Below are 242,759 nucleotides of genomic sequence, written 5' to 3' on the forward strand. Positions count from 1 at the left end.
CACCTCAGAACGTCAGCATAAAGCAGAAGATTGTGACCAGTTTCAGACTGGATGCTGCAAGGTGAAAGTGGAATCTCTCAGAGAAAAACATGGTGTCACAGCAATCTGGAAACGCGACGAAAAATTCCTTCAGCGACACTAACTCAATGACACTGCAGAATAGTGTTTTCTATTCCTGTTTTTCTTGGTAAGGGTAGTTTGCATCTGTGAGGCATGCCAAGACAGACAAGAAAAGCGATGTATTAAGGCTGTGCACAAAGCGTCTGCTGTGGGTGCGCCTGGAACCTGGCTGAATCTACTACTGCCTGACACAGACAAAGGAGCATTTAGCGAGCTGGACTCCTGTCTCCGTGCCCCTGGCCACTCCCTTTGTAGCCTGCCTGCCATTTCCCATGGCTCTGCCAGAGTCCCACACGTGCCTGCCAGCCTCTCTGCCCAGGGGACTCACACAGGCGCTTCTGAGAAGATGTTCTCATGCTGATCTTTCTCCGGTCACTGTTATCTCTGCGCTGGGGTCCTGTTCTGGGAGATGACGAAAATGCCATTCGAGGCAGTCAGCATTTAAAGTGGGTCGTAAGCCAGAAACGTCACCGTGTCTTTGCTAAAGATAGCCTGGTGCTGAGTAAAACGGTGCCTCCAAAACCTTCCTTTCACGATGTGCTCACTCAGCAGAGTAAGCCCCGGGTCCCAAATGCCCCCCCAGTGCCAGGCAATGCCTGTCACTTTCCCGGGCTGTCCATCAGTTCCTTGGGACCTCGGGAAACGGCAGCAGGAGGGAAACACATCCTCTCCTTTGCTGGTCCTTACAAGAGATAAGCATTTCCCAGAGTACAGATTCCACTAAGGATGCTTCGGGGGGACGAGGAGGGGACGGTGCCAGGGTGCCAAGGCTACGAGTGCAGGGAGGGTTGAAATGAAGGGGGACAGCAGAGAGCTTGGTGCGTCCCTCGGAAAAAGCCAGGAGAAGGGGAGCAGAGGGTGCTGGACTGTGGAGCCATACGTGTCTGCCCACAGTCCCAGCACCCTCCCCTCTCTCTCTCTCGTCCTCACCCACACACTCACACCATTCTTGTGCTGCTGATTCAAGGGAAAGAGAGGTTGATATTTTTTGCTTGAACTGGTCACCACAAACTGTTTTTTCTTGAACAGGAGGAAAAAAACAACCACTAACAGCTGTCAAAAGTTCTCCCCTATCTTCACTTGTCTCTTCCTCTCTCATGCAATTCCCTGGGCTCTGTCACACAAGAGGGCATGAAGGGCCACTACAGAGCATTCCCTCAGGGGCATGGAGGCACACAGGGTTGCCCCTGTACACCAGTCCCACTACTCCAGAGGCTGGAGAGCCACGTGGGATGAAAGACCTGAGAGCTGTCCCTACAACAGAGGTTTGCAGAAGGGAAGAATAGCACTGGCTCTCCTTTGTCCCCCACCTTCACCACACAGCTGAGGAAAACTAGAGAGCAAGCAAGAGTTCCTTGTGCAGTCAAGAGGTGGCCACTATGAGTCACCCCCCTTCCCTCAGCCTCAGAAAAAGCCCAAGCCCTTGGTGGATGAGCCACCGAGGGGCTTGGGTGTCTGACACAAGGGCTGATAAGTCCAAAAGAGTCAGAGCCAGTGGGTTGCTGGAAATTGTGAACCACAACAGTGGGGGGTTCTCTGAGACAAAAAAAGGGGCCCCAGGATGAGGCACATGGATGGAAATGTATTGCCCTGTGCAAAGGCCAGCAGCTGCATGGGGGCTGGGATGAGCCCCCTCAGCACATGAGCTCGAGTGGGTTTCCCCCAGAGCTGCTGGAAGAGGAAGCTTCCTTCCTCTCACCCCTCAGAGTGCCACAGCACAGAGCCCCTCTTTTCAGTGCTTATTTTTTCTCTCTGGATGCTCCCCTCTGTCTCCTTGGATCACATCAGCTGTGTCCCATACTAGCTCTGGACTCTAGATTGGTGAGTCACATGTGTCCTGGTTGGAGCTTAGCACAGACCCTTTCCTCATTATGCCTGTGAACTGACCAGTGAGAAAAAAACATGAAAACAGCACATTTTAAAGATTAAAGAAGAAAAAAAAATAATGAGAAAAACAACAAAAAAAGATCAACATGTTCTCAAAAGCCCTGAAGCAGAGAATATGTAAGAGACGGGAAGATCAAACCAAAAAAGGTAAGAGATGAAAGAAAAACATGAAGGGTACTTGCTGGGAAGTGTCTTCTACACTTTTTCCACTGGCTATATAGAAGCGAAACTTGCAAGAAAAACAACAGCGACCCAAAGAATTTCCACTAAAAGATGCTTAGAGCAGTGTCTCTGGTCCCTCCCTCCTCTGCCCTCACGTGCCTCAGGTTCCTACTGGTTTCTTGGTCGTGACGCATCTTCTTAGTGATATGAGGAAACTCACTGCCCACCTGCAATATAAAGGGAAAATGCTTTGATCACAGAGAGAGAGAGCATGAGAGCAAGCACATCCCACTGACCCCTCTGTGCTCACCCACCAACTCTAACAACCTTCTGTGCCCATGCCTCATTTTTGCTGATCTCTTCAAGCTTTGGACCTCCACAAGCACAGACCTGAGTGAGAAGCAGTCCCTCTTCTGGATGACACCATGAGACCAGTGTCCCTGGGACTGTTCCTCACCTTCACTCTGTTGCCTTTCACTGGTAAGAGGGGCTGAACATACTGGGGAGGGTAGAGCAACTCAGTAATTGGAGTCTGGGTGCTACTTGATCCCTGGAAAGGCTGGAAGAGAGAATTTCTGCCCTTCCAACTCCACAGAAGGTGGCCAGATATCATGCTGTACTCTAAGCCACCCTGGCAAAGATGGCATCCCCACCCCAGAGTGGGATAATATTGAATCCCACTCTTTGCTTGACTCTCCATCTTGTTACAGCTGGCCACATCCTACTGGGATTATCGGAGGGGAGAAGCAGGGAGCAGAAAGTGTGGGTCAGAGAGGGGAGTTCAGCCGTGTTGCCCTGCCACGTGAGACCCAGAAATATGAGGGAGAGCTCAAAGCAGCTGTCTGACAAGATATCTGTGCTGTGGAAGAGGCATGGGGGAAGGTATGCCAGACCTAAAAGAGATACGAGTCCTTCTGGGGGAATGGAGGGCTTGGAGGCTCTTTGAGCCCCTTTTCTCCTTCCCCATATTCTCTCCTTCCTGCCCCCTCCCTTGGTCTCGTGTTCACCTCTGGCATGAGCTGCTCACTTGTCCTGCTTCCAGTGTGCACCAGGAGCCACACGTGGTGCTGGAAGCTGGGTACTCGGGCCTCCAGAAGACAGCACAGCTCATGAAGCCCCGGGTGTCACTCCAGGACTCCACCTTACGCAATGGCAATTTCTCCCTGAGGATCGACCCCGTCCGGAGTGAGGACGTTGGGCTGTATGAGGCACAGGTGAAACACCAAACAGAGGTCCACAGCTGCCACGTGGAGCTGGGGGTGATCACAGGTAGGAGAGGATGGAAAACCTGGAGAATGTTGATTTTAGGACCGGGGAGGTTGTAAAGGTGGGATAGGGTGGGGATGCCGTGTTTGGCAGGGCAGGTGAGACTACAGGCAGCACCCTCTGCAAAGTGCAGTTTCCTGCTGTCTGCCCTCAGCTCTGAAGGGAGGGCTGCCTGGGGGACAAGCTTAGGATAGCACAGGCACAAAGGGATGGTTTGGTAGCTCCCCTATGACCTTAGCCCACGGCCCCATCCCAAAACCTTCTTTTTGCAGTAAACCTCAGTCCACCCAATCCAGTGATAGAAAATGAGCTGCTCTTGATGAGCTGCAACTCCAGCCACCGGGCCAGCCTTGTGGAGACATGCTGGTTCCACCTGGGCCCCACCTCCAGGACTTTCTGCTCCTTGTCTGGGACTGTCTCCATCCTCTATCCAGCCATGAGTGATGCGGGCTCCTGGCGATGCCAGCTTCGGTACTCCGATAAGGAGATAATTTCTGCCACATTCAACCTGCAAATTCTAGGTGCGTTCAACCTCTGTGTTGATACCCCAGTATCCCCAAGGTTATACCTTTGATGTGACTGACTAGCCCCAGTGGCCCCAGCTCCTGCCTTGTCCTCACTTCCCAGGTCAGTCACCTCTCTGAGGAGCACTTTCCAGGCACCACCCCACATTGTCTTCTTTTCCTGGCTCAGGTTTTGATGGCCCAACCAACCCTGTGGTCTATGCAGCAGCTGGCTCTGCAGCCGATCTACCATGCAGTCTGAGCTACGTTCCCAGTGCCTTTGGGATGAGCGTGGTGGCAGCCCACTGGAGCCACCTTGCAGGAGGACATTTGCAAGACTGGGGCGTCTCCCAGAATCTGAGCAGCAGAAGCTTCCCCCTGCATCTCCCGGCTGTGGGGCTGGGTGATGCAGGGCAGTACCGCTGCACTGTCTCTGTGGGACACAGGACAATCATCAGGGATGTGACCTTGGCCGTGGTCACAGGTGAGAGGAGAGACTGGGAGGTGCTTTGCCCCTTTGGGGTCCCTCACTGCAGATAAACCTCCCCACATGTCTGTGCAATGAGCATGGGTAGCTCCTGGTCATGGGTTCCCACCCCAGAGAAGGAAACAAGATCTCTGTTCAGGGCATTGCACGGCATTGGACTATGCTGGAATCAGGGTTTTCCTGGGTGACTTGATTATTCTTCTTAAGAATGAGAAAGACAAAGAAAATAATTTAGAGGAAGTAATAAAGAAGTGATGCAATAGAAGAAGGATGGACGAGGAAGAGATATGGACATGCCTGTAGTCTTTCCTGAGGTTCCTTTTTTCCCTTTGCCACAGTGACTCCAAGCATTCAAGGGCCGGTTTCTGAGGGGAATCATTTGCTGCTCATCTGCAGCCTCACGCACTCCCAGGGACATGAGCGTTTCCAGTGGACACACCTTGACTCAGCCACCACTAAGAGCAAGCTGGCTGAGGCTGCTCCCCGTAACTTGGGGGGCCACAGTTCCCAGATGGGACCTACCTTGGAAATATCCCAAGTGTCACAAAAGGACACAGGCACCTGGGAATGCAGTGTGTATGGCCCCGATGGCAAATTGGGAGCAGTGGAGTATGACCTGCAGATCACAGGTACTGCCCCCCATGGGCCTGCAAACAACCTCTTCTTCCCACCCTGCTTAGTTCTCTGGTGCCCTTTTCTTCCTCAACCTCATCCTGTCCTTCTCCCCTTGGACCTCTTGGATCCCATCTTCTTGTCATCCTCTCTTAGCTTTCACCAGTTCCTCATGCTGCTCCTTCTAGTTCTCTGTACTCTCTCCCATTTTGTCTGTTGTTGTGCAGTTCTACCCTGTCCTTGGTGCAAAATCAGCCATCCCTTCCTTCCTAACTGTGGTTCCTCCTCACAGGTGCCCAGGTCTCCAGCGCTCCCTCCATCTTCAGTGGGCAGATTACTTTTGGTCTCACACTCACCCTCTTCTTCCTGCTTGCCATTTGTGTTGTGGCTCTGGCCCTACAAAAAAGGGTAAGTGTCCATCACCCCATTTCTGTTATTTTTCCTGTACATCCACCCTTATCTGACCTGCCCCAGATTACTTCAGAGACAGCAGTGAAAGGTCCTGGGGACACAGTGGTCAGAGGAAGTATGGGGCTGGAGCAACCTGCTGACAGGGTCATGGACACCCAGGGAAAGCTGTACCCTGTGCGTTGGCATTGGCAGGTCTGGCTAACCATGGCGTTCCTCAGAGAAGGAAGAAAGCCCCCTAAGGGGACAGTCACAGCCCAGCTTTGAAAAGCTTCATGCTTATTCCAGCAGTGGTCAAGACATGCTGTAGTTGAGGAGGGCTAATTGCCAAGCATTTGTAGATGTCCTCTCTCTCACTCCTCAGCTGGATGCTTTAATGTAACCATCTCCTGTTCTGTATCAGTGCCTGCTGGTGCCCAGACACCGATATTGATGCCGGGTTGCCGTTTCTGGCTCAGCCCCCACACCTCAGCTTTCAGCTTCTGACAATTTAATGCCCTTCATTTGCTCAGCTTGTTCCAGTACCTTGTCCTCTGAAAACTCTGCTTCGTACCTTGCCTTTATGATCCCCAATGATCATAGGCCAGCACTAATTCTTCCCCAGCACATCACTGGAAAAAACTGTGCAAACAAGTCAGACCGTTTCTCTGCAGTTTTCTATTATTACTCTGCAAATTAATAACACGGCAAAATCATCCTTCAGGGTTTCCTTTTGTGGGCAAGGGACATCTTTTGGGAGTAGCTGTGATGCAGCTGCCTCCTACTTAACCTCATGGAAAGGGCCCACAATGACAATTCTAGTGGGGAAGGGGCTGGGCGATCAGAGCAAGGTAAGTTTGGAAGAGCTTACCTTGGTGAAAGAGCTGGGAGCCTTGAAACTGCCTTGAGCTGAAGATGAGGGATGTGACAAAATTGATGAAAAGTCTTAGCAAGTCTCAGCGGCTGAAAACTGAAGGCAGGCAGCATCACAAAAGAAGCAAGGTGGAAATTTTTAAAAAACCACTGTGGGTAGTGCAAGAGCAGCTTGTGACAGGTTCTTTGTCATCTGTCCTTAATCAGCATGGTAAAGGATAATATGAGGCAGAAATCTACAGATTCTGTGTGGCTCTCTAAAGTGTGCAAGTCCAGGGCAAGGTGATCAGAACCAACCTTTCTGGCCCAAAACCTTGGACTGGAACCCCTTGACAGTTGTAAAGTCTCAGCTAGCAGGAAATAGGATACCTGGGTGTCCAGCTTTTTGCTTAAACGGTTCTTATCCCACCAGGATATTCACCACACTGAAACATTTGCATATGCCCCCATGGCCCTGCTGTGCTGAGCAAGCCAGGCTCCTGTGTTGCAGCGTGGGTCCTCTATCCATGGGTATTCCTATGCATGACCCTACTTTAGTGGCCGGGGGGGGGGGGTGGACTGGATCATTTCCAAAGGTCCTTCCAACCCCAACCACCCTCTGATTCTGTAATTCACACCCTTCTCTGCACAGACTCCCCGCTGGGGTCATCCTCTCTCAGAGTACAGATGAGGTGCCTTGAGCAGAGATATCAGCCCTTCTCTGGTTCTCTCCCTCTCTCTGCTGGCTCCCTCTGAGATTGCATTTGCTGTTCCTGCGCTGGTTGGAAGCTGGATGCTCCCCACAGTGTATTATGCACCCCTGTTGGGCTGTTAGGAATTCATTAGGAACTCCTATTCCAATTCCCTGATCCTACCAATGTCTGACCGGTACTGTTGCATTTCATTGATCCTGTCATTCAGGTTTGTGGTCCCTTCTCCTAAAATATATGTGTCTCCCACGATATTCTCATTCTCTTTCTTATAAATGAGGCTCTTCAACTTTATCAGCTGCCTGACTCATTAGCACTTTCACACTCTCTGTGCCAATAATGACTGGTCTTTGAAGACTTCTGCTTTTAATTTCCCTTCAGCCTGGCAGAAACCTGTCAGCAAGACCCCAGTCCCTTCCTCTTAGCTGAAATCACATCAACCATGCCATTCTCTAACTAATCTCATCTTTCTTGCTGTACTGTCTGTGTGTAACCCTACACTATCAGAAGCTCTGAGATCGACCTCTTTTTCACTGTCTAGAAAGTCACTTGAGATAGAGGTTCTGTCTTTAATTTGTTCTTATCTCATTTTGCACAAGTCTTCATGCCTTTATTACCTCTCTCTGAAAAGGTGTTGTAAAATCTGACATACCATCAAACCTGACAGTGGATTGCCCAGGTCAGCCTTTGATCTCCCTTGGGCATGTGCTTTGTTATTCCTTATGCCCTTGACACCACGGAGGATGGTGTTGAGGCATCCTTCCCCAGAAGAAATTGCATGTCTCAGAGAGTGTTGTTTTCCCTGGCTCTGGGAGGGAATGGGAGCCTTATGATTGCAAGCATTAGGACTGTCCTCCATGGCAGGGAGAAGGCCAGACTCGTGCCACTCAGTATCTCTCCCATGTCTGATGTAGCCTCTGCTTCCCTTTCAGGCACAGACTCCAGCCTTCCCAGCACTGGAAGGGATGTTTGCAGTCAATGTGCCGTGGAAGTCCATGGAGGAAAAACAGAAAGGGAAGATCCAGCAAATGGAGTGCTGATGGAAGCAGGGGGCACCAGGGCTAGTCTGCATGGGAGGATGAAACTCTGTGTGCCATGCAGAGAGAGATGGGCACCATGCAGGCTTCTCAGGAGGGACTAGGGGTGGCATGAGCAGTGCAGGGGATATTGGGAGTTCTACCTGCGGAGGGGCTGGAAGCTGCAGCCAGGGCAAGGCAGATTTACCACGGCAGTGAGGTGGCCAGCAGCAGAGATGCTTTGGAGATATTGGAAGTATTTGAGCCGGTAGCTACTGCCTGCTTGGCGCCACATCTCTGTCCCACTCTTCACTACCCCCCCCTTTCATGGCCTCTCTCTCAGGCTTTCTCTGGTGGAACACTTGGATGCAGGACATGGCTGGAATCCATCTCCCCTGCAGCCTGACAATGCTTTTTTCCCCCCATGCACACTCTCTTCTCCTCTCCCTCTCCCTGCACTGCCCTGCTCGCTGCCCTGCTCACCACCCTGTTGCACATTTTAAGCATTTTAATTTATTAGAAATTAATTTTAGAACTTAAAATAAATTCATATGACAAAGAAACCCACTGACCCCTGTGTGTACTTGTGGAGGATCACGCCTATTTGGAGCCAGGTATACCTCTGCCTGTGTGAAGCCATTTCTAAGGATTTTGCTGCCTTCTCTTTCTCTTTCAGTTCTGTTTTACTGAAGTTGTCTGTTCGTTTCTGACATTTTCACAGTGGGGAAGGGGAAATTAAATATCACTAGAGGAGGAAGAATCACAGGTTCAGTCTCTTCTTTTTGCTGCATTTCAGAGCCTTCTTTTCTTTTTTTTCCCTCCCATCTGACTGTCCTTATTCATTCATTCATTTATTCCTTTAGTCCTCACATTTTCCAGAAAGATCTACGAGTGGTATTATGGCTCTTTGTCACTGTCTTCCTGCTAAGCATGTACTTAGCAATGTAAGCACGAGTCTGCCAGGCCCTTCTTCTCAAGACCTTCAATGTATTTAGGTTTCATGAAGTCAGAGGATGCTCTTTACATCCCCTCTGAACAGCTATGGAGGACTATGGTACTGCTCTTGAACAGCCATTGAAGGCTGCCCCAGAAGAAACATTTATTAGCAACAAGAGTCACATGTGTGATTTCTCCCATGTGGGTCCCCAGGCTGTGAGTGCTCCATGTTCAGGATGGAAGATCCTCTTGACTTGAGAGAAGATCACCACAGCCAGGTCAGCTTTTCATTATTCCAACAGGCACATGAACAGACCTTCTTACTGTGTGACTCTCATCTTCCCTCCCCAAAAGGTTCAGGCACTCAGGAAGTGAATTCACTCAGGTATCCTTGGAGTGCAGGTAGTGCAGCAGCAGCCAAAAGTCACAGCTACCCCACTCCTGGAGCACATCTGGACTCCACAGCTCTTTAGCTTCTCAGCTATCCATGTATTTTACTGAAAATGACACCCCTTTCTCCACTGAATACTAGAGAAGTGCAGCAGAGCTGCGAGGTCTGCTTCAACCATCCCATGCAATTTCAGGCAGACCCTGGAGCAGAACCAACACAAGGCAAGACGGTCCAGCACAGTACTAGCATCTTCCTAGGCAAATGATATTGCTGCAGTTTTTTTCAGGTGGGAGTGATCTGTCTAGCTCAATCACCTCTCTCTGCCAGATGCTTTGGAGGTAGAGAAAAGGTTGGTTAACCCCCGTGGAGCTGAGGGGCAATCCAATATCCATCAGGATCACATAATATTCTCTCAGTGCCTGACAGTGGTTTGCTCTCTCTTCTCACACACAATGGGATGCTCTCTCCTCCTGTGGGTAATGCTTTGAGCACTGCCTGTTACCAGCCTGGATGTTCTCATTGCTCAGATGTGTGCCTGGTCTGCCTTTAAACCTCCCGGTTTCCTTGTACTCTCTGACTTCCTCTAGCAATCAGTCCTTGGATCTGCTTATTCAACTGTGTGAAAATGGTTCCTCTCTGAGTTTTGAATTGAAAGCTTTCCACTTTTCACTGTTTTGTCCCATCACAAAGGCTGGGAAAAGAGGGACTCCCAAATCTATCATACCTTGGATGGCCATTATTTTACCACATTTTATCACATCCCTTTTTTTGTAATTTCCCATCCCCTCCTGACTCACTGCCTTTCAGGTGCAAATCCCAGATTTTGGGACTTTCTCTCTGACAGTTTTCATAGGCCCATGTCTATGCACGGTCAGCTCTGCTCTGGTCCTTTGCTCTGGAAGAGCAACAGGGGAGCAGGTCCAGCAGGGGAGCAGTGCTCATTTACACGGAGACACAGAGCCTTTCTCTGCTTTCATTCCTTTACTTCCATGCAGCCCTTCAGTGTTTTGTCTGCTCCTCTGAATGAAGTTCAACAGCACTGAGCTTGTACCCAGCTGTTCACTGTGCCTGTCGTGATAGACAGATGCCTGACATGGTGCAGTTACAGTGAGCTAAAGCCTGGAAGTATTTATGCAGTTTGGGTTTTCCTTCCTATAAACTATTCCTATATATAGGAAAGTATTTCCAAATCAAGATGGCACAAGAAAAGTCGGTAGAGTTGAGGTGGAAGGACCAAGAGTCTGTACAATAAAGCAAACAAATTTGGAAACCCGTTTCAAGTGGAGTCAATAAATAGAAACAGGAAATAAAGGAAATGACATATGAAGGAAAGAGACCTGATGCTTTTCCATAAGGATACAGCTACAGGTGCAAAACTCAGATAAATATTTTCAGCATACCAGAATGTGGTGGTACTCTGTCACTCCAACACTCCTTTCTCTAACTGGATGGGAGACAAAGTATAACAAGATGCTAACAGGGAGAGATCACCCACTGATTATCATCACATCAAAACAGACTTGCCACAGGGATATTATTTTAATTTATTACCAATCAAATCAAACCAAGATACTGAGAAAATAAATTCAAATCTTAAAAGACCTCCATTCCACCATCCATTCTTCCAAGGCTTAATTTCACTCCCAATTTTCTCTACCTTATTCCCCACAGCAGCACAGGGGGACAGAGAATGGGGGTTGCAGTCAGTTCACTACGCGTTATCTCTGCCACTCCTTCCTCCTCAGAAGAAGGACTCCTCACACTTTCCCCTGCTCCAGTGTGGGGTCCCTCCCACAGGAGACAGCCCTCCATGAAGTTCTCCAATTTGAGTCCATCCCATAGGTTGCAGTTTTTCACAAACTGCTCCAGCACAGGTCCCCTCTGGGGTCACCAGTCCCACCTGCAAACCTGTTCCAGCATGGGCTCCTCTCTCCACAGGGCCACAGGTCTGCCAGGATTCTGCTCCAGTGTGGGCTTCCCATGGGGTCACAGCTCCTTTGGGGATCCACCTGCTCTGGGGTCCTCCATGGGCTGCAGGAGAGTATCCTGCCTCACCATGGTCTGCAGGGGTGTCTGTGCTCTGGCACCTGGAGCACTTTCTGCCCTTCCTTCTGCACTGACCTCTGGTGTCTGCAGGGCTGTTCCTACCCCATACCCTCACTCCTCTCTCTGGCTGCAGTTGTTAATTTTTTTTTGATCCCACTTAGCTGTGTTATCCCAGAGGATCTACTACCATCACTGATGGGCTCAGCCTTGGCCATCAGTGTCCTGGAGCAAGCTGTCATTGGCTGTATCAGATGTGGGGAAAGCTTCTGGCAGCTTCTCGCAGAAGCCAACTCTGTAGCTCCCCAGCTATCTAGACCTTGCCACAAAAACTCATTGCACAGTGGATGAAAACCTTAAAAAAAAACCCTACAGGAAATCCAGTGGATTCCCTTTTAGCAGAGACAAGGGTTTAAGGAATGTAAAGAAAGCATTATGCATGCAAATTCCTTTGCGTAGGACTCCTCCAAAAGGAATAGGAAGACAGTCTTTCATCCCAAACTAATCTTTCTTCGGTAAGAAAGATCAACACCACTAGAAAAATATCATAACTAGGTCCAGATGTTCTGCAACCCAGACTTCTGAGGGATTTACAAAATGAAGCTAAGTGCTAGCAAACAGCATAATCTGACAAAAGAGCAATAAGGAAAATACATCTATTGTGGTCTTTGTACATTCTGCACAGCCTTTTAAAAACAATAAAACGTTAAGACCAGTTCTCAAATTATGTAGGCTACTAAGGCACACTGAATTTTATATTTGCTTGTCAAATTTATGGAACAATATCAGCACCAATCCTGCAAAAAAATCCCATGACTTAGTTCTCTGCTTCTATTTCTTCAACACTTTGATGAATAAACCCAAAATACATAGGGTTTTACTTTTGCCTTCTAAAGGCAAAACTGTCCAAACAAGCTCCTTATGGGAAGGCTGTTGTGGGTAGTGCATCTTGTGCCTCCCACTAAGATCCAAAGCATTTGGGGCAGTCTTTTCATGGTTGTGGATTCCATCATATTCAGGAGTTTCTCTCCTAGGTTTCCATCCCGCTGGCCTGCCAGTTCCATGTGGCTCCCTCCAAAAACCGTCATGTGGTGTGCTCTGGAAAGGGTGTCACTCCCACCTGAATGGATGGGTCTCACAGGGTCTCGCGGCTGGAGGACACTCCTGGTGCCCAGAAACTCAGGAAGTCATGCACAGGGGCAGAGTCTGCAAGGATTTGGTAATTCTCATCCTTACTGAGGTTTCTCACGTTCTTCTTCTTTTACAAGAACTCTGTGTCTTCTTTCTTGTCACCAGGGCAGCATTCCCCCTTTTTGTACGTAAAATGGCACAGGTTTTGGACCAAGGAGGACGCACCAGCAAACTCCCTAACAAGCTTTGGGGGCTGTCAGGAGCTCAGTTAGGGCCCTCCACTCAGACACTCCCCAGCCCTTCAAAATCCTAAATTAGATATTAGGAAGAAATTCCTTACTGTGAGGTCGGTGAGGCACCGTCACAGGTTGCCCGGAGAAGTCGTGGATGCCCCATCCCTGGCAGTGTCCAAAGCCAGGTTGGACCCTGCTCTATTGGAAGGCGTTCCTGCCCACGGCAGGATGTTGGACTGGATGATCTTTCAGGTTCCTTCCAACACAAACCTCTCTGTGATTCCATGAGTTCCCACGGCTGGCAGAGCTCTGCGGGGACGCCGGCGGCTGCTCCGCGATCCCTGCCAGCTCCTTGTCCCGAGCCAATGCCGCCATCTAGCGCACTGTGCGGCGGGATTCGGCGCTGATCAAACACCTCCAGCTGCGCATCAAAACAATTGCTGTCTCCAGCTCCTTCCCCTTGCTTTTGCCAAGGCCAGTAACAGTGAGTTAGTAAGCGGAATGCGTTCTATGTAGGTCCCTAAACCCCCCTCCCCCCCACCTCCCTCCTGTATGTTGCATTTCTCCTTCACATGGGAGTGGTTTTGGTTAGGCTTGCTTTAGCCCCTGTCAGTTTTGGTGACACACTTCTGCAGGTAGTGGTTCTTGGTTCCCCTGTCCATTGCCCGCCAAGCAGTCCCTGATTTCCCAGCTCACCTGGCTAGTCTTGCTCCATCAAGCTCCACCCTGCCTGACTAAATACAGGGGACCCCTTGCTCATGAAGAACCTCTCTGGAAGGTTCCTGATTCTCCACTGTGATCAGCAAATGAATCTTTATGATATCTGCTATCTGCCACCACTGCTAATAAGAAAATATTCTCTCATGATACCTGAAGAGAGCCTTTTCTTCCCAATTCAAGTTTCCAAGTGCCTGCAGAGAGGTATCTCTCCCCAGTTTTCCCCCTTTTCTGAGGAACACAGCTGTGCTGGAGTGAATCACTGGGCCCCCTCAGCAGCCAGTTTCTTGTTTCTAGCTCCCACACCTAGCACCAGAAATGCCTCTGGAGAAGCTCATCCGGTGTCAGCAACTCAGTTGCAAAGAGAACACTCCTGGCCTTTGAAGCCGCTGACAGTCAGGTGCCTGAAGATCTGTTTTTTGTGCTGCATCAAACACTTGTCCTTCCTTCTCTCTAACACTACTGAGCAATCACCAATTTTCCAACATATCTGGGTATCTTTCACCTATCAGACTACAGAGACACACCCATAGCCCCCACAGATGTGCAGGGAACTTGGTTTTCAGGAGGCGATCTCTGGAGGCATCTTGGCACTCCAGTGAAGCCAGTTCAAAGGTCTTTCTCAACATCTGATTTCTGAGGCCCTTTTCTCCCTTTATCTCTCTCTTCCTTGGAGATACTCAGAGTCTCTGCAGACTGTGACCATCACCCGGCACAGCCTGGAAGCTTCTCTCTGCTGAGAGGATCTGTTTCTCTCCAACCCCAGACTGCAAAAATATTGCTGGTGATGGGATTAGAGCAAAGAGAGACAGTGCAGAATGTCTCTGCAGGGGATAAAGCAGGGAAACATGACAGCCCTGATTTGTGGGGGGAGGGCTGTGTGTAGTTCTGAGGCTGTTCTTGTTGTGCTGCAGGGTTAGTGTGTGATGCTGGATGAGCCCCCTTTCCCCAGGGGTGCAGTACAGCAACTGTCCCAGGGAGGTGAGAACCAGACTTGCAAAGAACTTAAAAACCAGTTAAATATTTATGAGGAATATTGTATTCAGAAGAGAGACTGACGGGCTAATATTATTCATCCCTTCTGGATTCTGATGTTTAATTAATGCTTGCAAAGTGCTTTGAGATGCTTGGATGAAAGTGATACAAACACGTCACTGCACGCTGTGACCCTTGGTCCCAGAGGCACCAGCTCACCGCACAAATGGAGCAGCTCCAAGAGATGGATCCCCACCCTAGGGTGACAGAGGATCCAGAACAGGCATTCTCACAACATGACAAGCCTGCAGCTTTGTCACCTCAGACCCACAGCCCTGCTTCTCCTTGCAACTCTGCAGCAAGTTCAAGTGCATTTTGCAAAATTTACCCCTTCAGGGAATGCTCTTTCTGGTAGATATTTGCAGTGACATAAACCAACTGTTTAAAAACAACCCAGTGTTTGTGCATTACAGTGTGCTGGGGAGACAAAATGAAAGCCAGAATCTGCACAAACTGAAGCATCAGTTCAATGTCTCAGATTCTCAAACACTGAGATGCCACAGCCTTACAATCCCAACCTGAGTTTTCTTAACCGTTTGTTTTTTTTTTTTCCCCAGGACATCCCCTCTCTGGCAGCTGGGGACTAGAAAGGACATTTCTATTTGACACCCATGAGAGAGTTTTGAAGATGCTGATGTGATATGTCAGGTTCTTTCAGGAGAACTGTGTCTCCTGAAAGATGGCTCAGTGCCCTGCCTTTCCCATCCCATCCCATCCCATCCCATCCCATCCCATCCCATCCCATCCCATCCCATCCCATCCCATCCCATCCCATCCCATCCCATCCCATCCCATCCCATCCCATCCCATTGTTTGTATCCCACACTGGGAAGTTCCTGTCTTATGCAGGTGACTTCCTCTCTGAAATAGGACATAATTTTTCTCCAAAGTCACAATCAATGGAGAAACTCTTGTGCTGGAGGCCTGGTCACGGCTGTTCCTGTCACAGCTGGTGGCACATTGTGAACCTTGCTGCTGTGGCTGTCTGTCCCTGCTCCCCCAAATCCTGTTTGCATCTCACACCTCTATCCTCCAGACAAAGGGGCAAGTCAGTGCCAAAAGGAGAAGAGTGGGTGGCACAGAGATGCAATCTCAGCCATGTCTGGGGCTCAGTGGGTTTCCGTCACCTTGGCTGAGGCTGGGATTCAGAGAGAGAGAGAGAGAGACCAAATGTAGGTGGGAAACCACAAAAGCCCCCTCCTCCACCCCACAGAGAAGGGAAACAGCTGAGATTCAGTAGTGCTGCAGGTTGGTATTGGTTACTGAAGAGCAACCTTACACTGGGTTTACAGGGCAAGGTTTTTGGTACTGGAGGGGCTGCATCAGTGGCTTCTGTGAGATGTGAGAAGGAGATAGCTCCATGTCAGCCAGAGCCACTTCCAGATAGCCCCAGAGCAGACCCACTGCAGACCAAGGCTGAACTCACCAGTGGTGCTGGTGGCACCTTTGTGACAGTGCACTTAACAAAGGGTAAAAAGCTATGCACAGCAGCTGTGGGATACAGGAAGGAAAATACGTGGGAGAAACAGCCCTGCAGACACCAAGATCAGTGGAGAAGGAGGGGCAAGAGGTGCTCCAGGAGTCAGAGCTGAGATTCCCCTGCAGCCTGTGCAGAGCCTGCACTGGAGTGGGTTTTCTGGCAGGAGCTGTGGCCTGTGGAGGAGCCACACTGGGTTCCTAGATGAGGTTATCTAGCACCCTGCCCAATCACACTTCGAAAGCCCCCAGCAATGGCAACTCTGCCACATCCCTGGGGAGGTTGCTCTGGTGACTGGTTGTTTTCACTGTAAAAAACATCTTTCTGGTGTCAAGATGGACATGAAGAACTGCAGTCCATGGGAGGAACCCAGATCAGAGCATTTCTTGAAGGACCCCACGGTGGAGCAGAGGAACAGGATAAGCAGGAAGAAGCAGCAGAGATGAAGTGCTTTGAACTGATCATAACTCCCATGACCTGCCCTCTGTGACCCTTTGGTGGAGGAAGGAGGGACAGTGGAGTCAGGTGTGAAGGTCAGCCTGGGGAAAGAAGAGAGGTGGGAGAAGGTTTTTTAAGTTTGTTTGTTTGGATTTTTTTGTTTGTTTGTTTTAAAATTTATTTTTATTTGTTGGTTTGTTTGTTTTATAGATTTATTACTATTTTATCAATTTATTTGCTTTTAATTTGCCATCAATTAAATTAACCTTTCCCCAAGTTAAATCAGTTTTGTCCATGATAGTAACTGGGGGGAGATCTCCCTGTCCTTATCCTGACCTGAGAGAGTTTCTCACATCTTCTCCCTCTGCCTTGCTGAGGAGGGGGAACGAGAGCACAGCTGGGTGGGTGCTGGAAGACAGCCAAGGAAAAACCACCACTGCTGCAAAGAAAATATTCTCTCATCTCACCCTAAATCTCAGACATGCTCCAGACAGGTGAAGCTGGGGTCAGCCCCTCAGAGGTGCCTCCTCTCAGTGGTGGTGCAGGAGACAGGCTGGGAAATGGAGCTCAGATTACTTTTACGGAGTGCAGGAGGTGTGGGATGGATCTAGACCTGCTCAGCTAACCTGTTAGCCTGTGAGCTTTCCTCCTCAGTGGAGCAGAACCAGCTCTCAACCATTCACATCTAGGTTTCAGCCCTGTCACGGCCTCCATCAGCTGCCCTATGGCCAATAGGCTCTCTCTGCTTTGCACACTCATTCTCTCTGCCGCTGCCAAACATCGCCTTCCGCTCAGGTCCATTGCTGTTCACACCCAGAGTCGAAATCACGTGCCTTTGGAAAATCACCATCTGCCCAGAGAAGGTGGCGGATGTCAGCAGAACCTGGACTGTCAGCAAGACCTTGCTGTCGCTCCGGCCGGAGAGGAGGAGACATCAAGGCCAACCAAACATCTGCTTGCTGAACATCAACTTCTCTCTTCCTTTGTTTCAGCTGTAGCTGGGTGAGATCAATTACAGCAGGTGACAAACACAAGAAGACAGAAACACAGAAGCTGAGAGAAAAGAGGTAAGGAAATTCTTTCTTTTGCTAAGAGGCCAGCCTGTTTCTGCAGTTTTTAATGCTACAAACTTTATTACTCCACTCAAGTTGCATGCATGGACTGGTTTTGCCTGGCTTAAAGGTCTGTTGTAAAGCCATCTTATACCTTTGACTTGATAATACTTCTGGTTGTGCAGTTCTCCGAGGCCTTTTAATTTTAACTAAAAACTATGTGTCTCCCTGGATTTTTCTCTGAAAGGGGCAGAAAAAAAGGGAGTTACGAAAAGTTCGACTTGCCTCAGAGCCTGGGGATCTCATGGATCTTTTAAACCCATATATAGGGAAGTATGTCCTATATGAGGGCCTGTCACTGGTGTCTGCATATCCCCAAGGGCTGAAAATGCATTGGGGAGCAGCCCTCTACCAGCTGCCACTTTCTATCACCTTCTCCACATACCCTGCAGGAAGGGGAACTTTCTTCTATAAAAAGCCAGCAAAAATAAGAAGATGCCAGTCTCTAGCTAAGTAAGGATGTCTCCTTACATCTGTACGTGCTGAGACCGGAGGGGTCTGTTCTGCTAATCCAGGCTGACTGGCTCACTGCCTGGCACTAGCTGCCAATGCAGCCTGATCCATTAGCTCAGGGCTGAGTGAGCAGGATTTCTTGGAAAAAGAGGGATCCTTGCAATTTCAGGACAACAGAAAAGATATTTGCTTTCCCCTTTCATGGGCTGCTGTGCTGTTGAAAGCAGGAGTTTCATTTCTGGTTGAATCTTTCAAATTTCAAGTGGCGTATCTTACTCAGCCTCCATCAGCCACCTCAGATATTCCTTCCTCCACACAGTGCATGAAGGTTGAGTTCAGATTACTACTCTGTGCTCTCCACTATGAGCTCAACAGTTCCTGGTAAAGGTTAGAATCAAAGGATCCACAGAATGGTTTGGATTGGAAGGGACCTTTAAAGAACATCTAATTCCAACACCCTGCCACAGGCAGGGATACTTTCCTCTAGACCAGGTCACTCAAAGCCACATCCAACCTGGCCTTGAACACTTCCAGGGATGGAGCAGCCACAGCTTCTCTGGGCAACCTGCTCCAATGCCTCATCAGTCTCTGAGTAAAAGATTTCTTCTTAACATTTACCCTCTTTTAGTTTAAAACCAGTCCTCCTCCTATCACTATCTGACCATGTAAAAAGTTGCTCTTAATCTTTTTTATAAGATCCCTTTAAATACTGAAAGGCTGTGACGAGGTCTCCCCAGCTTTTCTTTTGTCCTCCCCAGTGTCTCACAAACGTGTCTGCCAAAGCTGCCTGCAGCGCAGCAGGGCTCGGCTCATCCAAACTGAGCATCCACCTCATCCCCACTATCCTTGAGTACCCAGGGACAGTGCCCAGCTGATCTGCCACAGCCTCATGTGGGGACTCTGTGTTCACCAAAGCAAAATTAAGGAGGGATGATACCCAAATGTCATCCCAAGCAGATACAGGGCTTGGAAGGTTGATGTAGGAGCTGATTTCAGAGTGCATTACAGTGCCTTGATTAGTCACAGCTTCCGATGGCTTTAGAAGATCTTGGCTTCCCCTTAGGTCAGAAGGCAGCAGCCCGTGCTGTGGAGGTGGAGCCACTTCTTGTAGCCTCCACATGGTTCCAGGGATGTGACTGGGCCTGGGGTACTTCATGGCTGAGGGGAGCCCAGCTGGTGCTGACACAGTGACATCACCACCCTGCCTTGTCCTGATGGTGGGATCACTCCTGGGGAGGTTCAGCTGCTTTCACCTGTGTGACCCAACGGATCCTGCTCCAGTGCTTCCCTCTTTTAGGAGCTCAGTGGGAGGGTGACATCTGCTCTTGGAAGAGCAGAGATGCTCACGAGGAGATGGAGGCAGGGTTGAACAGTCCAGGGGGACTGTAGGGACCATGAAATTACCTTGACTGCTGTAAAAACTTTGCTCTCTGCTGGCTATTTTCATTGCATTTGGTCTCTTACCCTGCCTGCTGCTCACCTGACGTTTGCTTCAGCATTAAGAAGTAAATTAATTCAAAGAAACCACTATTTGGTAAAAGAGCCAAGTCAGCTTTGTTTCAGATTTTTAAACTGAGAAGAAGAGAGGTGAGCCTCTTTAGCCCAGAGCCCCACATCTGAGCCTAACTCTTGAGCAGGGCAAGACACAGCTGCATCCCTGAGCCCTGGCCCGGCAAGCACTGCAAGGGGAAATGCCACTGCGGAAGCTGAGGTGTGGAGCCTGGTGGGGAGGGGAGGGAGGGTTGGGGGGCCCCCCAACCCTGACAGAACAAGATGCTGCCAGATAAAAAGCACAGCCACACACAAGAGCGAGAGGAGAAAACAAAACCACACTGCAGGAAAGAAGCACAGGAACACACCAAGAAAAGGAGATGGCCTGCTTTGCATCAGGAGCGGTTTCTGAGTTTTTATTTGTTGGGGTTTCTTTTAATTTAAGCTCCCTCCTGTGTCATGCCAGTGACAGCCTGTGGAGAGGTCTCTGTAGCCATCACCCACTGAGGTTTAGAGCTGGAGGGACTGAGGGGCTGCCAGCCATGCTCTCAGGCAGATGTTCTCCAGGCATGTCTTGGTCCTGCAGGCATCATTCTCTGGAGCAAACTCACTACCTCAGCTCTCCTTTTCCTATCCCTCAGAGAGGCAGGGATCATTAAAATAAGTCAAGAAGGAAATTAAACCAGTTTAGTAATAGGGGGAAGTTAAAATGAAAAGGAAATCAATGTTCACTTGGGAGGGAGCCCTGCTCCTCCTTTGCTAGACGTGCTAATAAATCAAGTATGCCTGGACTGTTCCTGGCACAGAGGCCAGCTGGCATGAGATGGTCTGGGCTATTAAACTCACTTAACCTCCAAAATGAACTGGCCACATGCCAGCTACCTAATGGGAGAGGTCCCTGGCCCATGCTAACACCTAAATGCATCCCAAGAGTTGCTCGGGAGAGCGAGAGTTGTCCCTGGCCAAAAATGTGTCAGGAAAAGTACTAGCAATTTAACAGGACTGATGAGTATGTTCCAGTGCCTGGGGACATTCTGTGACACCGCTTAATTTATGAGTACCACCATAAGATACAGCTGGGCTGCCTGTAAGGAAGCTCTGGGTCTGCTACAAGCATCCGCTAATGAGAGCAGCTTGCTCCTCGGTTAACACAACACAGCCTTGCTCACTGAAATCTGTAAACTCAGGAGCAGCATCCCTGTGATCTGGCCTGGAGGGATGCAGAAGGAGTTGGAAAGGAAGGGGGGAATAGGAAGCGGCATGCATGAGAAGTAGAAATAACCAGGGAGAGAGGGAAAGCATGTAAAAGAAATCCTAGCTGAAGGCAACCCATTTTCCCCACTGATTTGTAACATGTAGGTGGTAAAATCGCACTGTGGAGATCTGCCACAGAAATACAAAGATTAGTGTGAACAAAGTGGGAATGCAGAAGTTGTGAAACCCAGAGAAGAAACAGAAGAACAAAGATGCATCAATCTGCATCTACCAAGACGCACAAGGTCAGCAGTTCACCAGTCCCACAGCGCTCTGGTTGTGTGGTTTTGCTCAATAACCAGGAAGCAAGAAGGCAAAGAACAAACTGAAGCCATATGACGGGAGAATAGAGATTCCCAGTCAAAACAAAATTATGAGGTGTGACTCAGCGATTTCATTAATTTTTACTTGTTCCGTTACCTTGAGGTTTTATATAAAGTTTAATGACATTAAAAATGTGAAAGCCCATCACTGAACCATTAATTCACAGATATTACTTTAGAGTGGGGGCTGACTTTTTCATCCCACAGGAACAGGTGATGCGAGATTTCACAGCAGGGATGAGGTTTCTCCTGTCACGTCAAGAATGGATCTTACTCAGGGCCCTGTGCCAGTTCTCAGTTATTGGTGTTCCTCCGGAGTGAGGTGCATACAGATGCCTTGTTAGTGCCCCTTTCTTTATTCTGTTGCTTAACCCAGAAACTACTTCATCACTGCCTCTGCATCTTGTTAGGAGTCATTTCCAATCATCTGCACTTGCTCCTTTGTTTTACAATTTCCGCAGAAAACAGCTCATGCAAATATTTCCTGGCCTGGGGTGGGTTTTTTGTTTTGCACAAGGCAAGCCAGAAGTCTTCTCTGACTGTGTCTTTGCCACCTGTTTCTCTTCAGATGGTGCATATGGCTGCTGTCTTGCTCTTGCACACATATTTTTCATCTGTGCGCATGTGTACATTGGTCTGGATGTCAGATGTTGTGTTGACCTGATCTCCATTTAAATGTAGTGCTGATGTTTTCATCTACTCTTTGATAACTTCACATGCTCTGATCATTAAATTAATTTCAGTATTAAATTATCCTCTAATAGAATACATTACACTTGATATTGCACATCGTAAATGTAAGTATTGCAGAAAATTATTCATTAATTTCTTTTAAGCTTCATCCCATTAAGACTCCAGCCTTCAATCTGTCCCACGCCTGACATGGGGACTGCCTGCTTTCAGACAAGTGAGGTCACCTCACTGGCTTGCTCACTCTCCAGAGCATTTAAGCTGCTTGGCTTCCCTTCTGTGATATATGCTTGGTTTAAGGATGGGCAGCTCAGTAGTGTCCTTGCACCAGCAGCCATGGACCCCTTCACCTTGTCAGCCCACCCAGCTGCAGCTGCTACCAGCACTTGGTCTTTGCTACAGTCAGAAACTGCATCTAATTTGATAACTCACCTTAACATGATCATTAGCTTCCAGTTCCCACTTAAGGTTTTGCTACCATTAATGGAACTTCTTCTTTTGGATCACATTCCTCCCTTCCCCCCATACTTTTCATTGAACAGTCCTAAGAATTCAAGCAGGTCTTTCCAACATCAGATTTGTTGGTTGAGATTTTTAAGGTAAGAAGTTAAAAAAACCCCACAAAACAAACCCAAACCTGAAGAAAAGTAATAATAACAGCCTAAAGATGGCCATAATCATAGAATCACAAGATTTCACAGAAATATTTAGATGGCAAGGGACATGGGGAGGTCTCCAGTTAATTCTCCTACTCAGAGCTGAGCTGATTTTAAAACTACAACATGTTGCTCAGGGCTTGACAAGGCGACTTCTGAGTGTCTCCAATGGTGATTTCCTGGCATCTCTTGGCATCTATTCCATTGCTGAACCACCTTCAGTGGGAAGAAAGTTTTCCTTCTATCTAGTCAACATTTCCCTGCTCAACATATGGCTGCTGCCTCCTGTTCCTCCCTTGTGCACATCTGAGGAGAATGTGGCTTATTCTTCTAGGTAGTGGCCATTAGATAATGGGAAACTGAAATTAGATCCCACTTTGGCTCCCTTCTCCTTACCAAACCCAGTTTTCTGCCTCTCCCTGTATGTCAGATGCCCCGACTTCCTCACCATCTCACTAGCCTTCCACTGAACTCTGTACAGTTTGTTGGCATCCTTCTTGAACTGGGGGCCCAAAACTGCACCCTGTATCCTAGATCAGACCTCAGGTGTGCCAAAGAGAGAGAAATAATTACTTCACTCTACTTCCAGCAGAGCTGGCTGTGCTCTTGCTAATGCAGCCCTGTATGTGTTTAGCTTTAATCTCTGCAAGAGTGTTGATAACCCACCATAGAGAAGTAAAAAAGCACAGAACTCTTGGCAGTATAAACAGCTGCTGCCTGATGAATGCCAGAAGCCTAGGGATGAGTAGAATGAAATGTTTATTACCAAACTCCAGGGGCCTGCTGCAGATGGATTCTTTGCTGAAACAAAGGGCTCTGGTGACTTTCCCAATAAGCTTCCATTTTGCTGTGCTGAAGGATGGTGGGAGCTGACTGGGAACACAAGTCCTATCCATCGAGGTCTGAAAATCAAACATTATTAACAGAGCATTTGGGTCTTCCAGGATAAGATCCCTGGGCAGTGACAGCATTTCCAGCCCTGCTCTCTGCGGACAAGAGGAGCGTTCCCACAGCGATGGAGTCGAGCAGCACACCCGTGAGCCACACTCCTGCCATCTTCTTGCTTCTGCATCTGGGTGAGTCCCGGGCTCAGCAAACCCTCATGGTTCTCACAGCTTTTTCACAAGCCTCACAACTCCCGGTGTATTTCTAGGCTCCTTCTGATGTGTTGTATAAGGTTCCTCACGCGGTTTAGCTTTGGGACTCAGGTTGTTCCCAGCTCGCCTGCTGAGCCTGCCAGCCAAAACCAGGGTGCATTGCCAGGTTTGGGGAGCTGCCCCATAGAGATGCAGGAGTGGAGGGTCCAGTGAGAACCAGGATACCCACCAAGCAGAGTGGAAAATACTGCCCCACTACCTCCAACTGTCTGGGCAAAAATATATCTGTGATGCGTAACTACATCTGTGATGTGATCTTCAGAATCTCATCACAGATTTGCCCTTGCAAGTGGAATGCTACTGGCTTGCTTAGCTTGACTGCTAGCTAATGTTACAAGCTTTGGTGGACTTTTTTAGTGCTCATTTTCCAAGAAAGGAAAGACAGTGAATAAGGCCAAGCCTGCATTTCTCAGATACTCAGCTTTGACTCTTCTGGTCACAGAGGAAAGATCAGAAATCTCTTGTGCACCCTAGAACCAAATGAAAAGCAAAAGATGCCAACTCTTATTAATCACATTTCTAATTCCACAGTTTAAGATGAAATCATAGACTTCTGTAGTCCAATGTGCAATTATGGAAAACCTGTATTAGTACTGTTGCAGGTTACCTCTTAGAGGGATGTCACTCTGGCAAACCCTACATTAAACTCATGTAAACTTTTCATTTTACACTTCTACAGCTCCTTACTACTTAGGTCACCTGGGGGATTTGCAAGTAAGGCATCTCTGAGAGCTTACAAGCAGTGAGGCAGGAGACCACAATCCTGTTACTCCTAATCTTACCTCTGGCAACTCCATCTCCTTCTTAAGGTCTTCTGCAGAAATCTTCCTTACAGTGAAGGAAAGGAAATAATTTTCCCAAGAAAGCACTCCAAATGTTTCTTCAACTTTACACACCCTATTTCTTACGTTGTCAAATAACCCTCCTCCCAAAAACAGGAACCTGACATTAGGTCAGCCTTCTTTCTTTTTTACTTTATTTCTTCATTTTTCTGTGTTTTCTGTCTTCGCCCATGCAAAAACTGGAAGAAAGTGTGAGCAAAATTGTCAGTGTTGACTGGGAAGTGAAGGAGGGCTGATATATGCTGTCCTTCATTTGCTACGAGTAGAATAACTAAGTCTTATCCAGTGGAAAAAGGTTGCTTCAATAAAATTGTTGACACTTCAAAATTACAAATGATGGTCAGTCCACCATAAAAACTGGTATTTTTACTTTTCTCTGAATATGTATGAAAGAAAATAACCATTAGCCAGGTAATAAAAGAGCTTGATTGATTAATTGATTGATTGATGGTATAAAGGAGTGACAAATTCAGAAACTGAGAACAGTTTCAGTGTCCGGGAAAGGGAGCAGAAATATCAACATCTTTTTGGAGGTCTGGGAAGTGTTTACTGAGCCACCCTTCCGAAAGTGAACTTGTACCTTTTTTTGGTGGGTATTGACTTTCAGGTCTGACCTCCAGTATGGCTCAACAAAATGAATTCCAGATTGGACTTGCAGGAGGGGAGGTGACCCTGAACTGCACAGGCATACTTCCTGACTCAAAATTATCCCGGGACACAGTTGTGCGCTGGAAGTTCTATGATACTGCTTTATGGCGTATGGAAAAGGGTACAATCTGGAAAAGTAAGGTTTCCAATTCATTACCCCTTCTCCCTTCACACAGCTGAGAAACCTCTTCCCTCCTAACCAAGCCTTTTTTTTTTTTTTTTTTTTTTTTTTCCAAAAGCACCGGCTTTCATTACTGATCGATTTGGCATCAAGGCGCAATATAAACAGCTGTGGGTGCGGAATTTGAAGCTCTCTGATGCTGGCATCTATACCTGTGAATATGGCTCTCACAAAGTCCACACCTCACTGCATATCTTTAAATGTGAGTCAGTGGAGGGGGAGGGGACCACAGAGCCTAGGGAGACATCTCTGTTGGGATTCTTTATCCAGCTGCATTTCTTCTGTCCTGGGCTATCATGGTTCATTTCTCCTCCATCTTCAGAGCACAGCATCTCCATGTTCTCTTTGCTGTAACACTTGTCTCTCTCTCGCAGGAAGAGAAACTGACTTACTAGCTGTGCTTTTTTTTCTTTTTACAGTGATGATCAATTTGAATGGGAGTTTTCTGCAAAATGAAGTCCCTGAGCTGACTTTAATGCAAAATTCATCTGGTCCTCTACCTGATCTCAGAATCACATTGTTTGACAGTAACAATAACAGAGTAACACCAGAATTACAGAACAAGAGCAGTCAAAAATACACAGTGAATTTAAAGAAACTGGAGGCTATGGACAGTGGGACCTGGGTGTGTCAGGTCCATTCAGACTCTCCACGGATTGATCAGAATATCCCCTTTGCTGTGAAGGTATTAGGTATGTGACAACAAAAATGGAACTCACACCCAGGCTTGGGAATCAGTGTTCCCTTCAGCTCATGAGTTTAACTTTTAATCACCACATCCCAAGCACTGGTGCTCCAGGACTGACTTCCCAGGGCTTCCAACAATGTAGCTTGGGGATTATTCTACTGCCTGAGCTCTGTTCCACTCTGCCACTCATTTTCCTCTCCCGGCTTGGTGAGAAGACTCTCCTCAGGGTCTGTTCTTCTCAGCTCTGCTGTGCTTGGGAGCTTTGGATCTTTCTGCTGTCTTATTCTCAGACTCTGTTTAACCTTCTTGGAGGATGTCGTGGCTTTTCTCCAAGTCCTTTTAAAGCTGAGTGCAGCGTGCCTCACTCTGGATCAAGAGTAGACATGAGGAAGCGTAACCATGGCTTTTCCTGCCTCTGTATTCCTTGTCTCTTCTAAATTCAGGTTTTCAGAATCCAGATTTGGAAAGAAAGTATGCAACTGTTGATAGCACTGTCATCTTGTCATGGCATTTGAACTCCCAGAAGATAAAATGGAAAGAAGGTTTCACAGGACGGCTGAATTGGAAACAACAGGAAAGTGCAAGCCCCCATGAGCTGCTTGATTTCAATGTCACAGCACAAGGACAGCTGCATGAGACCATAAAAAGCAGTAACTTTCTGTTTGAGATACCTGAAAGAAAACCTGAAAGTACCATAGAACTGAAGCTCCCTAAAGTGCATTTTAACCATTCTGGCCAGTACCAGTGCCAGCTGGAGTACCAAGGAAGACATGCACAGAGCAACATAGAGCTGGTGGTGATGAAAGGTGAGAGGAAGAGAAGTGGGTCATGAAGAGGAGGAGCTGCAGAAATCTGCAAGCCGCAAGAGCATGGATGGACCCATCTTCCCTTCCCCTCACTCACATGTCCTTTTCTCACCTTTACAGTCTCAGCTAAGCCTGTTGGGCCACTCTCCAGAGGGGCCAATATGACCCTGACCTGCCAGGTCTCTGGACCGCTCCAACCCAGTGCCTACTTGCGCTGGGAACGTGTGAATGGGACTAAGATGGACATTAAGAACTCAAAGCAGCATGAAGTAAAGTTGGAGGTGAACATCAGTGCTGCAGGTCTGTGGAGCTGCCACCTCATAGAAAACAGTGACAGAAAGATCAGCCTTCATTACCACGTGGGTATGGAAATTAGGATCACATCCCTGCCCCAACCCTAAAGCTATAAAATTCTCTTTTTTCTGTGTCTAAACACTTTTCTTCTCCCACAGAGGAAGCTGCTGTTTGGACTAACTATGTGATAATTGGAGCAAGTGTTGGAGGCAGTTTATTGGTGTTTGCCCTTGGGTGCCTGTGCATCAGCAGTGGTACAAGATGGCATCGGAGAAGGGTGAGCACCATGGTCCCTGTGAAAAGTTCAGAGATTACTGGCTCTCCAAACCACAGGAGCAGTCAGATTTCCTGTCTGGGTGCAGGGCAGAACAGACAAAGGGTCAATCCTTAGACTCAAGCAAGTTTTTGAGATGGGCAGCCTGCAGATGTCAGACAGGTTTAGTACAGAGGAAAGCATTTGAATCATAAAAATATCCAGTTGTTCTTTGTCCCTTCTCTCCTGGCAGCAACGGGCAAAAAGGATGGCACAAGCAAGACAATACTTGCTGGAAAACAAGACGTGTCAGTGTCAACAGTAAGTGGCAATGAAGGCACCCAGAATGGGCTGTTTCCAAGACTGTTTTCAAGAGAGAGGAGCTGGATGATTGAGTGGGGAGAAATTGAATTTGAACCTCTTTGGTGAAACAGTACAGCTGCATGTCAGCATTTTCAGCTCTTACTCATGTTAAATCCTGCTTAAGAGTTATGAGCTATGCTAAATCCCAAACCCATGGTAGCACTGTCCAGGGAAACTTTTGAGCAGAGTGGTTTCACTCAAATTATCTTAATGTTAAGAGATGCTAGCCCAACCCAAGCAGGAGCTCCAAAGTCCTTCGGGATGGTCCACAGTGCATCTGACATCTGGATATCAAAGTTGTGGAGGTGGAAGGCACACAACCAAGCACAAGGATGAGACCCAAATTTTAAAAATCCATGATGTCCACAATTTAATTCCAGCTCTGCTAGCACGGTGCTGGGCTGCAGTTGGTGAAAACTGCCGATAACCTCCCAGGAGTAACAAAAGAAGAGAAAAAAAAAATCACAGAACAGTCTGATTTGTACCCTTTCCTAAAGGCCTTGGGTGATGTGAAATACGCCATTGTGTCATGACCCTTTTCATGGGAAAAAGGATTTCTCAGCTGAGAAGCTGCTCTCTTCCATGTCTTTAAGCTTATATGGTATCAGGCATCAGAAGCAGCTGTTGGAAACACTGACAGCCTTTCTGTCACTGGAAATGGAGCACGAAGGGAAGTATAAATGATTGCATGAACAAGTTTAATGAATGTTTGGGTACAAAACAGGACTGTTGCTTCATTTTCCCTGGTGACATTGGCAAACTGTGATAGTTTCACCTAATTTTTTTTCACTGTCACTAAGAATTCAGTGAGAATGTTTATTGGCAAATGCTGCATCACAGCTGGGATGTATATGTGGTGAAGAGCATAACATGTGTCAAAGAATTCACCTCGTTTTCACATACATTTTATCAAGGTTAAAAAATAATCCCCATAAAGAGAGGACAAAGCCTGTACAGATACATCAAAATCTAGATAAATCTGTGCAGTACAAGTGCTGATACAGTTGTTCTCTAACTCTCTTTGCCAAGTAAGCAGCTCAGTGCAACTGAAACCTAAACTGCAGCTATGTGGATGCTCAAGTAACTGTTTGCATCCTCAGCTACAGAGGCAGGCAGTCATTCCCTATGTTAAAAAGGTGGGGGGGTGGTACTCATGTCATACTTTTCTTCTGCAGCCGACTGAAGAAGTAATACTTCAACACTGGCATCGCAAGGACTGGTGAAGTCTCTGCCTGTACCTAAACACCTGGCAGCCCACAGTGCTCTGTGAATCCATCTCCTTTTCTCCTTTTTTAATGTAATTCTTTATTTCTTCACCGTTCCCCCAGTCTGATGCCATGGAGGGAAGTTGTCTGGCTAGGAGCCAATGGACAAGATAAGAAACCCTGAGGGGTTACGATTAATCCCCAGTTCTATAATGAGAGATGCTGAACAGAAAATACGTGTATATACATATACATATATATATATATATATATATACACATATATATAAAATGCTTGTATCTTGTTCATGCACTTAATTTGACCTTCTTCTGGAACCAATTTTATGCATTTCTTTTATCTGCCTGAGCGACAATAAATTACTTTGGGGTTGGGAGTTATTTTTTGCAAGCTGGACTACATTTTTTCTGAAGCACTCGTCCGGTTCAAGTTCACATTTCTCTCTTTCCCGCTAGGATGTGAAATGCTGATTCTCACTATCTCCAACCTCCGTGGCTGCCATGAGCCTTTCTTAATGCACCAGCTCTTTGCTCTCTGTGAAACCTGTCTGTCCATGCTCATTTGCCTTTCCTGGGCAGTCTGAGCCCTATATATTTACCATTAGACCTACATATCTGATCCCCCATATCTATCCCTCAGCCTGTAGCTTTCACCTCTCCCAAGGTAAACAAGCCAACAAACAAGTAAAAACAGCACAACCAGTGGGATAATTCAGAACTAAAATATTGATCTAGAAGGTAAGTTTGGGAAGTGGGTGAGAAAGTAATTTCCTAGGAGAACAAACCAGCCTTGAGCTGCCTCATCCTGCGGAGTGCAGAGAGCAGATGCTTCTGAGAAAGCCACTGAAAATGTTTCTCACCAAAATGACCTTTTTTTTTTTTTTTTGGCTCAAGGAGATGAGAAGAGGGAGTGAAAAGCCCAGGAAATTTCAGATGGAACTAAAAGCATGTTTCAGAGATGACAGAACGTCCTGAAAGCAAAATGCTGTTAAAATATGTACACAGAAGTCTTGTGTTTATAGAAGTTGCTCTACTGTCTGCTAGTGGCAGGTCAAAAAGGCCTTGGGGTCCTACAGCTGTCACTGGCTGCAGTCCCGGCTGGTTTGTCTGTGCTGGCCTTGCTGGGGACAGGCACAGAGGGGCACTGGGCTGTGGGAAGGGCTCCCTGTGGTCAAGACCCTCTGTGGCATGCCTGGTTCTGGAAGGAGGGGTTTTCTGTATGGCAGTCATGCCAGCATCACGCTGGTACTGATGGACAATAGACAAACAGCAACAATGGCACAGGCAACACCTGTGAGTGGGGGAAATCCTCCACCCCACAACCCCTGGATGGGGACACAGCCCAGGCAGCTGTGGCAGCAGGTGTGGGCCCCACTGGTGTCAGGGCTGTTCCTCCACCATCATCCTCACTCAAACAGTAATGACAAAGGCCCACCCTGACATCACTTTCCTTCCCGTAGCTGGTGCTTGCACGCACACAACTACATTAATTTTGGAAAAGCCTTGGTCCATATCCTGGTGCATGCAGTTGCTCCTCCTACTCCTGCTTCTGTTCTTGAAATGCTGGCATACCTTGGGAGCCAGTTGTGGCCCATCAATCTGCTAAACAAGGCATCATCATGGCTTAAGGACAGGTCCATTTTAGGAGCTGTATGTGGGGAAATGAGCACGAAGTCAGTGGCAGTCTGTGTAATGGTCATGCCAAACTGCTTAGCACAGTCCTCTCAACAAAAACTACCCCTGTTTCTGCAGTTCAGACTCTCCACCTTAAATAACTGCTTGAGTAACCAAATCAGCTCCTTTTTTCACTCACACGGGTATCAGGAGCAGAGAGATTATCCTGTACCACCTGATACCTTTACGGGACAAAAAAATCAGGCTGGGTGGACATCTGTTGGGAGCTCCTTTAGCACTGCAGCCATGTCCAGCAGTTCAGATGCTTACCTGAGGTTCTGACAGCTGAACCAATCACCTCTTTACCAAAAAACAACAGCCTTGATTTTTTCAGCAAGAGAATCAGCCTGACAATAAAAGACTAAGCTAATAGGGCTTATTAAAAACCTCGTGTCCCAGTTTCAGCCAGTGTAGAGTTAATTTCTTCTCAGCACAGGGTCCATCAAACCTGGCCTGTCCAGAATAAAATGCATGGGTAGCAAACAATGCCAGCACCAGTGGTTCAGAGAACACAGAGGTGTCTGAGCTGCCTGACAGCTGTCAAAGCCAGGATGCAGCCCTCCTCTTCCAGAGGCTGGAAGAGGCACACAGAGCCCTCACAAGTGACCAAAGGTTCCCTCCCCATACACAGCTGGGACTCACCTGCAAAGAGCACTCAGGCTCACACCCCTGCCATCGCTGCAGAAGGTGCCTCCATCTGCTTCCAGGTGGCCTGGTTAGCATGACAGCAGATGTGATGGTGCCACTGGGATGCCCGTAAGCACACAGCCGCATCCACAGATGTACAGCTTCCAGTTCTCCCATCTGCATGAGTGTAACAAAAATGACAGGCCTTCCTCAACACTGCACAATTCCTCAGTGGGTCTCCTGATCTCAGAAGTTGTGACCCTGCCCTACTCTACTTGAAGCTCATCTGCAAGCACAAACCACTGTAGGCTCTAATCTTATAAATCTCTCTTTTTTGGCAGCTCTCCTGTCTGTCTTTTCATATGATGACCTCTTTTGTTCCCTAGATGCACAGATTGTCCCAATTGAGAGAAAAGTCATCCACAGAGTCAGTCCTAGTTAGGCTTTGCTTTCCATCTGAGTGGAATACTGAAAGCTTCACTGTGGGCTTCAAGGCAGCGCAGAGGTAGAGATTCAAACCAGACAAGAACAAGCTTGCACAAAATGTGTCAAGGTAGATGAGTCCCCAGCTGGAATGGAAGGCAGTTACATCTTGCCCAAGCCAGGATTTGACAGGCTGTCTTCCATGTATCCTGGTCCTCCTTCTGAGGAAATGTTGAGGACTTCTCCCTTTGCTAGGTGTGACAAGGGTGTATCTACACTATGCAATGGAACTAATAGCTCTGCAGGACATAAACCACAGCAAAAAACAATTCTGCAAAGCAGCAAACACAATGACAGACTTACTTTATCATGTGGTGACAGCTCATCAGAGTGGCCCTGAGATGATGGCATACATGGCATACTTACAAAATGACAATGTCAGCAAGAGCTCTGTGTAGTGATGTGGAAATACCATAGAAAGCATGAGTTTGGAAAAATATGAGAAGTGCTGATTTTTCTTATTATGTCAGTCTTCCCCGTGTTTCTGGGCTGCAGAAGGGGGAAAGCACATGCTCCAGACCTTCGAACCCACCTCCAATGCATGGCCCTCGGTCAGGATCCACAGACCTCCTTGCTCCAGCAGAGGGAGGAGGTTGGACACAGCTGAGGATATACTGCCCTGTCCAGTTCTGCTGAGCTAGAAACACACGGGCTGAAATAACCCAGTCCCACAGCGCTACCTCCCCAAGCCCCTCCTGCTTCCCAGTTTATTTCTGCCCTTTGAGTGCAACGTGAGGCGGTGATTTGGTGGATGCTGTCAGCCCGGATCTGCCGAGGCGATCCATGTGACTCATGCTCCCCGCAGGCTCTGCAGCAAAGCACTCGCAACCCTCAGCCTTCAGAGCCAAATGACCCTGTGTGTTTCTCTGCATGTTCCCAAGGTCTAGGAGGGAAAAAGCTGTGCACTTCAGCCTCTTCTAATTTCTTTTTATCTTGGGGATGGGAAGCGGAGAAGAGAGAGGAAGGGCAGTATTCAGTGTCCATTTGAATGGCTCATCACCCAGCCTAACACAGCTGCAGAGAAAGAGTAGCTTCCATCCACCCTGCTCAAAGGTGAGGGTAGAGTTGGAGTACCAGACTCTTCCAAGATGCTCAGCTCTGGACTGGTTTCCTTTCTGCGAGTATTCCCAAGTGTGTATTTCCTAGGAGGAAGCCCAGGGTTTTTTAAGTGCACTCACCTCCAAAACACAGCCTTTGCCTCACGCATGTCAGCATCCTTCCTTGGCATCCCCCGCGAAGAAGCCTTTGGCTCTCCTTCTGTTCATTTTCCAGCCAGCTTGGCCAAGTCTTAGAGGTACTTCCAGATTTGGAGAATCAAAGAACAACAGAATAAGAGTTGGTGGCAGAGATTGCCTCGCTGGCAAGGCATCAAAAAGGAAGAAAGGAGAAACCCCAGCTCCTCAATGCTTCAGCACCAGCTGGCTCGTGTCAAGGTGCCTGTTTCAGGCTCCAGTACTGGGAAGTCCCTCCTCTGAGCTTGTCCGTGTGCTGTGTGGAGATGAGGCTCTGGAGGTGAATAGCAGTAACAGTGATGCTGGCTGCATGAGGACCGTAGCTCCAGGGAGGCCAGCACACCACCCGAAACAACGAGGGGAGCCAAACAGCTTCCCTGTCAGGGGCCAGCTGCATCCAGCATCTCAGCAGGGCTCCTGAAAGGCCAAGCTATTTTTGAACTAAATGATTGTTCTGGCCTTGGGAAACCTCACACATACCTAGAGAAGCCGGAGGTAAAACAAAAATTGCAATTCAGTGTTACGAATTTAAATCAAAGAAGTAATTTCAGCTCCTTCCAGATATTGTGGGTTCCCAGACTAATGATTCAAGAGCTCCTAATTATCTTTTCTGTGTATGAGAACAAACAAGTAAGTGTTCGGTAATTTTGGAAAGCAGCATAATTAAATTCTGAAATGACAGTTTTACATCTTTTACAGACTGGAATTCACTGAGCTGGGATATCAGTGATGCCACAAGAGCAAGAGGGATGAAAAAAGGGCTCCTAATACTCAGAAGAGAAGAGCACACAAAACATTACTCTGGATGGGAAGGGGGATGGGGGCAAGCAGGAGGACATACACTCCTCTGTAAAATAGCATGCAGCACCACAACATCATATATTTGACACAGCTACCCTGCCAATTCTTGTTCTCATGGTAAATATCTTATACAAATATTTATGTGCGTGACAGGGGAAATAATTTTTGAGGGTTCCCAGCTGCGTCAGTAAAAACATTCAGTGGTAAACAGGCATCCACAATTCCAAATCCTGGTTTGCACATTGTGAACCCTAAATATTTCTGTGAAGCTCATAACCAGCACTAGTCATCTGTCCCCTGATGAGAGCTATTATCAATTGCCCATTTTGCAGATGAAATATCCCAGAAATCTCACTAAATCTTGCTGTACAGTGCTAGAAATAGAATCTAAGGTTTGGCTATGACAAATCTACATTGCAGCCACTGTCATTGGAGGGAGATGCTTGGCTGGATTCTTGTTAGCCATTAACCACACCCTGCTCAGAGAGACAGGAAGGATGCCAGGAAACCTGCTTGCAAGCACACCAATGTAGCCTCACGGGAGGCTGTATAAGCCGTGTTGGGGCTCTGAGGGTGGATTTAATTGCATCTGTGATCTGTGAGAAACATATGAAACCTCCCATGGTCCCTATCAAACTCTTGAATAAGAGCTGAAAACCATCAAAAGCCCGTGAAGTGCATTTGACTGTCGTGTAAATGCTTCTGCTTTTAGGATTCTGCTGTTTGTTCCTTGGTTAATGAGCTCTGTTCCTTTAAGGATCCAAGGTACCTCTGGGAAGAGCATTTCCTTGGACCTGCAGAGCTGCTGTCCAGAAATAACTGATCTTTATGCAGTGAACTTTTCCAGAAACCATTTCATACCCTGACATTGTAACAGTACTGTTTCTTCAGGCCCGGATGGCTTAGAATATTTTAGTGAGCTGAGACTTGGTCTGGAGTCGGAGTACAGCCTGACTCTGTTGGAATTAAAAATTGCTCCCAGCTGTGTGAGTCCTCCCTAAGAGATGAGCCTTGTGTGTGGGGGGGGGGGGCATCACACTTCTAGCCTGGACTTCCTAGATACACAGGGAACCCTGCACTGTGAGGCTTCAGGATTTCCAGGTCTGAGTATTGGTGCTCCTTTGCAGGTGCATTGTCAATATGCAGCATGCACCTCTTACAAAAACCAGTGAAACCAGATGTCTGGAAATCTTTAAAACACATTTAGATGACATGGATGGACAAGCATCTGCTTGGGAGTGTGACAGCCCTAGGGTAAGAGCTCTTCTTCTGACAGAGTTTGTTCCGCTTCACAGTAAATCCTCAATTTTTTTGCTTTCATTCAAATTAATAACCCAGACTGATTTGCAAACACAAGAAGCTTCCTTGAGACTGGAGAACTGCTCCCATCCAGCTCTGCTTACCAATCTTGGCAGGTGTAGCCTAAGCCATGAAGAGATGCTGGGCTGTGGCTTGTCCCTTCCTGTGTGGAGAAGAGGCAGGCAGATAGTACAGAAAGTGCTGGAAGCTTGGTTTGCTGTTTCCCTGAGAAAACACGAGAATTTATTCACCCACACAAGCAGGCTAACTCATGCTAAGGAGACTCAACTCCTGAATCAGAAGAGGATGGTGATGTGGAAGTTATCACATTAAGCAATTCATACAAATGACACAATTGAAGTTGCACATATGTTTACATTTGTGGATACAGATCTTTCCACTTCAAGGCATAAACCTCCTGCAAACGATAGAGGTTGAAAAGTGACAGAGGGGGGCCATTACTGTCCCTTCTCACATCTTTGGCTCCTGCTGTTGCTGGACTGAGGTGAACCACCTCAAGACTGTTCCTCTATGGGAGTTCCTCACGCCAAAGAACTGCCAGATCATGGCAGAATTGTCACCACCTGTCTTCCTCAAAAATATCTCTTATCACCTATCAGACACAAAGCTGGATCTATTCAAGTGGTTCCTCATTCTACTCACTCACAACAGTTACTGCAATGCAAATCTCTTTCTTAACTCTGGACCTGCCTTCACTGCTGCCCCTCAGCCAGAGAACCAGCAGTACCTCCAGCTTTCTTCCTCAGGAGTCTCTCCCTCTGCTGATCCTACAAATCTCAGATGAAATTCCTTGCTATACAAGACACTTGGGGTCACCTCAGCCAATACCGAGAATGAGAAATGAAATCAGCAAGGTGATAAAACTGAGCAGATCCTGGATCCGTAGGTCCACTTTAGCAAAGAGGGTGATGAAGCAGGAGCAGATCTATGGAGGGAAACAGCTGATGTCAAAGACCTTTTGGCCACACTGTAAATGTCTGGGGACTTACTTCAGACTAGCCCTAGCCTAAAGCAAAGCTGAATTCTCACAAGGGTCAGAGCACATTTGCTGCACACCTTGCAGGTCCTTTCACCTAAATTGATCATGTTCTCCTGATCCAAACTGAGGTGCTAATGCAGCTGCACCTTAACTGTCCACCAAAACGGACTCCTATCCCAGTTCTGAAGGAGGAAAGGAGCACAGAGATACTGGCAGACAGCAGGCCCTAAAACAAGTGAAGGCAAGGAAGGTATTGGTGCCTTCAGTAGCAAGATGGGTAACAGGAAAATGAGATGTCTACTGCCTTGTGAAGACTTTGTAGGCAGCACTGCCCTGGCTGAGGTGACACAGCTGGAGGGGGAGATCTGGCCCTCTGACATGACCAAATCATTCCTCTGAGCACTACTCCCGCTCTATCTCCTGTCCTCTCTTCCCCCTTTCCCCTGTCTGTAGGACCACACTGTTGGCTGGAGATGGAAGAGGCCACCACAGCAGCTGTGCAAACTGAGGCACGCTGGGCATCCGATGCCCTGGGCACCTTGCCCTCCAAGCACCCTTTGCAGCATCAGCTCTTTGCTTTTCCCCTCACTTCGCACCCATCGTCCCCACGTCTCCTACAGCCTGGGCGCCTCCTCATATCCGTCTTCGGGAAACGGAGCCGGAGCCTTCTTGTCCCGCCAGTGGCACTGCGGGGTCGGCCCGCGTCGCCCCGTGGGGCAGGAGGGCTGCACACGATGGGGAGCCGCCGTGCCCGGGCCACGGCAAGCGCGGCTCCGGGAGCACGGCCGGGCGCAGACCGCCCCGTCGCCGCGGCCCGTCGGGAGCGGCGGAGGGGCCGGTGCCGGGGCGGGGGCCGGTGCCGGGGCGGCGGCTCCCGCGCCCGTCCGCCCGTCCCGCCCCCTGGCTGCTCGGCCCGGCGGTGCTCCCGCCGCCGTCCCCCGCCGGCGCTCCCCGCTCCCCGCCCCTCGCTCCTCGCCGAGCCCCGCCCGGCGGTGGCCGGAGCGCGGGGCCGGGGCGGCTGCCTGAGGCGGCCGGAGCTGCGGCGGCGGCCGGGGCCGGGGGCCGGCACAGCCGGGCAGAGGCGCGCACAGCCGCGCGGGGCGCCCGTCGCCATGGCAGCGCTTGCTCCGGCGAGAGGTAAGATGGGTCCCCCCGGCCCCCGCCGCCGCCGCGATCGGCCCCCGCTCCGCCGCCGGCGGCCCCCGCTCCGCCGGGCGCAGCGCGGCGACGCCGCCGCCACCGGGCACGGCCGCGCCCCGGGGCGCCCCGCGGGCTCCGCGGCCGCCGCCCAGCCCAGCCCAGCCCAGCCCCGGCCGAGCCGCTGCGCTCCGCCGCCGCCGGGCGAGGCTCGGGGCGGTCGGTCCCCCGCCGTGCCCGGGCTGCCGAGCGGGGAGCGAAGGGAGGGGGCGGCCGGGCAGCGGCGCGCCTCGGCCCGGCCGGCCGCGTCTCCCGGCACCCCGGCTTTCTGCGCGCTTCTTTGCAATCATTCTGGGTCACCTTCCCTTCCGTGCCCACTCCCTCGCCTCTCCCTGCATCAGCAGCCCCGCCAGCGTCTCCTGTGCTCTCTCCCGCTGGTGGGATGGGCGGTGGGTGCACCCAGGGAGCGCGGCCAGGTGAGGATGGGTTTCCCCGACCTGGGCGTCCATCCTGCGTTAGTGCTGGGGCACTCCGGTCTCCGCGAGCGGGAGGACCACAGCTTGAAGCAGCATTGGGCCCCAAAGCCAGCAGAAGCGGGAGGATTCCAGCCTCATCGAGAGATCAGTGTGGGCCACCAGAACAAGCTGGGTGGGAAGGGCGGCAGAAGGAGATGCCGCAAGGAAATTCGTTCCCCTGGGATTATCGGAGACGGGTAGTTCTGTAACTGTCTCCAGAGGCCACAGGCCTAACTGCAGGAGTGGCGGTAGTAGGGGAGAAAAGATGAAACAGAGTAGAATGGGGTATCACCAGTCGAGTCATGGCAAACTGCTCCAGGCAGGGAGGAAAGGAGGCAAAGCCTCAGGTGGTCACAGAGAGGATGAGAAAAATGGGAAGAAACAGAAGGAAGGGGGGAGTGGGAACTGACCCACTAGCTCAGGCTTGGGTACTGAGCTATCCACATAGAGAAAAGTTTACATCTGCTCTGGTCAAGGCACAGAGCAGGCCTGTACCTTCCTGGAATGTACTGCTTGGGTGGATGAAGACACAGAAGGGAGGCTGAGCTGGTAGGACCAGGGAAGGGAAAGGTAAGTAGTCTCAGGAATAGGTTAGTAGTCTTGTTCCCTGCGTTTGTGACTTGGAGGGGGAGAGGGGGTTCTGGAGACCAGAACTGCTCCAGCAGAAACAAGTGGCTGAAAGATTTTTGTGCCAAAAATGTGGAATGGCTGCGTACTATTGGAATCGTGGAATGCTCCCATGGATGGGACAGGATGGGAGCAGCAGGTTAAAAACCAGATCTTGGCAGAGAAGCTGAGGTCCAAAGACTGTTGGAGCCGTGGGAGCTGTACAGCTGAAACAAGGGGTTTAGCAGCACATGCATGGGGATGGCAGGGTTGGAATTTCAAGGGATGATGCAGGTCAGACCTTCCATGCTAGAAATGGCATTAATAACACTTTGGGTAGGCAGCCTAGGACTGGAAGGGCAGGGAACATGTTGTGTCTCAGCCACACTGGATTGAGTTGGTGGGAACCAGAGTCCAGCCTGAGCTGTGCAGGGACTGGTGCAAATTTGGCACTTCTGTTCTGTGAAAGACACAGGGAATGCTCCACACTGTCTAAATCATGACAAGGTGTTAGTGTGGGCAAGGAGAGAGAGGGAGAGAGAGAGAGAGAGAAAGAGGGAGAGATCTGGGAAGATAGAATGATCTTAAATTACTTTTTCTCTCTTCTCTCTTCTGCAGTGAAACTCATGCCCTGAATCTCCAAGGGAACCTTTGAAAAGGATCTTCCCCTCCCTGCCATCTCCTTATTGTTTGCCAGCTGTGCCCTGCGCAGGAAAGCTTTAAAGACCAGCAAAAAGAGCACAGCAAAAAGGACAATGTAGTGAGAGTGTGGTGAGGTCTTGGGTAGGGAGCCCTTTGAGTCTTGTTTCTCACCCTTCCCTCTTCGTTGATAGCTCTCTGACAGTCTTGGCAAGAACCTCTACCTGGCCCCGAGCACGGTGGCATTTGGTGAGAGGGGAATTACACATTGTGTATGCACCACCCTCACTTTTTTGTCAGGACCTTTGCTCCTTTTGTTGTCATCTCTAAAACTCTTGCCTAGCTCTTCATGCCCTAGGACACTGGGAAGCAGGCACTTGCTTCTGCCAAACTGTTCTGCAAAACTGAGTCCCTAGAAGTCCCTGTTTGTGTGTGGCCTTCACCAGTCCCAGCAGAAGGTGGTCTCTGAGTCAGAAGGTGTCCTACTTCTACATGAAGTAAGGAGAGCTTTTTATTTGGGAGAAGAGTGGAGGACAGTGATGTAATAGATGGGGAGGAAAAAAAAAAAAGTGAGCCCAAGTGAGTGAGGGAAGAAGCATTGGCAAGTGTTCATGAGAGAGAAAAAAGGTGGAAGAAAGAAAAAGAAAGAGAACAAGGGGGGGAAAAAACAGATGAAAAAGTTAGAACAAGGGAAAGAAATATAATCAAATAGGAGGGAAAGGAAAGACTGGAAGCGAGACAGAGTTGACGGCTGTTCTGCCTGGCACCTGGTGGCAATGCCTTGAGAGAAACCCTTCCAGTGTGCAAACAAATCACATTGCAGCAGCAGATGAGGAGAGACGTGGCTCCCCCAGTGCAGAGTCCCACTCACCCTCCTACAAAATCCCAGCAGCAGAGGCAGGGTACAGTCTAGCAGGGGTGGCAGCATGGGGGACTCTGAATCAGAGTCCACCTTGCACAACAACTCACTGTGGTGGCTGGCATGTGGGATGTTAGCTCTGTTGGCCAACTCTTGGATTATCCTCAGCATCACGGCCAAACAACAGAAACACAAGCCTCTGGAGCTGCTGCTATGCTTTCTTGCTGGCACGCACATCCTTATGGCAGCAGTACCCCTCACCACCTATGCCGTGGTGCAGCTGCGGCGTGAGTCCTCCGACTACGACTGGAATGAAAGCATCTGCAAGGTCTTTGTCTCCACGTACTACACCCTGGCGCTGGCCACCTGCTTTACAGTGGCCTCCCTTTCCTACCACCGGATGTGGATGGTGAGGTGGCCAGTCAACTACCGCCTCAGCAATGCCAAGAAGCAGGCTCTGCACGCAGTCATGGGGATCTGGATGGTGTCATTCATCCTCTCCACCCTGCCCTCCATTGGCTGGCACAACAACGGCGAGCGCTACTACGCCCGTGGCTGCCAGTTCATTGTCAGCAAAATAGGGCTGGGCTTCGGTGTCTGCTTTAGCCTCCTGCTGCTCGGAGGAATCGTCATGGGCTTGGTGTGCGTGGGTATCACCTTCTACCAAACCCTGTGGGCACACAGGAGACGCCGGCGGTGCCACCATCAGAGAGCGGAAGAAGCGTCATCCTGCTCTTCATCAGCACACACCACTTTCAATGTGCCAGCCATTGTGGTGGAGGATGTACGAGGCAAAAGGAGGTCTTCATTGGACGGCTCCGAGTCAGCCAAGACGTCCTTGCAGATGACCAACCTCATAAGTGCCATCGTCTTCCTGTATGACACGCTCACTGGGGTGCCTATCTTGGTAAGCACATCCAGTTCTCCCTTTCCCCTCAGAGTATGCAGTTAAACCAGATTTGCTTTTCTCTCAAGTTTTAGAGAAGGATCTCTCCTGTCCCACCAGCCGCAGAACTGCCGCATCTGAATGTGTGTTATTCTGAGCGGTGGTTTTAAAAAGATTGCAGTAATTCTCTCATCCTTCCGCAGCAGCATTTTCTTTAAGTCTAAGCCTGGGTAACACACACCACACAGCTAAAACCACTGTGCAAATTTTATGTGGCTAAGAGGAGAGGAAGTTATTCTGCAAACTTACTTGTGAAAACAATGAGATTTCTGTTGCTCCAGTTTGCTTCTGGAGAACTGACACACCAGCTTTAACAGCTGATGCATCCAGTTGTCTTTTTCTTTCTGCTTGTGTGGCTGTAGACAGCATTCAGGTTTTGGCTAGCCGATCAATTCTGTGCAAAATTGGAGAGCTAGAGAAGTTCTCAAAAAGAACCCTTAAAAGAGGAGAGGGTGAGTCACAGATTATTTTTTTTCCCCATGGCTGTGTCCTTTATTAGCACCTATTTAGCTCCAGCTGGTAATGAGCACAGGAAGAAGGGATGCTAGCACCAGGTCTCGTGTTAGGGATATGACAGCCTGGAATATGGTTCAGCAAACCTGGGGCAAGACCCCAGGAGCAGTTTTTCAAAGGGACACAGGGTAATTACTTGATGAATCCTTTAGAGATAGATTATGTTCTGCTACAGAATTGATTCGTGTTACCTTTGTCCCTTGATCCCTACTTCTGTCTCCTTGGCATTGTTGCTTTTTCTTACCTTAAAGGTCGTGAGTTTTTTCAGCCTGCGCTATGATACGGCCCCCACCTGGATGGTTCTGGCTGTGCTCTGGTGTTCCATGGTGCAGACCTTGCTGCTTCCCTCTTTCATCTGGTCCTGTGAGCGCTACCGAGCAGATCTCCGCACTGTGTGGGAGCAGTGTGTGGCTATCATGTCTGAGGAAGACACAGAGGATGGTAAGCTCCTCAACTCACCACAGTCACCTTTCTTCACTAACCAACCTTCCCTGAAAGACTACAGAGGAAAGAGGGGGGTCTTTGGGAAAAGGATCTTGTGGTGTTGCAGTGGCTCAGTGACATTCACGTTACAGCTTGGGGTCAGCAACCATGAGAAAATTTATTCTGTAGAGAGGCTCTGCCACTCACTTGCAGCCTTAGGACTAGCATCCAGGAAGCATTAGTGCAACACCCTCTCCACTAGTTGCAAGCATAGATACATTGTGTGTGGCTGCCAAGCCACAACCAAAGTGACATGCTGGTCCTCAGCCCAGCTCTCTGATCCAAGGGTCCCAAGACCTGGCAGTGTCGTTCAAAGTGGCATTCAAAGGCAAAACAGAAGAAACAGGGCACTGTCTGGGTGCTTTAGTGCTGCTGCAAGCAGAAAGATGAGGTCCTTGTTCAGAGGTGAGCCCTGAAGGCTGCAAGTAGGGCAGCACAAAGTCAGATAAGCATTAGGATGGTGTCCAGGTGCCCTGATAATGCTCCTCTTCTGACTGAAAAGTGTTGACTGCTGTTCTTGTCTTTGCCAACAGATGGTGTGTGTGATGATTATGGTGATGGCAGGATCTGCAAAGTGAGATTCGATGCGAACGGTGCTGCAGCTGCGAAGCGGGACTCCCAGGACATCAAGCTGCTGCCCATGCACCACATGTTGTTGCCCCAGGACAAGGTGCACTACCTGCAGGTGAGTCAAAAGCTAGCGGGGCAGCCCCACAACCCACTTCCTTCTCTGTCAGTTTCCCACACCTTTGTGTCCTCTTGACTGTCTTCTCTGAGAAAACCTCAGCTACTCCCTTCCCGTTCTGACTCTTCAAGTCTTCCGTCACCTGCCCCCTTCTCTGTTTTCCAGGTCCCTATCTCACGGAGAATGTCACATGATGAGACTAACATCTTCTCCGCCCACCGCTCTGCTCCATCCTTCCTACACAAGTGGTCTTCATCTGATGACATCCGCATTTCCACCCCCCGCAAGCCTGGGGGCCCTGGTTTCTTGCCTCCCCAGCTGCATGACTACCAGCACCGCCGGCGGCCCCCAGAAGATGAGCTGACGACCCTACGGCAATTTTTGGAGGGGGGGCTGTTGCCCCGGGGCTCCAGCTCCAGCGCCTGCTTCTTCCGAGATGAGATCACCACCTTCATCGATGAGACGCCACAACCCACCCCAGCCTGCAGCCCACGGCACTCCCGTCTCCTGGTCGAATCACGCCGTGACCGCCGCCTCTCCCTCAGCAGCAGGGAGGAGGAGAATTCCGACCGGCCACGGCGCTGCTCCGTTCTTGGCAATGAAATCTGGCATCTGCAAGACGGAGAGCAGGCGCCATGTGAAAGGACCCTAGAGGCCTGCGAGCCACAGACCTTCCAGAACCCCAAACTATGAGAGACAGCATCAAAAACATTCAGTGCCATCACAGTTTTTAAATAAAACTTCAAGCGTTCCTTTTGTCCCGGGACCCAATCACTAATTTGCATTCTCATCTTTCTCGCCAGCAGGCAGAAAACGTGGCACCCCATGCTGGTGGGGGAAAAAGAAGTGGGACAGATCCGCAGAATGGAGCACAACAGACGGACGGACAGACAGCCTGTGCCTGCTCTCAGGTTACAAACACATCCACCGCTGCCACCGCCACTTGGCACCCTTGCCAGTCCTGTCCCTTTGTGAACTCCACCCTCGCATCCGCTCTGCCCTAAGAGACAAGGCGCAGAATGGTATTAAAATTCTATATTTGGAGTGTCAATCGTGTGTCTGTTTTTAAAATACTATATTAGTAATAATTTTGTTTCCATAGAAACAAAATTATTGGCCCGATGTTTAATGAAGCTTCACAGGCTTCTGGAAGGGAAATGCAGAATGTGCGAGGCTCCTTTCCTCCCTCCTCATCCTTTCTTGTCAGTTCCTCTGAAAGGCAACAGATGCTTAGCTGCCTCGGAAAGGGAGTGATGCCCTTAGAGGAGTTGTCATGGGAGACTGGGTAAAAGGTCTTCTGTCCATTTCAGTGGTGCTAAGCAAGAGAGGCCTCGGGTTTCTAACATTGCTCAGCAAAAGGTTTTGCTTTGAGGCAACTCCGGGCTTGGAAAGAATTCTCTCTGACAGGACCCTGACCCTTAACATCTTATTTCACCAGTGCAAACTCTTGATTCCAGTGCAAAACTGTGTGAAACTTCAGATGGCCCGAACTTCTCAGCCAAACAGGAAAGCTGAGGGAGGGTTCTGGGGGAAGGCCCCCTCAACTGCCCACACCATCAAAGCTGGGAGTGGTGAGGTCTGGACCAGGCTCCTGCCCCAGACACAGCTCTTGTCAGGGAGATGCAAGAGTAGTGTGTGGGAGATGGACCTTCTGGCTGGTGCTGGCTGTAGTTCCAGCCATGGGCAAAGGTTTGGCACTGTCAGAGGGAGACAGGTAGCCCTTCACCCCCAAAGCAGTTCTCCACGTGATGGGAATACGAAGTGTCCAAGCGCGGCTCCAAGGAGAGGCCTCGTTGGAGGCGTTTGGGTGACCCACCCCAAAGGGAGGGTTCGCGCTGGGGCGGCCGCGAGGACCAGGGCTCACGTCAGACCCCGGGAGCGGCGGCAGCGCCGGGAGCCCCCGAAACAGCGGCGGTCGCAGCAGGACCTGGGCCGGGCCTGCCCGCCCACCGCGGCCCCGGACCGGCACCGCCCCCGGGGTGGGCCGAGCCCGGGGCCCGCCGGGACGCCCGCCCGGCCCGGACCCCTTCTCCTCTTCCTCCGCCTTCTCCTCCCGGAGCCATGGCCTCGCTGCTGTGCCTCAGCCTCCTCGCCTCCGCCGCGGCCGCCACGTCGCCGGGCCGGCTGGTGCCGTTCGACCTGCTGTACGCGGACGGGGTGCGGGCGTACCTGGCGCGGGACTGGGCGCGGGCGGCCGAGCTGCTGCAGCGCGCCCTGCACAGCTACGCGGAGCTGCGGGCTGCCCGCCGCGCCTGCCGCGCCGCCTGCGCCCGCCAGGAGCCCTTCCCCGGCGGGCCCGGGCGCTGGGAGGCCGCGCTGCTCGGGCCGGTATTGCAGCGCGCCGAGTGCCTGCAGCGCTGCCTGGGGCGGCGGCTGCGCCCCGCGCCCTCCGCGCACCGCGCCAGCCGCGCCGTGAGCCGCGACTTCGAGCGCAGGGAGCCCTACAACTACCTCCAGGTGGCCTTCTTCCAGGTGGGCACCGGCCCCCGGGGTGGGAGCTGCCGCCTCCGGGGGTGCTGTCGTGCACGGCAGGGGCCCCGGCGTGGCGCGGCTCTCCTGGAGGGTCGCCGGGCGGCCGAGGGGATGAACGCCTTTCCCGCAGGCTCGAGACGACCGAGAGGGAACCTTACCGATGCGCATAAATATCTGCTGGGCGGTTGCCAAGGGAATGGAGCCAGGTTCTTCTCACTGGTGCCAGCCGCTACAGGAGGCAACAGGCAGAAACTGATGCGCGGGAAGTTCCACCTTTAGGTGGAATATTAGGAAGCGTTTTACTGTGCGGGTGACCGTACACTTGAACAGATTGCCCAGAGCGGTTGCGGAATCTCCCTCGCCGGAGACATTCCAAAACCATCTGGATTCGATCTGGTGCCGTGTGCTGTAGGATGACCCTGCTTGTGCAGGGAGGTTGGAGCAGGTGACCCACTGTGGTCTCTTCCAGTCCGACCCATTGTGTAATTCTATGATTCTGTGAACCCGGGAAGCAGCTGAGGTGAGGGGTGGGTGTGAACTGCAGAGACCTGCGTGACAGGCACTGCTACCTTTTCTCCACAGTTGAAGAAGCTGGATCAGGCCGTGTCTGCCGCTCACACCTTCTTCATCGCTAATCCCCAGCACCTCCAAATGCGGGAGGACATGGAGAAGTACCGGCGTATGTCAGGGGTGAAGTCAGACAGCTTCCAGGACCTGGAGGCCACGCCACACTGGGTGAGGGCTCAGTGCAGAACCATGCACAAGCAGCTCTTATTCCACCCTAAGGACTGGTCTGGGACCCTGATCTTTTCCCACACAGAGACCATGGCTTGAGACAGGGCCCCTATACACAGAATCATAGATAGATTTAGCCTGGAGGGGACCTTTAATGATCACCTAATCCAAGTCCCCTGCTGCAGACGGGCACCTCACTAAATCAGGTTGCTCAAAGCCTCATCCAACCTGGCCTTGGAACACTTTGAGGGATGGGACATCCACAGCTTCTCTGGGAAACCTGCTTCAGTGTCTCACTACAGTCATCATAAAAATATCTCCAACAAATATTTTATCTTCCATGTAAAGGCTTTTTCAGTTTAATACAATTGCCCCTTGTTCTGTCACTGTGGGCCTTGGTCAGAAGTCTTGCTCAGACCCCTTTGTGTCTGAGGGAGATCTTCCTGCAGCCTTCTCTTCAAGGTGAGGACAAACCACTGCAAGTGTGGTGGAGAGACTTTTTGGTGACAGTTATTTGGCTTAAGTCTAGGATTTTCTGTCACTGTGTGGTTGACTCTGCATGAGCAGGTGAGCCCTGGTATGTCAGCATCACCCTGTGAGCAACTGAGAAGTCTTTGGGGCATCCTTTGGTGTCACCCACTCTGATGAAGGGACCTGGATCTGTCCTTCACAGGAAGCATATGAGACTGGTGTGCAGCACTATGATGCAGATGAGTACCTGCAGGCCGTGGCCAGGCTGGAGGAGTCACTCTCAGAGGCCCTGTCAGCACTGGAAGAATGTCGTGCCCTGTGTGAAGGGCCTTGGGAGGATGAGGATGAAGAGGAGGAAATGCAGCCTGGCCTGTATGAAGCCATCGCAGGTAGTGTTAGAGGCATGGAGGATTGTGTAGGAAGGCTGTCCTCCCCACACTGGGCACATCCCATCTCCCAGCACTCCTGTCTGGAAGAAGTGTGAGCTACTGCCTTTATTCCTCCTCTCTCTTGCAGCCCATTATGTTCAGGTTTTGAAGTGCAGGCAGCAGTGCGTCCTGGAAATTGCCACAAAGCCAGGGAGAATTTCTGCCACAGAAGATTTCATACCATCTCATCTTGATTTACTGCAGTTTGCCTACAGCCAGGGTGAGCAGAGCCACCAACCAGTATGCTTTGGCACTCCTACACTTGCCCTTTGCCTCTGATTCTGGAGGGCAGCTTGTCATGGGGAAAAGTGGGCACATTGACCTGAGCTCTACTTCTATTTGCCCCCTAAATCTTCCCAGAACCTCTGTTCAAGTCTGTGGCCACCTGGGGAGATGTCCCTTTTGGTCTTCTTCAGTCTCATTGCCTACGTTCTGTGATGTGAGGCTGTTCCCTTGTTGCTGAGTTTTTTATACCCTCCTTTTCAGTACATGGCTCCAGACCAGGCTCCCACTTGCTGCCTAGAGGCTACCCATGCATCTCACCTCAGCAGTGGTGTTCCTTCTGAGACAGCCCTACTGGCCCTTGCTGAACTGATGGCCTGTCATGACACTGGTCATCCTGTCACTCTGTCACTTTCACACATCCCTCAGCCTTTCTTTTGCATACCCATGCTCCTCCCCAGACTGACCCAACTGCTTCTTAGTTCTCTGTTAGACCACTGGTAAAACTTGTATCTCAAAGAATCTGCTAGACCCCTCATCTCATCTGTTGCATGAGGGAAGTGGGACCGTCTCTCTTTCAGAATATACTTCATTTTAATCTCTTTCTTCTAAACCGGTTCCAAATAAGTGTTAAAGGCATGCCTGTTCTGTACCAGGTTCATTCCCATTGTTGAGTGGAGGCCCTGCTAGGCAGGGGCTGATGTGTACTTGGTGTAAGGTCAGCTGCCAGGTCCTGACAGGGACACTGGGTGCTGCTGGCCTGTACACATTCGCTGCTCAAGTCTTTCAGAAACGTGTGTTTGTTCTCTTCTCTCCCTGCCCAAGTTGGGAACCAGACACTAGCTGCTGAGTGTGCTGCTTCCTACTTGCTCTTTTATCCCACGGATGAGCCTATGTTGGAGAAAATGAAACAGTATCGCACAGAACTGGGAGACGAGGCAGCTGTCACCGCCAGACAGGTAGTTACAGCTCCAGGTCTGTCCTTTTTGGTCCTCCCCTGTCCCACAGGACAGGATCATAATCCAAGAGACAAAAGGGGAAAGGTGTTTCACTGCAGACATGTGCCAAGGCCAGGACTGAAGAAACTGGAGATTACTACTAGTCTGTCACAGTCAGTGTCCCTTCAGGACAAGAACGGGCTTTAATTGTGCACAGCAATGTGGTGGGGCAGGGATGGGGTTGTCTTGTGTGAGGTGGTTGTTTGACAGTCTCTTTTCTTCCTTAGAGTATTCAGCATTATGTGCAGAGATCTTTGATGGAGAAGAAGTTGATTTATTATGCAGTGGAGCATCTGGGAGAAACTTTTAATGACCCTGTAAGTATTATCTTAATCTTCCTGCCATGGTTTCACCAGTTGTTCACAATCACAGTTGTCAGAATTCACTTTAGTAGGCCGTGATCCAGAAAGGATCAGCTGCTGATGAGAAGGACCCCCAATCCCTTACGAGGCGGATCTTTAAGGCCTTTCTGCTGTTCCAGGACTGAAGTTAATTTGAAATTGCTGCTGTAATCATATGCATTGGCTCAATTTGACTGACCTGAGAAGTGGGCCGCAGTGGTTGGTCTGATACTCACTGAGAAGCAGTGTTTGTTATGTACTGAACCACCTGTGTTTTTTTCCTGTAGGATCTTTGGACTCCAGATGAACTGATTCCTGAAAACCTAAAGCAGAAATACAGGTAAGATTGGGCACGTCAGTTAGGACTGCAGTATAAGTAGTGGTGGTACAAGGAACAGTAATATTTAGAGAAATGGGCACAAAAGGAACTGTAAGGATTTGAAATGCTACTACAGAGGAGGATTGGGCATAACTCTCTGTACTGACAGCCCTGGTCTCTGTTTTTTTCCCTTGCTCCCGAGAGAGGATCAGGAGAAGCAAAAGCGGGAAACTCTGGATGTGGAAGAGAGGGAGAAGAGGGGTGAGTAAAAGAGCTTGAATGAAGTCTTGGATGCAGTCAGCCAGGTTTACTTAGGCTAAGGGCTGTCTTCCATCCTCAGACATTTGAATTCGAGCATAGATACAGACTGACTTGAATGGCTCAGCAAGTCTTCCCACTCTTCTTTTCTTCCTCTTTAATGCATGTGTAATCTTGCACAATCTCACTTCGAACATCTCTGGCATGCGAACTCCAAGGGCACTGTGGCTGGAGAATCTGAGAACAGCCTGAATGTGTGACAAGCTTGTGGACGTGCAGATCCCTGTTCAGTGTGCCAGGAGTGTCTACACCAAACCTGGTTCAGCTCCACCAGCCCAACTTCAATCAACATTTTTCTGAAAGGGACATGAAGGGAGGGGCCAGGAAATGGAAACTGGAAGCAGACAATGTATCTTGGGCAAGTCTTCCCCTGGAAAACAGAAGTCCAAAGGGTTTGTGGCTGAATGATACAGACTGCAGTGCAGAGTCTGGTCCCCTATTGTTACGTGTGGATAGAGAGCCTCTTGGCGGGCTCTGTCGTGGAGTCTCTGCTTAAAGTGACCCCAAGTGGTTCCCTGCTGTGGCACATGTGAGAGCAGAGCCTTCTAAGGGCCTGAGTGCCTTGGCATTCCTCATCATCCAGAGGTCAGAGGGGGTGGGAGGAAAGGCCGAAGATCAAAAAGCTAAATCATCAGCTAATATCTAGTGCTTCTCTTTGGGGATGAAGAAATCAGAAAGATTCACCAGAGATAATTCTGGGATAAGATGTTGATGAAAGATGGTTGAAAGGAGGGTTGATGGAGGTGTTTACCTGTTTATTTTCTCCAGAGCCTCACTCCAGTAGGCTGGACCTGTTCTGCTGCTGCAAGCCACAGTGCACTCAACTTCCCCCAGCTCCCTGCTGCTCTCCCAGCAAGTCCCAAGTCTCTGCTGGCTCCTGAAGCACGCGCTGTAGGCCAGCTTCCCTTCCTGGTGCTCTGGTTCCCCTGAAGCATGTGAGGGGTCTGCAAGGAGTGGGCGCTTCTGGGGAACTGTCCTGTCTTCTCAGAGAATGTATAGTGTCTCTCCACTTCCTTATCCAGGCTGGGGGTTGGTGCCTGAGGGATTCTTGTCCAAAGCTTGCTCATACTTATCTGTGCTTGCTTCTCAACAGGTCCTTTGCCTTTTGAGGGTATTGCTGTCACGATGGATTCCCAGCAGATGAATGGAACCCAGAGGGTTGTGTTCGACAGAGTGCTGACAGAGTCTGAGTGTAAGGACCTTCTCCGACTGACCAAGGTGAGGCCAGGATCCTGTAAGAATTCCTGTGTGTGTACTTTCCTCCTCAGCAGGCAGGGCAGTAGGGTTTCCATGGAGAGAGGTGGCAGCCTAATGCATGTCATCTGTATCCTTCTGTTCCAGGCAGCAGGGGAAGCAGGAGATGGATACCGTGCAAGACGGTCGCCTCACACCCCCCATGAGAGATTTGAAGGGTTAACTGTTCTGAAGGCCATGCAGGTAAAATGCATCTGTGAGTCTGCTACCTTCTTAATTGTCCAGAAAGAGAGTTTGCCACCTGAGTGTTTTTTTCTGTGAATTGCACTCTGGGTGGTATCATGGGTGTGCTGTCTCCTCCCTTTCAACACTAGTGGTCTCCTTTTACATCCTTCCTCCTCAATCACATTGGAGGGGTGTTGCATATGGAGGGCTTGACAAGTGCTTTCTCTTCTGTGAGGCAGGATTTTGGGACTGCTTGACCCTGTGAGGTAGCCTTACAGACATGCTTAGTTTAGAGTTGGAGAATAAAATAAGGTAGAAGGAGCCTCTTGAGATCTCTAATCTGACCTCCAGTTTGCAGCATGTTTAATTCCAAAGCTAGATGAAATCCCTCAATTCTTAGCATAGGCAAGTTCTGAGTATTTCCAAGGGTAGAGATTCTCCAGCCTCTCTGGGCACCTTTTTTGGTGCTGTACCAGTCTTGTGAGGGTGAAATTTTTCTTCATATCTAGCCAAAATTTCCCTTGCTGTAGCTTTTGTCTGCTGCCTCTTTTCAGTGTGTCTTTCTGAGAAGACGCTGTCTCCATCTCATCTGTAATCCCCTTTTAGGTGTCAGGAGGCTGTACTTAGATGTTCCTTTGGCCTTCTCTTCTCTAGACTGAAGAAAGCCTCTTTTTCTTTTGGCCTGTGTTTCTAAGTCATGTGTTCCAACATTCCTGCCATCTTAGGACTCTTCATTCAAGACTCTAGTCTCCTAGTATCTCTTGTGTAGTGGGAGACCCAAAATGGTGCAGCTTTTCAGATCTGGCTTCATGTGCCAAGGAGAAGGAAATTATAGCTGTGCTGTGCTGTACAGTTGTACTCCTGAGTTATATTTAAATGAGAAAAAGCATCCTTTTCTTGCCTGAGTGACCACAGGATTTTACAAAGGTCTCTTCTTCTGTGCTGCGTACGTGTATCATTTCTTAGAGTATCTTTCTAAGTATTGTAACAGACTTGTTTTTCACTTGTAGCTGGCCCAAAGTGGGGACGTGGAATGGAGAGACGCCAAATTACTTCTGCAGGCTAGTGAGAAATCTCGGAAAATCATAGAGTCCTATTTTACTCCTGGAAAGAAACTCCATTTTTCATTCACACACCTTGTGTGTCGCAGAGCTGTAGATGGTAAAGAACCTTTCATCCTATTAGTCACTGTCTCCCAGAGTCTCCTCACTCCCAGCCATGTGCTCTCAGGAGACTATGCTCCCTTTATTCTCTTTTCCCTTTCTCTCTGCTTTATTCTTTCTTGAAACTGAAAACGCCAATATTCCTTTTTTCATATTTTCAGGGGAACAGGAAGGCCGCATGGATCTTAGTCATCCTGTCCACGCTGATAATTGTCTCTTGGATCCTGAGGGGCAAGAGTGCTGGAAGGAACCTCCTGCCTATGTGTACAGGGACTACAGGTAAGAACACCTGCATTAGATCATGTGAAGATATCCCTGGCCCCATCATAGGACTTAGTTTATAGAAACTGGGTGATGGTTGGCTCAAAGCCATCCAGGACTGTAGCATCAGGCAGAAGGCTGCATCAGCATCTTCTGAACGAGGTGTGAAACACCTTCCCTAGGCTGGGAAGACCTCCCCTTTTTCCCTCCTTGCTTCAAACAGCCAGCTTTAACAGAGAGCAGAATGAGGCTCGGAGGCTGCACAGATTAGAGCCATGATATCAGACTGTTAGTTTGTGGGTCTACCACAGTACTACAGTCAGCTGCCAGCCTTTTTAACAGGCTGTTTCTTGTAGTCGAGGTTCATCTTTTAAAGAATTCTGTGAATTACAGGAAAGGGATAGTCAAGCTCCTTGGATTCCTTTTGTTTGAGCAGTCAGTGTACTTCAGTGACTATTCTCTCAAGATTCACTGCAAATTCTTTGTGTTGGGTTTTTCCATTCCATGTAAGAGTTTATGTTTTTTCCAGCCTGTGGCTGGTTTTATTATTCCTCTGTGAAAGACCCTGAAATATCATTTAATGGTGATGCCAGTTGTTGCACACTGCAGCCAGATGAGGTCAGTTCACTACATCTGATTCCTCCTATTTGCTGTCTCATCCCTGAGCATCCAGAAATTTTGCTTGTCTTTTCTTTGAATGGTAGCTGTATCCAGAGCAGAAATCTCTAAGCAGCTATGATGAGGATATGGGACTTAGAGGGAGTTGCATTATCATTGAGTTGTTTTCCTTCTGATACTGATATTTACTTGGTATAAACAGATTGTAAAGTTACCAAACTTTGCTGTGTAACTGGTTAGATCTCCATCCCCCCTGTGAGAAAGCTGTCCTGTCCCTTCACTGCTCCCTGGGTTCTCTGACTTCATTTGAATGGATGGTGAAATACCTTCCCAGAATCTATGCCACTGAGCTGTTTTTGGGAATATCCCTGTCCTCTCGCAGCTCAAGTTGTGACTGCCCAATCAGCTCAAGGGCTGAACTCTTAGAGTGTCCTTTTGAACGAAGTCCCTGAGTTCCAAACTTCCTGGATCTTTTCTGTGGATCTGTGCTACAGGCATTGATGATAATATTGAACGGGATTGGACCCAGGGGCACACGAGTTCCAGTGATGCTGCTCTGGGTGCACAGTGCTCCTTTGGGTGCCAGCGGTGCACTGGTCCCTGTGTACTCTTCATGCTCATCTTCACCTTTTCTTTTCGTTAGAAATTTTCCCCATGGCACCATTCTGAGTCCTTTTGCCAGAGTCCAAACTGCTGAGATTAGGCATGTAGTGTTTCCTTGGAAAACAACCTACTTTTTCAAACATTGTGTGGGTAGCCCAATTTTAGTACCCCTATGTTACATTTTAAGACCATTTTCCATTTACTCCTTGTCCTCCAATTACCCTTCTCAGAAATGGAGTCTAAAGCCCTGCAGACTATTGAGGTCAGGATAACACTGTTTGTGCTTCAGCCATTATCCCTACCTTCCTGTCCCTTTGGAGGTGTGAGAGCTGTCCTTGCTTTTCTCCACTCATGTCACCACCCTGGCTTCACAGCCTTATAGAAACCCTGTGGCAGAAGAGCTACAACTTCCTGTGTTTCAGGGCTGGTAATCCTCTCTCTGCCCTTATGTACTTCAGCATTGCTTCAGCAAACACAATGTTGATTTCTATTTCTTCCTCTCAGTCCCGTTAATTAAGAGCCTTTGTTGTTCCTCTGATGTTTTCTATCAGCTTAATTGAATACCAAGAGGAACCTGGGTACTTTGTGGTCCATTCTGTGACCCACTTGACTGTGGTCTCACCTGTGCTGTACAGTGGCCTCACTACTTCTCTTTTTGTAAAACTTTAGTAAAGACGTTTCTTGGTTTAATTTTCTTTTCTATATGCACCAGTTCTCTTTTTGATCATTCTAATTCTAATATTACCCTGAAATTCTTTGGCTGTTAAGACATGGCTTTCTTTGCTGATCAGTCTCCTCTTCCAGGAGCTGGATTATTCCCAACCTTGAAAAACAAACAACAGGTTAGAAACAAGGTCTATCAAGCCCAGGGCATTGTCACAACAGTGCCACAGAGGCATGCTGCAGGGGATTAAGAACAAACCAAAATAAAACAGGACAAGTGTGTGGAGCTAATTCCCTGGCATACTCTCCCAGCCTCCTGTGGCTTGCAGCTCAGGGACTCCCCTGAGCTAGGCACTGCTGTTTTTAACACCCTCTGATGGATTCTCCTGCTAACTGGTCTACTTGCTTTTGAATCTGTGACAAGGAGTATGGGGAAACACCTGGAAGGAATAAGCTTCACCATACATATGTACTTTCTCTCCACAGTGGCATTCTCTACCTCAATGATGACTTCCAAGGTGGGGGCCTTTTCTTCACTGAAATGGACTCTGTGACTGTCACAGTAAGTCTGGGACTGGCCAAAAGAATGAGAGAGCACTGAGGGCGAGACTCAGTCTAGGCAGGAGGAAACTGGTTGGTTACTGGATCCCACCATTCCAAAAACAGTTCAGTGCTGGGGCAGTGGCAGATTCAAATGGGGGCAGCTAAAGGCAAATTGAGGCAAATCTCAGACAGAGGAGAGTTTGACTCTTTCCTAGCTGAGATTTTCCAGGCTCTTTCAGTCTATGGGTGTCTGTGACCTTTGTTGTTCCATCGATTCTCTCTGTCCCTCTCCAAAGCCTGCCTTGCTCATAGACTGGCTGTAGATGCCCAGCAGCTCTCAGCTCTTCCACTTTCCCAGGGGCAGTGTCATCTCTGTTTAAGGACTGTGTACTCCAGAGCAGGGGTCAGCTGGCTTCACAGTCTCTTGTGTCTCTCCTGGCAGGCTGAGGTGCATCCCAAGTGTGGGAGGCTGGTGGCCTTCAGCTCTGGCAAGGAGAACCCCCACGGCGTGTGGGCTGTGAGCCGTGGAAGGCGCTGCGCCATTGCCCTCTGGTACACGCACTCCCAGGAGCACGCTGAGCAGGTGAAGGGCCGTGCTGAAGAAATCAATACAAGTATCTCCAAGTGAGATCAAATCCCACTGAGGAGCAGCTTTTCCTTGGGGCAGGGCCTAGTGCATCAGCTTGGGATTGCTCTCTGACAAGGTGTCTGGTGGAGGGGACAGCCTGTGATGGGTCCTGCAAAGGGGGTTTGGGCTCTGGAGCAGTTGGGTGGATGTGTTTTGTCGAGACCCTAGCAGAAAGGATTCACACCATTTCTGTGTCCATGGCTGCAGGAACGGGTGAAGGCAGAGGAGCTGATGGAGCAGAGGGCTGTGGAGCAGGAGCAGCCTGATGGAGATAAACATCAAGGAACTGATCACAGCAGCAGATCCTCCTCAGTGCGTGTTCCCAGCCGTGCAAGCAAGCCTGCAGATGAGAGACAGAAGCCTGGCTTGGACAGGAAGCAGCATCCCAAGGTGCTGCGAGCCAGAGATGAGTTCTGAGTGCATGGGGTCCTGTGGATTGTTACACACCATGGCCTGGCAGGTCATGGGAGGACCGGGATCACAGAGGCCTGGAGCAGTGTATTAGAGTGGTAGAGCTGTAGTGATGGGGAGGGGTGCACCTTTCTTCTCTGTGGTGTCCCAGCAGCTGAAAAACGGGAGAAGGGAACAGCGTGGAAGTCAATGACACCAGGAACTTTCTCCACTGCCTCACCATGCTTGTCTCACTCAGAAGTAAGAAGACAAACTTTTCTCACCCCACTCCTCTCAGTGCCAACTTCTTGGCCATCCAGGGTTAAATCTGAGAGGGGGAGGAGGAGCTTGAAGTCTTTTCTTCCTGGTCTGTCTCACAGTCAGGAACTCAAAACTAAAGCCTTTGAATTTCCTAAGCATCTGCAAACTCCAGAACCTTGCAAAGTGACCTGAGACAGGAAAGGTGAGGGACTGTGAATATATGGAATAAAAGCCAAATGCTGGACACGGATATTGATGGGAGCTTGAGTCTGTATACCAGGGAGACCTGCAGTCTTGTTTCTGATTTAAATTTAATTAACAAATGATAGGAGGGGATTGAGCCCTCGGTGAAAGATAACAAAAGTATTTGCCCAGATGTCAGCTACTTCCAGTAAGGGAGAGCAAGAGAGAAAGTCAGCTGTGACATGGCTGACATGGAAAGGGTGAGGAGTGCCTTTTAAGAAAAAGCACTGTACGCTCACATTTCCCTGTAGAGAGACCTCTCTTTCTTGTTTTTTTTCATTTTTTTCCCATCTCCATGCACTAAATTGTCCCTGAAAGCAGAAGAGAGATTTTGTTTATCATTTTCCACCCTGATAGAAAGACAATCTGCTGTCACTGCCCAGGGGATTAGTGTCCCGAGATGGGATTATATTGTAGCCAAATAGGAATTGAATGGGGTGGATATGGAGTATCTAAAAGAGCAGTGACCCTTTTCCTGGGAATCATTAGAGCAAGAGATCAATCTGTGGTCATGACATACTCAAGCCTTGGTGAGTTGTGCATGGAAACCCCAAATGCAGTTCAGGTGGAAGAAATCGGTAGAGCCAGGGCCAGTGGTGTAAGAGGTGGGTGGGTGATCCCCTTGCCACTGTTGGCACAGGGCCCCTGCTCCATGGAAAGGGAAGTCCTTCCTCACTCTGAATCCTGATGCTTCTTAACATGCAGGCTTGGGAAACCTGTGTTGGCAACCCTTTTTTCTTCCCATCCTCCCCAGGGTCACAGGAAAAAGTTTGATTGTGTGCATTTCCAATTCCCTCTCCTTGTTGCATCCCAGCGCCCACACATCCATCCCAATGATTTGTGGGGGGTGCTGGGTGGTTCCTGTTTGATGAGGTCATGTTGGGGGGTGAGGGGCCAGTGTGCACATCTCTGCCTTGCTTTGCCCAAAGGTGGCCTGGGTGATTAGACTGATGGCATCCTGACGTCAGATGAGATCCGTTAAAAGGTATTTATCTCGGGCTTGGGCCAAAGCCCCGGGAGAGATTAAAAGAGATTGAGGCCAAGATAATCCCCTTGAAGCATCCCACTAAAGTGGCTGCCAAAAGGCATGCCACCAATCTTTTGCCACCCCCTGGCCCCTGTGTCCAGTTCTGTTTTCCCCATCCAGAGCCCTGATTGCAGCCGAGAGAGGGTGTGGTGGCTCTGCCATTGGTTTTCCCTTTGCTGGCCCTCTGTGGTGGCATCATCCCTCTTTCTGCCCTGCCCAGGACACAAGTGGCATGCTGTCCCTGGGAAAACAGGAATTCCTATTCCTATGCGAGGTACAGCAAGCCCTGCCCTGGTGGTTGATAATCCTAGGCTGTTCTGGCTAATCTTCACTTTATTAGTTTGTTGCTGATATAAAGAGAGGGAGTCAAATCCGCCTGGGATTGTTTCTTTCCCTTCAGGAGCAGTGTGCTACTCTCTCTTTTCACCCCTCCCCATCCACCTGCTTTGCATTACGTCCCAATCCGATTTCCCCAAGTCTCTGGTGTCTGATTTAATTTGCCTGACGCTGCTCCTGGAATCAGCCCTCCCCCAACCCCTCCCGTCCACAGCCTTCCAGCTCCCCATGGGGAGATCAGTCCTGGGAGAGGCTGAGGAGCGAGAGGGAGCAAGGGACTCGCTGGGTGGACGAACAGGATTGAGTGGAAACTGCAGAGGTACAAGGGATTTCTGGGCAGTGAGGAGCCATTCTCAGCAAGGGAGGCAGACTGTGAGGGTCCCATCCAGAGGGGACTGCAACCCACCTTGATCTGCAGATCCCGGTAAGTTTGCTGCCTTGTGATGCCTGAGGTCACCGTGGTGTATCTGGCATTTGGGACCCTGAGTTTCTTGGAGTGATTCTCTGGGGGGCCTTTGAGCAAGGGCTCATCCCATCAGAGGTTGAGGGAGGGTAGGATCATGGAAAGGAGTTGGGGTAGCACTGAGGTGTCTTTACAGTGATGAGGGGACTTTGCACTGGGATGGAGTTGCTTGTTCTCCATTCGGCAGGTAAATCTCACAAATTTCCAGACTGGAGTGGGAGGGTAACACCTTCCATGAGCAACCTGGCACTCGCTGCCTGTACACAGCCCTGCACTCCCAGTGCACCCTGTGCACACACCTCTTTGCAGCTGTTCTGGGTGGAGAAGGAGCCCTCAAAAAGCAAGGAGCAGAGCAGGGTAATTTTACCCTGACCTTTGATCTCCATCACAGGAGAGAGGGATCATCTCTGTATCCGGCTCTGCAAGGAGTCCAGGGTCACCAGGGTGAGCCTATGAAGCTAGTCAGGGATTACACGGAGACCCAGGGATGCTGCCTATTCACACCGAGTCCTTCTTCATGCACCTTTTCCATTCACAGACCTCTCCCAACATTTCATGGAGCAACCACTCCTTCCTCAGAGTGTGGGGAAGTTACCCAGGAACAGATAATAAGAGGGTTCATTTTGCCTCTTTTACCCACGCATTACTTGCAACCTTATCCCCACCAGGGAGTGATGCAGGTGACTCAGAGGGACAGCCCCCAGGAAGCAAGCTGGACCACCTCCATGGTATTGTGCAAGGGGTATGGCCACTGCTCTGAAAAGTCAGGGTGTGGCAGCAAAAGGCAGAAGATGGATGATTCCAGGTTCCCCCCCTCTGCCTTGCAGCACAGCAGAGGTATTTGATCTGCTATGGGCAGACACTGAAGGACTCAATATAGTCTTGATTGCCCACAGACAGGAGTGCTGCAGCAAGAAATTTTTTAGAAAAGGCGGGAGGGAAAAAGAGCTGTCATGTTGGAGAGCAGAAGTGAAATGTCATTTCAAAAGCCAAGAGCTGTGATCTGGATGAGCACAGCTAAGGCAGAGCTCAGAACAGGGCTGGCATGAGCTGACCAAGCCCAGGCTGTGTTCAGCTGCACTGTGCTTGCACCTTGGTGGTGCTTGCAGGAGGCAAAACTCTGAAGAGTGCTGGTGCCAAGGTCCTCCTGTCAGTAGCTGTGCTGAGAGTGGTGAATTGTTTCTTTCAAAGGTAGCTAAGGACCTGGTTTCCTCTAGTGCTTAGCATTCACCTGAAAGAGCCCTTACTTCCAGAAATCACCAAGTATGCATAATTTAGAATCCTTTCCCTTTAAAACTAGCCTGGGCAACCACCATGAGGAACTGTGAGCTGATCCTTAGATCCACAAGAAGTGTGTATCCCTAAGGTCCTCGTGGTCAATGCAGGAACATGACTTGGCCAAACTCCATTTCCCTTTCCTCTGTTCTTCCCCCATTTTGTTCCTCCCATTTCGTGCCCTAAATTTACATGACCATAACGAGCTGCTCTTTTGCACACCTGCCCTGGTCCTCCTGGGAGGCAGCTGCGCTGCACTGGGGATCAGGTAACTCACTCTTCACAAATTGCACTGAGACGTGATGGATGGAGGCGACAGGCGAAGATGGAGCTATTATTATCACTCATCTGTGGCTTCTTGTCCTTCTGAGGCTGAGAACAATTCCCAACTTCATTTAGAGTGTTCCCTCGGAGGGATTTAAAGGTTCGGACACAGTCCTGAGCTGCACCTTCTCTATATTTAGTCCTTTTTATCCATCCTCGACATCCTGCCCCTGCTGTTTGATCTGCCTACGGCTCCAAAAGCCCCTCATCTGGTTGTGCAGCTTTACAGAGTAGTGAACTGGCATTCCCTTGCTAGTGCTAGAGTTGAGAAACAACCGGAGAAAGGAAGAGAGTGGTAAAAAACAAGAAGCAGTGGAAGGAAGACTGGGATCTGACAGATAATGACGAGGACATGTACAGCCAGCTTCACCTGGAGCAGAAATTGGAAGGAAGGGAGAACAAGGTTCCCATCTCTGTGTAGGCCTGGGTGGGCAAAACCAGAAGTCTACAAAGAAAAATTGGGCCATATGGATGGACAGTGATCTCAGATAGCCAAAGGTGTATGAAGTAACGGCCTGAAGAACTTGGGAACCAAGCAAAGAAGGCTGGAAGGAGAGAGTCAGAGGGAGGAGGTTACCTAGCAGGAAAAGGCAATCCAATGCTTGATGGATCAATCCTAATGAACACTGGAAAAGGGCAAAGTGTGGGCCACAGTGGTTGGGCTGGCTGTACAGGGTGGCTGGAAGTTGAGGCGTGCCACTTGGTGTGCTCTAGGCTGTGACCAGAGCTAGATGGAGCCTTCCAGCCTGACTGTACTGAGGGGCAAACACCACAGGATAAGGAGGATGTGCAGCCTTCCCCAGCATCTCCCCACTCTGTCAGTCAGCTGAGAGGTGGAGTGGAATGTCAGCCCTTTCCAAAAGGAGGGGAAGTGCAGGAAAGTTGGCTTTCATGGCCAGGGTCACTCAGTGAAATGCAGCTGTGCATCCTTTCTGGGAGGAGCCCCCTCATCGCTCTCCGTTGGAACAAGAGAATTAAAAACCAGTGAGATGGGTCCAGCTCAGGTGCTGGTCTGTTCCTATCCTTCAGTGTAGCTGAAGGAGGCTGAGGCTGGCAGCCCCAGGCCATGGCTGTGGCACATTTCTCTGGGCCATGACAGTGCTGCCCTGGGCTGCCTGCCTTCCCCCTCACCATTTGCTGGAGCTGGCAGCCCCATCCAATGCATGGGCAGAGACCAGGGAAGAGTCAGCAGTGCTGTGGCTCTATCCAGCCTTGCAGGCGGCAGGCACCAGTCTGTCTCTGCAAAGTATATCCTGAAATAGCTTCCTGCTGGGATAGCCTTCGAGGAGCTAGGGGAAACCTGTATCTCGTTCTCTTTCCTCCACTTAAAGCCATGCCTCAGGAATCATTGAACAAGCAAAAACTCACTGTGCCTGGGGGATCAAAGGAAAGCCGTGGAGACATTCAAGGGAAGGAATTCTTAAAGGAAACTCAAAGTGCTCTATCAAGTAGCAAGCAAAAGTGGGACTTGGGAGCTGTCTGGATGTGCTTGCCCACAGCAAGAGACCAAGTCTGGCATGGAAGGACACAAAGTCTCTCTGACCAGAGGAAATGAGGCCTCCAGGCAACAGGGATGGAAGTGGTGCAGCACACAGAGACTGGGAGAAATTCTACAAATACTGCTGGAACATTTCTTGTGCTACACCTGGAGCACATCCAGACACTCACATCTATCCAGGTGAAATGATGAAGCAATTAAAGATACTTTTGTCTACAAAAATCAGAGATGCTAGAACTTCTGGTGAAGATTTAAGTGCACATAACAAGAAAGAGGCAACAAAACAGAGATATTGTATAATGATACAGTGCACCCGCATCTTAAATATGGATTACAGTTCTGGTTCTCTTCTCTCCTTGCAAAAACATATCATCTCTGCTCTGTAAACCACTGAAAAAAACCTCACAGAACAGCAGAGAAATTAGGACATAAGAGCTTAGATGGGGGAATAACCAAGTTTGCTCTGCAGTCTGGAAAAGAGATGGGTATGACAAAGATGTATAAAATACTGAGTGATGCAGAGGTGAATAGAGACCAGATATTTGCTGGTTCTTCCAACTCAAAATATAGCTACTGTCAAGTGGAACTGTAAAGTGCTACTGGGAAGTGAGAGAAGCAGGAAATTCTTTGCAGAGTCTGCCACCCAGTTGTGGAAGTCATCAACATGGGGTACTGAGGAGGCTGAACTTGGCATGGGCACAAAGATGATGCAGACAAAGGCACAGAAGAAAAGTCCATCAAGGACTTGCATACAGTAATGCTGCTCTAGCTTTGGATGTCAGTGAAAAGCTGGGGCTGGGCAAGTAGGAGATGTACCCCCATTGGCTCATGTTATTCTTAGATCCTCCCCTAGGCATCCACCTTTTTATAAATTTTATTTTGGTTTGCTTTGGTTGGTTTTTTTTTTTTTTTTTTTTTTTTTCTTTTTTTTTTTTGTTTGGTTTTGTTGGTTTGGTTTTGATGTGAAACTGGAAGGGAACCCTGAGAGAGCACCTCAACAGCCCCATAGATTTCCTTGCGGGTCAGAGAGTTGGTGGGTCCTGTCTGGTAAGGCTTTGCTTAGGACAAACACTAGGAAATAACCAATTTATTTCCCATCAAGTGTCTTCCTCCTGGAGCTGAGACAGACAGCTTGGCCATGAACAGAGAGAAGCTGATGAAAAGGATCCAGGGCTTGGAATGGACAGTGTCCTGGTTTAGGGCAAAACTGGGAGGAAACTTCTGAATGGGGTACCTCTAGGAAACAGATTCAAGCAGTCCCTCCCCCAGCTGGTTCGGGGAAATATTTCCTTGGAGAGAAGTGGAAAAAAAGCCTGTTTATTTAACAGGCAAAGCACTCCCCAGCACAAAAATTAACAATACTAAACAGCAAAGCCTCTCACTGCTCCGAAGAGGTGACAAATCCAGCAGAGTCCCTTCCGTGGGGTGCAGCCCGGCTCACTCTGGCTGTTCCCAGTCCCTCCAGTGCTGGGAAATGCCATGGCCCAGGCCAGGCCTGGTGGGACACAGGTGTGAGCTCCTGGTGCTCCTCTAGGTTTTCAGTCCAGAGCAGGTCTGAACAATTCCAAGAAAAAGGGAAGAAAACCCACAAACAAGGGAACTTCTTTGCCTCAGCTAGCCAGAAAAACTAACCAAAAGCAGAGGAGAGCTCTCTCCTGCTGTCCACTGCAGACAGCACAGTCTGTGTGAAGGATGTGGGGGAGCAAGTGCAGTCTCTGATAACAAACTCTGCGCCTCTTCTCTCCCCCTTCACTCCTGGAACCAGCCTTAAAGCTGCAGAACTCAATATTCCACACCAACAGAACAGATGACTGGGGATAGAAGCATCATAAAGTCACCCCAAGACAGAGAGGTTGAAAATGAGCGGACAAGTGTGGCCAGAACCTCAGCAAGAGGCTCTGGAGTTCTTTAACTTCTGCACATGTATGTGTAAGCAGGTTCCAAGACAAAATGGACCTTTGACCAGCACAGTCTTCCCAAATGCTAAGGGCTGTGGCCAAATACAGCTGTGGCTGGGTATTAAGCCAAGAAATGGTCACCAATCCTTTATCAGAGATACCTACATTTCCATAAGTGAGCAGTCACTTTAGTGTCCTATCTAACTCACACCTCTCTCCTTTGATTTGTTTCCCCAGAATCCAGGCTGCCCCACGGGGAGGAGCCACCCCTAGGTCAGAAAGATGGGGGAAATGGAACAGATGAAGCAGGAGGCTGAGCAGCTGAAGAAGCAGATTGCGGTAATGCTGGCAACAGTCATGAAACTGCTGAGAGTGTGTCTACCCCCCCACTGTATGCCCAAACTTTCTTCCTCAGCCGCAAGCTGGAGTTGGGCTTTCTCCGTCTACATACTTGGAGCCCTCTGCAGTTCTCCACAGCCCTTTAAATGCTAATGGAGATCTTCACACCATGGTGGGGGAAGAGCAGTAGGGGAAGGGAGAGAAGAGGGGACAGGGGTCCCAAGAGTGCAGTGAATCCCCAGGATCTCCTCTGTCTGTGAGACAGCTGATGTTCTGTCAGGTGGGAGGGTCTATGGAAAGGGTGTAGCCCAGAAAACAGGATGCTGAGCAAATCTTGGCTCACCTTCCTGACATTTAACTGGTGCCCTAATCACAAAGATCCCCCTGTGCCAGCCACAGTCCAAACACAGCAAAGCTGCAGTTCCTACTTTCAGTAGTCCTCAGACTATGACTGCTAATTCCACTTCCCTGCATGTTTTTAATCTGTCCCATCTGCTCTTGTCTCTTCTCCAGGATGCCCGGAAAGCCTGTGCAGACACAACGCTTGCTCAGGTAAGGGATGAGGCTGCTGGGGCAAACTAGCACCACTCTGAGGGGGCTTTTGTTCAGTCATGAAGGAATTAAGGGGCAGAAATGTGGAAAGCAATAAAGCTCCTGGTAGTCCAAGATAAATTCTTCCTCTCCTACCACTCTGTCTTTAGATTGTGTCTGGAATGGAGGTTGTTGGACGCATCCAGATGCGCACCCGAAGGACCCTGCGGGGACACCTGGCCAAGATCTACGCCTTGCACTGGTCCACGGACTCCAAGTGAGAGCACTGCTGCTGATCTGCTGGGTGCAGGACAGCACATGGGTGTGACATGGGCAGGAAGGCTCTGATGGGAAGAAAGAAAGCTACTAACATCATCTTATTCCTTTCTCACAGACTTATGGTCAGTGCCTCACAAGATGGGAAACTGATTGTATGGGACACATACACAACTAACAAGGTAGGAGTCAGAAGGCTGCAAACTGGGATGCTGGAGTGGGTCCCCTTGTAGCTGGTGTCCTTGACCTGCTCTCTCTGTTGCCAAGAGTCCTGACATGGTTTCTGGTCTCCCCCCCCACCCAGGTTCATGCCATTCCCTTGCGTTCCTCCTGGGTCATGACCTGTGCCTATGCCCCCTCTGGCAATTTTGTGGCCTGTGGAGGCCTTGACAACATGTGCTCCATCTACAGCCTCAAGTCTCGTGAAGGCAGCGTCAAAGTGAGCAGGGAGCTCTCAGCCCATACAGGTATGTGCACTGCCTGTCTGCAACTGGATGCCCCCGCTTCCAAACTTCACCCTTCTATCCCTGCCCCTTTTCTCATATTTTCTTGTTCCCGCTTCTCAGGATACCTCTCCTGCTGCCGATTTCTTGATGACAACAATATTGTGACTAGCTCTGGAGATACCACATGGTGAGTGCTCTCTCCTGCATCCTGGTGACATGACCTCTGCTCTTAGCATAGCAACAAGTGCAGTCTTTCTGCTCTTCAGCACTCCACTATCGAAGGAGGAATTGCTCCACAAGGACACATGGAGCCCCTTAGGAAGCCCCATCCATTCTTTCTCCCTTGGCAGAACAGATTCTTCTTTTCTCAGCTGCGGCCCAGTCAAGCAGTAGGGACCATGTCAGCAATTCTCACAAAGAGCAGCGTCATTTATACCAGGACAGAAAGCATTTTAATTTTATGTGGAGCATACATGCATTCTCCATTTCTCAAGTCTTGCCCTCTGTGCAAGGGACACTGCAGCGGCAGTGCCTGGATCCTTTGGTTCCTGGTTCTCGGGGTTCACTGTGCTGTGACTCTGAACAGTCCTGAGTTTTTATCCATCCCATCCCATCCCATCCCATCCCATCCCATCCCATCCCATCCCATCCCATCCCATCCCATCCCATCCCATCCCATCCCATCCCATCCCATCCCATCCCATCCCATCCCATCCCATCCCATCCCATCCCATCCCATCCCATCCCATCCCATCCCATCCCATCCCATCCCATCCCATCCCATCCCATCCCATCCCATCCCATCCCATCCCATCCCATCCCATCCCATCCCATCCCATCCCATCCCATCCCATCCCATCCCATCCCATCCCATCCCATCCCATCCCATCCCATCCCATCCCATCCCATCCCATCCCATCCCATCCCATCCCATCCCATCCCATCCCATCCCATCCCATCCCATCCCATCCCATCCCATCCCATCCCATCCCATCCCATCCCATCCCATCCCATCCCATCCCATCCCATCCCATCCCATCCCATCCCATCCCATCCCATCCCATCCCATCCCATCCCATCCCATCCCATCCCTGCTTTGGAAGAACCTCTTGACCAAGGACCAGTGGCATTTTGGTCAGAGGTCAGGGTTACACAGGGTTTGTTTGCCTAGCTGTAGTGTGTCATCTCCCTGAACAAGAGCTTTGCATCTTACAAGTGTGGACACAGAAGACCTTTGTCAGCTGTTTGCTATTTTTGCAGTTTGTGTCCCTCTAACTGTCTCTCAGTATTCCCTTCAGCTGTTACACTTATGGGAATATGCCAAACCTCACACACCCCCAGCCTTAGTCTAACACTGTTTTGGCAAAGGTGTTGCTAACAACAGCTGTGAAGATATCTCCTGTTGTATACAGCTGACGCCAGGGATGCTCTCACCCATTTCCCGAGCTGTGCCACAGCATCCCTCCTTTTGTTTGTGAGTGGGACAGCTCTTCAGCCCGGCTGTAGGTGTGCCCTGCCTGGGGGCTGGCTCTGAGACATTATCTCCTCTCCTTTCTTCTCCCGCAGCGCGCTCTGGGACATCGAGACGGGGCAGCAGAAGACAGTGTTCATCGGTCACACTGGAGACTGCATGAGCTTGGCCGTCTCCCCTGACTTCAAGCTCTTCATCTCTGGGGCTTGTGATGCTACTGCCAAACTGTGGGATGTGCGGGAGGGCTCCTGCCGCCAGACCTTCTCAGGGCACGAGTCCGACATCAACGCCATCTCCGTACGTGTGCTGTCTGCACAGTGCTAGGGAGGAAAATGGGGAGTGGAACAGCTCCAAAACAGCCTTGGGATAAGGTTGAAAGAAGCTGCCAGAGTCATAAGGGTAACAAGGGTCTTAGACCTTGGCCCCACGATGCAGCCTGAAGCAGGGAGTGCCCAAGTTCACTGAAGTTTGGAGGAGGGTTCTCCCCAGGCACCAAGGCATCCAAGTTTTGGGCAGGCAGCACACCATGGTCTGTGGATCTGAGCACCCTGACTCAGGTGCTCATTCAGCTCTGCTCACAGCAGCTGTTGGGAACTGTGGTTCAGGCATGCTCCAGCAGCCCTGGTGTAAGACACAAGTGAGGCAGCAGGAATACCTAACTCAGCTGAGGTCAGCTCCAGACAGAAGAGGTGGGGACTTGGGATCTTCTGAAGATTAAATTTTCATGGGAGGCAGCTCAGACATTTGGGAGGAAGCACCTCCCTCAAAGTTGCAGAGATGGCAGGACAAGAAACACGCCAGGCTAATCCCTGTAGCTAACCAAATGAGCCTGCCATCTTCCTGCAGTCTGCTGCTCATATCACCCTCCACTGAAGTTAATTAGTAAAATCTTTCTCAGTTGTCCCATGGCTACCTTGCCAGCCACACTGTTTTCTGCCATACCTGCTCCTGAGGAGCCCTTTATTTACTTCTCAGAGCAAGACCACAGAAAACAAGCCTGGATGAGAAGGCTGCGGTATGAGGATCAGACAGAGGAAGGCTCTGGTAGCCAGAATTATGGCAGACTTCAGCTGGGGGATAATGGATGGGCACTTGTCAAGGCCCAACCTAACCAACAGCTGGAGTTAAAATAATCCTTCCTCACACACTGGGATATCTTGCAACAGTTCTAGTCCTTTAGGCCATTTGATTTCTTGGAGTGGAAGGCGTTTTTTACATCTTATGAGAAGTATCAGTCTGCCCCTTCAGCAGACTCAAATTTTATGATCCAGTGTCTGGTCCCACCAGGATTTCCTATCTCCATGGCTTCCTGGTTGTTAGCAGGGGGGTGACAAGTTGAGGAATTCCATCAGGATCTGAGGAAAACCTCATTAAAAAGATGGTGTGTGCCCTCTCTCTTCAGTTCTTCCCTAACGGCGAAGCCATCTGCACCGGCTCCGATGATGCCACCTGCCGCCTCTTCGACCTGCGGGCGGACCAGGAGCTCATAGTGTACTCCCACGAGACCATCATCTGCGGAATCACCTCCATTGCCCTCTCCCGCAGCGGGCGGCTCGTGTTTGCTGGGTATGACGACTTCAACTGCAACATCTGGGACTCCCTGAAAGCAGAGCGTGTGGGTGAGTGGCTCCTTCAGGTCCCTCTTTCACTCCCTGCAGGGCCTCCTTACGGATAATAAGACACTTATTTTTTCTAGGCGGAAGACATCCAATACTGACTGATACCCAACAAAGCTCCCTGATGCTTAGGGAGCACACCAGAACTAGGACAGCTCTCACTGGCGTAGAAAAGCAATTGTTTGTAATGCTAAGGAAGTCAAGCCTTTAAACAATGTTGTTTCAAGGGGGACAAGAAGGTTCCTCTCAGCTAAAACTGCTCACAAGCACCAATAGAATATCCTACTTTCTCCTAAATTGTGGTTTGCCAGTTCCAGGTACTCACAGTGCCACTCGGTGGCCAGGCACCAAGCCAAGTGTGTGCCTGGGCTTCCATCCAACATGTTTGGGTACTCTGTGATGTTCATACACAGAACACACAGTGTTTTTCTTTCAGATGTGACCCCTACCCTCTGAAAAGTCCTGAAACACAGCCCACCAATAGCACTGTTGTTTCTCAGCCTTAACAATGACCCCATCCTATCTCAATCTTACTTGTGGCTCTTCTTTCCCGCCACAGGAATCCTTTCTGGCCATGACAACAGAGTGAGCTGCCTGGGGGTGACAGCAGATGGCATGGCTGTCGCCACTGGCTCCTGGGACAGTTTCCTCAAGATTTGGAACTGAGGACGCCAGCAGAGCAGGGAAGAGCAGCAGAAGCATGGCCCACAGCCCAAGCCCATGCAAAACAGCATCATCAGATGAGCACAACAGAAACTCCTACCTACCACTCCCACTTGTCTCTAGACACAGGTCACTTGCAGGAGTCTCCCACAGTGAAAGGAGATCAGGGAGGAGAAGCAGGGGGAGCTGGGGAGCAGGAGCACATGCACTGGCCCTTCTTTCCACCTCTAAACAGCCCCAGCAGTTTCCAGCCTTGTGCAGGCTTGGGGACCAGTTCTTTACATCTCAGGACTTTGCATACAATTCAGACACCCTGTACATTTCTTCAAACTCCTCTGCCCATATTGATACCCATCCTCCTCCTTCAGAGGACCTCTCATGCAACACCCATCCCAGACTAAGCTCTATCCCTGCTTTTCCTCTCCCTAACTTCTCTGTGCAGCTGTCCAGTATCCATGCAGACAGCTCCAGAGCCACACTGGGTTTGAGATGTCTATGGCACCACCTTAAACATAAAGCTAGTGTAAATTCAGCTCATTTCCATGGGGGAACACTTAGCTCGAGTCCTATCAATGCATAAAGAAGGGGAAAGGCAGCCTTCAGACCTGCCAGAATAGCAGGGAATATATTTATTATTTTCTTAGTTCAAGTCTTATCTATGCATAAATGGCAGAAAGGTAGCCCTCAAGACCTGCCAGAATATCAGGGAATATTATATTTATTGTCTGCTTCTTGCTGTTCCTTCCCTCTTTGCCTCACTCCTGCATTGTATGGTAACCCTATCTAACCAGTAGCCATCAGCCCATGTTTTCAAGTCTGTTTAGATCTTCATAGCCCAGGCAAATAAAGAAAGCTCACAGAAGCACTGCAGGCTGTATTCTTTCCAACATTGCAATTAGCTACTGCAAAATGTAACATAATGCCATTTCTGTGAATATTGCCTGCTGATCTCAACCAGTCCACACCTCATCCACAGACCTTGCTTTAGCTCATAGTCCCCAGGGGAGGGTGTTCCTCACATATTTTAGTTGAGAAGAACCTGAAGTGGGGATAGAGAGCTGAAAGTGCATCCTTTCACAGTTTGGATATTTTAGCTCACTTGCAGGACACAGCCATTTTATTCAGCCCCTATTCCCCTTGTTGTCTCACAGCACCATGCTGGGGGTCCTGAGGCTCTGCTAGGGAGAACTGGAGCTCAACAAAGTTTAGTAACTTTTCAACAGAAGGTCAATATTAATGGACAATACTATCTCACGTTATTTTGGATCTCAGCCTCAGGACTGACCCTTGCATAACTCAGTTTCAGGTCAAAGTAGGAACAGTACAATTCCAGGTGACAACTGGATGTACATCAGTTTCCTGCAGGGAGCTGCAGCTTCCCAGCTCACGCTGTTGTACATGGATTCAAGACCATACCCCGCAGCATGCTCCGGACAGGGGACAAGACAGTTTTAAGGCTAATGGAAGGCTGAATTATTTGTCCCTGAACCCTTGTCCCAAAGAAAATATTGTGCTTGTCGAGCACAATATATCAGCAAAATGCTGACATACAGTCAGCAAAGGTTGAACACAAATTTATTTACTAGAGATAAAAACTCAATGGAAAAATCCATACAGCTGATATACAATAACAGAGACAAAGTCCATGCTGGACATAAGACACGACAAGCTAGGAAGAGGAGGGAGAGATCTTTTCCCAGTAGGAATAGGTGAGAAATGTGACCACTGCTTTGCTGTTTCAGTCTATTGTAGGATTTCTCCCCACCAGAAAATTCTCAAAACATAGGAGCAAATTATAGCAAGAGCCTGAAAAACGTCTAGTTCTCCACAAAAGGACATTGTTGGTTCTCTTTGTTCAAGTCACTCCAACCACAATTCCCAGATTTAAGGCTCCTGCTCAGATCCACTTCCTTCTTCTCCCCAAGGTTCTCTCCGAACATGTGCCTCTTGCCCTAGAGAAATAAAAAACCCAAATGTAAAACAGACTGTAAAACACAAGTTAATTGAAGGCTAGTTAATTCTCAGCAGAATATGTAGCCTATTTTCAGGCCATTCAGCATGGACTCTTGTGACAACATACAGGAGTGACTTTTTTCTACAGCCTGAAGAGAAATAATGCACTGAAATGGGCAATTTCACAGTAAGGCAAAAGAGACATTGAACAAGACTCAGAGGCATTTAGTGACAAGACTGACCCACAGAAAAACACTTGTGAAATTACTAGTCTCTACAGGCCTAGGAGGCCACAGTTCTAAACTGGGACTCTACAAGATACAGAAATTGAAGGATCTAGCTTTTTTTTTTTTCAGCTCAACCTCCCTCCCTCAGTACGACCCATTAAACTTTACCTGGCGAGGGGCAGGAGCACTGGGAGAATTATCATCTCGTAGAATGCTGAGGGGAGAGCGGCCAGTACCTCCAGATGTCGCCATGAATTTGTTGTTGGGCTTGTGTCTTATGGGCTTGCTCACTAGTTGACAAAAGGAAACACACCAGTGCATCACAAGGCTCAAAGGTCCTGGATTTTAAATGCCTCCTGGCCTTTATCAAAGACTTACCCAAGGGCTTTGAGACAAAGGGATCACAGAAAGGGTAATGTTGGAAGTAAACTTCAAAGGATCTAGTCCAGCACAGCCACCTAGAGCTCATTGTCCGGGACCATGTCCAGGTGTCTCTTGAATATCTCAAAGGATAGAGATTCTGCAACCTCTCTGAGCAACTTGCTCCAGTGTTTGGTCACTCTCACAGTAGTAGGGAAAAAAAAATGGTCTCTTCTGATGTGCAGGAGCTTCCTGTGTACCATTCTCTCCCCTTTGCCTCTGGTCCCATCATTTGGTACCACTGAAAAGACCCTGGCTTTCCCTTCCTTCAGGTGTTTTCATCTATTACTGAAATACTCCCTGAGTGTTTTCCTCTCCAAGTTGAGCAGTCACAGTTCTCAGCTGCTCCTCGAGGGAGCAGTGCTCAGCACAGAGATGTGCTGCCCACCCTTGCTCCACAGCTCTTCCCAGAGAGAAACTATAACGTCCCTCTGGACCGGTCTCCACAGTCACAAACCCATCTCAGAGAGGGGAAGAGTGGTCATATACCTCTCGATTTTGAATACAGGTTGAAAGCAATTTCTCAACTCTGGACAGAAATTGGTTCGATAACCCAACAGTTCCTAAAGTGGTTCCCCGGCTGCAGAGGCTCCAGGCGGTGGGACACAGCCGAAGGGCGGGGCAGGGACAGGCTCCGCCGGGGAGCAAGTCTGGAGAAGGCCCCTGACCCAGATGGTGCCCAGAGCCCCGACTTGCTCGCACCCGTCCCAGGCAGCGCTCCGAGCTCACGGAGCTCTGTCACCGCCACACCGAGCACTTACCCGAGGAGAAGCCGTGCCCGGCAGGGCGGCCGGGCCGGGCCGTGCTGGGAGAGGGCGGCCTCTCCGCCTCTTCTCCCGCGGGCGGGGAGCTCCGCCGGGCCGGCTCCGCGGCGGGGCCTGCTGCTCCCGGAGGCGCCGGCTCCGGGGCCTCGGCTTCGGCCTTGAAGGCCTCGCTGAGCTGCTTCACCAGGCGGTCCACGCTGTCTGCCGGGAACGGAGAGGGACGGGGTGAGCCTCCAAGTCAGGCAGCCCCTCAACCCACCCACCCACGGCGGCTTCACTCACCACTCGACACGGCTCTCATGGGCGTGCGGGAGATGCCGGGCGTGGGCGACCGTGGGTCCCGCTCCTGGTCGGTGCCCGCCGGCGGCTCGGCGGGGCTGGGCTGCGTGCTACCCGCCGGGGAGCTCACTACCTGCGGAGAGGGCAGCCATGGGGGCGGCGGGCCGGAGCCACGCAGAGGGAAGCGGCGGCGGGAAGGCGCCTACCTCGATAGGGGTGCGCAGGATGCCAGCGGTAGGGGAGCGGGGATCGCTGACGTGCGCTAGGTGCTTGTTGCGGGGCGCGGCCGGGGTGGCGGGGGCGCTACCGGAGACCCCCATGGCGGCGACTGCCGCACTGCGCCCCTGCCCCGCCGGACGCGCCGTTCGAATCTCCCGCGTGCAGGGCGGTGCCGCCCCCCATTGGTAGTTGCTCGGGGGCGGGACTCATATAGCCACGCCCACCTCCCCGCCCTGCCAGCCCGTCGGCTCTGCAGTCCCCGCCCGTCACGTCCCGCCTCGCCCCGCTGTCAATCTTTGGGGACAGACCCGCCTTCTCGCCCCTCTCTACGCCGTTATTGGTCCAGGAGCCCGGCACCGCCTCCCGCGATGGCCGGAGGGTGGTTGCGATTGGGCGAGCCGGCGAGTCGACACGGCGAATCCGGCCTCCAGCCTCGCTGCCGATTGGCTGGAACCCGCCTGACCGCGCTGGGCTGGGATTGGACGGGGCGGGGCAGTGGGCGGTGCCGCGGTGAGCCGCTGTCATGGCGGAGCTGAGCGAGGCGCTGCTGTCGGTGTTGCCGTCCATCCGGGTGCCTAAGGCCGGCGACCGCGTCCACAAGGACGAGTGCGCCTTTTCCTTCGACACGCCGGTAAGCGCCCCCCACCGCCGCTCCGCTCGCCCTCCCGGGCTGGTCCCGCCGCGGCCAGCTCCCACCCCACCGCAAGCCGGGGCACCGCCAGCGCGGGGCCTCACGGGATTTGTGGTTCCCGTGGCCGCGGCGGCCGCTCCCGGGCGGCGCGCAGGGCCCTCGCGGACTACTGCGCCCGGCGTGCCCCGCGGCCCGCTCCGCCCGCCCGCGGTGCGCTGGGGACTGTAGTTCTGGGGCCGGGGCGGGCGTGGGCAGGGCGCTCGCCCCGATCAGCGGCGGCCCGGCCCGCCAGCTGTCCCTGGAGAGGGAGTGCCCCCGGCCCGAACCCTCTGTGTGGGGGCCTGCTAGGACTTGTAGTCCGGCGGGGGGCAGGGGGTCGGGCGCGTCCCGTGCCCGCCCTCGGCGGTGGGGGCGGGCAGGGGGGTCCCGCCCTGCCCCGGTCTGAGCCACCTCCCCGGCCTCGCCGCGCGGCGTGGCCCGGCAGGCGGGGGGCGAGGCGGTGCTGTGTCATTAAGATGGCAGTGGTCCCTTCTCCAGCCATCTCCACCCCGCTGGCATCCCCGCGCTTCCTGCGCTACCCCCTCTCGGCCTAAGTGGAACTGGGGAGGCAAAGGCAGCGGCAGGGCGAGGTCCCCCTTGAGCATCTTTGTGGGCACCCGTCCGGGCTGAGCCCCAGCCCAGCAGAAATGGGCTGCAGCTGGAAGATACGGGTCCTTTGAGGAAGTGGCACATGGCATCCTGGCCCTCTCCCTCCCCGAGGCCCACAGTGATGCCTGACCGTGCGCTGCCCACTCTGTCTCAGTCCCAGCAGCTTCTGAAAGCTTCTTAGTGGTTTCCCTCCTTTCCAGCCTCTGCATTTGGGTTCCCTGCTCCTTCAATTCGAAAAGTGTATCTGCTGAATGAGTGGTGTTGTCCAGCTGCTGGTGGGATGGTGGGGGCACCTTCGGTATCCATTTCCAGGCTGCTCACAGGCTATTGAACACAACAGCAAAAGTAAACAGTGGTCTGTTAACCTTCCTCTTACACTGTAGCTTGGCAGCATTCCCTATGGCACTGGGAGTCACGCGTTTGGACAGGGTGCTTCAGTTTTGCTGGTAATGATTGTACCATGCTCTGAATTTGTAATCTGTGCATGCTAAAGGCATTTTATGAGATGAAGTCATGTGGAAACTCAGATTTTCTTGATTTGGTAGCATCCTGTCATAAATGAGCACACAAATAGTTTTTTAAATACATCATCGTGACAGGAGTACCTGTTCTTCTGGGACAGCCAGGCTGGGGCTTGCCATCCTATTTCTTCCCAGCTGTTTGTGGCTGCTATGTAGGAATGAGCTGTTGCCGTGACTTAACAAATAATGACTAGTCTGCCATGCCTGTGTCCTAGCAGCTGGAATGGCATTCATTACCACTGCCCTTCAGTTCTGTCCCTCCTTCCTTCCAGGAGTCAGATGGCGGCTTGTATATCTGCATGAACACATTCCTGGGCTTTGGGAAGCAGTATGTGGAAAAGCACTATCAGAAAACAGGCCAGCGGGTCTACCTGCACCTCAAAAGAACACGTAAACCGGTAAAAAAATAAAAATACGTATGCTCAAACTTGTTCTAAAATTGAAAGGCAGGCTGTGTCTGTGTATTCCATAAGATACAGAGTTTTCTCTCCTGAGATACAACTGTTGTTTTTCCTGGTGAATTGAGGGACACCCGTGCTTCAGTTCTGCTTATGCTGAGTTGTTGTATGGCCTGCCCATGTTATTTCTGCCTGGTTTCCTTCTGTTTTCAGAGTAGCTTGATTTCAATCCCTGAGGCTTGCCACAGCGTGCCTGTCTTCTTAACTCTTATTTCCCTATTTCTTCTCAATGCCACAGAAGGAAGAAGACGCCAATTCCAGTGCTGGGGACCCCCCAAGGAAGAAACCAACTCGCTTGGCTATTGGTAAGGAAGCACCTAGTTACTGAACTCCTTGTGTTCACCCAGTCCTCTGGAGCTCCCTGGTTTGTCTCTTTTACTTTACTCTTCTTGGTTAGTATCCCTGGCCAAACCCATATTTTCCAGTGTGTCTTGGGTGAACAGTTCCTGTAGAACAGTCATTAAGGTGATAGTTGGTGTTCTGTGTCCGAAGTTGCATCTTGTTTTCCATGGATAAATATGTTTTTCATCCTCTGCCATGGCCCTGCATGCCTGGCTCAGCTTGGTGTGGGAATCTCCATACTGGGACTGTTGCTTAAACACAGTGTGCCCAGTATGAGTCTAAAGTACATTTGAGAAAATATCCATCTGAGAAAAGTTAAGTTTGAAGCTCCTGGAAGTTAAACTAGTATTTAAACTGTTCAGATATTGAACTAGCATTATTGATATAGATGGGGAAGAAATTAATGGGAAATAATGCATTAATATTTTTGGCTCATTAGGTCTTATAAGGCTGATACTGGAAGAAATACATATGAGCATTAAAACATTAAAAAAATACTTTAAATCTTCCTTGTTTAGAGGAACAAGGTTGGTATTACATTACTGTCTTTTACCAACTGAGAGGGCTGTCATGGCAATTAGTAGAGATGCTGCTTATTTGAAGCAGTCTCAGCTGGTAATTTCTGAGCCATTAAGGAGACACATAAAGGGACAGGAACATTTGTAGCAGTAACAGGTTCTTGGCTTTCTGTAAGATGGCCACTAGAGGGAAATCCAGAATCTGGACCGTGAACGTCTTGATTTTGGATCACTTTTTCCCTGGTTACTTGTCTGCTGCCAGAACACAAGCACCACTATTAAGACTATCAGCTGCACCCTGTTTTGCTGGTGAGCTGAGTAGAGCCCCAAAGATCACTTCTAGAAAAATTGAGGCTGGAGTGTCTGTTTCTTCAGATAGCCAATGCTTTTATGTATATATATGACTATGCTGCTTTGGGAGAGATGAGGCCCTGTCTGCATTATGAGTTATTTCTGCATCCTGAGTTCTACAAAGATCTTGCAACAAGTGTTGTCTATGGGTTGGCAAATATCTGCCTGTGGTAACAGCTTAGTGGTGTGAATGGAGCAGGAGAGAATAAAAGAAAGTATTAGGCCTGTGAGACAATGGTCTCAAGTTCAGAAGAAATTTTTTTTTTAATCTTTGTTTTAGCTGAACTGTGATGGTTTAGCTAATCCTGACACAGGAGATTTTTTTAAAGTGCTGGAAAAAAATGTGAAAAATTACAGCCCTTGATCTCTCTGTACCTCAGTTTCTCCTCTCAATGACAGTGCTCGCCTCCTGTGTCTGCATGTTGGTTGATGGACTTTTGTGGTGTGTAGTGGAAAGGGAGGCAGTGTACCTCAGGGCATGGTGGTTGCTATTGACCCTCTTCCTCATCTGGAGCCTCAGAAGGTTCACGTAACTAACTAAACTAACTACTTGAGGGGACCTCACCAGTCTGGTTTAGTTTGTTTAGGGTTCAGGAATTGTGTAATGCCCTGGGGGATCGTGTATTGCTTTACTGTATGAAGTGGTCACAGGAAATCTCTGGGCTGTGCTGAAGAGGCAGAGAAGAGGATTATTGTAGGTATGTTGTTGCATGATGCTGGTGACTGTTTTCTAAAACCATTGTGTTCATACATAGCAGTTTGTGCATAGTGTAAAAATTGAAGGTATCTAAGGAGGGAGTTGCAGGAGATAGTAATGGGACTGGATATTTTTTACAAGAATGTTTTAAGGAAATACAGTAGTGGTTATCAGAACTGTGTTGTACCCAGGATTCTTGAGGTAGAAGCACTGAGCAGCAAAAGCTTTTATTCCCTTCAGAGATTTGTTGCAGCTGCAGATGTTCAGATATTTATTTTAGACATTATTGCAGTCACAGAATGCAATTTTTCCAAAAAATAAAGTAAACTCAGGTTTAAAACACAGGGGGTTTAGGCTGCTAATAAGTTATGTGTCTTCTGCCTGTTTCCTTTTGGGACATAGGATGTGGGTATCTGCAGAACAGAGAAGGCCAAGCTTTTCCTCTGAGTACATAATCCAAAAAACTGTAGGTGAGGGAATCTTCAGAAACTGCAGATGTTTTGGTGAGAATGACGACTCTTTACAACTGGCAAATAATCTTTTACTTAAGGATTTCCAGTTTCTGGTTCAACCTCTGGAAAGCACAGCTCGGTGGGCATAGAAACTAATATCACTATACCTTTGCTCAGACCTTTTCTGCAATTCTGGATATTCTGGTTCCAAAGAAGCTCCTGGTTCTTCTTGCTTGAGTACAGGACTCTAGACTATCCTTTCTGGAAAGGGCAAGAAAGAAAGGCAGGTTTCTTAAAGATGCTGGTAGACCTGACCTTTGCCCTGGCTTGCAAGGTGATCTCTTCATGCACATCTCCATTCGTTGTCTTGAGTATTCTGGTTAAGGATGAACACCAGTGCTTTATCTTGTCTCTGTTCTGGCCAATGCCTCTCTAGAGGAGTTTTGGTTTTCTTCCTGGTTGTAGCCAGAGTCTGGAGATTGTTTTTAAACGTCTGTTAAAAAAGCTGGGAAAAATAAACCTATTCTCACTATGTTTATAATTTTTCCTGTGAAGTCCACGCCACCAGCAGAAGCTCTGGGATGTAGAAGTGGTAGAAAGATTGTGGATCACTGATTTAGATATTTGTCTTAGTCATGGTGCCTTATTTCATGTAAGCTGTGAGGAAATAAGCTTTTCAAGATCTTTGTTTTCACCTGTTACCACAATGTTTTTTTTCTTCTTGTAGGTGTAGAAGGTGGATTTGACATCACAGAAGAAAAATTTGAATATGATGAAGATGTAAAAATAGTAATTTTGCCAGACCATTTGGATATTCCACGTGATGGGCTAGAGGGACTACCAGACATGGTCAAAGACAGGGTATGTTTGGGTGGAGGACTGTGTTTACTGTTGATGAGAGAATGGACCATTACAGAGAAGGAAACTGCCCTGTAAGAGGGTTTGTGCAGAGCTGCTGTGAAGTTTCTGCTGGTGGTCATCAGGATTGTTCTGTACTTACACAGAGCTTTATATTATAGAGTCCTGGCTTGTGTGTGACTGAGGCTCTCAAAAGTCTCAACCAACTTGCCTAAATGTGGAGTGTTGTGGCACTGGAAGCTTCTTATGCCAAGCCCTTCATGTTTTCTCCTGCTGTCCTAATTCCAGATTGCCAGTGCAATTGAGGCCATCCTGACAGCAGATTCAGCCTCACGGAAACAGGAGGTGCAGGCTTGGGATGGGGAGGTTCGACGTGTTTCCAAACACGCTTTTTCCCTACACCAGCTTCAGAATGATGTCCGCATCCCACCGTGGTGAGCATAGTACTGGAACCTGCTGTGTCACTGTGTCCTAGGCCCTTCTCCTATGCTGGGCTGCAGCAGCAGATGGGACCTCTTTTGTGAGTCTCCTTAGTGTGGCACACTAAGGTATATCAGTATTCTCAGTGTTCTGTAGTAAAAAAGGAGTGAGATCACTTATACTGTGGAAATTGCAGTGGGCAACAATGGTGAGGACTTGGGAGGTAGAACCCGGAGGTTTTCCCTCTGATCTCTTTTTGTCTGCTCCTCATCAATAGTGGCTGGAAGTGCAGCAAGTGTGACATGAAGGAGAACCTGTGGCTGAACATGACTGACGGAGCCATCCTCTGTGGTCGGCGCTACTTCGATGGCAGTGGTGGCAACAACCACGCAGTGGAGCACTACCGAGAAACCGGCTACCCGCTGGCTGTGAAACTGGGAACAATCACTCCTGATGGGGCTGGTGAGAAGGGCCATCCTCCCAGGGTTAGGGATGCCAGGCACCACTCAGGCTGATGCAGATCTCTTGCAGGTATCAGGGTGGTGTTGGCCATCTTGTGACCTGGAACATGCAGTGCCATCTCATTGTGAACTTTGCCACTCTGACCTGCTTCTTGTGTGAGGCAAAGAACAAGCTGATAAAAGAACCTTGCCTTCCTCTGCCTCTCCCTTATAATTGTAAAGCTTTTAGAATGATTATCCAGGTTGCCATCTGATTTTCTGTGTTGAGGTGTGTTCACAAAGAATCCTGTGTTCAGATCCTTAATGGAGAGTATATGGCACAGTAACCCACTTTCCTTACTCCTGTCATGAGTGTATCTCTGTACCCTGATGGGTGACAAAGCTGTCTTGTCACATGTCTAGAAGGAATTGCAATATTCTGTCTGTTATGCTATTCTGCTGAGAAAGGGCAGAAACGCCAATAGTTCAGTTTGTCAAAACTCCCAGTTCTGAGCACTTTCTTCATGCAACTGTGAATTCGAGATCACAGGCCATTATAAGTTTCTCTTTTTTTCTGTTTTCCTGCATAGATGTCTACTCATATGATGAGGATGACATGGTGTTGGATCCCAACTTGGCAGAACACCTGGCACACTTTGGGATTGACATGCTCAAGATGCAGAAGGTGAGGAGGAAGTGGTGTCCTCCGTAGGCCCAGAGGGAGAGAGAAGCAGCTCTGAGGTGTCTTAGCTGGATTTTGGCTTTCTGTGGCTATGCAGAACCATTCCTGGTCAAGAAACCCTGGGGTTTTTTGTCACATAGAGAGTTGTCTCATATGCTTCTCTTCTTTGATTGCCTTTTTTGCCCTTCTTTCATGTCCCGCAGGTTTATTTCCCTGGGGTTATATGTCAGTGCCGTGGGCAGGGAGGTTCCCAGGTGGTGAGCTTTTTTTGTTAGTGTGTGGTTTCCATGCCTCCTTATAGGTTCAGATTTTTTCCATTTTTCCCGTCCTCTTTCTGTCCCGGGTATTCATATATATGGAAACAACTCTTGTTTCTTCTTCCTCTACTTACAGAATAAACCAAAATGGATTTGACTCTGTTTCTCTACAGCATTGAGCTTTTCACACCTTTGATGTTTTCTTGAGTCTTCTTTGAGGATTTTCCTGTTCTTTCCCTCCACAGACAGACAAGACAATGACAGAACTGGAAATAGACATGAACCAGCGCATTGGGGAGTGGGAGCTCATCCAGGAATCTGGTGTTCAACTCAAGCCCCTCTATGGGCCTGGGTACACTGGTATCCGTAACCTGGGCAACAGTTGCTACCTCAATTCTGTGATGCAGGTGCTGTTCAGTATCCCAGACTTCCAGAGAAAGTAAGTGAGCTTAATCACTCCGTTAGTCTGGGATTAGTACAAAGGTCTCCTAGACCTGGGAGCTTCTGTTGCAGTAATCATCCTCAGAACTGCATTTTTACCAGATGAAGCTGCATATCCTGTAAATTTCTCCATTTTGCTCTACAGGTATGTGGACAAGCTGGAGAAGATATTCCAAAGTGCACCTTCTGATCCCACACAGGATTTCAGCACGCAAGTGTACGTAGAATTTTGGTGAGAGAAGGAAGGCTGAGGCTGCCTGGATGCATCCCCTCCGTGCTGCTTTGCTCCAGGGTTCTCCCTCAAGCCTTACCTCTCTTTCCTTGCCTGTCACCAGAGACACTGATCCTCAGTGATCAGTAAGGATCTAAGCCAAGGAAGTTCAGCTGAATGCCCTAGGTGGAGAGGACAGAGTGGACCCCGTGTGCATGGGAGGCTTTGAAATGTATTATGTGTGTTACACCTGTTAAACTGGAGGGATTTCTGGAAAGCAGCTTCTCTCTGCATAACAGTTAAAAGAGGCTTGCTGTCTGCAGTGGAGAGAGATGGCAAAGAGCAAGGGGGATACATAGGTTTAGGCAGCTTTATTCTCAGTGGATAACTTATGTATGCTTAAAGAGGCTTCCCTGAAGAGGTACTGTGCAGGGGAATATGCAAAAGGAGGAATACAAGATTAGGGAGGGGAGCGCATTTTAAGTACATCAAGTATGTGCTACAGCTGCTCTCAAACAAGCATGTAGAAGTTTGGGGTAGAGGAATGGAAGGTGGCATTTGTGGACAGGGAGTTTAGTGGTAGAGGAGGATTCTAAATTTAGGCAGCTTGGAGTGAGATGTTCACTGAGAGGGGATTAAGGTGAGACAGCCAGAATTATTATTGCCTGGGCAGCAGGAGGAATTAGCAAGGTTTGGTTCCAAATGGCAATAATGATGGGGAAGGACTGGAGTAAAATGGAATAGCAGGAGGGTCTGGGCATGGGAGGAAATTGCTGAACACATACTGTTGTCCATTAAGTGCCTCATGCAGTCAATCTTCCTCTTGGAAAACGTGATCAGTCTGCTCACAGCAGTGCTATTTCTGTCTCAGACAATTTCTGTGTGCCCTGTTGTCTCCTGCACAGTCAGACACTGCTCCGTTCTCCCCGTCAGGCTGCAGCTCAGCTTGGCTGTTGTGCAGCTGCTGTGTGGCTTCATGTTCTACTCAGTGTGCAAGCAGTGGTTGAGACTGGCACCCTAAAGCCCTGGTAGCTTTGAAGTCAGTGATGTTTCCAGGGGCCAGAGAGCAGATCACAATAAGATAATCTTACCTGGTGCAGCAGAGAAAGCTGTTATCTGTGAGGCTGACAGCCCATGGCAGTGTTAAAGCTGGATGGGTTGATGTGGCTCCTGAAGCATGTGAAGTTGAAGAAACATTGATCCTAACAGCGACTTTGTCATTCCAGAGCCAAACTGGGCCATGGACTGCTTTCTGGGGAGTATTCAAGGCCAGCTTCTGCAGATGGAGAGCAGCAGCCTGATCAGAAGGTGAGGCTTAGATACGACATCCTCTTGATGCATGTGTTCCATGAGGTATTGTGTGTGCTACATGGCAAAGGAGAAAGAACCCTTTCTGAAGATATGCTGGGGCTTGTTCTGAGGCCTGTCACCTGAAGAAAAGCATGGCTAAGAATAGAGTGCTACATGCCAGGACGCATGCTTGGCAAGTTATGACCACCTTCCTCTTCCACATTGTTATTTGCAGGGTATGCAAAATGGCATCGCTCCACGCATGTTTAAGTCCCTCATCGGAAAGGGGCACCCAGAATTTTCCACTAACCGACAGCAGGATGCCCAGGAATTCTTTCTGCACTTCATCAACATGGTGGAGGTAATGGTTGAGTCTATCTGGCATATCATGGAAAAGTCCAGCTTGATTTTCTTCCCACGGCAAGGGGTGAGGAGTGGGGGTGAGAAGCTGGCAATTGGAGCAGAGAGAGGGAGAGAACACAGGGAAATGGGCCATGTAGCTCCTGCCAAGGTGAAATAGAGATGCTTGGCCATGTTTTCAGGATTCCACAGTGAAATTTTTTGGGAGTGTCACAACTGGAGATGTCAAGTTTCTTCTTTAGAAGCAGGAATGTCATGGCTTCCAGGAGTACAGAAGCCAGCTTTAGTTTCCTCTTTGCTGCCTTTTCCAGAAGACTGGGTACAGAAGTGAATACTCTTCAGCCTTGTGCTGTGTGACATCACTGTTACAGGACATAACTTTTTCTGCCATTCTGATGTTCTATCAGTCCTTCTAATCTTCTTCAGAGGAACTGCCGCAGCTCGGAGAACCCTAACGAGGTCTTCCGTTTTCTGGTGGAGGAGAAGCTGAAGTGCCTGGCCACAGAAAAGGTGAAATACACCCAGCGAGTGGACTACATTATGCAGCTGCCTGTGCCCATGGATGCTGCACTCAACAAAGGTCAGTAATGTGCCAAGACCAGAACAGCAGCAAACCCTATGTTTGTATATTGTACTATTCTTACAGAACTCCTTAAATGAGAAAGGGACTTCTCTGCCACTTCTGAGGCCAGATCCTTCTCCTGCTTTTGTGGGATCGGGCTGATGTCCCTCTAGAGCCTTTCCCTTGGACACCACAAGCTGGTCTGTGATTCAGCAGCAGAAATGAAGTGACTGCAGTAGCAGAAGCTGTGCTCTGGAAGCTGTGCTCCGTTCTTGATGGCGTGTATCTATAGGCCTGCTCTGCCTCTGGGTGTAGCTTACACCAGTCGCTTCGTAGGTACCTAGAGGTGCTCCTTGACTCCTTTGCTTTATTCTCTAGATGAACTGCTGGAATATGAGGAGAAGAAGAGGCAGGCAGAGGAGGAGAAGCAGCCACTGCCTGAGCTGGTGCGAGCCAAGGTGCCTTTCAGCTCCTGCCTAGAGGCCTATGGAGCTCCAGAGCAGGTGGATGATTTCTGGAGCACAGCCTTGCAGGCCAAGTCTGTGGCTCTCAAGTAAGTGTGTGACAGCTAAGCTGTGATGAACTGGCCATAGCTGCATTTCTGAGGGTTTCTTGTGGCTTGGGGGAAGAACCATTACTGAAGCTTTGTAGTCCTCCATACCCTGGGTCTATAGAACATTGAAGCAGAGAGGGGATCAGTCCATCATTGCTGGAGTGATTGCCCTCAGTGGGCAGAAGAGCAGTGCTGGTGAAGTCCTAGCCATCAGATTTCAGTTGCTGAGGGGCTATGAAAACACAGTGATATTTCAGAAAACTAGTAGCTTTTACTGTAAATCTAAAATTTAGCTTTGGAATCAGTACTGACTGTATGATGACACTGATCTTGCACCATCTCTAAAATTTCTTCAAGTTTTTTAACTGTTCAGATTTGAGCAGAACACCGAGTGTGACAGATACATGAGTTCTTTGAAAGAATGCTAACTTAAATGCTAGTAGCAAGGTTTAAAAAACAGCTTTAATTTTTCTCACTGCCTGTGGCACATGCAACAGTGCGAAGTTGCAGTGACGAGATTACAAATCTTTCTGCTGTGATGCTACTGAGTCTTCTTTTGCAATGAAGGTCCTCAACGAGTTGGAAGTGCTTTTATAACAAATACTCCATGATTAAGCAATAGCTACTATAAACAAAATACACTGAAAAATAACATTTTGTTTTAATTTTTACTGAGTTGTACTCAAATGCTTTACTGTCGCTTAATTTAGTTCTACAGCATGTTACAATTACCACCTGGTAATGAGTATCTGTCTGACTTACAGGTGCTTCTCCCTTCACAAACATCCCCCTCTGTTTCACAGATTCCAGACACTTTCTCTCTCAAATTGTATAACTAAATAATGTTTGAACAAATTCAGTTAACTTAAAATTCAGTGCTTCTGTTTCATATCTGTAGAAGTGCTCTTGTGCTTGAAAGCTTGTCAGTTCCTGCAGGTGTATCTGCTGGTCTAATAAAAGATGTTATTTCCACTACATTCCTTAAGGACTAGACTTTTAATTAAACAAAATCTGACCAGGCTTGTAAAATACAGGTTTGAATGGTAGAGAGTATGTACTATTTTTTCTCATCTCCAAGATTTGCATTCCATCTCATCTTGCCAGGGCTTCTGCCTTAGAAATGGTTCTGTGTTTGAGGAGCTTTAAGCTCAGCACAGGAGAGCTGCACAGACAGGTGTATCCCCCAACCTGCTCAAGACATGGCTCTGCCCTACTCACTGATTTCTTGGATCAGCTAGACACCCTCAATCTTTGCTGACAAAGTATTTAAAAATATTGTGTGTCTCTTTCAGAACAACACGGTTCGCCTCTTTCCCAGATTATCTGGTCATCCAGATCAAGAAGTTCACTTTTGGTCTGGACTGGGTGCCCAAAAAGCTCGGTAAGGAGCATGAGAAGTACAGAGCATATAGGTACTGGGAGTCACATATGGATATTGTGGTCGTTACTACCAGGGGGAAAGTAACTATCCCAGAAGTTGCTGCAGGCATCCCCAGGGACTTACCCTTCTAGATCTCCCATCCTAGTCCTTTGTTTCTGCCCCTACACGGAGGCTGAGCAAGACCATATCTTGCAGATGTTTCCATTGAAATGCCAGAGGAGCTGGATATCTCTGCACTGCAGGGAACGGGACTGCAGGAAGGAGAAGAAGAAATGCCAGACATCGCACCTCCACTGGTGACACCAGATGAGCCCAAAGGTAGCCTGGGGTTCTATGGCAACGAGGACGACGACTCCTTCTGCTCCCCTCACTTCTCCTCTCCGACATGTTAGTGATTCTCCTCCTCTCTTCCTGATGCCTGACTCATTTCCTTGCTCTCCTTGCCCTGTGTCCCATGCTAGCAGTTTCCCACTTGCTCAGACTTTCCCTGTCCTTTGGTCAGCGATTGCCAGCTGCCTCCCTTGCATGCCTGTTATGCAAGGGTGTTATGCAAGTGGGTTTGTTGATTCCTGTTCTGTGCAAGATGGGGGGGTGGCATGTCCAGTGCATTTAGAGGAGACAGAGCTGGGATTTATACAGGATTTAATTGGTAGGGGTATTTAATTTTCACAAACCACAGTGGGAGGTTGGTTTCAGGGCTTAGGGAAGACCCAGTGCTCCTGAGTTCATGGGTTGAATAATTTTTTTCTTTGCCTGTGTGTGAGACTGCCCTTCTGAAGAAGAAAGGTGGTTGAGAAAAGCTGAGTGATGGAACTTGGTGTGAAATAAAGCCTGGAAGTTGTGGCTTTGGAGGCTGTGTGGCACGAGATGAAATGGAGCTAGTGGGGATGGGTGGGAGTGGGTGGCTCTAACTTCTGTCTTCCCATAGCACCCATGCTGGATGAGTCAGTGATTATCCAGCTAGTGGAAATGGGCTTTCCCATGGATGCCTGCCGCAAAGCCGTGTATTACACTGGGAATAGTGGGGTTGAGGCAGCCATGAACTGGGTCATGTCACATATGGATGATCCAGGTATGAGGCCATGGTGAAGCTTACTGCTTCTGAGCTGTTGTGCTCGTGTTGTACTGAAGTAGTTTGGACTTGGGCTGTACCCTCTTGGCCAGATCTCATTACTCTGAGCTGTGTTGTGTTTCCTGCTGCAGACTTTGCTAACCCATTAGTTCTCCCTGGATCCAGTGGGCCAGGGTCAACTATTGCCTGCCCAGACCCTCCTTCAGAAGACAGTGTGGCCACCATTGTCTCCATGGGTTTCTCACGGGACCAGGCAATGAAAGCGCTTAGAGCCACGGTGAGAGATATGGGTGACATCAGAGTGCAAGGATTTTCTCAGGAACAGGAATTCTGACGTTCACTATCTTCTTCTTCCTTCCAGAACAACAGTCTGGAGCGTGCTGTGGATTGGATCTTTAGTCACATTGATGACCTTGATGCAGAAGCTGCTATGGATATCTCAGAGGGGCGCTCAGCAGCCGAGTCCATCTCTGAATCTGTCCCTGTGGGTCCCAAAGTGCGCGATGGGCCTGGAAGTGAGTTCCAAGCCATAGGATTGTGGATTTTGGGGTGCAAACTCAATATAACTTTGTCATTCTTGATCCATGCGGTACTGCAGGTTTTAGCAGCAGCAGCTATCGCAGAGCTGGTCTGGTTGTAGAAGTGGAAGCAGGGAGGAAGAGGGAAGGAATGTCAGAGTAGTGTAGACCCTTCAGGCTGGATGAGGATTACCTGGAAGCCAATGAGAGAGAGGTTGGGGAAGTGCCATCAGGTGAAAGAAAGGGAGGGCTGTGCTTCTTTTATCCAGTGGTTCTGGGAGGCTTTTTTGCTCTTTTGGTTCCTACTGATAAAAGCAGTTCCAGAACTTGTGCCAGAGGTGCTTGGCTGCTGGGTGTCATAGGGAGGCAGAATCCCTGCCTTACCTGTCCAGCACCCATGGCCCAAATAAAAAGTTGTAAGAGAGAAGGCTAAATGGAAATTAGCATCTCCTGTTTCCCTCTGTGTTTGGCCTTAAGACTGTTCACAGTCACACTTGATGGGGATCCAGTTCTAAATTATTGCCCAGCAGAGCTTCCTTCGGGGACCCTTTCTCTAGACAGGGCCTTGCAACAGGGCGTTAGGGAGTAAGACATCTTCCCTCTTTCCCTGACAATCCTCTTCCCTCTTTCTTTGAAGAATATCAGCTGTTTGCCTTCATCAGCCACATGGGCACTTCAACTATGTGTGGACATTATGTTTGTCACATCAAGAAAGATGGCCGGTAAGGATTTCCACAGTGTAAGGGAACTCAGGTACTGCTTTAAATCCCCATCCTCCCCTGTTTCTTCAGAGGTCTTGGGGGGTTGGGGCTGAGAGCAGGTAAGTGCAGTTGAGTTGTGTCTTAACCACGGAATGGCATTCCTGAGCTCCTCTTGTGCCTGTTGCAGGTGGGTGATCTACAACGACCAGAAAGTCTGTGCTTCTGAGAAGCCCCCCAAGGACCTGGGCTACATCTACTTCTATCAGCGGATTCCCAGCTAGAACATCCTCTTGCTGTGTGTGGTGGGGGGAGAGTGGGCTGAAGGTGTGGGGGGGAAAGGGGTGGGGGCAGTGATGGTGGGAGCAGGGTCCTTCTCATCCCTGCTCCTTTCCCCAATCCCTTCATGGCCTCTCTGTGGAGACACAGGCAGAGACAAAAGTTCACTGACTAATCGACTGGGGGGTGGAGCCCCCGTGGACATGAGTGAAGGGGGTTCGGGGGGTTGGAAATATCTCTTTCTGTAGGAAATGTCCTCACTGTCCCCACCTCCGTGACACACAGCCTTAGTGCTTCGCTGCTTGGTGGGATGATGCCACCTCCTTGCTGTCCGGGAGGAGAGGAGGGGGGCTTGTGTGTACGTGTGGATTGTGAAGGGGGGGGGGGGGGGGGGGTTCCTCCTGCCCGCCGTGTCGGGCAGGGGCGTGGGGCGGGCAGCAAGGCGGGCCACGAGCAGCGCTTCCCCTTGTGTGCCCTTGACATGCCAAAATACGCGAGGGACAAAATAAAAGTCGAAATCCCCCCCTGGCTCCTGTCTGCGCCCCGCCTGGCTGGGGAAGCGCGGGTGGGGCAAGGGGCGGGGCTGCGGCAAGGGGCGGGGCGCGCGCGAGGTGGGCGCGGTCTCGGCCGCCGCCGGGTTATAAAAGGGGCGCCGGTCTCCGCGCGCGCTGCCGCCGCTGACCTTCGCGTATCCTCCGGTGCCGGCCCCGCTCCCTCTCCTTCCCGCCATGGCGCCTAGGAAGTTCTTCGTGGGGGGCAACTGGAAGATGAACGGTGACAAGAAGAGCCTGGGCGAGCTCATCCACACGCTGAATGGCGCCAAGCTCTCCGCCGACACCGGTGAGGGCGCGGCCCGCACGTAGCGCACGTCGCGCACGGCCCTGCGGAGCCGGGGACCGGGCCCGGGCCCGCGCGGGGGAGCGGCAAATGTCAGAGGGCGGCGGGGACCTAAATATAACCCCGCGGCAGAGGCGCTAAATATACTCGCGAAACTGGATCCGGGTTCCCGCGGGCACGTGCGGCCGATCCCGGGGCGCCCCCGGCCCATCCCGGAGACCCCGCGGTCCCGGCGGCCCCGCGCCTCCCCTCGGCCTGGCCCCCACCCCCCGGGAGCGGGGTCTCGGAGTACAGGAGCTGCCGCTGCCCTGCCCGGTTACAGCCCCAGGCAGAGCGCGGTGCGGCTCTCCTCGCTTCGGCCAGGCCAGGCCCTGGCTGCAGGGTGGGATTCTCACCCAGTCTTTAATCTGGGCACTTTCCAAGGGACCCCTGTGACATGGCCGTCGGCCTAGTATTGCCTGTCCAGCCCCCCCAGAAAGGGCTTTTCTCCATGCTGTTGAGTCATCGGATAGCAGGGATTGCCCTATGGCAGAGGGCTCCCCAAATGTCAGTGGGGAGGGGCAGGCTGTACCTTCCCAGCAGAGTGGGATGACCTCTCGGGGCTGGGATTTGGGGTCAGTGGCTGGGTACGGTTTCTGCCCTTCACCTGTCACAGCAGTAGCTATGTGCGTTGCCTTGCAGAGGTGGTTTGTGGAGCCCCCGCCATCTACCTTGACTTTGCCCGTCAGAAGCTGGATGCAAAGATTGGAGTGGCAGCGCAGAACTGTTACAAGGTACCGAAGGGAGCTTTCACAGGAGAGATCAGGTGAGCCCTAGAGAGTAAAGTCAGGGTGCCCCTGGGACATGAATTTCCTCCGATGAGTCATCTCCTTTCTCCCCAGCCCAGCAATGATCAAGGATATTGGAGCTGCATGGGTCATCCTAGGCCACTCAGAGCGAAGGCATGTTTTTGGCGAGTCTGATGAGGTGAGTGGCCTCATAGAATGGAGACATGGTCCAGCTCAGATGTATCTGCAAAAACTGGAAAAGTGAGCAATTAAACCAGAGTTCCTACCTGTTCTGTTACCTGCCTTGTTTCTTCTCCATTCCCAGTTGATTGGGCAGAAGGTGGCTCATGCTCTGGCTGAGGGCCTTGGAGTCATTGCCTGCATTGGAGAGAAGCTGGATGAGAGAGAAGCTGGCATAACAGAGAAGGTGGTTTTTGAACAGACCAAGGCTATTGCTGGTAAGATGAAAAAGAAATGGGTATGGGGTTTTTTAGCACTTTTCCAGCTCTGCTTTTCCTGGTATGGGGGTGTTGTGCTCACCTCTGCCCTTTCTCTCCTCCTTAGATAATGTGAAGGACTGGAGTAAAGTGGTTCTTGCCTATGAGCCAGTTTGGGCTATTGGAACTGGTAAAACTGCAACTCCCCAACAGGTATGAGCGGGGGAGGTGGCTGATTAAATGACCAACTGACCCTTCCCCCTCAGGAAACCTTCCTTAAGATTCATATTGAGAATCTCCTGGAGATTCTTAGTGACTTAGAGAATATATAATTGTTCCTTTGTCTGTGGAAAGGAGCTGTGTGCAGAATGGCTCAGGCCTCAGTGTGACTCTTGTATTGTATTGCAGGCTCAGGAAGTTCATGAGAAGCTGCGGGGGTGGCTGAAAAGCCACGTGTCTGATGCTGTTGCTCAGTCAACTAGGATTATCTATGGAGGTGAGTCTGGAGTGACTTTGCAGGGCAGGAAGTGCTTAGTTTCTCTACCTGTACATCATTCTCTCCCTGGCAAGGAAATTCTTGAGTTTTAGAGTATAAAGAATCCCTTTCTGACTTGTTTGGATAGCTTTCTTGGATAAATGGGAGACAGTCTTGCTGTCTGCAAGAGGTGGCTGGTACCTTACCAGTCCTGCTGTTGCCCTGGCTCCATTTTCCTAGTGCTACCACATCTGACCTTAAAACACTGCTCCCTCCTTAGGTTCTGTCACTGGCAGCAACTGTAAGGAGCTAGCCTCTCAGCATGATGTGGATGGCTTCCTTGTTGGTGGAGCTTCTCTCAAGCCAGAGTTTGTGGATATTATCAATGCCAAACACTGAAGCACCCCATGAGGAGCTGTCCCTTGTGGTTAAAGAAATGGAAGCAAGAAGGGACCTTTTGTTGCACACGTCTCAGTACGGAGGCTCTCCCTCTCCACAGTCATTGTTCTAGATGTTCTGCTAACCATCCTCACCACTTCAGAGTCTTGTTAGCAGGAGCCTGTCTCAGCAGAGTCTTGACAGTCTCCTCTTTGAGCTGAATCCTCAGTTTCCCATTGACCTGTTAAGACCCCACAGCCCACTTGGCCAGTATCTCTCCCTTGCCCTGCAGCTCTGCAGGGAGAGGGGGCCACTGGTGCTGCAGGAAGGAAAAAGGAAGCACAGTCTCTTGTGTCCTTCAGCTCCATCAGTAAGGAGCCTGTCAGCTTTGACCCTTGTGAGATGTCTTGCCTCACCTGTGTCCCATACTGAAAAATAAATGAAAAACAGAAAAAGCAAAGGCGTGTCCTGGATCTTACTGGAAGCATCTCGGGGACAAGCAGCATAGAGAACTTACTGCTTTTGGAGGTGGCTGGTTGCAGAGAGGGTTTTGTGGGCTTTTCCCTGAGAGCCCACCACTACCCCTGTAGGCACTGCACAGGTTCAGCCTGCATCTTGCTTCTGTCATATAATAGCTCTTTGGGCCTGTGGTGATTCCGTTGTGTCTGTGTCTCTGTTCCAGTAGCTGCTTGGAGCTGTTCCTGGCTGTTCCACCAGTGAGCCTGTCTTCTTGGCAGGCTCAATAATGTGCTCTTTGCCTGTAAGGACTGGTAATTGACTTTGCTTATTAAATGTAGAGTGGAGCAGCTCTATCTGCAGGAAAGGATTTTATTTAGGCCCTGTACTGGGGCAGTGCTTGCTGCCATCTTTCAGCCATGTGCTGGTGGGTGAGGAAGCAAGACTTGATGTTACTTCCCAGATCCTGATTTTTATTGGTAGTACTAAGGGTGATGAAAAAGAAGTGCCTCACAAGGGAGGAGCTTATTTGTGAGGCAGTACTTCCTTGGGAGCCTATGGGTAGTGTTCCAGCTGCTAGTGCCAGCATCACCTGAGGGATGAGGGGCAGGAGCTGAAGAGCAAGGAGGAAAAAGCCTGATGCTGTGGGGACTCCTGCCCTACTACTGCTGGGGGAGCTTCCTGCTGCCCAGCTGGCTGGGAGGGAGGGATCTCCTTCCTAGAGGATATCGGGTGGTCTGAGAAGGAAGAGACTGACAGCAGCAAGGAGGTGGCAGCTCTATACATGTGTGGAGTGATGTGGAAAGGAGGAGGATAATTCAAAGGTGCAAAACAAAAAAAAAAAATCTGAAAACTTTTCTACAGCCAGAGCACATGTTTCTGAGAGGCTGCTGGGCCTGAAATTTGGGGCCATTGGGTCATGCCAGAGCAGCAGTGATTGCAGCAGGGGCACACAGTGGTCCTAAGGCTGCAGGGACTGGGTACAATCATTCAGGGATGGGCCACTGGCCACAGCTCTGCTGTCAGCTCCTGTTCTTGCCCAGCCCTGCCCACAACACATGAGCCCAGGAGAGTGACCTACATAGAAGAAAACAGATGGGAGCTGGGCATAGATCTTGCTGCTTTGAGAGAATGCAGGGACATGAAAACATTCATTTAATGAGGAATAAACCCATGGAAAATAATTTCTCTATCAGCAGGAATGCCAGATCTTGTTTCTCTTCTTTTTGTCTGCTTTCTGGCAGACCTTGCAGCTCTCTGGAGTGGAAATACTGCCAGATCCTCACAGTAAACTGTAGTGATTGGATGCTAAACAGGTTGCTGTTGGAGAAAAATGCATTGTGCCAGATGTGACAGCCTGAGAGAGGCTGCAATGGCTCCACATCCTCAGCCCCAAACAATAGCCAGGCTAAGCTTGTATTCCCAGTAGGTACCACACACACATGTTGGACTCAGTGATCCTTGTGGGTGTCCCTTTAAACTCAGAATATTCTGTGACTTTGAATGTATTCCACTGTGTATATGCAGATTACACATCCAGCCACACTCCCCACACCCTGCTCCAGCTGAGCAGCAGTGAGATGCACTAGGGAGCATCTGTGTATATCCGTGTATTTGCAGAAGGATTTACACACATATACAGTGTGTCTCCTTCCAGCAGCTGGGCTCAGGCAGTGCCCAGTAGCTGCCCCTCAATCCCAGTCTCTCCAGCCCCCCAGTAGCCAACTCCCTGTGGTGCTCTTGCCACAAGTTCTTCACTCAGGGCAAAGTGCAAAAGGAGTTTAATGAGAAAACAGGATGAGCTGCACCGATCAGGCTCGGGACGTGGACACACCATCACAAACCATTTACACATGACTGCCCCTTTTTATTCCTGTATGATGCATTTGTTTCCCTATGTCCCTTAGATCACCCCTGGTTCCTGCCCTAACCACTTCCTAATGAGTCCTGTGCAATGCCCAAATGCTCTTCCCCTCATCCCATCCTGTGTCCCACACCCCTGAACACAGCTACACCCCCAATCCTAAAGGTGCTCTGGGGCTGAGGCTCCCCTGGGATGGGGCTGGACAGGGTGTTCCTTTTTCTGAGTCCTTATTTTGGGTTCCCACCCGCCACTGTGCCCCTGTGCCTCTCAAAATGGGCTTTTAGTGGGTGATGGCTCCTGGGATGGGCCTGGAAGCAGCCTGGCAGGTGCTGCTTGGGCTCCCCATCCTGCCATCGTCCCCCTGTACTCCTCTGTAGGGGGAGGCAGCTTTTAGCACATACTGTCCTGAATTATCAGGATAAGTAGGTTTGGGACATATATATAATCTAAATAGAATTTCTCTAGTTTAAAGATTTGGGTTTCCTTCTGTAATTAGGGGATGTTTAGGGCAGGAAGCAAAGGCAGGAAAGGAGGTGTTCATGTGCAGATTAATTCTTTACTCTGAGGGTGGTGAGGCACTGAAACAGGTTATTCAGAGTTGTCGCTGCCCCATCCTTGGAGGTGTTCAAGGCCAGGTTGGATGGAGCCCTCAGCAACCTGATCTAGTCGGTGGCATTCCCTGCCTATGGCAGGGGAGTTGAGACAAGCTGAATTTTGAGGTTCCTTCCAATCCACACCATTCTGTGGTTGTGTGATAATGAGCAGGGAGTGAATTCAGATGTGTAGCACAGAAGAGGTCAGCACCGAGGAGTCTAGCAGGACAAGGCAGGGGACACAGATGGCAGCTTGCTGTGCAGCCCTAAGTGCAGGGGGTCTTTGCAGGAGGGGCGATGGATGGTGGTTGTGTGAACAGCTCTGCTTGGACCAGCTTATCTAGCACTAACGTTACCCAGGCACTGCAAAGGAGCAAAGTGCACTGAAGGGAAAGGGGGCAGAGCCTTGGACTTTGTATTAACTGCAAACCAGTGGTGACCGTCGGCTCTGGGTAGCGTGAGACACCCGGCGCTGTTGGCACCGGCTGGGCACGGGCGGCCTCAACCCTTCCCAGCTCCACAGCCTGGAGGACAGGGCTGGAGCAGTGCACCTCAAAAACCCCTTCCTGGCATCCAGGTGCTCGCTCATATTCGGGGAGGCTTCACGCATAGCTCAAGGCTAATTCTGCTCAACGTGTCAATTAAACATTTACCAGAGGATAAGTTAAGAGTTAATCAGACATTCACCGCCCGAGTACCCACCACCCTGTGCAGCCCTGCCTGACTCTGAACCGTCCCCGTTTTGAGCTGGGGTGCGCACAGAGGTCCCTTCCCACCGAAAAAGTCCTTCGGTTCTCCGGATACGCTAACAGTTGCAGACGTCACCAGGCGGGGAAGGCGGAGCGGGGATCGCAAAGCACAAGTGAGGGCGGGACACGCTCGGAGCTTTCGGAGCGCCGGGGCCGGGGCGGCGGGGACAGCGGCGGGCCCGCCCCTGTTCCCATGGCAGCGGCCGGGCCTCAGCCGGCGGCCACCGCGGGAGGCGGCGAGCGCGGCCTGCCCCGGGAGGATGGAGGGCGAGGAGAAGGAGGAGGATGAGGAGAAGGAAGAAGAGGTGAGAGGGAGGCCCTCAGCACCGCCTGGCTGTGGTTGGGCCAGCGCTGGCGTTGTGCTCTCTCCTCTCCCAGGAGCCGGCTCCCTGTCCCCTGACGGAGGAAGTCCTCAAGGAGGGCCTCTCTCTCCTCAGTACGACCGGCAACGGGCTGGCCTATGCCTACGTGAAGTTTGAAGCCAAAGACAAGTGAGTGTGCAATGCCTGACCCGACAGAAGCCCCTTACTCCATGGCCGTGGAGCCTCTGTGCCGCAAGCTGGTGACCGGCCATGTGAGGCAGGAGCGTATCCAGGCCCTGCTCTCCAGCCGCCTGGATTCCAGTCTGTGCCTCAGCACAGCCTGTCCATCCTCAGCCCTGGCCTGGGCACTGCCTCCTCCACGGCCAGACACACTGCTGGGAACATCAGTGTCCCCCAAGGCTGACAGCACCGTGCCCATTGCTCTGGACTGTGCTCTCCTATGGGGACCTGAACAGAGTGACCTCCCTACAGGCACTTGAGAAATATCCATTGACATCTGTCCTCCTAACTGCTAACCTTTAAGGCCTGCAGCAGTAAGTACTGTGTCTCAATGACCTTGGGATTGTTTGGAGCCTCAGCCTTCTGCAGCACACCCACCTAGCTAAGGCTGCCTTAAGGCTGTTTCATTCAGCAGCCTCATAGGGTATCTCACCCACTGTTTTTTACACTAGGAAAGTCCTTCTGCACAGTCCTTTGTGTTGACACTATTGTCTAACAGACCCCTCCCCAAAACTTAGCCTTTTCTCTGCTCTGGTTGTCCTCACAGATACAATTCAATGGGAATAAGTACACACTCTGCCAGGAAAGCAGGTCCAGTCTTACAATTTTTGCTTGCAGGCCTGTAGCTATTACCTGCCTTTTTCTTCCTTCTCTCATCAAGGCTTTCTAGGACAGCAGGGAAGTAGGAGAGAAGGTTGCTGTCCCTCCAGTAGTGGCAGGGAGCAACCCAAAAGATGGTAGTGGGGAAATAGGAAGGGTATTTTATTCACATTTGCCCTCCCTCAGGGGTCTGACAGACATCAGCCTCCTCGAACGCTTCATTCACCTGCGGTATGTGGATTTGTCAAAGAACAAACTGAAAGATTTGGCCCCACTGAGCAACCTAACCCAGCTACTTTGGCTGAAGGTGGATAGGAATCTGCTCACGAGTGCCAGCATGCAGGAGCTGCCCTACCTCCAAGTCATCAGCTTTGATTGCAACCGCATCATGGATTTGGAGGGCATTACTCACCCCCTTCTAGCCAGCATCAGCCTGAAAGGTGATACAGGCCACCTCTCTTCATTCTTGTGAGGACACTCTTGGAAAGGTGGGATTAACTTTCTTGTTTCTTCTTCCTCTGGCCCTCAGAAAACAAAATCCAGACAGTGCTGGGCCTGAGTCACGACCAGTTGTTCAGCCTCCAAGTCCTGGAGCTGCGAGGAAACGAGATAAAGACCACAGCAGGACTTGGTGTTTCCAAGCTCAAGAAGCTCTATCTGGTAAGGGATCAGCCAGCCTGGGGCATGGGACAGAGCTGCTGCAGAGCTCTGATAACACAAAGGGAGTGGCCACCAACCACAAATCACAGAAGAGTCGATGTTCAGTGCATCGGGTTCTTCCCTCACAGCCTCCTGCAGGAGGGCGGTTTTTTCCTTCAGGCAGTGTTGGGCAGCTTGTGTTCCGTGTGCCCTGGGACCACTGGAGATCACTGGGAAAAGCAACAGCTTTGCTCTATGAGTGACAAAGGGAGGCAATGCCTCTTTCTTCTCTCTGATTTGCCTAATCAAATACTGGATTAAAGCCAGAATAATTATATGATTCACACCTACAGCTGCCAAAAAAAAATTGATTCAATATTGCAGTGAAACTAAGATAGGTGAAGCAGTTTCTTAATATCATAAACAATTACTTCAAGGAAGCATTTACTCCTAGAGATGCAAGTGAAGAGAGTATGTATGACTTAGCTCTATGCATCACACTGTGCTACAGCTTGCAAAGACTAAGCAGATGTCTTGAGTCACTACCTCTTGAAAAGTAATTAAATATGATAAAGGCTTTGAAAAACTATGTGGCTTCTTTTCATCAAGATTCCCTGGCACAAAACACTGAAGGAGATTGCTTGCTGAGATTGCCTGCAATTTTCTGATGGAAAACTGGGATTTTATGACTGGAGGAGCTCCAAGAATGGAGGAAGTGGATAATCCACTCAATACAATCCAACATTTCAAAGCATACCCCAGTCACCTTAGTGAGTTATTGCAGGGAAGCAAACAGAGCATCTCTTTTGAAGGAAAGTTCCTGGCATGACTGAGGAATTTTTGAGGTGCCCATGTGAAACAGGAAAATTGCAAGGGGTGATTGTTAAAACTAGAACAACTGACTCTCGAGAATCTTTGGGGCTTGAATTTGTTTCCCATGTCAATTTGGTCAGTAAATAATTTTGCAGGGAAGTCTCCCCCAGTAATGCTTTGGTTTCTGTGTAAAGACTTTGGTGTTACTTCAGCCTTGGGTAAGTGCAGCTGATGCCTCAAGGACAGGGTTCAAGACAAAGAGTTCAGTTCAAGGAATTGAACCATGTTTGGCTAATGTATGACATAGCTGCAGATGAAATTTAGCATGTAAAAAGTGGTATGTACTAGGAAGACTATAAGTTGGCTGTGTACCTTGTGACACTTGCCTCGTTTCTGAGGGTCACAGGAGGGCTGTGTTAGCTCCTGGTCATGGTGCAGCAGTGGTAACAAAGGCTAAGCTGAGAAGGGTGGAGTGTGCAGGGAGGGGAGAGGAAATCATAGGCCATGCATGGTAACTTTCTATAAGAAATAGTGTCATCACATCTGGGTGAAGAACTGGTATCTAAGGGAAGGTGATGGCATGTCAGACAGAATGTTGCTCTGTTTAGGGAAAAAAAATGAAACAATTCTGAAAACTATCCAATCTGTATTGTCCTGCTAGTGCTTGCGAGGCCAGAGCTGGTAAAACGATTCACACTGAAGTGATGAAGAAAGTGAGTGTGATGGGAGGTTACTATTACTTTTATAAACCACTGATCAGTGAGCTCCCCCCACCACACCAGCCCACAATTCTCTCTGAGCTACAATGTCCTAATCCTTCCTGACTGTTACATCTGCTCACATGGCCTTCACTAAATATCCAACTTTCCTCTTTTTGGCCTGGTGTTATTCTTTTTACTTGACCCAGCTGGTCTAGATTCTTCTTTATCCACTTTCTAAAATCCTCCTTTTCTACGTTGTCTGTAGAATGACTCAGCTCTGAAATGTTCTCCTATCCCACCAGTTCAGCCTGTGCCCCTTTTTTAGTCTTGGGTATTGCCCATGTCATTGCTTGGGTACCTATGAGGAAGAGAGAGCACAACAGCACCTCTCACCCTCGTCCTTCATTCAGGTGTCAGCATCCTCAGTGACTGCAGCCCCGAGCCACATCGGTAAGAAAAGCCCTGCTCAGCTCCAGGCTGGGGAACGTGGTGGGGAGATGATAATTACCAGGGATGCTCCGAACTTGGCCACACAAGGCAGTGAGCAGCCTGATTGAGCAGAGCGTAGGTGCTGGCATTGTGGGAGCCTTCGCTTGGGCAGGAGACCTCTAGTGGTCTTTTCCAGCCGAAATCCTGCTGTGAAGCTAGTACCTGAAATTCAAAGCTTCCGTATTTCCCTGCTTTGTTATCCCGGTGAAGTGAATGAAATTCAGTGACAGGGAATTTTAAACTTCCTGAAGTAAGACACAGCACAGAGGAGTAGAAGGGACTCATTGGTCATAGATTTTCCCCACAAAGAGAAGCAGCTACTGGAAAGTGCCTGGACTACATGGACTGTGTGACTGAGAGGGACTGGTTACTCATCCTTTAAACACATTAATTTTAGGCTCAGGTGTGCTTTCCCCTCCATGCTGTTGCTCTCTGAGGCTCAGATTTGGCACTGCCATGGAAAGGGGTGCTGTGCTGGCAGTGGAGTATTCTACCTGGGGTGGTTTTGTCTCAGACACCAAGTGATGCTCCAGGAAACACTTTTTCAGCAAACTTTTGGTCCTTGAGTCTGAATCCGGAAAACCCACTTGGCCAAGACCCTGAACTACCTGACTGAGCTTCAAACAAGGCTGTGTTATGAACGGTAGGGAGTCGGAAAGATAGAAAGAGATTTAAAGACCAGAAATAACTGCTGTTCCCTCTCTTATGTGTCCCCATTTTCCTTCTCTCTTCCTGCCTCCCTGGTGCTCAGGCCAAGAACACCATTTGCAGCCTTGAAGGCCTTGAGGAGTTTGAGCAGCTGGAGACTCTGCACCTGCGTGGCAACAAGCTTGAGGCCCTGGATGGATTCTCTGATACAATGAAGTGCCTACAGTACCTCAATCTACGGTGGGTCCTCCCTGCTGTGTTGAGACCAGAGTTCCCTTCATCAGACTGCACTCCCATTTAGATCTTTAGGGCTTTCTGGAGGTTTTTTTGGAAGTTGATGACCTGGTAGGGATGGGTTGTACTCAGCTGCTGAACTCAGTTAAGGATATTTACCATCCTTAACTGGTGTTCAGCAGCTGGACTGGTGATATTTACCATCCTGAACTAGTGTTCAGGCATTGTAACAGCCAGGGCCTTTCCTGGGCTTCTTAGAAAATACCAGCCTCTCCAGTCATTCTCATACCCCACCTCAGGCTTTTCAGTCCTTGCTGTAAGTTAGTTGGGTCCCTCAAAGCATGTTCTCTGTGTTCTGACTGCAAATGCCCTTTAGTTCTTGGCGTTTATCATGCGGGGCCATGGTGATGTCACAGAGTTCAATGGACTCTCTGAGCACAGAGAAATCCAAAGGAGGTGTCCTTTTTGTCCCTCAGTCTGGGGAGCTGCAGACAGATCTGAATCTTACGTGACAGGTCTGCGGTCTATGGTCCCTCATGCTGCTAAGTTTTGCTTTTTCTGTCTTGTCCACTCACTGTTCCAGAGGTATTTCACTACTTGCATGGGTCTCCTTCCCCTGCTCTCTGTGCTTCCTTTTCTTCAGGAGCAATGGGATCAAAAGCTTTCAGGAGGTGGAAAAACTGCAGGTTCTCCCTATGCTGCAGGCACTGGTGCTGCTGGACAATCCATGTGCCGAAGAACCTGATTACCGGCTGGAGGTCCTGTCCCGGCTGCCACAGCTGCAGCGCCTTGACAAGGAATCAGTTGAGGAAGAGGAGCGGCAAGAGGCGGAGAATATCCGTCAGGAAAGGAAGGAAAAATAAAAGGTGAGAACAGCGCAGTGCAGGGATTAGAAGGAGGTGAAGAGAAAGGAAAAGGACCAAGCACGCTGATAAAGCCTCTTCTCCACTATATTACACGAGGAGAAGGGTGAGGGATGTCAGTCTCAAGAGCATGAAAGCCTGAAAAAGAGGCCAGGCTTTGAAACCTGGTTGTAGTGGCCAGCATGTAACCCTGCTGCCTTTTCTGAACCCACTAGCAAAGGAGAGCAGTGAAAGGGGAAGAGACACTGGGCATGGAGTCATTAACTTCTCCCTCGTTCCTTCTTCAGGAAATGAATCTCTTGAGGATACAGTGACTGAGTGACCATTTTTAACACCTGTTCCCCGAGGCTGGCAAGGTGCAGTGATGCTTTTCACCATATGTGAGGCTGGGAAAGTGAGAGCTGTAGGTACCAGCTTCACCTCATTATACCTCTGGAGAAAAGAGGAGTGCTACCCATCCTGGTCCTGGAAGCTGCCCTGAGGCACTGCAGTGTTTTTGCAGTCTCTGCTCTATGTTCTATTCTCAGTAGGCCTGAGTGGGGAAAGGGGATAGTTACAGGTTCTGTGGTTCTATTTGATTCCCAAGAACCCGGCAAGATTTTCTGATTTGAATAAAAATAATTAATGAGCCTGGAGTGACTGGAATTGTTTATCCTGCACACCCACTCGTATTCCCTGGCTCTCTCACCCTCATCTGTCTATCCCTTGCTGCCTGCCTCTCTCTGTCTCTCCATCCCCTACGTGCTGTTTGCAAAGCTTTGCTAAATCCTGACTCATCGCAGCTCTGGGTCACATGCTACTGTCCCGGCCCTATCAGGGGCGTCTCCATCCTGCTGCTGCCGCCACCGTTGGCTTAGAGGACACATCATCTCCCCTTGAGGTCCTGCATCCCTCCTCAGCTTCGTCCTCTCTCCTTTCTACCAGCACTTTCTCAATCTCTCGTCCACCCCTGCCCTAGGAAGGTAAGTGTCTCCCCACGGCCAGCACACCCCCCACTGCGTGCATGTTTTTGCTGCCCACCTTGTGTCCCCCAAACCCCACACGCACTTTGGGGTCCCTGCAGAGAAGGACCACGGTGAGCGGCATTAACAACTCCCCTCACTTCCTCCCCCTGCTCCTCCCACCTCTCTCTCCTCACCCCCATCCTGACTTTTCTTTCATATTTTAATTTCAGGTACTCCCTCTTCCCAACCCGCCCCCCCCCCCCCCCCCCCCCCCCCCGTTCCCTTCCCGGCAATCATAATTTCAGACGTGAACCCAGGGAATTGCAGGGGGGGTGGGCAACCAACGAGGATAGGTGGTGCTCCCAAGGGCATTGTCGGGAGGTGCTGCGGGATGGAGCTTTCCCCGGGGGAGGGGTAGCAGTGGGGAGAGGGCAACGCTCAGTCGGCACCGCTGGGGAAAGGATCCAGCCTCAGAGCGGACCAGCCCCCCCAGTCTCCCGAGGTGTTGACATAAACACGGGCGCTCAGAGAGAGGGAGGGAGAAGAGGGGATGTTTTCCTATTTGCACAGCCCCACACCACAGGGGAGGGGGAGAGCAGGGAGAGGAGGTGACAGCCAGGCAAGCAATAGCTGCATCAGTCACGACACTGCAGCAGTGCGGGCTTCCCGGGGGCAGTGCCCAGCCCCGGGGAATCGCAGTAGCACACGGGACTGGTGGGAAAGGTCTTCACCGTGCTGGCCTGGCAGGGACAGGGAATTGCTGCCAGCGCCAGCTCCACAGGAAGGCATTGCAGCAGCACCAGCCTCCCAGCGTATGCTGCCCAGCCCCTGTTCACGGGGGTTGCACAGCCTCCTCTGTCTTCCTGGATGTGGTCTGTGGCTTCCCAGCTATGGCTCCATCCCAATCCCTTATCCCAGCTTATCCGCCTCTGACCTCCTTTCAGGACAGTGCAGCTGATACCAGGGATTTCAGGCTGGTTCTGTTCAAAAGAGAGCAAACACAGGGGACACGGGGCAGCAACACAAGTGGAGAAAAGGGTTTAAAGGACTACGAGGGAGAGAGGATCATGTAAGTGATGGGGTGGGGCAGGCAAGGCTGGATTTGGGCTTGTCATCTGGCTTCCTCGGACCTGGCTCCAAGAGGAGAAGGTGGATATGACCACAGGGATGTGACCAGGGACAACGTGACCAGATAAGCAGAGAGGCATAGCATCTGGCACAAGTGTTCTGTCAAAGATGACTTTAAACGGGGTCCTGTCCCTCTGTACCCCATGGAGGCTGTAGAGGCACGTCCAGGACACTGCTGCAAAGGGAGCTCGCGGCTGGCGGTGCCAGCACGACTTTGGAGGAAGTTCCTGTGGCGTGTGCCAGATGGCGTGAGGAGCACTGCCAAAGCGGCTGATGGGGGATCCCAGCCCAGATGGACATGGTGGAAGGCCCCGTGCAGGCTCCAGAGAGACCTGGAGTCGCTGACTGAAACTCCCCACACAAGAAGCTCTGGATGAAACTTTAGAGCAGCAGTACGATTTTCTCAGAGCCTTGTGATTTCCACCCACCCGGGGTATTGGCATCAAGCGCTGACTCTGGTTTCCCCATCCTGCTTCTCAGCTTCCCAATGTGCTGTGATGTGCTGGCTCAAGCTCATTTTCAGCCTGTGCTGGCTGTAACCCTGCTCACACACACCACAGGGAGGTCCTGGCTGGGGCTCCATGGCTACTCTGGCCTCCGCCAGCCCTGCTCAGGGTTGAGGGAATCATCTGTGTGAGCCAGGGGAGGAAAACTTGGCAGTGCGGGGAGCATGGGTGGACATACGTCTCATTGCATCACCCTGGCATTGCACAGCCCCACAGCCAGGGGAATGAGAAGGCTGGCATGAGGGGAATGAGCTGATTCGGAAACCCTAGAGAGCAAACAGTAGCAAGAGAAGCTCTTTCAAACAGCCATCATTATTACCCACCAGCTTATTTTCTACTTCAGGTTTAACCAGGTGCCCCAAAGTGGTAGGCTTCCTCACCGCCTCACCCAACAGAGATCCATCCCAGTCTCATCTCCTTCCCTGCCTCAGGAGCAGAGAGAAGGGGTGGCAGCTGGGCCAGGTCCCCCTTCCCTTCAGAGCGCTCTTTGCCACGTCTGAGTCCCCACAACCTTCAGCAAGATGGCTCCTCAGGCTGCTCCTCCATGCTGCTGCTGCCTCGGCACAGCCTGACCCTGCAGCTCACAGGGAACACAGGGAGGCTGAGCAGGCGCTTGCCAGGAGGGGCATGGCTGGGGTCTGGGACAGGCAGTCTGGGGTCTGGGACAGGCAGTCTGGGATGGCTCTCCCACTATGGGCTGGAGAGGGGATGGGGGTCCCCCCCGGCTGGCTGCCCCCCTGCATGCTCGGCTGGCTGCCCGTTCACTGCACAGGGACACAGCAGCCACTTGCTGCCTGGCCTGGCAGGCGCTGTCCTCGCCTCCCGGCAAGGGGACAGGAGATGCCAGGAGCTGCTGCCCCGTCCTTGACACCAGAGCCAGGGGCACCTCCTCGCTGCGCCAGCTGATCCCTCCCTCTCTGCTGCCCGTGGCATCCTCCCCATCCCTGCCATCCAGGCTTGTATCGGGTGCTGTGCTGTGACGCAGGGAGGGAGGCAGAGTGCTCCCAGTTTGTCAGCTGCAACAGAGGGACAGAGTGTAGTCAAATAGATAGCCAGTTCCTGGAAAAATGTTCATAGATTACTGTCGTCTGGGTGAATTTCTAAATTTTCCTGGGGCAAATAGTTTTAGCCCAAATTTCCTTGAATTCCCTTCTCTCTGTCAGTCTAGATATAGAAGGGGTGAGCACTGGATCCTAGAGCCTCTCAGAGCTGAACATATCCTGCTCTCTCTTCTCCACAGACTCACCATGGCAGTTGAGAGGATCCATGCCCGTGAGATCCTGGACTCCCGTGGGAACCCCACCGTTGAGGTGGACCTCTACACACACAAAGGTATGTGGGTGAGGATAAGAGATGGAGGGCAAGCCTGCTCACTCTGGCAGAGCTGTTGCTGTGGAGCAGCCTGGCACTCCAAGAGCATGGAGGGTCCTCATTGGCAAACCCCTGGCAGACAACAAGCCAGGGGAAGAGGCAGAGATCAAAACACTGCTTGTGGCTCTGCTTGTTCCCGTGCTCAGCAACTCTGCACACGTGCCAGGCAAATCACAACAAGATAGCTGGCTGTCCTGTATGTGACTTGAGCCAAGCACCTGCTTGTAGCAGGAACGGAACGTCTTTTTATCTTAAATGTCTGCACCTTCTCATCATACCTCTGCTGCAGCTATGCTTTTAGTCCTGGGCTACAGTAGAAGTTTGGTAGCACATCCATGGCCATGCTCATGGCAGGGGTAAAGCTTTGTTCCTGAGATCTCTGTGCAGCTATGTTCATGCATGGGTCTCAACTGGAAGAGCTGCATTTGCACTGGTCCCAAAACTATTTGGGCTGAGGGGTGAGGAGCAATAAGAGGTCAGAAGAGACATGCAACCATTGTCTTCCTTCTTCAGTGAGACAGAAACCTCTGTCTAAGGGGGAGGAAGCTGAGGGCGGCTGTGAATCAGGCTGCCTCTGGAACTAGGAGGAGAGCTGAGGAACCATCACACACAGTTCAGTGTGAATCTCTGGCTGCCTAACATCCAGCTGCCTCAGCCTGGAAGCCCTGGGTGCATCTATTTCTGCCACTGAGGTGCTCCACCTCTGGGAAGACCAGCCACGAGCAGCCAGCCAGCGAGGCCATCCATTTGCACAAGCAGTTGCTGCATCCTTTCCTATGAAAACAAGGCAGAATCAGGTGCACGAGGGTTTTTCCTCTTCACCCTCTGCTTGTCTCATTCCCCTGTTCTGCTGTTTCCCAGGCATGTTTCGAGCAGCCGTCCCTAGTGGAGCATCCACTGGTATCTACGAAGCGCTGGAGCTGCGCGACAATGACAAGTCACGTTTCCTTGGAAAAGGTGGGGAGATGCCTACTCCACAGCTCATCCTTGGGGCTGCCTGTGTGTGGGGCTCTGCTGGAGGGGATTGCCCACCCACTGCCCTCAGGGAGACCACAGAGGCACAGACCTGGCGTAAAGTGAAAGATCAGGCCTCGATCGTCCCTCGCTGTCTCCCTCTCTCAGTCACTCTATCGGTCCTCTCCCTCTCTCTTTCCACTCTTCTCTCTGCCTCACTCTCTCTCTCTCTCTTTCTTTCTCTGCCTCTTCCCTTCTTTAGGGGTCCTGCAGGCCGTGGATCATATCAACAGCACTGTCGCCCCAGCTCTCGTGGGCTCTGTAAGGATTTCTCTTTGTTCTCCCTTGTCCAACGCTTACTCTGGTCCGTCTCTGTCCCCTGATCTCTGTCTCTGCCTCTCTTCATATCACTGGGTTAACAGACATAGAGATGCTCTCTGTGAACCTGGGCACACCCCTCCTGCCCTCCATGCCTGTGTATGTCCACAGCAATCTTTTCTCTGGGAGGAAAGGATTTAACTCTTCCTTGTCCACTGCAGCCTCTGTGCAGTTAACTAGTCCCCTCTCCCTGTAGAGCTCACCCCCTCTTTCAGCTGTGCTCCCCCTCAAGCACTGAATCACATCCACAGATCTGTGGCCTCATCCTGGTGTGATGAACCATGGTTGTATCGTACAGGGCCTGGCGCAGCCTTGCAGAGCAGTGGTGTCACATCTGCAGCCTCTTTACACCTGAAGACCTGGAGCCTGCTTTGAGAGCTGAGCTGAAGCCACATATTATACACCATGGTTGTATATATTATACACCATGTAGCCCATGGCTGGCTCTGGCTGAGAGCCCAGTTCTCTCCACCCCTGAAAAATACCCAGTGTGGTGGAGGGCTGCCTGTGTTGGGTCTAGTCTTGCTCTCCACCTCACTCCCGGGGATGGCTCCATCCAGTCTACATTCGCTTGCTTGAGGTTGAGCATGCTCTGTTGTTCTGCCTAGCTTCTGTGTGACCACAGCACCACAAAGCTCCCTGGAAGCTGCCAAAAGGCTGGGTAAATCTCCAAGGGAGTCCTGTGTCCCCAGCAATGTGTAGCCTTGCTTGGACTGACCCCCTCTCCACCATGGGTACATCTACACTGCACTGCAGCAACCATCAGAATTACCTAACATGACTAAATACCAAGGCACCAGTTTCCAGAGCTTTGTGTGTACATGTTCCCCCACAAGCTGAAAAGGTCCTTGTACCCCCAGCTTCTCCATCAACTCCTCCTTTCCCAGAGCCAGTAGATCTTCCAATCCTTCCCTTCTCAGGAGCTGTTTCTTTCTTGCAGGGCCTCTCTGTTGTGGATCAAGAGAAGATAGACAATCTGATGCTTGAGATGGACGGCACGGAGAACAAATGTAATTCATCCCTCTTTTTGTCTGGGAAATTACAAGCATGGGAGGCTGCAGGGCTGGAATGGGAGGCACTGTCCAAGCTGTGGTGAGCCCAAGGTTGGGCTGGCAAGGGCACTCACTGGGCAGGATGTTGCCACCTGAAACGTCAATCTCCTCCTTTGCCCACAGCCAAGTTTGGCGCCAACGCTATCCTGGGAGTTTCACTGGCCGTGTGCAAGGCAGGAGCTGCAGAGAAGGATGTGCCCCTGTACCGGCACATTGCTGACCTGGCCGGCAACTCTGATCTCATCCTTCCTGTGCCAGTAAGACTCCTCTGTCCATGACATCCAGCTTCAGAAGCTCCAAAAGAGTGTTGTTTCCAAAAGAAACTTCAGAGGTGTTGGGAGGTAGATAAGGAAGGGATATGGGATTGAAACATCAGCTGAGTGCACTGCACCTGTCAGGGAAGCAAACCGAGGCCTGAGATTCATCAAGTTTCACTTGGAAAAAAGGAGCCCGAGGAGGATACGCTAGAGGTTGTGGTGGGGGGGGCTGACTGAAGATCTCATTCTTAGCACAAGAACCAGAGGGCATCATGCGAACCCTGTGGGGCACACTTCGAAACAAGGGTGTATGGGTCTTCACAACAGGGGAAGCTGCCTTGAGAAACTCTCAAAGGCAGTTGTGGATACTAAAATTTTCTCAGGGTAAAGAAGAAAAGTCCTGGAAGAGAGACTGACAGCATTGTTGAGAAACACATACAGATAAACAGTGGATAAACAGATAAACACACATAGCTCAGGAGATCTCTGAGAGGGAAACAGGTGGGAAAATCCTCCCCAGCCATGTGCTTTGAGCCACTACTGGAAGGAAGATTCCAGGCTTATGTGCCTTTGGTCTGATGGTTGTAGCTGATGAACTTATGTTACACTATGGGATGTGGTATGGTGGTAACGGGCATGGTGACACATCTGAGAGCCACCTCTCAGGGGTGCCAAGACTGGTTCCTTCAGCTCTGACTGTCTTATGGACTCTTCCAGGCTTTCAACGTGATCAACGGAGGCTCCCACGCAGGCAACAAACTGGCTATGCAGGAGTTCATGATCCTGCCTGTGGGAGCTGAAAGCTTCCGTGATGCCATGCGCATCGGGGCTGAAGTCTACCACAACCTCAAGAGCGTCATCAAGGAGAAGTATGGCAAAGATGCTACCAATGTGGGTGATGAGGGAGGCTTTGCCCCCAACATCCTGGAAAATAGCGAAGGTGAGAGCCCAGCAGAGGTGGGGTACCCCTGCCTGCAATGCTATGGCTTCCTATGCCCAGCTCGCAGCATTCCCCAGACTGATTCAAAAGATGATGCCTCAGTGTCATTGACCTCCTGTGTTAGGGAATGTTTCTAAGGTCCTTCTCCTTGGGGTAGCCTTAATCTGTCACAGCCTTTCCATACAAACCTTTTATGCATGTGCATATTTTTACAAGGCCTTCCACAAACTTGTCTTTGAGCTGTGGAATCGCATTTTAAATCCTCCTTATCCCTTTGGACACAGCCCCTACATCTCTTTGGCATGTTTCTCCTGTGTTCTGGGCTCCCTTCTACTTCTCCATCACACCACCAGACTCTTAGTGGCTCTAGGGACCTTCCCAAGGGAGGCTCCCACCAAAAGGCCGAGCTCTCTGCATAGGCTGACTCCTGACTGCAATTCTCCTCTCAGCTCTGGAGCTGCTCAAGGAAGCTATTGACAAGGCGGGCTACACAGACAAGATCGTCATCGGAATGGATGTGGCAGCCTCCGAGTTCTACCGTGACGGCAAATACGACCTGGACTTCAAGTCCCCAGATGACCCAAGCCGCTACATTTCTGGAGATGAGCTGGGCGACCTCTACCAAAGCTTTGTACGTGATTACCCAGGTGAGCTGCTGTGCAGGGCTGTAGGGAATCAGTGCTGGTGCTGCACACTGGCCAGGCACAAACCCTCTGGGTGTTTGGGGTGAGAAGGGAGGCAGCTTTGACTCATGCCTCTTTGGTTGTCCTTTCAGTGGTCTCCATTGAGGATCCCTTTGACCAGGATGACTGGGAGGCCTGGTCTAAGTTCACTGCCAATGTGGGGATTCAGATAGTGGGAGATGACCTGACAGTGACAAACCCCAAGCGCATCGAGCGAGCCGTTGAAGAGAAAGCCTGCAACTGCCTCCTGCTCAAAGTCAACCAGATTGGCTCTGTCACAGAGGCCATCCAAGCGTAAGTCCAGCCCATTGTCCTTGTTGTCCTGTGAATGGGCTGGAGATGAACCACAGCTAGGTGTCACACTATGCACTGGGTGAACAGACTTCTGTCTCTACCAAGTTATAGGATACTGAGACTGGGAGCAGAGTGTGCCTGAATCTTACCCTGTGCAAGTGCTAATTGTAGGATTAGGAGCTACTGACTGGATTTCTCACTCCTTGCAGCTGCAAGTTGGCCCAGGAGAATGGATGGGGTGTGATGGTGAGCCACCGATCTGGGGAGACTGAAGACACCTTCATTGCTGATCTGGTTGTAGGACTGTGCACTGGGCAGGTAGGTGAAACCCAGGCCAAGCACAGGCCTGGAGGAAAGCAAAGAGGCGTCAAAACAGAATCCCCTGTCCTGCCATGAGAAACTGGTGCAAGTCTTAACAGTGTCTTACAGTGTTTGCTTTGGGGAATGCTTTACAGATAAAGACGGGTGCTCCCTGCAGGTCTGAACGCCTGGCTAAATACAACCAGCTCATGAGGTAAGGGGCTCCAGGGATGGAAATGTAGAAGAGGGAATGGGGGAGTGACCAATTCAATTGGGTGGGAGAAGCTGAAAGACCAAGGGTAGATGGGGCTTGTGGGTGAAATGTTACAAAGACAAGGCTCAGAGATGACAGTGTGATCCCAGGGAAGCCTCTGGGGCAGATTCCTTTCCTCCTCCTTGGCATGAGGGTGCAGCCCTGCAATCACAGCAGCTGGCAGGAGCTGAGCTCCTCGGGCACATGTCAGCTTCCTGCTGATGAGCTGCCTCTCCGGCGCCCTGGTGCCTCCAATGCTCCCTCACTACAAGGGCCTGATGTGTGCTGTCTCTCTCCTGCAGGATTGAGGAAGAGCTTGGCGATGAAGCGCGCTTTGCCGGACACAACTTTCGCAACCCAAGTGTTCTTTGAACATTGTCCCCAGGGCACAGCCACCCTGCTGCTCTTTCCCACCTCACAGACTCTGAACCCCCCCTTTCCCTCCACTGCTCCCTTTTTTGCTCTTTCTCCCCACTCTGTCACGTGGTTTCCTCTCACCTCGAAACTCCTCGAGTTCAGGTGTCCCTGGCTAGATGTACCCAGGTGAAGGATGAGAGAGCAGCCTATACCCTGTCCCTTGCTGTGGGGTCATAAGCATTCCTGGATCTAGGCATTGTGTGTCTCTGTTGTTTGTGCGGGGCCACTCCTGGGCCGCTCCGCTCACGTGTCAGAGCACGGGAGCGTCTGCCCGGTGTGGTCCCTCGTGTGCGCGCCGAAGCATGTGCGGTGACCATCTGCGTGTCGGCCGGTGTGCTCGGACGCTGCCGCACCCGTGGCCGTGTCCAGCCGAGTGTTGCCAGTGGCTCGCTCTCGTTGTGCATGTGTGTACATGTGTGTACGTGTCCTGGCCTACGGCGTCCCTGTGCCCCAGGCGCGTGTCTGCGCTGAGCCCCGGTGGGACCCGCGCGCCCCTCGCCTCCGTCCCGGCAGTGTCGTGTTGGGCTGTGCTGTGTTGGGCTGTGCTTGCCGGCAGCTTAGTGTTGAGGTGCACTGCTATCCCACTCTGGGTGTGCGTGTGTGTGCTGTCAGTCTCTGGCTCAGCACACAGTACTGCGGGGCAATATACTAAAGCACATCCGTTAACAAACTCACGCTCTCATTTGCTTCTTGTGACCTTCTTCTCTCTGTTCCCTCCCCTCTTGCACTCCTTCACCCTCCCCTCCGCCCATGATGTCTGCTTCACCTTCTGGACAGCCCATACTCAGCTGAGCAACAGACAAACTACAGATCCCTAAATTCTATTAAAATGTATTTCACACCTGAGTTGCCTGACTCAGCCTGATGTTTATCTCTAGTTGCCAGTGTTTGGGAAGTGGGGACATTTTGCTACCAGAGCAGGAGATGCTCACACAGAAAGGTAACAAAACAGGGCAGAGGGGACTGGCGAGGGGAAGAAAAGGCCCAGCTATCGTTACCTGCTTTCACAGCTTTGTCCCAAGCCAGACTGCTCTGTTGGCCACCATCTGGGAAGCACCAAAGGGAAGGAATGTGTGACGATTTGCCCCTGTCATCTTTACCAAACCGTGTTGCATGAAGATCTGATGTGCAGGGATTTTAATCGTGCCTTCCGCTGATGTAAAGACCACAGGGTGGGCTCCCAGCCGTCTGTCTGCTGGGCTCAGGTGATAGTAGACAGAAATGGCAAGTCTTTGAGAAAGAAAACGCTGATTGTCTTCCCCCAAAAGAGGCTTGTAGAGCAGTGCCTGGAGGCGTAGGTGGGATGGGTAGTCTCTCTCAGCTCCATCTGATTTCACAGGAGGGAGGGGCAACTCAGCAGTACTTGGGGAAAGCTGTCCCTGCTCCAGCCAGTGCCTCAGCAGGCTGGGTGCCAGCAAACCCCAGCACTTGCTCTGCAAACAGCTTTGTTCTGGACTGACTCAAAGGAAGGCAGGGGGCTGGGGGTGCTACTGTGAGAAATCCAATCGGAGAGTAAATTATAAAACCACCTTGGCCGCCTTTATATTCACATCAGTAGCCCTACTACGTTGTTTGGCACATTCAGCTCCTGCCCCACTTCTCTACAGAAAGTTTCCAGATCCTTGCTTAACTCTTGTAATTTGTTTCTGAGGTTGCTCAGCAAGTCCCAATCCCCCTTGACTGTGTCCTAATGTGGACTTAAAAATCCAAAGACAAAACTTTAAAACACTGGCATTTCACTGCTGATCCTTTACTAAACAGCATAGATTAAGGACTAAGTCCTAGAAGGGAAGACAAATACTTTGGCACACATGCCTAGAACTGAGAAGAGGGTGGGAGGGAGAATGCGAGGGCAGAGAGAGGATTGGTTTCCAGGGCATCACCAGTGCACAGAACAGACATCTCAGTGGCAGGGAATAGCTTGTGCCCCGGCTGCAGCCCGGCTCTCGCCCATGCTCTCTGGGAGCTGTAGTCCGGGTACCGCGGAGGGAAGGCTCTGCTCCATCTTCTCCCTCCCCCGCGTCCCCCTCGGCGGCACCCGGCTCCTCCTGGGGCCCCGTGGGCTCCCCCAGCTCTGCCCCCCAGTCATGCCTCCCGCTAAAGCGGCTGTGTCACAGCGCTGTTTTCCTGAAGGAATGTGCGTTTTGGGTACAGGCAGTGGGCTGCCTTTTCCCGTTGTACGCCACACTGCTCCTTTGTTTTAGACACTGGGATTTTGTGAACAGTATGGCTACTGCTTAGCAAGCGGGGCAGTGTTTTTGGGGGAGGAAAAAAAAACCCAAACAATAAAAAAACCAAACGAGAAAACAAAACCATAAAAAACTTCGTTACGTTTCATATTCCCAAGAGCATCTCCCCTTCCCCTCCGCTCCCTCCTCCCCGCCCCAATTCGTCTTTTTCTGTCCAAGGAAGGCATCTAAGTGCCCAAAGTAGTCGGCGTTGCCCATTTAAATGCAGCCAGGCTGCAACAGCAGGGAAGTGGTGTACATGTCCCTACAGTGTGGGAAGAATTTGTTAGGCAAGAGTTTCTGCCAGCGAGGCATCACCACATCCCTGTGTCAGGGAATGAGAGTGAAAGCCCCGAGGGAACGGGAACACATCGTGAAAGCCCCGAGGGAACGGGAACACATCGTGAAAGCCCCGAGGGGATGGGAACACATTCTGCCATAGCAGTACCTCACCTTGGTGCCTTTTCTAAATCAAAAGAGTTCGTCACTGCTGGCACAGAAGGAATATGTGATGCTGGCACGTTTGCTTGGGTCACTGCAAATACTTGCCCTCATCCAGCATATCCTAAAATTCATATGCTGCTTTCCCCTTTGGCTCGGTGGCAGAGATTTGGTCACAGTTTCTTTGTGGCAGAAATGTCCAAGCACTCGCACTCGGCTGCTCCCGCACCTGAGGACTCCTGTTGTATAAGCTGATGTCTCCATCAGATTGCTGTGCTGTAATGTGAATGCAGAGTATGAGTAACAGCACGGGGATGGGCTGGCCATGTGACGCTATCCGTGAATGGAAACATTCGTTGGATTTGCTTTCTTTTACCTCTCGAATAATACCCTGCTTAAATTACATTTGCAGAGCGATGTGCAGCTGTTAAAGCAATGATTTAACATTAGCTGCTGCCTCTTCCCCCCCTGCCCCCCCAAAGCCTGCAGATTTTTTTCTTTTCTTTCTAAATATGTGTGTGCACCCATAAACGAGCTGGAGGGGGAGATGTCACTGAATTAGGCTTGTTGTAGAGTGCAGAGAAAAGCCTTAATGATGAAGAGCTACCAAATTTTTCTAGTATGTTCTCATCTGTCTCAAGAAGAGTGGGATGTTGTCCAACCTTGGGAAACCGGTATCTTTATATAGGAGGCTGTCATGGACACTGTCTTGATGAACATCTGACAAGAAGTCCAAAAATTTGTGTGCTGGGTAATTAATTTGAGGTGCTGCACAGCTTAATCAAAAGAAGAGTATTTGGCTCTGCTGCTGGAAGACTAAATACAGGCAGCTTGGACAGCTTGGGTTGGCAGGAGGATGCTACGAAGCTCTGTCTCTAGACAAAGGTCTGCGTACTAGAGCATTGCGTATCTCAGTGTGGAAGCATCTGTAACTTGCTTCCTTACTGGTTCCATCAAGGAGGCTACTGTATGCTATGTGTCAAAAGGGAAGTGGAACTCCATGTATTTTTAGAATAAGAGTTTCAAAGGAAGGTTGAGATGAGATGTTTGGAGGTCTAGACTTCAAAGCTCTGCTAACATCAGGGCTAGCTCCAGACCTGGATGAGGCTGCTTGGGGCCTTGGCCAGGCAGTTTCTGACCATCTCAAGGTGAGGAGATTCCTGAGCTCCTACTGAAACCTGTGTCAGTAGTGAACTACCTTTACGAAGGAGGTTTTCCTTTTATCTAGTCACAACTTCCCTTCTTGTAAATGTCATAGGCATTTCACTGTGTGTTTCTCAGAACTTGTCAGTACACTCCTCTGTAGCCCTACACACCAAAGAAAAAAAAAAAGACAAAGAGTGTAATTGGTTACCTCCTAACTTTTCTTTGCTCCAGGCTGAAAGAAGCAGCTCTTTCAGCCTCCCCTTGTATGCCATGAGGTCCAGCACCTCACTTATCTCATTCCCTCCCCCACAGGACTATCAGCACCTCTTTTGTGCTGTATTTCCCTAAGAAGGCTACAACCCAGCCAGGGCCTCTCCATTTGCAGGCAGCTGTTTGTCCCCTGGAAGAACTCGAAATCAGTGGGACGACGTTGCTGGGAAGATCTCGAGGTGGCATATCCTATCTCCTTAATCCAAGGGAGGACCAGCTACACCCCAGGAAGTTTCTGCTTGTTGAGCCTCCTAGCTGGCTCACAGACTCCCCAGGTCATGTACCCATCCTGAAGAGACACAGCTATAATGCTCTTGGTTTGCCCCAAACCTTCAATCTGTTGATTTCAAAGGTGAGGTAATTTTATTTCCCATATTCTGCAGCCAGCCCACCTTGGTCTTGCTGCATGAGCACACACAAACACTTGTGGTTCTCTTGTCTATCTTCCACCTAGGCTTACCACCCTGAAACAGAGTAGAGTGTGGTGTGTCCTAGCAGCAATTTGGCTATGAGCATTTATGACTGGGGAAAAGGAATGGTTGCCATGGTCCTGCTTATCTTTTGAATCACCTCTGATGCTTCTTCATAAACTAAGAGTGCAGGCCATCTTTGACTGGCTTCTTGGAATAAACCAAAACCTAGTAAGATTTTCATAAGGTATTTGAGTCTCTGCTTCACTTATTGAAATAACAAATGACAGTAAAATCTTGGTAATACATTTAACATTTAAGTCAAGTTTTTGAACTGAAGGAAGTGACTTAGTTATGGAAGATGATGACACGGAAACCACTTGAGGCTTGACATTGTGGTTATAAAGACTTGGTGTCACATGCTACTCATCCAGAAGATCCCAGCAATACCAAACACTGCAGCTGCCATAGAGGCTTTCCCTCAAACCACAAACCTTGGGGATCTGGGTATTTTGTTTAGCACACAGAGAACAAGGACCTTGACAAGATCTTCCTCCTTCATGAAATCATCACTTTGGCCACATGCACTGTGAGCTTGGGATGCAAGGCTGACAACTCCTAAAGGCGACAGTTTGAAGCAGCCATGACAACTGGAAACACCACCACCTCAACAGCAGTAATATTAAATATTCTGTCTTTTTGTCTGGGACTCAGCTTGGTGAGGCACTTTGTGAAGCAGACAACGCTTACCCTGCGCTTGGGATCCACAGGGTGTTCTGCTCCACACAGCACCTCTCCAAAACAATACGTTGAAATGTTTGGACTGATCACGCAAAACCCAGTGGGCATTTTTGCAAATGTTAGCCATGGCTTTTTCAATCCCCCATGCCAGGTGTGGGAACCAGAGAGCCTCAGGGAACCACAGCACTTCAGATTACTGCTGGCAGGGCAGAGTGTCCCAGCGAGGGATTGGACAAAGAGGCAGGCTGGGGAGAAGGGTGGATGTGAGATTGAATGAGGGCTAGAGACATGAAGCATGATGATGCTGTGCAACAGGGCGCTGCATGCCAGTGGGGTTGGCTTGGGAATGAGAGGCACCAAGAGCAACTCTGCATCCAGGATAAATAGCGAGGCCCCAAAACAGCATGGCACTCCTGGGAAGTGGGTGTGGGACACTTGCATTGGGAGCAATCGGTTTAGAAGGATGTTGCAGGGACATTGTTATTAATGATTTTTAAAGCATTGGGGTGAATAGCATTGCTGAAATCCCCACAAGGAGAGGAATACATCTGTATTCAGCGCCGAGTTTGGATGCTGTACAGTAAATAGTGCTTGGAGCCATGTAATGGACAATGAGAATTGCTGAATGAAAGCCTGTGGAGAGCACGCCATCCAGGCTGCTCACTGAGAGGTCCTGCCGGGGAAATATTTTGGGATTATGCTTGAAGACCAACAGAGTGAAACTTGCCCATCTGCACATGAAGGCCCCCTTATTTAAACATGCAGCCGTGCTCATGTCTGTGAGACACAGCTCCAGGTTTGCTCCCACGACTGCCGTGCCTTCTGCAGCTGAACGGGGCAGGAAGGACAGCACTTGTAGCATCTCTTCGGCCCCCAGCCCTGCGCTCCCGCTGCCGGTGTTCCCGCAGCAGGCAGCGGCTGGAGCTGGATTAGCCCCTCGGCGGGCTGTCCGGGTGGCAGAGCCGGCAGGCTCCCCGCTTCCTTCCCAAAGCTTTTCCTCCGACAGCAGCTTTTCCAAAATGGCCATCGACGCCATGAACTTGGCCAGCGAGCGGAGGCAGCCGCGTTTCTGAACAGCCGTGGGGGGATGCTTCACGTTTCTACGGCGTAGCCCCGCCGCTCCCCCGCACCGTGCGGCCGCGGGAGGCGGCGGGGGGGGGATGCGTGCGATGTGGCGCCGCTCGGGCGAGGCCCGCTCCAGCCGGATCCCGCATCCCGCATCCCGCCGCGGCCGCGCCGTGTGCGTGCGTGTGCCAAGGGGGTGGGGGGGGCGCAGCCCGGTGCGGGCAGTGCGGAGCGGCCCCCGCACGAGGCTCGCGCTCCCTTTGTGCCGTTGCCTGGCAACCGGGCGGGGGGATGGGAAGTGGGATTGGGGGGGGGGGCGGGGAAGGATGGATGCGCGCGCGGCCTCACGCCGATGAGCGCCCGTCGGGCGGCCGCCGCCCCCGCCCCCCGGGAGGCCCCGCCGCAGCCCCGGCCGGCCGCCATCCCCCCCGCATCCCTCGGTCTCCCCGGGCCCGTCCTGCCAAAAAAAGCCCCTCCGGGCTCTCCCCCACTCCGCCCGGCCTTTGTGCCGGCGCCGGGGTTCCAGCGGCGGTGGGGCGCGGCCGCGGCGGGGGCCGGGCTGGTTGCTCGCCCCGAGCCCGCCTCTCCTCCTCCCCCGTCCCACGCTGCCCACGGGTGGGTCGGGGGGGGGGGGGTGCGGTGTGTGGGGGGTGTTTCGCGGGGAAGGGCGGCGGCGAGCGCGGAGCAGAGGGGCGGGGGAGGGGGCTCGTTCTGGGCCCTTCGGAAATGGGAGGTGGCTAAGGCGGGCAGCGGTGGGAGCGATGGGAGGGCGGCGGGGCGCAGGCGGAGGCGCCTGAGCGCGGCGGGAGAGGGGGCGACAGAACCGCGGGGCGGGGGGGGGGCCCCGCTCCCCGCCGCAACCCCCTCCCGGAGCCGCTGTCCCTGCCGCCGACCGGTTATTCCGGAGCCGCGAGAGGAAACGAGGGAGCGCGGAAAAGGAGGAGGGAGGAAAGGGGGGGGGGAAGAAAAAAAAAAGAAAAAGAAGGAGGGGGGGGCAGTGTTTAAATCCCTGCCCCCCGCTCCTCGCCGCCTCCATTCCTCCCTTCATTCGACCTCCCCTCAGGAGCCGCCGGTGAGTCCCTCGCCCGCTCCCAGCCGCTCCCGCCCCGCTTGTCATTGTCGCCCACTCGCTGCATTCTTCCGCGGCTCGATTTTAGCCCTCCGGTCCGTCTGTCGGGATGGGGAGCGAGACGGCGCGGGGGGGAGAAACACCAAAGTTGGGGGGGGCAGGAGGGACGAGAGTGCGATTAACCCCGGCGGCGCTGGGGAAGGGTCCCCAGCGGTCCCTGCTCCGGCGTGGATACTGCGAGGGGCCGGGAAGGAGCCGGGACAGCGCCGCGGGGCACGGGGGCTCGGCGGGGCGGGGGTCCCGGCCGCAGCTGGGAGCGCTCCGGCAACGCCGGGGGGCGCTGCCCGCCCGGGGCTCGGCTGCGCTGGACGGCGGCGCAGCGCCTTTTCCCTCCGGAACGGGGGGGCGGGGGTCGCGCGAGGCTCCGCGCCCGCCGCGGGGGTCCCGGGGCGGGGACACCCCCCGCCGCGCTCCCGGCGTGACGTCAGCGCCCGCGGAGCCCCCCTTCCCTGCGGCGGGAAGTTCGGCGGGGGCAGGGGCGCGCGGGGCCCGGGGGGCGCGGGCGGGCGGGCAGGCGGGAGTTGCGAGTTTGCGGCCCGGCGCCGTGCGGGGAGGAGGGCGGCACAATGTTGGACGGGGACCGGCTCCCGCCCTGCCTGCCTGCCTTGGGGGGGGGGGGGGCGGGGGGGGGCTCGTATTGTCCCCGCTTCCCCAGGTGCGGCCGGGGAGCGGGCAGGAGGAGCTGGGGATAACATTTCCATCGGGGCACCGAGAAGAGTGTCGGGTCCCCCGCCGTGGTTGCGGCGGGCACGGGTGGGACGCCCCGCTTGCAGCTGCCCCCTCCTCTGACTCCCCCGGGTGCCGCCTGGGGACCCCGCACGGCTGGGTGGCGTCGGGGTGACGGCTGCGCTCCGCTTGAACCGGCCGAGATCCCTCGGCGGGTCGGGCTGCTTGTCCATTCGTTATTCGGGATTTCCGAGGAAGCGGCATCTGGGTTTCCCACGTTGCCCTTTTTGGCTATGCCATGGAGCCGGTGGCTGTTCGCCTTGCCGGCTTGTGCTGGCCTGTGGCCGGCTCGGCTGCTGTTGCCCAGCGAATTGCCGGCTGTATTTTGCCGAGTGGCCGCTGTGCTGTTGAAGTGGCAGCCATTTGGTCACCGTGGCATTACTTTGCACGCTGCCTTTGCTTGCCGTGGAGTTCTGCCTTGGTAGCTATTGTACGTTCCCGAAGTTGCTTGCCAGATGGGCAGTGTCCTTCCTTGCGTTTGCCTTAGCGCCGTGGCTGCCTTGGGTTCCGCAGCCGATTACTCATTTGCCAGGATGGCTACTGGAAGAATTTGTATGGCTTTTGTCTGCAGGGTCTGTTTTTTTGCAGGGCTGTGCCTTGAGGAGCAGCATGTCCTTACCGAGCTTGTACTGGGTGGATTGCATAGGAGCCGCTATGCTTTCCACTTTTTTAAGAATGTGAGGGGAAAGTAGTGGGCCATTATCCTAAGGTGTGTAGGTGGAGAGTGAAGGAGTTGGAAATGCCATTCATTTTGTGTCCACCTGAGTGCTGGAGCATGGATACACACCCTTCAGGAGTGTAAGCTGCAGAGTTCAGCCTTGACTTCCCACTAGAAAGTCCCACAGCTGTCTGAGTTGAAAGCTGGACTCTCTTTTCTTCTAAGCCCGAGGGTGTTTTGTGTCACTGCTATGCTGCAAACACATTCCCAAGGGGCTGGAGCTCCACAGTCATTACCTATGGATAGGACTCTTGTAAATTCGAATGATCAAATTGTTAATTTGGAATTATTTTTATTTTCTTTTACCCCGTGTCTTGGCCAAGTTGTTAATGCTATTTGTGTTATTTTGTGCCTGTCACTGGTGATGGCACAAACAATCATTTGTGTATTTCCCCAACTTCTTAGGAATGACCTGTTCTTTCAAACCAGACTTTCCCACTTATGATTCATGATGGACCTTTTCAAGCATGGCCAAAGAGCGAGCTTGTAGTACCATGGTTCTTGCTGGAAATTGTAAAAAACCTCCAAAGATTTGAAAATTAAATGTACAGCGAATCTTAATGAACAAGATGAACAGGTTTAACCTGCTGCAGTGACCTGCCTTTACCTCTCTTCATATGCATTTACCTCCTCCCCTGGGTTTTGTACCCTCTGGATACCTCTGAAAGGTTCTTGCATTCTGACCTTTAGGTTTTCCTGAACAAGGAATTACGACAACATTTTTTGTGGGTGTACTTGTATTCCGAAATTATAATGGTCATGCAAGGAGCTATGATTCTATAGCATGGTGAGATTGCTGTACTTAAAGCAACCTGATCTGTATTGTTCTTCAAGAGGAGGAGGAGCATCTAGTCCAGTCGGACTAGATGATCATTGTAGGTCCCTTCCAACTGAATTATTCTATCCTGGTTTTATTTGTGGGTGAAATGCATCAGGCAGGTTTTTCTCTTCCCAAAGTTCAGCCCCTGTCACTCCTTGTACACCTTCCCAGTTTGTCCTGGAGCTCTCTCATGTTCAACAGTTTTTTTCTTGGGGATGGAGGTGGAGTTGAGAGGAGCAGTCCATGTGGAATACAGAGCTGTGTATGGAAGGTTTATTTATTTACGAGGTCTGGGGTGTAATATGTTTGCAAATGCAGTCTCTGGAAGTGGTCTGTGCACATGTTCAGCTGTGCCCCTCCTTAAATACCTACCTGAATGTTAATCCATCTTACATTATTCCTCCTTGTTCCTAATGCCTTTTCTTCTGAGAACCTGGTTTTCTCTTCTGTCAGACTTTTATCTTCCCCAGTTCATTTTTTTCTCACACTCTCTTTTGGACAAATAAACTATTTTCTTTCCTTCATTGGATTTTCTGGTCTCATTCTTCCTCCATTAGGAGATGCTGTAGAAGTATGAAATATATTTCTTGTGGTTATCACTTCATCTCTCCCACCTGTACTTCTTGAAGACTGTGTCTAGTGGAGTACAAAATAGCAATGCTTTACAAACTTCTTAAAGGCTGAAAGACAAGGCAACAAAAGTTCTGACTGTTCAAAAGTGAAGGCATCTCTGAAAAAGTCATGCTCTTAACCAAGTGAGCGCACCTCGGGTAGGTATTCTTTGCAGAACTAATTCCTGTGATCCCTGCTGCACTCTGGTCACAGCGGATGGTTAAACACGAACATGAGATGCTCCCTCTCAATGCCTTCCCTGACTACTGAGGCTCAGCAGTGCCTGGGCTGGCCAGGTACATGTCCCACTGCTCTTTGTCACATTGAGATGAGCGCTGGGGGATCTTTCTGTCCTTCCAGTCACGTGTTGAGCAGTTGTGGGCCCACAGCCCACGTTCTCATTGAGGTGTGTATGGAGAATGATGAAACAGAAGGGGACGTTTCCAGTTCAAGTGACTTGAGCTTCACCTCCCTACCGGTCTGGTTGGCTGTTTGGGCTTCAGATGTTTGGGGATAAGGATTTGGCCATGTTTTAAGTTTAACAGAACTCAACTTTGTGAGGAAGTGACCCCTTCAGAAGGAGTGCCTAGCTTCCAGCTCTGATAATCCTCCTGCCGAAGTTTCTGACCGTCTGTTTTCTGTGTGTGTTGTGGCAGCAAACACTGATTTGTTGTTGTCTCCTCCTGTAAAAATATCAATGTTTGATTGATTGTTGTGGCAGTATTTTCACCTACAAACCAAAGGGTAACTGCAATATCTTCTCCAGGCAATTTCAGCCAATGATGGTCTGTCTGGGCTTTGCTGAAGAAGGGGAGCTGGTTGCTCTCAATCTTACTTCATGTCTCTTGCCCTCTTGACATTCTTCATCAAAGATAGTTTAGCTGGAAAATTTTAGTCTTGTACTCCCCTGTTGTACAGTGCGCTTGGTGATAGCCTGTTTCTTCCACAAGGTCTCTCTGTGCTATAGATCACTTAAGTGAAGGTTGCATTTGAGCAACCTTCATCTGTTTGGACAGTGAATTGGATTTACTGTGTGTGTGCATATATATTTATGTGTATGTGTATATCACAGTATATATGATCATTTGTATAATATATCTTACATAAAATATAATGTTATATAGTTATTAAATTTTATGTTGATATATATAGCAGAGTGTATTGGATATAAAGTGTATCTATAGCACAGTATTTTGGATATACTGCTGTTTTTTTTCTTTCAGGCAGTGCAACAGACAAAGTGATTTACCTCAGAATTATTCAGAGTTTGCCAGACACATAAAGAAGGCCCACCCTTCATGGAGAATGGTTTATCCAGTCATGGTTATCCATCAGGCTTTCCTCATACATTGCTAGACCATTGCTTTCCAAGTCCATTTTCACCTAGAGCTAGCTAGACCCCATCACCTTTTCTATGACTACTAATGAGTTTAGTATTGAAAAACCTGTTCTTGTCAACTGGGCTGGTCTGTGCAGAAAATATTAAGAAAATATATTAATATTGTATATTTACAATAAAATACAAATTTTTAGTTTTTTTAAAAAAATCAGTGATACACTAGATTCCTATGCAAGTTTTTCAAGTGATTGATTTCTCCTGCTTTTTAAGTTTTGCACTATTCCTGTGTTGGATTTGTCTAGCTTTAGCTAGATCCATTGGATATCCATTTGTTGTGTAGGTTAAAGAGCTGTCAGAAATCTTTTCCCTTTGTAGTGCTCATAGGCCATCTTCAAGTCTCCTTTTAACATTTTCTCAGGTAAGCTATATTCATCACAATTCTCAATTTCTCAGTGTCCTTTTTGGAGTACACAGGTAAAAATGGTGTGCACTACTCCCATAATTGCCTTAGCAATCTTATGTATAGTCAGGTAAAAAACACCTCTCTTTTCCTGTTCCTGAAGAATATTCCTTTGTGCACTGGTGGATTTCATTCGTTCAGGAAAAGCCTTCTTAGATTTCTTCTGCTGAGAACTCATGTTCCAGCCACTATTTACAAAGTCTTTTCTGATCTTGTTTGTATCCTTGGAGTCTCATCCTTGGAAGCATTCTACATTCTTCTGTTCTTGATGTAAAAATCTTGGACATTTAAGATGCTTGTCTGTCTGCGCAACCGCGTTGCAGCAGTAATACCAGCTGGTGCCAGAGTTTCCTTGCCACCATTTACCATCTCCCCTGCCTCACCTGCCAACCTTTATTCAGGCTTCTGCAGATGTTGTTCAGGCGGTGCCTTCACTAGCTGCCAGCGATATCCCACGTTTGGCTGCTGTTGCCTCTCACTGATGGGGCCTTGCTTTGTGACAGTGGATCTGTGTGTGACAGCTTTTTGCTGGGACAGGTCCTGCTCGTGCCGTAGCTGTGCACTAAGCTTTATCCCACAGGTTGGAACGTGCTGCTTTACAGAGATTACCCAAGGCATTAAAAATATCTTAGCCTGTGGTTTCACTTTCTCTGGTGCCATTTCTTGTGACTGTGCAGTCTGAGCTTGGTTTGGGCTCAGTCTCTGGGCTCTTGAGTGGGTGCCTACTTGAGAGCCAGGGGCCTGTGTCTGTGCTTGCTAAGGCAGGTTATATGTCACTGTAGACGGTAGCACTTCAGCATAGATTGCCTGCTTTGAATTCCATTGGAGTCACAGAGAATTTTGAATACTTGTGACTTCTAATCCTTCATTGCGTCATGACCAGGAAGACCTTGATTTAGCCATAAACCTCTGTTTTCCAATTTCATAAAATCACAAGGACTAAAATCACCATGAGCTTGGTGAAGTATGTAAGACAGAAGCTCTCCTTCCTCCCAAGGGTAGTTCAGCACTGGCACGGGTTCCCAGGGAGGCTGGAGATGCTCAATTCTCCGAGGTGCTTGTGACAACCTTGTCTAGCTTTGCAGTTTGCTGTGAACAGGGCTTTTGAGTGGAGACCTGCAGCAGCCTCTTCCAAGGCAGATCTTCCTGCATACACCGTTGAGTGTTTTTTCCTTCAGCCCCAGGGATGAGGGCAGGATCATCCCACTTGGCCAGTCTTGTAGACCAAGGATAAGCTGTGAGATCCCAAGCCTAGGGGTGACTCAATGTTTACCAGTGACTCGTATCTGCTGTACTATTGTTCCTGTGCCCATTTCCCTGGCCCCAGTTCGCTTTCATTCTGGATGGGTCTTGTCCATCTTCATCCTGTTCACATGCTTGACCTTGGCATGCATGGCTCTTATGTTGTCTGTGCTGTCAGTCATGAATCCCTAGAAACAGAGAATCTAAAGGGTGTCCTTTGGGTCAGTGGCTGCAAAGTCACAAAATCATTTAGGTTGGAAGAGACCTCCAAGATCACTGAATCCAAGCATTAATCTAATACTGTCATTTTCTAATCTAATCTAATCTAATCTAATCTAATCTAATCTAATCTAATCTAATCTAATCCTGTGCCATTTTCCTCTGATACTACTAGAGCTTGCAGCTGTTTTCAGTGGAGAACCTGCTATAGCCAGATATGGTTCCTAGCTATCCAGAAAGTGCCAGTGATTCTCTCTTGAATGAAACCCTCCAGTCTCCCATCAAACACATAGAACTTTCTTGCACCCATGGTGTCCTTTGATTGGAAATTCTGCAGCCACCTCTTTCAAGAACTACTTTCTTTTTAGTTGGATTTGAATGTGTTTCTTTGTAGTGTTGTTTGATGCTCATCAAATTTGTACTGGAAAAGACAGTAAAAAAATTATTTCCTACCTAACCTCTAATTTTCATATATGGCTTTATGGTCCCCAGTCACATCCTCACTTCAATACCTTTTCTCTGGACAGAGATGTCTAACCCACTCAGTCGTGCCTCTTCATTGCCCCTTCTAGTTCCTCTGGAAGAAGCAGAATTGCACACGCATTTCAAGATTTGGGAAAGCCATAGGTTTGTGTGGAGGCATAATGACATTCTCCTCAGGAAGTTCTGGCATGCAGTTTACTTTCTTGAAGGCTGCTGGATGCCAAGGTCCCATTTTCATGGACCTGCCTCTTCTATCCAAAGGGTGCTACTCTTGAGTTGCACTGGTCAGCTCAGAATCTGTATGTCCCTTCCAGTTAGCATCCTCCTTTGAGTCTCTGGGCAGCCATCCTGTGATGTCTTTAAGTAATTTACTTTGCATTCTTGGCAAGGGGACATCCGTCTATCAAAAGAGGCGTGTGAGGTATTACAGAAGATGCTGCACTTCATAAAAACAGTGAGTGTGGGGAATATGATGATGTGTCTTTCCTGTGGGTCATGTAGGCTCCATCCCAGTTGCAGAAGGTAGAGCCCAGTGTGTTTTATTTCATGATCCACTGCTGAGGTCTGCCAGCCCAGTATCTCCCAGAGATCTGGAAGCCCTCCTCTGGGGAGACAGAATGATTCTTCTGGGATTTTTAAGTAAATCTGTTACATACTTAACAGTCATTTTACTGTGCCCTCAGGAATTGTTTTATGATTAACATAACCTTCTTTAGTACATCTAACCTTCATTTAGTGAATCAAACTTTATTTTCAGTTGCTTTTGCAAAATTTAATATCTTCTTCTATGCTGTAAATTAAGCTATTGTTAAATGCATGAATGTTTTTATTATTTATTACCTTGCTTTAGCTCTGTTATTTCACTGTGTTAATCATATTTTTTTCTCCGATACATTTTCATTTGAATGGAGGTTCCAGAATTAGAGTTTTCATACTCAAAATAACATTCTTGCTCCTCATGGTTGTGCAAAATTAAGAAAACAAAACATTAATATAGACTTAATAAAATGTAAACTAGCTTTATCTCCTACGACTGCCAGCGCTCTGTGCAGTTATTTTTAGTATTCTTATTTGGCACCCTTTCCTGAAGTGTGAGCATTTTAATTTTTATTTATTATTTTACTGCAGAGAAGGAGCACAGAGGTAACCAGACAAGTGAATTTGTCAACAAGTTGGACAAGGATTGAAGCTGTTGCCTCAAGATGAGTCTCTTTTTTTGCATGGGAGGTGTTATTTTAGAATAATTTTAGGATATTTTATACAATTTTGGACTGGTGTGGGTTGAAATGAACCTTAAACATCATCCAGTTCTACACCCCCTGCCATGGGCAGGGACAACTCCCACTAGACCAAGTTGCTCCTGGTCCCTTGCAACTTGGCCTTGAACACTTCCAGGGTTGGGGCATCCACAGCTTCTCTGGGAAACCTGTTCCTGCGTCTCACTACCCTCATAGTAAAGAATTTCTTCCTTATATCCAATTTAAACCTGCGCTCTTTCAGTTTAAAACCATTGCCCCTTGTCCTGTCACTGCAGACCCTGGTAAAAACTGTCTTCTCTACCTTTCTTATAAACCGCCTTTATATACTTAGAATCTCAGAATCACAGAATGATTAAGGTTGGAAAAGACTTCCAAGACCATCAAGTCCAACCATTGACCATACATCACCTTGTCAACTAAGCCATAGCACTAAGTGTTGTGTCCAGTCATTTCTTCAACTCTTCCAGGAATGGTGATTCCACTGTTGCTCAGGGCAGCCAATTCCAAGGCTTAACCACCCTTTCAGTGAAGGAATTCTTCCTGATGTCCAACCTGAACCTCCCTGGCACTGCTTGAGGCCATTTATTCTGGTCCCATTACTTGTTGCCTGGGAGCTGAGGCTGATCCCCACCTGGCTGCTGCTGCCTTTCAGGTGGTTGTAAGGAGTGATAATGTCCCCCCCACTCTCTTTTTCTCCAGGCTGAACAGGCCCAGCTCCCTCAGCTTCTCTTCATGGGACATGTGCTGCAGACCCTTCACCAGCTCTGTCACCCTTCTCTGGCCATGCTCCAGCACCTCAATGCACTTCTTGAGTTGAGGGGCCCGGAGCTGGACACAGGATTTGAGGTGTGGTCTCACCAGTGCCAGGTGACGGGGACAATTCCTTCCCTGGTACTGCTGGACGCACTATTTCTGATCCAACACCCAGAGTCTTTCTCTCACTTGCTAGGGAGGTCACCTGCTCATAAAAGGAGATCAGGTTGGTCCAGCAGGACCTGTCTTTTATGAGCCCATCCTGGCTGGGACTACTCCCCTAGTTGTCCTGTACGTGCCATGGGATCACACTTGGGATAATCTGCTTTATAACCACTTTGGCCACAGAGGTCCAGCTGACAGGCCTGTAGTTCCCCTGATCTTCCTTCAGACCCTTCTTGTGGATGGCCATCACATTGTCTAGCCTCCAGTCACCTCTCTGGTTAACCAGGGATGCTTTATAAACCATGGAGAGTGGCTTAGTGAGCTCTCCCACCAGCTCGCTGGGTATCCTGAGCTTAGAAGCTACCAGAAGGTCTTTCTGGAGCCTTTTCTTCTCCAGGCTGAAAAACCACAGCTCTCTCAGCCTATCTTTGTAGGAGAGGTGCTTCATCCCTTTGGTTATCTCTATGGCCTCTTCTGGATTCCTTCCAACAGGTCCATGTCCTTCCTGTGCTGGGGACCCCAGAGCTGGATGCAATACTCCAGTTGGGGTCTTGCCAGAGCAGAGCAAAGGGGCAGAATTCCCTCCCTCACCCTTCTGCCAATCCTGCTTTTGTTGCAGTTTAGGACATGGTTGGCTTTCTGGGCTGCAAGTGCACATTGTTAGCTCATGTCCAATTTTTGACCACCTGTATCCCCAAGATTTTTGCCACAGGGCTGTTCTCAGCCTCTTGATTCCCCAGCCTACACTGATCCTGGTGATTGCCTTGACCTGTGTGCAAGACCTGCACTTCACCCTGTTGAATTTCATGAGTTTCACATTCTGCTCCTCAGTCCTGTCAAGGTCCCTCCGGATGGCATCTCTTCCCTTTAGCCTAACAACCACTTGACTTGGTGTCATCTGCAAGCTTGCAGAGAGTGCACTCAATCCTGCCATCTGTGTTATTGATGAAGATATTAAATAGTATTGGCCCTTGGGGGCCACCACTGGTTCAAGGTTTCCACTTTGACATTGAGCTGTTGACTGTAACTCTTTAGATGGAGCTATCCATCCAGTTATCAAATACCAGGGAGATTGGTTTGGCAGCTATATCAGCCAACTCCCTCAAGACCCTGGCATGCATCTCATTGGGTCCCATGGACTTGTTCATGTTCCATTTCCTCAGGCGGTCTCAAACCTGACTTCTTACAATGGGATTGTGAATCAGCTCTTATATACATAGATAGATCTAAATCAAGAAAGTCCATTCTGCTTGTGTATTAAAAATGTGTGCAATTCACCCTCTGGCAAAGAGTGAAGTTTCTGAAAGCATACATTGGCATTTATTGTTAAATTTTATTTTAACACTTCTCATAGTGACCTATTCTATGCCATATTTTGAAGACAGAAGACTCCAGTGAAATTCCAGTATGCTGCCAATATGAAATCAGTGTCTTTATAGAAAATAACAGAAATTGACAGCTGTCGCTATTTTCATACTGTATTTATATTTTGACCTCTTCAGCAGTAGTCACAGTTTGCACTTGTGTTCTAAGTGTTTCTGTCTGAGTTTGCCACATAACGCTGTGCTTGCTGCCAAACCTCCCTGGCAGTGCAGGTCTCAGCCCTTCCTGGCTGTGTCCGATGGCTGCTGATAGTTGGATGTGCCTCTCCCAGGTTTCGTGGAGGGGTCTGCAGAGAACTGAGAGGTGTATGCTCTGACCCTGGGGTCTCTGTGTACAGTGACCTGCATGAAAGTAACCTGCAGGAGTCCTGCTCCTTGATTAATTCACTTCCCAGCCTGAATCCACAACCCCTGCATCCACCCAGTGTTGTAGTTATTTTGTAGGAGACAGAAAAATATCTTCATTTGAAAACTACCTTCCATTTGTGTACCTTCATATACTTAACAAGATTTACTGAATATAGAAGATTTGCCAGTCATGGCAATATTCACACCCAAGATAATATTAGCCACAAATGTTTACCATCTTGGTATTCAACCATTTTGGCATCCCAGTCCCTTTGCTCACAGAGTCATTTTCCCTTTTACAGTGATGTCACGCTCCAGGTATGTATCAAAAGACTGACATGCAAGCTGGACCCTGACCTGTTTGTTCATTGCTGTCCAGCATTGAACATGGTGCCTTTCCCCTTCCTTCCCTCTCTTTCTCCATCATGCCCTAAAGTGCCAGGGTTCAAGCATGAATTCAGGTAATTAGCCATTGGGGAATGCTGTACTTCAGGTTGTCTGATTGCAGTATTTGGGACAAAACTTAATGTTTTCAAGATCCTACACAGTTGTTAAAACTGATTACATTTCTGGACATTTTCCCTTCATTTTACAAAATGAGGGTGATTGAGACAGGAGTTAAAAATATTTGGGACCATCATTCATTGGATGCTCATAAATGTGTGTATACACACACACACACACACACACACACACACACACACACACACACACACGCTGCTTTGCTTCAAAGAGGGATCCATCAGTTATTATTCCAGCTTATTCTCAGGACACTTTTAAGCATCTGCAATGTGTTAGAAAGCAGCTGTGTTTGCTTTGCCCCCCTGGTTCCTCCCTCCAGTGCTAGTCCATCCCTTTGTAGAAGTGGGAAGAGAAAAAACAGGATGGGAACAGAGAGCTATTGAATTGCAGAGAACCAGACTCAGTTTAATTCTCACATCTGACTTCTGAGTTCCTGCCTTTGCTTACCAAATGCCTTGGATTTTGGATGTGATTCCTACATTTCAGAAAATGACTTAAAGAGTAGTCACTGTTTACTTTAAGCAGTTCCCAAATGAAGAAGACAAGAGGTTTGCACTTCAGAACATCTGTACTTAGGCTAAAGCAGGAATTCCACTGACTCCTTATTCCAAACTTGCATGGACTCTTGGAAGATGGCTTTGTCTATAGTAAATTAACAAAAAAGGGGATAATGTTAGCTCTTTTTCTTAAATTACACTGATGCTGGGAGCGTTCAGTTCTCCCTTCTGCTGGCACTGGCCCCAGAGAGGGCTAGCTGGACCTTAGCTGGCATTTGACCTTCTCAGGCAGAGTGGAGCCCTGGACTTGGTGTGCCCATCCTGGGGCTTGCTTTGCCCTTGAGCACCTGGTCAAGGTGTCAAAAGCCTTCATCCATGGCTTTCGCAGCATCTCCCTGTCTTCCCGGTCTCAGTGGAAAGGGGCTCCCTGCTCCTGGACACTTGCGGGGTGTACCCATGCCTGCAGCCCCAGCATGTGCAGTGCTTTGGGCATGTGACTCGTTCTTCATCCACAGTTCTGGCCAAGCCTTCAAATACCACCCCAGAAACTTGGTTCCCATTTCCTCTGCTTCTGTTGCCATCTAGGAAAGTTTTATTTCTGTAAACCCGCAGCTGAATGTGTAAATGCTTTCTTAAGCCAAGGACAAACATTCAGTCTGCTTTCTAAGGTAAAACTTGAGTGTTTCTCATTTGAGATGGACTTACTTCCAGTTTGGTTACCTGGGAGAATTGCTCCACATGATAACCTGGGAAGGAAGGAGAGAACCTATCTGTGTCCTTCAAGAAAAGAGGAATTGGACCTCGTAAGCTTCTGGCTGCTGATGTAGGACAGTCCAGACTTTGGGAAGGAGAATTACTTGGAGCTGGGGAGGAGGAGGAGCGGGATCCATTTTGAATGCCATGTGGGGGATGCCTGTTGAGTGTGTGTGTTACTCACAGGAGACTTCACCAGGGCTTACAGGAGAATATGGAGGGGCTTGGGCAGTAAGCCAAGCCAAGCTGGGTTGTATGAAAGGCAAACAGAGAATAGCAATTCGCAATGCCTCATAACTCAGTTGAACCTGTAAAGGGCTTCACAGGGCCAGGGAAAGGTTAACCCTTCCACAGCAGCCCTGTCACATTTCACCTCCTAACCAAAACCACAGAGCCCTAAGAACCCTTGAGACATTTGCAGGGAACTTAAGTGATGGGAAGGGTTAGGTGCAACTTGTTAATTGTAGAGGCTCACATTGCAAGCTTTTATTTCATAGATGTTAAAATCAGAAGGCAGATTTGTGATCCTCTCATCTGGCTGTAACAGTTGCTATACTGAGCCCATTAATGTGTGCATTAATCCTCTTACATATTTTAGTAAAGTCTTCACTGTCTAAATCACAGAAACTTCTGCTTCGGTCAGTGGTTGATTATGTCTCTTGAAATATTACTATTTGTTTCTGGCTTTTTTTGTTACTGCATATTTGGTGGTTGGAATAAGTACAGAGTGGGTATCTCTTTCAAAAAGGGAAGTTTCAGTTTGTGGTTGGCTGCATGTTATTTCCCTGACTGACTTCTCTGGGAAGAAGATGGTAATTGTCATCCCAGGGTTGCTGGAAAGCTGGAGTGAGACCTGTGTGCTGCATTATCACTGTGGCTTCTTTGGTGTGGGAGGCGTGGGTGGTGTCTCTGTGGAATGCAGGGAGCAGTGATATTGGTAGCATGCTGTTGCTACTGCTGCGCCTTTAGAGCTGAGCCAATATTTGCAGGTTGCCGCCATGACGTGAGTCAAAGTTGAGTTAAACTAGGATCCCTTTACCTGTTACAATCTTCTGTTTCACGTAAGAAGTGTTGATTCTGGATGCTAATCTAGAATAGCATCAGTGTAACTGGCTGAATTAGCAACCGAAGGCCAAAGCGTGACAGAAATAAGAAGCTGTAAAAGAAGTCAGCGGGTGGGAATTGGGAGTGGGCTCTGCTCTGCCTCCATTAGGTCAGCTATAAAACATCATCAGCTATTTTCCTATTAAAGAAGAGGTTTCAGTTAATTAATTGATGTGTGTGGGAATTAATGCTGGATGAGTCCCCCTGGGGCTTTCGTGATGAGGGTCAAATAAAATATTAATGGAATTTAAACAAACAATCCCCTGATTTTCCTAAGTACCTTCCGGATGGGTTTCTCTAAGCATTGGTCAGGGAAGATGTGGAGCCCCAGGAGAGACAGGCCAGTGTCATTACTCCCATTTCATGGTAAGGGAGATGAAGGCAGTGGAAAGCAGTGACCCTGGGGCCACATAGTCCAGCAACAGGGCTGTACAGGAAGTTGGAAGAGTTCTCCTGTCAGGTGCTTTTCCTCTGATCTCTGTTTTCAGCTCACTTCTCTGAGAAATGGGAGTCATCCAGACTGCTCCTGCTCTGCTTGTCTGGAAGCTGATCCTTCCACGTGTGGGATGGTCTTCAGGAACCCCAAATCCATAGGCTTCTTATTCACAGAATTTCTCTGTGCTTCCAGATGAGAGAATAAAACCCAGTAGTTGTGGCTTTTTTCTCCTGGTGCCTCTTCCACGGGACACATTCCCTTGTCTTTCAGATTGTCTGTTCCAGAGGCTGAGTACAGCAACTCAAATGACCGGCTTGGGAAGGATAAAGTCTTTCTGGTTATGTGTGTGCAGTGCAGAGCAGTGCTAAAGGTCTTTAGCTGGCTGGATTCAAGCAAGCTTACTTCAGGAGCTGAATAATTTCCTCCGGTTCCTATGCTAACACAAAAATGGTGCTTCCATGCTCTAGAGTAGAAACTGTGTGATACAACAGGGTGTTAAATACCTATGGTAAAATGCTTTTGGACATGGTACAAAGCTGTAAATTGTTCCAGAGGGATCTCAGAAATCTTCCCGCTGCTGCAAAGTGTAAGGATGTACTCTGTGTCATACTCTCTGGGTATGACTCGGTCTGGTACACTGAGAAACATGCAGTGTGTTGAGGAGGAGGTGGAGGAGACCCTGGCAGGCACTCCAGGCTAAACAGAGCTGATGATTGTGTCGTGCAAAAGCAAAGCTACATGTGTTTTCTTGCACCTATTTGTGTAGCTTGGCCATGGAACAGCCCAAGCAAGACTTGTCACATGGAACAGCCCAAGCAAGACTTGTCACATTTTTCTGCATAACATGGTGATGCATTAGTGCATGTAGATGTGCTCTGGAGAGTGTACAGTGCCCTTCAGCAAAGACCACTTTGCTGAATGACAAATGACACAGGGCTAGCAAATGACGGCACGTGGCCAGGTAAGGGTGGCGTAACTTTCTGCACTGACAACAAAGGTGAAGACAAACTAACAAAGTCAGAAAAACTGTAATTGGGAACATTTTGAAGCACTTTCCTGTTATTTTTTTTCCCAGGGTAAGGAAAATACTAATGTCATTCCAGAAGACAGGTAACATCATGATAATCATGCCTTCTTGCATCCTCCAAAGCAGCATTATTGGGTCCTGAATCATAGAATTAGATAATCACAGAATGGCTTGGATTAGAAGGAGCCTTAAAGATGATCTACTCCAAACACCCCTGCTGTGGACAGGAACATCTTCCAGGTTACTCAAAACCCCATCCAGCCTGGCCTTGAACACTGCTGGGGTTGGGGTATCCATGGCTTCTCTGGGCAGCCTGCTCCACTGCCTCATCACCCTCAGAGCAAAGAGTTTTCTTCCTAATACCTAATTGAAATCTTACCTCTTTCAGTTTGAAGCCATTGAAAATTAATACCTCGCATTGTGCACATATCGCTCCTAGAAATGGAAAATGAGATATGGCAATGGGCAAATCTTTTCCCACACTGATGGAAGAGTTTATTGCATTCTTGGTAAAAATCCTTGAGTCTCTAAATAAGGAAACAATAATAATTTTGTCATATTTCTTTAGCAATCCATAGAAGTATGTTCTATAGTCCGCTCAGTCTTTCTCCCCCCTCACCTGCTTGTGTGCCTTTCAGGAATCGGTGGGATCTTACTGCGTGGCTGGTGTAGCCAGCCCTTCCCTTCCAGAACTGCCCATCTCCATCTCCTCGGAAACAACCGAAGGGGGTTGCAGAGTCATAAAAATTTATGTTTTCATCAAACCGGGCCAAGGAGAATGGGGGTCCCACACCCAAAAGAATGAAGACGCGACAGAACAAGGACTCAGTACGTGTGGTGGGAGAAGGGGGTGGGACACAGGAGCCAAACTGGAGGTGTGGGTTGGAACTGAGGCTCCCTGCAAAGCTAGTGGTCATGAGTTTGGCACAGTGTTCAGGGGCTTTGGCAAGGGGTTCAGGGGCTTTGGGAGGCTGAGCACAGAGCAGGAGTGGTGGGAGATGAACAGCAGGACTGACACAGTGATGCCTCTCTTAGATGTCAATGCGGAGTGGACGGAAGAAAGAGACTCCGGGGCCCCGAGAGGAGCTCAGGTCACGGGGTCGAGCTTCCCCTGGTGGCATCAGCACATCCAGCAGTGATGGCAAGGCTGAGAAATCCAGACAAGCAACAAAGGTAATACCAGCTAGAACACAAGTGTGGGGTGGCCAAGGACTGCCCAGACTGGGTGGGATCCATTTGAGGATCCAGGGACACAAGCCAGGAGAGATCCACTAAGGAGCCCTTGCTGGCTTAGCTTCTTGAAATGGGCAGAATCCCTCTTTGCTCTCATCCTCACTGTCTTGCACTTTCCTAAGATCTGGTGTCCAGTCTCACCAGGCCCTTGTTGTGCTAATTTTTGCCATATCCTGGGTCCATGTTGCTCTGCTAGTGTCATCAGCACACGTGTCATGGTGGCTGTGTCTCACCTGCTGCAGTCTGTGAAGACCTGTTGGGTTGGAAGATATCCCCATGACCCTCCACCTCTCTGTTCTCCCTGTCTCCTTGCAGAAAGGCCGGTTGGAGGAATCCTGCACCCCCAAGAGCAGCAAGCAGGGCCGAACAGAAGAGATCTCAGAGAGTGAAGGGGAGGACACCAATGCTCCCAAAAAAACCAAAACTGAGGTGAACTCTCCCTTGCGTGGTTGCTGGCATGTGCCCAGTCCACAGCAAAGGAGTCTCCAGTTCCCTTTCTGTGCTGCTCATGCCTGGCCAGCTTGAGGTTCCTGCTGCTTGGGAGCCCTGACACCTTGTGTTTTGCTCTGCAGCTCTTCCAACCTAAATGGCATCTACCTGGCTACAAAAATGCCACCAGGAGTGATGACTGAGCAGATGGAGGCTCTCTGTCTCATTTGCTGTGCTGTCAGAGCTGGGGACATGCCCTGCCTTTTCTGGCTTAGTGGCAAGAGCCTAAGCCTGCTCTGTGTGCAGCTGCAGGTTGGGTTGGAGTCAGTCCCTTCTGATGCCCAGCAAAGTGTGAAATGGAGATGCTTAAGTCATGATGGGTTCCATGTGACAGTCATATAAAACGTGCTCATGCACACGCAGAGTCGTGGCAGGGCTTTTCCAAAATAATGACAGCAGCAGGCTGGATTGATGGTTGGGTGGTTGGAAGGCTCCAGCTCTTGTGTTCTCCCTTCCCTGTTAGCCTGTTTAGGGAACTGGCTGCACCATTCAACCACCTTGGTTACACTTCTGCAATTTCTCCACACAGACAATCTGTTTAGCTCAACAGTGATATTTTTTCAGCTTAGCCTCTCTTGCTTAGAGTGGTGCTTGTTAGTTACCCATGACAACTGCTTAATCACCAATGCACTGTCTGAGGCAGCAGGTAGTGGGGAGGAGCTGGGATTGGGAAGCACAGGGGGGGATGCCTGGAAGTAAGGAGTGGAAGGAACAGTGAGAGGGGTCTGGGGGGGATCTGGTCTCCTTGACCAGGGAGATCTCTGCAGGGGCAAGAAGGGCAATTCTGGGTCTGGGGCCTGTGCTGGGACCACTGTAGTGTGTGCTGCTTCACACCACCAGTGATGCCATGTCCTGGCCAACAGCCTATCCATCACCTGTGTTGTATCTGTTGCCTCTCAGCCTTGTGTGTAACAGTTCCCTGTTCCTCCCTCACTGCCTCTTTACACAAGGTAGCCATTGTCACCTCCCTCCTGAACATGCAATGCTCATGGAGGACCTGAGAGCACCAGAAAGGAGGCAGGAGGTCTGATGTTGTGTATACCTTGCCAGACAAAGTCTCCTTTCCTCTGTGAGGTTTTCTGGTGGTGGGGTTCGCAGAGAAAGGTCAGAAAACAAGTTCTCTGAGCACTCCAAGTGTGTCACATGTGGTCTGGGAGGCCTCATAATGTCCCTTTCCTCCTTCTTCCAACTTCAGGAGTTGCCCTGTCCTCCATCCCCATCTGATGTTGACAGCCTTGATGGCCACAGCTTCAACGATGAGATGAGCAGTGACCCAAGGGACATTGACCAGGATAACAGGAGCACCTCGCCAAGTGTCTACAGCCCTGGGAGTGTGGAGAACGACTCCGACTCCTCTTCTGTGCTGTCCCAGGGGCCGTCTCACTCCTACCACCACCCCCCACTCTTCCCCGAGAGCCCACCGGTAGCTCCCCCTCCCGACAGCCTGGCCCGTCCACCAGAGCCCAGCTTTGGGCTCCCAGGCGAGGTGCACCCCCAGGGGCCCCCCACAGGAAGTTACCATTCCCAGCTGGAGGGCCAGGCCTCACGCATTTTCCAGGCTCAAACCCCACAGACATCTGCCTCCTCTTCCTCCTCCTCTTCCTCCTCCTCTTCCTCCTCCTCTGCTGTTGCTGCCCCTTCTGCTCCCCCTTCCTCCTCCTCGTCCTCTTCCTCCTCTTCCTCTTCCTCCCATGCTCCCCTTTATCCTACAGCCAATGTGGTCCAGGTTGGGGCCAAAATTGCCAGTGGAGTGGGGGGGCTCCCAGCACCAGGGGTTCGTGAGCAGACCCTCAGCGCCAAGCACAATCCACCACCTACCACCCCAATCTCACTGGCGTCGGCAGGAGGAGGGCTCCCTCCTCAGAAGACGCCCCCAGCCAACCCTCCAGCTGCCCCGCCGGCCTCGGCCCCTTCCTTCCCCCACGTCTCCTCCAACCTGCCTCCTCCGCCAGCCCTGCGCCCCCTCAACAACACAGTGGCTGCCTCCAGCTCCCCAGGGATGGTGGGGCAGGCCCTGAGTGGCCACCTGCCCTCGCCCCACAGCATGGGGCAGGACAAGGCAACGGCCCTGGCCCCCTCCCGCTACCCCTACGCCCCACCACCGCTGCCACCCTCCAGTTCCTCTGCCCAGTACCCCCAGCCCTCCCCAGGCCAGCCCCTGCCCAGCTACAGTGCTTCCTACGGACACTCCTTCCCCCCGCCCAGCGGCCTCTCTGTCTCCAGCCAGCCCCCCAAGTACACCCAGCCCTCCTTGCCCTCACAGCCCGTCTGGAGCCAGGGGCCACCCCCTTACAGCCGCCCCCTGGGCAATGCTGGCTCCCACCCCGCTGCCCCTTTCCCTGGCCAGTCCCCCCATCACCAGCAACCTCCCCAGCAGCACCACCACGGTCACGGGAGCAGCGGGGGCATCTCTCCAGCGGCCACAGCACCTCCCCAGCCCCCCGGGGGCTACCCCCACGGCCTGGAGTCCAACAGCCATCACCCTTCCCACCCCACCTACGGGCTACGCCTCTACGCTCCACACAGCCAGGCCGCCTACAGCCAGGCTCCCTCTGCCACTGCGGCCGCTGCCCCCTCTTCCTCCTCCTCCTCCTCCTCTTCCTCCTCCTCGTCCTCGTCCTCTTCCTCATCCTCCTCTGCTGCCTCTTCCCAGGGAAGCTACCCCAGCATGTGCACGCACCCACCAGGGCAGAGTCCTGCCACCTACACCTTCCCCCCGCCACCACCCCCCTCCCCTGCTCATGGGGCTGGCCCTCCAGTCACCTCTGCTGCCACCACCCTCTCCACCGTCATTGCCACCATGGCCTCCCCCTCTGCAGCCCCCTACAAGACAGTCTCGCCCCCAGTACCCCCGTCAGCTGTGGCCCCATACGGGAAGCGGGCAGCCTCCCCTGTCCCCACCTTCCAGCCCCCAGCCCCCTACAAGCCGGGCTCGCCCCCCACTTCCTCGGCTGCCCCTTTCCGTGCGGCCACCCCTCCTGGCTACCGGGTGGCCTCTTCCCCTGTGGCGGGGGGCTACAAAGCCCCCTCGCCCGCCCCCTCTGCACCACCATCCTTGCCAGGGAGCATGGCTGCCCCGGCCCCGCCGCCACCCCCACTCCCCCTCAGCGCTGCTCAGATCAAGCAGGAGCCGTCAGAGGAGTACGAGCCCCCGGAGAGCCCCGTACCACCTGCTCGCAGCCCCTCGCCACCTCCCAAGGTGGTGGATGTGCCAAGCCATGCCAGTCAGTCCGCCAGGTGAGGGGAGACTGGTTTCTCCAAAGGATGGGGAGGGATGTGTGGGCCAGGGAAGAGGAAATCACCCCAAGCCTGAGGTGCAGCTATGCCCTTTTGTTTTTTGTGATGCTGTTCACATTCACACAGTGAATGTACCTGTATCCTGTACAGGACAGTACCTGTCCCTGTCCCCATCCCTGCTCGCCAGTCCTGTCAGCACTGATAGGCTTCACCTCTCATCCCCAGATTCAACAAACACCTGGACCGTGGCTTCAACTCCTGCTCCCGCACAGACCTGTACTTTGTGCCCCTTGATGGCTCCAAGCTGGCCAAGAAAAGAGCAGACTTGGTGGAGAAAGTGCGTAGAGAGGCTGAGCAGAAGGCCCGTGAAGAGAAGGAGCGGGAACGGGAACGGGAGCGGGAGAAGGAGCGGGAGCGGGAGAAGGAACGGGAGCTGGAGAGGAGTGTGGTAGGTCTGGGGGTCGCACTGCCACAGCGCAGCCGGGGCGGATGCTCAATGGCCCCCTCGGCCACTCCACGCTGGGACCCTGAAGCCAGTCTCTCTGCTCTTTTGCAGAAGATGGCCCAGGAGGGCCGTCCGGTTGAGTGCTCGTCCCTCGGGCCGGTTCCCCACCGCCCCTCCTTCGAGCAGGGCAGTGCTGTAGCGACTGTTCCCCCATACCTGGGCCCTGACACCCCGGCTCTGCGCACCCTTAGCGAGTACGCCCGGCCCCACGTCATGTCCCCCAGCAACCGCAACCACCCTTTCTACGTGCCCCTGGGCGCCGTCGACCCCGGCCTGCTGGGCTACAATGTGCCAGCCATCTACAGCAGTGATCCGGCCACACGGGAGCGGGAGCTGCGGGAGCGGGAGGCCCGCGAACGAGACCTGAGGGACCGGGACCTGCGTGAGCGTCTCAAGCCTGGCTTTGAAGTCAAACCAGCCGAGTTGGAGCAGCTCCATGCCGTGCCAGCTGCTGCCATGGATCCGTTCCCACGCCACGGCGGGCTGAGTCTACAGACGGCCCCCGGCCTTCATCCCGCTTTTCCCTTCCACCCAGGGCTGGGCCACTTGGAGCGGGAGAGGCTGGCGCTGGCAGCTGGCCCGACCCTTCGTCCCGACATGTCCTACGCCGAGCGCTTGGCGGCCGAACGTCAGCACGCTGAGCGGGTGGCTGCTCTCAGCAATGACCCTCTGGCCCGGCTGCAGATGCTCAATGTGACACCTCATCATCATCAGCATTCCCACATCCACTCCCACCTTCACCTCCACCAGCAGGATGCCATACACGCAGGTAAGGGCTGCATGGTGATGGTGCCCTACACAAAGCCCTGATTTCTGTCCTACTGCACCTTCCTTGCATTCCCTCCCTTTGGCCCTGGGGGACTCTAAAAGATGACGAGACTAAATTTTGAGGCCATAGATCTTCAGGCAGAAAAGCCCAACATCATGGTCATTCTTCCTTGCCCCCACTCCCATCCCACCAAAGGCACTGACACAGCTGATCAGTGGCTAGCAAAACTGTCGGCACTGTGTCCTCTTGTTCTGGATCTGTGGGGCCACAGTAAAAGGGCTGGAGTCCCACTGACTGCCTGGGTGGTGCTGCTGTGAACTGCATTCCTTAGACTGGAGTCTGCAGAGGGAGTGGGAGCCCTGCCAGAACAGTTTTGGCAGTGTCCTTAGCGCTAATGAAATGTTGGTTCTCAGCTTTGGTTCTCTGGCTGCAGATGGATGGGATGGGATGGGATGGGATGGGATGGGATGGGATGGGATGGGATGGGATGGGATGGGATGGGAGGTGGTCTAATTGTAAGGAAGTGGAGGCAGCTGTTTTTTTAGAACTGAAGGTGATTCCTTCCATTTCCACATCCTATAGGAAAGCAAAGTAAAAGGTTTGGGGATGAAAATGTCAGGGAAGCAAAGTCCGTGCTACAGTGTAGTAGGAAAACAGTGTTGTGCCTGCTCAGGTGCTGTGAGCGGTCAGTGGGGTCTGGTAGCAGTCACAGATGCTGGCTCTGAGCACCTGCAACTGCTCAGAGATGGCATGAAGTACAAATGAATGTCCATTTTCCCTACAGTCAGTGGCTGGGCACCTTACTCTCGCTGTGAGTCCAAGCCACTAGAAAGATAATCTGTCCTGTATAAGACCTGGAAAAGAAAGCAGCCAGTACAAGTGTGCACATGAATGGCTGTCGGGGTGACAGATAGGCATGATATGGGGTACAGACTTGATTGCAGAGCAGATCCTTGCAGAACCCTACTGAACTTTCAAGGAACTGTACTTGTAAGGAGCAGTATTTCTTCCTGAGGAGTGCAGGGACAGAGTTTTACGAGACTGGTTCACATGAAGTTAAATGCAGGCAAAAAGATTAACACCCAGAAGGAGGTGACACTGTGAAATTAGCTGTGAAATCATCCCATCCCTAACACGCTCTGACCCTCTCTCCCCATATCTGTTTTGTGAGGTCTTTTGTCTGTCTCTGTGTTACCTGCTACAAAGCCTGGGAGAATTATCTTGTGGCATCTTTTCTTCCCAGCCTCAGCCTCCGTTCACCCTCTAATCGACCCCCTTGCCTCGGGATCACACCTCACCCGGATACCATACCCAGCTGGAACCATCCCCAACCCTCTGCTGCCTCACCCTCTCCATGAGAATGAAGTGCTGCGCCACCAGCTCTTTGGTAAGGAAGTTCACAGGGACTGATGTTCTCCTCCAAAGAGCATCAGCAGGGTTCTGAGGGGCAGGGGCGTCCTGAGGAGCGTCACAGGACCAAACTGAGGTCTGTTAAACAGAGCGCTAGGACAGGACCCCGCTGTCAGGATGAGCAGGTCCTGCATATGGGCAGGGATGGGAGTGGGAGTGCAGCAGGGTCTTGACTGAGCTGTGGGGCCTCGGACGGAGCATTAACTCTGGCTCTCCTCTGTGTCACCTTTGGCTGCAGCCGCACCCTACAGGGACCTGCCGGGCTCCCTGTCGGCGCCCATGTCGGCGGCACACCAGCTGCAGGCCATGCACGCGCAGTCGGCTGAGCTGCAGCGCCTGGCTCTGGAGCAGCAGCAGTGGCTCCACGCCCACCACCCTCTGCACGGTGTGCCGCTCCCCACGCAGGAGGACTACTACAGGTGCGTGGAGCTGCTCTCGCCTCACAAGAACACCTCCAGGCCCAGCCCTGGCACAGGCAGCAGGAGCAGGGAAGCACTGCCCCTGGAGCGGGTGACTGAACCCAAGCCCACACTGGGAGCTGGGATGCTTTGCCATGAGGCACAGCTGTGGGCTGGCTACCCGGAAGGTCATATTTGGCACGTGGCTATTCAATGGCTAATCCCTTATGAGGTCTCAGCTCCCTCCCTCTGAGGGGGGAGGTAACTTACATGTGTTTCACACATCTTAATGCAGTTATGACTAATCAATACCCCTGTGAAAATACAAAACGTTTTATAAGGGTTGGATGGTTTTGCCAAGACAAGGCATTCACAAGTGCATGGGGAGGCACGCTGGGACAGAGAGAAGTGCAGCGTTGTACCTTCTCAATAGTATCTCCTACTTGAAGGATCTACAAAACTTCCCAAGCCACCCGTGTTGTGTGGGTCTAGACGAACAAAGGCTGGGGAATGTAGTAAATTGCCTTTTTCCATTTGACTATCGCCTTGTTCCTCTTTTTCATCCTAGCCACCTGAAGAAGGAAAGTGACAAACCCCTTTAAATGGACTTCTACTGTCAGTGTGACATCATCATGTCTTTCTCTCAAGAGGAGAAATCAATCAACCAAATCCTGGGGGAGGGGAAGCTGCAAAGTGACACATCCTGATCCCACCATGTAGTAGAGTACAAGAGATGACAAAAAGTATGGGATGGCATCCTGGGAAAAGTGGAGGAGAGAAAATGGGGAGGGACTGAAACAACACTAATGGACCTGAGGCGATTGGTACATGATTTCAGCTGAGCTCTGATGGAAAGAGAGAATCAGCATTGCACAGAGCTTAGAAAGACAAATACTGACGTGAATTCAGGGTGGCAGCAGCTCCATCCTTTGTTTTGGGGGAACAGTTGCATTAAATAAAAAGTGTGGAGCATTGCAGGACTTCATGTACAGGATCCTCCTGCCTTTTCTGCTTCTGCAAGGAGGAGATGCAGTCAAGAAATAACTGCAAACCCAGAAGAGCCTTTTTTCAAGATGCCTCCTTGACACCCCATCCCCCTTTAGGTGTAAGATACTGCTTATCGATACAGAAAAGCAACATGGAACTTTTTCAGATTAGCCAGAGCAGCTTCCCATTCCCCCAATGTCCCTTCAGATGCAAACAAAGCATTCCAGGCCCCTTCCTGAGTGGCCTCTCCTGCCCCTGGAGGGTCTGGTACCAGCCATCAGGGTGCAAAGCACCACAGGACTGTTTGCAGGACGGTGGCTATGCTTTCCTCACATGATGGGAACGGGCACGGCCATGAGGTGCGAAGCACCAGCAGACTTGTTTTGGAGACTGCCATCACCACCGTGACCCTCTGAGCCCCGTGGGGAGAGCTGGCGTGGCCGAGGTAACACTTCGTCCTGGGACTGTCTGTAAGATGGTGGCTGCCCCTTTCCCCTCACCCATCCTAATTGATGTACTTTAACTCATGCACATCCTATTAGACGTGGCAGTTTTATGTAGCAACTTGTGACTCCCTTGCCCCCGCGTGCGTGTTCTGATTTCACAGTTGTATTTCTCGATTGGTCCCCCATATATATATATATTTACTTAACCATTAAAGGAAAAAACAACCAACAACCCAGCTATGGAAAAGAAAAAAAAAAAAAAAAACAACCACCCAAACGACGTTCCCCACGCACTCCCGAGCCCTGACACGCATTCTAATAATTTATATATATAAATATATATATGAAGCTCTTAAAAAAGGAAAAAAAAGACAAAAAACCCTTCCAGAAACGGGACTCCGGTGTGTTCATTTCTTTTCACTGGGGCTGGGACGGGAAGGGTAGAAACACTCCCGGGTTTTTTCATACGGGTGGGACTGGGAGAGGCTGGAATTGGGCACCGCCTCGGGAGAGGCCCGGGACAGCCGCAGGGCGGGAGCCCTGCCGCAGCGGGGAGGGGCGGGGCGTGCGCGCTGCGGACCAATGAGAAGCGGGGAATTTGCATACGGCCCGTGCGGCACGGCCGGGCCCGTTCGGCCGCGGCGGAGGCCGCCGGTATCGGCGCGGAGAGGGGAGGGAGAGTGGCGCCGGGCCGGGGACCCGCGGGGTAGACGGCCTGGGGGAAGAGCGGACCTCGCCGCCACGTCGGGGTGAGTCGGTCGGGATAGGCCCCTCGCAAGGGTAAGTAGGGCAGCAGTGATTTCAGCTCTTTTAGAATTTGTCCAGCAGGTTTCCCGCGCTCGCGGGAAGCCGCTCCCACAGACCGGTGCAGAGGCAGAGCAGGGCGGGGACGCGCAGGCGCGTGGGGCCGGGCCGGGCTGGGCCGGGCTGCGGCGCTGCTCGCTGCCCGCTCCTCAGGGCCGGGACCTGCGGTCGCTCCGTTGCTCCGCAATGGCAGCGTCTGGGCAACCCCCGGTGCCTCCGGCGCTGAGCGCGGAGCAGGCGAAGGGTGAGGGCGGGAGGCTCCGTCTACCGGGAGGGCCGCCGCCTGAGTCCGCGTGCCTCCTACCGGGATGCGGGAGGCTGGCGGGCGCTGAGTGTCCGTGTTCCGCAGCCGTGCTGGCGGAGGTGATCAAGGCGTTCGGGGCGCCCGAGAACGCGCAGCGCATGGAGGAAGCTCGGGACAACGCCTGCAATGACATGGGCAAGATGCTGCAATTCCTCCTGCCCGTGGCCACGCAGATCCAGCAGGATGTGATCAAGGCCTACGGGTTCAGCAGTGACGGCGAAGGTGGGTTGTTCCCCCGGCGGGCGGGATGCTCCGGGGCAGCGGGGCGTCTCGCCCACCCCCTTTCCTTGCAGGCGTCCTGAAGTTCGCCCGGCTGATCAAGTCCTACGAGTCGCAGGACCCGGAGATCGCCAGCATGTCGGGCAAGCTCAAGGCCATGTTCCTGCCGCCCATGACGCTGCCGCCGCACGGGGCCGGCACCGGTGGTGTTGCTGCTTCCTGAGCCCCTGGAGTTCTCCCGGTACTCTGGCTGGTGCCCTCCTCCCAAGGTGCCGGTCCTGTCAGCCCTGGAAATGGGGCACTTGAACCACGGGAAACGCGGACCTGAAAGGACCAAGATGCTCCGTGCCCGCTCGTTTGTGTGGTCGTGAATAAAACCTGTGTTGAAAGTGCCCGTCCGTGTCTTATGAATGGCCGTGTGCTCAGCAGTGCTGCTCCCTGGTGCAGAGGCAGGTACAGCAGTGCTCTCTGCATGACACTTGCGGTGCTGTTTGGGACGCCCAGTATACGTTCTGCAAAACGGTTTGTGCAGAGGCTCAGTGTGAAGCCCAAGGATCTAGTATCAGACAAGTGTTAAGCACTTTACAAGGGCAAGCATTTTTGGATGTGCTGTTCAGGGTGTGCTAGGAAATGTGCCCTCAACGTGATCTAGTGCTGTTCAGCAAGTGCTGTAAGTGCCATTGAGGCCCTTGTCCACAGCAGGGTCAATGCTAATTTACTCCTGCCTCCTCCAGTGCCTGTGGCTGCCGTGTTTTGTGGCTGAATGTGCAATCCAGCACATTATCCTTAGTGAAAAAGGCAGCGGAGAGATGCAGCAGGGAGCGGCCTAGCGTAGGAGGGCTAGGCCCATTTGGCTTGCCCCATTTGGCTGCAGCCTGGATTAGAACAACATAAACAGCATGGAATTTGTATCTCACTTTTTTTTTTTTGGACTGCAGAGGGATCAACCTAGTGGTGCAGCCTTGCTCCTTTGCAATGTTTTCTTTCCAGTGTGATTCAGAAAGATGTCATATATGTCTGCTTGTAGCCTCCCGCCCTTTGTCCCTGTTGCCCTTGGAAGAATTGAGGTATTTGGCAACGGGAGGGTAAAGAGCTGAGAGAGAAGGAGTCAGGCCTGGGAGAGCCTGCAGGGAGCTGCAAGCCAGGTGTGAGGGAGCTGTGTCGGGTTCTTCGTTCTGTACTCTCAGTTACAAACCGGCCAGGAATGCAGCCAGCGAGGGCGTGAGCTCAGTGGATGGGAGGCAGGAAGAGAGTCGGTCCCTTCCGTCTCCATCTACCTCTCCGGGCTTGGCCTTAGCCTTCTCCCACCCTTCTGATTATTCATCAACTACAGCCCAGGAAGTGTTTTGCAAATGGTGAAAATTAAGCCCTCGGCTTGAGGCCTGAGGTTTGCCTGACCTGGAGCTACCTTCTTCTTAGTCGGCCTGGAAGCAGGCGGGGTTCAGAGCTTCTCCTTTGCGGACCAGGCTCAGGTGAGTCACGGCAGGTGCTGCCCCCACAAGCACTGCCAGCTGCTGCTCTAGCACCCCGGTGCTCACCACCATGAGCATCCAGCCCTGCCAGGAGGGTGCCAGGACACCTCTTTTGTATCAAGGTCTTCGATCTCTCTCCAAAATCTGTCTGGAGATCCCTTCTTGGTAATTCCAATATTGCTTTATTTTCTTTAGTAGGACCCCCTTGATTGAGGGCTGTGGTGCTTCCTCCACCAGCTCCTGTCAGTCCTCCATCAGTGGGGATCTGAGAGACAAGACCCTGATGCCATCCCGTGGGTGAGTGCTGTGAATGCTAGTTAGGGCAAGAAAACAAGAGTTGTTGGTGAGAAAAATAAAAATATCAGCGGTAGGAATTGGACACAGGAGGGAAAAACCCTCACTTTCTAATTGGAGCTGCCTGTTAGATGTAGTCAGAGCAGGGGATAGCCAGAGGGTCGGAGCTCGCGGTGCTTTAATATTGTTAATGTTGCTCCTTCTCACTTGGATAACCAGCAAGCAGGGCTTGTGATGCCCAGTCCACTGCAGTTCCTCTGCCACCATGCAGCTGCAGCATCTCTGAATGGTTCTGCAGAGACAGATGTTAGCTGCCTGGCCTTTTAAATCCTGGTCATTCCTTTATTTGCTGCAGTCTTTCTAGCCCTTTGTGGAACATAGAGTCCTCACTATCAGTCCAAACACTGCTCTGGATACTGCTGTGGCAGGGTGTTGGGAAATGGGATTCACACTGGCATTACTCTCTGGTAAGAGTTTGGACAAGCACAGTGGTTCAGCACTGTCGTGGAGCCCCACGGCCTGATGGAGACCATGTAGCTTTGGCAAGTCACAGCAAGATGGTCTGTCTGCCTGTTCCCAGGCAGCCTTTGCTCTGCACTAATGACTGAACTACCATGGAGCTCTGTACAGAACAGCAAAACCTTCTGTCTGAAATCATCCCTGTGCTGAGATTTAGAAGCTGTTGCTTCTAAACGCAATGCTCATTCTCAGAAAGGGCTCCAAATCAGCTCCCCCCATTGAGGGAAGCATGGAATGATAAAGTAGTTATCTGAGCAAGAGGGTACACAGTAAAATGGGAAAAGCAATGAATGTGATACTAAAGAAAGTGCCAGCATCTGCTTTTGTAAAGGCAAATATGATCCTGTAAAACTGGAGGGTTTTGAGCGACTTAGCAAGCTTGTGGATAAGGCAGGTCTGGCCAGTACAGTTTGCTTGGATTTAAAGAATTTGACAAGATTTTCTCATCAAAGTCTTTAAATAAAGCTGAAATCATGGAATTTAAAAAAAAAGTTTTCTCGAGTGAAGAATTACTAGAGAATAATAAATGGAAGGTGGGAATTAATCCCATTTTTACAGTAAAGGGAAGTCATCAGTGGTCAGATCACAGGGGCCTAATCTGAATACATACTATACTATATAACATATGCTGTTGAGTATATTCCTATATGACCTGGGAATATGTCTTGGTGAGGTGAGAAAATTGGATGATGGTAAAAAGTTATTCAGGATAATAGCTTGGGAATTGACTTGTGAATGATTTCAGAGAGACCTAATAGCAGTGAATGAGTGGGCAGTAGAACAACAGATGAAAAGGCTTATGTAAAACAATGTTCTTAAAGAAAAATAATTTTAAAATTGCATATAAAACAATAACTGTTAACTAATTGTAACCTCTCTGGAGTGAGACTTTGATTATAGAGGTCCATGCAATTGCTAGCTTAATGCTTGGTTGTGGTGAACATCAGAAATCATAACTGTCCATGACTCACCAGGATTTTGAACACCACAGTTCTGTGCCTGACTCTTCACTCTTATCTCCAAATCAAGATGCCAGAATTGGAAATATCTTGAGAGGGACAGCAGAGGTGGCCAGAGGTGTAGAATAGTTCTGTACAAAAATAATCCCTTAGTAGGGCTGGAATCTTCAGCCTGGCAAAGAGCTGGGGATGGATATGGATGTTTCAGGTCTGCCCGGAGCAGCTTGGAGCAGGGGTGAGAAACAGGAATCACCCACTGATTTTCCTTTCTTTACAACAACCAGGTGTTAAAAAAGAGGCAGGGAGCAGGTTATAAGCAAGTCAAAGGAGTGGAGGGTTTCTGTAACTGAGCAATGGAGCTCTTTGCCAAAGGATGCAAAATTTGTTGTTCATTTGGCAGTTGACTGCAAGTAGCTGCTAATAGAGGCTTAAGAAGTACAAGGGCAAAAGAAATTTTTTACATAATCTTTCTCTCTGCTCTTCCTTTTTCAACCATTTTGAGCTCTGGATTGCCTAGTCCCACCCCCAGCTCACAGAAGAGCCTGCCCCAAAACTAGCTCAGGAGGCTCAGGGCGGGTGAGTCCTGAGACCTACCAGGGTGGGGGCTCCTCAGCTGCTCTGGGGACCTGTGGCAAGTGCTGAACCTCCCCCCTTGGGGGGCGAGCGTGTTTGCAGTTTTTCCTGATACCTAACCAGAATTTCCCTTGCTGCAAGTGATGCCTGTTGCCACTTGTCCTTTTGTTGTATCCCCAAAAAAAGAGCTTGACTCATCATCTCTAAACCCCCACGGCCCCTTTTAGGTAGTCTCAGACAAGTGTTAAATCCCTCCTTAAGCATCTTTTCTTCAAGCTGAATAAACCCAGCTTGCTCCCTGCTATGCTGCAGGCTCTTCACTGCATTAGTGGCATTATGCTGAATCCTTTTTAGTTTCTCAGGGCCTTTTTTCCTTGCAGCAATCCAGATGTGTGTGTCTTTTAATTAGCTATTTAATTTATCTTCTGCTGTAAATTTGTTACTGTGCTAGCTGTGACCTGGTTCCACGAGGGATTTACAAGATGAGGTTCTAACCCCTGTGTTGTACCAAAAGCCAAACAGTGTAAGAGTAATCTCTTTGCTGAAATCTCTTGACCTCTTAATTATATTAAAAAAGTGTTTCAGTGGCTCAGTTATAGTCTTCTTATATTTAGTGGCTCATCTGTTCCATGCTGCAGCCATTTGGGAGAGTGACCTCGAAGATACCAACCAATGGCTTCTCTATGGTGACATTTCCCAGCCTTACTGATAGTTTTTAATTAGATGGCCCAGATCAAAGACAGCAGGGCAGCTGCACGCATCCATTCCTTTCCTAAAATGAAAGCAAGCAGAAGCATAAACTCATCCTGTAAATTATGTGATATGGGATTTGAGCCCACAAAAATACTGTCAAGAGATTACACTGCACCCTGTGGCTTGTCCTTCTGGAGGCTACTGAGTTACATGGGATAAGTGCTCTCTCACCCTTTCTTATTCTGGTCTGGGCTCTTTGCTACCTTGTTCTTTCCCTGTTCCCTTGTGTCCAACTAATGTTCAATTCCTCAGACAGATTTTCTCCTTCAGTCAGTGTAGGGTGCAGGGGTGCCTAGGTTTTGGGTTTCATCTGCCTTGGCTTCGTATTCACTCAGCACACTCTAATATTCTTTTGATATCAGGAATTATTTCTGGGACTTCTCCCTGGAAGTTCCTGCCTTTTCTCCCTTAGCTATAAGCAGCACTTGTTTCCTGTTCTTCATAGACTGATTCTGGTGCCATCTTTCAGGTGCAACTTCTACAACTTTGTGCAGTTGTTTCCTTGAGTTGGTCCTGTGCATGTAAAACCTCCCTGTCTTTTGGTATCAGTTCTAAGTCAGTCCCTCTGGCTGCCCCAGCTCACCATGTGCATGAAACCAGAAGCATTTCTAAGGAAGCTCTTGTAGGTGCCTGTGTTGCCTTTCTAGCAATGAAGTTTAGCTTCCCATTCGTCTCTCCTGTACTTCCCTTTGTTGCTGGTTTCTGTCTTGGCCATGAGTTTTTGTCTAGGTCTTAGCTAGCAGCCTGTTCATCCTTTTGCAGCATTTCTCAGTCTGGTGGTGTGGGGGGAAGTCTGCAGCTGCTGCTACTTGAAATGAGCAAGGCTTTTGCTGTTGCTGCTGGCCACACCACACAGGATAGCTGAGATGACCACAGGGAAAAGTCAGGCTCCTTTCCCGGTTGGATTGCACTCTTAGGCCACTGCTTAGCTCCCATTCTTTCACCAGACCTGCAGACCTTGAAGCCAGTGTTGTGGGCAGGGTAGTCATGGGCCACAGCTGGAAGCAGCTAGGTGACTGGAATGATTTTCCTTCTTTTTGTACCTGGTTGTCCAGGTTGTCAGCTTTGGCCTCAGTATGGGGTGCTGAGATTTTGAAGGTCCCCGGCTCAGCCCCCTCAGTGCTGTGTGGGCTCCCTGTAGGTAGCAGCTGTTTGTCCTGGTCTCTGCCTGCCTTCCTGGGCAGCTTCACCACCCTCTTCCAACCTCCCCATCCCTTTTGAGCTGCCACTGCCTGTGTCAGTCCCATCCCGTGGCAGGCTGGTTTCAGGCAGGCACGGCTGTGCTCAGAGCACTAGCCCGGACCTTGAAGTCTGCAGGTCTGGGTTCACACAGATTCCCCCTTGTGCCTGTACAGAGCATGTAGGACATTTGGGACCATTTATGTTGCTCATAGGCCTTTAGGAGGAAAAGGGGAACAGAGGGTGTGCAGAACTGAGTTTTGTGAACACTGCCAGAACCCAAGAGGCATGCAAAGAGTCAGCCCTCGTGCGCTAAAGACAGGGACCAAAAAACAAATAGAGGCTATGGGGAGGAAAGACACAAAAGGAGAAGCAGAAGTATATGCAAAGCAGCTTGGGGCTGCGGAGTGGATGGCTCAGAGCGCTTCCTGTTCCCGGAGCAGCGCGTGCCCCGCTGTGTACGGGCTCACACCTGCCCGTGCCCAGCAGCACTGCACCGTGGGCCAGAGACCAAGGCACCTCTCCAGGAGAAGGTGGATGGGGAGGGTCTGAATGGACTGACAGCAGACTCCAGGAGAGATACATGGCCAGATCCCAAGAGGCGCAGGAACAGTTTGGTGTTGGGTTCACCAGCACAGACCTCCGACTTCCCTTTCCTTTCCAGTGCAAAGTGATTTTTCATCTGAGTCTTCTGGGTTGCTTTAGTGGCAACCACTTGGCCACCTCTTCTTTCTCCTTCCACAATGGTGAGGTAAGAGGGTCTGAGAAGTCTATGTGTATAAGGAATGGGACTGAGGAAGTAGGATGGATCAGGACAGGGATGGCCCTGGAAAGCCTTATCTCTAATGGGAACCATCCATAGGCTGGGGGAGGCATTGGGCAGGAAGGGATGCTGCTGCTGGTTTTCACCTAGGGATGCTGACCAGGGACCATTCTTCACCCTACAGATCTCCACAGTAGTGCCCGGCCTTTTTTATTCACTTGGTCTTGCTTTTATTTTCTCTGCCAGGTGGTTTCACCGTGACCTGAGTGGGCTGGAAGCTGAAGCCTTACTGAAGGGACGAGGTGTCCATGGGAGCTTCCTGGCTAGACCCAGTCGGAGGAACCAGGGGGATTTTTCTCTTTCAGTCCGGTAAGTAACTTGGACCCCAGCTTCTGTCTTTGCAGTGTTACATACACAGATTGCCTAGATCCTTGCATGTCCTGTGGCATCTTCTTCATCCTGTCTCTATTCCTTTGACTTCTTTTCAAGCTGTAAAATGACCTCAGCTTCCCAGCACCTTCTAGAGCCTCCGCCAAGTTATCCAAGAAGCTTCTCTTTCCAGCTTCTCATCTCCATTTGCAGGGGTGGTTTACTCCATTTCCATGGTGGGAGGTAGTGCAGGACACTTTTCTGCCCCTTTTCCAACCACTTCATTGGACTGCCCTGTGCTTTATTCCGCAGGGTTGGTGATCAGGTAACCCACATCCGCATCCAGAATACTGGGGATTTCTATGACCTGTATGGAGGGGAGAAATTTGCCACCTTGTCAGAACTGGTGGAGTACTACACACAGCAACAGGGCTCGCTGCAGGACAAAGATGGAACCATCATCGACTTGCGATACCCGCTCAACTGTTCTGACCCCACGACAGAGAGGTACGGGACAGCAAGGCAGCTGCTGTGTCTGTGATGAGGTGTTTCATGGCCTCCTTTCTGTCCTGCCTGCATCCCCAGAGCTAATCCTGCAAAAAGTGCCTCTTGCCTTTCTTAGCATCCTATGTGTTCATGGGGGCAGCATCCCCAGGAACAACTGTGCGTACCTTGATCCATCACAGCAGACCTAACAGTCGCTATTTTTACTTCTGGTTTCCGGTTGCCTTTGCTATTTATATACTGTTTCTGAAAGCAAAGGTTGTGGTGTCCGCTGTGGGTCTGCAGTGATCTGTGGAAGGACATGTTGTGTGGAAGCCCTCAGTCTTGTTCCAAACCTCCTTGGTTATTCCAGGTCTGGATGATTCACGTAGCTGAGAGCAGGACCATGTTCCCCAGCTATTCCTGGTCTGCTTAGTCTCCTTCCTGTCCCCGCTTTGCATGTGTCTCTGACACCAAGTTCCTAAATCAAATCAGGTGGTTTTGCCCTTGCATTTTGCTTTCAGGCCCTTTGATGCAGCTCAGGGGAGCTGCCATGCCCTGCTCTGGGGTGGACAAGTCCTTCTTGCACAGGTCCTCCTTGGACACCTGGAGGCAGGGAACGGAGACGGCCTTGGCCGAAACCTCAGGGTACACCCCAGCTTGCTCTGGGGTCAGGCTGCAGGTCTGCTGCTGGCTGTCCTCTCCAGTCAAGGCCATTGCATCGTGGCCCTGCAGCTTCCTCCCTTCCTTCTGCGGTTGGAAACTTACCCCCTCCCCCCGTCAGGCTCTTACGAAAGCTCCTCTCACTCTCTCCCCAAGTGATTTTCCATCACGTGGCTTTGAAGAGCTGGGCTTTGCTGGGGGAGGGAGGAATGGGACCCATTAACCCCATCCTACCTGTGGAGGGGAGGCTGGGAGCCCTCTTTGATGAGCGGGAGGGGACAGTCGATCCCAAGGTGGCATCTGAGCACACGGTGGCTGAACAATTCTCTGAGAGGAGGTTCAGAAATTAATGACAGCTGTGCACTGAGACTCACCAGCTGCTTCTTGCTGTGCATGAGGTGGGGGTCAACAAAAGTTACTTGCTGAGGCTAGTGTGAACCTCTTGCTGTATGTGGAGCAGCCCCTTGCTCTACCAGATGCTGGAGAGAATGAATGAATGCCCCAGCTGCCTCTGTGACTGGCCTGTGGCCTCCTGAACTCCATCTCAGTTTTTGGGAATAAATAGCCCCCTAATAATTTGAAGTTCACCACTCCAGGCCTTCCCTGTTAGCTGCTCCATGGGAAGTAAATCTGTTGCCACATCCTCACGGCAAGGCAGGGAGCACCTTGGTGAAATGGGGATGGTCCCATGTGGAGCTTGTGCTAGGAAGAGAGGAGCTGCTGAGTGTTTGCATCGAGGACAGGAATGGGTACATGGATCATCTCCTGGTGCTCACTCCTGTGGTCAGGGTGATTGCTGCAGTGTGATGTGCCCAGAGGATGAGAATTATCCTTTGAGTGAAGAGGTGACCAAGTTTCAGACAGGGGAGTTGCTGGAATGGTTCTTTAATGGATCTGATCACAGCACAACCATCTGGATGCTGCTGAATCTGATGGGAGAGTTTCTGACTCAGTGGGGGCTTGTTTTTGTTTCCCTTGTGTTTGAGTTTCCAGATCCCCTTGCAGCAGTAAGGCAACAACCCCAATAATACTGCGAGGTGCTGAAACACACAGACTACCCTCTCCCAGCTGATGTTCCAGGCAGAAAGTATCACTTACATGTGCTTGTGTGTGTGTGACACAATGGATCACACTTGGTGCTTTCCCGCTGTGTCCTCTGGTTTCCCTCTGAGCCTTCTGCTCCCTAGGTCCTGTCTGTCTCCACCTTCTTCTCCAGCCTTGCACTTTCCTCTTCTGGCCTGCTCTCCACCTTCTGTCTCATCTGCTTTTACCAAGATCCTACTCTTCTTTCCCTCTCTCATTTCTTCCTTTCTTCCTCCCTCACTCTTCCCCAGTGTTCCTGTTCTTCACTCATCAGCTCAAGGGCATCTACTTCCTGCATCTCCACCTCTTTTCTGACCTTCTCTTGTTTTTTTAGGTGGTACCATGGGCATCTGTCAGGCCCTGCAGCTGAGTCACTGCTCCAGGACAAAGCTACCCCTTGGACCTTCTTGGTGCGGGAGAGCCTCAGCAAACCTGGGGACTTTGTCTTGTCTGTTCTCACTGACCAGCCTAAACCTGGGTCTGATGCTTCAGCTGGGGCAACCGGTGCCTCTGGGACCCGGCTCAAAGTCACACACATCAAGATCATGTGTGAGGTGAGCAGTAGGAGGGAAGAAGAATGGGCAGTGGTCTGATGGATGTTACCAAAATGGCTGTCACAATTTCTCCTATTTCTTTCATGTGGGATGAGGAGATTCCAAGGAGAGAATGCAACTGATCTTAAATGAGATTAGCAATACACCTTCTCTGGGCTTTGATCCACTGAGAGCACTGTGCCATAAACTCCATGTGCTCAGGGCAAACTCCTCTGACCTCCCTCCCAGACAAAATGCTTTCCTAGATGGTACCTATGGATCTGCAGTGCCTTTTTCCTCAGCATCATCAGCTTTCTCTATGGGACAGGTGGAGAGAGTGGGGGCTGCACAGCCTGGAGAAAGCTCTGGGGAGATCTTACAGCACCTTCCAGTACCTAAAGGAGACTGATGAGAAAGCTGGAGAGGGACTTTTACAAGGACATGGAGTGATAGAGCAAGAGGGAATACCTTCAAACTGAAAGAGGGCAGATTTAGATGGGATATTAGGAAAAAATATTTACTGTGAGGTTGGTGAGGCACTGGAACAGGTTTCCCAGGGAAACTGTGGATGCCCCATCCCTGGAAGTGTTTGAGGTGAAGTTGGAGGGGGCTCTGGGCTACCCAGTCTAGTGGAAGGTGTCCCTGCCCATGGCAGGGGTTTTGGAATCAGCTGCCCTTTATGATGCCTTCTAACCCAAACTATTCCATGATTCTGTTGTGAATGTTACAAGTGAGACATAGCACATTTTTCCTCTGTTTAGAATGGACGCTACACAGTTGGAGGTGCTGAGATGTTTGACAGCTTGACAGATCTGGTGGAGCACTTCAAGAAGATTGGAATTGAGGAGATGTCTGGTTCCTTTGTGTACCTGAAGCAGGTAAACCCGGTTTCCTGTTTTTTGGGGCCCTTTGGAGGGACTGATTTGCTGTTTGTTTCTGCTTTATGTCCCTTTCCTTCTTTTTTTCCACGGTGCACAGAGAACACTTTCATCTCTAGCAGCATCTCCCCCTCTCTCTCACCTATTTTGTTTTCCCATCCCCAGCCCTACTATGCTACGAGGGTGAATGCTGCTGACATTGAGAACAGAGTGCAGGAGCTGAACAAGAAGACAAGTCTGTCTGAGGAGACGTCCAAGGCTGGATTCTGGGAGGAATTTGATGTAAGAAACTGCTGGGGGACATTATTTGGCTTTTTGGGAATTCTGCATGCACCACCTCATTCTCCACCCTTGATTTCCTCCTGCACACAAATTTCTTGTGTGTCTTGTCAATTTCTTTCTGAAAGAAGTCTCTATTTGGAACCAGTTCCCCTGGGGAATGAATGTCATCTTTAAGTGAATCCAGTGGTTTTTTTTTATGGTTGGGAGAGTATGTCACCAAGACAATAAGGGCACAGACCTTGGACTTCTCAAGTCCAGGTTTTGTTTTCACTTCTCTGCTCCCCCACAGCATGTCCATGTGTCATCAGAGCCACCACTGTGCCTCCTAGTGCCCACCTCCCCTTGCTATGACTGTTCTTTCTTCTGCTCTCAGAGCCTGCAAAAACAGGAAGCCAAGCACCTGTTTGACCGTCATGAGGGCCAGAGACCTGAAAACAAGAGCAAGAACCGATACAAGAACATACTGCCCTGTGAGTCTTGCTTTTCCACTATAAACAACCAGATGGACACAGACAGGCAATGAAGAGCTGTCCAAGCCATCCTTGTCTCAGCCCACTCTGTTCTCCAGAGTAGGTTACACGGTGTATGGCAGTGAGGATTTAAGAGCTGATGAGGGAGGTCACAGCCTTTTCCTGTCCTTGAAGGAAGGAGGGTGGGGTGCATCAGACTCATTAGCTTCTGTGGTCCACCACAGAGGCAGAAAGATGGGAGGATGGAGTGAGATTGGTCTGAACCCAGAGAGGGAAAGCTGAGGATATGGGGCATGCACTGGGAATCATGACTGAGGTGGCACGGGGCAGTGATGGAGCTCCGTGGGGCTGTGCATGGAGTATCTCATTGCACTGTTCATTCTTTCACTGCACCCCCAGTTGATCACTCCAGAGTCATCCTCCAGGGAAGGGACCCAAATATACCTGGATCTGACTACATCAATGCCAACTATGTCAAGGTGAGATTCTTGACAGCTGGCTGTGTGCCCAAAGCAGGGATAAGCCTGGCTGCTCCTGCAGCCCTCCTGACCCTCCCCTGTCTGCACTCAGAACACCCTGATCAGCCCAGACGAGTGCACCAAGACCTACATCGCCAGCCAGGGCTGCCTGGATGCCACAGTCAATGACTTGTGGCAAATGGTGTGGCAGGAGAACACGCGCATTATTGTGATGACGACACGGGAGGTAGAAAAAGGCCGGGTAAGTAGAAATCTGATGGTGTCGCTTTTCCTTTCAACCATTGCTCTGGTTTTCTCTCTCTCCTGCCTTCTGCCCACCCTCACCCTGCCCTCTCTGCCCACACAGAACAAATGTGTGCCTTACTGGCCGGAGCTGGGCAATACAAAGGAGTACGGTCCCTACCTTGTGCAGAACACTGGCGAGCACGATGCACTGGAGTACAAACTCCGGCACCTCTGCATGTGCCCGAAGGATAATGTGAGTGTGTCTGACCAAGGACTGCTGCCCAACCCCTGGGTCTAACAGCCACCATACACCTAAACCTGGGAACTGCTGGCTGCTGTGATGATGATGCTGTTTTATCGTTCTTGGGGCTGCTGTTCCCACCTGGTTTGGCCTGGAATCATACTGGTGGAATCACCAAGAAGTGTGCAGAGACAAATTCTCTCTGGCTTCAGATTCACCTCTCCCTGGGACAGAGGCCAGAGACAGGGCTGGGTTGCAGTTTTACCAGTGGGGTGCTTTGCTATTCTCAGGGCAAGGCTGTGCGTGAGATCTGGCACTACCAATACCTGAGCTGGCCTGACCATGGTGTACCCAGTGAGCCGGGAGGAGTCCTCAGCTTCCTCGACCAGATAAACCAGAAGCAAGAAAGCATCCCCAATGCAGGGCCTATTGTGGTACACTGCAGGTTGGTACAGAGGCTGGGGTTTGAAGCATCCTCCATCCCTTATCTGGGATGAGATACAGAAAGTCTGCCCTGCTGTACACCAGGACTTGTGAGTGAAGCATATGCCAGTCCCAATATTCACTTTTTGCCTCTTCAACCCTTGACTCTTGTGGCATTGCTGAATAACTGCTACAAGAGCCACATGCTTCTCCAGAAGCAGCTGCATTGTGTTTCAGGAGCTGTCTTGCTCTGACCTCTGCTTGTCCTCTCCTTGCAGTGCTGGGATTGGCCGCACTGGGACTATCATCGTCATTGATATGATAGTGGAGACAATCTCCACCAAGGGTAAGAGGACCCCAAAGGATCTCAGAATGAACTGGGCTATCTAGTAGGGCTTTGACTTTAAATTCAGCTGCAAAGGGGTGAAAACTATCAGGTATCAGTGGGGGAAGATCCTGCCATGGCCCTAAGAAAGTTGTTCTGCTGGATCTCTATACCATATCCACTGCTTATGGCTTCAGCCTTCCCTGAGCTTTGGCTCTTCCTCCAAAGCCAGACTTGAAAGATACTGAGCAGGGGGAGAGATAGGAGGTCCATACAGAAATGAAGAGTATGGAATGAGGTGGAAACTTCTTTACTGCCCTCTACTGTGGCTGCTTTTGGTAGAGAACTGGGAGAGGGGGCAGTGAACGTGTCCATAAATTTTTCTGGTGCTCCTTGCTAGGGCTGGACTGCGACATTGACATCCAGAAGACCATCCAGATGGTGAGGGCCCAGCGATCTGGGATGGTGCAGACAGAGGCCCAGTACAAGTTCATCTACATGGCCATCTGCCAGTTCATAGAGACAACCAAGAAAAAGCTGGAGGTTATCCAGGTGAGAGAAAAGGGGCTCTACTGCCCTATGAGCCTAAGCCCTGTATGGTGCTGGCTCTGAGCCCAGATGCTTTGTTTCACAAGCTTTAAGCTAACACTGAGACCTACACAGACTGCAATGCTGCAGTAAGATCTGTGTCCCTGTTCCTCTCTTCTAAGACTTTTCAATTCAGGGGACAAGTTCATTAGCAGCCAAACTTGCCTAGAGCTTGCCTGAACTGCTAGACAGAAGTTAAATTTTAATAGTTACCTCAACTATGTTCTGAACAACATCACCAAGTACTCTTTTGTTACAAACTTAGTTCAGGACAAACAAAGACTTTCCTTGCCTCTTCTTTCCTCTTTGTCTTTCACATCCCTGTTTTGCAGCTGCAAGATCTTTTCTTGCTATTTGATAAGTGGTGTCTTTTCTCTCTCCATGTAGCCTCTGGCAGCATGCTGTAGCTCCTGCTGTTTCAGTATTCTTTAGCTAAAATTTGGCACTTTTAGGCGTTCTGGTGCCTCCAGAGATTTGTTGCCTCACTGTAGCCTCCTGTACAAGGCTGCATTTGCAGCTGCTGCTCACCTCTGGCAGTGGTGGACAGTGTGCTGCACCCAGGCACTTCAGCAGTCCACCACCTTCCACTGAGATCCTGTCACTAAGTGCGATTTAACAGCCAGAACTCTTCCACAGTGCCCCAAATGCATCTCCCAGTCCCCACTCTTCTAAGATTGCTTTTTCTCTCCTGCAGTCTCAGAAAGGCAAGCCAAACGAGTGTGAGTATGGGAATATTGCCTACCCCCCTGCAGTGAGGAATGCACACCCCAAGGTTTCACGAAAACCCTCCAAGTAAGAGCTGACCTAAAGCAGAGACCCAGCTCTGCCTGCCTCTGGCAAGTCTGCCTGCTGGCTTGGCTGGCTTTTTCCTTTCCTCACTTTTCCCCTGGCCTTACAGGCAGAAAGAAGAGTCAACAGTGTATGAAAACTTGGGGAAAAAGGAGGAGAAGGTGCGGAAACAACGCTCCTCAGAGAAGAAGCTGAAAGGCTCACTAAAGAAAAAATAATCATACATTGCAGCTAGCCCCACACAGCTGCAGGACTGGAGCTCACATCCCAGCTGGCCTGTCTCACATTCCTTGGACTGGAATGAAGCCTTCCCCTTCTCTTCCACACCAGCTTTCAGTGCCGTAAAGCAGAGTGCTTTCCCGCTCAGCTGATTGACTCCATGGTCCCTTGCCTGTGCAGGCGAGCAAAGTCTTTCGCTGCCCCCTCATCATCCATTAACAGGAAACTGTTACACCCCTCCTTTTCTTGCTCCCTGAGCACCGGGGCCCCAACTCACCTTTGCTGTGTCAGCTTCAGTGGAATTCTCAGGGAAGAGCTAAGGAAGGTCAGCCTTCCTTAGGAGCTACATCTCTGCCCACTGCTGTGAGTTAGAATTTAGCCTGTTTGTGTTCCCTGAAGCCTCAGCTTTTCAAGAATGGAGGTTTTGGCCTGTTTCAGCTCAGCTCCTTTGCAACTCAACAGGAGATTTCCTCTTTCCTTGATACCAACCTTCTGCCCCTCTTACCCTTTTGCTATCTCATCACACACCTGGATGCTGTAAATATACCAGAATTTGATGTGATGGCTTTGTTTTCTTGTTTGTTTGTAAATAAACTTGTATTTGTTTGACTACCAGGTCCCAAAAGGTTCTTTTCTCAAATTTCTCCGAGTATTAGCTGTACTCCTGATTTCACCTGCAGACCTGCAAAGATTTAAAATGATGGCTCCAGCTTAGTTCTCCTGATTCCCTGTTGCCTTCAGGCTTCCTGAACAGAAGCTGTGACCAATTATGATGGCTCCTTGCTGTGAGGCTCAAATGTTGGTGGTCAAACTGACCAGTGTGACAAACTGACACAGCTTTTGCACGTAGATTTTACTTGTGGGTTTTCAATATGTGAACAGACAAAGGCACATCTGCTCTGACCTCATGCTGGTAACAGTGCAGCAGCCTGGTCCAGAAGCCTCCTGAGCCCCCTTCCCACCACTATTTATACACAATACATTGTGAGGAAGGACACTGATTTTCAGTAAGCTTTAAGCCAATAATCCATAGATGCTTCACCAGAGGAAGAAGTCCCTAAAGGCCTCTCTTCTTTCCTGGAAAGCTCAAGTTGGAGTTGTTTGTAAAAAGAGATGGTTGGTTGTAAATGGGCGTGGTCTCATGGGCAGCTGTCTTGACCATCATGAAATAGCCGAGTTTAAGATCCTGGTGCTAGGAGAAAAACTGTAAGTAAAGCTACTTCTCTGGACCTGGGGAGAGCTGCAGGGAAGCAGTTAGTAAGGTCCCCTCGGAATCTGTTTTAGAGGATAGTGGGGTATCCATAAAAGCTGCTCACTTTTTAAGGGCCTCCTTTCAAGAGCACTGGAGCAGGCAATTACAATGTGTGGGAAGTCTAGGCAGTGAGGCTGAGGGGTGGCTTGGTTGAGCAGGGATCTCCTTCTGCAACTTAGCAGAGAAAGCGTGTGGACTTTGGAAAGAAGGACAGATTATGCAGGAGGACAGATACGCTCCTTGCCACTCTAGAGAAAAAAATGCCCAAGTTCAAGTTGAAGCTGGCTGGTACTATGGCGAGTAACAACAGGCATTTTTAAGTATGTTAACAGCAGAAGGAAGACTAAAGGAAAACTACTGGTGGGTCACCTCATCCCTGAACTGTGATGAAACAGAGACATTTAACACTGCCTTTGCTTCTTTCTCTAACCCTGGTGATGGGGTTGTCTGGAGCCCTGGCGGGGATAGCCATGGCTGGGGGAGCGATGAACTCCCGGCTAACTTTGAACTTGTATGGGATTTGAACACACGTAAATCTATGGGGCCCAATCCCAATGGGATTCCTCCCAGGGTACTGAAGAGTTGGCCAATGTAACTGACAGACCTCTCTCAATCATTAATCAACAGCTTTGGGAATCTCTGTAAGTTGATGTGGAAGGTGGCAAGTGCTGTCCCAATTTTCAAGAAAGGCAAAAAGGGTGATCTTGGTAATTACAGGTCAATCAGTCTCACACTGGTGCCTGGTACAACTGTGGAGAAAATTAGTCTGGAAGCTATCAAGAGCAAGACTTGAAAGACAACGCAGTCATTGATCAAAGTGCACACAAGTTCTTGAAGGGAAAGTCATGCCTTACCAACTTTTCACAACAAGGTTGCCTTTCACAACAAGGTTGCCCACATGGTAGTCAAAGGGGAGCCAGATGTGGGGGCTTTTTCTGTTTTGGAAAAGCTTTTGACAGTCTCACCGTATCTCTCTGGACAGCGTTCAGCCTACAGCCAGACGTGTATACAATTCCATCCACACAAAACTGAACAAATGCCAGATTCTGCACCTAGAATAATGTAATCCTGGATGTAAATATAGACTGAAGGATGAGACTGAGGTGCAGCATTGCAGAAAAAGTTCTGGGTATTTTGAATGATGGCAGGCCCTGCCAGGTGTGTTATGCTGGGGTGTACCAGGCACAGAACAGTTAACAGGCCAGAGAAGCGAGGGTCCCACTGCACTCAGGGCCAGCCTCACCTCCACCATATACACTTTCTTGCTCCACAATACAAGGAAGATATAAAAAATATTATAATGTGTCCAAAGGAGGGCAAAAAAGACAGCAAGGAAAGGTGTGACTTACAAGGAGCAGCTGAGAATACAAAGTGAGTTCAGCTTGGAGAAGACTGACCTAATACCTCCTGGTCAGGGGCAGCAGAAGGTGGGGTGCTGATCTCTTCTCTTTGGTGTCCAGCAACAGGACACAGGGAATGGCTTAAAGCTGCACAGGGGGCAGTTAGGATTTGGTATCAGAAAAAAGGGTCATTTACAGGGTGGACAACCTCCCCAGGGGAGCAATCATGACCCTGAGTCTGTCTCTGTTTAAGGCATGTCTAGACAATGCTCTCAATAGTTTAACTTCTAGGTTGCCCCAGACTTGATCCTTGTGAGTCCCTTCCAACCCAGGACATTCTATGATTCTATGGTGCTGTGATAACCTCCAAGTCCTAAATCTTAGCGTAGGGCAGCCCAGAGAAACAGCAAAGAAGCTACCCCTAAAGAACACAAGATCCTGCTGTTGAGACACAAACAAAGGAGAATTTAGTCAACGGAGGAAGATTTCTCCTCCTCTTTTCAGCCAGGAAAGCAGAGAGGGCAAAAGCACAAGCTGTAACAATGGAGGCCAGGACACAGCAGAGAGAGGCTTCTGTGACCTGGAAGAGCAGACAAATGTACCCTCATCTGCAGCCCTCAGAGGTAGCTAAGGAACCAGCCCTGGTCACACACACAGCTGCAGGAGTATCCAAACATCCTCCTTCTCTCCCCACACTGTGATGATCATGAGTGTATTTATTTCTTTGCTCCTTTCCCTTTATCATCCTCATTCTAATTTCAACCAAATAAAATCTTTGTTCCACCTCCCACTAGATAAACTAACCTCTTTTTATTTCCATGCACTAAGCACACTTAGACACAATATAAATTTGGTTTTTTTTTAATTTTTACAAATGTTTGAAAGCATCACTGAGCAGACAGTGACACAAGTAAGATATTCCAGCAGTGACAGGCACCTAATGAATGGCATTGTCCTGAATTCAGTCCCAGGTTCTCTTGGGATCAAGAGTGAAAGAGAAACAAAATTTACTACAAAAAAAGCTTGGTGCTGATGGCAGAAGAACTCCCTCACTTGGCCAAAAAAGAATTTTATATCCTACACAAATCTAAATATTAATGAAGATTAGAGGCAGATATACGCATGGGTTAATACCAGTAAGGTCCTTTGCCCACTCTCCAAATTTAACTGGTGGGATGAGGAAGGAATTACAGCTGCCTAGAGGCAGAACCCATTCCTGTAACTGAATCACCACAGATGGAGCAGAGGCAGGGGGACCAAATCTGGCTACTGGATTAAAAACTTCATAGTGAGGACAAAAAATACTAGTGGAGAGAGTTCAAAGATCCTCACTCTTATCTTCTGCTGGTCAGTGATGCTGGTTCTAGGAATCTTCAGCTTCTTTCATTTCTTCCCTTTGAGTAGGAGACTGTCACTGAAAGTGAGACAGAAGGGAGTCGTCAGTCCAGAAAGCACAAGCAAAACTGTACCAGCCCCTCAATATGGATTCTGAGGTATGGGGTGTCACACCCAAAGGATCTGGACTTCCAAGTCCTTCCTATTAGGCAGGTTTTTTTTCCAAATCCCTTTAAATCTTCTGGAACAATATGACACAATCTGGTCAGAGGTGAGGAACAAAGACGTTATAATCAAAGATCCCTCAGGAAAAAAAAAAAAAAATCAGTTTTCCCTTCTCAATTCTGAGAAATCAAAGCTTTTAGCAGCATCCTGTTAGATCAGTTGGTACTGCCTTTTTCAGTAAACACTGGACAGATTAGGCAAAGGCACCAAACTCCCGATAGCTCTGAAAGCCAGAAATGAGGTGCGCTCGCATGGACTGGAAAACTTTTGCAGAATAACAAAAGCATTTTCCCTATAAAATGTCAGTCCAAACCAACACAAATTCCCAAATCTGTCTGCCTCTTTACAGCCCTGTCTGCCATAACCACAGGATACCCTGTACATGTGATAGATCAGAGAATGCTCCACAGTTACTTCTGCCTTTCCTATGAAAGGCTCCTTATGAGGCACACATGGAGCTCCAATTACAGCACACTCCATGTATGTTTGTGTGGTCCCTGCAAGGAAAGCTTCGAGTTTCACATCATAAATGAAAACTGAGGTAGAGATTAGAATAAAGTTGCTGAGGCCAGAACAGCCCAGGCCAGAAACATCCCAGGCACTAAGAAACAGCAACACCCTGGTTCCAGTACTAACGAAAGAATTAAATGTAGAGTGCCTTACCTTCCTCTGTGTCAGCAGAAGCAGTAAGGGGTGGAGGGTGGGAAAGAAAAAAAACAAGAGTAAATGGATTAGATTTAACAAAAATCCCCATTTCCACAGCAGGAGAGGCTGCTCCCTACTTGGCTGTATCCTCTGGCACCAGGCTCCCTTCAGAAAAAGATCCTGAGAGCGCTCCAGAAAGGGGAGGAGCTTCCCAGGTAGGGCAGACAAACCCAGGCACCCAGCCCCTTTACCTGGTGAAGGCCTCATCCTGGAGGTTCAGTACCAAGTTATCTGCTGTGAGATACACACGGTTTTGTGAGGCAGCAATCTGAAAAAGAAATACATTACAGACATGGCATCAAGGACTAAAAATGCACACAGACAAACAGCACTAGGAAACTAACTCCTCCTTCAGATACAGCACTTGTTTCCTTCCTCTGTTAAATCAACACAATTCCTCAAAACAACTCTCTAACTTCCTGACCTCCCATCCCAGAGCCATCAGACTTTCTAAAAGAAGTGCTCATTCTGTCTCTCTGTCACAAAGACCACTGATCCCACATTTATATGTCCCCCCTTTCTCAGCTGCAGGTAACCAGAAGCTTTCGGTGGCTGCAGCTGAGGGTGGGTGATGAATCTGATGTGGATCTGGCCTTATCATATGAAGAGCATGAACTATGAGCCTCACATCTAATTGCAGATCCTTGCTAAGTCTTAAGCTCTACTTGAGCAAAGAAGGGCTGGGCAGGAACAAAGATCAGGACAGAGCAGATCACATTCGCCTTAAATTCATCATGTGGCTACTGGGCTGGGGGGACAGCACAAGGACTGTAAAAGGACAAATGCAATTCTGTGCCCCAATGCTCACCGTTTTTGAGATGTTCTGAGCAGCTCGAATCTTACGTAGTTTGATGTAGCCTGGATTCCTGCTGAGAGCTTCCCCAAGGTGCAAGGGAAAAAAAGTTAAGGAAAATACCACAAACAGAAGCCGCTTACCCCCAAGGAATTCTTCCCAAGCCATATTAAAGAACATCTTAGTGGGTAAAAAGCAATCTCTACCCCAGTAACATGGGCCTTTGGGTAGGCACATCTTCATTTGCCCAAATGAAGAACGTTATGGATTACGGTGACACACAGCCCATAAAAGTTAAACTTTACAGCAAGGAGCACAGGCCCACGGCCTTCTCTGCTCTGACCGGTCACCTCAGATGAACCTCACTCCAGCCAACTGGAGAAGGGGGGGGAAAACAACAGTGACCTACTTGAAGCTATCATCCGATCACAGTCTCCTAAGCATGAGCCCAATGTGACAGATTCTCAGACCTGTCAAGCTCACAAGCCACATCCCACAAAATCTCCTGAAGCAGGATATCATCTTGGCAGCTGTTGCTTCCCCCTCGGCCTGAACTATCTTCTGCTTCTGCTCCTGCTTGGCCTTTTCCACCAGGAACTGGGCACGCTGTGCCTCCTGCTGGGCTGCAGGGAGAAGGAACACAGGCATTGGAATTACGTTGTGTCTTCCATCAGAACCTGAGAGCTGAGGCCCAGGCGCTCTGCTTCCCAAAGAAGCGGTAAAACTCTGGGACCACATCCAAGTACAAAATATATCCGAGAGCACTTTACCTTTTCTTGAGTGAAACCCAAAGCACCCAGACCCTCCACATATAACTCCCACAGTGAGTGACAGAGTCCCAGTCTGAAGAGGAACCTTAGTTTTGGAAACTCAGTCCCTCTGATGGTCTATCCCATTAGCTACAGCTTTCTGGTAACACTTCTAAAAAAAACCTGTTTAACTCTGTTACTAATGAGGCTTAGAGATTTGTAACCCTGTACCTGTACTCATACAATGACACAGCAGTGACACACTAGCCCAAATTCCACTTCCTTGTTTAATAATTCAGTGAAAAGGCACCAATGGAACTCACCCACTTGCTTAGCCTCCACAGCAGCTGTGTATTCACGACTGAAACTGAGCTCTGTGATAGCCACATCATCCAGGATGAGGCTGAAATCCTTGGCTCTCTCTGTCAGTTCTCGCCTAATGAGCAGAGACACCTGAAACACAAACACAGCAACCAGAGTAGCACCAAGCACAGGGTGTTCTGCACTTCCTGCATGATCCAAAGGTGAAGCACAACAGCTCTTCAGCATCAGGTGAGACATTCCCCAACCCAAACTCCAAACCATGGACATCAACACCATCCCTGAGTAACATACCCACAACCACAAAAAGCATTTTCAAAACTCTACTACAGCTCATTTGTAGTTATTACTTAACTGTTCTATACAAGTAACACCATGAAAATAAAAAAACCTTGAAAGTGTCTTTTGTTTTCACATCCTGCCACATCCAGTTCCATAGGTCCTATAGTTTTGACAATAAGCAAAAATTCCTTCTCCACCTTGGATTTGCCACTGTTTGCAGGCTGTGCTTTCATAACTGTACTCCAACACAGAAAAAGAAATGACCACATAAGTTTTTTAACCTGTATCACATCTCTTAATTACAGTACCTACTTGTCTAGTGCAGCTACCACACTTTTTTTGGCTGCTTTGGGTGGGTGTTGCTGCTAGATAGATTTATTCTCCATTTACTTGCCAGCACTTTTTTCAGGCAGCCTGACAAGTCTGCAACAAATATTGATTTAAACAGAAACTGATGCTACAGTATCACATGCTTGGCCAGTCGAGCATTTGCTTTTACTTTTACAGCAGCTGTTCCTGAACAGAAGAACTCTAAATACTGACACAAACCTTCCCTGTGTGAACTGTGAGCACACAACTACATAAGATCACTTAATTTTTTTCTGACTACCAATCCCTTCAATACCACATCACTTTATAATAGCAAAAACTGGATGGAAACATGACAAGAAGACAAATGCAATTCAGTTTGTTCAAAAATTTCAGATAAGAATCATTCTTTGATCCCTGAAATCACAGATGCTTAACAGCCTTTGCTTCCAATACAGCCAAAACTCCAGAGATATTATTTGCTGTCCCATCCTCTCCACACATTCTCTTTCTACATGAAGACTAACAAATCCCTCCACTGCATTCCATGTGAATAAGCACAAAACCCTGAACGCCCTGACCAGGGGGATAATTTCTCATCACAAAACCCGGACACTCATTTCTACTCTTTAGTTCTTCTGACATGGATCAGAGATGTGGTCTCTGAGAGCTGAGAAATGTTTTGTATTTCATCTAACAACTTTTCCTCTTCAGCACCCCCCTGGCCCTGCAGGACCTCCTCTAAAATTTTCAAAACATGACCAGCACCTCCTCCCTGCGCCAGCTGCTACAGGTGATTAGAACTCTCAGAATCCCTAGCAAACAAACTATGACAATACAAACTTTCACAAACATGCCTTTTTAAGTCAGATATTTCTAATACTTTGCAACACTCCCCCAGAGGACTCGAAGCTTTCTCTGATTAGTGCCTACAGGGAGGGTGCCAAGACAACTGAGCCAGCCTCTTCTTGGTGATATCTGATAATATGACATGGACAGAAACTGGAACACATGAAGTTCTGCCTGAATATGAGGAACTACTTCTTTACTGTGCAGGTGACACAGGACTGTAACAGGTTGCCCAGAGAGGTTATGGAGTTTTCCTCACTGGAGACACTCAAGAACCATCTGGATGCAATGTTCCACATGTGCCATGTGCTCTGGGATGACCTCGCTTGAGCAGGGAGGCTGAACCAAATGACCCACGGTGGTCCCTTCCAACCTGACCCATTCTGTGATTGGAAACAGAAGTTATTTGCTACCCTTCTGTAACGTCCATCACTGACAGGCTAGTGCTTTGTTAACAGCTCATTCCCATTGTTTTTCAGATCTTTCAAAAAGGTTGAATTTGTGCTAACAGTTGTTCTGAGATCTGTATTTTTAAATCCCATTCCACTGACACCTGTGGATCATGAAGGAAACCAGCTCTCCCTCCCTCAGTGTTACATTTTGGTGCAGTTTTGTACTCTGTACACCAACGAATCCAGTTTCCTCCTCAGACTCTGCCAGTACAGTTATCTGCACCTGTACTGGAATCAAACCATACATGGGACACGCTTCCCACATGGATGAGCCATCCACCAGCTGAATACAGCCATCTTTCCTTCACCTGCCACAGTGCTCCCCACTACCCACCGCTCTGCAGTTCCGCTGACTGACCCAAGCCCGCCACGGCAGGGCTCACCTGGGCTCTCTGTGTGATGAGCTGCGAGGCGTTGAACTTAGCCACCACGCTCTTGAGCACCTCGTTGACGATGGAGGGCAGGACACGCTCCTCGTAGTCCAGCCCCAGGCGCTGGTACATGCTGGGCAGCTCGGCCGCGTTGGGCCGCGTCAGCACGCGCAGGGAGATGTTCACCATCTGCAGGTCTGTGGGGACAGCGAGGGGCTCAGGGGCCTGCGGGGAGCCGGAGAGTCCCTCTCCATCAGGGACCGCAGCGATGCGACAAGGAGCAATCGGCACCAACAGGGACAGCAATATTTTAGTTGGAAATTAGGAAGAAATCCTATGCGGTGAGGGTAGTGAGGCACTGGTACGGGTTGTCCAGGGAAGCTGTGGATGCCCCAGCCCTAGAGGTGCTCAAGAACAGGTCGGCCTGGTCTGGTGAAAGGTGTCACTATCCGCGGCAGAAAACTGTAACTAAACGATCTTTAAGGCCTATTCCAACACGTTAACATTCAATAACTGTCTGAGGAGGGCCGAATTACGGCCGAATTCCTATCCTGTGCCTCCCCCCTCGTGGCCCTTTTCTCTCACCTTTGGAACCAGTGGGGGAGGAGATTTTCCGCGGCCGCGCTCGGATGTCGTAGATGATGGGATACTGGAACCAGGGGATCCTGCGGGGGGTGGAGGCGCGTTAGGGGCGAGGGCCCCGCCAGGCCGGGGGGCCGGGTGGGTGCCGGGCCCTACCTGAAGTGCAGCCCCTCGGCCAGAATAGTGTCCTGCTGCACGCCGCCGATCCGGTTGAAGAAGATGGCGCGCTGGCCGCCCTCCACTGTGGGGAGAGAGCGGGGGCTTGGTCAGCGCGGGCGACAGGCACGAAGGCTCCCAGGGGTTGGGGGTGACTCCACTCACCAATGAAGACGGACTCTCGCACGCCGTAGGCCAGGGCACCGGCACCCAGGAGCAGCTTAAGCGCAGTGCCGACGCCGCGGGGCCCGGTCGGCAGCCGTCCTGCCAGGTCCTTCAGGTTCTGCGCCATGGCCGCCCCGCCACCGCCCCCGCCGGGAAGGACACCGGAAGGAGCGACTGCAGTGGCACTCCGGCGGGAAACCGCGGCGCCGGGAGCGCCCTCGCTGACCCTTCCCGCCCCCAGCACTCACCTTCCGGCGCGGCGGCCGCGGCGCTCCGGAAGCGGGTCCGGCCGGAGCCAGATAGAGAGCGCGCCCCGGCGCCATCTTGGGTGGCCGCGGCGGGAAGGGCGGGGAAGGGGCGGGGCCGGCGGGGCCGCGTGACAAAATGGCGGCGCCCAGGCGGCCACGTGGGGATGTGCAGGAGGAGGATGATAATGAGGGGCGCTCGCTGGAGGTTAAGCGGCCCCGCGGGCAGCGGCGGCTCCTGGTCGTGCTGGAGGGGGCGAGTCTGGAGACCGTGAAGGTGCGGGCGGCGGGAGGTCGGGGCAGGTCCAGTCGTGCCGCGGATACCTTCACTTCCCGCTCACCTGTCCGTGCTTTGGCCGTAGGTGGGGAAGACGTTCGAGCTGCTCAACTGCGACAAGCACAAAGCGCTGCTGCTACGGAACGGCCGGGACCCCGGGGAGGTGCGGCCTGACATCACCCACCAGGTACCCGCTGGGTCCGGTGCGCCTGTGACGGCCTGGGCTGCTCGGGGCGATCGTCCCTCGGGTCCGGCGGTCTGCTTGTGGCCCTGGAGCCCGGGGGGGCGAGTTTGGCCTCCCCCGCTATGGTGGTGGGTTTTAGATTGAGTCGCTGTTTGGGTCTGGGCTTGACTTCTTAGCATTACATCCCGTAGTTGGGTGAGCTTTCAGTCTTAACATCGGTCCCTTCTGCATTTTTGGGGCTAACCCTCAATTTTTCCCAGCATTCTCTCTCTCGTGCCTTTTCTTTTTCCACTACCGTGTGCTTTTCACTTTCAGAGTCTCCTGATGCTCATGGACAGCCCCCTGAATCGGGCTGGGCTCCTGCAAGTTTATATCCATACCAAGAAGAACGTTCTCATTGAAGTCAATCCCCAAACCAGAATCCCAAGGACTTTTGATCGATTCTGTGGTCTCATGGGTAAGTGATTCAAACTCTGCATTAGCTATGGAATAGTGCAGGAAGGTGGTCAGGATTGGAGGAGCTTTGGGAAAAGTGAGAAACTGGCACCAACCTTAAAATGTGAAGATGAGAAAAGAGCAGAGAAGTGAAAACCTCTTTCTGGGATGTTCCAGGGTGCATACCGCAGCTATGTGCTCCTTACCACCGTGGGGAGTGCCTGCAGGAGGTTGTGCCGTCAGCAAAATAACTTTTTTTAGGCTGTAATGGGAACTCTAGAGGTGGACTTTTTGTGTACCTCAACTCAGAGTAAAGTATGGGGATTCCTCTAGCAGATTGCCACAGTTTATGTGATTTTTTTTTCCTTGTTCTCTCTTTGCCAGTTCAGCTGCTGCATAAGCTCAGTGTCAGAGCAGCTGATGGGCCTCAGAAACTGCTGAAGGTAAATATTCTGTAACTGTTGACAGCTAATATTGCAACATTCTAAAGGCAATGTAGGAGGGGTTTTTTTTGGGGGGGGGAGGTGTTTTTTTGGTTGGGGGTCCTGGTTGTGGGTGTGGTTGCATTTTTATTCCCTCATATCATTGCTGGGGATCCTGGTTTCAGGGGGGCTCTCCCACATGCTACCTGGCTAGGAGCTGCTGCTGTGGGAAGGAAATGCCAAACACACCTGTCTTTGGAGCTGAGGGATCTGTTTCCTGACTGCCATGCCTGGGCATTGACACTTTTCAGGTACAGCTTTTAAAATGGCAGAGAGAGGTGGAAATGAAGATATAATTAACTTGAATGGCTTCTGTAGTCGCAGAGGGGAAGACTGGATAAAACATGGGGACAAAGGGTTTATCAGGATACTGGATTCCTCTGATTAAGAACTACCCTTGTTGCTGGAAATACCAGAAAAGCAGCAGCCTGAGGAAGGTGATGGTGATGTCATCTTGGCAGAGAAGGTTTGGTCCTAGCTAGTGCATCTTTCCAAGGAGATGGATCAGCAGGCAGGGACAAGGAGCCACCTTTCCAGCCTTTCCCACACAGGGCTCTCATAAACCTGGCTTAAGGAATGTACTAGAACAAGGAGCTGCTGGGCTGGAGCAGGACCTCACTGCCCTGCTCCTTAGACAGCAGCAAAACTCCCAGAAGCAAAGAAGAACTAATCATGACTTAAATGTGTTTCATAACTTTCTTCTGGAAAATCCAGATTCCCCAAAGGAGAGTGGTTTTAAATCCTAGCATCAGCCTGGTTGCCAGCCAAGATGAGACAGAGTTGCCTAAAAGGGACTATAGGTCCTCCATGCCTTCCTTCTGTGCCTGTTTCAAGAGCATCTTCCAGATACACACTGGCAACATCTGGGCATGCCTGTTGGGCTTTGTTCTGTCCCTCTGCTGGGGAATCCTGACCCTACTGGCCAATGTGTACTTCATGGCTTCTTTGCAGCAGAAGGTAGTGTTCAGGATGCTCTTCCTGGGAGCAGTGCTGTGCCTTAGCTTCTCCTGGCTATTCCATATTGCCTACTGTCACTTTGGAGAAGGTCTTGTGGACTTTTTAGGTTTTGGATTATTCAGGAATTGCACTGCGGGTCATGGGGAGCTCTGCTACTCAGTCTACTGCTCCCCACAGCCAAAACTCTTTGACCTCTACATCACCTGTATCCTGGGCATATCTGCCATCACTGAGTCTCAGCCCATCTGGGATTGCTTTTGCTCAAGGACCTGAGTGTACTTGGTGGGTAATCAGGAGGACAGGGAAACAGGATGTGTACCTCAAGGGGATTTGATTTTTGGACAAGGACAGTCTGTGATGCTGAATTTTTTATGTAATGGTTGTGGAATGACACCACCACTGTATTTTGTAAATACCATGGACAGTGAGGATGGATTGCTCCAGATACACCAGTCATGAGCTCCTGATGCAGCCTGCAGCCAGCTGATTAATTTGTCTGTTGCTTTTAGCAAACATTGGATCCAGCTATGTGTTGGCATCTGTTACCTCTACGCCCCTATTAACTTTCTGCTTTCTGTAGGTGATTAAAAATCCAGTCAGCGACCATCTGCCCGTGGGCTGCATGAAGATTGGTACCTCTTTTGCAGTGTCACAGGTGTCAGATCTTCGTGAGCTGGTTCCTGCAGCGGAGCCAGTTGTCATTGTGGTGGGAGCTTTTGCCCATGGGTCGGTAAGTGTGTGTATCCCTTATCTGGGGTTGTAAAAAGGTTTCAGTCTTGTTCTGAGTATGGAGGTTTAATCTGTGTTTTTTTTTTTTTTTTTTGGCTTGGTTTCTCCTCCACCTAGCCCCCTACTTTTCCCTGTATACTTGTCAAAAAAAGGCCCAAAACTGCAACACTTGGGACTGTTCTCCTTCCCAAGGGAGGGCATTAGTGAAGGCTAGCAGTTTCCCTGCTGAGGAAATACTGTGCCTCCTCAGTTGTTGGGGTTGGAAGGAATCTCTGGAGATCATCCAGTCCAGCTCCCTGCCAAGGCAGGGTCACCTGGAGCAGGTGACACAGGAATATGTCCAGGTGGACTTTGAATGTCTCCAGAGAGGGAGATTCCACTACCTTCCTGGACAGCCTGTTCCAGTGCTCTGCCACCCTCAGTGAAAAGAAGTTCTTCCTCCTGTTGAAGTGGAACTTCCTGTGTTTTAGTTTATGGTCACTCCTCCTTGCCCTGTCGCTGGCCACCAGAGGAAAGAGTCTGGCACCATCCTCTTGGCACCCACCCTTGAGATATTTGTGCTTCAATGAGATCCCCTCAACCTTATCTACCCTAGACAAAACAGGCCCTGCAGTCTCTCCTCATATAAGAGATGGTTCTATGTCCTAATAATCTTTCTAGCCTCTGCTGGACTCTCTCCAGTGGCTCCTTGTCTTTCTTGTACTAATGGAGACGGGGCTTAGTGCAAACATTTTGCAACTTGTTTGATTTTTTTTTTTCCCCTATTTTTCTCCCCCTCTTCTCCCAGGTCAATGTTGACTACACAGAAAAGATGGTCTCCATCAGCAACTATCCCCTTTCTGCTGCCCTGACGTGTGCTAAAATTACTACTGCCTTTGAGGAAGTGTGGGGTGTAGTATGAACTTCTGCTCCTACTGCTATCATGATGGACTTGTATATTGTGACTTCACATTCTGGAAAGGCTCTTTAACTTTGGTGTGGACCTGGTGCAACTTTGGGCTCCTGGAAAACACTTCATCTTCATCCTTGTAGCTTCTGAAGCAAAGAGACTTTAAATGGACTGCCCCACTGACCTTTTTTCCTATTAAAGGTACCTTTTTTGTGTAAAAAGCACTTGTGAATTTTACTTTCTCATTTTTCATATGTGGGCTGGCTGGATCCCCTTATAGCAGGGACTTTCTTGGCCCAAATTTGTCACAGAACTGGAATTCTTAGCTGTGCCCTGCTCACCCTGGTGTCACACGGTCCTGTAGAATCGCCTTGCTTGGTGGCATGTGACAGTTCACACTCCCACACCGAGGCACCCAAGAGGAAAGGAGCTGAAGGCGATGTTAAAAAGACCAGGAGCAATTTTTATCTTAGATGACAAAACGTAGAAAAGTCAGAAGGTGGCTCCAATCCAACGCAGCACCTGCCGTAAGTGTGGTACAATCATCTGGTATCAGCAGAGAGACGAGTGCTGGCCGCGGGGCGGCAGAGCTAAGGCAACAGACAGAAGGTGGAGGGTCTCAAGGAGGCTCGCTTGGATCCCCTCCTTTTGGGTCTCTGACCCTGTGCTTTCTCATTCCCCCTCCTTGCGTTGAAAAATAGTCATACTTCAACACAGCAAACTTGGCAGGTGATGCTTTGCTTTCGGAGTGTTAAATCAACTCCTACGAATGCACAGGTGGTACAATCTGGAAAACAGAGGAGCCCTACATTGGCTTTGGTTGATTTGATGTTTGCCTTTCACCTTGGGCTGCAGCACTGCTGCCCCACTTCACCTCCTTGTCTCTACCTCATACAGCCTTACCTTTTGGCCGTTATTCTGCTCTTTTTAGCTTTTCTTTTCGTGGCACAATTAATCTGCGAATGTAAGGCAACACCAGCAGTAAGGTGAAGAACAACACGTGGCCGAAGAAATAAATAGACCTGTACACCTGTAAAGAGAAAGGCAGGGTTGGGGATCAGCAACCAGCTGTAAGCCAAAAACATAGGGGAGGGGATGGAGGGAACAGGGTTGACCATGTGGGGTTGTCTGTTTGTGGCTACTAAATACCTTCATCCATTTGTCCCAGGTGAAAAGGCAAAATGGCACCAGGGAGTAACCCATAAACATCCAGTGGTTAGTCTGCTGCAGCACATAGAAGATGGGCCGCAAGACAGTGATGGAGGCCAAAGTGCTTAGGGGAGGACTGTCCCGAACAAGGTTCATGACCTAATTTAAAGGAGAAAAGAAACGAAACAGAATTCTCAACAGTTGGATGTCCTGGGGCCAAAGTTCTCTATCCAGCTGTGTAAAATGTGTATTAGTAAGCAGCTAGTCAAAAAAAGTAGCTTAATACCCTGTCCTGGCTAAAGTTTTAATTAAGAAAACACATTTTAAAAAGGAATATTGTTCTCTCAGTACTAGGAGATTAACAAAGGCATTCAGCTCATGTGTTTGTCCTCCAGTCTTTCCAGCTGCCAAGCATTTCAGCTGCCCTCTGCTCACAGGCCAAGTTTTCCACTTTTCTCCCTGTCAGCTTCTGCACTATATGTATGGTTTGTCCACACAGAAGGCAGCAACCTACTGAACTCCTGAGAACAAAACCCTGCCATCCTAGAAAACCAGTTCCAAAGTGAGCAGCTATTTCTCATATTTAATGCAAGTAAAGCCTTCGGTGAGGCACTCTGCAGCCTCAGGGAGAGGCTAACACAGACCCCCCCCCCCATTCTGGTAAGTCAGACAAAGCGCACCTGTCTTTCCACGATGACTATAAGCAACTCCATCTGAAAGCACACCAGGTAGCCAGAGTGCAGCCCGTGCCAAATGGCCAGGAAGAACAGGGCCAGTGCCTGTGACAGCAGTTTGTTGCCCAGGAACTTCAAGCGCTTGAAGATGTAGCTAGAGCAGAAAATAAACAAAGTGCTTCCACGTTATTATCTGCCCCCCCCGGTTGTGTCAGGATGAAGGGCCCGGGGACCTGATGCCTTTGCATGCCCCATGGTGGCAGGGAACAGCATGATGAGGGCAAAACCTACATCAAAAAAAGTCTTCCAAGAAATCCCAGCTATAAGGGGGAGAAGGGGGTCATTACATACAATTTAGCTGTGTGTCCCAGCACGTGCTGAGCCAAAACCCATCTGAGTTTGGCGTGGGGTGCACCAAGAGCCATGATGCAGGAGGCAGCTACCAGAGCAGCTCTGGCTGGCTGAGCAGGCAGGCAGGCCCCAGGGGCTCTCTGTAGTTCCATTCTAGTCTCTGCTGCCATCAACTGCTTGCCTTTATTAATTAACTGCCCTTCCAGGTGAATTAAAAGATCCCTCTAACCCAGTAACCCAATAACCTGTTTCTAAGGGCACAGCAGCAAAACATGGGAAAAGGTGCACAAACTGAAAACTGGCAGATTCTTCCTCTAATGCTCCTGCTTAGCATAAGGTCTTGGCTCTGCTGGCAGAACCCAACTGACACATTATAGAAGGAGAATATTGTCCTGCTCACCGGGCCACCCAAGCATTGGTGTTGATGTTGAAAGAAGCAATGGTCCCTGTGAACAAAGGTGTTGTCTCATACAGCCAGACCTTCATGTTGGCACAGGCATTCCACAAAGGCTTTCCGTTCTGGTCTTTCCCATTGTACCCCAGACCAACAAGGATGCAGACACCTTCCTATCAAAAATGCACAAGAAAGGTAAGGTGAAAACATTGCCCTTCTTTTGCTGGAGAGGCAGAGCTGAGGAAGTGCTGACTCTCACTGTGTTGAGAGCATCACTAGAGATGGAACAAATGGATTAAAAAGTGCCTTTTACTTAGCTAGCCTTTGCTAACTTATAGCAAGCTGAACTGACCTGCACTGATCTCCCGATATCTGGATTTCTTCCATTTAGTACTAAGTCCAAGAGGCTTGGACCTTTATTCTTTTGTCTTTTGCTTCTGGAACAATGTCTAGACTCACCGTAACAAGCCAGCAAGTTACGTATTTGTAGAGTATTATTTTGCCCCAGATCAATATGTAACCACAACGGAACCAGAAAGGCTTCTCCTGCAGAGATAAGAGTGAAACAGAGTGAAAATAAAACCTGGAGTTGAGTAGCCATAATGACACAAGGTAAATGGGATCTCATCACCATCTTTTGTTTTAATCTGATGTATGTGTTACAACATATGGACAGGCTTATGCAAACTTACATATCATTCTCCTTCCTTTGGTAATACTTGGCTACTGGAATAGGTAGGAGTTTGGAAAGACTCTGGGATTAGCATAATCAAAATCCTTGCTGATAATCTGCCGGTAGGAATTATTTGTTAGGAGTTTTCCAAGAACCTCAAAGATTATGGTAAATCTTACAAGTTACTCTAATGAAATTCTTTGCACATAATGGTTAAATGGAAAGTCATTAAAAGGTCATAAAACACATATGTTAGGTTTCCAAAACCAACTGTGGCATTTAAAATCAATTATCCATTTGTTTCAGTTGTGCTTAATACATGCCTGTTCTGCATCAGATGGAATCCACAGGACAGGCGGTAAGGCCAAATCAGCTGTGGAAAAGCTTATCACTAGCTGCTGACTTATTTTTAAATTGAGGCAAAAATAAATAAAGAAAGAAAAAAATAATTCCACTCTTGTAGATCCAGTGCCCAACAGAGAAGTAGAATTCTTCCACACCCCACAAAGCCAAGTGAATACATACCATATAGTCATCTGAGGTGAGGTATTCATCAGAGATGTACAGGCTTGACAAGGTGTACGTTACTAGAAACAAGAGACCCAGGCTCAGGCGCCTGAGAGCAGGCACGAAACTGAGAAAGAAAAATAAGAAGGTCAAAGAAATGCCTTGGAAAAAGACCATCAAATCCATAGTTTTAAAAACAGGTGGAGAGGAGGAGGTAGGGGACACAGCGATAGGGAGTCACAACATTCCACTGCAGCAGCTGCCTCCATTTGGAAGCTGGGATGCAAACATCACCAGGCTGGAACCGAGTCTGTACTAGAGATGTCAAATGGTTGTTGATGTTCATGCCCTGGTACTATGCTGTGACATTAAGCAGAGTTACGAGCAACTTTTGAAAGACTGCCTTGTCTCATATATCACTTCTGGTCACAGTACTTCTGTGTCCAGGTAAGAAGGAAGTCTGCTGCAGGGAATGTGGAAGATTCAGCATTCTAGGATTGTAGGAAGGGAGGAGCCAAGCAGCTTTGTATTACCTATTGGGTCTCTGGCCTGGAACGTCAGTCATCTCACCCCTTGCCAGTTTCTGATAGTCTGTCATGGAGAACTGAGGCCCAACCATGAAGGCACCATAGAAATAGGAGAATCCTGAGACCTCCAGCAAGGTAGGAACCCCCCGAACAGCAAATCGCCGCTGCTCAGGGGTCAGGAACTCCTGCACCAAAGGGAGTGGCATTAACATCATCCCAGGGGTTTCATACTAGCTCTGGATGTTATGTCCTCACTCTGCCTCCTTACTGGTTTCAGCTCTTGCTCCCCATGGACATGGAACTTCACACTTTCTACTTCATGTCCATCCCTTTCCCCAGCCCTCTCTATCCCAACCTGCTTCAAATAGCAACAAGATCTCATGGCTGAGACCAGTTGCACAGGTCTCTATTCCCACATAAGCTCTGAACTTATTGGAAGATTCCTATGGAAAGGATCTACTGACAGGCATCCCCGGCAGCAGAGTAGGCATAGTAAGAGCACTGCATCTGACCTATTTCAGTCCCTGATTGCAATTTCATGTACTCTCCCATGACCTTATCATGCTACAATTCCTACTTCTTGATGCAAAAATTGTCTTTAAATACTTGAAGGTTCAGGTCAGGAAATTTCAGCTTGACCCCATTTTCCTGCAGTCAGCAGTGATTCCATGGATGCTACAGACTTTTGTCAGGCCTCAAACAGGAGATGGGGAATGCAGGTACTTGAAGCAGGAGTGAGGGACTGCAGCATGTGTAGTGCCCTTTCCCGCACACTGTGCAGTGCAACTTCTGTTTCATTTGAGCTAAAAACAGGGTTCTAACAAATGGTAAAGGGCAACCATTGACAAGGACATGGTAAGACTAGTCAAAGGAAAGGAAGATGGGAACTGAGATCCAGTACTGACTGCATTCAATTTAAAGGTACACTACCCACAAGACACAGAGCATCAGGGATTGGGACTCTAAAGCAATAGATTTGGGGGAAGGAGGTGGTGGGGAATTTGGAAGGGTGCAGAGTAATATTCAGGACATAACTGAAACAACTTCTGTCCATCTCTAATCACTACTGTCTCTGTTCCAAATTATTTCATTCCATTCTAGAATTCAGTGCCCTCAAACATTCACAGAGGCTCCCCTCTCAGCTGTGGCTTTTACCTAGCAATGCAGCTTGCTAACTTACATCCTTTGAACTTGATTTTCTGATTTCTAGCTCACTGGGACAGCATGGAATGATAGAGAAATGGTGTCTAACTCACCGGATCTTTTCCTCCATCGTAGTAATCGATGGCCAGACCTAGAGGTGAGAAACAGCAACTTGAAGCCCTGGGATGGGCACAGCTTGCAGAGTGCAAAAGAGAGAAGAGAGGTGTCACTCACCAATCAACTTAAGGGTCAAGACACAATGTGGCATTGTCCACTTGATGTCATAATGCTCTGTGGCTGTGAAGTAATATCCAGCCATAAGGTATGTCTGAAAGAAACCATTGTTTGAGTTGTTCAAACTAATGCCTCCAGCTGGTTTTGATCTGCCTCCACTTTTCCACCCACAGTTCCCAGTGAAGTGCAAAACTGAACAGAGGCCTCCCTTCTACAAATCCAGGGAATATGACAGAAGGTTTACCATTTGAAAGAGGAATGTGGTGATGACGGCAGTGATTGTTCGACCCATTAGTCTCAGTATGAGGAACTGGATTAGGACACATATCAGGGAATGAAAAAACTGCATCCCTGTGGGCAGGGAAAAGAAGGAGAGAGATAAGAAACAGAAGTTACATTTATAGGTCCTCCCAAATCTCAGCATGCCCTGGGCCAGGCAGCTCTCTCTTCCCAAACTCATCTTACCAAAATTGAAGTAAGCAATTGAGAGTCCTGTGAACACGTTGTAGAGATGGATGAGGTAGGCCTCCTTCTGGAAGAGGAAATAGCGCTGGAACAAGGCAAAAGGATATCCTGAGTAGAGAGGGGGGGGGAAAAAGGAAGAGTTGTAAATAAGGTTAGACAAGTATTTGTCATTTACCAAACTACAGCCTTCTCAAACATGTCATTAGGAACATGTACTTTACACAATTCATTATCAACATGGCATGGTGTTAATTCCCGATACTGCATTTGCATCTTGGGTGACAGAATCCAGATGAATTACTCTGTACAGAAGGAAATACTTTAAGAGAAACATAATTATAGCAAAACTGACATTAAAGTGCAAGATATTACAGGATTACAGTTTCTGGCCTCATTCAATATATGAGATGGATAATGCTGAAATACATGAATCACACTTTAGCCTCTGATTCATTTCCAAATGCTGTGACAAATACAATGAACATGGCAAGAAGCTATATTTAAAAAAAAGGGTGGGGGAAAGTAAAAACTATGGTTAATACTATTACAATGTCCAAAAAAACCTCAGTCCCACTCCCACCTCAATGAGTTCTTTCAGCTTTAATTTCAGAGGTACTCAGGTGACCTCCAGTAAGATACTCTTGCTTTTCTACCTCTGCAACTTTGGATTTGCATCTGATTTGTGAACTACTGGCTACACAGAGCTGTGACTAAAATCCACTGGTACTACACTTGTGAAATTTTTGAAAAACAAACAAACAAACAAAACAAAAAAAATCCCAAAAAACCCCAGAAGCATTTCATATGGAGCAGCTAAGAAAAGTGGAAGGGGTGATTTCCTTGCAATTTTCTGCAAGGTAATTCCTAGTCTAAGTTAAGAATGCCTCCAGATTATTCATCTGTGGCTCAAGTGAGAAGCAAACATTTGTGAAGCACTCTAGTAGTACAGTGAGAAGCTCACACAGAACACCACGATTCAATTAAATTCTGCTGTCTAGGTGAGTTTCACAAAGCATTCAATAAACATTGCCACATAGCAGACAGTAAATATAATATGTCTTAGTGCACAGTGGCACAGGAAGTGTTGCAATTAGTGTTTCTAAAGGCATGTGCACGAAGTGCTGAACTGGGATACAAGAAGCCACTTCAATTCTGGCATTTTGTAACTTTATTGCTCTGCTTTGCAAGCCTGTGTGTTCTCTCGCCCTACTCAGAAAAAGGGGAAATTCATCACGTACCACAATACTGGCATGCACACTACTTATCATCCTAGCTGAAACCAGGAGCAGTGGATGGAGCTCTGCTACCTGCACTAGTGGAGTAGAAGTAGCAGGAGGTGGTCATGTTTTATATGGAGCAGTAATAAAAGGTGATGAAATGCACATTCTGCCGAGAAGTCTATGATGGATGGAAGGCTTCCAGTAAGCAAGGCCAAGTCTAGTCACTACTGTGAGAGGAAATGAGAAACTCTGTCACGTTATTTGAATACATCTCTGGCAGTCTGGCAGTGCTAACAGGCTGGAGCCATTTTAAGGCCCTCTCCATCCCCGCAAATCCCTTGGGAGGGAGCCCTGGAATTGGGGACTTTTGGGCTCTTTCTTAGATCCTTTTGGGCTCATGTTCTACTGCGTCCAGATGTGTACCTGCTGTCTCCTGAAACCAAGCTGCTGCTCCCCATTTCCTCAGCCTCCTGCCATCCCCTCTTTGGGTTTTCCCTGCCTCCTTGTTGCTGTTCCTTCCTCCTTTTGTGTCCCACGCTGGTTTCCACGCCACAGGCTGCTTTCTGGCCAGCCCCACATTCCACGGCTCTCCACTCCCAGAGCCTGGCAACCTCTCTCCTGCACATCCAGCCTGGTCTCCCTTCCAAAACAGTGGCTCCAAACTCCCCTACAAAATGCCTTATCCAAGCCATCCCTCTCCCTTCCCGCTCTTCCATGCTTTTCATGCAGCCCGCTTCTGTCCCATTCTCCCCCCATTGCTGCCCTGAATATCAGCTGAGGGGGAAAGAGGGAATTGGCAAAAAGAGTTCATCACATGGGCTCTCTGGGGATACAGGAGTAACTCAAAGAATTAGAGCAATTCACATGATTAAAAAAAAAAAGTAGTATTTTCTACTGGTCTTTTACTCAGAAACATACAAATGGGGATTCTTTGTTCATGAGCCAATCTTCCTGCTGAAGTTTAATAAACATAGGAAGAACTGGCTTTGAGAAATGGCGAGTGGTGAAAAATACAAAATGTTACTATAAGATTAGATCAAAAGTTAAAAAATTGAGGTTTACTGTGAAAAATGTTTCACCTTCTGAGCAAAGAGGGGAAAATCAGATCAGAAATACAGGCAAAACACAATTTATTGCTGTTCATCAATATTCATGGTTTTAAAGCTTCATTTTAAAGGGTCTCCCACTCTTAAAAATCACTACTAGTTTGCAAAACAGTCAATTTCGACCAATTTTTTTCCCTCTAGCCATTTCTATAGACATAATTAAAGTATGACTGAACACCATAATGTAATTAGTGTTCCTACTCTTTCAGAGACGCGTCTCACTTGTCAGCCGTGCTCCTTTTTAGTTCTACGCAGGAGATCATGTCATGGTTTGAGTAATGCTGCTCTGAAGGAAAAAGAATTATGAACCCTTGCAAATAGAGAGTTACTAATAATACACACTGCATCTATGTTTTTAGAAACTATAAACTTACAGCCTGGTCTTGCACTATGTGGCTGTTGTTCCAGTTCAAAAGTCACATCAGCCTAAATTCTTCTGATATTCAAAGTAACTTGTGAATACTCTGGACCGCAATTTACCAACAGTTTTGCTGCATGAGATAATGATAAATGAGATAACTGGGGCAGTTGCATGCTGCAGATACAAACTTTAACCCCCAAATGGCAGCAGATACAGGGTAGCAATGGACACTCTGATGTGGCTTGTGCCCTTTTGAACGCTCATAAACTATCTATTAAATAACAAAGTTTCTGCTGATAACATCAGTATTCCTGTCCCACTACCACGTCCCTGAAACAGCCTAAATTAGCACAGCAGCTTTCAGAGTTATGGTTGCCTTCTGGCAAGCTGGATGTCACTTTTGGATATGCCATCAGTAGGACGCTGCACTGCTTTGCTTCTGCCATTCAGAGCAACAGGACAAGAGTCCCTGCTCCTTGCTGCCAAGAGGCTCTGCCCAGCAGCTCCCATTCTGCCAAACTCCTCTTTCAGGGCTCCCTAAGCAGAGTGGACCAAATCGGGAAAGCATCTGTAAGACTCCTGGAGAAAACAGCGGGGAGCCTTTGATCCAAACTCATTCTTCCCTGTGCATCACAGAGCTGAAAAACAGCCAGTGCACAGAGTTGGGGTTTGCCTCTAGACACACTTTCTATAGAATGGAATTAGCAATTGAGATTATTATTCATTTTTTTACTTCACAGGAACAAGAGGATGATCTCTGGTTAAGAGAACCACGGAGATGGAAGGAAAGGACAAGCTCGGCTTCTTGGCCACAGCCTTTTGGGAGAATAATGGGCCATTGCACAAAGCCCGGGCTGTCCACAGATACAAGAATCTAATTGAGCAAAGGAAGTTAAATCATCAAGAAGGTGGATTAGGCAGGAGAAAAGTTCTACTAATCCCAAGCAAAAATAGTGCTGTCAAGTTTGCCATCTTCTGGACTGGGTGATTAAGATGCCTCTCTTTTTCCAGAGATAAAGCTGCAAATAAGAACAGCAGAAACATTCTTTTCATGTCTGGTCCATTTATTTCCCCTTTTATATGCACTAGCTCTATCTCATCTTCAAGTCAGTACCTTTTTTTTTCCTGTCCTCCCTTTTGGTGAATATTTAACTCCTCCTTTGTTAACATCCAGCAGGGCAATAGTCTCAACTTTTTTAATAAGAATGTTAAAAATATAAGGAAGGGGACAATAGGGAAAAATATGTTAAAATATCAGCCTTACCTAATAATTTTGACTTCAAAATTATTTCTTTCTGTTCCTAACACTGCAAAAGTGCCACACCTTGTTTAACACTGGGTGCATAAACATGAGTATTTTAATTCAGCCCAGGAGTTTACCTTGAAAGTCCACTTATGGTGCTTTAGTTTGCATAATAGAGCTGTCTCAATGCATGAGAACAGGGCTCTCTTCACATGAAACCCAACTGAAAACACACTCCAATCAATGGGTGCTCAGTGTGTATGACCTGACTAAGGCAAATCCAAAGCAAATGCTCAAAACCCACTGACAAGTCTGCTCTATAGGTCTGCTCCTACTGCATGAATTTTCTCGCTCATGTAGACACAGGCAGTGTGTAGCACTACTCAACTCCCTCTATTTTTGTTATTATTTAAGGAATAAGACGTAGTTGAAGTTAGGGGTTTAAACAAGGCAGCACATGAGTGTTCTGTGACAGGGCTAGTTTTATAACAGGACAGTGCTGCCTCTTAAAATTCTTCCCATGTCTTACCCATCAGAACCAGTTGTTCACAGGCCCTGCAGTAAGGTTCCTGCTTGGCTGACCAGCTGATTACTTGATTTGGGTTAAGCCAGCAGCTTTGGGGGACCACAAGAAGAATTGCACTGAGCCTAAAAATCTTCAGGATGCAGGGAGCATGAAGCAGAGCATGTAAAACAAATTGATGAGGGGTAGAAGAGAGACAACTTGTGAGTGAAGCAGCAGGTTTCTGACACCCTGTGAGGAAGAATGTGTTACTTTCTGCAGGTCCCTGCTATGACTATGGATGAAAGCACATTTCCCCAGTGCTTTTCCTGGCAGGTCTGAGCAAACCAGCCAGGTCATTTCTGGCTCAGGGCTGTAAATAGCATGTTGGCCCCCCTCCATATTATGCAGGTAGCTCTCAAGGCATTGTGTAATACTATGGTCAGATAAATAGCTTTAATTCTTTGGAATCGTACAGCCATGCAAGAAACATGAGCAACAAAAAGTACTAAATACACAGTGCCATAAGGCCTCCTGTGTCCCAGCTTGTGCTTTGAGCGGTGACAGCAGGAAAGGAATCTGTCCCCTCTCATGTGAGGACAGGAGCAGCAGCACAGAAATCCTGTTATCTCCTTCACACCACTGGGGCAGCTCCAGTGGGAGCACTGGTCCCTGGACCTACTGAAGAGTGCAAGCTAGAGTTCATCTCTCAAAGACATTTTCATATTATTGCCAGACATTAGTGTACTGACGTAGCACAATTTTTCTTGTGACAGGGTCCAGAACTGTGCTTCAGGTATTCTGCTGTTGGTACTGCTGTCAAATTGCAGATCAATTTCTTCAAAGGTTGTCTATGCAAATTTTTACGTGGGGGAAATCTGCAGTAAGATTTTAATCTTGTACAATCCAGGTAGGGGACTCTATTCTAGCTGTACTCTCTGCTTCAAAATTGCAGCATGTATAAACCTGTCTCAAATTTAAATACAAAGCTGTGACTAAAATGCCCATAATTTGCTCAGCAATGTGCCGTTTACTTGTTCACTGAAACAGCACGGTGCTCTTCAGGACTACTCTAGTTTTAGTTCTTGAATGTTCTTCCTTCCTCCTTCTCTTTTTCTCTCCTGTATTTTTTTTTCCATGTCAGAATGCCAACAGTTTTAAATGACCTCTTTTGGTAATTTCAAATCACTACTAAAGGAACACTTACTCTGAATCAAGACAGTAAATACAGACTATTTTTTCAACAGTAATTCAGCTTTCTCCAGAAATTAATGTAAGAGGTCGAAAAGTCCTTTGTGATTCTTGCTTTTTCAGAAGACTATTTTTACTGGTTTGTGGTGATCTTCTGCAAGTGAAACCCTAGAAACTGTTGTCACAGTAAAACTGCACAGTGTAGATGGGAAACTGCATCACAGAGGAAGAAATAAGCAACAACTTTTTAGTCCATCTTTGGAACCATGCTTCACCCTCATGGCCTTGTTCTGAAATAATTCAGCAGTATTAGCAGCAGCCAACAAAAACAGTATTCTTCCTGAATCTATGTAAACACCTGAAATAGAGGAAGTGAAGGAAAAGCCATAGTTTTTCTGTCCTAATGCTTCTTCCAGCTTTTAGAAATGCCTTTCATTTATACCCCATGCCATCCTATAAAGTGGTCATCAGCACTAATTGCAATGCCAATGAGATTAAAAGGATTGCAAACTAAGCTACAATTAAATGAACATTTCTTTGTGCAGGGCTAAGGAACTCCTCTTGCTCTCCTCTCATCTTGCTCTGGAGTCGTGTTTGGCCCTTCCTTTTAAAGTAATGGTATACGTAAAATGCTTTACCACTCATCCATTAAGCAGGAGAGCTGGAGTCAGTCCCCTCAGCCTGAGTGGTTCAACCTACATGACCTGCAAGAGGGCCAAACTGCAGGCAAGGCTGTTTTGCATGCCCTGAAGCCTTCTGTCTGAAGTTATGCTTTCCACTGCATCTAATTAAAAGATACTAAGCTAGGGAGAAAGGACAGGGAAAAGTGCAGCTCCAGCCTCCTGGTTTGGTTTATTCATTTGAGGCATGAAGGGGAGAGATGTGAGTGGCTTTCTGGACCCTGATGCCCAGATCTTAATATAAATTCTAAAGATCCTTTAAGACTGTGCAAAACGGACAGTGGCCTACCTGGGAAGGGACACTGTGGTATCTCAGTGGCTTACTGTCAACACTACACATGGAAGACATGTAACAGCACACAGGAGTCTCACACTTCCTTAATCTACTGTCTGCAGCAGGCAGCTCGTATCACCATTAGGACAAAAATTATCAGCTGTTCATTTCAAAGAAGTGGTGCTGTTCACCCACAAGATGCTGAGCAGGAAACACCCTCCCAGTGTTGTGTCCCAACTTACTGCTAGCAAGGACCAAATAGGAGAGCATGATCTAGGTGCATTCTGCAGAGCCATCTCTCTGCTGTGGCTGCCTCCACACACGCTTTCTAGGACCTTTTCTGCATCAGCACTTGTTAGACTGGTCCCTTGGTTGATTTGGGTGACTAACCTTGTAGTGAACTATCTGCTTTTTCTGGTTTAGGTTTCTGCCAAGCAAGTAAATTCAGTCAGATGGCAATTAAAGGACCAGAGAGAGACGTGGGAAAAAGGCAATCAGAACTTTTCTCTTTCAGCAGCTGGGAGCTGCTAGACTAATTAATACTGACTTGTGTGCATGTCCTGTGTGTTTCCTATTACTTCATTTTTTTCTTTATAGAAGTTTGTTAAACCAAACTTCTACGTTGAGTTTAAAACGACAGTCAGTTCAGTCTCCTGTATCCAGCCTTCAGGGGAAGAATGTTTTGCTCAGTTTGATCTCACACATCATAAACTAAGTCAGGTGCAGACCACGGTGATGGAGTGACACAGTTTTTCTTGTGTGCATTTCCTTTAAAAATATTGTACTTTTAGTTAGCCAAAGCAACTTTATTTTGACAGATGACACAGTAGTGGCTGTATCACTACAAATATACTTTCAGGCTCAGAGGAAAGCTTGTATTTCCTTTCTGCTAGGTGACTACACCACCAAATGGTTTCACAACCCGAAGTTTCCCTGACCATCTGCAGAGATTTACACAGAGAGCATGTATACATACACTTGGATTAATGTTTTGGGAGCTAAAACCTCCCCCTCAACCGCCAGCCCACATCACAACTCCAGCCCTGCCTTAACCATTTCGCACGGAACTCAAGTATCCCATGTTTACATAAGCGCAGGCTCCGTGTTTTGCAACACGCTTCGCGCTGCAGGTGGAGCGCAGGACATCACCCCACTTCTCCGGGCACGGAGCTGGAAGGTTTTGCCCACCCTGCCTGGCAGTGCCCCCGATGCCACGCCAGTCCTTTACCGCGCCACCACGGCCGCAGACACGGGTGCTGACCCCGGGCAGTGACGTCCCTGCACTCGGACGGGGCAACACCTGAGGAGCTGCGCAGATTCCCGAGCGGACAGCCCTCCGGACACGCGCTGCCGGGGCACTGGATGCACACGCGTCACCGGGCACTCACGGGACAACCGCAAACAAAGTTCCTGTGCCCGGGACGCGGACCCAAACCGGGGTCTTTCGCAGGCACCTCGGGCTCCTCCTCGCCCCGCTTCCACAGGCGGCCTGCCCGGACCGCACCCCGACCTCCCGCGGGGAAACAGGGCGCGCTCCCCCCTCCGCACCGAGCGGGCCGGGGGCTCGCCCCGGGCAGCTGCTGCGGGGCACTTCGCGACCCGTCCGACCGGGACGGGCGGTGCCGGCGGCGGGATCTCGCCCGCCGGTTCGGCGCGCACACGTGGCCTGGCTCGGCGGCTCTGGCACAGGTGCGGCTCCGCGCGGGCGAGGCGATGCCCGGCCCCGGCCCCCGCGCAGCGCGGAACGGAGGTGGCGGCGGGGTCGCCCGTTCTCCACGGCGGGCGCGGAGCCCCGCCCGGGGAGCCAGCCCCGTCGCCCCCCGCCCTGCCTTACCCATGAGGATGGAGAGAATGAGGCGCAGCGCTTGCTCCGACGAGCCCAGGGCCTCGGCCAGCCGCGCCAGGCTCCAGCCGGACCCCGCCACCGCCATCTTCCTCGCCGGCCGCCCCGCCGGCCGGTCGCGCCCCGAACCCGGCAGCGGCACCAGCCACCGCGGCCCCCGCACCGCGCGCGGCCCCCTGAGCGCCCATTGGCTGCGGCGCGGCCGGCCCCGCCCCGCCGCGCCTGCGATTGGGCAGCGGTGGCAACGGGGCAGGGCCCTGCGCGCACTAAGGCAAAGGTTACCCGCGAGTGGGCGGTGACGCGGGCCGGCCACGCCGGCCAATGATTGGGGAAACCGCTGCTGGGGGCGGGGCCGGGGCCCGGTGGGGCGGGGCCGGGCGGGCGGGGAGGGGCGCGGCTCCCGATTGGCTGCGGCGGGACAGGAGAGCGGCGGGGCGGGCCGGGGGTTATTCGCGGACACGAGGCGCGCGCGGGGAGGGCGGGCGCGCAGGGCGGCGCCTGGGCCGAGTTCTGGGGCCTCGGCCAAGGTCTGGGTCCGGGTCTCGGTGTAAGTCTGAGTCTACCTCTGAGTGTGAGTCCAGCTCTGCTTTCTGGCTGTGGGTCCTGGATACTGGCTGTGGCTTTGACCCTGGCTTCAGTCGTGGCTTCGGCCACAGCCCCGTCTCTGATCTTGGCCTCGGCCTCAGCTTCAGCTCAGGACGCTGCTTGAGCTTCCCCAGCACTGCCAGGTCCTGCTGGCCCTGTGGTGAGGAGCTGTGGCCCTAAACCACAAGAAGTTCCACCTCCACGAGGAAGATCTTTACGCTGAGGGTGGCAGAATGCTGAACATGCTGCCCAGGTTGTGGAGTGTTCCCCTCTGGAGACATTCAAAACCTGCATGGATGCGCTCCTGTGTCACCTGCTCTAAGTGACCCGGTCTTGGCAGGGAGGCTGGACTGGATAATCTGAGTTTCCTTCCAACCCTAACAATTCTGGGATTCTGTGACTCCAGTCACTTAGCAGCTGGGCCCACGCAGACTCCTCATAACTCAGCTGCTGGATGGCCTTCTCTTAGGTGTGTGTCCCTTCATGCAGCTGTCTGTGTGTGCACCCCAAGTTCTCCTCAGCTGAAGTTCAGCTGCAATGGATGTGATCCTCTTTCCTTGTTTGTGTTACCATTTTCCTGCTGGGTCACTTGGCTGGACAAACTCAGCTGAAGGGGCAAACACAGGGTCACACAAAGGTTCACTTAAAAAGGGGCCTTTAGAGTTCTCTGATCCAAAGTGCAGCTCACAAGCAGGACTCAAATCTGGAGCCAATGGCTCAGGGCATTGCCTGGGTAATTGCTGTACATTTTCATGGCTGGAGAGCTCCCAGCCTTTCTGGGCTCTTGAACCAGTGCTGAATCATCCTCTTTATCCTGGTCCGTCCTCCTTATCACCACCCTTTAGGCAGCAGCACCAGCACCTGTTAGATCCCATTTCTTGTCAAATCTGATTGGGAAAGGGACTGACTGGCAGCATGCCCACATAGACCTAATTTGCTTAGGAGACCAGATTAAAGACCTTGCCTCTCCTTTTGCCTTTCTCTTTTCCAGGCTAAACAAATACAGATTTCTCAATAGCAAAGCTATCCATTGGGCTCTTTCCATTTGGCTCACATCTCTCTTGCACTTGGAGAGTGAAGAAGCACATGAAGAAGGGGAGATCCTGGCCTCCTCCTCCAGAAGTCCTCTGAAGGCAGAGTGGCAGGCCAAGATGTATAGCAAGGGTTTAAAAACCCTCCTGGATAGCTGACTTCAACAGGTTAGACTTAACAAAGAGGTTGCTGTATTTGTCCACCCTAACTAGTGGACAAATTTGCCAAATTTTTTGCAATGTCTGAGGACTGGCTTTTCAAGGCATATCTTTTCTCTCATTTCCACATTCAATTGTGTGGTTATGGTGTTTAGGCCCCTTTCCTAAGTAAATCTGTTCTATGTGAGCATGATGACTGTGTCCCTCCTCATGTCATGCTTGACAAGAAATGATCCACTTAATTCTTTAATTTACTGTTCTCAGAGAAGAGTTTCAGGAGGAGCATCTATTCTTGAGATTGCCTAACAATTTCCATTGCAAGATTGTTTCCAGTTTGAAATGTTGCTATATTTGACCTGTTTAGATTAAATGCTTGATAGTCACTTGGAGTTAGAACGCAGTAGCTCTGAGAGTAGGTTTTGAGAGTCAGATCATGATGAGTGTACTACTACTTTACAGTAGTATTATTATTTTAATAACCAGTGAAGTGTTATTCTTGAGAGGAGGGGCTGTAGCCAAAAGTCTTGATTTACTGTCCTTCAGATGTACCATGATTTCATAACATTGCATGGGTATTGATGTGAAACTTGAGGTTCACATGAGCTCGGTGTGGCACAGTGGGAATGCAGCTGCTGAAGCTTCTGCAAATCCAGTTCTACTGATGGTGTTCCAGTGGCTCATGCAGCTTTCCCACACACCAGATCCACAAGACCCCAGATGCTTCTTCAAGAGCTCCTGCAAGATTTTCCTTCCAGGACTGTTTCTTGTATGCTGAGGAACTGAAACAGGAATGTTGTGCTCTGCCTTGACAGTGCCTCTTCTCCCAGGCAGGCATGGGAGCCTATCCTGATTGAAATGGCCATGGGAGAGGAGCTGTCTACTCAGGGCAATGTGTCTATCTGGGCAGCGGTCTTAGAGTTGAACACTGATGGGGAGGAGGAAGATACTGGAAAAGCCAGAGCCAGAATAAAATTAAATATGACAGAAGTCTGTTGCTGTCAATAACTATGTCAAGGGAAAAGCACAGAGAGGGTGGGAGAGAAATAACCATTAGCAAGAGATGGAGTATAGAGGGGGAAGAGAGACTACTTGGAATAACAGGCAGGGAAAGACATGAAAATAAGTTTTCATTAGAAGGATGAAAGGATGAAAGATGAAATCCTTCATTAGAAGGATTAGGTGGCTGTGGAGCCAGTGAGGGAAAAAAAAAGCCAGGAATGGGTGAATGACAAACCAGAGAGATGGAGAAAGTGGAATTTGGTGGATGCTGGAGGTGGGATCATGTCACCTTTTCCGTGTGAAGATGAATAAACAAATAAATCATAGAATCATTAGAGCTGGAGAAAACTTCTAACCACCAACCCAGCACTTCCAGGTCCACTGCTAAACCATGTCCCTAAGCACGTCTACACATTTTCTGAACACTTCCAGGAATGGTGATCCCACCATTTCCCTGGACAGACTGTTCCAATGCTCGGCCAATCTTTCAGAGAAGAAATTTCTCCTAATATCCGACCTAAACCTTGGCAGCTTGAGGCCGTCTTCTCTTGTGCTGCCCGACGTCAGTCTCCGTCTCTCGGGCGCCGCCGGCTCCGCTCCCCCACCCCCGCTGCACGGAGCGGCGGAGCCGCAGTTCGTGGTCCCCGGTCGCGGCGGGCGGGCTCGGGCTCTCCGTGCCGGCACCAGGAGGTGTCACCCAAACCAGGTCAGGGGAGTCTTCCCCCGATATCCATTCTGGGCCGGGCGGGGCAGTCCCCGGGGCCGGGACTCCAAGGGGCTCGCCGGTCTCTGCTGCCGCCTCTCGGTGCCACCGGGACCGGCGAGACGGGACATCAGTTCGCGAGAACCGGCGGGTTCTCCTGCCGCGGGAATGTCGTCATCGCAGTTTACAGTCAAGGTTTCGAGGCTGAGAGAATTGGGGCTGCTCAGCCTGAAGAAGAGAAGGGTCCTTCCTCATCACAGCACCTTCCAGAGTCTAAAGGGGCTGCAAGAGAGCTGGAAAGGGACTTCTTACAAGGGCAAGTAGGGATAGGACAAGGTGGAATGGCTCTAACCTGAAGCAAAGTAGGTTTAGAATGGATATCAGGAGAAAATTCGGTACTGTGACAATGGTGAGGCGCTGGCAACTTCTCATGTTGCCCAGAGAAGCTGTGGATGTCCCATCCCTGGCAGTGTTCAAGGACAGGTTGGATGGGCCCTGAGCCCCTCCATGGTCCAGTGGAAGATGTCCCTGCCTAGAGCAGGGGGGGTGGAACTAGGTAACCTTTAAGGTGCCCTCCAACTCAAACCATTCCATAATTCAGTGAAAGTAAGCCCAAATATTTAGGAATATTTTATTGTAATGGACAAAACACCCAGGGTGTAGGGGAAGGAAGTCAGAAGGCAGCAGGCATCTCAGTGTGGTATGGTGCACTGAGCAGAGTGTTCCCAAGTCCCAGGTTTTACTGGGAGATGGTGGAAGCTTTGCAATGAGACTCAGTGATGGAGGGAATAAAAGAGGTGAGCAGATTCTGCTGAAAATCCCCCTGGTACTGTTTGCAGAGTGGAAATCAGTGAATCGTATTGAATGGTTCTGAGCCAAAGCACACCTGCACTGCCAGGTTTTCCTGGGGTTTATCAAAGGCTTCCAGTTTAATGACTGGCAACAAAACTGGCCTGGGTCACAAGAGGGAGATGGGAAGTGCAGTGTGCAAGACACCCACAGAACCCTCTTATTGGCAGAATGGGAAACCAGCAAATTACCACCAAGGTCTTGGTAAATTCAGGATATTTTACTTCTTACTTCTATATCCTTGATTCCCTGCTACTTTTATTCCCTCGGTTCACTTAGTTATAGTTGTTTTCTCTTTTGATGTTTATGCCCTTTTTTTTATGCACTGACTCAGTGTTTCCAGATGGAGATGTGTGTGGCTTTTCTTAAGAACTTGGGAAAAACTTTTTTTCCCCCAGTTTCCTGGGGGAAGACAAGCCAGTTGAGCATGTTTTAAATGGTAATTTTATGAAACCTGGAACACAACTGCGCTTCACAACATCTGCAGAAAGGTTACAGCTACACAACTCTGAGTCATTTTAAGAAAAGGGCTGTCTTACGCAATTTGGGAAAAGTAGTCTGTGGTCATGTAATTTAGGAATTTAAGAGAATGTGTGTGCCTTGGAGCAGAATTATATTGCATTCGTGAATTTAACGTTATCACTTATTAGCCTTAATGGCCTGATTTTGACTCTTTTAAATTGTTATCTGACATAGTTGAAATGAATTGTGAAATATATTACCTTACTGTTTCATCTTAAGAGTTGAACAAGCAATACAGATTTAAGAAAATGCAATCAAAAGTTGTATATATATTCAGTGTAAATATATATCAATATTACCAATCTTCTGCATAAATAATTAGCAATATACAGATATGTGACCAGATAAAATGCAGCTATTTCTTTATTTAACTATCTTCAGCAATCTTTTTCTTAATTATTAGAAATTAATTGATTAATAATACATATTTTAAAATTAATTTCTAAAGAATTATTAATATTCACACACACATTCATCTACCACTGCTACAGATGAGTTGAATCAGATTTATATGAAAATGCAGGACTCCCTTCTGATGAAATGACATGCATAATATATCAGTTCACACTCATTTTATTCCACCATGCCCATTTTCAAAAATGATTGTGGCTCGAAGAGTCACTGACAGGGTTTTTACATTGCACAGCTCAGAGGAGAAAGCATCTCCCTGTGATTTATTGTGTATCTTTCATCACTGTTTTCCTGTTCTCAAAATTCCAGTTCAAAACATCAAGCTGTGCTCCGAAGAGACATCAGAAATGAGATGACACTGTTTTCGTTCTCTTTCCATTCTCATCTTGACAAAGAAAACAGACTAGGCATGTTCTTCAAGCAAAGCCTTTATCCTGACTACAATGAAGTCGGTCATGATTCATCTGGAGGTGTTTCTCTCCCTTGACAATATGAAGGGCTCTTTCAGATGGGCTGTGCTAATGCACTTTGCCTATGGCCTGTTGAAACTTGAAGCACTTTTTCTCCCGTCTAAAAGAAGCTCTGGAGTGTGCTGGGCTGGCTGTAAAGGGTAATGGAATTTTAGATTTTCATTTATAGTCCAGTCCCTGTGCAGCTGGTTTTGAGGAGGAAGGGGTTTCTAGACTATTAGTGACAGATATTTTAGCTTGTGTTTTGGTCTTGGCTTGTGGGCACTGGCTGGGTTAAGGGTCCAATCTGGTGCAAGTCGTAGAACTCCTTTCTGCAAGTGTCTTAAATCTAACTTGCTGCAGGGGTAAGTTTGATGAGCATGAACATGATGAACATGCTCTTCTGTCCATTAAGCTCACTTGGTAAATAAAAATGTAGTTATGTGCTCCTAGTCCTAAATGTGTCCCCATACTGAACTCAGCAAAACCATGTAGTTCTACTCCTGCTGGTAGCCTCAGAGAGGCACAACATTGAATAGGCCACTATTTTTTCTTTTATTTCCCCCTTAAAAAGTGTCAGGAAAATTAATCCACAAACAACAGAGGTTTATGTCCAAAAAAAAAGAGGGAGACAGAGGAGTTCTTTTTGCTTTATTCAAACAAAGGGAGAGGCCATGGGGCATTCCCCTGGGATCTGTCAAATTTTTAGAGGATGCAGCCTCCTTTTTATCCTATTTTCCCGGCAGCATTTCCCTCTCTCTTTCCACATCGGCTGAGGTACTTTAGAGGCACAGACTTCCCGGAACGCCTGATACCTGAGATTCCCCTCTAATGTATTAATCTCCATTCTAATTTTTAATTCTTATAGAATTCACAGTTTTCCCCCATTACTTATTTAATCTTTCAATATCCAATTTCATTTATCAACAAACCTACAGTTTGTTTGTAAAGGCAAATATCTTCTTCCATTCATCGATGAGTGGAATTCATCTCATTGTTTCTTTTATCTCTCAGTGCTAGTCTTATCTACCAGCAGATCCACGGCTTGTTTGTAAAGTCAAATCCTACATTCCTCTCAAAAGGGTCTCTGAAGCATCCGATGAGGAGCAGTAGCAGCAGCCCCGTAGCCATCGGGTTGCAGTAAGACTGAGCTACACCGGGGTGATCTCTGGACATGATGGTCAGAGTTTTGTACGCAGAAGCATTGGAATCATCCCTATTCTACACCCGTTGGAGGTTGTTCCCAGCTTTAAAAAGGGAGGGGAACGAAAAGGAGACGGAAGGCAGCCAAAAACCCTATTCCCCTCCCTTTTCCCCAAAGTCATCTGATTTCCCGAAAATACAACCAGACTGGTGCGCTCCCCACGGCAACTTCAGCCAAGAGGGTTGTGCAACTCTTTCTGGGAATTCCCCTTCCTGCCGAGAGCTTTCAAACCGGCATCTCACGGTAGAGGGAAGGCTGGGAAGCCGCATCCCACAGATAGAGGGTGCTGCGATATTGCGAATTAGAGCTCCTTTCCCAGAACTCATCTTTGGGTGAGTTTGGAGAAGGGTGTGCACAGGAAGAAAAAAGAGAGAAAGAAAAGCGAAGGGAAGAGACAAGAAAACCAAACGTGAACTATGGAGAGAAGGTAAATTTTGCAGGCATTAGAAATTAGAAAGGAGGATATTCTCCAGTGTCGTTGTCTGCCAGCTAGAAGAGTCAGGACAAGGTGCTTTGCAATCCCAGGGTCTTAGCATGATTTTTGAGGTGCTGGGAAGAATCGATTGGGTACTTCTGGGGGATGTCCTCTGTGTCTTGATTTGCTGTGCACCAGCATGATGTCTGTATTTACTGATGATCATAAGGGGAGAGAGTGAGCGCTGGTGAGTACCAAGACAGAGATTTTGTCCTTATGGATCTTATCCTCCCTTCTTGAGGCTTGAGTTTGCTCCGTGCAGGAAGGGACTGAGATATAAAGTTGCTTTTCAGGTGAAATCTTGACCTAGTCTCCCCAAGGTGGGGTTTTAAGGTCTTCAACCTGCTTAGCAGACACACAGACACACAGGCAACATTAACCAATCACCGTTTTTTGTCTCAGAGTGTAACTCCAAAGTCCAGTTCCTGGAGGTTTTCAGAAAGGAAGAACTGCATTTTCCAGATGTGGTGAGTTACTAAATCTCAAGGTTTATTAGTAATTGCATTCTATAAATCATGTGTTTTCCCTGTAAGAATCTACTAATTTTCAAATCTGAATATATCTATAGCCCAAATAGCCTCCAGAACAGGGCAATGAGTAAGGGAGAGCACTTATGATCCCTGTGTTCAGCTCCTGCAGCTTTATCAGCTCTTACATTGACTGAGACAAGCAGAGAGCATGACTGAGGTTGTACCCCTTTGTGAAAAGCTACAGGAGAAAGACAAGCCCCACACAGCCACAGCACTGGCCTTTGAAACTCAGGAGCCAGGAGCCCTGCTGTGTGCTGTGTGCAGCCAAAGTCTAGCTTGTTCACTTGGAGCTGTGCACATATGAAAGTGGACAACACTACTGCAACATCACCTTCTCTTCTCTTTCCTCAGGTCCTTGATCTTCTTCTGTCTCCCCGTCTGGGCTGACTCGGCCTCTATGTATGGAGAGATCTTGTCACCCAATTTTCCTCAGGGGTATCCCAATTATGTGAACAAAACTTGGCAAATCCAGGTCCCTTTGGGGTATGGCATTCACCTTTATTTCACACATCTGGATCTTGAGCCATCACAGGACTGTGAATATGACTTTGTGAAGGTACTGTCCATATCCTTGAATGAGAAAAAGACAAGAAGGCAGGTTAGAGCACAGAACAACAAAGCTGTGCACAAAGCTCAGAGCTGGGGGAGTAGTTACGCACAGCCTTCCTGATCTGAGCTCCAAGAAATCCAAATGACTGGTTATATCTCCACTAGGAGTCATGAAATCAATTAAAATTTTATTTGTAACCATGTGAGTGCTTTCTGCCAACTGAGTGTCCCATTTATGCCCCTCATGCCAGGTTTCTCCATATTCTTAGGAAAAGTCTTCTTAGCTACCACTGAAACATCTCTATTGCAAGGCGTATTCCTAGCCATTGAAGTAGAGATGTAAAAAAACCATTTTCTTAGGGCAATAGATGTCTGTGCCTGAAATTATTTGGAAAGGAATTTGTGGGAAAGGATGGAGGTTAAAAACAATCCATCTGTGTAGGGATAGTGGCCACTCAGATAAAGTGCTGTGGTCCCTTGCACCACAGTTTTTTTATGATCTGTGCACCACAAATTTCTTAAAACCAGCTCTGCTCTGTGTTGTCCCACAAGGCACCAAAGATCAAGTACTTCCACTCAAACAGACAGAAACAAAACTATCCTATCCTGGCATAGCTCTGTGTGAAAAGGGGCTGTAAGGTTAAGTGCAGTACCAGGACACCTTAGCGGAGTACCAAGGTGGGACAGAAGAATGAGTGTGTTCTGTAATAACCTGTGTCCTTTTGCAAGAAACCAATGAGCTTGTTAGGCTGCTCTGTGGACTGTCATGGGTGGTTTGGCTGCTTTGAAATACAGCATTTTGGTGGTTTTGTTTTGTACAAGTGGGCCTGGAGAAAGGATGTTAACAGCAGACAGTGTGGATTAATTTGTATCTGAGAAATTAAGGCAAGTATTTCACTGGGAAGACAGTAGGAGGGAGCACTCTTCAAGTGTCTTATGAATATCATGAAACTGGCTTTCCAGGGATTCCTTTCAGCTGTGCCTGAGTGCCTAAAAGCTGAAAGACTCAAGTGTCGGTAATTCCACATGTTGCAGTAGCAAGGTGGGGTGTCTCTGAATTCTTCTGCAGATCCTGTCTGGTGGTTATGTTGAAGGTGTGCTTTGTGGGCAGAAGAAACATCGCACCCCTGGCTCCAGGATTGTGGAGGAATTTCATGTGCCTTACAACACCCTCACTGTCACATTTCAATCAGACTTCTCCAATGAGGAACGTTTCACTGGTTTTGCTGCCTACTACACTGCTGTGGGTAAGGTTGAAACAGCCTCCTCTGAATCTCTGTAGTGTCCAGGCTGGCACGAAAGTTGACAAGAAGGGTTTTTCTTACAGAAATGCCTTATTTAAAAAGATCCCAGCAGACAGAGTTGCATTCCAGTATGGCCAGTATAAATACTGTCTTAAAGATGCCTTTTCCTTGTTGTCCATTAGTGTTTTCTTCAATTTCTCCTGCCCTCAGGGCCCTCTCCTAATTTGGCTGATTCATCTTTTCACACTTGCAGACTTGGATGAGTGCATGGATTTTGTGGATGAGCCCTGCAGTCATTACTGTAATAATTATATTGGAGGTTACTTCTGCAGCTGTCCACCAGATTATTTCCTCTATGAAGACAACAAAACTTGTGGAGGTAAGAGATGTGCATGAGCTGTGGTCAACAGCAAGAGATAATTTAGGCTAAGTGAGATATTGTACTTGGAAGACTTCATCAACATTCTCAGCCATTTGTGACGGGTATATTTTGGGGGGAAAAAGCCCATCTTAGTGCAAATCTGAACTTCAGTAGACTTCATGTTTTGGGGAATTTCTATTAACACATTCTTAACAATTTTATTTTTATTTCTGTGTCAAGAGAATTAAGAAACTACTGAACGATGTTCTTGAAAGACTATGATGGAAACCCTTCTTAGCATATTGCTATCTGTGGATCTTTAAATCTCTGACCAAACAGGGAAGTTCCATAAGGACACAAAAATCACCAAGGGCCTGCTTGGCTTGAACCAAAAAGTTGCAAGATCACAAACAGTGCATATTGAAAGGAGTATAATATGAGGACCTGAGCATGAGGAAAGAGCATAAATCTCAGGTGGAGGATAAAAAGGAGTTAAAGTCCATGGCTAACTGGATAGAGAGTGGCCCTGGCTTCAATTTCTTGTGAAGATGCAATGTTGTGACATGGTTATTGAAGGTAGCTGGGCAGACTGGGAATGTGGTGGAAGAGGGAGAGCTTGTCAGGTGCACACACGGACCATTTCCTTTCTGAATCCTACTCATGTTCCTTCCTTAATCCTAGTCAACTGCAGTGGAAATGTCTTCACTGAGCCAACAGGGGAGATTGCCAGCCCCAACTATCCCAACCAGTACCCGGAGAACTCTCGGTGTGACTACCGAGTGGCTCTGAGCCCAGGCTACTTCGTGGTGCTGACCATTCGCAGCGGGGACTTCGACATGGAACCAGCCGACTCCAACGGGACCTGCCACGACAGCCTAACAGTAGGTGTGCAGCTTAGGGAGCTTAGGAGTCAGGGTGCTCTGAATCTCCCATCAATCTCCTCATATTTAGAAGACTTTGTGACTGCTTAGCTTTATTTTCAATTATGTTGTCTTTTGGAGTTTGTGGGAATACATTTGAATATGTATGCATTGAGTGTGTTTTTAAATAGCTCTCAATGCATTTGGCATTCCTCATTTATTCTTGTTTGGTGTTTTCCCAGATTGTCTCTGGAAAACAGCGTTTTGGTCCCTATTGTGGCAGCAAATTCCCAGGTCCTCCTGAAATCAAAACCAGGAACAACATTCTTGACATAATCTTCCAGACAGACCACAGCACACAACACAAAGGCTGGAAAATACGCTACTATGGGGACCGTGAGTAAATGCTTGGGAATGTGTTCACTTTACTGCTGAATTAGGGACAGGGTTTGTCCCAGGTCACATTCATGGCACAAAAGCATGTTAACATGTTCACTGCTGCTGGTATTGTGTAAGAGTATGCCTGCTTACCAGGGAAAAAAATCATCACTGGAGAGAAGGAAGCTGGGAGCTGGCAGGAGAGTAAATCTTGAACCAGTTCATCACTGATTTCCACCTATCTTTTCAAAGCTGTAACCTGTCCCACGAGTGTCATCTCCAACTCTGTTCTTGACCCAAAGAAGGACCGGTATATCTTAAAGGACACTGTGAAGGTGACCTGTGCGGAAGGCTACGAAATTGTGAGGGTAAGTGAAATAAAAAAGTGTATGCCCCCCTCTGGCCTGCTCAGCAGCATCTCGAGGCCATTCCCAGCACAGCTCCTGAGTACCTTTGGGAACCCGAAGTTTTCAACACAGCGGTAGTAAGAAGTAAACTCTTCCAGCCACTGCAGTATTTTAAAGCCCCTCCACTGGAGCACCTGTGTCAGATGTAGTTCATGTCCAGAGACTTACATGGATTATGTGGTTTTTTTTCCCTAGCAACGAGATAGCATCACAAGTTTTCTCTCCAGCTGTCAGGAGAATGGTGAATGGAGCAACTCCCATTTGAGCTGTGTTCGTAAGTGACCTGTGTCTGTACTATGGGAAGGGAATTGGAATGGAGTGTTTAGGCTCTAGATCCACAGCATCTCCAGATCAGGAGGATGCTGAAGTGCTGAAGGGATGTGAGCACACTGAAGGGACAGAGAAAGTGACCCCCCATGAGACTAGAGAAGATTAGAGAATCTAAGTAACTCCCTGTCATACAAAATAATCATATTGTAGGGTGAGGGTGCCCCTTTAATAATTTTTTGTTCCTTCACTGTAGCTGTGAACTGTGGTGATCCCCCTCCTGTTGACAATGCCCAAACCTCATATGTCTCTGAGCTCCTCGAGCCTCTGTACACAGCTGCTGTCCGCTACCAGTGTGAGGCACCCTACTACACCCTGGAAAACCAAGGGCATGGTGAGCATTGCCTCTGCTGCACACTCGTATTCCTTTGGTTAAAGGCCTAAGAAATGGTTCTGGCACTGTCATGGGGCTGGGATTTTATGCTGCCAGGTCAAGACTGGTGTGGGGTTGCAGGCAGTAGTTTTGTGTTGCTTCTGTGTTTAATGCACTCTAACAATGCCTGGGCTTTTTGACCTTAAATGCATTAGCAAGTCCTCCCTCCATTTGCCTTGCGAGTGAAGCATGCAGGTTTTTGTCCCATGTAGCACAGAATTCTGGTGGAAAAGTAAAGGACTCAAGAAATCTGTTTAATGAGGTTTCTCCCAAAAAAGGGATGGAAGCACTCTGGTAGGGAGACAACAACGTTTACCAAGCTGTACTTGCTCTGGAAATCAGGAGGTTGATATATCATGCACAAGTACTGTTATTTATCCTGTGTTCATCTTGATTGTGTCCTTATGGAACTCTTCTCTTTCGTGTTTTCCAAGAGATATATCAGTGCTCAGCCAGTGGAGAATGGGTCAATGAAGAGATGGGAACAAAGTTACCAAAATGTGTCCCAGGTAATACCAAATACTGTATGTGCATGCAGCATATGAAGAACACTGCTTCTTTCATCTCTGTATTTTTCTTTTCTCGTCTTCCAGCTGATAGAGAGAATTTTAAAACCCATGTACTGTTTAGTTTACCCTCGTAGAGGAGGCAGCATGACTTGGCCTAATTGTACATGATGCCTGTTCTCCTTCAAAGCCCAAGATCCTCTCTGACAAAGTACAAGATACAAGTGGAGGAGATTCAACTCTCTCAAAGAAAGTTCAGTCACAGTTTAGATAGTGATTTGGATTATACAAGTACACAGTGAAAAAGGAAAATTGAAAGATAAAGCGCAGGGAATTTACTGTCCAAGAGGAGGCTACAAAGAATATGAAGCCAAATTCTTCTCAGTGGGATGCAGCAATAAAAGGAAATGACAGGCTCAAGTTGCAAAAAAGGAAACTTTGATTATAGATAAGGAAAAGTGCTCCCCCAGAGCACTGGAACTGCTGTCCAAAGAGGCTAGCTAATCACCACCCTGGGAGATGAGCTGAAGTTACCTGTCAAAGCCCCTGAGTAACCTGGCTTTGAAGTTAAGAGAGCAGGGGGGAGGGCATTTAGGGAGGAACAGGTTGAACTAAAGGCACTGAGAAGTACCTTCCAGCCTAAATCTTCCTATGATTATGTGAAATTCTTTAACAAATTCTGCTTCATGCAAATTAGAAGCTATCTGCTGGCTATAGTTCCTGAATCTCTGATTTTCTGACTGAGGATTCAATGCAAACAAGGCAATGTGATTAGAAATCTGTTTCCTAGGTATGCCAGAATGACTGTTATTATTTATGTCCTTATTATTAATATTCTGCAAAATGTTACTGAACATTTTGCTCAAAAAGCATGGAGCATCTCAGAAGACCCACAGATAAGATCCACCACTGCTTAAGATTTTACATACTTATAGAATGGAGTGGCAAAATGGTAAATCAGTGACAAACCTGAACTCTTAACCTGAGAGTATCTGGGCTTCACAAAAAAACCAAAAATTAAAATATTAAAGAGCAGTGTCATATTTCTAAGAAATAAAACAATTATTTTTTCAATGACTTCATCTAAAGAGCATAATTCAGTGAAGGAAAAATGTCTACTAGAAGGCAATTAAGCTGCAAGCTTTGACATACCTAATGCTGTCAGGCTGACAGCTGCTTTCCAGAAAGCTGAATTTGAGAATGAGCATTTAAAATCTAAATTGTGTGTTGGTAGTATTTTTTTCTAGAATTTTCTTTGATTTCTCTGTAAATACTAATTGAAAGGTCTGTGGTGTAAAATATAAACGTGGTTACTCAGATTAAACAATTATTTAGGGGACACAGGCAGGAGGGGACTTCTTTAGCAGTACCAAAGAACCCCCTGTTTGTAACTGCTAATTCTCCCATCTCATCTTTCTCTCATCTTTCTTTCTCTCTTTTCTTTCTAGTCTGTGGGGTGCCTAGTAATCCCATCCGAGACACAGGAAGGATTTTTGGAGGCACCCGTGCGGAAAAGGGCAACTTTCCCTGGCAGGTGTACTTCAACGACCCCAGGGCAAGTGGAGTGCTCATCTCTGACAGATGGGTGATGACTGCAGCTCACGTGCTGGAGGGTTATGATAAACCCACCATGTATGCTGGGGTAATCAATGTTCGTAGAGAATCCCTGAAGTGGGAAGCCGAAAAACTTATCCCAGAAGCCTCATTCATCCATCCTGGTTGGAAGGAAGAGCCCACGGAAACCAGGGTCGATTTCGATAATGATATTGCACTACTGAAGCTGAGGGATCCCGTGAAGATGGGCCCAAACATCTCACCCATCTGTCTTCCTGGTAAATCACCTGAATACGAGCTGCAAGAAGGGACTCTGGGCTACATTGCTGGATGGGGCCGGAGAGAGAAAGGAAAACTCCCTGGTGATCTTTGGAAGGCGCAGATTCCCGTGGTGAACATGGACAAGTGCCGATCTGTGAAACCGGACTACTCTGATGATTCCGTCGTTTACATATTCACCGACAATATGATCTGTGCTGGTGGTGGCAAGGACAGCTGCCAGGGGGATAGTGGTGGAGCCTACGCCATCCAGGATCCTCTGAATGCCACCCGCTACTACGTCGCGGGTCTCATCTCCTGGGGGCCAAAATGTGGCACCTTCGGTCTTTACACCAAGGTGGTGCGTTACTTGGACTGGATCAGAGAGACCATGAGCAAGCACGAGGATGAGGAAGCTTGGCAGAAGTAGCTGCTTCTCCTTTCAGCACGGTCACCCTTTCTAAATGTGATGGCTGCAAGTTTGGGCTGGCTGTGGCCCTGTTCACTCAGTGTACCTAATGGGCAGTATGTAACACATTGTAACTCATCGTGTCTATGTTGAGTGGAAAGTCAGGGGTGTGGATCTGTTTCTCCCACTGTCATCATGTCTGGGAAGGGAAATTCTCCTTCTTCCACTCATAGTAGGGTAAAAGGAAGACATTATTCTGAAAAAAGACACTCCTTCTGTTTCCTGTAATTTTTCTTTTTTTTTCTATCCTATTTTTTCTCACTTGGAGAAGACCTAGCTGTGCCCCATTGAAACCTGACAGGGAGGTTTCAATGAAGACAAGAGAGAATAATGGTTGGTTCCCAGGAAAGGTTCAGATTCTGGTTTCTGATTTTTGTATTTCCTGACCTGTTCAGAATATCTAACAGCATTAAAGAATGTCCAAGCTGCCTTTTGTGCAATGTGCTATTGTGTCTGTAATATATTCCTTCCTCTCAGTCTAGACCTAGTTCTCCTTGAAACTCCCTAAATCAAGTGTCAAATCATATTCCGACCCTGCCAGCTTTCATCAAGCTGGAACTTGTACTATCTCACCTCTCTACTAGAATCTTTATGAAGTTCTTCTGAGATTGTTCCATCTCACTGATCAGCCATTACCAGCAATGAGGACTACAGACTTCTGAATTAAGCTGAAGAGAACAGACATCTTCAAAAGAATTTCATTCACCTGTCCTCAGGCTTTACTTATTTCAAGTTTTATTGAGTTAGAAAAGAAATAAAGCTTGATTTTTCTCCCCAAAAAGAGAGAACCTTCTCTTGATTTAGGGAAATAATATTACCTGACAAGTGTTAGAGGTATTTTCTGCTCTAGAAGGTCCTATATCACTCACAGACATCCTTCCACTGAGATGATGAGGGAACTGGGACAGATGGCATGTACTGAAAGACTGAGTTTGTTCAGCTTGGAGAGGAGGAAGTTAAGAGGGGGGATCTAACTGCTGTATTCAGATACCTAAATTTCCAGCTGGGCTTTTTCCTAGCGTGTGAGTCAGCACTGCAACAAGTGCCACAAGAGACTGTCCCTAGATTTCTTGAAAATTTTGCCTGAAGTTCTGAAGTTAGCCCCGCTGTTAGCAGTGGATCAGACAGAGACTTCTTCTTCCAGCCTAAGTTCTTATAGGAGTTAAAGAAATGGTGAGGAAGAGGTGTACAGCTCTTGGGAGATTTCATATGGAATTCTGCACTCAGCTCAATCACCTTCAGTTTTGTATAACAAGCAAAACATTATTGGATTGTTGGACTAGTAACCAAGGATCTTCTATCTTGTTTCTCTCAGTGACTCTTAAGAACACAGTAGGCTATTTTGCAGTAGAAAAACTAGTCAAGAAGACAGCTCCAAAGAATACCCACAACACAGGATAAGTCACCTTTTCTCTGAGTCAGTATCATTTTAGAACTGCTGTCCCACAGTTAAAGCTTTATTTAATATAGTATAAAAACATCCATTCTCAACTTCTGATCAGTAAAGTTTCCTGAGCTCCCTTCTCCACGAGATTGGCTGATACCTTCCCTGTTTTTTGGAATGTGGCATCATGGACACAAGTTATTTTTGCCTCCCCTGAAGCCACCTGGGGTTTCAGACCAGATAATCTAATGACAGTTTTGCTACAGATAAGCAGCTGCCACAGGTCACTGCAGAACTGGAAATACTTCAGTGGTAGGTAAAGCAACCCCTATATAAAGTCCATAAGTTGCTTTTAGTGGTGAGAAATACTCAGTTCTTAAAAACATAGACAAAATAAAACAAAAAAAACCTCAAAACAACAACAACAACAAAACAACAAAACAAAACATAAAACACCTGATTTATTCAGAAAGTATTTTAATATTCATAGAATCTCACTGATGCCAATGGGCCTCTGCACACTGTGTTCAGCAGAAACCACCCCATCCTTCAAGGAAGTCTTCTTCCCTGCAACCTTTCCACAAAAGAGAGTACAAAAGTAGACTGCAGTAGTTCATGATATCAACATTTCAAATCATAACATGTTTGCTGTCATGAGATTTCCTGATACAATTAAGGCTTCATCTGGTTATAAGATTTGTATAAACCAGAACATCCACAAAGGCATCCCCCCAAGCTGCCAATGGTACAATCAAACAGCACAGCAGCTTTCAGAAGTGCTCAGGTGAAGGTTACATGCTTCACGTGTTTGAAAAGCCTTTGGGATATCATCAATAAAAGCTTTGGCTATAATTTGCCGTGTTGGGAAATTGATATGCTAATGGTGCTTCAGATAGTAGGACAGCAACACCTAGGGCCTGTCCTCCTTTAATATCCCATTGATCCAGTCCACATAGCTGAGGATCTTGGTGTAGAAGCCATAGCCTGTGGCACAGCCGATTCCCCAAGAAACGATGCCGGTAGCCACCCAGTGACCACTTTCCCTGTCTAACACCGTGAAGACGCTCCCACTATCCCCCTGGCAGGTATCCTGCTTGCCTTCGAGGAAGCCAGCACAGAACATGTTCTCAGAGAAAACCATAGGGATACCTTTCTTATTACTGTCTAGCCAACTCTGACACTTCTCTCGAGCAACTGCTGGTAGGCTCACGTACTTCAAATTGCTTGAGATGCGGTTTTTATCCACACCAAAGCCGCTCACGTAGCCCATGTGCCCATGCGTGTAGAATGAGGTGTTAGTAGGATCTGGGAGACAGATGGGCAGCAGTGTGGGGCCCAGAGTTACTGGGTTTTTCAGCTCCAGCAGGGCTATGTCCCCGTTGAAGTTGTGCTCATCTTTAGGGTTGAAATCTGGATGGATAAAGATCCTACGTACAGGGTGGTTACCCATCTTGTGGAGATCCTCTACATTGGTGTGCCCAAGGAAAATGTCAGCCTCCTCTGCCAGCTGCTCCAGGCTCACGTTGTTCCGTACTCCTCCTTTGGGGAAGATGGTGTGGGCAGCGGTCAGGATCCAGCGATCGCCCAGGAGTGCACCACCCCCTCGTCCATTGATGCCAGTCAGAGCCTGCCAAGGAAAATTGCCTCTTCCTGCTGATTTGCCACCCAAGATCCGCTGGAATTCAATAACGGGATGGACTGGCTTCCCACACACTGTGGAGAAACACAAGATCATGACACTCACCGTCTGTTGTCCTGGCTTTTTTCTCTGTGTCTTTATCATTACTGTTTGATTACACTTTATTTTGGCTTTCTTAGTTTTCCCTTTTCCCTCACAGATACCATTATCCTCACTTTCCCCCCTGCATGTTGTCCCAGTTTTGTACTGATTGTAAATATGAGTCAAAAAATACCAGACAAAGTCAGAGTTTTTACTGACCTGGCAAGCAGGATGGAATTCTCTTCTGGCCATCTTGATCTAGCCAGGTTCCCTCAGGAGAACAGGTGAATCTGTCTGTAGGATGAGAGGGAAGGAAATGAGACCAAGGCCTGCAGGCATGAGATGGAGAATAGAATAGAATAGAATAGAATAGAATAGAATAGAATAGAATAGAATAGAATAGAATAGAATAGAATAGAATAGAATAGAATATTTTGAGAAGTTCCTCAGCCCTTCCATCCCATAACATTCTTTCCTGGGAAAAGCAGCCTGTGGTAGGGTGTGGAATGTTTCCACCTGTACATCTGGAAGCACCTCAGTACCAGGGGAGCAGTAAAGCTTAGTCACTGTAGAAGAAAAGGTTGAAGGGCCATCTGAGTGAAGTCTTATCTTCACTGAGTCCACAGGTGTACAGAGCACTGTTTGACCATATTTAGCCCAAAGAAGAAGAGAAGTAGTAAAAGCATGGATTTTAGATTCAAGTTTCTGGTGTTAGTAGTTTGCAGAGAGTAGGACAAGGTGGTTTGTCCCAGAAATGGGAACCAGATGAGTCAGTTATGGTACATGCTCAGTATCCATTTCTGAGCCTAAGTTGCAGGTCAGCTAAACTCACATGTCACCTCTCAACACAAACTCCACTACCTCCAACACTCTTGCTTTTCTAAGAACAATTTTTATACAATTTGTCTTAACATCAAAGTAAATGCTTCCAAGAAAGTGTTTGCTGTTCTCTTTCAAAACTGACTAAATTATGATGACTCCCCATCAGAATTTAGCTGGATCTGACATATGCTTGCTCCTGATTTTTCTTCTCGTGAGACTGAGTTCTGACTATATGAAGGAGTTAAACTCAGATGCAAGAATAATTAAACTGCACATTAGTACCAACTTAAAAAACTCTTTAGTAGCATGTTGCCTCTCTCCAGTGTGCAGCACAACCATGTGTCCATGCTGGTAACTGTATCCAGAAACTGATTCAGATTAAAAATATTTTTTTTCTTGTGGAGGCTAAATGCAAGGCAAGGCAAGGCAAGGAAATCATGAGCTCCTTATGCTGTTCTTGGAATCAAAGTCATCAAGTAATGCCTCAGGTGTAAAAAGAAGGCATGTGAATAGTTTTGAAAAATGACTTAATTTTTCTGAGCTGCTGCATTAAAACAGATTTTTCTGCAAGTATGTTATTTAGCTCTTAGATATCTCTGCAGCTGAACAATATTCCAAAGATCTGAACAGCATTACACTGGAGCGGATTGTGTGTTTACTTATCTGCCTGTGTAGCAACTTGGACTTCAGTGAGTGGATGCACAGCATCTCACAGCAACTTGGATGCATGAATTTCGGTGATTCCAAGACACCATGTCTCAGATTTCAGTGAAAGAATGAAATCCACTAGAAAAGAATGAAATCTACTAGAAAAAGAAAATTACTATGACTGCAGCTGAGAGAATAAAACTTTTTGCCAAAGTTAAGGGGAGCATGGAAGAGTGAGGTGATAGGCTCTGGGAAACAAGCAGGGTGGGAATAGGCTGAGACAAGGAAACTCCGGAGACATGCTGCTAGGTCAGGAGAAGACTGGAGAGTCTTCACAGGAGGGAAGCATGAGCCCTAAGCCTGGAGAGAAGAGACAATTCTAATTGGAAACGTGAGAGGGTTTTCCAGGAGCAGGTTTCGGTGTCTGTGCTTTGGGACTCACCACCACCCGCTCCGGTGACCATGTGATAATAGGGCTCATTGCACCGGTATGAGATCACTGACTGGTACTCATTGTTTGCAGATTGGTTAACGTAGCTGAATACACCATTGGTCAGGTTTTTAGGGCTTCCACAATTCACAACTGTAACAAAGAAAGAAAAAGAGTGAATCAACGACAGACTGCGAATCTGGGCATTGGGGCCATGATGAGAAGAACCAGTTAGGACAGTGGGCTAAGAGAGGTTGTCCCAAAATAGATTCCAGATCAGGATCTTTTGCTTTTAGATGTTGCAACAACATAGTAATTTTTGAGTGATATTGTCCTTCCAGACAGCATGTCCATGAGGCTATGGCATGGACAAAATGAGTCAGAGAGGCTGAATTTCCCACATTCCTGGAGGAGGAAAACCACAGCAGGAGATGTTACTCCCATTCTCAGATCACTCACTTTCACAGCGGGGCATGGGTTGATGCCATGTGCCATCAGCCTGGCAGACAGCTGTGAAGGACATCAGCTTTCGGTCACCCTACACGGAAGAGAAAAATATCTGTTGGTTGTACAGAGCCTTTAATTCCTTCCCCACAACAAAATATTACTCCATGTGCCTATCTTTCCACTGCTGTCCAATATTTGCCCCTCTGCTGTCTATTCCAGTTGCTGTCTCCTCCTGCTTTCCCGCTATCCTGTATTTGCTACAGGCTACACAATCATCATAGCAGGTCAAGACACCTGCAGCCAGCAACTCTAAACCAGGATGAGTCAGAGGTGCTACCCAGCCCTGGCAATAGGATAGCAAGGGAGGCAGGTAGCATCTTCTGCTTTCATCTTCTGATTTCATATCCTTCCAAAGAGGTGTTCTTGTTCACCAGTTTTTCTTGGGATCTTTGTCTTTGGTCTTCTACCAGAGCTTCATGAAAGAGTAACTGCATAAGAAAAAGAGCTAGGAAATAGAAACCACTGGAAGAAAGCTGAGAGAAGCAAAGAAGAAACAGAAATTACAAGAGGTTGCCATGAGTGAAATCTCCAAAGGAAGTTTAACTGAAAGGTGAAAGACACAAACTGAAGACAAAACAGAATATGGCTAAAGGGAATGGAGAAGGGATCTCACCTCCATCAGGTTATACCCAGTCTTGCAGCTGACAACAAAATAGTCCTGAAATCGATACACAGGCTGCAGATCTCTGATGATGGTAAACTGATCCCGTGGGATGGGCTGTGGGCACCGTATTTCTGTTAAGGAGTGGAACAGATTAAACTTGGATTAGCAAACAGTGCCACTAGGTTGTAGTAGCCTCTGGAGGAGAAACCTCTTACTCTCAGAGGTGTAGTGGATCTTCCAGCCACGGCTGAACCCTGACTCATCAGTGAAGAAGAGTATATCCACCTCGTTGCTGTTGGTTTCAATGATTCCAGGTGATTCCCTGCCACAGAATTCACCAATCTCTCTCCCTCGTGCTTGGATCTGATGAGGAAAACATGATCACAGGGACAGAAACACACATGCCTCACTGCCTCTGTATGTCTGACCCACCTTTGCTGATGCCTTCACTGACAGATCAGAGCAACAGACTGACCGACCACAAGCTCTGCTTCTCCCTTATCTGGGGATCAAAGTGACCTGCCTCTACGATTAAATCAAAGGGAAATTAAACTGGAAGAAGGATTTTTTTTTTCACTCACAGGGGCCTATGACCAGAGCCTCTGACCCCAGGACAGTGGTAATTAAATGCACCAAGGGAGAGACAGGGGCTCAGTCCTTTGTGCTGGGACATTCTGCTTGTACTGGTTCCATATTTCTCATCTGAACAGTCGTGTCCCTATGATTCCTGTCCAGGTCTGACAGCAGGACTGGGAGGAGACTTTGCTAATCTCAGTACCTTGAGCTGGTCATAAGGACAGTGGACTTGCTGGTGATCATCAATCTCAAAGAGTTCCAAGAACGTGAGGGAGATAGACAGGCCTTTCTGCAGACGGATGCTGTAGTTACACCGGAGGTACTCGGGATAGGGCTGCGGGTACTCGGGGCTGCTCAGGTACCCAGATGCCTCTGTGAACAACTCACTGCTGCACTCCACTGGTGAAGAGGAAGAAAGGAGAGGTCACATCGTGGGGCTGTGCCTTCTGCAGCCCTGTCACCTGCTTCCTAAGTCACTTCTCCCACCCTTCCTCCATGAAGGGCTCCTTCTCTGGAACCCTGTGATCATTTAAAATTTCTCTTTACCTTTGCAGGAGTGGTGGTCACTCTGAAGCTGGTAGCCAATCCGGCAAGAACAAAAGTAGCCACCCACATAGTTGTGACAGAAGTGCTGGCACTGAGGCCTTTCATCGTTCTTTGCAGCATTGTTAGGCTCACATTCATCCAGATCTGAAGACACAGGGAACGAAGTGGAAGGGGAGAAAAGTGTTAAACATCCGTGCTCTACACTGGCAGTACTTTGAGATACATATCCTTGCCTAAAGCTTCTCTTTATTTGCCTGTCAAGGAAAAAAAAATGGTTGGAGCCACACAGGCTTTTCCTTCTGCATGCTGAGGGTATTTCCTACTCACCCACAGCTCTGTAATATGCCAGGAAGCCCCTGTAGGGAATCACTGTGCCATTGTCTTCATTGGAGAAATCAGAGTGAAATTCCAGGTGCATCTTGTTTCCCTTAGATACAAACTCCTTTCTTCCTGGGTGATTGCCTATGGTAGACCCAAGCCGGCCACAGTATCGGCCCAAGTCCTTCTTGTCTGCTTTGATCTGTCAAAGTTAAGGTGAAATCAGTGTAGCCTCTTAACATTGAGTCTGCTCCACACACTGATATTTCCCAACCACGGGTTGTCAGTGCTTGCTCCTCCCATTTCTATCTTTAACTCCTTCCCTTTCCTTCCTGGGAAGCATCAGAGAAGGCCTGGTGGAGGAAGAGCCATTGCACGTGGTGGCCACTGATTGCCATCTCCAGACACCCTTTGGCTCAGTTGTCTATGCACCTACCTTAACATAGTCATAGAAGCAGGCCTCAGATGGCTCCAGGTCAAAGTATTTGAAGGTCAGCTTCACCACATAGCCTTTTGGGACCTGGATATCCCAGCTGCTGGAGTTATCGTTGGGATACGGCTTGGGATAACTGGGGGATCTGATCTCCCCAAAAAGGGGAGAACCTCTTGGGACTGGGCTGGAACCAATCACTCCAAAAAAGAGGAAGGCCCATGGGAGACAAGGAACATGCCTGTGAACACGACAAATAAACGATGACATTGCACAAAATTAGGTCATTCAAAATCAGGGGAGACTTCACAACTGACTTGTGCACTGTCTAAAGGAATGCAAACACAGGAGCCCTAGTTGCAGGACCATCTTCTGGCTTGGATCACTCAGGAACAAGAAGGGCAGCTGAAATGAAGACACCAGCACTAACAAGGTTCCAGCAAGCCATTGTAGTAGTCTCTACAGAGAAATTCATCAACCCAGGAAGCAGAGTGAAGGAGCATGGGTGAATTCCCTGAGTAAGATCTGCATGTTCCCAGAAGCTGTAGGGCTGATTCTTATAGAACCGGGAGAAATTTGGTCCCCCTTGACCCAGGGCCAGTGGGTTGTTTCAGGTTATCGCTAGTTTAGGATCAATGGCAAGGATCTGAAGATCTCAAGCTCGGTTTGCTGTGGAGCAGTCTTGCCAGTCTCCTGGGCAGCCCTCTCCCCAGTCATGCCTCCAAAAGCTGGCACTCCAAAAGTCTGTCCTCCAAAAGCTGGCACTCCCATTTTTTTCGCTCATTCTGCCCATCTCTCCTCTGCGTTCCTCCGAAAGAAGTTCACTGCCCGAAACAGCAGCTTAGCCCCGTTGTCCTATTCTCCTCCCAGGAAGGGTCTAAGCCCCACGACCCCCCGCCCTTCCCCAGGGCTGTGCCGGCGCGTCCCCCTCCCCAGAGCCCCGACTCACATCTCCATGCGCTCGCCCCTGCCCGTGCAGCCCGGCGGAGCTCGGAGCGGGCGGGACGGGGGGAAGAGGAGGAGGAGGAGGAGGAGGAGGAGGAGGAGGAGGGAGCGACGGGGTAGGAGCGGGGAATAGAAAGCCGGACTGCGATCAGCCTGGCACTGGACCAGCTCCCAGCGCCGCCTCTGCTGCCCTCTGCTGCCGAGCGCTCCGGTCCCGGTCCCGGTCCGCAAACAAGGACCAGGGACGCACCGGGGGTACCCGGCCCGGCCCCGCAGAGCCAAGATACCTCCTCTGGCCCAGGAGGCAGGAAAACGATTGCCAGAGACCCCTCCGATAGCTCGGTCTGCAATTCAGAAGCTGTTCCGAGTTTGTTCCCACCAAAAATGTCCTCCTAGGAAGTGGTCGTCCCCCTCCCCCCCCAATCCTCCTAGGTTGTTTTCTGATACAGAATGATGAGAAAAAATTATAGTCTTCACAAGTAAATTCAAACTTTAAAAAATCAAGCTGTCGAAATAGATAAGTAAGTTTTCTCCATTCTGACCTGCTGAAGAGCACTTCTGAGATTTTTTGGGGGGAGGGTGGAAACGGATCATCTTTGAGAAAAGCAAGAAGCCTCAGGCACTTGAGTTAAAAAGATATTAAGAAAAATGAAAAAGTCTACAGAATTAAAGGCATTCTGAGAACAAATTCCTTTTCAAGGACCCCTCTTGATGTTTCTTCTGCAAGCATTTTTAGGAGAACCAAGATAGATAGATAAGGTCCTCTATTTAATGAGAAAATGAGAAAATACAGCAGCTTAAAAACCCCTTTCAGGCTTTTAACAACACAGTGCTCAAGACATATATTTGTGTCCCCAGCTTTATGAGTTTAAAATTTCTTGGCTTTCAGGCTTTGGTGTTAGACATAAAACAACATTTTAGCGTTTTTTCTTAGAATTATGAGCGGCTTCAGAGAGGTTAGCAAGTGTCTTGCATTGAAATCAGAGGAAGTAGTTCACAGCCACAAAAACATGTTGACTGAAGATGAAAATAGTGTTAAAAAGAATGAAGAAAACATCTTTGGGATATTTATGGAAGTGTACTAGAGAACCTGCACATCAAACATCTTTGAATTATTATCCAAAAAAGATCACATAAACATATAATTAATGTCACTGTAATAACACCATAGGGTCCCACATATCAGATTTAAGATTAAACAGGGGACATTATCCCAGTACTTCCTGATGTCCAAGTATGTCCTTTGCATGATGAACACACCTGGGCAGACTCACTGCTGTGCTGTGCCGTGCCAGAGTACTTTCTTACTCAGAAATCACACCTGGAAAGTAGCTGGGGAGCACTGGAAACTGCTCTTGGGGAGATCTGTTATGAGCAGGACACTGGAGGGAAGAATGTTCCCTGTCAAACCACGGACAGACAGATGTCCCTGAGGACTATTTGTAAGGAACTGGATGATTTCGCTGTGTCCTTGACAAGCAATCTTCTGTCCAGGCACTTACTGGGAGTGTCACGTAACACTTTCAAAGCGCATCTCCCGTGTCTTCATCCCCTTCTCCCGTCCCGATAACATCATCTGGGATAACAGGAGAGTACTTCAGCCGGTGAAGCAGGGGTGCTTAGCTGGGGACACATCCAACCCGAGTCCACCTCTAACATATATATATATATATATATATATATATATATATATATATATATATATATATATGCATCAGAGACATGCCTGATTTGGACAGCACGGCTCCGTCTTCAGTCCTGCTCCAGTGCTCCCACTGGTGGCGTTCGCCTTCAGAAGCTCTGCACAATCCTCTTCGCGTCAGGCTGGAGCCAGGAAATACCACGGTACCAGTTTTTCCTTGGAAGGACATACGTGCCCATCTTCGCTTAGGGGCAGAATTCCTGTAGGACCACAGAACAGATGTAGGACCAAATGCCAAAACTAGCACTTGTTTGTTGCCTGCTGGCATCAGCTGCTTTACAAGTGGTCTGGACAAAAAATACAGACAATATCAGTCAAAGTAAAAAAACTGTAGATCTTCAGCACGGTCAAGGATGCCAACATCCTCTCAATGGAGCTAGAGCCCTGCTTTGAATACTGTCTTGCAGGAGGTCATTGGAAAGAAATCTGCTCTACGGACTCAGAAACCATGAAAATATCCTCTGGCATGCAGACTAGATCCCCTCGTCCACAGAGAAGGAGCTGGATCCTTAAACCTGAATCAAGGAGGACAGAGAAGTGCCTCTGTTTGGCCTCCTACAGCTACACCACCTACCCTATAGCACAGCAGGGCTGCAGACCCAGGCTCACCTAGGAACACTGAGGTGCTTTCCCAGGGCACTCTGCCTTCAACCCCCTTGGTCTGACTACCCAAAGTAGCCAAAGGCTTGCTTTGAGCCTTCTGGGGACACTGCCATTGGGCTCAGCCTTCACGCAGTCAGGCCAGTGCTGTCCAGTGGCTCAGCACTCTTTCAGACAAGTCATGCCACTTCTGCAGCTCTGGCTGATAGGGAAAGGATGATCAAGACCAAAAGAAGGTTCAGGACTCTAAGAGTGGGTCTTTCACCTGGTATGAGATGGTGAGCAGCCACAGCAGCATCTTGGCAGCTTGTTTCTCTGTCTTCTAATTCAAGGAGTAAAACCAAGTGTAATAACCCGAGGGGCACACAGTTCTGCAGCACCGGCACCCCTCACAAATATCACACCTCCTTCCACTTGTGTCCTCTCAATATCACAACTTTCCCCTGCTTCACGGTGGCATCCTCACTTCCCATAGCTGCATGTCTCAGCAATATAGTGCTGTTGGGTAAAGTCACCACCTGACTTAGACATCACACCTATAGCATGATTATGAAAGAAAAAACTGAATTATTAATGCTGGTAGTTACTACCTGAAGCCCTAGAATATGTTGCAGTATTATCCCCTGTGATTATCATTAGTGTGGACCACATCGAGGGAGTATGATTCTCATCTATGGTTCTGGCACAATCAGATTCTCCCTGAAGAAGAGAGGCTGTCATGGATACATGATGGCTGGCAATGAGTCAGAAGCAATCTACTTGGCCTATCACCTCATAGGCTTACAGGGAAAGTACATGGAAGGCTGGCAGGCCAGTGGAAGAGTCTGGCTAGTCACCTGAAGGATATAGTGTCTGCCATCCAACCAGAATGTAGGCTCAGAAGAGAAGAGTTTGTACCAGCCTGTGGTGCAGGGTCTGGAATGATCACGCCGTCTGGAAGATACCAGCCTGGACATGGTGAAGTGGGCTTGGTGTTGGGCATCAGAAGCAGCTCAGAGGGTGTTCTAGTGGCATGGAAGAGTGCAAAGAGGGCAACAGTGGAACCAGCTCCAGCTGCTGTCTGCCTTCTGCAAATTCATGATACAACAAAGATCACGTACATGTTCCGTAATGGTAGAAGGAGTGGTGCGTTGAAGAGGTCTGCACAGAGCAGACAAACTGGATGGCCTGGCTCTGATTGCTCACTGTGTTTGATTGTGACACTCAAATTGTGCACTGTGGACACTGACAGGGTGCTGCTGCCTCCTATGTCCTAAGTTACAACTGTAAAGAGTCAGAGGTTGGCACTATAGGCACAGCTGCCGCTCCCCAACCCTTCGCTTATCACATGTTCTGAAGTAATGCTTTTCTCATGGCACTCATCTTTGCAGTTCCCTGAAAAGAAGCTCTTCAGAAAACACTAATTTTAAATTAGCTGCTGGCAGAAAAAAAAAAAAACAACAGCTTTTTTCAGCTTATAAAGGGCTTATATTAAAAAAAAATCTGCCAGTCTCTTGGTTCTCTGCGGTGTCAGTATCTGCATGTTTTTGTGTGCCCTTCCCTTCAACCTTTTGTTGGGCGGCAATCACAAGTATTTTTCAGAAATAACTGTCTGTGGATTCGTGCCCATCCAATCAGGTGTCCTAAAGAACACCTCTCTTTGTGACACGGGTCTGGCTTTTCAGGGTACCTCACCTCCTTTGGTTCTGCCCCTTGGTCTCCGATTGTAGATAGCTGTGAACCAGTGGAGCTACGGTGGTTGTGAGGAGACCCTGCTAAGAATGCCAGAAGGAATGTTGGGGCTAGGGGTAGCGGCTGTGGTTTCTTATCCCAGAAAGAGATTCTGACCCATCCTCACCCATGGGACTTTCTCAGGAATGCAGTGAACATGGGGCTGATTACTCCAGCCCTCACACTTCACACCACCACATGAGAATCCTAGACTCTGAAGGACAAGTTCTGTTTCCTACCCATCCTACTTGAGGATCCCAAGAAGCTGTGGCTGCCCCATCCCTGGAAGTGCTCAAGGTCAGGTTGGATGAGGCTTTAAAACAACTTGATCTAAGTGAAATGTCACAGAATCACTTCAGTTGGAAAAGACCTCCAAGATCATCAAATCCAACCTTTGACCGATCATCAGCCTTTTCAATGAGACATGGCAGTAAGTGCCACATCCAATCATTTTGTGAAGACCCCTGGGGATGGTGACTCCACCACCTCCCTGGGTAGTCCATTTCAATGCTTGACAGTGAAGAAATTCTTCCTGAATTCCACGGCAGGGGGGCAGGAGAAGGGAAGCCGGGAGCTAAATGATCTTTAACATCCTTACAAACCCAAACCATTCCACTATTCTATGATCCCTGGAAGAATGCAGCAACCTCAGAGGACCAGAGAAGAAGACAGGTGGTGGCTGCAGAAGATGGAGCAGCCTGAGCTACCCTTGTCCACCAGGTCACCGACAGCCCCCGCTCCATCCCCGGTGGGCATCGCGGGGTTCGGCAGGAGGAGCGCGGGAGGTGCGGGGGCCGGGCCGGCCGTGGGGCAGCCCCCGCCGAGCTCCTCCCCGACCGCTCTTATTCTGAAAGGAGCCTCCTCGAAGCCGGCGGCCGATCCCGCTCCCCGCCCCGGCCCATCCCGCTCCCCGCCTCCCGCTCCCCGCCGGCCCGGCCCGGCCGTGACCCCCGGCCGCTGCTGGGCGGTGGGCGAGGCTCAAGAAAACACGCTGCTACGGAGGGGCTTGGCTCGCTCGGGTCTTGTTTTCTTTTTCTTTCTCGCACTGGAGAGCGCGGGTCCCGTCCAGGCATCTTTGCAGGGAGCGCTCACTTCACCTTCTGGAAAACCTGGACGCAGACTTCGTCTTCGGCAGTCATGCGCTGGGAAAAGGGGCACAAAAGGGGAGTTTAGGTTGGATCGCCTCCTGTCTCTCCCCAGTTCTGCCAGCCCTCCCGCTGCTGGCTGGAGCCTCGCAGGCCACACGCTGAAGCGCTGCCGACCCTCCCAAAGCCCCTGCGGGTCTGGCTGCAGGGCACGGAAGGGACGTCGCCTTTGTTGGGCTGTTTAACTTTTGAGTTTAACTTTTAAACCCTGGAGGCGGATGTTTGTGTGAAGCGGTGGCTGCCCCTGCAGAGCCGGGGATAAAGTCTGAGAGAAGGTGGAAGGAAACTGCAGGGCTGGCTCAGAGCTAGCAGCACCCACACTGTGTCCCCCCCACTCGCTGTGACTGGGATTTTGCGAGCTGCACTGGACCCCTCCTCACCAGATGCAACTGGTCTCCCTCCAACCAGTGCCTCCAGCCTCGGTTCCTCTTCTCTCCCAGCTGCTCACACACCAGCTGATCCCCGTCCCAGGAGACGGTGGTCTGAAAGGAAGGAGAGGGAAAGACGCTGTCCTGAGACAAGTGGATCTGGCCGATACATGTTTCCAGCGATGACACTGGCTGTTCCTCTCTGACAGAATTTCAAATGCAATCCCTGATCTGGTATCTCTCTAGTGGTTCCTTGGGACAGATGGTCTTTGTGGGAGGTGAATGACCCTCTGGCTTCCAAGTGCAACAACAGAGTTCTGCCAAGTGGGCTGACATTCTATCTTTTCAGGGCTTTGCTCCAGAGGACAATATCCTTCAGATCCCAGAGAACTGGTTTCTGGCTCTTTGCAGTGAGTGATTTACTCATAGAACCGCTTACTCCTGGACCTGCAGGGGCATGCCAGCTCTGGGCTTGGTTCTCACCTGGTTATTGAGTCAAAAGCTGAACAAGTCCCTGAACTCTTTAGCACGCCCCAGGTCACTGTGAAACTGCACTGCTTAGGTTCCTCACCTGGCACTTGCGTCCATCCACAGGTCCCAGGTCTTCCTCAAACTGGACTCCCAGGTCAAAATCCATAACGTAGTCCCGTAGGGACGTGATAGTGCGGATGATCATGTGATCTCCCGTGTGGATAATCTCTTTGTCCGGCTTCAGTAGGCAGACGAGCTTTCGCAGGACCACGTTGATATCTAAAGGATGAGCGAGAGGTGAGATGTGTGGGCGACCTGGGCCCCTCCTCCAGTAGAGCTCCTCCACTCCTTTAGCTAAGGAGCATCAGCCATAGTACCTCCTTTCCTCTACTACCACAGCGCAAAAATAATGGTAGAAGACAGAAGGACCAGAGGGTTCCCAATTCCCCTCCTCTTCCCCCTTTACAACTCAATTTTTTGGAGACAGAACTAAAGGCGAGGAGGGAGCGTGATAGGGAGGGGAGCGTTACCTAAAGCCCGCAGGTAATTGTCCATGTTCTCTTGGGAGACGAAGCGGTAATAGCCGGTGAGGTTGGGAGGCATCCCGGGCAGAGGGACGCGGCGGACGGAGCGGAGAAAAGAGCGCAAGCAGCCGGGCAGGCGCGGAGCTGGCACCGAGCTGGCTCGCCGGGCGGGCCGGTCGCTCTCCCGCGGTGCGGGAAGCGCTGCGGGGCGGCCCGATTCCCACGCCCCCCGCCGCAGTAAGAGTCCCCGCACGGGGGGCGCGGAAAGAGCCGGGACGGCCCCTGCTCCAGCATCTCCGCCTCGGCTGGGCAGGACGTGGCGACGGCGGGTCACCTCCTCACCCTCCGCCCTCCTCAGGGGCTGCTCGTATTAAACTCTGGTCTTACAGCCAGCGGCAAGGAATCCTCCCTCTACGGCCCTTCCTCACACCGTGACGCCGGTGGCTGCGAGCGTCGTCGGAGCAGCGCCCCGGCCTGCGCTCCCCACGGCGCTCCCCGTCGAGGAGAGGCAGCGGCAGGCCGGCAGCTCCGCCCTGCCGAGCCCGAGCCTAAGCCCGGGTTCCGGGTGCGGTCTGCAGCCTCTCGCCCTCCTATTCCCCCGATCTCCACGCCCTCCTCGTCCCTCAGCAGCCGCCCCGGTGCCGATGCTTCTCCGCTCCCCGGGCAGGCCGCCCGCAGCCGTCGCCGCGCTCCGCGGACCGCCTGTCCCGCAGTGGGGAGGCGAGGAGAGGCCGGCACGCCCCACCTGCATCCCTGTCCGGCATCCCCGTCCCGCATCCCGATCCCGCATCCCCGTCCCGCGGCACCTGGCGCGGCGGCCGCGCGCATTGGCTGCGCCCCCCCCCGCCGCCCGTGACGTCATGCTGCAGTGCGGGGCGGGGCCGGGCGGGGCGCGGAGCGGAGCGGAGCGGCTGCCGGAGGTGCCGCCGTCCCTGCGCGCCGCCGCCGCCGCGGGAGCGAGGGCGTGGGTCCTGCCGGGACCCGCCGCCGCCGCCGCCGCCGCCGCCGCCATGGGCGACCCTCGGCCCCGCGCCGCCGTCCTCCTCCCTCTGCTCTGCCTCTGCGCCGCGCTGCCCGGCAGCGCCTCCAACAAAGGTGAGCGGCGGAGCGCCGCGGGCACGGTCCCGGGCGGCGGCGGGCGCTCCGCTGGGACGCACCGGCAGCCCCCGCGGAGGGGCTCTGGGGGGACACGTCGGCAGCGGCTCGTCCATCCGCCCCCGCGGTGGCGGTGCGGCTCCGCGCTGCCCGCCGCCTTCGCCCGGCACGTTTTTGTCGGGGCATCTCCGCGGTCCCCGGCGGCCCCGGTTCTCTTCGCCCCTTCGGGCGCCCTTATGCCATCCCATCCCCATTCTCTACTTCGTCCATCTGTCATCCTATCACCGACCGCTTTTTTTCTCCTTTCTTTTCGTCTCCTAGGGCTCCCCTCGCGTTTTCCCCTTTTCCACCCACTTGTGTTGCTTTTGTTTAGTTATCACTGGGTGGATTTAGATTCCCATCCCTTCCCTAGCATGCTGAGAGAGAATATGTTGGTTCACCACAGACCCCTGCAGTTCATGAAACACATTCCCTAGCTCCATCTTCCAGTCCTAGTCCATCCATCTAAAATCTGTCAATAGGAGCTGTTTATGTATAGTTATGCGTTAATGATGTGGGTTGAATTTATGTGTTTTATGTGCTAGAGATGAAAGACCCCCAAACCACCCCAGCACTACAGCTATGATGTTCTGAATGCAGATGTTCTTTGAGCACGTAGAGTGATGGAGAAAGATGTAGGTTTCTAGATCTGTGGCTGTAGAGGCAAGCGTGAGAGATTCATCCGAGGGGAGCCAGTGTGCTGGTAATCTGACAGGATGGGAAAATCTATAAACATTTGAAGGACTCTGGGATCATCGGGGAATGTGACACCTTAAGGTGCTGTCCGTGCCTTGGAAGAGTCAGGGCTACAGGGCGGGTGCACCGCAGAGCTGTGTGTGTGCCCTGACATTGGCAGGGGCATTTATTTGTTCTGCACTGCTTCCATGGGGCTCAGTGGCAAGGGAAGGCCCCTTGTGCTCTGGATTCTCCCTCTCCTTTGTGAATTTGCACTCGGAAACATCTACCCACTTTTGGCAAATTATATTAGATTGACGGGAGCTTTCTTGAAGCTGGTAGGAGTCTGTATCCTGGTAGGAGTCTGTATCCTAAAAATACTCCTAAAATGTTTTTCTATTCTCCAACAACTAATTTTCCGAGAAATCAGATTGGTGATTCCCAAGTTGCAGGTGGATGCAGCAAAGGATTTATCTCTGTACAATCAGCTTGTTACCCCAGCAACAGGGCACATTTGGCATTTATAGCTCTGGATCCCCACCTCAGTGGTGTGGCGCATGGATAGAGCCAGAACAGAATGGAATCCAGTGGGGACAACGGAGGGGCAGGGGGAGATGCGGGCACTTGCACACAGGGAGGATTCCACCTGCATACTGAGCAGGATGGATGCTTCTCTGGATTTCCTACGCAATGCTTTTTAATCTCAATCAATACGGTGGAGAAGTGCCAACCCACGCTCTTCGCTGCCACACCAGGCTGGATCTGCCCGCTCGGCCCCGCTGGGACATCCCCTCGCTGACCTGTCACCCTGCCTGCTGGCCCCCCAGCCACCCCTGGCAGCAACCCCTGGCCCCGAAATGCACAAGTTCTTGGTTGCACAGGATACTGCCCCTTTTGAGTCAACACATGAGGCCATGCCAGTATGGCCTTTCAGAGGACACTGTGCTGCAGAGGATGGATTCAACGTATTGGAAGTAGTGCCCTTGAGGGGAATGGCTCTGTATCCTACTCCCCACCAGCTCTGAGCCATGCTGTGCTCAAAGTATTGCCGGGTTGTAATAAATCTTGGCCTCCAGGGGGTGGGAGAGTGGGGGATTATCTGGGAATGGGGGTTGTAACTAGGCCATGTAATATAATCTCTGAGGCCCATTTGGCAGGGAGTGGGCACGGGGGAGGGGTTTGTAATTTGTAATGATTTTTTTTCCTCTCTCCCCTCCTATCCCCTCCCCTCCCCCCCCCACCCCTTTATTTCTCCCTTCCCTGCCCCGAAGCCTGTGTGATAAAGATTAATTTGCTATTTCTGGGCCTGTGACATTTTTCAGAGCCTCCTGCTGGCTGCTGCCTCCATGCCAAGCCTGGCTGGGCTCCAGCCAAAGGGATTAGCAAGGAGGGGCCAAAGGAATATGGTGCTCACCATGGAGTGGGAAGGGAAAGAGCAAGGGACTCTCAGAATAGGTTGTTACGTGCATAGGACGGCTGACTGAAGGTGTACCTGGGCATGTCTCTGTAGGTCCTGGGCCTTAGTCTAGAGGGTGCAAAGCAGAAGTGACAATGGCTGCATTGTCCCCTGGGGTACCCCAAGAGAAGATGTAGGCTGGATCCTTTCATTATGGCTTCATTGAGTTAAAGGGTTTAGTAATTGGAATCTGTCTCCAGGCTGAGGCTACTTCTGCCTCTTGAGTTCACTTTTTTTTTTTAAACTGCTCCAGCTTTTCTGGGCACCCAGATGTCTCTCCAGGTATTTTTAATAAGATGGTAATGAGGACACAAGAAGGAACACGTTGCTTCTGAAGAGGTCTCCCATGAGTAGAACTAAGTAAAGATAACTTTTTTTCTCCCAGCCTATTTTAGATGTCTTTATTTCTAGAGAAGAAGGTGGTGAGGGGCCGTTGTTACTTTCCAGGGGGTGAAATTCTTTTCTTTTCTTACTGAATCTGCAGTTGGTGGCTAATACATTCCTGTTCTTCATCCCTTACCCCAAATCTGCCTCAGCAAACAAGCACAAACCATGGATTGAAGCCGAGTATCAGGGCATCGTCATGGAGAATGACAACACCGTCCTGCTCAACCCGCCGCTGTTTGCGCTGGACAAAGATGCCCCACTGCGCTATGCAGGTAGGTGGGGATCAGCTCTGGCAAGGGTGGAAGGCAGGGACAGGCTTAGGGAGAGGCAGGGACACAGTGACATTCATCCCTGTGCTGGATCCTACCTCTCTTCAGGAAACAATCACCTCCAAACCTTGTTCCGGAGGAGGTCCCTAGTGAAGTCTGGAGGCAATTTGGGCACAGCTTGATTTAGGATGCTGTGAGCTGTTTCCTTAGGGAAAGGAACTGAGGGTGGAGCCAGCTACTTTTTTGACGCAGTTCTGCTATTTTCAAAGATCACATGCACAGTGCTGTGTCTGTGAGCCCTGGAGAAAGCTGGTAGGGCACACTTTACTGGCAGTGCTACATCCCCTCACAGTGAGCACAAATCCTCAGAATAACAAGCGATGCTTTCAATGGTTGTATTCCTAGTGCTTGCTTAGGCCATGCCTGGAGTTTCCTCACACATTCTTCCTCAGCTTTGGGAGAGTAAATGTGGTCCTTGTGAGTTGAATTTTGGGGCTTAGGTGACCCTATCTGCAGTTCCCTGCGGTACTCGGCGCATCCTGCATGTGTGGGTGGATGAGACATCACGGATCTTCATGCTCTGGCTATCTGCAGTATATGGCCTGTTTTGCTTCCCTGAGGGATGCGGAGGAGAAATAAGATGCTCCCCCAGGACTGTGGCTGTGTAGCACTAATAAATGTAGCTTGAGCCTTGTAACCTTCAACCTTTCGTGATGCTGGTCGGGACTCTTTGCCATGGGAGTATTCTCCAGTAGATGGCAATCTGCACCATTAATGGCTGTAATTGCTAGGCTGTATCCCTAGCAGGAAGAATTCCTAGGGAACCAAAAACTGCTTGAAATGAAGGATGACAACGGGGGAGAATGGAAAATGTAAGTTAGAAAGGAAGAAAATATGGGAAAGGAAAGCAAGGGGTGTAATGTGTTCTCCTCAGTCCTTTTATTTCTCCCCTTCCTCTCTGTTTTTGTGTGTACCAGGTGAAATCTGTGGCTTCAGGATCCATGGGTCAGGGGTACCTTTTGAAGCTGTGATCCTGGACAAAGCTACAGGAGAGGGGCTGATCCGGGCCAAGGAACCAGTGGATTGTGAAGCACATAAGGAGCACACATTTACCATCCAGGCCTATGACTGTGGAGAGGGACCTGATGGAGCAAATACCAAAAAATCACACAAGTGAGTTCACGCAGACATTGCTGCATGCTACAAAATGTGATCTGTGACAAAAATGCAAAGGAAGGTTGCTGTGGAAGCACTTCCTTTTTGCCAGGAGTATTTTTCTCTAGCTGTGATATTGGAACTCAACATGCTAAGATGACCCAAAGAGAAATGTTCACTGACTGTCACATGAGCGAATGCAGAAACGAGGGCTGTTTGACAGCAGCTTCTAAAAGAGGTGTTTTACATTGCTGCACATAGGTAGGAGGTCCAGATTTCATTGTTACTACTTTTGCTCTTTCTGGTCGGTTGGAAACCATTGTCCAAGCACCCGTGTGACAACATTGCTGCACTGAAATCAAGGTGTCTTTCCTTGTCCTTGCTTTTGACAGCTGGAAATCGGAGTGGCGCCCTTTAAAAGAATGACTTACTCTGAAATTTAGGTGGTGTGTGGCTCCTAATCAGCCCATCAGTTCTTACTGATGTCTCTCTGCATCAGGGCCACAGTGCACGTTCGAGTAAACGATGTGAATGAGTTTGCTCCCGTCTTTGTGGAGAAGCTGTATCGCGTGGCGGTGACGGAGGGAAAGCTGTATGACCGCATCTTGCGTGTGGAGGCCATCGACGGGGACTGCTCACCGCAGTACAGCCAGATCTGCTACTATGAGATCCTGACCCCGAATATTCCCTTCCTCATTGACAACGACGGTAAGAATCCTCACCCACCTTGTGCACATCGCTCCTGTTTTCCTGCTCTGCTCCTTCTCTCGCAGCCCCATTTGAAGGCGGAGCTGTGCTGTATAAATTTTCCAGCACTGCTGATCTATCCTGGTGAGACCAGCAGCATCCATTTTGTGGGATGCTATAACCTGTTACAAAGTGACACTGGGCAGAGTGACTCAACTCTTTTTTGGTTGTTTTTGTCATTGATCAAAGATATGAGTGATTTTTAGAAAGACATATTTGAGGAGACTGCTTGTCCTCTACCTTGATCCCTTTGTTTTGCAAACCAGGGAACATTGAGAACACGGAGAAGCTGCAGTACAGTGCGGATCGTGTCTACAAATTCACAGTGACAGCCTATGACTGTGGGAAGAAGAGGGCTTCTGATGATGCTGAAGTGGAAATCCAGGTGAAACCTACCTGCAAGCCCAGCTGGCAGGGTATGAGACCTCCAAACACATTTATCTCTTCTCTTCGCTTTTGCTCAGCTACTACTCCGTCCTGCTCATCACAAATGTTTGTATATACACATACAAATTTGTGTGCCCATATATATGGTTCAGTTCTGGCACCAACCCATCTCCATCAGGGGACACAGCAGATGTCTTAAGTCTGTTGCAAAGCCTCTGAAAGGTAAATTCTAACATTGGAAAATCATTCCTTGGATTACTGTGAACTGCCGTATGTTTGATAAGGCTCATAGACTCTATTGACCAAAGATTGTTTTTGGGGCAGCTCTTCTGGAAGGTATTTGGCTTTTCCAGTGGTGGTGTGTTCCTCCAGGTTCACCTTAGTCAATTAGAATTAAGGGGAGCTCAGCTAAATACCTGCTCTGCCTGGTAGGAGAAGCTGACCAACCACAGAGTGATGATACACCAGTATGAGCTGTAGAAGCTGGGACCTTGGACCCCATGCTTCTAGGAAATCTTTCCATACTTTGATGCCAGCTGTGTAAAGCTGTGTTTCCAATGTGGAAAAGCCAAAAGTTTGGACTAGTCCATAGATGCCACTTGTGTGTATGCCAGGTATTCTGGCCCTGTGTCCTTGGCAGTTCCTAATCCCTCTCTTTCACTCCTTTCCATTAGGCTGGAACAAGAGGATTGAGTACACCCCCGGTGCGGGCAGCCTTGCGCTGTTCCCCACCATTCACCTGGAGACCTGTGACGAGCCTCTGTGGAACATCCAGGCCACGGTGGAGCTGCAGACAAACCACGTGGCCAAGGGCTGTGACCGGGATAACTACTCCGAGAAGTCACTGCGCAAACTCTGCGGTGAATTGGTTCTTTCCTGGGCTGAGGGCTGCTGTGGCACTACACCCTGCCCCTCCCTCTGGAGGGTCTCACTGTGGTAGCTGAGCCCCACACAGCAGAGGTGCCGGGGGACGCATTCCTCACATCTGCTGTGGTCACTGGGGTGGGAGGACACCGAGCTTGTGAGTTAGTTTGAGGGCCAATGGGTGTTCCTGCCCATATCTCATGGAATTGTGGAATGGTTTGGACTGGAAGGAACCTTAAAGATCCGCTCGGTCCAACGTCCCTGCCAGAGACAGGGATACCTTGCACTAGGCGAGGTTGCTCAGACTCTCATCCAACCTGGCACTGAACACTTCCACAACTTTCTAGCTTTATAAGGGACTACCTGTGCTTTCCTTGCTGGGATGCCAGAGATTTCTGTGCATTGTCCCACTATGCAGAGCCTGTGAGACTTGGGTCAGCACTGAACAAAAGGTCACCATTCTTCTCCAGACAGGAGAAAGCCTTTAGGCAATTCCTCATCTCTCTGTGCACTGAGACATTACAGTGAGGCTTCCACTGCCCACTTAATCTGATCCCCAGTTCTCGGGCTCCTTTATTCTCCCATGCCAACATTCCTGACCCTCTCCCTTCTTGGCAGGGGCTGCCTCAGGAGAGATTGATCTGCTGCCAGTGCCTAGCCCCACAGCAAACTGGACAGCGCGGCTCTCGGTGCACTACAGCCAGGACAGCAGCCTCATCTACTGGTTCAATGGCAGCCAGGCTGCCCAGGTGCCTGTGGTGAATGGACCGAATGGCCACGAGGGGCTGAGTGACCACTTCACCCTGTCCGTGTGGATGAAGCATGCCGTGGTTCCTGGCAAAGGCAGGCGGGAAGAGGAGACGGTGATCTGCAGTACAGTGCAGAGCGGTGAGACTTCTCCTGGGGTGGTGACACTTCTGCCCACTGCCTCTTAACTCCTCAGGGGGAATTGTCCCCGCAGGGGTAAATCTCAATGTTCCGAAGCAGGACTTGGGCAGGGGTTCCTCCTTAGGAGCACAGCTTCTTCAGGTGTCCCTTTTCCTCGGAGCACTCCTGCCTCCTTTGAGCACATGGTGCAGAGTGCCAGCGTGGGCTTCTGGGTTCTGGCTAGTGGGACTGCTCGGAGCGTGACACGTAACTCCCTGTGCTTGTCCCTGGCAGAGGATGGCTACTCGCACTACTCTCTGGCTGTGCACGGCTGCCGGATTTCTTTCCTCTACTGGCCGTTGCTGGAAAGTGCAAGGCCTGTGAAATTCCTCTGGAAGCTTGAGCAGGTGAGGGCGGGTTTGCATCCCCTCCATGTCCCTTCTCCTCCTGCCCTTTGCTGACAGCGTGCTTGGCTGTCTGCCGCAGGTCTGCGATGATGAGTGGCACCATTACGCCCTCAACCTGGAGTTCCCCACGGTCACGCTGTATGTGGATGGCGTCTCCTACGACCCTGCCCTGATCCACGACAATGGCCTCATCCACCCGCCACGGCCGGAGCCTTCCCTTATGATCGGGGCCTGCTGGGCTGGTGAGTGCCCGCTTCCCAAACCACGCTCTTCCCAGCTGGGAAAAAAGTGGGTGGAGGGAGACCCAGAAGAGGTGAAAGAAACACTACCTAATACTAAATGATGCAAACCACACTGCAGCCATCTTGCCTCCTTGGCACCAAAGCTAGTATGGCTCCTTCTTTCCTCATGGACAAAGGTAATAACAGCTCAGGGAAAAGTGTCCCTGACCGCTTCCTGGACAAAAAACATAGAATATACAATGGATAACCAACTTTCAGGCAGTGGAGAGTTAAAACTCTGTACCTCATTCAGAGAAGCACTGGCTTTTCTATCAAAGCCTTTCACCAGAAAGCAGGCAGTGCAATTTATGCTGCTGATTGTGTTGATGGGGATTTGTCTGTCTTGAGGGTCTATATGAAAAAGTCATAAATCTTTCTGTACAGGAATTGGGCTGAAAGAGAAAAATCAGGTTACAAACAAAGTTAGGCCACTAGTAGATTAACACCTCTTCTGTGGAGATGCAAGGCTGCATTTCTCAGATCCTTCAGTTCTCCTGCTAGACTGAAGCAGGACAGAACTAAAGGAAGTTGCCTACTGCTTGCCTTTACTCCAGCAGAAATTTCTAGCAAGATCAAATCTTTGCTGTACTGCTTCTTCTCTGAGGTCAGAGATCTTCCCACAGCTCTTGATTGGCATTTTGCAGACCACCGGTATTGATCAGCTTGGGACCCTCTGCTGGAGCTGTCTGAGTTTCTAAGGGATATTGAGAGCACAGCTTGTTGTGAACAGGGCTAATTCCCAAAATAGGTTACACTGGGGAAGGATTGAGAAACTGCAAGCGCTGTAGTTTCTGCCTTAAGTCAGTTACTCATCCTACAGTCTCACCATCTGCTTTGTGAGAGGACCTCTGCCCTCTCTCATCTGCGATGGGCTGCCTCTTGGGCTGAGGGGTGCTCTGCTTGGCACAGAGCTGTTCTTGTGGACTGGCCACTACAGGCTCTTGTATAGATACTTGCCTGACCCTGAAACTAATATCTTCCAATGTCCTATTAGTTAGCTGGATGTTCTCCTTTTGCAGAGGAGAAAAACAAAGAGAAAACCAGAGGAAGTGAGAATGCCACTGATTCTGTGCAAGGTAGGGAAAAGAAAGAAGATGGGTCTCTTCCCCTCTTGACTATGCATGACTATCCCTTCTTGCATGGTGCCTTCCTCATGCAGCTTCCCCAGTCCTGTCCTGCCACCTCCCACTGCCTTGGGAGGCAACCCCTTATTTGGCAGATTGGTCCTTGATACCTTGGTACCTGTGGAGCATGAAAAGGCTGATGGAAGGACTGCAACCTGCTTTGAGAGTTGGAGTATGCTTTTTGTGTGGAGAAAGAGTACTCATGCCTGATCATTAAAGCTGTTCTCTGAAGAACACAATAGCCATTAGAGACATCAGGAGATGTCACCTCATCCCTAATTATCTGTGGAATGTGTAGTTTCTTTTACAAGCCCTCACAGGAAGCAGAGTGAGAAGGGGACAAGAAATTGTTTCCATCTGGCATTCAGCAGTTTGACAGAAACTTCTCTATGCTACCCACTGTTCACTGCCCTTGCCTTTTTCGTTGGTCTGTTTTTCTCACTTTCCCCCATGTGGAATTTCAAAAGTTTTCATCTCCTGTCTTAAGCATCCCCTGACTTCTTGTTGTCGTTGCTTTTCCATATCCTGTGCACCCTTCTGTCCCTCTCTTACCTCCCTTAACATCTGTAATATCCCTTACATTGCTGCTCTTGTCTTCTGCGCTTTTCCATTCCCCCATGCCCCCCCTCTGTATCCCTCTACCTCCCTTACCTCTTCGTGGCCCTCACACTGTTGCTTCTGTGGTTTTGCTCTCTTGCTCACCATGTCTCTCACACCCTCCACCTCCCATGTTTCCCTCAGGAGATCCTCTGTCGATACACCACTACTTCCATGGTTACTTGGCTGGCTTCACTGTGCGCCCTGGTAGCTTGGAGAGCCGGGAGGTTATTGAATGCCTGTATGCCTGCCGTGAGGGGCTTGATTACAGTGACTTCGACAGTTTGGGCAAAGGGATGAAGGTATGCCCATCTGCCCAGCTTGCATGGGTCTCCTCCACTCTTCCTCCCCAGCCTTGCTTCCCAAGACTTTGCCTGCTCCCCCACCTCAGACAGCTCCCCACCTTTCTCCTATGTGTCTCTCTCAGCCTGGATTCCTGTCATTTGCCAAGGAACCATGAGTATTTTCTTTTCTTCTACCTCTAGGTTCATGTGAACCCCTCTCAGTCCCTGCTCACCTTGGAGGGTGATGATGTGGAAACCTTCAACCACGCAATCCAGCACGTGGCTTACATGAATTCACTGCGCTTTGCTACCCCTGGGGTCCGGCCCCTCAGGCTCACCACTGCTGTCAAGTGAGTGGGCAAACCAGCACCTCTGGCTCAGTTCAGCAAGAGGGTTGCCTGTCTTTTTGACTAAAATTACACTGACTCACTTTGTATTTTAAAATATTTATATTTTAAGATGGTCTCAAAATGGGTAAAAGTCTTCCTGAAAATAAATGATAAATTATCCAATATCCAAATGGATACTGTAGTACTGGTTCCTAGTGCCTATGCAGAACTTCTGCCTCAACTCGCAGTGTTCCAGGAATGTGGACTGGTTTTAATTTTCTCTGTGTCTGTCGATGTGATCAAGCCACCAGATCCCAGTGGTGTCACTCCTACCACACATCTCTGCCTTGTGCAGCAGGCTGTAGGAAAGCTTTAGGAAGACTGCTGGGAAAAGGATATTTCCTTCCCTGGAAGTAATGGGCAGGAGGCAATCTTTTATGCTTCTGGAAGCTTGTGACAACTGATGTTTTCTACTGCTCTCCTTCAGGTGTTTCAGTGAGGAGTCCTGTGTCTCCATTCCTGATGTGGAAGGCTATGTTGTGGTGCTACAGCCTGATGCCCCCCAGATCCTGCTGAGTGGCAATGCCCACTTTGCTCATCCTGCATCAGGCTTTGAGGCTCCAGAAGGAATTCCCCTGTTCCCCAACCTCCAGATCACCTGCTCTATTTCTCACCAGGTGGAGGCCAAGAAGGAGGAGAACTGGCATGGTACCGGTGAGTGGAGTACAGGGCAAGGTGTAAGAGACAAACTGGGAAGACCTACAAGAGTCATAGTCCTGCAGAGGAAGTAGAGCCTCTATAATTTCACCCGAAAGTGAGAGTTTACAAATTTAGAAGCAAGGCACATTGTCTGTCAATATGTAGGCTAATCGCCTCTTATCCTTTTCTGCTCCTCCCTGTACTTTTTCTATCCACTCAGTTCCTTTGCCTCATTCTCTCCTAATTCTTTCCCAGGCTGCTCATTCCTAATCCCTTTTGCATTTTACCTACGTTTCCCTTTATTGAATCCAGTGCTGGATGGGTATCCTGCCTGTTACTCTCTCTACTCCTGCACTTACTTCGTCTAACCCTACTTTCTCCTGCTTTCTTTTCTTACTTCTTGCTCCCTTCCTTCTTTTCCTGCCTCACTTATTCCTGTGAATTCCCCAGTCAGTTTCCTCACACCCTACAGAACCATCCTGTTCTTCAATTTCTTTCCATCATGCTCAGATTATTTCTCTGCAGTCTGTGCTCTATGTGTCCATTTACTTCTTTCTTATCTGTTTTGGTAATGGGATTTTTTGCTCCTACTTCTCTGTTTAGAAGCTTTGCCTTTCCTCATACAATGATGAGTTCCTTGACTTAAGAGCAGATTGCTCTCAATCCTGCTGAAAGCAGTTAGTTATTGAATGTGGTTGCCATTTTAAAGAAGATAAGATCTCAACCATGGTAACCAACAGTGTGAGACAGGGAAAAGCTTTCAAAAGCATGCAGGGCCTGGGAATGTGTGAGTGTTGTTCCTAATTTGCACACTGTCATTGTCAACAAAATCCTTACAGCCAAGATGTGCTATCATGAACCAGACTGATAATAGTATGTTGTTCCAAAATAAAGTGACTTTATTATGTGCATAGATAATGTCATTAGAACCATCCTGCAACAAGTAATTAGACTGACAGTGATTTTACTTAAGGTCAGTGCTAGGTGGAGAAGCAGAAGTAATTACACGTGATGTGAGCACTCTTAGGTAAGCAGGTACCCCTCTGAGTAACTCCTTCCTTCTCTGGTGACTGTCTGGCTTTCTGGCCATATCTTCTTTCTGTTTGTCTAAGTGACAGACACGCGAATGTCAGATGAGATTGTGCACAACCTGGATGGCTGCGAGATCTCATTGGTAGGAGATGACTTGGACCCAGAGAGGGAGTACCTGTTCCTGGATGGGGCTCTGCTGCAGCAGCGGGGCCTGGAGCTCGTTAACACCTCTGCCTACCTGACCATCACCGGTACGTCCTCTCCATGGTCACAGCTACCTAGCTGTGCCTCTGTCTCCGACTGTCAGGCATCACTGGGAGAAGCGCTTGACATTAGGATGTGTTGGTGTACTTTGTGACACTGAGATGTAACCATTCTTGAACTCCTGGCTTTTGGAAGTCACAGACCATTTCCTTGGGGAGGTGGCTTTTCCTCCAGCAGAAGGTATTGGGACATGCTGTCAGCTCTCACCCAGGTTTATATCACTCCTCCTGACTTACTCCTTGTAAGGGAGTTTGGTGTTCTCAGGTGTCAGTAGCATTTTGCATGACATGACAGGGACAACATATCCCACAACCTGTGGACTGGTACAACACTTTTGTGCTCTCCAGAATTTAACAGGGCTGTTGCTCTCAATCCTTCCTTCCCTTCCACTTGTTTTAGTGATGCAAGCAGGGATTCCATCAGGTCCTTTGCAGCCAGCTCCCTCTCTGAGCCCTTCCCAAAATTAACAAACCCAGCATTGCTTTGGATCCCTGTGTAGCTTCTAGTGCCTGCAGGGTTAGGATGCCAGGTGACTTTGGAGCAGAACCTTCCTCACCCCACCCCTCTCTTCTTGTCTCAGGCGTGGAGAGCATTGCAGTTTATGAGGAGATCCTACGCCAGGTCTCCTACCACATCAACCATGGTGCAGCCCTCTATGAAAGGAAGTTTCACCTGTCCTGCACTGAGATGAATGGGCGCTACTCCAGCAATGAGTTTACTGTCGAGGTACGAGACTGATGCATGCACACAGATTCTTCTGCATGCAAGGGGAGGATGTGGTGCATGGGAATGCATAGAATGTGCCATGGACACAGGGTTGAGTCCCTTCACTCTGGTCTTTCTCCAGGTGAATGTTCTCCACAACATGAACCGAGCTGCTCATCCTAACCATATTCTGAGCTCCCAGCAGTTTGTGCACCGGGGCCATCATTTACCTGCAGAGCTGTCTGGGCACAGTTTGGCAAGCACCCACAACAACCCAAGTATGTAACGTCATCTTTTGGGTTTATTCCTTTAGATCAGGATGCTGATTTTCTGATATCCTGGCAGAACCTAGAGTAGAGGATTCCTCTCAGGCTCCCTGCACCCATTATCAGGTTGTCATTATACTGTCCTGTTCCACTCATTGTTAGCTGCAGTTGTGGACTGCAAGTCTTTGTCAAACTGTATTTAAGAGCATGCTGCAACAATCCTCCTCTTATGGGATATTATTTTCTTGATGTAGAAGCAGACTGGAATCTACACCTCAGAGGGTCTAAAAAGAGTAACTGTAAGCGAACCTCATTCATGCACCTTGCTAGGGTGCTGTGTGGGCTTGTGTAATCTCAGAAAGAAGCTTCGACAGCAGGAGAGGAAAGTGAGCCAAGACTACCACTGCTCTAAAGAAAGAAGTGGGAGCAGGTGGTGGTCAGCAAGGCAGGAAAATCCAGGACATGGCACTACACAGACAAGAGGAGAATTTTTGTCCCCAAAACAGAGGAGAGAGAAGTCTGAAAGCTGGACTAGATGTTTGTTTGTGTTGGTAGCCTTGTGCCTCAGGCATGACCACACTCCAGTCAATTCCTTCTGGGCTGTGAAAGCTCCGGAACATGTTACAGACATTTTGGTTCCCTGTCATAGGGAACAAGCAAGGCACCTTTGAGCTAGCTTTTGCTGCAGCTTCCTGCAGTAGCTGGTCCCAAGCTGGTCCAGTCCTGCAGCTGGCACTGCAGAGGCAGCCTGTACATGCGCCAGCCTTTGCCTCTCCCTTCCCCAGCTCTGTCTGATGGCAGCAGCAAACTTGTCCCTGCTGAGCAGAGCCATAAACAAATTAGTGGAAGGCCTAGATGGATTTTGCAGGGAAGGTAGTTATCTGGGGAGTTAAGGCTCAGTGTACAGGTCTAAAACAAACACGTGGGAGTCGGGCTAAGGGTCTTCGATGAATTTCAGGTTTTCTACTGCAGAGAAGCCAGGCTTTTGCCACAGCATTAATTAGAAGTCCATAATAGCATTCATATCTGCTCCATGTGCAATGAAGGCATCTTTTGGCTTCTTGCTTTCTCTACTGCTTGCACAGAAATCACACTTTCTGAAAATCATCCTCGAGCCCTTAGAGGCTGTCCCCAGCACACTTTTCTCCCTCCCAAGAGCAGGATACAGATATATTCTGTGCAACATATTCTGGTCAATTCTGCAGATGAAGATGTGCAGAGTTACAGGCCAGGCTGACATCACAGGAACTGCCTGTGCCCAGGGGCACAGACAAATTGGGCTATGTTCCTGCATAGACCAAAAACCCAAGCTCTACCCAGGCATCTCAGTTCCTGCACGTCAGGTTGGAAATGCATGTTCCTGTGACAGACTCTAGACACGACTTCTCGCTTTCTTTCTTCAAAGTGGTCCCCAGTGCTGCCACTGTCATCATCGTGGTGTGTGTGGGCTTCCTGGCACTTATGGTGATCCTTGGCATCCTGCGCATCCACTCCCTGCACCGGCGGGGAGTGGGGCAAGAGGTCCCCGGGGCTGCCGAGTCAGGGCACACCAGCACTGGAGGCAAAGACAGCGACATGTTCTGGGACGACTCAGCCCTCACCATCATCGTCAACCCCATGGAGGTGAGGAGCAGCTGCTGTGGCTGGGGCTGGGCGGGCAGCTGGGCTGGCAGACCCTTCCCCTCACCCCGTATCTCACCTCTGCAGTCGTACCAGAGCTGTCAGGAGAGGGCAGCAGGAAGTGTAGAGGGCAGAGCTGGCGAGGGCATGGAGGATGATGATGATGACAGCACCGACTCGGAGACACCCGACTCCCCGGACAGCAGTGTCATGAATGACCGGCACATCATTGGCAAAAATGACATCTCTCACCGCTACTAGGAGCTTTAAAACACCCGCCCAGTGGATCCCCCCAAAACATATGGCAGGAAGGAGGAGGTGTCTTACTTTCAACTTCTTTCCTCTCCCACCGTGTACACATGTGCTCCTCCCTCATTGATCATTTCTGCCTCCCATGTTCCGTCATCTTCTGCCATTCTCATTGTGGACATTCCCCACATTATTGACCCCCCATCTGGCTCTCCAGAAACATGTGTTAGGGCACTTACACATGATGGTGGCACGGTTCAAACTGTGATGCAGGTGTTGGTAAGAATAGAAATCTGAAAGGCAGAGCTAGCCATAGGGCTCAGAGTGGGGTTTCTCACAACCCCTCCCCAGATATTATATATATATATATTGTATATTTTTTCAATGTTGTCATTTGAGGTTTATTCTCGTTTCATGCAAAAAAAAAAAAAACAAACAAAAAAACAACCAACAAACCACTGCAGCTTTGTGTCGCTTTGTAAAATTGTCAATACTCCTAATGCTAAATGAATGAAGGTAAGAAAGATGAGGAAACAAAGTGGATTTTAAAATAAATGGATTTCAAATAAAACATTCAGGACTTCTGCAGTTTTTCACTACAACCAGGGAAAGGAATAGTGTAGCCTCTAATGTGAACCTGGAGCTTGTCCAGAGCATGTGTTTACAGAAATTACTACCTAATCTCGGGGAAGGGTTAAATTTTTTAGCATGTGATGAAACAAGAAAAACACATCACTCAGGAGCCTACCCCCAGTCTTTCTGAGAGCCAAAATACTCTGTAAATGCAATGTAGCCTTCCCCAGGACTCAGCACTAGAGACCCACAGAGGAACAGAAGGCACTCGAGACTGTCACAGGCAAACATAGCACATACAGCAAACTAAATTCTTGAACAGAGGAAAATAAAATAAATAAGGCTCTTTCCATACACTTAGTGTACCTACAGAAACAGGCCAAATCTCCATAGCTTCATCCATCTTCTCACACTATCTGCTTTCTTTATCAGTATGATTATTTTTTATACCAGGGGTTCCACCCACTTGTTCTACCCTACCAGCTTGTAGAACAGCCCCAGCACTTCTGGAGGAAGGAGGCATCTTACTCTTTCTGCTGAGCATGGAGGGGATGGAAACACAACAGATACTAGCACAGCATGGCTCTGAGCCCAGCAGTAGCATGAGTTGTTAGGACAGTGCTCCAGAGCAGGTTGTGCTTCTTCCCTGGATCTTCTTGGTCTGGGTTTTCAGACCCTGCAAGACGAAAAGGGGCTGTCAGCTGCCCGACACATCTTGGGGCAATGGCTGCAACATGTGAAGGACCCAGAGGAAAATCCTGCAATTTGTTGGCAGCCAAGGTTGAGAAATCCTCCTTAGGGGCAAGAAGGCCGTACAGTAGGTGGTGAGAGTGAAAGAGCCCCTCTGAGGGCAAAGGTTGCAGCACAAGATCTCTGCTTGCTGCAGTTCTCTCAGATGTTTCAGTTTAGTCTGTCTTCATGCCCAACTGTGCCCACGTATTGTTGTTACTGAGTCCAAAAGAAGTGAACATGCTGGGACTAAGACACTCTCACACCTTTCTGCTTTGTCTCCTTCCCAGTAAGTTCCATGACTTTGTTTCATCAAGGGAGTTGACAATAGGCACTGTCAAACGAGTGGCCTGACATCTTGAAGCACTGAAATAATTCAAATTTCCAGAAGGAAAAAAGTCTACACTGTGCACATTGGAGCAAAAAACTCAGCACAAAATAGTCGTCGTGTCCCGAGAATGCCTGACCCAGATTGGATCTCTGACAAAAAGCACCACCTTTCAGAGCACTGCAAAAGACCAGGTTTTAGGACCACGATGTCCCTGTACCTTCACAGCAGCCTCAGCCAAGTGCTACAGCTTACAAGGTGGAAGAGGCCAAATGTACGATGAGTTCATAGGTAGCCATCATGATGGCTGCGTTTGGGATCTGACGGATCAGGTGTGCCAGGAGCCCCCGGTATAGAGCCAAGGGTCCCTCTTCACGGACCACGAGCTGCAGAGTCTGTGTAAAGGAACGGTACCGTGACCCTTCCTCTCGCAACCGTGTCCGAACGACCTCTGGAGAGACAAGAAGGGAAGCCATATATTAGCAGATGGATCCTCCAGGCATGACACCTCCCCTCAAGGGGAACAGAGGCAAGGAGAGCGGAGCCACTCACCGTGTGGATATGCAATGCATGTAGCACATGTCTTGGAGACAGCAGCAGCGCCCATTAGTATGAAGAAATCACTGTTGTTTGGTGGAAGTGTGAGTGATGGGGAATGGGAATGCTGGCTATTTCTCAGCTCCTTTTTCAGTGCTTCATAGATGACAAAGTGTATGATGGTCTCTGACACTCCAGCATAGGAGGCAGTGATCCCACGGTAAAATCCACGCAGGCCTTCAGTGCGGTACACGTGCATGGCACACTGGAGGGCATTGCTGGCCATCTCCCCCTTCACCCTGGAAAGAAGGGAAAGGCTTATGACAGCATACTGCACCCCGACCTACAGTGCTGTTGTGAACACAGCTATAAGCCTCTTGCCCAACCTATGATTTGCCAAGTTCTGATGAGAAATCACAGACCCCTCTCTGCCCACCACCCCTCAAATCAATCCTGATGTGACATGGAGTGGCTCTGCACTGCTGGCCTGCCTTACCTGGCTTCCAGTTGCATCCTGGTTTTCACTAACCAGATGGGGTTGGTGAGTGTGGCTGAGCTAATGCCTGGGGAACAGAAGAGGAAGACAGCCATGAGTGCCAGGATCACGCTGACAGTTTGTGAAGAGGTGCTGATCTATCAGCTCTCTGAGCTCTGCTTGGCAAGCTGCAGGCATTTGCAATTTGAGAGTGACCTTGAGAAGAAATATTTAGGGCAGACTATTTGATTCTCCTCTTCCCCTGTTCCAGCCTTCATCTAGTGGTAATTAGCTCCTCTGCCTCCAACAAAACCCTACTACAGGCCCAGGTGTTAGAAAGAGACAGGAAACAGCATGCTAATTTTGCAAGAGGGGGAGGATTTTGTTACAGAACTGGGATATATCAAGAGAAATGGTTCTGTGATAGGTCTAAATTGCACACTGCCTTCTCTCTCTCACAGCAGAATACAGCTCATGATAGCAGCTGAAGGGGTAAAGTCTAGACTTCAAGAGATGAGCATCAGAAGAATGAAGAGTGAGAAAACATTTTGGTTACCCAAGGAACTCACTTCTCCACACGTGGAGGGAGAAACTTCAGAGCAGCAATGGAGAAGGAATGAAACATATGGGCATTTCCAGACAGAAGGACCTCTTGGTTTTGATTAGAGACAGAAAAGGCTCACCTCCACAGGCTGCTGCTAATACGTGTACTTTCTTGGACTCTGGTACCAGGACAGTATTAAGCCTCTCCTTAGTAGCAGAATAGGCTGCAAAATATATAGCCCTAGTAGGAAAAAAATACAGAAGAGGTTACAGCTCCCGTATGAGGAGCAAAGACACTACTGTGCAGTCTCACTCCAACTTTTCTTACTCTCAGTAGTTTTGTCTAATGTGACATCAGATAACATCTATGCCTGGCCCACAGCAATCATCTTAACACCATGATCAGAAGCTCCAGAAGATGACTGTGTGAAGGGGTCCTGTGGCAGGGGAGCAAAGGGCCCAGACTGCTTTCAGAAAGTGGAGCAACAGTTATGAGCCAGGTCCCTTAAAAGGTGAACAATGTGAGGCACTGTCATGGAGCAGTACTCACCGGGAAGGAGCAACCCCAGCGAGGTTTGGTCCCAGACCTCGGAACAGGGACCGTTTGCCTTCCTTCTCAAGGATGGCCCTACAAAAGGAAAAGAACAGAAAAATCAGCAGGATAACTAAGCTGGGGAGTCTCCTGTTCCTCCTCCTTCTTTGCTCTTCAGTATTTCTTATAACACCCTTTCCTCACCTCCCATGTTATCCTTTCTCTGCCCTGCTCTCATTTCTCTCCAATCACATCGCCTCTCTCCTTCAGTCATAGAATCCTGAAACTGCTTGGGTTGGAAATGACCTTAAAGATCACCTAGTTCCAACTACCCTGCCATGGGCAGTTTTCACTAGTCATTGCATCCTGTTCTTGATAATGCCATCCCTCTGGGTCTGATCTAACCACTAGCTGAGAAATTTCTCACAGTCCCCTCAGCTGCCTTGCACAGCACAGATCACTGGTGAAAAGCAGATGTACCTGTGCTCTGATCAAACTTTCTACTGCACTTGTGGCTTCCAGAGCCTCAGCTCAACTCTCTTTCTCTCCCCCCTCACACCCTCCAGCTGATGGCCAAACCATCACCTCCCTGGTGCTAACGGGCACACTGCCCTGTCCTACTCACCTCAGCAACTTGAGCACTCCAGGAGGTGGTGGGGTGGGATTCATCAGCCTCACACTCATCCCTGGCAGCTGTATGTCTGGGAGGCACAGAGGCCGCAGTGCCAGCTGGGATGACTGCAGACGTGTCTTCACCACTTCCAGGGGACAGGTCAGGATGGCTCCAGCTGTGCCACCACATCTAGGGCACAGCAACACTAAGAATTACCTCTGTCCCATAGCAGGACAATAATTCTGACCCTGCTTGTCCACAACTTCTCCAGGTGCCCCAGCCTGTGTCCCACATGACCTCCTGCTCTGACACTGATTAACGCAACAGCTCAGCCTGGGACATCATCTGGCAGTCTCACTCTGAAACCTTACTCAGTATTGGAGACAAAGAGTCCCAAGTCCATGGGGACTCAGCAGTCCACCAGAGCAAACATTTCTGCTGCCCACCCTCACTGCAGAGCCTTCTGCTGAGGTCACCAGGCACCCACACCTTATGCCCCACCTGCACTGGCTCACAGAGGGGAAGCACAGAACTCTCCCACATCTCAGCCTGTAAAGACATATTAAAGTGTTTTTAATCCATAATTACATCAGACCCACATTTGCAAGGCCCTGTAAGAAAGATCTGAATTTTCTGCCAACAGCCAGGCTCTCTCCAAGCCTGGCATGTTTAATGAAAGAGGACCCTGACCTTCAGCAGGCAGAACCTATTTTTGGAACTCATAAGCCATTTCCATCCATGGGTCTCACACTGCAGGAATGCTGAAAGGACACATATCCCCTTCTTCCCTTCCCACCACCCAGGGGCAAGTCAGAACTAATACATTTGTTTTTTAGCTTCTGCCCCTCTAAATCCTTTGACTGATAACTCTTCTCTTCTAGAAGATACTCAGTACCTGAAAAACCATTTTGAGATGAATTTGCATGCAAGCCATGCAAGAGAACAAATGGACATCCACTACAGCCTAAGCTGCTTTGTTTCACAAGAGATGGGGGCTGAATAAAAAGCTCCCTCGGCTCCAAAGAAAGAAAGGCCAACCAAAGAACTACAAGATATCAGAGAAGAGTCAGGTGTGTAATCAGAATTGCATAGGACAGTGCAGGACAGCAAACAGTGAGAGTTCTGAAGAATTATTTTGAAAAAGTCTATACAGCTCAGTGAACATATACAGTATTCTCACAGCCTTTGCTCCTAGGGTTTCATTATCATTGCCAACATGAAGGAGAAAAAAGAGGAAAAAAAAAAAAAAAGGAGAGGTCTGGATGCCTATTGCACGTCCAAGAGTTGAAGATAGGGCAGCTAGGAGATTATGCAGCTAATGATACCAACAACTAGCTGCACTATTCCACAGCACTCATGTTGCTTTGTCAAGACCTTGGCAGATGTTCACAGTGGTGGTGATGACTTGCAGAGCAGTCCATCAGCAGCAATTTCTCTCAGGAGGTATATGATGAGCGGTGGGAGTCTGGCAACGTGTCTCCTGAATTTAGCTGCAGCACAGAAGACGACACATGGCAAAGCAGTGAACACCCTGGCTCAGGTTCTCTGGGTGAACCAGGTGATGAAGCACAGACACCAAGACACAGCCTACGTAGCAATCCAGAGTTGTGTGAGGCAGGGTCTCCTTTTACAAAGGCCATGTTGACTCTTCCCATACAGACAGCATTCACTTAGGGGTCCAACAGTACTGTTCTTTACATAGAGTCCATTGATTTGTCTTATACAGGCTCCAGACTTATATGTCTGTTGTTTCTTTGACCAGAAGTACAGTCTCCAGTTCAACAGAAGAGTGAGTACAGTGGTGATAGTTCAAGGTCTAAAAGGTTCAAATAGGGCAGTTTCAACTCCTTGTCTAAAAGCTGAGCAAACAATACATGAGGAAAAAATTGAAGAAGGAATTTCTTGGTATACTAATAATTCTTCTCTCTAATACTGCATAAAGAAGCAAAAGTTCATGTAATGTTCTCTTAATATCTAATTTCTTCAAGAAGTCCTCACCTGCAATGGTCAGGATCTGAGTTCAAACACATGCTTCCAGAATATATAAAAGTTTCCCGAGGTCAGGTTCCTGAAGCTACTGACACATACAGATAATAAAAAAGGATTCTAAAAGCAATAATAATAATAATAATAATAATAATAATAATAAATTGTTACTCCTTAGCGTAGTGGCTGTTTAATCAGCAGAGACAGAGTGTGAGGTGAAGGGTCACTATGAGCCACTATGCCTCAATGGCAAGACTAAAGAGGAAAAAAGAACACTATTAATTAAACCTAAGGAAATGAGGTGCGCAGGTTGTTCAAAACTAGAAGAGATCCAAACTGTGATGTATTACTGTGCATTACATGATGATACTGCTTACACTCTATGAAAGACATAGGTCTGCAAAATTCTTGTTTCAGGAGAAATGGAAAATTATGTGTCATTACTCTAGAAGCAGGAACTAAAGCAATTGCTGCAAAATAGGATGAAGAGCAGCAGTTGAAAATGAGTACAACATGTACTCTCAGAGCAAAGCTGTGGCAAAAAGTGCTAATTGAAGAAGGTGGGTAATTTTACCCTAGAAAATGGTACTTGCCTCTAGATCTTGCTTTCATATTTTAAACTCTGTTGACAAGTTTGAGGTGACAGAAAAAGAGGATCAGTTGAGAATAACAAAAGACACTGCTAGCATTTTTTAAATTATCTAAAAAGCGTATAAGGACATCCACAGAAATGACAAGGTTTACTGGTAATTCATGTTAGATCTTACGTAGGCTAGCCAAAAATTAAGATGGGTTGAAGATCTTCATTTAAGAACAGCAATGCTGGATCAGACAAACCTGCAGTTAAAACCAAGTTTCTGCCTAGGACACAGACAAATAAAGGTCACCTACAGAAGAGTAGGAAAAATACCTCCAGAACACTCTCCCAGCTTCCCAAAGTTTTCAGTTCAGGAATTTCCTCAGCCAGAAATGTTGCCTTCTTTTTAGTAGCCTTAAACATATTATTTTTCATTTAACTTCTTAAAATGCTTCCTGGACACATAAGAAGCCTTTACTCTCTATTATCCTGTGGCCAGGAGTTCCACAGTTTAACTGCACACTGTGGGAAGAACTATGTTCTTGCATTAGTTCTGAACAAACCTCTGACAAGTTTCTTTGCCTGGTCCCCAGATCTTATACTGGAAGATAAAGTGGAGAACTGCTCCTTCATGAATGAGATCCTGTTTTGCTTCATGACATAAACCAGCAATATTAAATATAGTGCAGCAGTAAACTGAACTCCTCATTAGTGTTATTTCCCCCAGGGTTTTAATTAGCTGTAATTCAGGAGTATTGCTTAATGGATGAGGAAGAGATACGGACTAACAAAGTTCTCACTATTCTTGTCACTAGCCAAACTCTCAGTTTTCCAGAAGAAAAGCTTAAGAAGAAAGCCAAGACAGAAAAATGTATTAAGAAAATCTAAGATGCAATGATGATACAGTTCAAAGGATAAATTATAAAAAGATAATAACATATACAAAATAACAATGGGAACAGTGAGGACAAGTACAGGTATGCAAAGATTGACACAGCACAAGTCCTGCATTAGCTGCAGAAAACTGGAAATCTACTGATTAAAAGCAATTAAATTATGTGCCTTATTGTACATGCTGTATCACAGGCTTCACTGTGACACGGACTCCAGCAGGTTGGTAGGATTTGGAAAGGGCTCAGATTTGGAAAGGGATTAGGTGGCTGCCTAAGCAGAGAACTTCTGCAGTTACTCAGCAAAGTCCTGCGGGACCACATTATCTTCGGCTTTAGGGCACCATAAACTTGAGTCTCATAGTTTTGAGACTTTAAAGAGAGGAAAGGGGAAATCCCACGGGACAAATTCCTTGCTCAAAGGGCACGCTTGTAACACAGAGAGGCACCGCTGGGATCCGAACACCTGACTCACCAGAATCAGCCGCACTATTTAAAGCCAGAAAAGTCACGCAGGAATCTCAGCCACGCGCTGATGGAGAGAGCCCTCCCGAGCGCACGGATGCCCCACGATTTGCCCCGCTGAAGACGGCCCGTGGCACCTCTCGTTCAGCACCCCGCTCCCCTCGCCCCGCATCCCCAGCAACCTCCGGCTGGACCGAACTCCACGTCCCACAGGGAGGCTCTCCGTCTTCCCAAGCCGCGGAGCCAGGCATTCACGATCCCCGCGCCGCTGCGGGGCTGCTCCGGAGCGCCGAGCCGATCCGGACCCGGCACAGCCGCATGGCTGCGCCAGCGGGGGCTGCTCTGCCCCGGCTCCCGATTATCCCGCCCCAGGGCGCCTTCCTGCCCCCGCCTGCCTGCCTCCCGGGGCACTCACCCTCCGGCGAGCAGGTGGAGCAGCGTGCTGTGCTCCGGCATGGTCCCGCCGCTGCCGCCCGCGCCCCGGCCCCGGTGCCGGCCCCGCCGCAGCGGCTCCCTCCCGCCCGGAGGAGGAGGAGGAGAAGGAGGAGGAGCGGCGGCGGGAGGAGCGCTGCGAGGGGAGCGGGGGTTCCTCCGTGCAGATCTACCGCTGAGCATTCACACAGCTCCTCTGGCCCGGCCACTCAAGGGCTCTTCCATTAAAAACCAACTAACAACCCCCCCCCCCCCCCCAAAGCCTTCAAGCCGACCCCCAAACTTCAAGAAACCTTTGTTTTGCAAGTAGGGGAGCCAAGGGAAACTTGATTCTTCTTGATCACGGGAAAGCGATGGGTCCAAGAGCAGAGGCAAGCTGCTCCTGAAGCTCGTCCTCGCTCATGGGACCACAGATGCTTCTTCGGATGTTTGGGTTCACATGAAAACGGGCCAACGCTCTCCACAAAAACCACCAAACCTCTGAATAAATTAGATCCATCACTTCGAGGTTTGGAGGATGAGTGTGAAAACGACGGGGAATATTCAGGGGCAAAAGATCCTCTGTTGCTTTTTCAAATGCGCAGTTTTAGAGCACATCAGAGTTCATTGGATATCATCTTCCTTAAAAAAAAGCAGAACGTACATCAACATGATGCTGTTGCCAAAAAGGCACACATCAGATCAGTTTATGTGTTTAGGAGCATAGCCTGTAGGACAGATGAAACAAGCTGTCAGAACAGCTCTGTACTGCTGTGATTTCACTCACACCACTTGGTGATACAGGACTGACTGTCCAGTTTGGGTACCACGCTGCTACAACAGAGACAAAATGTGGGAAGTGAATCCACAGAAGGGAATAACTACCTTGGCTGCTCAAGCAGAAGGATGGAAAAAAAATGCAGCCTTTAGTCTGGAGGAGAAGGAATTAAGGGAGACATGACAACTGAGTAAGTTGAGTACAAAAATATTTTGAAAAGGAAACGAGTACCTTATCTGCCGTGAGAAAAGAACAGAGCTATCAGCTCATCAGTAGTGCCTGTCAGTACCTGGGCAATGAGGGGAAGACCAGTATAAAGACTGGCTTTCTGGTCAGTGGAATTGGGAACTGGTTGAAGATACCTAGAAGCTCCAAGCATTTTTCACTTGTCTTCACTGTGGTGGTGGCTAGGTGAATATCATAAATAGCATCAGTTGCAAGTGGGGGAAAAGTCATTCTAGATTTCTAAGCACTTGGGCAAAGTTAAGGTTTTCAGACCAATTAGGGCTGATGAACTTCATCCTGTGATGGCTGGAGAACTTGAGAATGGCCCACTGGCCATTATCTTTGAGATACCTAGACGATGGAGAGGTTCAGAAGACTGGAAAAGGCCAAATATATTGACCATTTAAAGAAAGAAAATCGGATTAATTACTGGCTAGCCAGCATCATTTTACTGCCTTTCCCTGTGACATTGGAACAAATAAATATTATGTAGACAACTCACATTTTCCATTTGCAAAAAGAAGAGATCAAGTTAAACAAATCTATCACGGCAGACTTGTGCTTGTGGTCAAGGAAGTAACAATAGATGTTAAATTTTTGATTTCAGTAGGATTTTTATTCTATTTCATCTCACAGTCTAACAAGCACATTAGGAAACAGGGGAAACTGTATCTACTGAAATCACTGTTGGGAGAGTCTGATGCCGATTGGAATATTCTAAGATTAGTTTTTGGTGCTATGCTGTCTATCTGGAAAGAAGTATCAAGGAGTCCTGCAGAGACCTGTTTTCAGATTAGTGTTTGTTTTTTTCAGTAATTTATACAGCAGACTAGTAAATTGTGTCCATTAAAATTTGCAGACAGCATTAACCTGAGAGGGGTTGCAAAGGATTTGGCAGAGAAAATTTGTATACAAATGATCTTGATCAATGGGACAAATAGCCTTAAAGTGTAGAACACCATTTAATAAAAACATGTGCTAAGTTTTGCACTTGGAAAGAAAGAATGAATTTCACAAAGTTAGGATGGGGAAAAATTAGACAGAGACCTCCATTTTGTCACTGGTTTCCATCAGGCCCAGGACCTTCAGCAGAGTATTGGTATTCAGAACAGCTGAAGGATGCAAAGCCTGGAATAGCCTTTTCAGGAGCTGTGCTGTTTGTTTCTCTCATCTCTCCAAGAGTTATCGGGGCCCCCTGATATTTTAGTTCTTGCTGCCAAATTATTTACACTTCACTGGCAGGAGTGCATTGACTTTCCTTCTTTTCCTGTCAACTTTAGATCAGACCCTTTGCTTTCTGCCTGCAAGCAGAAATAGTTGTGGCTTCAGTGGGATACTTATCCACCAACAGCTAGAGTTGTGGTTATCCTGGATGCTCTGCCAGCACTGCCACTTCTGGTCCTTCCAGTTATATCAAAGTCTTTTGGGACTCTAAGGGATAAAGGGCCATCCAGCCCTTCAGAAAGAAAGCTGTGGGGGCTTTTTTTATAGAGCAGCATTTCCCTGTCCCTGTCCTGAACCAGAAGGCCAAGCTGTTATCATAGGCTGGCGTCATGGGCATATCCCAAAACCTTGTTGCAAATATTTACAAATCAAAACTACTTAATGTCTTCCTCCCTGCTCAGTCTGTGATGGCTTTTGGATTTCTGTCCATGTCTTATCTCAATGCCTAAACTCCCCTTCTCCATGTCTTTGTGTGGTCTGTTGGTTTTACTCAGGAGCGGTGTTGCCCATCTCTTCTTCTTGAAAGTAATTTGGGATTCTGCCCCACAGCATTTGCCATCCCTCTCTCTTCAGGTGCTCTTGCTAACCCTTGATTACACTGAGCATACATAAAACTGGCACTTGGCAATAGCAGGTGAATCTTATTTTAACCTTCCAGGATGCCAGAAGTGTGTTTTCAAAATGAATCTTCCAGTAATCCCTGCTTGCTTGCCTGGGGTTTGTCCTGCAAATGAGATTCCTTTTTTGGTGGCGCTAAGCTGCACATAGGGCACACCTCATGCACGTCAGCCACTAATTGGTGTGTTGTCCACAGGACCAAGGAAGACATAGTCCAAAGTAAAACTCCCCAAGCATGTTTGGTTTGGATGTTGTATTTCCAGCCCCATTTCTTCTAACTGTAAAGGTTTTCTGCTGTTGAGCCACGCGTACTATGTGCTAGCACAGAACCAGCTGTAGGTGCCACGTGCATTTCAAAGCTGTAAGGAGAGTAGGTAGGAAGACCTGCTGTCAAAGAATTGTGTCTAAAACCGCACCAGATGTCACTTTTTGGACAGATAAAGTGAACCTGACAAATCTGGAGAGGACCCTGCAGAGGAACATATTCCTCTGAAAAGAAGAAGATGGGATTTGATTCTGAAAACAATTTATTTCTAGCCCCTCATGTCACGGGAGGCAGCACACATTACGCAACCACCTCTTGGTGCTTCTCCCATTCTTTTAGAGGCTACGCACAAATGACCTCTGATTTTCCAAGTGGTTTGTCCTTTGGAACCACGAATGTAGAAGGATCAAGGCTGGCAAGGAGCTGACATTTCTATCAACTTATCTGAGGGCATCACATACTTTTCAGCTAAATGTGTGCACTCTCAACCCGCGGCTGCCAGCTGCAACATTTTAGTGATGACAGAGCAAACAATAAAATAACATCCATCAGCCGGACAAACGTGTACTTATACAGCATATGCTCATCTATGCATGTGTATG

General features: G+C 49.4%; 22 protein-coding genes and 1 non-coding gene across 32 annotated transcripts; 16 read left to right on the top strand and 7 right to left on the bottom strand.

The window, feature by feature from the left end:
• The first annotated feature begins 2,582 nt into the window (after positions 1–2,582).
• On the top strand, positions 2,583–8,026 carry LAG3 (lymphocyte activating 3). Its single transcript, XM_062513445.1, has 8 exons — positions 2,583–2,649; positions 2,880–3,051; positions 3,212–3,438; positions 3,708–3,956; positions 4,129–4,422; positions 4,764–5,054; positions 5,330–5,445; positions 7,919–8,026. The coding sequence occupies exons 1-8, from the start codon at positions 2,595–2,597 to the stop codon at positions 8,024–8,026; spliced, it is 1,512 nt and encodes a 503-aa protein (XP_062369429.1). The 5' UTR covers positions 2,583–2,594.
• Positions 8,027–23,397: 15,371 nt separating this feature from the next.
• On the top strand, positions 23,398–28,904 carry CD4 (CD4 molecule). Its single transcript, XM_062513458.1, has 9 exons — positions 23,398–23,458; positions 24,989–25,165; positions 25,269–25,412; positions 25,630–25,902; positions 26,342–26,704; positions 26,825–27,067; positions 27,157–27,275; positions 27,505–27,572; positions 28,790–28,904. Exons 1-9 carry the CDS (start codon positions 23,398–23,400, stop codon positions 28,803–28,805), a joined length of 1,464 nt encoding a protein of 487 aa, XP_062369442.1. The 3' UTR covers positions 28,806–28,904.
• Positions 28,905–39,775: 10,871 nt separating this feature from the next.
• GPR162 (G protein-coupled receptor 162) lies at positions 39,776–43,028 on the top strand. The gene is made up of 4 exons (XM_062513472.1): positions 39,776–40,615; positions 41,419–41,608; positions 42,184–42,335; positions 42,501–43,028. The coding sequence occupies exons 1-4, from the start codon at positions 39,776–39,778 to the stop codon at positions 43,026–43,028; spliced, it is 1,710 nt and encodes a 569-aa protein (XP_062369456.1).
• A 1,368-nt stretch (positions 43,029–44,396) lies between these two features.
• Positions 44,397–54,954, top strand: P3H3 (prolyl 3-hydroxylase 3). The gene is made up of 15 exons (XM_062513484.1): positions 44,397–44,807; positions 45,390–45,542; positions 46,216–46,402; positions 46,530–46,661; positions 47,489–47,622; positions 47,889–47,978; positions 48,290–48,342; positions 48,524–48,582; positions 49,733–49,857; positions 49,981–50,076; positions 51,069–51,219; positions 51,383–51,500; positions 53,853–53,928; positions 54,352–54,492; positions 54,745–54,954. Exons 1-15 carry the CDS (start codon positions 44,397–44,399, stop codon positions 54,952–54,954), a joined length of 2,136 nt encoding a protein of 711 aa, XP_062369468.1.
• Positions 54,955–62,534: 7,580 nt separating this feature from the next.
• On the top strand, positions 62,535–67,597 carry GNB3 (G protein subunit beta 3). The gene is made up of 9 exons (XM_062513496.1): positions 62,535–62,591; positions 63,105–63,143; positions 63,293–63,399; positions 63,517–63,580; positions 63,703–63,865; positions 63,965–64,031; positions 65,411–65,612; positions 66,718–66,934; positions 67,491–67,597. The coding sequence occupies exons 1-9, from the start codon at positions 62,535–62,537 to the stop codon at positions 67,595–67,597; spliced, it is 1,023 nt and encodes a 340-aa protein (XP_062369480.1).
• A 1,555-nt stretch (positions 67,598–69,152) lies between these two features.
• CDCA3 (cell division cycle associated 3) lies at positions 69,153–71,585 on the bottom strand. Of its 2 annotated transcripts, XM_062513508.1 has the most exons (5): positions 71,444–71,585; positions 71,241–71,370; positions 70,956–71,159; positions 69,943–70,064; positions 69,153–69,546 (listed from the first exon to the last, which is right to left on the bottom strand). In XM_062513508.1, exons 1-5 carry the CDS (start codon positions 71,555–71,557, stop codon positions 69,412–69,414), a joined length of 705 nt encoding a protein of 234 aa, XP_062369492.1. In that variant the 5' UTR covers positions 71,558–71,585; the 3' UTR covers positions 69,153–69,411. The 2 variants fall into 2 exon arrangements, with proteins under 2 accessions (XP_062369492.1, XP_062369500.1); XM_062513516.1 differs by lacking the exon at positions 70,956–71,159 and having other exon boundaries at positions 69,943–70,060; positions 71,237–71,370.
• A 375-nt stretch (positions 71,586–71,960) lies between these two features.
• Positions 71,961–86,114, top strand: USP5 (ubiquitin specific peptidase 5). Of its 5 annotated transcripts, none has more exons than XM_062515541.1 (20): positions 71,961–72,087; positions 73,529–73,654; positions 73,953–74,019; positions 76,802–76,935; positions 77,221–77,366; positions 77,630–77,814; positions 78,383–78,477; positions 78,977–79,170; positions 79,318–79,389; positions 80,610–80,691; positions 80,909–81,034; positions 81,460–81,613; positions 81,974–82,148; positions 83,441–83,529; positions 83,725–83,916; positions 84,458–84,601; positions 84,733–84,878; positions 84,963–85,116; positions 85,757–85,841; positions 86,008–86,114. In XM_062515541.1, exons 1-20 carry the CDS (start codon positions 71,980–71,982, stop codon positions 86,099–86,101), a joined length of 2,568 nt encoding a protein of 855 aa, XP_062371525.1. In that variant the 5' UTR covers positions 71,961–71,979; the 3' UTR covers positions 86,102–86,114. The 5 variants fall into 5 exon arrangements, with proteins under 5 accessions (XP_062371525.1, XP_062371526.1, XP_062371527.1 ...); XM_062515542.1 differs by having other exon boundaries at positions 83,725–83,847; XM_062515543.1 differs by lacking the exon at positions 79,318–79,389.
• A 665-nt stretch (positions 86,115–86,779) lies between these two features.
• Positions 86,780–89,431, top strand: TPI1 (triosephosphate isomerase 1). The gene is made up of 7 exons (XM_062515546.1): positions 86,780–86,936; positions 87,615–87,738; positions 87,815–87,899; positions 88,026–88,158; positions 88,265–88,350; positions 88,546–88,633; positions 88,893–89,431. The coding sequence occupies exons 1-7, from the start codon at positions 86,825–86,827 to the stop codon at positions 89,009–89,011; spliced, it is 747 nt and encodes a 248-aa protein (XP_062371530.1). The 5' UTR covers positions 86,780–86,824; the 3' UTR covers positions 89,012–89,431.
• Positions 89,432–92,200: 2,769 nt separating this feature from the next.
• Positions 92,201–98,181, top strand: LRRC23 (leucine rich repeat containing 23). Its single transcript, XM_062514883.1, is given in 8 exon segments — positions 92,201–92,263; positions 92,618–92,838; positions 92,840–92,957; positions 93,031–93,143; positions 93,981–94,234; positions 94,324–94,454; positions 97,188–97,324; positions 97,962–98,181. Coding segments are annotated over 8 exon segments (1,257 nt in total).
• Positions 98,182–101,988: 3,807 nt separating this feature from the next.
• ENO2 (enolase 2) lies at positions 101,989–107,655 on the top strand. 2 transcript variants are annotated; one of them, XM_062513534.1, is made up of 11 exons: positions 101,989–102,091; positions 102,992–103,087; positions 103,347–103,405; positions 104,403–104,472; positions 104,638–104,771; positions 105,489–105,711; positions 106,161–106,358; positions 106,487–106,688; positions 106,898–107,006; positions 107,144–107,202; positions 107,544–107,655. In XM_062513534.1, the coding sequence occupies exons 1-11, from the start codon at positions 102,007–102,009 to the stop codon at positions 107,611–107,613; spliced, it is 1,305 nt and encodes a 434-aa protein (XP_062369518.1). In that variant the 5' UTR covers positions 101,989–102,006; the 3' UTR covers positions 107,614–107,655. The 2 variants fall into 2 exon arrangements, with proteins under 2 accessions (XP_062369518.1, XP_062369511.1); XM_062513527.1 differs by lacking the exons at positions 103,347–103,405; positions 104,403–104,472 and having other exon boundaries at positions 102,007–102,091.
• Positions 107,656–115,112: 7,457 nt separating this feature from the next.
• LOC134057839 (basic proline-rich protein-like) lies at positions 115,113–116,018 on the bottom strand. The gene has a single exon (XM_062514884.1). It carries the CDS (start codon positions 116,016–116,018, stop codon positions 115,113–115,115), a length of 906 nt encoding a protein of 301 aa, XP_062370868.1.
• Positions 116,019–130,649: 14,631 nt separating this feature from the next.
• ATN1 (atrophin 1) lies at positions 130,650–138,596 on the top strand. The gene is made up of 9 exons (XM_062513546.1): positions 130,650–130,781; positions 130,989–131,126; positions 131,502–131,615; positions 132,871–134,912; positions 135,138–135,360; positions 135,469–136,186; positions 137,430–137,573; positions 137,835–138,015; positions 138,563–138,596. Exons 1-9 carry the CDS (start codon positions 130,704–130,706, stop codon positions 138,594–138,596), a joined length of 3,672 nt encoding a protein of 1,223 aa, XP_062369530.1. The 5' UTR covers positions 130,650–130,703.
• A 728-nt stretch (positions 138,597–139,324) lies between these two features.
• C2H12orf57 (chromosome 2 C12orf57 homolog) lies at positions 139,325–141,101 on the top strand. 4 transcript variants are annotated; one of them, XM_062513582.1, is made up of 3 exons: positions 139,325–140,207; positions 140,581–140,757; positions 140,829–141,101. In XM_062513582.1, exons 2-3 carry the CDS (start codon positions 140,634–140,636, stop codon positions 140,975–140,977), a joined length of 273 nt encoding a protein of 90 aa, XP_062369566.1. In that variant the 5' UTR covers positions 139,325–140,207; positions 140,581–140,633; the 3' UTR covers positions 140,978–141,101. The 4 variants fall into 4 exon arrangements, with proteins under 4 accessions (XP_062369566.1, XP_062369549.1, XP_062369558.1 ...); XM_062513565.1 differs by lacking the exon at positions 139,325–140,207 and adding an exon at positions 140,343–140,475; XM_062513574.1 differs by lacking the exon at positions 139,325–140,207 and adding an exon at positions 140,343–140,475 and having other exon boundaries at positions 140,581–140,670.
• Positions 140,221–140,281, top strand: LOC134041484 (U7 small nuclear RNA). The gene has a single exon (XR_009933026.1). It is a non-coding gene; the product is annotated as a U7 small nuclear RNA (small nuclear RNA).
• Positions 141,102–141,160: 59 nt separating the features above from the next.
• On the top strand, positions 141,161–155,807 carry PTPN6 (protein tyrosine phosphatase non-receptor type 6). Its single transcript, XM_062513593.1, has 16 exons — positions 141,161–141,207; positions 142,422–142,523; positions 147,513–147,635; positions 147,948–148,142; positions 150,199–150,418; positions 151,159–151,275; positions 151,441–151,557; positions 151,931–152,027; positions 152,427–152,506; positions 152,598–152,747; positions 152,853–152,984; positions 153,263–153,417; positions 153,674–153,741; positions 154,121–154,272; positions 155,003–155,100; positions 155,207–155,807. Exons 1-16 carry the CDS (start codon positions 141,161–141,163, stop codon positions 155,313–155,315), a joined length of 1,962 nt encoding a protein of 653 aa, XP_062369577.1. The 3' UTR covers positions 155,316–155,807.
• Positions 155,808–158,759: 2,952 nt separating this feature from the next.
• Positions 158,760–165,459, bottom strand: PHB2 (prohibitin 2). The gene is made up of 10 exons (XM_062513605.1): positions 165,203–165,459; positions 165,038–165,122; positions 164,885–164,964; positions 164,312–164,496; positions 162,039–162,168; positions 161,486–161,589; positions 160,982–161,059; positions 160,365–160,441; positions 160,132–160,137; positions 158,760–159,322 (listed from the first exon to the last, which is right to left on the bottom strand). The coding sequence occupies exons 1-10, from the start codon at positions 165,327–165,329 to the stop codon at positions 159,292–159,294; spliced, it is 903 nt and encodes a 300-aa protein (XP_062369589.1). The 5' UTR covers positions 165,330–165,459; the 3' UTR covers positions 158,760–159,291.
• A 127-nt stretch (positions 165,460–165,586) lies between these two features.
• On the top strand, positions 165,587–169,766 carry EMG1 (EMG1 N1-specific pseudouridine methyltransferase). The gene is made up of 6 exons (XM_062515549.1): positions 165,587–165,724; positions 165,810–165,911; positions 166,224–166,365; positions 166,728–166,786; positions 168,363–168,512; positions 169,299–169,766. The coding sequence occupies exons 1-6, from the start codon at positions 165,587–165,589 to the stop codon at positions 169,410–169,412; spliced, it is 705 nt and encodes a 234-aa protein (XP_062371533.1). The 3' UTR covers positions 169,413–169,766.
• Positions 169,767–169,842: 76 nt separating this feature from the next.
• LPCAT3 (lysophosphatidylcholine acyltransferase 3) lies at positions 169,843–184,125 on the bottom strand. Its single transcript, XM_062515548.1, is given in 14 exon segments — positions 169,843–170,187; positions 170,304–170,430; positions 170,550–170,708; positions 171,230–171,377; positions 171,975–172,141; positions 172,428–172,514; positions 173,167–173,275; positions 173,682–173,860; positions 174,932–174,969; positions 175,053–175,146; positions 175,297–175,403; positions 175,518–175,625; positions 183,929–184,082; positions 184,084–184,125. Coding segments are annotated over 13 exon segments (1,509 nt in total). The 3' UTR covers positions 169,843–170,187; positions 170,304–170,313.
• A 7,140-nt stretch (positions 184,126–191,265) lies between these two features.
• Positions 191,266–199,101, top strand: C1S (complement C1s). Its single transcript, XM_062513617.1, has 11 exons — positions 191,266–191,276; positions 192,206–192,410; positions 193,473–193,650; positions 193,901–194,026; positions 194,690–194,889; positions 195,111–195,264; positions 195,499–195,614; positions 195,849–195,927; positions 196,177–196,314; positions 196,788–196,862; positions 198,308–199,101. The coding sequence occupies exons 1-11, from the start codon at positions 191,266–191,268 to the stop codon at positions 199,099–199,101; spliced, it is 2,076 nt and encodes a 691-aa protein (XP_062369601.1).
• A 2,333-nt stretch (positions 199,102–201,434) lies between these two features.
• C1R (complement C1r) lies at positions 201,435–209,646 on the bottom strand. Its single transcript, XM_062487392.1, is given in 11 exon segments — positions 201,435–202,237; positions 202,464–202,538; positions 204,157–204,297; positions 204,604–204,682; positions 205,265–205,386; positions 205,471–205,618; positions 206,034–206,230; positions 206,378–206,521; positions 206,705–206,897; positions 207,132–207,366; positions 209,573–209,646. Coding segments are annotated over 11 exon segments (2,211 nt in total).
• Positions 209,647–213,170: 3,524 nt separating this feature from the next.
• RBP5 (retinol binding protein 5) lies at positions 213,171–214,672 on the bottom strand. The gene is made up of 4 exons (XM_062487417.1): positions 214,597–214,672; positions 214,167–214,345; positions 213,608–213,709; positions 213,171–213,224 (listed from the first exon to the last, which is right to left on the bottom strand). Exons 1-4 carry the CDS (start codon positions 214,667–214,669, stop codon positions 213,171–213,173), a joined length of 408 nt encoding a protein of 135 aa, XP_062343401.1. The 5' UTR covers positions 214,670–214,672.
• A 778-nt stretch (positions 214,673–215,450) lies between these two features.
• Positions 215,451–230,400, top strand: CLSTN3 (calsyntenin 3). Its single transcript, XM_062515551.1, has 18 exons — positions 215,451–215,685; positions 218,392–218,514; positions 219,489–219,684; positions 220,166–220,374; positions 220,680–220,829; positions 221,475–221,660; positions 222,283–222,552; positions 222,826–222,938; positions 223,018–223,180; positions 224,239–224,295; positions 225,085–225,242; positions 225,426–225,574; positions 226,041–226,267; positions 227,365–227,535; positions 228,129–228,274; positions 228,396–228,531; positions 229,925–230,142; positions 230,227–230,400. Exons 1-18 carry the CDS (start codon positions 215,451–215,453, stop codon positions 230,398–230,400), a joined length of 3,081 nt encoding a protein of 1,026 aa, XP_062371535.1.
• A 1,869-nt stretch (positions 230,401–232,269) lies between these two features.
• On the bottom strand, positions 232,270–239,092 carry LOC134041120 (solute carrier family 25 member 33-like). The gene is made up of 7 exons (XM_062487409.1): positions 239,052–239,092; positions 234,731–234,907; positions 234,124–234,201; positions 233,714–233,814; positions 233,052–233,118; positions 232,571–232,854; positions 232,270–232,469 (listed from the first exon to the last, which is right to left on the bottom strand). The coding sequence occupies exons 1-7, from the start codon at positions 239,090–239,092 to the stop codon at positions 232,270–232,272; spliced, it is 948 nt and encodes a 315-aa protein (XP_062343393.1).
• Between the last annotated feature and the right edge of the window lie 3,667 nt (positions 239,093–242,759).

This window comes from Cinclus cinclus, chromosome 2, assembly GCF_963662255.1.
Source record: "Cinclus cinclus chromosome 2, bCinCin1.1, whole genome shotgun sequence".
NCBI lineage: Eukaryota > Metazoa > Chordata > Aves > Passeriformes > Cinclidae > Cinclus > Cinclus cinclus.

Excerpts from the sequence above, each read along its gene's own strand:
- LAG3 (XM_062513445.1), top strand. The coding sequence starts at position 2,595 with ATGAGACCAGTGTCCCTGGGACTGTTCCTCACCTTCACTCTGTTGCCT. Across the intron at positions 2,650-2,879 it reads CACTCTGTTGCCTTTCACTG|CTGGCCACATCCTACTGGGA; the intron begins GTAAGAGGGGCT and ends ATCTTGTTACAG. Across the intron at positions 3,957-4,128 it reads ATTCAACCTGCAAATTCTAG|GTTTTGATGGCCCAACCAAC; the intron begins GTGCGTTCAACC and ends TTCCTGGCTCAG.
- CD4 (XM_062513458.1), top strand. The coding sequence starts at position 23,398 with ATGGAGTCGAGCAGCACACCCGTGAGCCACACTCCTGCCATCTTCTTG. Across the intron at positions 25,903-26,341 it reads CTTTGCTGTGAAGGTATTAG|GTTTTCAGAATCCAGATTTG; the intron begins GTATGTGACAAC and ends TTCTAAATTCAG. Across the intron at positions 27,068-27,156 it reads CAGCCTTCATTACCACGTGG|AGGAAGCTGCTGTTTGGACT; the intron begins GTATGGAAATTA and ends CTTCTCCCACAG.
- GPR162 (XM_062513472.1), top strand. The coding sequence starts at position 39,776 with ATGGGGGACTCTGAATCAGAGTCCACCTTGCACAACAACTCACTGTGG. Across the intron at positions 40,616-41,418 it reads TCACTGGGGTGCCTATCTTG|GTCGTGAGTTTTTTCAGCCT; the intron begins GTAAGCACATCC and ends CTTACCTTAAAG. Across the intron at positions 41,609-42,183 it reads TGAGGAAGACACAGAGGATG|ATGGTGTGTGTGATGATTAT; the intron begins GTAAGCTCCTCA and ends CTTTGCCAACAG.
- P3H3 (XM_062513484.1), top strand. The coding sequence starts at position 44,397 with ATGGCCTCGCTGCTGTGCCTCAGCCTCCTCGCCTCCGCCGCGGCCGCC. Across the intron at positions 44,808-45,389 it reads TCCAGGTGGCCTTCTTCCAG|TTGAAGAAGCTGGATCAGGC; the intron begins GTGGGCACCGGC and ends TTTTCTCCACAG. Across the intron at positions 48,343-48,523 it reads AACCTAAAGCAGAAATACAG|AGAGGATCAGGAGAAGCAAA; the intron begins GTAAGATTGGGC and ends CTTGCTCCCGAG.
- GNB3 (XM_062513496.1), top strand. The coding sequence starts at position 62,535 with ATGGGGGAAATGGAACAGATGAAGCAGGAGGCTGAGCAGCTGAAGAAG. Across the intron at positions 62,592-63,104 it reads AGCTGAAGAAGCAGATTGCG|GATGCCCGGAAAGCCTGTGC; the intron begins GTAATGCTGGCA and ends TCTCTTCTCCAG. Across the intron at positions 63,144-63,292 it reads CAGACACAACGCTTGCTCAG|ATTGTGTCTGGAATGGAGGT; the intron begins GTAAGGGATGAG and ends CTCTGTCTTTAG.
- CDCA3 (XM_062513508.1), bottom strand. The coding sequence starts at position 71,557 with ATGGGGGTCTCCGGTAGCGCCCCCGCCACCCCGGCCGCGCCCCGCAAC. Across the intron at positions 71,160-71,240 it reads CATGAGAGCCGTGTCGAGTG|ACAGCGTGGACCGCCTGGTG; the intron begins GTGAGTGAAGCC and ends CGTTCCCGGCAG. Across the intron at positions 69,547-69,942 it reads GTGCTCCTGCCCCTCGCCAG|GGCAAGAGGCACATGTTCGG; the intron begins GTAAAGTTTAAT and ends TTATTTCTCTAG.
- USP5 (XM_062515541.1), top strand. The coding sequence starts at position 71,980 with ATGGCGGAGCTGAGCGAGGCGCTGCTGTCGGTGTTGCCGTCCATCCGG. Across the intron at positions 80,692-80,908 it reads AGCAGCAGCCTGATCAGAAG|GGTATGCAAAATGGCATCGC; the intron begins GTGAGGCTTAGA and ends TGTTATTTGCAG. Across the intron at positions 85,842-86,007 it reads CACATCAAGAAAGATGGCCG|GTGGGTGATCTACAACGACC; the intron begins GTAAGGATTTCC and ends TGCCTGTTGCAG.
- TPI1 (XM_062515546.1), top strand. The coding sequence starts at position 86,825 with ATGGCGCCTAGGAAGTTCTTCGTGGGGGGCAACTGGAAGATGAACGGT. Across the intron at positions 88,159-88,264 it reads ACAGACCAAGGCTATTGCTG|ATAATGTGAAGGACTGGAGT; the intron begins GTAAGATGAAAA and ends TCTCCTCCTTAG. Across the intron at positions 88,351-88,545 it reads AAACTGCAACTCCCCAACAG|GCTCAGGAAGTTCATGAGAA; the intron begins GTATGAGCGGGG and ends ATTGTATTGCAG.
- ENO2 (XM_062513534.1), top strand. The coding sequence starts at position 102,007 with ATGGCAGTTGAGAGGATCCATGCCCGTGAGATCCTGGACTCCCGTGGG. Across the intron at positions 103,406-104,402 it reads CCCCAGCTCTCGTGGGCTCT|GGCCTCTCTGTTGTGGATCA; the intron begins GTAAGGATTTCT and ends TCTTTCTTGCAG. Across the intron at positions 107,007-107,143 it reads TAGGACTGTGCACTGGGCAG|ATAAAGACGGGTGCTCCCTG; the intron begins GTAGGTGAAACC and ends AATGCTTTACAG.
- LOC134057839 (XM_062514884.1), bottom strand. The coding sequence starts at position 116,018 with ATGCCGCTTCCTCGGAAATCCCGAATAACGAATGGACAAGCAGCCCGA.
- ATN1 (XM_062513546.1), top strand. The coding sequence starts at position 130,704 with ATGTTTTCATCAAACCGGGCCAAGGAGAATGGGGGTCCCACACCCAAA. Across the intron at positions 131,616-132,870 it reads CCAAAAAAACCAAAACTGAG|GAGTTGCCCTGTCCTCCATC; the intron begins GTGAACTCTCCC and ends TTCCAACTTCAG. Across the intron at positions 138,016-138,562 it reads ACGCAGGAGGACTACTACAG|CCACCTGAAGAAGGAAAGTG; the intron begins GTGCGTGGAGCT and ends TTTTCATCCTAG.
- C2H12orf57 (XM_062513558.1), top strand. The coding sequence starts at position 140,418 with ATGGCAGCGTCTGGGCAACCCCCGGTGCCTCCGGCGCTGAGCGCGGAG. Across the intron at positions 140,758-140,828 it reads GTTCAGCAGTGACGGCGAAG|GCGTCCTGAAGTTCGCCCGG; the intron begins GTGGGTTGTTCC and ends CTTTCCTTGCAG.
- PTPN6 (XM_062513593.1), top strand. The coding sequence starts at position 141,161 with ATGAATGGCCGTGTGCTCAGCAGTGCTGCTCCCTGGTGCAGAGGCAG. Across the intron at positions 151,558-151,930 it reads GATTCTGGGAGGAATTTGAT|AGCCTGCAAAAACAGGAAGC; the intron begins GTAAGAAACTGC and ends TTCTGCTCTCAG. Across the intron at positions 152,028-152,426 it reads ATACAAGAACATACTGCCCT|TTGATCACTCCAGAGTCATC; the intron begins GTGAGTCTTGCT and ends CTGCACCCCCAG.
- PHB2 (XM_062513605.1), bottom strand. The coding sequence starts at position 165,329 with ATGGCGCAGAACCTGAAGGACCTGGCAGGACGGCTGCCGACCGGGCCC. Across the intron at positions 164,497-164,884 it reads CTCCCCCACTGGTTCCAAAG|ACCTGCAGATGGTGAACATC; the intron begins GTGAGAGAAAAG and ends CTGTCCCCACAG. Across the intron at positions 160,442-160,981 it reads CTCAGAACATCTCAAAAACG|ATTGCTGCCTCACAAAACCG; the intron begins GTGAGCATTGGG and ends TTTCTTTTTCAG.
- EMG1 (XM_062515549.1), top strand. The coding sequence starts at position 165,587 with ATGGCGGCGCCCAGGCGGCCACGTGGGGATGTGCAGGAGGAGGATGAT. Across the intron at positions 165,725-165,809 it reads CGAGTCTGGAGACCGTGAAG|GTGGGGAAGACGTTCGAGCT; the intron begins GTGCGGGCGGCG and ends CTTTGGCCGTAG. Across the intron at positions 165,912-166,223 it reads GGCCTGACATCACCCACCAG|AGTCTCCTGATGCTCATGGA; the intron begins GTACCCGCTGGG and ends TTTCACTTTCAG.
- C1S (XM_062513617.1), top strand. Across the intron at positions 195,928-196,176 it reads CTCCCATTTGAGCTGTGTTC|CTGTGAACTGTGGTGATCCC; the intron begins GTAAGTGACCTG and ends CCTTCACTGTAG. Across the intron at positions 196,863-198,307 it reads GTTACCAAAATGTGTCCCAG|TCTGTGGGGTGCCTAGTAAT; the intron begins GTAATACCAAAT and ends TTTTCTTTCTAG.
- RBP5 (XM_062487417.1), bottom strand. The coding sequence starts at position 214,669 with ATGCCTCCCAACCTCACCGGCTATTACCGCTTCGTCTCCCAAGAGAAC. Across the intron at positions 213,710-214,166 it reads TGGATGGACGCAAGTGCCAG|ACCACCGTCTCCTGGGACGG; the intron begins GTGAGGAACCTA and ends CCTTCCTTTCAG. Across the intron at positions 213,225-213,607 it reads AGGGAGACCAGTTGCATCTG|CGCATGACTGCCGAAGACGA; the intron begins GTGAGGAGGGGT and ends CCCTTTTCCCAG.
- CLSTN3 (XM_062515551.1), top strand. The coding sequence starts at position 215,451 with ATGCTGCAGTGCGGGGCGGGGCCGGGCGGGGCGCGGAGCGGAGCGGAG. Across the intron at positions 221,661-222,282 it reads GTCACTGCGCAAACTCTGCG|GGGCTGCCTCAGGAGAGATT; the intron begins GTGAATTGGTTC and ends CCTTCTTGGCAG. Across the intron at positions 224,296-225,084 it reads TGCCACTGATTCTGTGCAAG|GAGATCCTCTGTCGATACAC; the intron begins GTAGGGAAAAGA and ends TGTTTCCCTCAG.
- LOC134041120 (XM_062487409.1), bottom strand. The coding sequence starts at position 239,092 with ATGCCGGAGCACAGCACGCTGCTCCACCTGCTCGCCGGAGG. Across the intron at positions 233,815-234,123 it reads GCTGGGGTTGCTCCTTCCCG|GGCTATATATTTTGCAGCCT; the intron begins GTGAGTACTGCT and ends TTTTCCTACTAG. Across the intron at positions 232,470-232,570 it reads ATGCATTGCATATCCACACG|AGGTCGTTCGGACACGGTTG; the intron begins GTGAGTGGCTCC and ends TTGTCTCTCCAG.